Genomic DNA, 288,358 nt, shown 5'->3' with positions numbered 1-288,358 from the left:
TACAGATCTGAAATACAGTATGGCCAGATGACTAAACCCTAAACTACTTCTTCCACCACCAGTCTTCCATTGACTCTCAGTATATTATCCGACTCATACAGCTCTGCATGTGCATATATAGCAATCGTAAACTTTACAGGCTAATCATATTAGCAAAATTCGCCTGCAGCACTTGTCTCCTCCCTCTCATTCCCTTCGCTGCTGTTTACCATAAAAAAAAAACAGCGACCCTGCTAAGACTTATCCATGATACAATTATGTCACAGCACAGGGAAAATTAGACATACTGTAGCTTGTATTGGTAGCAGTGGCAAAAAAAGGAAAATCATAGTGGAACTTCTGGCACTATTGTGATATCATTACCAGTGAGATCATGCCAGGAGATACCAATTTGCTATTTTGCATAAGATATTGCACCTCTCAAGGCAGGTTCTCCACACTCTCTACAGAGAGTGTACTCTAGGAAGTACTAGTAATGGGAGTGAATAAGTCTCTTAAACTAAGACAGTCAGGTCATGTAAAGAGGATGTTTAAGCTCTTCTGTCTTCTGTTCTGGAGCATCTTATCTTGTGTTGTGCCATTGCTCGGGCATTGACAACTGAATGTTCCCAATTTAGGATGTGTCCCTACACAGACACTATCCAAACAATATTTCTGCCACCAAACTGAGTAGAAACACAGCCCTTGAAAACAGAAATGGTAGCACCAGTTGTAAAGGTACTCTTAATGTCGGCTCTGCCAGAAACGATTTGCGCATTGAATTTTGCGCGCCGGAAGAAGACAAAAGAAGAGGCCATTGCTGAAGAAGATGGAGGCAGCACTGGAGAGAGTTCTCTCGCAGCATTGGGGATGCCGCCAGTGCTGTTTGAGCGCTGAGGACCGCCCCCAGTGCTGCGAGAGAACTCATTTGCATACCGACAAAATTTGCATACCGTTTGCAAGCGAACGGCGGCGCGGAGAAGACATCGAAAAGTAGGAGAAGAATAGCCTTTCTTAAGGCTATTCCGACGTGTTAGTAAGAAAAAAATGAGTTTGAATTGCAGGAGGTATAATAGACTAGCAACATCAAAGAGTTGATATTTATGAAGGATACAAGTATTTATTACAATAGACATTTCAGGACAGTTGACAGCCTCCTCCACATATAACAGTTCTGAAATGGACCATACAGTATAAATAATATGCTCAATGGACTTCCAGGTGTAGCTTAGCATAATACAGCTTGGCTCACCTGCAAATAAAAATATTTCTATCAAAATCTTTAAGTTTCTAAAATGACCACTCAGAACACTATTAAATAAGTCTGATGGAACATTTCCAGAGTTTACACTTTCTGGTAAATTCTAGAATAAAACCTGCTAATTATACTGTACATAGGGGATGGTCTCATCTTTGACGGCTATTGAACTAATTCCATTGACTATGCCAAGAAGTCAGGAGAGCTAATTACTATGGATATAGTCGTAAATTCTTTCATTGGATCTCAGAGCAAGATTACAATATGGCAATTACTATATCTAATCCTGTGGTTGTATAAGCAACATAAGGGATACAGTCATAGTTAGAGAAACGAATGGATGAGGGAACAAGGAGATTTGGATTTACGTTAGAGAGCAATTATTTAACTGCAAGACTTGATAAGACGCCTTAGGATTAGGGTTGAGCCGATCTTGAAATTTAAGGATAATTTTCGATCATTTTCCATTCGAATCCGATCCCAATCCTAATTCCGACCCCAATGCAAATCAATGGGATTTTTTTTAATAATCGAAGATCGGATTTTAAAAACGATCCTATTCACTACACAGCATGGAATCCAAAAATTGTTTCAATTTTTGGACTCCATGCTGTGAAGTGATTAAAAAAAAATCCCCCGACTACTTAGCCCCCCCCTGGTGTCCGCTTACCTGCACAGATCTGCTGCCGCTGCTCTCGATACGGTCCTCTCTCATTGACATGCCTTAAGAGCGCCTTGCGTGCCCCACCTCCCAGGCTAGTGTTAGAGATGATGAGAGTAGGCGGGGCTTGTTGTGGCTTAGGAGAGTGTGGGTGGGGAGACTTGAATGCATCACTCATGTCTGCCCTCCCAGTACCCGCCCACACTCTCCTAAGCCACAAGCCCTGCCTTCTTCCAGCATCTCTAACACTAGTCTAGGGAAGCGGGGGCACGCAGGGTGCTCTGAAGGCATGTCAATGAGAGAGAAGAGGAGCGAGAAGAACGGGGAGCAGCAGCGGCAGCACTTCTGTGCAGGTAAGTTGAGAGAAGTTCGCGAGTAGATAGATACTATCTACTCTGCTGTTTCCTCCCTGCTGTGCCATATACTGGACTCTGCTACATCTCAGATGTAGCAGAGCTGAGTATATGGTAAAACAGGGACGAAGCAGAAGAGTGGCAGGCTGCGGTAAATTCATAGGAATGAATGGATGCATGCCAGCCACTTCCATTCATTCCTATGGGTGTATGCTATTCGAAACGGGAGTTTCGAATAGTACTCGCTCATCTGATACTATAGCTTTTCCCACAATGATTGGCCAGTAGAAATAACCTCCGACCTCGATCCTGCTGGAAAAGATCGGGATTGGAATTCCGATCGCATTTTATTGAGTCAATGTCAAGAGTGGCTGGAAAAGGAATGTGATATATAAAGGATGTTCTTACTATTCTCCCTTCTGTTAAATCCATTCCTGTCTGTGGCTCAAAAAAAAAAAAAAAAAACACACACAGCAAAACTGCAATAAAAAAGCAGCATTTCCGAAGCATGAGGCCTTAGCCAATAGTCTATAAAGTGATGGTAGTCTCAGATTTGAAGCTGTAGTAGATGGTGAGATATGAAGTCTGAAAGTCGGAAGATCAAAACATTGTTATCCTTTTGCTTGTCAGCGTAAGTCCCACATCTGGGATTACCTAGAACCAAGTGGGACATCGTACTTCACATAACTACACCCCCTTTTTAGGTTAAGTTTTTGGATTTGCAGGAAATTTTTGCTACTCAAGTAGAATGGGTGATATGTTATTAGTGAGAAGGTCAATGTAATGGTACAGGCAGGTGACAGGAGCGGACTGAGTGACAAGAGCAGTGCTACCAGGGCTGAAGGCCTACACCCAGTGCACCAACTACCGTATGCTTTTTATCACTATAACACTTTGATATAGTGGTGACAGTTGAATATGCTTGGTGGAGGTCATAGATTCTATTTATATAATGCATATAGGTAGGAGGTTGGAGGTAAAGTCTACTCTCACCTGTTGACTTTATGGAAATGAATGTACAGCTGTGTGGGAAACTTGAATGATAATATTATTTTTCATGTGGGCCTCAGTCCTCATAAACATGATTCCCTATCGTCATACCAGCAGCACAAAGTGGGGTATTTCTGGACAGGCGGAATTTTTAATTCCTTTTATTCCCTTTTATTCCCCTTTTTTCCTTAGGGGCCTGCTGACCTGCTTGGTGGCTTAGCTCCGCCACTTTGGGTTCGTGTCAGCCGTGCTCTCCAGGTGAGCGTTTTCCCCGCCCCTTCCGGCCACGCCGTCTTGGCTCCAGTCGGCTTCTGGAGGCAGGTGCACTCCAATGAGCGCTTAGCCCCATCCCTCAGGCAGCGCCATCTTGGATAGCCGGCCTGTATTCTCTCTAGGTGTCTTAGGGGCGGGTGCGCCTTAGTGTGCGCTTGGCCCCGCCCCTCCAGCCGCACCATCTTGGGGATGGCTGGCCGGCATTCTTTCTGGGTGAGTCCTAGGGGTGGGTCCGCTTTGGCTTAGCCCTGCCCCTCCGGCCGCGCCATCTTATTGGTGGCCGGCCGATATCCCTAGTGGGATTCCGAGGCTCCACCCCTTCTGGGCGGGATCGCCCTGCCGGCAATGCCTAGCTCCACACTGCCAGAACTTCGGGCTGCTCTCCTGTGGGGGGAGGAAGTTTAGGGGCACGCATGTCTGGTGAGTACGTTTCTTTATGTTTTTTTCCCCACTATAGGCCCTTGGTGGCCATCTCTGCTCTGCGGCCACCTAGGGTGGCAGGTATGGTGCTCCTTTTCTTAAAAGGTTGTCTTTATCTGCGGCAGCTGGGGCCCCACTACCGGGCCTTTTTAAAAGGGGCAGAGGCTGATCACTCTTGGCTTAACCCCTTAAGGACTAGGCCATTTTTTGGTTTTGCATTTTCGTTTTTCCCTCCTCACATTTCAAGAGCCATAACTTTTTCATTTTTCAGTTCACAGAGTCACATGATGGCTTATTGTTTGCAGGACAAATTGTACTTTGCAATGGCACCATTCAATAAGCTGTGCAATGTACTGGGAAGCGGGAAAAATTCAGAATGAGGTGCAATTGGAGAAAAAATGCATTTGCGCCATTTTCTTATGGGTTTAATTTTTACAGCATTCACTGTTTGGTACAAATGACATGTTACCTGTGTTCTACGTGTCAGTACGAACGCGGTGATACCAAATTTATATAATATTTGAAATGTTTTGATACTTTTAAAAAAATGATAAACTTTGCAAAATAGAAAAAAAAATTTGTGTCATCATGTTCTAAAACCTGTAACTTTTTCATATTTCCATGTATGGAGCTGGTTGTGGTGTCTTTTTATGTGGGACAAGATGACGTTTCTATTGATACCATTTGGGGAAAGATCTGATGGTTTGATCACTTTTTATTCAATTTTTTATAGGAGGCAAAGTGTTGAAAAAAACGCTATTTGGCTATTTTTATTTTTTTTGCCGCTACGTTGTTCGCAGTACGGGATAAATGTTTTAATATTCTAATAGTTCGGGCATTTTGGAGCGCGTGGATACCTAATATGTTTATGTTTAATGTTCTTTAATTACTTTTATAGCTGATCTAGGGAAAGGGGGGTGATTTGAACTTTTATATTTTTTTAATATTTCCAATACTTTTAAAAACTTTTTTTTTTCTTGTTATACATTTATGATCAGACCCCTTAGGTACCTTGAAACCTAGGGGGTCTGATCGCTCATACTATTCACTGCAATACTACAGTATTGCAGTGAATAGGAAAATCACAGCACTTCTATTAGACGATGCCTCTGGCATCGTCTAATAGATCTCGTGCAGAGACAAGCCTGGAAGCCTTCAATAGGCTTCCGGCTGTCATAGCAACCGATCACCGCCCTCATGTGACGTTCAGGAGGGCGGCGATCGGCGAAACATGGCGGCGCCCGTGCCGTACTGTTACGTCATGGGTCGCTAAGGGGTTAATAGTTTCTGGTGAGGTTCCTAGTGTTTTCTCTAGGTGTGTTTTCCTGTTACCACAGCTATTGCCTTGTTATCAAGCCAAAAGCTTATCCAGTGTTGTCAGAAGTCTGCTGCTCGATTCTTCCGTAAGTAGGTCTTGCAGTTTGTTTGTTTGTTCCTGTGGTCTAGACCTAAGGTCTTATTTATCCATAGAGTCGAGTGCACTAGCGACTTCATAATGTGGTCTACTACCCTTCTTCCGGATGACCACAGAGGACGGAAATCGTCTTCCAAGAGGAGACATCTATCGTGCGCAGATTGCGACATACTTCTTCCTGATGGTAAGATGTGTATTCATACTTCTGCAGTTTTCAGGTGTTGGTGAGAAACAGGGAAACTGTGTTTTCTTTATGTTTCAGACTACCAGTGGTCCTGCTGCCGCGGTTGCAGAGGTCCTCCCCCCGAGGAAGTGTCCTCCCAAGATGTTATGCTCTGGGTGAAGGACTTTGTGGTGAGTTCGCCTGAGGATTTTTTTTTTGTACCTCGAAAAAATAAATAAATAGGAAAGTCGGATAATAGTATTCTCCCTCTTTTCTAGGAGGATTCCCTAAAGGACTTTAAAGAGTCCTTCTCCCAGGCCTCTAAGAGACATCATTCAGAGAGGCGCTCTTTATCTCTGCCATCACTTGAGCGTCTGCAGATGGAGGATTTACCTGTCTCCTTGGATGAAGAGGACTCTAATTAAAGCAGACCTTTGTTCCCCGTGGACAAAATGGGACATCTGCTGAAGTCCATCCGGTCTCAATGGTAATCCGACTCAAAGCCAAAGTGGAAAAATTCTGTTCGCTGTATCAGGAGGACAATCCCTTGGCAGTGGATGCCCTGTCCATCCCTTGGAGGTTCAGGCTGGTTTACATATTCCTTCCAATTCCCATCATACCCAGGGTATTGATGAAGATAAGACAGGACCAAGTCCAGGCGATTGCCATAATGCCATTCTGGCCGAAGAGGACTTGGTTTGCCCAACTCATACAGATGAGTCGCGGCGACTACTGGAGGCTTCCCCCTCTCCCAGACCTGGTCACTCAAGGAGGTCTGAGATGCCAGGATCTGGTGAGATTCAACCTGACAGCCTGGAGGTCCCTATTTCTAGATAGCGGACTGTCAGAGGCCGTTCTGAACACTCTTGCCTGTGCCAGGGCAGAGTCCACAAACAAGAATTACCAAAGGATCTGAACGATCTTCAGAGCTTGGTGTAATGGACGGGATGTCTCTCTTTCCAACCTTCCGGTCGAAGTCATCTTGGAGTTTTTGCAGAACGGCCTAGACAAAGGGCTATCTCCTTCCACCCTGAAGGTACATGTGGCCGCTTTGTCCGCCTATCAGAGGAGGCGTCTATCTCAACACCCTTTGGTATCTGCATTCCTAAAGGGAGACATGAGAATCAAACCCTAGGTGTCAGCCCCTGTTCAACAGTGGGACCTCAGCCCCTGTTCAACAGTGGGACCTCAGAACTGTCCTTTCAGCCCTTTGCGACTCGCCATTTGAGCCGCTAAGGGAAGTTGATTTAAAATTCCTGGCCTATAAAACAGCCTACCTATTGGCAATTACCTCGGCCAAGCGAGTTGGTGAACTCCTGGCCCTGTCATCAGAGGAGCCTTACACCTCTTTTTTTGAGGACAGGGTCCAATTGCAGTTCTTACCAGAATTTCGACCCAAGGAGCCTTCTGTCTCAAACTTAAACCAACTAATTTCATTGCCGGTCTTTTTTCCGGCCCCCTCCTCTCCTGAGAAGGAGAGGCTCCATACTTTGGATGTGGTCCGTTGCCTGCGGATCTATTTGGAATGAACAGAGTCATTTAGAAGGTCAGAGAACCTTCTGGTGAACCTCACTGGGAGGTTCAAAGGTCTTAAAGCCTCTAAACCCTCTATCTCCTGGTGGGTAAGGGAGGCCATTAAAATGTTTTTTTCTTCTCAAGACCTTCCTTCTCCAGCAGGCCTTAGGGCACACTCCACAAGGACAGTCTCGACATCATGGGCAGTGCCCTTGGAACATCTGTCCGGCGACCTCCTGGTCCTCCCATTCCACGTTTGTGAAGCACTACAGACTTAGCTCACGTGCTTCGGACACTAATGCCTTCAGGCAGTCGGTCTTGGGCTCTGTAAGTCGAGGAAACCCTCCCTAAGGGGATTACTTGACATCTCCCCACTTTGTGCTGCTGGTATGACGATAGGGAATCGTTGATTATGTAAATAATTGGTTTTCCCTTAGTCATAACAGCAGCACAAGGCTTCCCTCCCTATTATTGTTGGTATTGTTATTGTACTTTTGTATTAACACACAGGGGAGGAGGTCTCTTGCCCTCTTATGGGGCCTATTCAAGCATTGTATAATTAATTGCTAATTAAAAATTCCGCCTGTCCTACCAGCTCACAGGGGCAGAAATACCCCACTTTGTGCTGCTGTTATGACTAAGGGAAAACAGATTCTCTACGTAATCAACGATGTTTGTCCGGTGGACCATATGGTTCCATTCTAATATATCTGTTGTGAATACATCTGCTTCAGTGTTGCACCTGCTCCCAGTGTGACCCCTGTGGCTTTTCCCAAAAATCCTGCACTCCCGCCAGCAAATCAAGAATGACATTGATCAGCTGATCTCATTTTAACTAACTGCAATGACTTTATATCCCTTCATACTGACTCGTATAATGAAATACAATTTTCTGGCTTGCATCAATCCATCCCCTTTCTTGCATGGAGCCACATGCACAATCTGCTCCTGTTATTTGTATGCACACATAATTGTCGATCGTCTCTTCTCTAAATCTTAGCCGAGACATAATTGTTTACTAAAACTTTCGGAGCTAATAGATGGATGCATCCTCACTCCTTCTGTTGGCAATGTGATCAGTTGGCAATCCCATTCCTTTGGCTTCCCTAGTAATGAGTTTTATGGATGGCACAGCTCTTGTTTAGTAATTAGGTGCCAGGCAACATACTTTAATAAGACAACATGGTTTACAAAAAATAAAAAGGCACCGTTCCGTCTCAATCTGTTTAGACATGGCAAAGCCCCACACTATTGCTGTTGTTTTACGGTGCAAATAATCATAATGGTTTCTCGGATCGCACCATCATTTGCAGAATTGTAGGCAGTTGGGACTATAAAAGAAACCCTCTTCCCTTATATTCTTTCATGTGGAAGCGACACTTCACATAACACAACAGTATCATTACATTAATTAGTTCTAGTGCTAACTGCGTCAGGAAACAAACTATTGTTGTGAAGAAGGCTTCCTATCACATCATAATTAATATTAAAATTGCCTCGTAATAGGCACCGAGTGGAGAGCTGAAACTGTTCACGTGCGTTCCGGCTCCCTTTAGACAACATTTTTTTGGGTAGCAAGAGAAATCCCCTTATCATACGCTCCGCATACCGTATTGTAGGAATATTACTACTTTCATAATTTGCATTTCTATAAAAGGACTCAGCACTTATAAGCCACATGTGGATTTTATGGGTAATATTTGATGCCGTCTCTTAGCAACTAATTACAGTTTGCAGGGTAAAACAAAGAAAATTCAGTTTGACTATTTCGACATCCCTTAAGTATAAATTCACTTAATTTTTTTTCTCTTCTGCATATAATACTTGCCCAAAGCATTGGTTTCCGTTCTCTGTCTACACCTAGCAGGAATAGACTAACAATGTAGAAGAAAAGTTTAAAGATGCATAATTTTACAATATTTAGGTATGGTTATAAATAATGAATCCCACTGCAAGTTTAATTCTACTAATATCAAATCTGAGACTACAAAATTCAATGGAGGTTAGCATAATTTGGAATACATTTTGGAGATCATATCCATAGTATATAATGTCATTTTTGACATTTTGGTGGTGAATATTTTTGGAAAATTTCTTCTCAAATAAAACATATATTAGAACCGGAGCTCCACTTTTCATCCCAGTTCTCCACTGTGTACATGCGTAATTCAGCTTGGTCAAGTAAGTGTATGTGTTCTTAATATTGGGCAGAAGTAAGAGGCTGCTGGACACCGTTGGCAATGACTCATCTCCCTAATGAACAAAACAATTGGGAATGTTGAAATCCAGATACACATTCCTTCCTTCAATACAAATAACAGAAGATAAAGAGTCAAAATGTTTTTATACCACAGGATGCTTCTGTCAATGTCTGAGTATATGTCCACCATCTCTGATATGAATACAACCCTATTGTTGCCACCAGTGTATTTTGACCACACTCGGGAAAAAAAACAGAATTGTCTATTCCCTCAATGACGTAGACCCTTCACTCCAACTTTAACAGCATTGAATTCACCTGTAACTTCACACCTTCAGTAAGTTATCACTAGGATTGAGCGATCGGAATCAGAAAAGATCGGATTCCGATCGGTGATCGAGTAAATTTCACGATCGTGATCGGAATTCCGACCCAATCTTTTCCAGTGGGATCGAGATCGGAGGTTATCTCAAGATCGGCTCAACCCTAAAAGTGACTTTTCCCATAGAGAACCATTGACTAGGGTTGAGGATCGGGATCGGAAAAGATCGGATTCCGATCGGCGATCAAGCAAATTTCACGATCGAGATCGGGATCGAGACCGGCTGGAAAATGATCGGAAATTGGATTTTAAAATTGATCTTGAAATCTCAAGATCAGCTATACCCTAGTTATCACCTCTAATTGGCACATGGTTTCTTAAAGAACAGGTTTTATTATACTTACAAACTGACAGGAGTTGGATAAAGTAAATAGGACACACCTATTTGTCTATAATCAAGTGAACTCTTCCTGACTTACCTTCCATCACCGGTAACACCCCAATTTTTTTCCACATGACTTATATCACTAAGGGTTATTACTTGTGCTCTTCTAAAAAAAAAAAAAAAAAAAAAATGTTTATTAGAGATGAGCGAACAGTTAAATGTTCGAAGTTCGATTCGAGTAGCCGCTCAATACTCGATTGAACATCGAACCCCATTATAGTCTATGGGGAATAAATACTCGTGTAGGGGGAAACCACTATTCGACTCAGGAGGGTCACCAAGTCCACTATGACACCCCAAGAAATGATGCCAAAACCCTGGAATGCAACTGGGACAGCAGGGGAAGCATGTCTTGGGGCATCTAACATGCCCAAGTCACTGTATTACATCGGGATACCTGTCAGCTTGCGATATGCGGGAGCTGACTTTTTCCCATAGGAATGCATTGACCAGCGTTGATTGTCCAAATGCCATACAGAGTATAGCATTTGGCCAATCAACGCTGGTACTTCCAGAATGGAGACTGCTGTGGACCGATCTTAGACTCCACCTCCTCCAGCAGAACCAGCGTTGATTGGCCGAATGCTGTACTCTGTATGGCATTCGGCCAATCAACGCTGGTCAATTCATTCATGTGCAGAGATGTAGCAGTGCTGGCCATGCGCTCAGCTCGGCTTCACCGGAGATGCAGCCAAGCTGAGCGCACAGCCAGCACTGCTACACCGAAGATGTGAACCCTGCTGCACACTCAGCTCTGCTGCAACAGAGATGTAGCAGAGCTGAGTGCGCTGAACTCTGCTGCACACTCAGCTGCATCAGAGATGCACTAAACCCTGCTGCACACTCAGCTCTGCTGCATCAGAGATGTAGCAGGTCTGCGTGTATGCTGAATCCTGCTTCACACTCACCATGCTGCATCTCAGCAGAGCTAAGTGTGCAGCAGGGTTCAGCGCAGTATTTGTGCTGGCTGTCTGTTTCATCTCCAGTGTAGCAGTACTGAGCGCATGGCCAGAACTGCTACATCTCGGCATAGGAATACATTGACCAGTGTTGATTGGCTGAATGCCATAGAGTACAGAATTTGGCCAATTAACGCTGGTTCTGCCGGAGGAGGCGGAGTCTAAGATCGGTCCACAGCAGTCTCCATTCTGGTCCGATCTTAGACTCCACCTCCTCACAGACGAGCCTCTGGCAGAACCAGCGTTGATTGGCCGAATGCTGTACTCTGTATGGCATTTGGACAATCAACGCTGACAGGGATCCCGACCAGATAAGGCTCCAAAAAGCTGGGTGAGTGACATTCCCACCTAAATAAAAGTAATCCCTAGCTAACCCTGCCTGTACATCTGTCCCTGTCTCACAATCACATAGTTCACAGTCTCATATGAACCGGATATTAAATGCACTGTTCGTATAAATTGGAGGTCATCTGATTTAGCCAGCCAATTACTTTTTCCGATTTTTTTTTTATACCTCTGTTGTTGTGGTTCCTGTTCCACCTCCCCTGCACAGTTATTGGTGCAAAAAAAGCACCAGGGAAGGTGGGAGGAGAATCTAATTTTTAGTGAGTTTGCCACCTGGTGTTCCACTCGAATCGAACATCTCAAACAGTCTGATATCCGATTGAACATGTACTCGATCGAACGCTGTTCGCTCATCTCTAATGTTTATTTGTTTTAGGCATGATATGTTAGACCTGATAGTGTTCCAAAGGAGATAGTTGATGCACACCTGGTGAAGACATCTGTGGCCCGATTTGCATATGTGATGGGTGTGTCCAGAGACAGCTTTAGTCTAAAATCAAAGTTTGACTTTGGTTTGGCCATTGCAGAATTGTACTGGATATCATCTTTGTGCAGTGCATGCCTGTTGGTTTTAACAGATATTGGTGTCCTTAACATTGCAGTAATTCCAGGGACTGTTTTTGAGTATTTACCTGTCCCTGGTGTCAAATGTTTCCATAGCTGCTTCTTTCTGCAGATGACTTTTCCAGTCTTTGCATACTGACATGTCATCATGGAACTAGCAGACCTTCAGCACACCTATTAACTTGGCAACTTGGATCCTTAACAGAAGTGAATGAGCATTCAGTTCTCTATGGAACTTGGTCAGGTCTAAAATATATCATGTCCATAAAAGAAATAAACAGATTTTTACAAAAGGACAGCTGATAAAGCTTATCAATAGCAATATAAACTCCCATTCCTCAAAAAATAAAAAATAGCTCTATTTATTATTTACTCCCTTTTGGTCCTCAGTTATGTCACATGACCAGCAGTAAGAGTCTCCAACTAACACAATTTATCAAATTCCTTATTGGTGATTTGCAACTTTCTAACAACTAAAATAGTTGCAAGTGGAATTTTTCCACCATCTTCATCACTTTTTTGAAAGTATGTAAGACTGGGGATAAGGTCAACACCCTCATCATATTCTTTATCATTTACTCCACAAAAGTGTCATAAATAATGGTAGAATCTACAATCTAGATCTTGGTATGTTCCTAGGAACAATGGTGCCAGCGGAAGTGTCTAATTCATGATGATGTATAGTGATCTCATGATGCTAGTGCGGGAAACATCAAGAACAGCATAAAATATGTTGGTTTTGATAAATTCCCCAGGTGTCTAATGTGTGCACAGGAAGTCAGTTTCTCTGTGAGCCTCAATTTGAATAGTAATGAATGGGGAAACTGACTACCTGACCAAGTATAATTTGGTCACATGCCACTTCTGGAGGGAGTTGATAACTCACAAACTCACTCAACTCACCTTTAGGCTTTACTCACATGTCTGCATATCATGTACGTGTGGGGTCTGTATTTTTCACACCAAATATTCATTGCCAATACAACTCACTTTGGGCTCAGCAGAAAATCCACTCAAATATGCATGCATCTCTCCAATAATCAAATGCAGACACACTTCATAAAGGAAATGGGTTTATAGAGCAAGCACAAAATACCATTCAAATTAACAATTTAATACCCAAGGGGTTCAGTGCTATATACGTATATAAAACAAGATGAAAAACAATCAAAACAGTTGTAAAAAAAAAAAAAAAAGAGCAGAAAAACTTTGTGAATTAGTGTCCTTCTGATTCTATGAAGCTTAAAAGAATGGAGATGGCCAGTACCCAGCTTTTCTGGCTCCAACATTATGACAAAGTTTCCAAGGTGTTTACAGTCTTTTGGGATGCAAAGCTCCAGGCTTTTGCTTAGCCATGCCTCTTGCCAGGGTACCCCCTTCCCCTTTCCACAGCTTGCAAAGTTGAGAAATGACTGGTTTCATCATAGCCTTGGAAACATCCTACCTTACCGATGGCTGAGGTCGCTGTCCGGTTACAACTTCCCCTATCTTATGCCTGACTACCCAACAACTTGTTTAGCAAATAAAGCCTGACATCTGCATTTAATCCATTTTTCATGTCCCCAGATATATACAAAATATAGAAAATGAAACAAAGAAAAAGTTAATGTGCGTTTCACACACGTGACAAGAAGATCGACCACAGACAGCACAGCATCCGCAAATGAGCAGTATGGGGTGCTGTCCGTGAATAGCACAGACCTTACATGTCCATAGGTCATAAGATTATCTTCCCTACAATTTACATCATGTACCTTTCTAACAGGGCAGAGAATATCATTTTTTGTGGGAATACTACCTTAATCCAACCCTGCCCACCCCTCTCTAATCTTCTTTATCATTCTGACATCCACATATTGTATGACTGCAGTACAGAGACGGGAAGAATCTTCTCTCGATGATGGAAATGTAAGGAATGTGTTAATGCACGCTGTTGCTTATTTGGTGTGTTGTGATAGTACTAAATGTCGCAACTTTGTCAGTCAGCGAGTCTACAAAGAGTCGCACATACGTAAGTATGGACATGTCTGCGTGCCTTCGGCTATCAAGTCAAGGCGAATCAGTTTGCATTTTGTTTTACATAGTACTATTATACATTTCCTTTAATCTCTCCTTTGTGATTTTCCTCTACCGCTCCATGCCTGACACAATGGAAAGAGGCACGGCTTATTTTATTTATGGGTTTTGTTAGGCAGTCATCTAGCAAACCGTCTGACACTGATTCTTTTTGAAGTTAATTGATTTATTTATGTAAAACATTTCCAACGAGGTTTTTATCTGAGTTCTGCAGCAATACAACCACTTCTAAATTGCATTTATAAAATGACAATTTCACAAAGCAATTATGAAAAGTTCAGCCTTTTGTTTTGCATGTCTTGATGAGAAGTCGCATCTAATGAAGCATTTCCAATTCACATTTTCTATTGCTAACATCACAGCGTACAGTTAATAAATTGAAAGGTATATATTTAAGCGCTTAACACTGAGATCCCAAATGGCTGCAGAAAGTTGGTCTGCTAGAGATGATGGCAAATTCACCAGAACAGTTGTAAAACTCGGAAACTGGAAGGCACAAAGAGATTATGGTTTTTCTAAGAAGCTGGAACGTAAGCAAGTAGTATTCGATCGAATACCTTGCAGGCATAGGAATGCATGTAATCGGCCGAACACCAAGGGGTTAAACGCTTCGAATATTAAATGCGTTTAACCCCTTGGTGTTCGGCCGATTACACGCATTCCTATGCTGGCAAGGTATTCGATCAAATACTACTTGCTCAACACTAGTAGATTAGCCTGTTCTAAACTGCCCAAAAACTTTATACATCTGGACGGTTCACTCCTAAGGCCTGGTTCACACCTACGCTCGGTATTCCATTTGGGGAGTCCGCTTGGGGAATCCCCGAACAGAATACTGAACACGTTAAGAAGTGGTGAGCAATGAAAGCACATGGACTCCATAGACTATAATAGGTTCTGTGTGTTTTCCACACGGTATCTACACGAATCATGAAGAGATGAAAGTAGTTCTTGAAGTACTTTTCTCTCTGCATGACTCGTGCGGACACTGTGCAGAAAACACACTGATCCCATTATAGTCTGTGGGGTCCGTGTGCTTTCATTGCTCACCGCTTTGGGGGGGAGGGGTGTCCCCAAGCAGACTCCCCAAACTGAATACCGAATGCAGATGTGAACCAGGCCTAACTCTACAAACATGTACCTGTATATCCTTACGGACATAGGCAGCTGGGCAAAATCAAGCAGCACTGCAGAGCCAAGGAGATTGTTAGAGCTTGTTGGTTGGTCCTTTCAGAGACAAGGCAAGTAAAACCCACCTGACACCTTTAGACTAAGGTCTCCTGTTGCAGAAAAGCTGCTTTTGTTTTTGCAGATTTTGCTGCAATTTTTGAGCCAAAGCCAAGAGTGGCTGCAATAGGAATGGGAAATATATAGGAAGCTCTTAGGGCCCCTTCAGACGGAGGATATGCTGTCTGATTTTGAACGTGTAGACGTTCCGAATCAGCAGCGTTTAATGCAGGTCCCATTGCTTTCTATGGGAGTCAGCATACGCGCGCTCCCCATAGAAATGAATGGGAAAAAGCAGCCCATTCATTTCTATGGGGAGCGCACGTATGCCGGCTCCCATAGAAAGCAATGGGACCTGCTTTAAACGCTGCTGATTCGGAACGTTTACACGTTCAAAATCAGACAGCATATCCTCCGTCTGAAGGGGTCCTTATACTACTCCCTTATATTCAGTGCAATTATAGAAAATGCACATTCTGTAATAGGGCCTCTACCTACCTTGTGCCATTTAGACTAATGGTATATTTTATGCGGCAGAAGGACCTTTTGGGCATGCCCTCAAAGTCCAGGACCTGATAGCAATGACTATCACTGCACCCCCTCTAGCTACACCGCTGTCATTTAGGTTAACGTTAACATCATTGCTAATTGTGTTTGTTCCAAGATTACCTTCCTGTTTTCCATCTGATCTGCTGTGGATAAGAATAGTTCTGGTAAAGAAAGCCCGTCAAGTTCATCTTCGCTATTTCTTTTGCTTATTACATTTTTGTCCAGGACAGATTCTTATCCACTGTAAGCAAACAATTAAAGTTACTATTGACTGACAGCAAACAGAGGACTTGAAAACCTTTAAGGATAGCTCTACAATGCGCCAATACTACTGAACCAATGAGGCCAAATGCAAGCATAAAAAGAACCTCTGCACTGTCAAAATTAAAAGGGTTTTCTAAACTCCGTCTCCAAAAAAAAAAATTCATAGGAAAAGGAAAGGGGTAACAGAAAAAAAGAATTAATTGATACTCACCTTGGTTCTCTGCATCAGACTTCAGTTCCAGAGCTTCAGCAATGACGTCAATGGATCCCATCTCATTCAGTGGACTATTCCAATACACCAATGCTGCAATGGTATTGGTGCTACTGATGGTAATCTGGCTGAGTGCCTCATTAAGGCTAAGGCCCCACATTGCGGAAATGCCGGAAAAAGAAAAAAAAAAAAACGCAGCGTAAAAAAACCTCAGAGAAAATGCTGCGCTTTCTGTTGCAGAAAAAAACACGCATGTACATGCGTTTTTCATCGCGTTTTTCAGTTTTGTGCTGCAGAAATTCATTTGAGTTTTCTGTTGAGTTTTTCATTGCGTTTTTGCTCGAGTTTATCATGTGCAATAAAGGTAATTGAAAGGCTATATTGAAAATCCTAAGGAATTATGTTCCTCTGCTATGTAGGCCGAGGCCCCAGGGGATGGAAATGCCACGATCTGGCCACGGCAGAAACGCCGCCGGAAAAATCACGGCGTTTTACAGTACTTGCAAAATGGATGGGATTCATGCGAATCCCATGCTCACTTTGCAGAAAAAATCGTAGCACGGACACGCTGCAATTTCCAAAACTGTCGTGGTTTTGAAAATCGCAACATGTCAATTATATCAACGGAAACGCAGGCGGGTTTCCCATAGATATAATTGTAACAGAAAGTCCGTGGAGGAAAACTCAGTGAACTTTCTGTTCAAAGCACTGCGGGAAGAACCGCAATGCGTTCACGCCACGGTGGTTCCCGCTGTGCTTTAGCGCAGCAGTTCTGGCCCATGGGGCCTTAGCCTCAACGAAGCAAAACAGTGAGTTTTTGTCTGTGGATTTTGTTGCTTTTCCTCAGCGTTTCTGCAAAGTTTCCACAACACATTTATCATGCTGCGTTATTGATATGGTTTTCACACTCTCCATAGAAATCTATGGAGGGAAAAACTCAGCGTTTCCGCAACTATAATTGACATGCTGGGTTTTTGAAAAACGCGAATGTTTTTGAAAAACGCAGCTTTTCGGCAGTCTTTTTTTTCTGCAGTGTGGGGCTAGGATTAGACAAAATTGCATTCACTATGCTGGTACTATAAACCGCAGCGTTTTTTTCCGCTGCGTTTCCACAATGCCCAAAAACGCTGTGTGTCCTCCCAGTGGGGCCTTAGCCTAAAGTATCTAAACAAGTGAACCATAACATATCCCACTGCTCTGATTCCCATGATGCTCAGGTCTCCACTTCAGTCCACTTCCTTCTTGGAGATAGATAATTGATAGATAATCCTTTAATAGTCCCACCATGGGGAAATTCAGTGTGTTACAAAATATAAAAGGTAAAGAAGATAGTAGGACGGATGTCACAACTTCAGGATCTTTCAGTTCTCTGTATAGAGTGATCTCTGCTTAGCCTGTTGTTGGTTGTACAGCCTAACCGCTGTGGGGAGGAAAGACTTCTGATAGCGCTCCTTCTCACACTTAGGGTGAAACAGTCGGTCACTGACAATACTGCCCAGTATTATCATGGTCTACAATAGGAAGGGGAAATATATAGGAAGCTCAGATGCTTGCCAAGTCAGTCACTGGCCATAAGCAATTGACTGGCTGATCCTGCATCTCCAAGCATTCCTGAGTGTGCCAGGCATCACGAAGTATAGAGCACCAATAACACCAAGGAAGTATGGGAACAGGAGAGAAGAGTTATGTCAGGGCTCCCATGTTTAGATGTTTCAAGGATAAAATCCCTTTAGGAATATTTGTCTTTAATTTGAGTACTCTTACCACTTTTACTTAGTTACTTCTTATATCTATTTCTGGGAAAGCTGGGTGATGATTGCTCTGCAATGGCTACCACACTACTTTCTTGGAATCCTGAATGACAGCAATACATCTTCCAAATCTGTAGTTCGGTAGTTTAAGAGAGATAGCTGACAGGTCCATATTGACTATAACACAGCTTTTCCAAAAGCCGATAAAACTAAGGGTTAGTTCACATCTGAGTTCAGTAGTCCGTTCGGGGAGGGGGGTGGGTCCCCCATGCGGACTCCCCCAAATGGATTACTGACGCTGATGTGAACGAGGCCTAAGAGACAGCGGAATAGAATTTTACTAACTTGACTGTAGAGGACGTCTCAAGGATTTATATTTTCTGGGGATTTGTTTTATGTGAGCCTGGAATACTCTTTAATAGTAGCATAAATGATTGCTCTCGCAGTGCGCTGCAACGTAATAATCCACAGTGTACACCTGTCATGTTGCCGTTACAATCATGTTCCATAACAATTATATAGCTAAGTGCTCTCTGTAGATTTTCTCCCCTTAACAAACAAAATGCTCAGTACTATAAAATGTAATAGATTTCTAAAGATGCTTTGGAACAAATAGGCAAAATTGCCAACGGCATCTCCAGATACACTTTCTGTGGGACATAACAATGGATTTTAATTCTGTTACCAGTGTTCTTAGGAAATCATCAATAATTCCTCGAGCACAAGCAATGTAAACATATAGCAGGACAATATCACGTACTGCCTGTTATATCCACGGAATGTTGTAACCAGCCCACTTATCACCACAAGGAGTGGGGTGACTAGACCTGGACTACCGGAGAACATGTCCTTGGTCTTTTGTCCAATGTCCCAGACAACAGTGCACGCAGCATTCATCTGTATCCATGTTCTGATGATGTTCTGAATTGTATTGTCCTGGTAAAAGTGATTTGGATTACTTCTGCTGATGCACAGGTGAAGGGTGAAGACTAAGGGTAAGGTCACACAGATGAATTTGGATGGAGCTGAAAAAATTAGCATCCTTCTCGGTGCAGCTTTAACCATAAAGCAAACAGTGTATCCACATCAGGCCCTATGGTAGTGGGGGCCCTCTCTGCCATTTTGGATTGACCTAGACAGTCTCACGTTTGGATGCTGTCCCGCCAATCTGGGCAGCAGACAGTGATTTTAACTGTATCTGCTACATTAGGATGCAGATAATGTTGAACACCATGCTCCACCATTCGGGTTTCAGCTGATTACATTACAGCCAGAGCCTGCCTAAAGCTCCCTAGAAACGGGTTAGATGAGTAAAACTTGGGGGGGGGGGGGTTGCATATAATCTATATCTATGCTCACTGAAGGGGCAGGAGGGCATTCAATTATGGGGGGGGGGGCACTTAGGAAACCACTAAATTATTAAAATGGACCCCCTTCTTCCCAATCCCTTTGTGGATTTGGCAGCTGTTTCAGCCACAGAACCTGCGGCATGGGACACTCTGATGGTTAGTCCCAGGGCTTTCTGCCAGCTTCAGCTTTCCCCTGCACAGTCTGCCTCATATTCTTTTTCACTTTCCACCATGTACACACCATTTGGTAGATTTTAACTCACTGTCAGTTGCACCAAAAAGTCTGGGGAAAATGGCAAAGCAACAATTATGCAAATTTTTTTTAACAAATATTTTCACTGACCAAAAATACCCAATATGGCTTCTAAAGCAAACTAAAGAGTGCCATGGGTTTGTTGCATTTGCAAATCTAATCTGTATGATCCGCTTTAGGCTATGAATGAGGCCACGCAGGGCAGGACTGATGCCGCCCCAAAGTAGGTGAAAACTGCAGTAGCATTTGGATGCAATATTGCAACGAATTGTTCAATGGCCACACGAGTTTTCCATGAACATCTGTTCTGTTAAACAACTGTTTCACCTAAAATCCATATGGCCATATGCTACATGCTGCACATTTTTGCCATTTTCCAGCATGTTTTAAAATCATGTGCCCATGTAACAAACAATTTATAAACCACAGCAATGGCAATACCTATATAGCCTTACCCTACTGCGAATACCTATATTATGTGGTATGACAATGTAACAGGCCAAGTGCTGGAGTCCAGATATATCAGCCCCAGGTTTCTGACATATGTGTGGTCCAGGGCAGATCTATAGTAGGCCTCAGACCTGGTGTAGATCCTTGGCTCATTACTGGGCCAGAAAAAGGCAGCAGCTCCTGCATTGCAGTGCAGTTCCATGAGGTGAATGGAAGTGTATGGTTTTGTCCTGTAACCCTGAGTCCGGTGAGACAAAACTGCGCTTGTTTTTTTTTTGTGGCTGGAAGTAAGCCACATGCATAGTTAGGTTATCAGTAGTTCTGTTTAGTTGGTTGCTTAGACGAGCAGGTTTTTTTACTTTGTTTTTGCCTGAAGTTATAAGCCTGTATTTTGTTTTGCTCATTTTGTGCCTGAAGTCAAGGTTTATTTATTGTCCTGTTTTTTTCTAAATAAACCAGCTTGCTGCATATTCTCTTTAGTCACCATTAATATATTCAGCTACTGTTCTATGAGATATGTCATTACTATAGTTGTCACCTGTAATTCTGGATGGACATATCCCATTGACCATGACATTGGCACTGATGACATAGGCCTGCTTGACTTAACACTTACCCGCACCGGCTAGTGGCCCCTCAACCAACCTCCCAAGCACCACCCACCTTCCCCTGTAGTACCTAAAAGAAGACGGAAACAAAAGGTTGGATAAATTGGCCACAGCAGCCGTTTTATTAACAAACAGTACAAACACACCAGCTTCCACCCAACTCCAAAGACCCCCCATCCCTCGCACTGCTGTGACAACCCTAACTCACACAAAAATAAAGGGCGGGCTGGACAACTTCCTCCCTCTTCGCGGTGAATGACCGCGAGGGGGAGAATGCGCCTATATATACCCTCCCCCTCCTCTAGGAACTCCCGCGCTGCTGTGCCCCGGCCCTTCCCTGCCAACGAACCACAGCATCAGGCCCTGTCATGTCGGCCTCCCCTGATGCTGCGCACCCGAACGGCCTTCTCTGGACAGCTGACAATTTATTCTTACATTTCAGAAGAAATAAACTGAATTAACACGATGACGGTTTCTAAGAAATTATGCTCCAGATTTGTAATAGAGTATATAATCATTTACTAAAACAGACATGTCAGAAGAAACAGTATGTCCCCTTTAATACATGTATCAGATGTATTCTACTTGTCACCGTCACATACAATGTAATCAAAAAGAATATGTTGCAATCCTGAAATAAATGTGTTTTAGGCCTTCATGTGCCATAACATACCAGAGACACGACAGAAGTTGAGTTATTCTTGCACGTATGGAAAAGATGGACAGATGCACAAGAATGCACAGATGCCTGCGTACAGATAATAGAGTCACATATGGGATGTCTGCAGACAGATAGCACCACAGACACTAAAGCAAAGCAAACTCTCATTAAACCTTACAGGATTTCAACATGTTTGCACTTTGCACTGATATGTAAATTTGTTGGTTTTTTTTCATACAACTACAACTATCGGTGAAAATAATAGCCATGATGGAACAAGTGGTTGAATTGAGAACTCTCACTATAGAGTTATTTCTTTTTTTTTCTTTTTTTTTTTTCTTCTTTATTTATAAAACACAAGAATAAACAAAAGGGAAAACAATTTGGGGCAATGAACAGCAGCAAAACAAGGAAGGCCCACAAACAAAATAAGGGCCCAAAAGCTTAAAACAGAACGAGGAGCGCGGGGACAGGGCCTCTCCTCTAGCAATAATGTGAGAGAGGCACCGACACCGCCAAGGAGCGCTAAAGAGGTGGAGGAGGGGTAGGAAGAGGTAACAAGGAGGGATCGAAAGGGGAAAGCAGGAAAATAAGAGGAGGGAGAAGCGGGAAAGGGCAGAAGGAAAATGAAAGAGATGAAGAGGAGACGAAAGAGGGGGGAGGGGGGGTCTCCGGGACAAAGCTACCAAGTGGAACACAGACCTAACCCATGACATCTCTGTAAGACTGGGACCCCTGAAAAAGGATCCACGGGGTCCAAGCCTTCAAGAAAGCCTCGTGAGAGTCTCGTAGAGACGCCGTGAGGTCTTCCATAGATTGGATGTCCTCTATCTTACGAATCCAATGGCGAAGAGACGGGGGGTTGGGGGATTTCCACAACGCCGGGACACAGGGCCTGGCGGCATTGATCAGATGTCGGATTGCTGATTTACGGTAGGCTCGGCAGGGAATACTAGAAAGGTGGAGGAGGAAACAAGCCGGTGTATTAGAGAGGGCAGTTTGGAAGATCTGGGATATCAGGCGATGGACACCATCCCAGAAGTCCCTCAGGGCTGAGCAACCCCAAAAAACATGGAGGAGAGTCCCCTCCCCCAAACCACAGCGCCAGCAAAGCGGAGAGGCAGACGGGAAGAACTTGTGCAAGAGAGAAGGGACATGGTACCACCTGGTAAGGATCTTGTAACCCTCCTCTTGATACTTACAGGCCATAGAGCTCTTATGGGCAAGTTCCAAGATCCTTGAGCATTCCACGTCTGAAAATGAGAGACTATAGAGTTATTTCATCAATACAATGTATCTGGAGCTAAAAAGGTCAAAACTATGGAATATGAAGTAAAATAATTTCATGAATATACTATACAAAGAGAAGTATTGGGACAACTACACATTAAGCCTACTGCAGCTTTTACAGCATCTCATCTGGGTTGGACTGGGCCACAAGATCTTCTGGTTGACCCAGATTCTGACAAAAAAAAATGGGCCACAAAAAAAGCAGCAGATGGTAACACTATTTGAACTAGTTTATGGAGCCAATTACGTACCATGGGTTTATTACAAATGCCCTATTAGACCTTATAGGTATGCCAGTTGTGTAACAATGAAAAGATGCATCATGATCTTTATAGATGGAGGTTAGACCCAGAGATCATTTATTCTGGTGGGCCCAAGGAAATGCAGTCTGACACTGCATTTCATAGTCCATATGCATAAATATGGAGTTGATTCCTCTTTCCTAATAAAACAGCTTTTTAGAAGAATTTCTACATGATTTTGGAGTGTCTTTGTGGGAATTGTTGCCCATTTGTCCATTTTAGAGATCAGAAACTGATGTTGGAAGAGAGGGCCGGGCTCACAATCTATGTTCTAGTTCAATTCAAATGTGTTGGATGGGGTCAGGGTTCTGGAAAGTCCGCCAAGTTCTTCTAAACCAAGTTTACCTATTCTTGCCTTTGTGCACTGGGGCAGAGTCATGCTGGAACAAAACAGAAAGGGGCATTTCTCAAACTGTTCCCATAAAGTTGGAAGTATTCAATTGTTCAATATTTTTTTTTTTTTTTCTTATGGTAGAGTTGGAAGGGACCTCAAGGGCCATCGGGTCCAACCCCCTGCAAGTGCAGGTTTTCCTAAATCATCCCAGCTATATGTTTATCCAGATTCTGCTTGAAGATTTCCATTGATGGAGCGCCCACCACCTCCCGTGGCAGCCTATTCCACTCTCTCACTACCCTCACTGTCAGAAAGTTTTTCCTAAAGTCTAATCTGTATCTCTTTCCCTTTAGTTTCATCCCATTGCTTCTTGTACTTCCTTGTGCTAATGAGAATAGGGTAGATCCCTCTGCACTGTGACTACCTTTCAGATATTTGTAGACTGCTATTAAATCTCCCCTCAGCCTTCTCTTCTGCAAACTAAACAATCCCAGTTCTTTTAGCCGCTCCTCATAGGACATGGTTTGCAGACCTTCCACCATTTTGGTTGCTCTTCTCTGGACTTGCTCCAATATATCTATGTCTTTCTTGAATTGAGGCGCCCAGAACTGTACACAGTATTCCAGGTGTGGTCTGACCAGGGAAGAGTACAGCGGAATAATGACCTCTCTTGATCTAGATTCAATGCTTGTCTTAATACATCCCAGAATTTTATTAGCCTTTTTTGCAGCAGCACCGCACTGTTGGCTCATGTTGAATTTGTGATCTACTATTATGCCCAAGTCCTTTTCCCCTATGCTATCACTTAGTTCTATTCCTCCCATACTATATATGTTTTTTACATTTCTGTTACCCAGATGTAGAACTTTGCATTTGTCCCTGTTAAATACCATTTTGTTCGCCTCAGCCCATTGTTCCAGTGTGTCTAAGTCCTTTTGAATACACTCTCTCTCCTCTCTAGTGTTGGCTATTCCTCCTATCTTCGTATCATCTGCAAATTTTATGAGTTCCCCAATAATTCCATCGTCCAGATCATTTATAAAGATATTAAAAAGTACTGGGCCCAGAACAGAGCCCTGCGGCACCCCGCTTTTGACTTTCTTCCAGTTGGATGTGTAGCCATTTAGTATTACTCGTTGTGCCCGATCATTAAGCCAGTTGTGAATCCACCTAACTGATTTTTTGTCAAAGCCATACTTAATCATTTTTTCAATAAGAAGGTTATGTGATACTTTATCAAATGCCTTACTGAAGTCAAGATATACTATGTCCACGGCATTCCCTTGGTCCAACCATTCAGTGATTTTGTTGTAGAAGGAAATCAGGTTAGTCTGACAAGATTTATTGGTCCTAAAGCCGTGCTGGCTCTGGTTAATTAATGCCTTCCCATCCAAGTACCGAAGTAAATGTTCCTTGACAATTTGCTCAAAGATTTTTCCTGCTATCGAGGTCAGACTTACCGGCCTGTAATTTCCTGGATCGTCCCTTTTCCCCTTTTTGTAGATGGGGACAACATTTGCCCTTTTCCAATCTAAAGGGACCACTCCTGTTTCCCATGACTTACCGAAGATTATAGCAAGGGGTTCTGTTATTTCCTCTGCTATCTCTTTCAGGACTCTAGGGTGTAAATCATCTGGTCCTGGGGACTTGGTTTCCTGTAACTTGGCTAAGTGCTCTCTTACCAGACCTTCGCTTATATTCAGCTTGGAGTCCTCCTTCCCCTCATCTCCATCACCATTAATGTCGATATTTCCATTAGTTTCTTGGGAGAAGACGGATACAAAATATGAATTTAGTAGCTCCACCTGCTGTTCCACCATGTTAACTGTTTCTCCTTTGTCATTCTTCAGGACTCCAATGGTCTCCTTCACTTTTCTTTTGCTTTTAAAATATCCTCAAAATCCTTTTACCTTACTCTTTGCCTCTTTTGCAAGCTTCAATTCGTGTTCAGCCTTAGCTCCTTTGATGCTTGTCTTGCAGAGTCTGCAGACTGCTGTGTACTCTTCCTTAGGTATAGTTCCCATCTTCCACTTTTTGTATGTTTCCTTTTTCCTTTTTAGCAGGTTATGTAATTTTTTGGTCATCCATCCTGATATTTTTAGGTGCTTCCCATTTTTCTTCCTTCTAGGTATTGTTAGTTCCTGTGCTTTAATGATTTCCCTATGGAAGATTTCCCACCCTTCATGTGCATTTTTGTCTTGGCATGCTGAGGCATTAAGATTCCCCATCATACAGTGGCGGATCCAGGCTTTGCAGGGCCCTGGGCAATTGACTGTGGCGGGGCCCTACTTACAAAAACCCGACATGTAGGTTTTTTCTGTCCGCTTGAAAAGTTGGACATCTTTAGGACAGGCACGGAGTGTAAAACAATGCACCCGATGTCCATTTAAAGGGGTTCTATCAGCAAAATTATGCTACTAGAGCCCCACATATGTTGAATAGCCTTTAAAAAGGCTATTCAGGCACCGTAAATGTTATATTAACCCCCAATCCAGTTTTTAAATAAAAGCATAAAAACATATATGCAAATCTTACTGAACATGCACCGGGGGCGGTGATGCACGATGCCACGTCATCTTCGGACACGCCTGCCTCTTCTGTCTTCTTGCAGCAACGCCCTCTGGTCCTGTCTCTTCTGCCGGTTTCCTATTGGTCTTTTTCCGGCTTGATGTCTTCACATCTCGCGCCTGCGTAGTAGCGCTTCCCTCCGGATCGCTACTGCGCAGGCTCACTCGCCATTTTACTTAATGGCAGTTCGCAAGCGTGCAGTATGCTTGTGTGGTTCTACGGGGACTGTCAAGTGAGCCTGTGCAGTAGTGCTCCGGAGGGAAGCGTCACTACGCAGGCTTGGGATTTGAAGACAAGAAGACGGAAGAAGACACAGAACCAGAGGGCGTCACTACAAGAAGACAGAAGAGGCAGGCGTTGCCCGAAGATGACGTAGCATTGTGCATCCCCAGCCATGATGCACGTTCAGGTACGATTAGCATATATGTTTTAATGCTTTTATTTAAAAATGGACCCGGGGTTTAATATAACATTTACGGGGCCTTTTTAAAGGCTATTCAAGCATATGTGGGGCTCTATTAGCATGATTTTGCTGATAGAGCCCCTTTAAATGAATGCAGAATGTCACGGACACAGCTAGTGTCCGCTGCTAATGTCCGTGCAAGATTTTGAACGACATTAGCAGCGGACAGTGACGGTAGTGTGAACGCCCCCTAAGATACTCCATGTGCCTCAAATTAATAGCAATTAACCCTATCATGTCCTTCACATTAACCCCCTGTGTGCCTCACATAAGAGTTACTGATATGTGAGAGACATGGAGGTAATAATGAAGTATCTTCATGATTAGTACCCCCATATATCTCACACATCAGTAACCCTTATGGTGAAGTACACAGGGGGTTAATGTGAGGGACATGATGGGGTTAACTGCTATTAATATGAGGCACATGGAGTTACCAAAACTAAATGAATAACTCCAAATGCCTGACATTAATAGGCAGAGTAACCCCCCTCCCCCCTCTAGCCTGTACCTGGGTGTTCTGTCTTTGCTTTCACTTTGTTGAACTTCTCCCTCTCATTTGTAAGGTGCAGGACGGCAGGGATCTTCTGTAGAGCGATAAGCTCTGCCTCCTCGGCTCTCCTCACCCTCTCATTGGTTGACAGAGAGCAGCCAGAGAAGGGGGGTGAGGAGGGAGCGTCCTCTATCCATAGCTGCAGCTCCCTGCGCTGGCTGCTGTCTATCAGCCGATGCTGCAGGTACACAGTGTGCTTCCGACATATACTTCCAAATAGGGAAAGTATATGTGTGAAGCACACTGTGTGCAGGGAGCTGCAGCTACTGATAGAGGACCGACAGGGGGCCCCTGCAAGTGCTGGGGCCCTCGACAATTGCCCTACCGACCGACCCGAGTTTTGTTAGGTACGGGCCCTGCCGCGGGGCACCGCTGGGCGCGGGGCCCCGGGCGGTTGCCCGGCTCGCCCGGCCCTGAATCCGCCCCTGCCATCATATGAACTAAGGGGCCTAAGGCCAACCCTTGAAAAACAAACACATTATCTTAAAAAAGAGAGAGAGAGAGACACACACAACAACAATGTGCAAGAAATCTTTGAACACTTTAGGAGACCATAGGTCCCCCAGGAATCTTAGGTCCCGGGCAGCAACCCAAATTACCCGTATGATAATTTGCCATTGACAAGGGTAATTGTTGTGGTTTTGCAATAGCAAAGATAGGATGGATAGATAGATAGATAGATAGATAGATAGATAGATAGATAGATAGATGCAAAGAGGAGATATAGGTTTATTTGTTTTACATGTATATTAAATATTTGATATAAGGTCATTGAACTCTGATAATAAAATTTCCCCTATTACTCTAAAACATGCCCACCGCATATCCAATTATTCAGAGCTACATGAAAAGATAAAAGTAGACAGAACAGGAACTGATCATTTCTTATGGCGTGACTCAGTGGTGAAGCAGCACCGAAAATGTAATGCATTTCTTATGGCCGCAGACACAGAGGCATTCCTTTCTACAGACGACTGCTGTATGAGGACAAGGGATTAAAGGAATTTTAAGATGGTTCTCTAGCCATAGAGAGGTGATTCTTGAGGCATCTTGAGAGCAGAGCACTAGCATGGTCACTGTCATTTATTCTCAGGAGATTAAGCAATCTCACATATTCAGTTGCTTAGAGCTTATTCATGCAGCCAAGAGAGAAAATGCTGCTACCCTTACACAGCTACAGGGTACAAGAGAGGAGCAAAACTGCAAAATGGACAGGTACTAAGATTTCTATAATATTTCATTTTACAAATATATTTTATAACAATATCATTTTCTTACTATGTAGGTTTTATAACCATCTATGCAGATATTAGGCAGGTTTCATTTGACCAGAATATACCCATTTTATGGCCAATTAGCATGTCCTTTGGAGTTCAACTTCAAAATCTTAGATTTCCATAGACTTCTGTGGCTGTCTAAGCCTGGTTTTTGTAGAGCTGCTGAGCTCTAGGTGATGCAGGCAATACAGAGTCTAGGATGTGACCATCTGCCTCAGTTTCCGGACCAAAAAAAACCCCATGTGAACCCAGCCTTAATTGTTCAGACAGCTTAAGGCTAGGTTCACACCTGTGCCTGCTCTCTGCCTGGGGATTTCGTTCCATATTTAGCTTGGAAAATGTGGAGAGAAAAGTGCTGCAAGCTGCACAATTCTCTCCTGATTTTCACCCTTTTCATGTGGAAACCCGGCAGAAACCCAGCGGACCCCATTATAGTCTATTGGGTCCAAGGATTTCCGAAGATAACAGCTTTTTTAAGTGGATTAGTTTTCCGTTCAGGGGTCTCCAAGCAGACTCCCCCCCTAAATGGCAGCCCGAATGCAGGTGGAAACCTAGCATCAGATGTACAAGTAAAATGAGGTTATTGCCTTATAATTGTGGCAGATCTGACTCTGACTCTGCTGTAACTCATGAGCTCTGGTATTACCACTGTAATAGTTACAACGTAGGTGCCAGTTGCCATGGCGACCACCATTATAGCTACAGACCCGGCATCCGGACCCAGAATACATACACCAGGGCGGATGCTGAGCTCGCAGCATTGCCATGCTCCTGGCGTGTTCATTTCAAACTGCAGAAGTACTTATGGTACTTCTGCTAGCAGGCCTGGAATGCAGACACCGGCGTGGGCCTGAGGTTACGTGGCCATGTAATCCCTTGTGTGATAAAGCAGTGGGGGGGAGGGGGGCGCGGGGTCTGCGTTCCGGGCCTGCTAGCAGAAGTACCATAAGTACTTCTGCAGTTTGAAATGAACAGCATCGCGATGGTGGCGTGGCGATGCTGCGGGCCGGGCACCCACCCCGGTGTATGTATGCTGGGTCCGGATGCCGGGTCTGTAGCTATAATATTGCTGAATTACCGTAATGAGGCGAGTATAATCCGAGGTGGACTTTTTCAGCACAAAAACTATGCTGAAAAACTCGGCTTATACTCGAGTATATCTAGTAATCAAAAGTAATTGTGATACTACATAGTGTCCTGTTCACCAAGCTGGGGGGGGGGGGGGGGGCGGCTATTACTGTTTGATAAGGAATACAGGGAGAGAGAAGAAGAGACAGCAGGCAAAACTGCTCAAACAGGAGGATGGGAAAACCCATTTAAGTCTAGCCTTGTAATTATATATGATGGGGTTCTTTAGATTCCACAATGACCCCATTATACATGCATTGCTCACATGTTATTCACCCTTCCTGTGCCTGGAAGATGGAAGGAAGGTATGTACCTGGCAGTAACAGGTTAAGTTACCCTAAGAGGCATGGATCACACTCTCACAGCACTGTTCTATTAAATTCATGGTAAATCAGACAATATGAAGAAAAAAAATATCCTGCCTGTCAGCAAGGAATAAATTCTACTCTATATCCAGGGATTTTCTTAGCAAACACAGACTAGATATGTATTTCCAGAAGTCTTTATTAAATGGATTAAGGATTTGTGTATAATGACTTCAAAGCCTTCAATCTCCAGAATTATAAGGTATATCTTGTCTGACCTTGAAAGAAGCATTTTAAAGCTCTCTTGCTTTCTCCATTGCTAGCTTATTTGCTTTATGTAAATCAGCCTGGGTCAGAGGACTATTCTCCCAAAACCAAGGTTTAATCTCTATTAGTTTTTAATTTTATGTGTTTCAGGCTTGTCAGGCACTGTAACTGGAGAAGACAAACACAGACAATAGAGCTACACTGTGGACTAGTGCAAAAATTTGTGACTTTCTTAGGCCCAGTTCACATCTGCGCATGGGTTACCATTTGGGCAATTTGCTGGGGGAGAATGGAAACCTATTCCGTATAAAAAAAGTGATTACCTAAGGAAACCCGCGGATCCCATAGACTATAATGGGGTCCGTGTGATTTCCGCTCAGTTTCCGCACGAAAAATGTGGAGAGAAAAGTGTTGCTTGCAGGAATGGAATGGCCCGAACACAGATGTAAACCAATTTTCTAAAAAGTGAGTAGCTGTGCAGCTTGGCTAGGCGTGGGTGAGGCAATGGACACCAATGGAGTTTACACTAAGACTGCTAATGCTAAAGTTAAGGGTTTTTATTCATTAACATAAATATATTTATGGGGGGGGGGGGAAGGACCAACTGGTAAATTAGATTTTTCTCACTTTTACAACTGTTTGCTTATTTTAGGTTATTCTTATTTTGTCTCTTATTGTCTCTCTTTGTAAACACTAAACCTTTTTGTATTAACGTTTTACTTTAATATTAGTCTATATATGAACTATGTATCCATTGCCTTTTAAAGTGCGTTTGGCCCTCTGCCTGCTGGGGGCAGGTGTTTTGAGTAGCTGCTGCTCTGAAAATCAGTAGTGGTGGTAGCATGTATCTGTGGAATGTGCAATGTGTTTGGGGGTTATTTATGTTCAGTGAAGGGTGATGAGATTGAGAGAGTGGAGTAAATTAACCCTCTGGAGTCACACTCACATCACATACTAGGACAGTATGTACATGAGAAGGAATAACCAAAATCTGACTCACTTTGGCTTCCTTGGTGGTAGTACTGGTGGTGATACCTGCTACAAAACTTGACTATACACATTAGATAGCTGTTGGCCAAAAGGTGATTTGGACAACAGCTACTATATTTCTACTGAACCCCCATACAACAAGTATACTTGTGTTCTCCATAGGGACAGGAAAGAAAACTCTGATGGCAGCTTATCTTTTTTTAGAAGAAAAGCATTGGGCATGTTGAAAAACATCAGATGTTATGTAAGAGTCAGAAAGCCTCCATACACATAGGATGGTTGTTCAATCCTGCCAAGATAGTGTAATGTATATGGCTATCTCAACACCTTTGTACTAAAGTCTTATGAAACTATTACAACACACAGAGTAGAGGTAATGTCATTGATTTACTGCAACTCTATGGCATATGTCAGCTGTAGAGATGAGCGAGTACTGTTCGGGTCAGCCGATCCGAACAGCACGCTCGCATAGAAATGAATGGACGTAGCCGGCACACGGGGGGTTAAGCGGCCGGCCGCCGTCAAAGCGGAAGTACCAGATGCATCCATTCATTCCTATGGAGCGTGCTGTTCGGATCGGCTGATCCGAACAGTACTCGCTCATCTCTAGTCAGATGTATTCCAATGGTGGTCACTGTAAAAAAAAGAGTTCTTTGCATTCCAATGATCTCAAAAGAGAACCAAAGTCACTGGATTTTAAGAATACGAAGAAGTTCCAAATGACAATTCTCCATTACAAAAAACCCCAAGAAAATCACGAATCACAAAATGTCTAGACTGTATATTCATGTAATGTGTGCATATTCCTATACAAACAGAGCACAACAAATCTAGAAAAGCATCGTTGTAGAATCTGGAAATAATTATTTCCTCCTGATCTGAGACAGGCCTGGAAATGATAAAGTAAAACCAGTCAGTACAATTGTTCTTCTAGGTAATTGCAGTTTTCATGTTTTATTATACAGCTGAAACCAGAAAAGACAGTTGTTATACAGACTTTGATAATGCTCTATCTTCAAGTAGCTCATGCTAAAATATTACATTTTCTAAGGCTTTATTACCTGTATTTTATAAAGAATACATGGTTTTAACTAAATCTTTTAAAATATTTTATTACTAGGATTTTCTAAGTATATGCTGGCAGACTATTTCTAGATACAGATCCACATCATATAGATGTTTTAGCTTTTAAGTTCTTCATTCAGACAGCAATTTAGTGAGAAATGTTCTCGCCTCTTTCATTACCATAGAGATGTGTCCCTTCTAATGCTGATTTCCACCATCCTCTCTAACACAGTCAACATTCATTTAATAACATTTGAACATATAGCCTGATGCAAATATAGTCCTAAACAGGAATGTAATGACTATCGATGGGACCCAACTGCACCGTGATGATGTGCAGCAGTGAGCTCAGAACATAAGAAGTTTATAACTAATATGGTCTCCACTGCATTCCATCAAATGTTTCTAAACATACAGGAGTAATGCACACAGTGATGTCATAGTACAGGGGTCATGCCCACATTGATGTCTCAGTACAAGGATAATGCACACAGTGATGTCACAGTACAGAGGTTATGCACATAGTGATGTCACAGTACAGGGTTTATGCACATAGTGATGTCACAGTACAGAGGTTATGCACATAATGATGTCACAGTACAGAGGTTATGCACATAGTGATGTCACAGTTCAGGAATAATGCACATAGTGATGCACACAGTGATGTCACAGTACAGGGACAATGCACACAGTGATGTCACAATACAGGGGTCATACACATATTGATGTCACAGTACAGGGATAATGCACACAGAGATGTTACAGTACAAGGTAACATACACAATGGTGTCACTGCAGAGATAATACACAGGTATGTCACAGCATACACATTTTGGAGGCCCCACACCAAACAGGGCCGCTGTATTAAATATTCAGGCCCTATGCAGTGAAATGGCATTGGCTCCATAATCTTTGTCCCAGATCTCCTATATTCTACCTTGGAATCCAGATATATATTTTAGTGGCCATCTGAGAGAGGGTGTTGGGTAGTCAGGAAACAATCAGAATGCAGCATAGATATCATGTCATTTTCCATTCCATGCACAGCCTCTCTGGTAGAAATAGAAGAGGGAATAGTATATTAAATCAAGACTGTATGGAAATATGTAACATGGCAACTCTCTGCTTACTGTATGTGCACGAAATGACATTAGTGACGGAAAAGCTGACCAGAATGATAATGCTTTAAAGAAACACAAGACATAGAAGTATAATGTGATGCATCATTTTATAGGAATAACTCAGTATATGACTGGTTTCACACAAGCATACGGTATAACCAGCTAAGTTCTGCACCCCCATTATGACCAAGTGTCCCAGCCCAGTCATGACTCTCCTAACACAAAGTAACAGTATCATAAGGGAGCTATGATCACTTTAGTCCATGAGACTCACTTTATGGACAGATTTTTGTCTGTAATACATGTGCAATAATTCATCCATATTACCCTTGTGTGAATATAGCCTATCATTTTCTACTGGAGTGTTCCTTTAAAATTCATATTTGTTAAAAATAAAGATGATATAAATGAGCTGGCGAACATTGCAGATCCGGCAGAGATTATTTGTAGCATTTAGGGATATTACAGGTGTGACAGATAAGTGATGATAGATGATGAGATGTTTTGGTCTGCTGGGTTATGCCAACCCAACCAAGTCACGTCCTGTCTAGCTGTTAGCAAATGTTTCTAATAATTCTGTTGGAGTCTAGAACGGATGTTGCCTATAACAAGGCTAATGTCTGTGTACGGCACATCGTGTCCTCCTCATATATAGAATACAAGTCCTTCTATCTACAGGGTCGTCACATCATAAATATGTCATTTACTTGTCTTAATGACACATTGGCTTCCCACAATATATAACCCCTTTTTTTTCCACCCCATAGTATATGAAGCCACTTTTTATGGCACATCACAGTATATGACCCCTTTCTTATGGCTCCCACAGTGTATGATCCTCTTTTTGCTCCCCACACAGTATATGAACAATTTTGTATGGCTCCACACAGTATATGACAAATTTTTAATGGTCCCCACATAGTATACTTCTATCATACATAAATACTCCTATCACCATATATAGACTTTATACACAATGTGGTAGTGCCCGCTATATTTTTCTACTCTTGCACATGCTTCCCATACAGTATATGACCCCTTTTTTTTGGCCTCCACAAAGTATATGACCACCCTTTTTTACCTTCCCCATAGAGCATATGATCCCCCTTTTTAAAGCTCACACACAGAATATGAACCCCTATTTATAACACCCTACCCCCCCCACCCATTTTTGGCCCACTACCCTCACACAGAGGCCATGCTGTAACCAACAGTGAAGAATGGGGGAAAGGCTCTATGATGTTCAGCGTTGTGATGTAAGTGTAGTGAAGGGTGGCCCGAACAGGACTGTGAACAGGTTTTTAAAAATTATCGTCTACTACCTATTGCAATAACAGAAATTTATACACACATACAAACTAGGGCATTTTAAATGCTATGGGGAATTCTAAGTATATAAGAAAAACGTTGCCAAAGCAGAAACACCAAATGTATAAAAGATATGAAAAAGTTTTATTTCAAAATACATAAAAAACATATAATCACATGAAAAGAGTTAATTTAGAAAGGAAAAGAAAAAAAGGGGGGAGCCAATACTGCCAAATTATATGATACATGGAAGCAGGGGTGAACCTGCTCCTTTTGCCGCCTGAGGCGAAGTACAGAAAGCCTCCCCCCCCGCCAGGAGGGGGTGGAATGGGGGGGGGGCTGGCTTAGCGGAGGGGGCGTGGTGCCTCAAAGGGGGCGTGGCTTAGCGCCGTTCGTCGGCAGAGAGCAGGCCCGGAGACTGCCTGCGCTCTGCCTGAGCGTGAGGGGAGGCTGCTGGAGCAGCACTGCTCCAGTGGCCTCCTCAAACCACCGCTCCGTGCTAAGTCAGTCCAGGACAGCTTGTCCTGGACTGGCTTAGGTTAGCAAAAATGCCGCCCTCCCTGGGGCCCTGACATAGCGCCGCCTGAAGCGCTCGCTTCAGGTCGCCTCATGGGAGGTGCGGCACTGCATGGAAGGAAGTAATGTATAAAGGGGCCACAAACAATGTGCATCACATAAGGAAATGTGTCAGTATGAGTAGATGCAATATAAACACAGAGTAGTTGTATGAACAAGACCATATAGTCATATAATAGTAAAGGGTTAAAGTGAAAAACTGGGGGGTAAGATGAAGCTGTAATGGCGAAATGTGCATCAGGGCATGTTTGTTCATGGTAAGGAGATTTCTTTGATTCTCTTGGGCTTATCTTGTGCACTCCTCTTTCCTCATGTCTTTTAGTATAGTGATGCACCATTCAATGCATCATGTATATAAGAGATTCTACACTTTATTATCTACTGGATCAACAGCCAAGTTTAGTGATAGGTTTGGAATATAGAGTAATGGCGATCACTCTGACCATACTCACCATGTTGGGAGAAATCAGGATAAAGCACAAATTCGAAAACATACAGTTGGTGGAATAAGTTTTGAACATGTGCTATTAACATGAAATTCTCACCAGATGTCAGGAACAACTCATTCAATCCACTCAAAGCAATCAAACCATAGATGCCCATGAATTAAGTTGTGTGTAAAAATGAGAAATGACTGAGGGAAAAAGTATTGAAGTCGCTTACTGGTTCAGCTCATTGGGGCAAATCAAGGTAAGAATTGGCTGTAGAGTGCACTGCAAAACTGTGGTGAAAATCTAAAGGTCAGCTTCAATTTGTGCCACAGATAGGATTTTGTTACCTTTAAAGTCGATTACACATTATATGAAAATTGGCCAAACACAATGATATGGACCCGTAGCAGCCTTAGCGGTAGTTCCACCACTACTCTATATTATATTTATTATTATAATATAGGAGGCTTCCTGTGTGATATCACTAATTCTGGGGGACAGCTGTGGCTTGTGATTGGAATTCAGTGGTCATGTGGGGGATGCCAATGTTATGTTGCCAAGTTGAATCTTTTAAAGTTTGCGGAGAGAAATGGGCGATGTGCTTCAGATCCAAACATCCCAAATTGTTTGATTTTTAACTAAACTGAACAATTAGGGTTTTGTTTGAACCAATTTGGATAAACTAAAATATCCACCGCGACCTAGACATCTATCTATTATACACTGTCTACTGTGATGTACGGGGGATTCAGACGCTCTGGTTTCCTCTGCAAATCAGCCTTTATTGCAGCAGACAAGTTCAAATGTACAGGTAGTGCTGCTCAGCGGCTCAGCATATTAAAATAAACAAAAGAAAATAAAACCCTACGCCTCTCCAGCGGCTAACTACACAAGTCATTCCCTCACTAACCAGGGGGTCAGCCTACCACTGACTTCCCAATAAACAACGTTTTCCAGATCAACAAGAGGTGCACATACCCAGTTCTTTAGCAGTGTCCTCTTTGGCAGAGCTTTCTCACAGGCTGGTTGACTGTGCCAGTGTTTCAGTCTCTCTCCTTTCTCTCCCCCTAAACAGCACACCTGTGCCCTGTTGGTCTGTTTCCAAGCCTGGAGTGGATTGCCCTGCAGGACTGGCCCGAACCCATACTCCAGTCCGGGACCTAAAAGCTAAACGCCTGTGCATACTGAAACAGTCTTGGGGAAAAATAGCGGTTCTCCCACACTATACCTCTCTCCACTTCAGTCCAAGTATTTGGACACCCATGCAAATGCAAATGAAGATATCTGCGGTCGTGATGTACGTCACGTCTTTCACCGTTAAATATCGTGTAGGAAACAGCATAGTTGTCCGATTTCGAGAAAGGGGTAATTGTGGGGTACCACAGAAATGGTTGATCCTTAAGGGACATAGCAAGCAAACTGAATTACCCAAAATCGACAGTGGCCTATGTGATTACGAAGTGGAAGGTGAATAGTGATTGTCGGAATGTGCCCCGAGTCGGCAGACCCCCAAAACTGCAACCATCCAAAATTGGTGAAAGAACTTACCTGTCTTCTCCAAGCCGAATGGAATAAAATACCACTAGCCGTCATACAAGGACTTGAGGAAAGCATGCCGCGGAGGGTTAAGGCTGTATTTGCCGCTTGTGGAGGCTCTACCAAGTATTGTATATGATTAAATGTTGTTTTTCTATTCTACCACAGGTGTCCAAATACTTATTGGTAGACAGTATACTCTGGGGTCTGAAGAGACCCCGGAGTATATAAATTTCACTTATGGTTACAACTGAACCTGTTCGACCCAAAAACAAAACAGGAACCCAGGAATCCAAAACCAATCTTTGGAGGTTCGCCCACCATTAATGATCGCTGCCACTGCTGTTCTATCACGATCTTCTCTCACTGCAGGAGACAGCGAATATTTTTTTTCAAAAAGCCGCCCCCTGTATATTTTTAGATGCTGTGGTTCTGAGGCTGTGTTTGTGTATACAGTACCTGCATCTTTACTTACGTGTGTGTGTGTTTATTAGCAATGCAAACCAGATAGCTTTCTAGCATGTATGCTCACATTAACATCTCCAACTGTGCAGTAAAATGTTTCCTTTTGCATATAGAAATAATGCTAATGAGCCGAGATTAGTCTTTAGCTAATTGAAGCGATGACTAAATATGATAATCTGAAGAAGCCACCAATGATATACAGTAGTCGGCAGCATTTACCCTTCTGTGGATATAAGCAGAGATGCGTTTCATGAGCAGCCAGTGATGGGAATCGCCTTATTCCATATAGGATTCTAGAATTAGTGTTCCCTCTTATCATTACAGACTGGCTGATTATGCAGTTTCTACAAGTTTTCTTAAGAGAAACTCGAAACATGTGGCAGCTCTGAAAGTTATTGCATTTCATGTTTGTCAAGAATCTATTTATCTCTTCATATGAATGCGTCTTCTGTTAATTCCCCATAGGCTATAAGTCTCTGGAAAATCATGGACAATCTATGCCTTGCTCAACAGGGATCTCATTTTGGAGGTCAGGGGTCATATCTAAGTCTGGGGTGGGTGCACATATCCATCATCTCAGAGATATTATTATTATTAGCAAAAGTGTGCCATCAATGTGTATACTATTATATTCACTCGATATATTACTTAAAGGGGCTGTACCATATGAATTATTAATATTTACATATGAGAGAGGATGAATCACTGATCGATGGGGGTCTAACCACCAACAATACTGAGAGTGGGGGACGGGGTTATTGAGCATGTAGTAATGGATGCAAATGAAACCCATCCCCCTTCAGCCATTTCAAAGGGATTTCTGGAGATAGCCGGGTCGATATTCCCAGTGTTCTCACTAGAATGAATGTAATCTCTATTTTCTTTGGGAAATAGTAAAACACCCTCTTTCTCAGGATTCTCCAGCATCTCAATGGTCAGACCCCACAATCAGCAATTATAATCTATCCTATGTATAGAGGATAAATCTTTTTCATGACCTAACCCCTTTAACTCCTTCCCGCCTATGGCATTTTTCGATTTTCACTTTTCATTTTTGATTCCCCTCCCCCCCCACCCGCTTCCAAACCCCACAACTTTTTTATGTCTCCACTCTCAGAGCCATATGAGGTCTTAAAGAGGATCTTTCATAGGTTTGGGCACAGGCAGTTCTATATACTGCTGGAAAGCCGAAATTCAGCGTACTGTCGGCTTTCCCGATCTGTGCCCCAGGTGAAGAGCTATCAGTGCCGGTACAGTAGCTCTTTACAGTCAGAAGAGCGTTCCGGACAGTCTGTCAGGAACCTCCTTCTCCACAGCAGCACCAATAGCGCTGTACAGTGTGAGCGGGGAGGGACGCCTCCTCCCTCTGCTCACAGTGCTTGCCCATAGTATTATCAGAAGGGGAGGGGGCGTTCCTCTCCGCTCACACTGTACAGCGCGATAGGCACTGCTATGGAGAAGGACATTCCTGACTGACTGTCAGGAACGCCCTTCTGACTGTAAAGAGCTACAGTGTTGGCACCGATAGCTCTTTACCCGGGGCACAGATCGGGAATGCCGACAGTATGCTGAAAACTGTGCCCAAACCCATGAAAGGTCCTCTTTAATGTTTGCGGGACAAATTGTTCTTCATGATGCCACCATTATTTATTCTGTACAATGTACTGGGAAGCTGGAAAAAAAAAATTCTGAATGTGGTGGATTTGAAGAATAAGTGCATTTGGGTGATTTTCTTATAGGATTCGTTTTTACGGCGTTCACTGTGCAGCCAAAATGACATGTCACCTGTATTCTAGGTTTCGGTACATTTTAACCCCTTAACAAAAATCCAAAACTATGCCAATTTATTTTTTTTTTCTAAAAGTCGCCATATTCTGACTCTCATGACTTTTTTATACTCCGTGTACAGGGATGCATATGGCGTCTTTTTTTGCGGGATTGGGTGTACTTTTTAGTTCTATCATTTTGGGGAATTGCGTTTGCTTTGATCACTTTTTTGTTCAAATTTTTATCAGAGGCAAATCAGTGAAAAAATCGGCGGTTTGGCACTTTTGACTTTTTCTCCTGCTACAGCGTTTAACGTATGGGAAAAATGTTTTTATAGATTTGTAGAGTGGGACACAGTAGAGTTTGTAGAGTTTTGGGACACAGGGATACCTAATGTGTATATATATAAAAATAAATAGGAGCTCACCATGGCTTGTGAAACCTGTTCTTCAGGGTGCACAACCAGCTTCCCGGACCAAGGAACAAACAATGCAGCAGCAAAAGGATAAAGATTGATCGGCATCACTCCGAGAACATATATAAAATATAACTTTTAATTCATGTTAGAAGTAAAATTTACAAAAACACAAAAAAGGAGTGAAAAAACAAAAGAAAACATCTTAAAAAATGCCAACGCGTTTCGGAACGCATGGTTCCTTAGTCATGACAGATACAACTGGTAACTGAAGGCTGGTTTATAAAGAAACCTAATGTACATATGTTGTTCATTTATCTAATGGTCCCTCTGGAAGTTTCCTTACTATGCTGAGTGTTAAATAAAGTTTATTGAAACAGTCGATATAAACAATAAAACATAAATATAAAAAAACACAAACCATTGCCAGTTCTTCCCTGTGTATATCTATCATGTAAATTGGCTTTATTTGTCAATATTAGATGGAACGGCAACTTCTTGATGTTCAAAAGCAATACATAATAGTTGGGATGGTAAGTATATGTTTTTTTCAAAGAAAGGCCACGTGACAAAAAAGTATCCAATTAGATTTCACTACTATCAGTGTTGTAAACAAAGCGCCGATGAATCAATGAATGGAAAACTAAATTGGCGCCAAGCAATATTTATCCAAGTCAAAAAGTCACGTGACCTCTTTGAACCAATCAAAATCTACTACAACCATTTTTTTTAGAATGAAACTTATTTACCAATAAAAAAAAAACACATCACGTGACCTTCAATGAACCAATGAAAGAAGTATATACGCTTACATTGTAATAAGAAGAAGATACGTGAAGGTTGATGGATATAAAAACCCGAAGTGCCGAGTTATAAGCTATACAAAACACAGGTAAGAAAGGCAAATGCTGTGAACATTTAAATAATGAATATAAACTACAAAAAATTAGTCATATCTATTTTCTTATATGAGCAGAGTATTCCGATTTTTCAAATGGAGACCACTAAAGTAACAATATATATATATATTCAAGGTCCCAAAATAGTGATTGCAACGATATAAAGCTGACAATAAATTCATCAATGAATTTAATAAATGTAAGATAAATCCGTCCTTACATTCATCCTCATAGGGGATCTGGAGTTAAACTTTAAAATCCAATACGCCTCTTTCATAAGAAGGTTTTTCCTCCAATCACCTCCACGTGTTTTTTTTTTTTACCATATCAATGCCGCAAAAAATCATGGTTTTTAAACTACCCCCATGGATCACTGAAAAATGCTTCGAGGCACCAGAACAATTCTCCAAAAGATGTTTTTCACTATCAGATACGTGTTCAGCTATACGGATTTTAATGGGCCTGATGGTACACCCTATATAATCTAAACGACAAGTGGTGCATTTAAATGCAGTATATCAAATGGTGTGTATTACAATTCATGTATGATTGCAAAGAAACCTCAGTATCAGAAGCATAGCTTGTAACTCTATCTGTTTTCCATACTTATGAACATACCGAACAACAATTTGCACCGTGTTTAAAAAATCCTTTGTAAGGATGGATTCAGGTTCGAAAAAACTAGGGGATAGTAAATTGTTGAGTGATTTACCTTTTTTTGCCACAAATTTAACCTGGAGGATAGGAAGATTTCCCTTGACAATATCCACAATTTTGTTGCATTGTAAATTAAAAGGAGTAGAAAATACCAAATTAGGATCTTCTCTGGTTGTATGAGAAGAGGTGTTTTCTAACAAACTCATGCGACTTTTCTTCTCAACTAAAGTTGTTGCTCTCTGTAATATCCAATCAGGACAGTCCTTAGCTTTCAATCTTCCTATCGTTTCATTAGCTATTTCTCTATAATCCTCAGTTTTTGTACAGGATCTTTTGGCTCTAATTAGCTCCCCAAGAGGTATAGCCTTCGCAGTATGGGGGGATGACAGCTGTTAGCTTTAAGGATGGTGTTTCCAGCTGACTTTTTTTTCTAAATAATTTAGTTGTAACTTTGCCCAAATTGAAATCCCCCAACAAGGTGATATCTAAAAAGTTAACTGAAACCGGGTCAACAGAATAAGTGAAACTTAAATTAAATTCATTGTTGTTTAAATAAAATAAAAAGTCTGGTATGAATGCTACATCTCCCAACCATACAATGAGTATGTCGTCAATGTAGCGCCCATACCAGAACAACTGAAATTGAAAAGGATTATTAACTGAAAAAATATAACGTTCCTCCCAAAACACCAAGTAGAGGCACGCCAGGGAGGGTGAGAATGGAGCACCCATGGGCACTCCACAAACCTGCAAATAAAATGAATTATCAAATACAAAAACATTGTGTTCCAATAAATATTTGGTTACTGACAAAATGTATTCGCATACCGTTCTTATAGTCCTCCCTATTTAACACCACTACCTTACCCCCTTTACCTGCTTTTTTAATGATAATTTCCTTAGATTATTTTCAGTTCTTTTAATGCCAAATGTTCCTTATATGTAAGATTATATTTCCTATTTTTAGATGTTTTAGATAGTTTTTCCAATTGTAATAACGCCTCCTCTACTCTATGTTGGAACAATGAAAAACTGTTCCCCCTAGAGCCAATGGGGTAGAAGGAAGGATTTGTACTGGTGAAATTGAATCTATATGCCTTTCTGGAATCATATTTTGTTGTTCTAAATCAAATAACACATTGGTGGCTATGTGTTCCTTGAATTTTAAATCAAGAGAGGAATATGTACAAGATTTACCACTTATTCTAGAGACAGGCTCAGCACAAGACAGAGATTCCTCTAAAGAATCACAAGCAAAAAATGTCTTTAACTGTGAATGTACGGATGAATTTATTTGTATCTAGTAAAGTTTGGGATAAATTGAACCGTGTACTTGGAACGAAATTCATGCCTTTTTCCAGTAATTATGTTTGAGCTTGCGTGAGGTTTATGAATGATAAATTCACCACGCTGGACTCAGAAGGTGATGATACTAATGTCTCTGTCGTGTCATATAACGTGGTTTCATAAATTCCTTTGGTTGCTTTTTCGGTGTCGCCTTCCGGCTCTTCTTCCCCATTTTTTGAGAGAAAAAACTTTCTTTTTTGTTGTTGAGATGTAACAGAATCCCTAGAGGTCTCAAAAAAATCTGATGAGGAATCAGACCTATTAGTTGAAAAAGAGGACTCCGTATCCTTTGATGAATTAAACGATACCTTTCTAGGCATTTTTCATTGTGCACCCTGTCCATATTGATTTTTTAAGATTAATTTAGGATATCGCGTGTATCACATTGAAAGCAATAGGGAAAAAACCCTTCCATTGATTTTAATGGGTAGCGCGTGTATGCCGGCACCATAGAAATCAATGGGATCTGTTTTTTATGCGCTCACAAGTTTTTCGTTCAGAATTAGTGGAGCGTAACTCCATGTGCAGGCTCTCTGAATCAGCAACAAGGGTTGTATAAATGCTATAAAAGACCAGTGTCAGTGTGCAAGAATTTCGGATGTGAGAGTCACATCACCTATTCTTCTCGGTAGATGTACATTACAAAAAAAATTGTCAACTTTCAGAAACTCATTTTAGTAATGTCACAGCAGGATATAAGAGGATTTACATCTATCAACTTGTAATATATAGATGCTTGCAGTCCATCAAAGTGAGTGACAATTTTTGCAGTGGCTTTCCGCACTAGGTAAAGGGGAGGGGGTCTTCAACAGTGCTTTAGTCGGCCATATCGGGAGTGTTGTCCCAAATGACAAGTGCAAACAATAATTCATACATAGTCTACATTGGTCATTGACTGACTGCTAATTGATAAAGTGTTTAACAACCCAATATGTCGCCACAATTCTGAGGAAGGGAACAGGATTCATAGACGTTACATCATTTTTTTTACAAACATCAGTTATATTAAGTGCAAATATTTTCTGAACGCCATGCTAGATACTCTCGTAAATATTCATCAGACCACATGCTGAGACGTCTCAAAGACGACCAGTTGGCATTTCTGCAAAGCATTTTCCATAAACTATGAGATGACAGATTGATGGTGGAGATGAAAAACACTGGAGAAATTAGTGGAGACGGGGTGACGGTTAGACCAGAAGTGCTCTAGAGTCAATGTGGGTAAAAGCAAAATCCAAAATATATTTATATTTCAAACAATGCACAATATGAACCTGATATACGCTATATTAAAGGTTTTATCCTTATGAGGTTTTCCTCAACCCCTACACATACCCCTAAACAACTGAGCTACGTCTTCACCAATATCCTATGTCCGATCATTCTTCTAAATCTCTCCTCAATAACTCGATTATTTCTTAGAAAACCAAAAGGAGAATGGGAGGTTCGGCAGAGACTTCCTCAGGACTTTACATTTTCCTAGACACTCCCTGTGCCCTCTTGAAAACAATGTCAGTGTTCACACTGAGCATGGCAGAGAATTTTTGGAAGTTCATGTAATACATGCTGCCAAGTGATTGTCAGACCAAGCAATGCTGGTGGTCAGTACTGGACATTTTACTAGAACGCTGGACTCTGGATGGCGACACATGCATGGTGCGAAGGGAAAGTGTGCATTATCCTTGTCTGAATGTGGGTTACAGCGGGATGTGGCCACTGCCAACAATCTTAGAATAATAGTAGGATAAAAGGTACTTATTTATTTTACAAATTTGCTAGTATTAATGGCAGATATTCTATATTCTGTAAGATAGGACCTGATTGTAAAGGTTTTATCATGCCATATATTGTATATCTTTAAGGTCAGACATCCATCTTCCCTGTGCATGTTGGTGTTTGCTTTGTCCAAATCTGTTCAGCCGTTCCAAAGATATAAGCCCTTTTAGTGTTGCTACAAATTAGGGTCTTCTAGCCAAAAGGGTGGTAACACAGCATTATATACGACACACGGACACCCTGCCCTTGAGAAACCATAGTGTTACCGCCCACTTGGCTAGTATACCCTAATTTACATCAAAACTGAAAGGGTATATACACAGTCCAGTCATATTAATGTGACCACCGCCTACTTTTGATGTCAATGTTAAATAACCAATTGCAGAAGGCACATGTCATCAGCCATCTGGGTGCACTCATCATTGTGGAAGGCACGATGGATCAACACAAGTATGCATCTGTCCTTGCGGACCATGTTCACCCCTACATGCGAATTGTTTTCTCCAGGATGATGGCATCCACCGGCAGGACAATGCGACGTGTCATAAAGCTCGCAGTGTATGTGCGTGGTTCAAGGAGCATCAGGATGAGTTTACCGTACTCCCTTGGCCTGCAAATTCCCCGGACTTGAACCCAATCGAGAATCTGTGGGACCACCTTGATCGAGTTGTTTGTGCCATGGATGCTCAACAGCGTAACCTACCGCAGCTGGCCACGGCACTGGAGTTGGCATGGCTCAGCATCCCAGTGACCATCATCACAACATCCCCTCTCTTCCTGCACGTTTCGCAGCGATCCGCTCTGTCAAAGGTGGTGATTCTGGATTTTTAGAGGTGGTCACATTAATGTGACTGGACTGTGTATCTTCCAAATGGCTGAACAGACTTAGATAAAGAAAACACCAAAATACATACCAATACTGCGATTCGCACTGTCTCTATACTGGTGATGTGTGGGGGTCCTTTTAAAAAGGAGTCAGCAGGTATACATTAACCCTTTAGTGACAGAAATTAATTATAAATATATGTATTTTTTTAAAAAAATTTGTATATACTGTACAGTATTTTTGTTGGACAAATTGTACGTCATAATGGCAGGATTTATTATTCTATACAATGTACTGAAAATCTTTAAAAAAATTATTCTGAATGAGGACATGGATATTAGGTATTGCAATTTTTTTTTTTTGTATCTTGTTTTTATAGTTCATTGTATGGTAAAAAAAAATGTCACATATACTAATATTATATACTGTTACCTATATCCTAAGGGTCAGTATCATTACTGAACTTACCAAATTTCTAGTTTTTTCAAAAAATGTTTTGATGCCTCTAAAAATGAAAACTTTGAAAAACAACCGAAAATTTCTTTGTATCTCCATATTGTCACTCCTGTGAAGGGTGATGTGTAAGGGGTAAATTTTGCGCGATGAAATAGTGATTCAGCTATATTATTTTTTTTTCCTTTACTTGTTCACCATTTGGTTAAATATATCTATATTTTAGTAGTATGGGAATTTTAGGATTGGGAATGTCTACAGTGTTTATTTTTATATGCAAACTAGGGGAAGGGGGGTGATTTAAGTTTTTTTAAAATATTTTTTAAGCTAAAGATATATATATTTTTTAAACTTTTTTAGCCCCTCTGGTGGTTTGAACCTGCTTGTACTATAGACTACTATTGCATTGTGGTCTATGGCAGAATCCTTATTTTAGAGGGGCTTTCCGGGCAAAAAAATGTATATATATTTTTTAAATGTCTGTTAGTGCTATTAATGGGTTGATAAATGCACCCATATACCTTTAGCCATGTTTTGAGTGATTTCTAGATGTCTCTGGCGCTCCTGGTATCTCATGCATTTGTTTACTTGCTTCTGCTTCCTGCTATGTAACTTCCTCACTAACCCCTCTCACCTTACTCCCCCCTCCTTCCTCCCATACAACCCCTCTCTGTCTCTCTAGCTATCCCGCCCTTTCCTACCTGCTCAGCCCAACCCATATTATATACTTACCCTCCACACTTCTTCCTGTACTAATTCTGTCTGTGCTCGCTCTTCTCCATCGCTGCTGTTTTCTGCAGCAGTGATCCACCTCTACTGCACATGTGTGGATGTGCAGTAGAGGTGAATTATCGGCAGCAGTGTGCACAGTGCTTGGAGAAGAGTGCGCATAGACAGAATTAGTACAGGAGGAGGTACTATCTCGCAGGAAGAACTGTGGAGGGTAAGTATAATGGGGTGGATGTAGGGAGTAGTCGTGACGATCGTTTTTCAGAAATGGGGAAATAGATCATCACCGGATAATCAGAAAATGACCCTGGGGCTGTCACATGACCGCCCCAGGGATATGAGTAACTGCATATTTTTGATTAATTATGTTATTTAGAAAGTAGGAGGGGAGGAGGGTGTTTAGATTAGTGTAGGGATCTGCAGTTATCCCGGACAAGCCACAGGTAGGCCTCAATGATTATATTGCTGTGGCAGGCATGCGGGCCTTTAAAAGTAATAGGAGTGCGGGAGCCATTCGGTTCATACAAGTGAAGCTAAATAGTTACATCTGACCACTGCCCCTAAAGGGTTAAATTCCTGCGCCAGATCTCTGATGTGTAAACAGAGCAACTATGGCGCCTACTCAGATGATTACGAAGTGGCTATTCACACGTCCACATTTCAGACCGTCCATTTCGATTGACCGTCTAAATATCCTTTTTTGTCCATTTTCACTGATCCATCAGTAGCCTCAAGTCCATGTGCGATGGTTCCCTGATGGATGTAAAACAGCTCTGAAAAACGGACTGTTTTGAACATCTTGCAATGTCCTTACAGACTTACATTAGTAAATATAATTTTTAAAATTTACCATCAACAATATTTTTTCTGTGGATTGAGATGTAATTTTTAATGACACCATTTAATTTTCCATATAATGTATTGGGAAACTATAAACAATTATGTTCCGCCATATCATGTTTGCGTGTAATACCTTCTGCCTTATTATGTTTGCGCCTACTTATCTGCCCCGGGGTCTGCTTTGCCGTATAGTGATCATAGTAATCCATCTGACTGTATGACCACGTGTCCTTGGAAAACATTCTGTAATGTTGTCAGCCATACTGATGTACTTATTTTAATAGGTTTGCCATGAGGACAAGAACAATATCAGCACAAGATTTTCTACTAAAAGATATGTTGTCCTTCAATTCACATTGAAATAAACAAAAATAAAATTGCATTATTTTGTAAAATGTCAATGTCAATCTTATTTGGCATTAATCTGCCTTTTTGTTTGTGCTATTCTGAACAGCAACATAAAAGCGGAAACAGAGGTTTTCAGGAGACGGATGGTGTGACAAGGACAGATCACCAAAGGCTGTTTCTGTACTAAAATAAAAAAAAAATAAAAAAACACCAAGGTTTTTTTTCTATTTTATTTGAGAAATGTTGCATTTGAAAACACAATATGACAGAAAGCACTTATATACAAACGCAGCTGGGTGATATTTTTGTATTTTTTTTTTAATCATTTTTTGGTATAATACAATTTTACCGTACATCCACCGTTTTTTTTTTTTCTGAAAAATATCATATTTTATTAGACAAAAAGAAAAGACTTCCCTAGACAAAAAATACAGCTAAGGCACAATTTGTTAGGCTAAAATAAAAACATTAGGGTAGTGCAAGTGTTAAAAATCACATTCTACTACGAGGAAATTTCCGACTTTTTGACATTTTTTTTTTAGACCGGTCAAATTAAGACATTTTTTTTTTTGTTTTGTTTTTTTTTTTCAATCCATAAAATACTCCTTTAAATAAATTAGCAAAATATCTACATCTTTCAGTGTGTGCCATTTATTTTCTCTTTTTTGACGACACTCATATTTACATTTTTATACCCAATAGAATTACAAAATTTGACTGTACAGTTTAATGCACAAGATGATTCGGAACAAAATGGTAACTCGCTGCCAGTCTAAGTGAGCAAAAAATTGTGGTCGAATACAACGTAAGAAAGATCCGGAAAATGAACACCCTTGTAAACCTTCACGTCTGTACGTTTCTGTAGTCAAGTATATTGAGATGGGACTCCATGATGGGAGCCCTTCTAAAAGATAACCCATGAATAGTAATTCACATATCTTAAAACATGAATTGGGCACATGTATGAATATAAGTGTATGAGGTGTGCAAACAGAGGCATAATTGTAGTATAAGGCCCTATGTTTGGAGTTTAGTTAGGTTTTCTTTCTTTTTTTTTAATATTTCCTTATCAGTATGTCTTTGGAGTATGGGAGGAAAGCCACGCAAACATGGAGAGAACATACAAACTCCTTGCAGATGTTGTCCTTGGCAGGATTCAAACCCAAGACTCCAGCGCTGCAAGGCTGTAGTGCTAACCACTGAGCCAGTGTGTTGCCCCCATTAGGTTTTCTGTTATGCTTTCAGAAATTTTGATACCAAAAATTACGTAGTCAGCAGCACTATTCTTCCTGCCAAAAATAACGGAACCCAAATGGACCCTATTAAAGTGAAATGGGTCTCATCACTGTCCATTTGGATCTGTTTAGAAATGGATCACTTATGGAGGTTACATGGTTTATGGCTCATTACAAACGAAATGTAGATGTTAGTGTGGATATAGAAGCTTAGTTAAGAAAAATCTTATTCGGGATACACAACACAAGATGGTGGACGTGACTGTTGCCGGGTTGTGGTGCCCTTAACTCTGACAGTACCAAGCCATCTATAAAGTGACAGTCTTGTTACTAGTTATACACCACATAACAGCCACATTTTCCCATTGGCAGTCCATACTTAGCAACTCGTATGTCTTAAATAAGTTATATTGGAAGCTAAAGCTTATAATTTACAACATTTTTACCCCATCCTCACCCCTCACATAAATGGTAAAAATGATTGCAAACTTAACAGTCTGCATTGTAACATGGAAGCATATAAAAATGGGGCACATTGATATTCATGTTTTTGAAATGCCATATTTAAGAAGGTGCACGTATTTCCCAGAGCATTTCAGAAAATAATAACCTTAGGCTACACGCACCTGACTGAGAACATGTACCCGAGCCATGGTGAAATGGTACAGACAGCACATAAATCACTTTATCTGATAAGCCTGGGCCACAACATGGACACTTATAGGACCTGTCCTGATTTGTGCCCTGGGCTTACTGCTGCATATATAGGCCCATGATAATACACGGGCATGTACATGGGGCCATAGAAATGAATGGGTCAGTGTGCTAGCTGTGAAAAACATGGCTTGCACACAGACAAAGCACATGGTCGTGTACAGAGAGCCTAAGAGTGATGTAATGACTGGGAATTTCAAACCCACGGTAACCAATCCAATGGACCACCATCATAGTTATACATGTCTACAGGTACTACCAGCCATTGAAGTCCACATATGTCACAATTCATTATATTAAGCAATGTTTTGTTTATTTAACAGTTATATTTAGACCAATATAATTTAGCGTTACTAGTTTGTTAAAGTCTAGAATTAGGAAAAGTGAGCCAAGTCAAATCACATGAAGGTTCGGACAACTTTAATACAATAGCAGAGCCAAAATGAAGTCTGCTTGGTTGTTTAACATTAACACAACTCTCCACTGACTTGTACAGTAAGTAGAAAAAGCTGAACGACTTAACTCACCCCAAAGTAGGTTGACCTTCAGAAATCGATATACAGCCCAAGCTTAGACGTCCTACACACCCAACACTATCCGGTATATAGTAATATGTCTGACCAATTCACTGCCAGAGCAAAGTTCACATCATCACAAACATTTGCTAGTGAGGCAGCTCAAGCTTCATGACATATGTAAGGAATAAGGAATTAAATCCCCATATGGTCAGGAATACAGGTCCTGATCCTTAAGATCTTAATAATTGAATCTAATTCTAGTTCCAAACCCCCCATTTCTTTAAAGTGTGGAATTTAGATTTTCCGCCTTGAATTATTTTTTGCATTTTAAATTCAATGTTGGTGTTTGGCACTGATATCATCTTCAGTTATGGTATATACAACTATCAAGCCAAAATGTACAAGGATTTGGTATTTAGCCAAATACTAAATGAAGGATTTAATAATTCAATGCCATATGAATGGCGGATTTCTTTAACTTGGAACTTAGAAGGCTGTAAAATTGAAGTACGTCTATTAACTATATATATAACTATGGGAGTTACAGACACAGCTGAGCAATTTTTCTTCTACATATTTTATATAAGAGAAAAAAAAACGCATTAATACAATAATAATTGTAAACTGTACATAAATCTTGTAAAGATCTTAAGATTTTCTTAACGATGCTAAAACCACAAATGTAAAGATATTTAGAATTATGTTTCAAAAATTAGAATGTTTTTAGGGGAAGTGATTGGATATAAAATGCAAATTTTGGAAATTTAAAGACATAACAAACCAGTAAGAATAGTATCTATAACCAATCCAACATAAGGCCACTCCTCCAAATACATAAGGCTTAAAGCGGTTTTCTGGCCCCAAATGGAGTTTTTGTATTGATGACGCATTCACAATATAATTCATCAATATGTACCGTATATACTCAAGTATAAGTTGAATTTTCAGCTCAGTTTTTGTGCTGAAAAAGCCCCCCTCGGCTTATACTCGGGTCGGCAAAAAAAAAAAAAAATTTAGGGGGGGGGGGGGGTGTCTATGACCAGCCACAATATCAATGTATAGAATCTCCCATAAAATAGTGCAAAAAAAAAAGAAGAAAGATTTGAAAAAAATGAAAGTTCTAAATCACTCCTTTCCCTAGAATACATACAAAAGTAGAAAATGACTGTGAAACACAAACACATTAGGTATCCCTGTGTCTGAAAGTGCCCGGTCTACTAAATATAGGGTATCTGCAGTGCTCCTGTTCCTTTGGGAAGGGGTTAATAGGAGCACTGCAGATACCCTATATTCAGCCAGACTGAATTCCAAGTGGGGGAAGAAAAAAACCCCAGTCCTCAATTTTCCAGTAGCTGCTGCATTTCCCCACCTCGGCTTATACTCGAGTCAATAAGTTTTCCCAGTTTTTTGTGGTAAAATTAGGGGCCTCGGCTTATATTCAGGTCGGCTTATACTCGAGTATATACGGTAATCTTTGGGTCCGACACCTGGATCCCACGCAGATGAGCTCTTTTGGCAGCCTCCAATAAACTTCAAGTAATAGAAGGAGAACTGTAGCCCCATTCACTGTGGATAGGTCATCAATATTAAAACTCCATTCGCGACACAAAAAAACCCTTTTATAGGCAACACAATCCCTATATGTGTCCTGTAATGTAGACGAACACTATGAGATCTCTATCACATACACTGAAGATTTTGAATGCCCAAAAAGGCTGACTCTGCCAACTGGCACTTTTTTGAAAAATGAAAGAATATAACAGATGCCAACTGACGGCAGATATTTATGGAAAAGTTGTTCCCATTGACCTCATGGACATGGAGCAGCAAGGTGCATGTGTGACTACTTCTCTATGTACACAGTGAGGATGATAGGGGTCCAGGACACTGGTTCTAGTGATTGGGGTAAGGGTACCAATGTTGGGGCCCTCACTGATGTGAAATTTTTCTCCTATCCTTTAGAACAATCCACTATGTAACTCACTATGGAAACAGTGTAGCTTGTTTGCATAACTCCTATTTACCTCTATAGAACAACAGCATAGAACAGCCGCATTTGGCTGTTTCCATAACTCATCAGCTGGCCAGAGACAAAGGTATTCTTATCTCAGCCAAAGGAGTACTCCTTTAAGAAGTATTTAGATCACTCCCAAGCCAAGAGCATAATAAATGCCCACAATTTCTGCCCCATGTAATTTTTATTTTTTAGTTTTTGATGTTTCTTCCACATCAATGTAGATGGGGCTGCTCTGATATTTCCTTGATGGAAGATAGTGGGGGAAAATTGGGACAACACATGCACATTAGGTATGACAAAGTTATATTGGTTTGCCAAATGTTTTTCCTCAATTGATTACACAAAGACCATGGAAAAAAAAATTGTAGCTTGTTCCATCTGATGCCATATTATGGGGGCATTGAAGCACTGATTCAGGGGGAGAATTCCGAGTCATATGGAGACCGTATACAGAGACATAAGGAGAGACTAAGATTCAATAATACGAATGGCAGACAGCACATTATTATGCACATATGGTACCATATGTGGTACAAGCACATATGGTAAGGTATCGGCTACTCCTATAACTGATCTTCTGATGTACAATACCATTCCCTAGACAATAACCCACTTGAAAATAAGAAGTAAAAAATATACTTTCAACAAAAAATTTGCACAGGATAAAACTATATTTCTTGTTGCAAATATATTTAATTTCGGGATAGTTTACAACCAGCACTATGAGCCCAGATGGACCATCCTAATACAACGAGCCCCCTACGAGTGGCCGAACAGTAGAATTATAACCACTGGACAATCAAGGTAAAAAAGAAACAGTAAATTTTACAACATAAGTAAAACCAATTGACAATGTTACAATATACAAATAGAGCACTGTGAACAGCGCCAGATAGATTCACTCTGTTATCAGAGAAGCCTGTACAGTTTCTTGCTGTTATACAGCAAGGTAACATTTAACTCTTCCAAGCTTTCCCAAAATGAAGGTGACAAAAACAAAGAGATGGTTTGCATAGTTTATACATTCAAATAACTGCTTTGTCCAGTTAGTTGTGAACACTGAGAGGTAGCTCTGGCAGTAGCACCCACTGGAGGAAAAGAATATAGCTTATACACTAGGCCGCAATCCAGTTCAGATCATGGCGGAAACAACACTATTACAACAGAATGACTAAACGGATATTTCTGCCTATTAATAATTCTGCACAAAAATGTTCATGTATCTTTCCATGTCTTTTGTAGCATTGAGAACTATAGAAAGTGATTTTATCAATTCTTAGGCCCCACTCAAGCTACAGAATTTGCTCCCCACATTTTGCTCCTATTGATACCGCTTCAGAGAGCAGAAGAGCTTTGACCTTGCATTTGACTTTGCTCGCTCATTAGCTTGATTGTTGCTAAATCAGTCACAAAATCCAAAGACAGATTGAGCAGGATGGGTTTTTTTTCAGCGTCTTCCAAAAAGAAGTGTCTGTTGCTTTCACCCTTTTGAAAACAATAGGAGTCGGAGTCGGGCCACAATTTGGAGCAGATTTTCAGGAGGAATCCACCTCAAAATGAGCTGCAAATTCCATTATTTGAACAGGTACTTAGGAAAAGAATGAGGTCAGCCAGACCTGGCACTCACATCGACACTGACTCCATAGTAGTTGCATCAAAATCATTTGATACTTTGGGTCTCTGAAGGCCCATGAGATAGTGGGAAAATGCAGGTAGATGATGATTGGTTTCTGGCCATATGTTAAATCAATTTATGGGAGTCCAGTGGGGTTAGACCTCCACCAGTCACATAATGATTGCCTATCCAAAGGACAAACATAAAATCCCTTCAAATTTAATACACAATATCTAATGAGTTTGAGTTAGTGTGAAAATGACTGCATAAGGCATGGATGTATTAGCCTAAGTACACAACTACAGGGAGACTCACAGATTTTTTTTGGGTTCACATAAAAAATATGTTACATTATCAGACCCCAGTTAAATTTTATTGATGACCCGACCTAAGGGTACACCATCAATAAGTGGACAACCCATTTAAAGGTATTTCTCATTACACAGTTTTATTGTTCACTGGCCATATACCATTATAATCTCATGAAGGGAGATGCAATAGATGAATTATCTGTTTATCCAACAATGGGGGTGCCGAAACACCCTAGTGAGAGGTTTACTCTGTGGCATGTTTCTAGGGCTTGAAGGTTAAGGACATATACAGTCCTATGAAAAAGTTTGGGCACCCCTATTAATCTTCATCATTTTTAGTTCTAAATATTTTGGTGTTTGCAACAGCCATTTCAGTTTGATATATCTAATAACTGATGGACACAGTAATATTTCAGGATTGAAATGAGGTTTATTGTACTAACAGAAAATGCGCAATATGCATTAAACCAAAATTTGACCGGTGCAAAAATATGGGCACCTCAACAGAAAAGTGACATTAATATTTAGTAAATCCTCCTTTTGCAAAGATAACAGCCTCTAGTCGCTTCCTGTAGCTTTTAATCAGTTCCTGGATCCTGGATGAAGGTATTTTGGACCATTTCTTTTGTACAAAACAATTCAAGTTCAGTTAAGTTTGATGGTCGCCGAACATGGACAGCCCGCTCTCAAATGATCTGAAAACAAAGATTGTTCAACATAGTTGTTCAGGGGAAGGATACAAAACGTTGTCTCAGAGATTTAACCTGTCAGTTTCCACTGTGAGGAACATAGTAAGGAAATGGAAGACCACAGGGACAGTTCTTGTTAAGCCCAGAAGTGGAAGGCCAAGAAAAATATCAGAAAGGCAGAGAAGAAGAATGGTGAGAACAGTCAAGGACAATCCACAGACCACCTCCAAAGAGCTGCAGCATCATCTTGCTGCAGATGGTGTCACTGTGCATCGGTCAACAATACAGCGCACTTTGCACAAGGAGAAGCTGTATGGGAGAGTGATGAGAAAGAAGCCGTTTCTGCACGTACGCCACAAATAGAGTTGCCTGAGGTATGAAAAAGCACATTTGGACAAGGCAGCTTCATTTTGGAAACAAAAATTGAGTTGTTTGGTTATAAAAAAAGGCGTTATGCATGGCGTCCAAAAAGAAACAGCATTCCAAGAAAAACACTTGCTACCCACTGTAAAATTTGGTGGAGGTTCCATCATGCTTTGGGGCTGTGTGGCCAATGCCGGCATCGGGAATCTTGTTAAAGTTGAGGGTCGCATGGATTCCACTCAGTATCAGCAGATTCTTGAGAATAATGTTCAAGAATCAGTGACGAAGTTGAAGTTACGCCAGGGATGGATATTTCAGCAAGACAATGATCCAAAACACCGCTCCAAATCCTCAGGCATTCATGCAGAGGAACAATTACAATGTTCTGGAATGGCCATCCCAGTCCCCAGACCTGAATATCATTGAACATCTGTGGGATGATTTGAAGCGGGCTGTCCATGCTCGGTGACCATCTAACTTAACTGAACTTGAATTGTTTGTCCAAAATACCTTTATCCAGGATCCAGGAACTGATTAAAAGCTACAGGAAGCGACTAGAGGCTGTTATCTTTGCAAAAGGAGGATCTACTAAATATTAATGTCACTTTTCTGTTGAGGTGCCCATACTTTTGCACCGGTCAAATTTTGGTTTAATGCATATTGCACATTTTCTGTTAGTACAATAAACCTCATTTCAGTCCTGAAATATTACTGTGTCCATCAGTTATTAGATATATCAAACTGAAATGGCTGCTGCAAAAGCAGCACTTACTAATTAGTCACTGACTAAAATATAAATAATAAATATCTAGAATACTTCATTTACCTACCTATACGTTACTATCTAGCCAGACGAGGCTGAACTATACGTTACAACCATCTGGTAAAAACATGGCGTCAGCACAGCTAACACCTAGAGAACTGCCCGGTCCATCTATAGGAGTCATATGATTGTGGCATATGGTACAAACCAGAAAGGTTATACCAGTATGATGGATACATTTTTATTACCTTGAAATCAGGAACTATCATATTTAAGAGGGAATTCAGTCTTTTTAGATGTAGCAGCAAAACAAAAAGAGTGACACATGAGAACAAGAGCGGTATGTCTAGAAGACACCCTCAATACCATAGTAAAGTGGGTATAATGTAAGTTCCAATTACAACTGGAAAGTCCATTCCCAGGCTTCAATTTTATATATTACTGTGATAAATGAAGAAATGATGGCTGCCAAAGAGCTCTCGGTACAATGTAGAACATGTTCTGGCAGTGAAGGGTCAAATGCGTAAGTGCTGGAAGATCGATCTTATCTGAGAAGCCTTCTCACCCAATCCATAGAGGTGGAGATGTCACATAAGGGAAAAGGAAGACTTAGCTCTCTTTGGTCCATATTAAAGAAATAAAATCTCGACAATGGAGTAACGAAAGGATTAACAATATGCATTCACCACAAGGGATCTTGCTCCCCCCACCATGCCCTATACCTTCAAAATTTCACGGGCAACCCACAAAATTATTCACAAGACTTTTACCTAATGGATTTAACCACTGAGAGGGTCAACTTAATGAAGATACCCAAACTGTATCATAACTGATCATATATTAATGTCAGTGAAACTTAAAGGACTACATGGTAGACTTCAGGATGACACTGACATGGTTGCCTGACAAAGTGACTCTTTCAGGCAGCTGGGGTTATTTTGCAGACAAATTCGCCATGTAATAAAGTAACACATCAGGCCATTTTGTTACCTCAACCATATAACATGAATTTTACCATATAGTCTAGCCTAAAGAAGCCTATTTTTTGTAGGTAAACCCAATACTGATTGAAATTAATCTTACTAATTATTACGATGCCCTGTGGATGTCTTGTGGATGTTGGAATCTTATAAATATTGGTCTAATACACAAAATGGCCACCTCGGTGAACATATATCCTACCACAAAGGTTGGTGTCAACAGAGGTCAGTATATGGGTGCTTATTCTCCACTACCTCAGAATCGAGCACCCCTTTATGTCTCTCCAAATAGAAGTAAATTGAGAGTCATGAGTTCATAAATGTGGCCCCTAGGTTGCACATGTCTACCCCTACATAACGGTGAGGGTTTCCTATGTTTAACACCAACATTGGATGTGATGAATGAAAAAAAAAAAACCTCATAGAGCAAGTAACAAATATGCAATGACATTGCCAAACAGTTAGGTTAGATCCAATTAACTGCAGATATCAGTATAGCTGGCACAGGATACAAATGTGCAAGGCATACTACTTAAAAATATCTCCATCCTATAACCCTTTGGCTGCCAGAGGTGTCTGCAATGCCATTTGGGACTTCTTTGGCAACACATGAGTCATTAAAAGGCCACCTTTTGCTATAATTTCTCACAATGTAATGAAAAAGCCATGTTTTTGACATTACATCTGACATATTCCTTTTTTTTTTAGAACACTGCTTATTAACACTGACAAACACAAAAATACATGAAGGTAGAAAAATAGAAGGTATTTGTGCAAAGGGAGATCGGGGCTTTTCATGACTCGATAATAAGGGAAATATTTGCGCATTTGAGCCCTTGATCAGCGTCTGTTGTTGGTGCTCTGCCAATTGTAGGGAAGTGCTATCAATGCCAGTCTGACCATAAAACCTACAATGGAGAGCAGGAAGGACTTCTCAACACCTGCTATGGATGACTCCTCGGAAAAGCAGAAACCCCTTTGAATTGCTAAAGAATCTGTTCTTTTTGTAAGACTGGTTAATTTCCCTTTTAAATCCCATGCCATTGGAGGGTGCGCCAGATGCTACCTCAAACGCCCATCATGTTTGATAAGTCCAAGTTCTGATTTAGGGTCAGGGCTAAGAGAACTCCAAGCTGTCTGAGAACACGACTGCATGACTGGACATGAGGAGGGTCCTGTTGTACAGATGTCTACTGCTGACCAAATGTTACTGGCCAAGCTGTCAACCCAAGTTTCCAGTTTGGACCCAACAAGTGCTGCGTTCTTCTTTGCTTGTTCCACTTGGTTTGAGTTAATCGGTATATTCAATACTGGATTTAAGCCTTGGAAACTCTGCTCCATGTATGCGTTTTTTGGAGGTCCTCCATGAAACTTAGCCACATCATCTAAAAGGAAGGAAAACATCTTGTTAGTTCTGAATCCTAATGGATGCAATCTTTCTTTTTGCAAATTTGTTTACTAATTGGAATGAATCCCAGTCCCGCCGCTTATCATGGTGAAATAACACTTCTCCCTGAATACAAATATTAGTATCCTACTTAAGTAAACCATATGCAGTATGTGATTCATGTTAAACGTTACATTAGAAGTATATATTGGTATATAGTAATGCCTTTGCTACAGAGCAGCGTGCATTTCTATTATACTCCTATATAATACCTGTCATCTTTATATTAAATTAATATTACTGAACTGACACACACTTTTCTGAGCAAGAAATGGGCTCAAAGTCTTAAAGGGTTAAGATAATAATATTAAAGACCTATCTGTAAGAAGTGGGGCTCACCTAAGCACTGTGGCCTGTTCAAACAGCTGATCAGGGGAATGCCAAGTCAGACTCCTACCAATCTGATGCCTAAGGGGGCATTCACACAGAGTAACGCGGCGCTGATTCTGACACTATAACTTGCGTAAGAATCAGCGCTGCAAAACAGAATCCCGTTGACTTCAATGGGTTCCGTTTAACGCGCGCGTGACACATTGAAATCAATGGGTTAATAAGAGAGATGAGCGAGTACTGTTCAGATCAGCCGATCTGAACAGCACGCTCAATAGAAATGAATGGATGCACCTGGTACTTCCGCTTTGACGGCGGCCGGCCGCTTAACCCCCCGCATGCCGGCTACATCCATTCATTTCTATGCAAGCGTGCTGTTTGGATCAGCTGATCCGAACAGTACTCGCTCATCTCTAGTTAAGAAGCTTCAATGTGTTACGGAACCCATGGAAGTCAATGGGATTCTGCTCTGCAGCGCTGATTCTTACGCGAGTTATCATGCCAGAATCAGCGCCATGTTACTCCGTGTGAATGCCCCCTTAGATAAAGGATCCCTTATTTTTCCCTTAGGGCACCCTCTGACATGTCCCTTATCAAGTGATAAAGCATTTTTGGTAGAAATACTTTATATAGCTATATATATTCATATTAACCATATATATTATGTGCTGTTTATTATCTAAGGAGCTAAACTTCTATGGCTCCATCTTAAAAATCAGAGAGAATCGTTGAAAATAAAAGAGAGCGAGCAGGTCAGACCATAAAAGTCCCTTACTGCTATTAGGTATACATTGGTTCCCAGCATGAAGGGCACATAGTTCAGCGGGATGACGCACGTGAATCGGCTTACACCGAATAGAAATGTAAAATAAAAGAACGGTTTTTTTTTGTCTGTATCACTGCTACCTGCTGTGAATGTCACAACATCGAGCACATTTCCTTCTACAACCCACCTCCTCCATGTAACGTGATGTCACTTATGCATATCGCCTTGTTTGTTAATAATATCTAAAAGCTTTGCGGGCCGGTGTTATATTTTTTTCCTTATTTTTGGAGTGACATTTGTATTAAGCATACTGTATAAATCATTGCCAGCCCCGACACTATAAAATGGTAGTGTGAGGTCTAACACAATAACTAGCCGGTAAGCACAACAACATATGCCGTGCATTTGATGTTAATAATTATGCTCTTCACAGCTTGAGTCCCATGTCAGGATGGAAGCCGCATGTATTTCATCTTGACTTCAATAAATGTGCCTTGCAGCGAGTGGGATGCATTTTTATTTCAGACTAAATGTTCTATAATTGATTTATAATGTTTAAGGCGACTTTGACCTTTTCAAAAATTCATGCTGTTTTTGAGTCAGAACGGTCTCGCTTCCAATAAACAGCTACGGCTGACGTCGGCCAATTTCGGCGTGGAACAGGCCCTCTATTCACATACAGAAGGGCCCTGCTGAAAAAGGGACCCACTGTCGAAATTCTACATGGCACATATGCGCGGCCATTCACATGTCTGTACAAACTTCTCCAGCAAGTGAAAACTGCTTTCTCACAAGGGCTCAGACTTTTACCTTCAATCTCCCATTCATACTTTTGGTCAACATTAAACTGACATTTTTGCGAGCTCTCCAAGACACATAAGCCAGAGAACAGAAAGCTCTTATTCAGTCCGCTAGATAGGAAATGTGTTCTTCTTCTTTAGATAGCAATGTACGTCCAAGAATTCTGTGCATCTGTCAAGTGGGCACTGCCACGCAGCGATCCAGTGACACCGCAGCTCGCTCTGCATAGGAGATACGCCTGATATTGGCAGTAATTAGGCAGTGTGGGAATAGAGACATACATTTACCAGACTGTTTGGCCAGTGAAAATGCTGCGTGCTGTATTCATGAAGGTGTACAAATCCAAACGGCACAATGTCCCAAGACACCGGCTTGACAAAGAACACATTGGTAATTAAATTTATGGATGTGTAAGATTTGCTTGCAGTTATGCTGTTTATGCAGTTCACAATGCAGCCGGGTAGTGCCAGGAATATATTCAGGAGCGCTATACTGGGTCTGAATAACACAATATAAGCAAAAAGTTCTGCAGTAGAAGCAAATCTTTCCTATATCCTTACGGTCTATTCACATAATGTATAAGAAAAACATAACAAGACATCTCGGGTAGGTAGACCATTGTCACAAATACTACACATGCATGGATACCGCTTAGCCAAAGGGGCTCTGATGTACATATATTGTGCAGTGCATATGACCAATGTGTGCATATTTTCCTATGGGTCTGACTAATGCCTAAACAGAATAACTTTGTAACCCGCACACTGGCACACTATGTGTTGGTACATCCTTATTTACACTGCATAGTAGACTCTGCTGCACTTTTCTATAAAGCCAGTCTGTGCGAAAAAAGCAAAAAACATTTGGTTATTTATGAGCAACCTGTGCAACTGAATGACATATAGTTGTAATAGAGGCATACGAGGGAGCTATACCTGTAAATCAGTAATGTTTTCTGACAAGGTGCTGTGTATATATGCACATAAGGGAGAACGCTCAGGTGAACGCTCTTCTGAATACACCAGACTCAGACTCACAAACTGTGTCCAGTGTATTCCTTCAAGTTTAACTTCCTTCTTTTTGCGCTACTCTGTCAGAGGGTCACTGCTGAACATTTTTTAATATACTTTATTAACCTATGTAACTTCCTTTTTATTCTAAAACAGCCTGTAACATTTTTCGTAGCACCCCTCTAAGTGAGCTGCTACTAGGGGAAAGTCTATACAGGAGATGGTCACTTCAAATGGCTGTGTGTCTGGTTTTATACCACCCAGTTCATGCTGCATAGAAATTCACATTCCCGACTGTGTTTTCTATCTCCAAATTCTCTTACAACTTAGATCATTGCTAATGGAAACTTTACAGCCTGTTTTTTTAATAAAAGGAAGCTAGATAGGTTAATAAAGTATATTACAAAAATGTAATATACACATACCTCCCAACCGTCCCGATTTCCGCGGGACATTCACGATTTCGGTGTCCTGTCCCGCGGTCCCGGTCGGTATGTCCCGATTTCAACGAAGATCTGTGTCCTCCGGACGCAGATCTGAGTTGAATACATACACGACTAAAGCAAGGAGCTGTCACAGCTCAGCTCCTTGCTTTGCCACGGCGCTCCGACTAGTGGCTGTGTAAGCACGATGTGATGTCATCACATCGCGCCTACAACTCTGTTAGTGACACTGCGGAGAGAGCGGCGAGGGAGCGTTGGAAGGTGAGTATACGTGTTTTTTTGTGTTAAACATTGAGGGGAACATAATGAAGGGGGCCCATGAAACTTGGGGCAGATGAAGGGGGGGGGGGGAATGGTATGAAACTGGAGGCAGAGATGGGGGGACATGAATCTGGGGACAGAGATGGGGTGACATGATTCTGGGGGCAGAGATGGGGGGACAATAGCAAAACAAAACAATTGAAATGAGAGATATAGTTTCAGTCTTCCCAGTAATAGCCATATGGCACTACATGTTATAGATTACATGGATGCATTAGGGATGAGGCCCCACACTGCGAAAAAGCAGCTTTTTTTGTTGCAGATTTTGCTGGGGTTTTTTGAGCCACAGCCAGGATTAGGATTGAGCAGTAGGTGGAAGTATAAGAACTTCTTATATATTTTAAATCCCTTTTGTAGCCATCATTGACCTTGACTCAGAAAAAACCCACAGCAAAATCTGCAACAAAAAAAGCTGCATTTCTGCAATATGGGGCCTCAGCCTAAAGGTAGTCAGGCAAATGTCTCCGAAACCAATAACAGTGACATATAGGGAAACATACCTATGTGGCCAAAAACTGATAAAATAATGCAGAGATAATCATCTTTTTATGCATACGCAAATCAGCCGGCCTAAGGGGTGGGGCCTAATTTTGGAGATTTTCAGACAACGGTGATGCAGTCCGATGCTGAAAATGCCATTCACAGATATAGAGGTGTCATTCAGCTAGAGAGCCAATGTGCGTGCCAAAATGTGTTACCAAGTAACTACTATGGGCACATTGACATTACTGAGCTTAAGGAGTGTAACGTGGTCCGTGTGTTGGCCGGTTTACAAAACATGGACCAAGTTTCACGCCATTGTGTGAATGCAACCTAAGGGTGCATTCACACTACGTGTACTGAAGCTTATTCTGAACGTAAAACACGTTCAGAATAAGCGGCTCATGCCGAGCCGTACACGCCGGCACTTCCCATTCACTTCAATGGGAGTGCTCGTGGTGAAAGAAGCAGGCCATTCATTTCTATGGGGAGCGCTCGTATCCCGGCTCCCATAGAAATGAATGGAGCTGCTTTATACGCCGCTTATTCTGAACGTGTTTTACGTTCAGAATAAGCTTCAGTATATGTAGTGTGAATGCACCCTAAGATTGCTCAAAGAATACTCTAATATTAAACAGAAAAACTAAGGTATTTTCTGACACTTGCCCTTTAAGTATATTGGCCACTTTGTTATTTTTACGTTAGGCGGTTTTATTATTTCTTTTAGTTTGCCGGATGGCATTTTCCATCTTTTAACAGCTAACATTTGGCTTGTAAATATTTTCTTCACTTCCTGTCTAGAAATACAATGTATACTGTATGTGTGAGTGCTATCAATGACAGTTTACCATTTCTATATGATAACATATGTGTCTTACATATGGTACATGCTATTTCAGTCTCGTTGCTATAGATCAGTACACACTGCCAAGAATTGTTAACTACTGTAACCACTTAAAATAGTTGTGGAAATGAATAACATAAGGAAACGTTTCCCTTGGAACAAAACCAAATTTGGTCTCTTTTTTTTTTTGCCTCCGGAAGAAAAATTTTATTTAATTAAAACTTATGGCTGACACAAAGAAGTTTACCGTGTTCCTGTTATACTTTACTTCTGTGGGGCATCTCACTGAGGTCAGGCGTTGGCCAGCTCACCCGGGGTGGGAATGACTCCCTATTTAAGGGCCCTTTCCTTAGTCTGGGAGCATTGGCCACAGAGGAGCGCAGTAGCGGAGCAGCCATATTGTTACAAGTAATAGCCATTACCTGATTATACCCCTGCTCAGAACTACATAGATGAAAACGTGAATGTGCTACGCTATTTGTTTCCAAGTTTTATTATGGGGTCACATAAGGCAAACACGCTGATGTATTTATAACGTGTAAATTCAGCACTATCTTTTCCTATGAATGCCACCCCCACCAAAATGGGAATAAATTGACCTTGAAAACCCATTGCACAGCTCAGTTTCGGGTTATCACTTTGATGGTGCAATACAACTGTGTGTACACCAATTGTGACCTCTATGCTGAGGTGAACAGTGAAAAGACCTCATGTATGGGTTGCTCAAGGATGGCGGGCCAGCACATATAACAGCTATGAAAGATACATGCGTCTCCCACGTCACAGATTGTGCACCTCTGATCTATATTAGAGGAGAATATAAAAAATGTCTGTAGTGCACGCATGGGGAAGATGGGAATATTAGCAATTTGTTTCCATTTATAAAGGGATCAACTGCAAAAGCAACATATTAGGAAATTGTCAATAATCTGCTCTAAAAATATTATCTGGCAAACATAACGAAATACATGCAAAAACATTTGCTGTGAAAAATATTTTTACAAAGCATTGTGGGGTAAGAAAAAAAAAACACATATAGAGTTTGTGTTAAAATAAGAAATGGTAAGAATTAGAGGAAAAAGCCTTTAAATCTATTGTTATTATAAGATATTTGCCAGCTGGTTCTCCTGCTAAGGAGGATTAGTATTGCATTAGCTCACAGCAGTCGCCCAAATATGCTCACAGTACACAAACAAGTCTGATGGAACATAAAAGGGCTCCCCGAAACATAAAATAAGGAAAGCGCCAAGCAGAGGTAATAGGACACCTGCATAAAAACTCCAGAAATTCCTATAAAAACAGAACAATTTGTGTTGATATAGACTGGCCATTAATATGTGGAACTCCAGGTGCATGATGGGAGTTGTAGTTTCACTATAACTAAAGTGCCATAGATTAGAAACTACCACCCTATAACAGTTCAGCTGTAGTCTAAATCCATGCCACATTCAACGATTCTTACACTTACCACTTTTAATGGGCTGCCGATTGGAAAAAGTAAGTGGACTTATCAGAAATCTAGTTTCGGCAACAGGAACCCAGTGATGAAGAACTCGAATGGTCCAAATGCCAGGTCTGAGCGGCAGGTTCAGAGGAGGCTTGTAATGAGTAAATTCTGCAGTGGATTCAATAAGAATATCGTATGTCGCAGCGATGACATTTACGGGGTCGATCCACACAACAGTAACCGTTATATTGGGCCCTTTTCCCCATTTCTGCATTGCAATTGGCTCATCCATAGGCCCCATAATGCCACCAAAATTCCGGAATATTCTTTCTTTTGCATCCCATTCGGTTCCCGCCTAAGAAAATTTGAAACACGTAATTAGTTTTATATACAAAAGACAAGTAATACAGTGAAATAAAAGTTATTATAAAAATATAGAAATGATTCACCATCTATACAAATTCAAATAAGGCTCACGTTAAGTCTGTACAGTGCCCTATACATGAGATAAGAAATTTCTTCCATCTGTTTGTTATTGATAAACATTATTTATACCAGAACATTGTTTTATATTTTCTTGTGGATTTCGCAGAATAAATCAGCGCAGTAGAAATCAGAGGTTTATTGTGTTAGGTCGCATTAGGGTGGATGGCGAGAAATGTGACCTGGCTGCTGGTTACTATTAAGTTATATACACAGGATTTAGAATCTAGGAATTTTTCATATAAAATGGATACTTGAATTTCAAAGAAAATGTTATGATACTAAACATATTCTCATAAAAATGATATATAGCTAGATTATACTCGGGTGGCCGTTGCTGTGTCTTTTTCGTCAAAATCAGACCAAACTGCGGAAGATATGGGGAAGCTGACAGTGGGTTAGGATTTATTGATAGGGTTGCAAATATACGGAAATTACAAAACAGCAGCAAAAGAAAATCCTGGCCTGTCTGGCACTTACTAAACATTAAACAAGGCAAACAACGTCCAGCAACCCTCTGCTCATACATGTCTCTCGCACAGTCTTTCAGAGAGAGAATGTCTTCTCTTAGCTTCTCTTAAATACCCGCCCTCTCTGAATTATCTAATTAATTAATTAGCACCCGAGGCCCTGTGTCTACTTCACATAGGAGAAATACACTCACCGGCCACTTTATTAGGTACACCATGCTAGTAACGGGTTGGACCCCCTTTTGCCTTCAGAACTGCCTCAATTCTTTGTGGCATAGATTCAACAAGGTGCTGGAAGCATTCCTCAGAGATTTTGGTCCATATTGACATGATGGCATCACACAGTTGCCGCAGATTTGTCGGCTGCACATCCATGATGCGAATCTCCCGTTCCACCACATCCCAAAGATGCTCTATTGGATTGAGATCTGGTGACTGTGGAGGCCATTGGAGTACAGTGAACTGATTGTCATGTTCAAGAAACCAGTCTGAGATGATTCCAGCTTTATGACACGGCGCATTATCCTGCTGAAAGTAGCCATCAGATGTTGGGCACATTGTGGTCATAAAGGGATGGACATGGTCAGCAACAATACTCAGGTAGGCTTTGGCGTTGCAACGATGCTCAATTGGTATCAAGGGGCCCAAAGAGTGCCAAGAAAATATTCCCCACACCATGACACCACCACCACCAGCCTGAACCGTTGATACAAGGCAGGATGGATCCATGCTTTCATGTTGTTGACGCCAAATTCTGACCCTACCATCCGAATGTCGCAGCAGAAATCGAGACTCATCAGACCAGGCAACGTTTTTCCAATCTTCAATTGTCCAATTTCGATGAGCTTGTGCAAATTGTAGCCTCAGTTTCCTGTTCTTAGCTGAAAGGAGTGGCACCCGGTGTGGTCTTCTGCTGCTGTAGCCCATCTGCCTCAAAGTTCGACGTACTGTGCGTTCAGAGATGCTCTTCTGGCTACCTTGGTTGTAACGGGTGGCTATTTGAGTCACTGTTGCCTTTCTATCAGCTCGAACCAGTCTGGCCATTCTCCTCTGACCTCTGGCATCAACAACGCATTTCCGCCCACAGAACTGCCGCTCACTGGATGTTTTTTCTTTTTCGGACCATTCTCTGTAAACCCTAGAGATGGTTGTGCGTGAAAATCCCAGTAGATCAGCAGTTTCTGAAATACTCAGACCAGCCCTTCTGGCACCAACAACCATGCCACGTTCAAAGGCACTCAAATCACCTTTCTTCCCCATACTGATGCTCGGTTTGAACTGCAGGAGATTGTCTTGACCATGTCTACATGCCTAAATGCACTGAGTTGCCGCCATGTGATTGGCTGATTACAAATTAAGTGTTAACGAGCAGTTGGACAGGTGTACCTAATAAAGTGGCCGGTGAGTGTATACCGCCCCTGCACAACCAATCCTTTACAAGTGTCACTTATATGGCGTTATATTTATATTATTCTCTACATAAACTCTTTAAAGGGAACCTATCCACACCTATGTGATACAAAACCATTTAAAGATCCTTTCCTGTTCTTTGCTTTGCTGTGCAGCCGGGGATAGGGTCAGCAGAGAACAGTAGTTTTACATAAAGTTCTATCATAGTTTCGGAGGCCTAGATAGACAAAGATAAGACTCTGTATGTCTATCCTGTCAGTAACTGATTTCTGGAGGAGAATGACTGTAATAATCTATGATATTTATCTCTCAACTTCATTTCTCTCGCATTCATTTCATCATACTGTGAGAAGGTGACAGGCAAAGTGCTGGTTCCCGCTATATCAGCCCCAGATTCCTGATTTATGTGTGGTCCAGGGCAGGTCTGGAATAGGTTTCAGCCCTAAGTGTGGGTCATAGGCTTCTTACTGGCCCATAAAAGGCTGCAGAGCCTGCACTGCAGGGCAGATCCTGGGAGGAGAGGAAGTGCTGGGTCTGTCCTGACACTGAGAACATTGTGATACAGCACAATGTTGTTTTGGTTGATTTGTGTGGCTGGCAGCAAGCCACACACACAGGTAGGGCTATTTCACATGGGCACGGATTATGGCGCTAAATCCACGTCATAATCCGACCCCTCACAATGGTGGTCTATGGAGACCATTAGCGTTCTTTTTTCCTATAGCGGCATGTTGCCGCTAGTGGAAAAAAGAAGTCAGTTGCTCTTTCTTCAAGTGGATTCCACGGCTGAAACAGCCGCAGCGTCCAACTCGCGGCAGCAGCCTCCGTATTAGGCCCATTCATTTCGGCCTAACCGCGACGGGATGCTGTGCACTGCAGCGGCTGCTGCGACGGAATATGCACAGGCAGATTTGCGTGTGAACTAACCCTTAGTATTTTCTGTTTAGTGGCGCTCAGATGAGCAGGATTTTGTTTGATGTTATTTTGCCAGAAGTTAAGGTAGTATTTTATTTTTCTCATTTTTTGTGCCTGATGTAAAGGTTTATTTATTTTGCTGTTTTTCTTAAATACACCAGTTTTGCTGTAAGATTTGTGTCCCTGTCTATGACTGGTTGGGTCCGCACCACTTTTTTCTACCGAGCTACCTTCCTCACAAGGCATAAAGTATTCATGTTCTACTGTACTGCCTATACAGACAAACGAGGAATATTCAGCCATCACCTCCTTTCCCACATTTGTATTTTTATTTTTCATGTTTTTACTTGATGATTTTTTTTTGGTCATTTTTAATACCAGTTTTGGTCAATTAAATTGATTCATTTGATGAATTACATACATATGATTATTAGTAGAGGTATTAAAGAGGAAGGGTGTGTCTCCAAAATGGCAGCCTTAGGGGAATGTTTAAAAAATTAAAATGTCAACTATTTCTGTGGCACTTATTCTTATTTTAGAATTAACTTTGGCTTACTTTATAGCTCAATGATACCTGTTCTCTTTATCACATGACCCCACAACTACTCTCTGGCCACGGCATCAACTGGTAACAACACCACAGCCAAAGATTAGGCAAAAAATGTTCAAAAAATAAAAAGTATCCTAACGCCGCTTCCTGACCCTCACTGTTTTATAATATTTTTCTATGAGGATTCCAGTTGATGTGAAAATAATTGACAAAAGCAAGGGACAAAAAATATCTTTACTTGTTTGTCCTTATTGATCATTGTCTATGGAATTCCCTAAGGAAATAACCACAGATAAATAATTTTATTACAAAGACTGGCAGCTAATTTGATACTGCAGGGCTGAAAACATGAGAATGGATGGAGAGATTTTAGAAAACAGTTGTGGTCCCTATGGAATAGTGTTGTGAGCGGAGTGTATATTGTAAGCTGTAACATGTCATTAGATGGAATAGTGTGATGAGATTTAACCTTGACTAGCATTGATTAAACAGTGACCTCCTAAGTATAGTCAATACAGGTCAGTGTGTAAAGTGTGATATATCAAATAGTGCATAATGCATAAATTAATTTAGCCCCATGATAGATGTGATGACATTGAGTACATTGCACTTGATAAAACAGATTCCTGAGCTAAGCTTGAAGAGACTAAATTGCCTAAAAGTTGGCTGTATACAATAATTTCAACATAGTAGTAGTGATGTGCTGAGCTTAAGAAAGGAAGATAAATACAATAAAAAGTGGAGAGGGGCTTGCTATGCTACTATGACTTTACGCATCACTAGTTTCTGAAAATTGGGCAATCTAAGACCAGATTCATGTGTACTCAAGTTGATGTGTATTAAAGGAGGTTTCCCGTTCTCAGGAATTCTATCTATACTGCTACTGCTTATGTAAATTGGAGTTTTCCTAAACACATTGCTTTAGCAATGCTGCTTTGTTTGCCTGTTATATTAGAGTATTCCTCCTACAATCAGTTCAGCTAATAGCAGTTTGCTGAAAGAGGCTCAGACAGTGTCCATGATCTCTCTATGTCAACACAAAGATAACCTTGAGTTTACTGCAAGACCATTTTCTCTTCTGCAGAATGTATGTTTGCTTTTCTCTCCAAGCCTGTGAAATGTAATATCGACTTATACTAGGTTCACACAAGCATTTGACTTTATGAAAAATGGAAAGCTAACCCGCTTAGAAAGCAGTTAAACCCGCAGACCCCATAGATTATAATGGGGTTCATTAGGTTTCTGCTCAGTTATCGCCTGAAAAATGCGGAGCATGCAGAGAAAAAGTTCCTGATTGCAGGACTTTTCTCTCCACATTTTTAAAGACGGGTTGGGAATGGAAACCCCAAATGTATATCAAGTGCTAGTGTGAACCCAAGCTTACTGTGTATATTGTTTGTTCTGCATTCATATTACACATCATAATAAATCATTTCTCATGGTAAAGGCAATGTCTATATCTAATGAGGTCTTTCATAGTGTCCTGTTTATCAAACAGTCAAAGCCCTGTGGAAGGATACAGAACAGCAAGCTAACTGCTGAGAGAGGGGGATGGAAAAACCGCTATAATTCCTCAAGAAGAAATTACGCTAGGTTCACACCTGCGTTCAGGTCTCCGTTCTGTGGTTTCCATCTTCTGCATGCCAGAAGACGGAAACCATAGACCGGGTCCGGCCATGAGCGGCGGTGAGGTTTTATGCTCTCCGCCGCAAAACCATTTTTTTTTAAAACCGGACACAGAGTACTGCATGTACTGCGACCGGACAGCTTTCAAACCCATTCAAATGAATGGGTGAGAAAGAGTACTGCAGGTTTCCGTCTCCTGCCTCTGTTTTGTGCAGGAAACGGAAACCTGCAGAACGGAGACCAGGCGCAGATGTGAACGAGCCCTTATCTGTGCTTCCAACTGACCAAGGCAAGATGGCATCAAATTCCTTAAGTAAGAATTACCAAATGACTATAGGAATTTGTACACATGACCTTCTTCCTCAAAAATCTGCTCCACAAATACTCCTAAGTTATCCATTAGAAAACCTCAAAATCATCTCCAAAAGCTGCTGTGTGAATGTACCCTAACAATGGAAATTCCTTGCTCACATCTGAACCCACAGGTGAGACAGACAAAAATCAGATTCATTGAGAAGATCCTTAGTCTCCCATGTATTGAGGAAGTAGAGGACATAAAGGTGGATGTGAAGTGCATACAGCTGAGGCTCAGGAATGAACAAGAGCCGTCATAGTCCATTGTAGTGCACACAATAATAGTATTCTCTGCTTTGGACAATTCCTACTTCTTAAAAAGGTCCTTTGATAATAGGCAGAGTACAAAGTGTCCCCTGCAATCCCTGGCATTTTTACTGTAGCACTGTCTATGTGTAATGCAGTACCAATCCTCCAAAACAAGAGACACTCAACTCTGTTCAACAAAGGACTCCATTGTGCTAAGTCCAAATTTCCTAATAGGGTACATAAAAGAATGGTTTTATAAAATGGACAAACTATTTAACAATTGTTTTTGTTCAGGAAAATCAGAAGAGAACATCCGAACTTTCAGGGGGTTTCTGAAAGGAGGGCTGTGGAGTTGGAGTCGTAGTAATGTAGTAAGAATCAGACCATTTTTAATGTAGAGTTGAAGTCAGAAAAATTTTCCAACTCCAGATTATTCATGCTGTATAATGAATTAGATGCATAGCTTCTTTCATTGGAATTCCATCAATAGCTTTTTTGGTAATTTAGAGGAATTTTACTGCATTTACCTCACCATAGCCGTCAGAAATTTATGAAAGAGTCAGGCTGTGGAAAACTAGAGACTTGATGGTCTGGCCAACTGACTACACCGCCCTTCCTGAAAGTGTTACAACCCAAAGTAAAACATGTTTACAGCAGGTCGGAAAACCCTGTAGAACTGCTGTATGTTGACTATCAATGGTCAATATAAAAGTCAATACTGATCTGGATTCCTTCAGGCTAGAATAACAACAAGCTTACACCCCAAATGACGACTTTAAACTGTAGCTCCATGAAGCCATCTTACATTACATGACCATCAGCCATCTGTATGACCAGTAAGAGTTCTGCTTTAACCTTTCTTGAACCATTTTATATTTGACAACAAGCCATTGATGCTATTGTTAAATGATAGAAATAAAAGAGAAAGCTTAGAAAAACACTAACATTACATTTCACAGCAACAACCCTAACATCACGGACAATACACTGAAATATCATTCTCAGAATTGTTCTCTTGTGTGTAGTCTATCACTCTATCCAGATGTTACTACATGTTATCCTGGCCTCTGATTCTACAGTGTTAAGTGTCCCCTCTCTTATTGCTCTGCTTGTGTAGCTTTATACTGATGAATCAGCTTTGATCGATAGAGATATATGTCTCTCCAAGACAAGAGACTGCTGTATATATATAGCTGTGTAAGAAGCTCATCGAATAACTCATGTACTACTAATACATTAAAATGCAATTGTGATTTGGTTTTGCTTCCCTAACTTGTAGCATCCAACTATTATTGCTGGGAAAAGCCAAGTCTGCACTAAAAATGTACCACAAAATGCTGGAATATATGGGAATTTGTACTGTCTGAACATTGGTCAAACTGACTAAGAACAGTTCATAGGTACTAAAGTTGACATGGATTAAAACCTATGGAGAAAATGACCTGCACCTCCAGCTGATCAAGATGATGTCAATTTCCCTGAGCCAGAACCAGCAGATGACTATGAGTATGTTCACACGATCTTCCACTACTAATCCTCAGACAACCACTTTGTGGTATAGAAATGTACAAAGCTGATGAAAGAATACTGTAGTGCCCACTACACAACCACTCCTCCAAGACCTGAGGATTACTGAGACCGGTGGCTCCAGCTTTAAGACCTCCATTAAGATATGTAAGTAGTTCAATCATTGTCTTGCCTTGGTCAGTATAGAAATATAAACTAACAAGCTTAAAGAGCGCTACCATTTTGACAGTATTCATGGTCTGTGCTCAGGTTAAGGCCATCAGTATGCAATCAGTTAGGGTCAGACTTTCATTGATCAGCACTTAGCTAGGCACTATGGCCTCTTCATTGTCTACAAGGCCTTCATCTACTTAGTAGATGTAGCGCAGGGTATTATAGCTTTGGCCTTTCTAAGCGATGTGGACCATACACTGCTGCAACTAAGTAGATGGCAAGCAAGTACATGGACCAATGTAAGAAAGGAAGAGGTTGCAGTTCTCTTTTTTTCTTCTTTATCAGTATGTCTTTGGCGTCTGAAGGAAACCCATGCAAACACGGGGAGAAGACACAAACTCCCTGCGGATGTTGCCCTTGGCACAATTTGATCCCAGGACTCCAGCGCTGCAAGGCTACAGTGCTAACCACTGAGCCACCATGCTGCCTGGTAGCACTTGCTCAAACATCCTGGCCCCTTCAAGCAATGGATCGGGGGGTAGGGGGGAGCAGGGAGTCCAACCACCAGGGTCTGATATCAGTGATACCACAACAACCAAAGATATGTGGCCATGAATAATTGAACAATGATAGGTAAAATACAAAATATTTATTTAGTCATATATCATAAAATGACAGCAGATGGTAAAGAACATGAACCGGACAACACAACACTAGAGAAATATACAAGGCAGGTGAGAGTATAGATAAATATCATACATAATATGTCATAGAATGTATAATTGCAGACACAATAGGCAAAACAGGTACACACATTCAAATCTTATGCACTTATGAAATCAACCAGTAAAACACTGGACAAATGGATGTAGATTAGAAAAATAGTAAATCGATATATAACTAATTCCAAAAACAACCACCTGGACATATAACTGGCTCCTTCAATAATATCACCACAACAAGTAGCAAAGACTAAATGATACCAAATGGTATCTAGGCCAAATAACACGGAGTAAATACATATACCCACTATATCTGTTTGAATAACATGCCCATAAGCCAAATTAAAGTGTATATGCCTAAGTCAAATAAAGAGCCAGTGTAAGAGCCATATATCCCCAAACATTAAAGGGTTAAGTACCTGTAGCCATATCTGCAACACTGCCACACCTGCCCTGAAAGAGATGCACCACAAATGCGGGTACCCGGAGGGTCGCCTCAACGCGTTTCGCCAGACGGCTTCCTCAGGAGGCTGATATCTGATATCAGTGATATCCATATAATTAAGGATAGGCCATCAATATTGTACAACTGCGATCACATGCATTAAAGTCATAGAGATCTCTTTCTTTAATATAATTAGGGCCCATGGACAAGAACATATAGATCCTATAGTGCTTCAACAGAATCCTATAGTTGCATACAATAGATACTACAGTCATTCTATGGGAGGATGAGAGGCACTATACAGCTTTACGTGAAACGTCTGCAGATCAGTAAAACACACCCATAGGACTCTGTGCACACACCATACTTTAATTCTTTGATAATGGACAATTCAAGAAACTTTTTTTAAAAAAAGTCAAACTGTTTCTAACTCCCCAGCAGAGAGACGCTTTGTAAAAAGGTAAAGTATCCTCAACAGTAAGAAAGAAATGAATGTAAAAAGTGGGAAAAATTACTGCGGTGATAACTTATCACTTCAGGGAATTAAAAAGTCAACTAGCAGACACTTTGATAAACAGCACTAACAAAGCATTCATCTCCTTAATGGAACATTAATGTCTGGGATTTGCCACACACACCAAAAGTCTGAGTTCTACATTGGTCTTTCTTAATTGCTCAATCACGATCGCCATTTGTTATGTTGGCCACATTGATAGAAAAAGAATGTGCCCAATTAATTTCCGGTTGGTACAGAATACTAAATACGTATATCATAGCACTGTACATCATCCGCCATTTGTTGGCTTAGTGCAGGGAAATAAGGTTTAACTAAAATATTCATCCTCAAGTTAATACTTTTAGAACACCCACCTGATACCATGCAGGAGACGTCCATTGTTTGGGTTAAACTAGTGCCATGTCCACTTTTTACTGTCTATCTTTTCAACACAGTCCCTCATGTGACCTGATCTGAGGAATGCATGTCATAGAAAACTATATACTTACAAATATATATATATATATGTTTTATCGATTTTTCTATAGCTTATTCTTCTTCCAGCGTTACAGAATATAGGTTTGAGAAAAGGCCAGCTTTTCCATTAAATGGAAACCCAGAATGACTCTATCACTGGAGACCAAGCAACGCTAACCATCCTTTTTAGCTAACGCTCACAACTTCCCAAGACCCAACCAAACATGAAAAGAATAAGGCCTGGTTCACATCTGCGTTTGCTATTCCTTCAAGCAGCACTTTTCTCTCTGCAGGATTCGTGTGGACCCCGCACAGAAAACACACGGACCCCATTACCTTCTATGGGGTCTGTGTGTTTCTTTGCTAACCACTTTTTAATTTGTTCGGTATTCTGTTCAGGGGTCCCCAAGCGGACTCCCGGAACAGAATACCGAACGCAGATGTGAACCAGGCCTAAGGAGGAGATGGACCACTATATTGTAGCCATCATTATTTGTAGGTAAATGTTAAAAGTTTATCTGCAAACTGGTTAGAAGGATAATGTAACAAGAACAGAGAAAGCAGCCCTTTACTTAGCTTGGGATCTTTACTATGTTGGAATTCCCATGCCACAATGTAATGTATGATAGACAATTGGAGTGGGTTGGGGTGCGGCCATCCATTACTGCATGACATATTAAGATGGCAACCACAGCAGAAAAGTTCTGCCATCTGGGTTGCTTTGTGACCTCTGTTTGTCCAAGCCCTCTGAACCAGGACTGTGGAGTCTAAATTAGAGTTGGAGTTAGGGATAGTTTTGAAAAAAAGTTACCGACTCCAATAATATTGTAAATTATTTTAAATTATATTATTCAATTATGGATATTGTGTAATGAATTCGATACATAGTTTGCTATATATTAAAATTCCATAGTAATGTCATCACTGGCTCTTTCCATCCATTAGAGGAGCCTTACTGTTCCTGTCTGACCATTTAGGAAGGAGTCGAAGCAGAAATCAGAGTCATACTGGGAAAAAAAAAAAGAAGAGTCGGTGCTTTGGCCTCCTGACTCCCCCGCCCTGCTCTGAACCTACTGGCACTTCCACAGGTCATAATGCATCTTACAACCTTGAAGACAGACTCGCAGACTGGTAGATACTGTGTTTCTATGTGTTTTTTTTTTTATATGTCTTGGCTATATGACAGTGTCACGCTGAAGTCTGAGATCTCACAGTAAAATATATTTCTTCTGTTTATCTTTGCTGTTAACTCACCTCAGAAAACTGCAGCCTTCCGAAATCACTAGTAGGATTGGCAATCTTAAAAACTTTCTTTGGCATTACCCAGGTCTCCAAAGTCTCAAGTTTACTGACTGCGAGATTAGTGGCATGATGTTTAATAAGGAAACCCTGGAAGCGGTCAGCGAGAAAATAAAGATGGACTGACACTGGATGGCCCATGGGATAGTACCTAAAAAGAGGAAAAACAGAATGAGAAAAAGAAAAGAAGGTTCAGTATCTGCTAGTAGCAGACATTAATCTTCCTTAAGATTGAACTGTAGTGTTACAGAATGTGTAGCCATATGGCCAAAATAATGTAATATTTCAGTTTAAGCCTTATTTACAGCATTTTACAATATTTTAAGAAAATTAGACCGTCTTGAATGCAAAAAAGCATTACTGTTTTACCTTGTAATCCAACAGTGATCATGGGTTTGACTAACTACTGACTAATACAATAGTCCCTCAAATTACAATTGACAAGGCCTTGTGTACATCCCAGATTGGGCAAAGGCTAGATTTTGTACCAACTGGTGTGGGTACCAATATACAATTTGTGCAACAAGCCATGGGGTTGGTTATGACACAGCATGGCCTAGTTAGTTTGGTGACCCTTGTGTCCTAGGTGATTGGTTGATGTGACTGGTCTCGAATCCATCAGTGCTCCTAAGTCATTTGTTAGGATGTATTAGTACGTTCATTTTTTACCTTCGCATTTTCTAGTGATATATTTCTGCCCATTAAATTTCTGCCTTCCATCTGCTTCATAAGGTGATTTGTGAAGCAGATTCTGAACAGATGTGTCGTATACTAACAGAGTAACTCAAAATAATGAGAAGAAACTAAAAATCTGCAGATATTGTACACTTCCAGCCTAACAAGCCCCCGTAAATATCTTTCATTAGTTCATAAAATAATGCTGCAAAGATACGGAACATCTGGACAGATTTTTTTATGTCTGCCATGTCTGAACAATGCAGAGCAGTCAGAATAAAAACAAGACTGACACTGATGGACTCCGCAAAGACGCTACAAACAAATCACCGCAGCCAATATAAGCAGGATCCCACCTACCACACAGAATACTAACGCGCCTTGTTTTTTATTAGCATGTGTGCGGTAAACATTTACTCTTGGAATATTGAAGCAAATTTCCGCCAGTAAAATAAATTACGGGAAAATCCCAACCGTTTCAGGACAGATTTTTATTCCCAGTCTGCCTCCTGCCACGCATAAGAATTCATGCCAGTAAAGTGACGCAGGGATCAATGGGGTGTTTGACTCCAGCGTGAATAGGAATTTGTTCAGGACAAGGATGTGGTATTGACGCCCGGTTCCCCTCTCTTTAGATATGCCGCCAGACAACAAAGTTGTTGATGTGCAATTGAAGGGTCTTAGAGAGGCTCGTAATTGCTACTATGGACAATAGTGTTAAAGTGGCTATATCTCGGCAGAATTGTTTATATTATTGAGCTGACCTTGGTGACTATGCGTGTAATCTGTTAGAGCGTTCCTTTTAGCATCCAACAAAAACAATAACTGTTCTGTTTATAGATTGTGTTATTCCAGTAATATACTAATGGATATCTGCCTTGTTTATTCAAGCTGAAGATTATCGCTCTACGGGCATTCTTCACCAATGACATCAGCTACGGAAATGATTCTGTAGCACCAATATTGATATACGCAGGCACTAGGTTTCTGAACCATCATACACTAATTTCAATTAAAGATTCTGCTGAACAAGGGGTTTCAGAGTTAGTTATATGAGTCTGGGTGAAGTCTGTCTGAAAAGCGTTGACAAGATTTGTAAGTTGCAAAATTAAGAATGAGAGTGACTTCACTTAAAGAGGACCTTTCATCAGATTAGGCACAGGCAGTTCTATATACTGCTGGAAAGGCGACAGTGTGCTGAATTCAGCACACTGTTGGCTTTCCCGATCTGTGCCCGGTGTAAAGCGCTATCGGTCCCAGTACCGTAGCGCTTTACAGTCAGAAGGGCGTTTCTGACACTTAGCCAGGGACGCCCTTCTTCACAGCAGCGCCTATCGCGCTGTACAGTGTGAGCGGGGAGGAACGCCCCCTCCCTCTGCTCACAGTGCTCGTCCATAGACCAGTATTATCAGGAGGGGAGGAGACGTTCCTCCCCACTCACACTGTACAGCGCGATAGGCGCTGCTGTGGAGATGGACGTCCCTGGCTAACTGTCAGAAACGCCCTTCTGACTGTAAAGCGCTACGGTACCGGGACCGAAAGCGCTTTATCCGGGGCACAGATCGGGAAAGCCGATGAAGCCGATGAATTCAGTGCACTGTCAACTTTCTAGCAGTATATAGAACTGCCTGTGCCCAAATCGGTGAAAGGTCCTCTTTAACCATTTACTGATCAGTTAAAGGGGTTGTCCAGGATTTAAACTAAAAACTCCTATTTTTAGGATATACTAGAGGCTCAACACCTTCAAATACGACATGCACCCTCTTGTGTTATATGCCCCGAGCATTTCGTGGTAACTGGTAGCTCTAGTTGTCATACTTGGCTCATCTCTAGTCTGCTCTTTAATCTCTATTCAATGTGGTCCTCTTTTACAGAGTTTGGGAGAATGAGCTGGGTCACTGTTTCTCCATCCAGGAGAGCGGTAGGTCCACATAAGTTGTCTATCTCCTGCCTAATTCAGAAAACTAATTATAAGCTCTTCTTACCATGGTACAGAACTTCCCACCAGCTTAATAAGCAAATTCCGGAGAATCCCTTCACTGCAGAATGGCATTATTTCAAAAAATTGGTAAGTGGCCCACAAAAACCTATCAACACTTCAAGGCTGGATTTAGATATATCAGTACTATATGGGAATTTATTAAACCTGTGGATGGACATAATTGATAAGATGTTTTTATACTTTGAGCACCAATCCAGTTTCCATAGTCACTTAAAAAAATTGCATTCACAATGTTTTTGCCCAGTCTGGTGTCACAGTTGATGCCCTGGAGTCCAGAACATCTCTCATAAAAAAGCGCCCATTCAGTTCCTAATTCCCATAGGCATGTATTCGGTGCCTTTTTTAACTCAACCTCTGACCTCTGAAACAGACATAATGTCTTTGTGAGATGACCCCTGCAGTGCTTAAAAAAAAAAAAAAAAAAAAAAAAAAAAAAAAAGGAAAATTTTCTTTTTGGGGAACCAAATGCAAACAAATCCATTTTCCTGACCTCTCGTGTCCTATATGTCAAAAAACCAGTAAGATAGTATGAACAACAGTGCTTACCATGCAAAAAAATCTCTAAAAAATATAGACTTAAAAAAAAAAAGAATATATGCCCTTGAGTTTGCCTTTTTTTGTCAGGTTAAAGCTGTGATATGTTGCAAAAACAAACATATCCATCAATATCACAGTATAATAGGCAGTTTTTATTAAATTCAAGAGTCCGTAAAGGCTAGGTGACAACCAATTCATGAGCTGTATCAGGCTTTACCCACTATTACCTGACACGGATGTAAAAATATTAAAAAAATATCCGAACAGAATGCTTTTGAACTTGACAGAAAATCATAAGGTTTGGCTGGAAAAGCTTTAGCTTCTTGTAGTAGTTTCTTTTTTTTATCTATATGGTAAGAATATTTGCAAAAAAAGACAAAACATGAACATACCGGCAAGTGTTTTCTCCATCAGTGTGAAGAGATCCCTCAGCTCTTTTGAGGCCCATGCGGGAGAATGAATGGAACATGGTCAACATAACGTCATTAATACTGTGGATGCCGTCTGGTTCATCATACAAGTTCTCCCAGTATGATCTAAGTCCCGGTGTACCCGATGGGTAGTTGCCATACAGATAGTAGTCTAGCTGCCCGATTATTTCTTGGTTGACTGCAGCTTCAAATTTCCGAGCAAAAAAAGTTGGTCTTGCAGTTTGCTGTAATAAAACAAAACAGAGTATATGTACTGTATTTATCTGATGCCTTCCAAAATGTACTGTGGCATAGGTGATGATCACATCCATTAAATCTAGAGCCTGCTGACCTGGATATACATTGTAAGGAGGTAAAAGAAATGTACATGCAAAAAGTTCTAAAGGTTTGTCCAAAGTGTGACCTTTAATTCCCCTATTTTATTGCTTTGAAGAAATAAAATCCACCTATCCACTTCTTGCTGCCTCCAACTCAAAAACATCTACCGAATCCTTTCCTTCCTCACCCCTGAAACCACTAAGATGCTCGTCCAGGACCTCATAATCTCCCGCTTAGACTACTGCAACACCCTTCTCCATGGACTCCCAGCTAACACCCTCGCCCCCCTCCAGTCCACCTTAAACTGTGCTGTCCGTTTAATTCACCTCTTCCCCCGATCTTCATTGGCTGCTCCCCTCTGCCAGTCCCTCCATTGGCTATCCATAGTCCAGCGAATTGAATTCAAGCTACTAACGCTAACATACAAAGCCATCCACAACCTGTCCCCTCCATATATCTCTGACCTAATCCCCCGCTACCTGCCCATACGTAACCTCAGATCCTCCAATGACCTCCTACTCAGCTCTGCTCTCATCCGCTCCTCACACAACCGTCTCCAAGATTTCTCTCGTGCATCCTCCATACTCTGGAACTCCCTACCAAGACACATAAGACTGATCCCCACAATCACAGGCTTCAAGAAGGCCCTGAAGACTCACCTATTCAGGAAGGCCTACAACCTTCAATAACACTATCACCGCACTGCCATCTGTACTGTCTCCCCCCTCTCCTTCTGTCTCTATCCCCCTTCCCTCATAGATTGTAAGCCCTCGCGGGCAGGGCCCTCTACCCCACTGTGCCAGTTGGTCATTGCTAGCATTATATCTACCTGTATATTCTGTGTACCGTATGTAACCCCCAAATGTAAAGCACCATGGAATTAATGGTACTATATAAATAAACAATAATAATAATAATACTCTGCTATTACTAAAATATTCCAAAAGGTTTCCAATCTGTCTTAAAAATTGCAAAAGTATCACCCACAAAGCAACGTTTTGGATGTATTGTTCCTTACTCAGTACATTTTTGTGTCCAAAAATGACCATCTACATTGACAAATATACAGTATACATATGCACACAGTGTGACATTTAATCGACTTCCTTCCCCCGAGTACGTAGAGTCAAAGAAACAAGTCTCTGTGTACTTACTTAACATAATTACAAACAGTAATATCCAACTCATTTACCACATTTCCAAGAATATGTTGCTACAACGTAAGATGGTTTTTCTTCCCAAACACGCATTGATTATATTACTTGGAACTAATGTTTCCTGGCTGACTGGATTTTCTGAAAATTGCCATAATAGACACCAGTCATAAACAGACACACAAGACGCCATTGTTTACTAATGATTACAGATAAAAATTCAACGCATAGACCATTTATGGGCAAAAAAGACAATATTATATGTATGTTTTAAAACCACATAGACGCCTTCCTGACATCTATTTCAAAGACTTCCAATGAACCACTAGCATTCGGTCCGGTTGTCTGAAAGTGCGCTCTACAGTATAACCTTATCCTATGAAGTACGAGCATAGAATTATACAAAAATGGTAAGAAACTAATTAAAAATGTTACTTTTCCAATAACTAGGAAAACACAGTCATGCCCATTATACCTTGCCCTAAGTGTAAGAACCACAGTACTACAATTATCTATTTTATTTCTTAATTGGACAGTAAAGTAAAATTACCATAGCAAGTTGCGGGCAAAGGGGTAAAACGCGGAGCTCTGGCCCTATGTCAAACCCGTCATTAAATTAGCCATGTCTGTTCTTTATTGGGTCTCTTACAAGTGTACTACATATGAGTGATTTTCAGAATGACCCTTTCAAAAGACGGTTTATTGGACGTGCACTGAATGCACATCATCACTAAAACGTGAAATATCAAACAAATAAATACGGTATCACATTTGGGACATTTTTTGACTATAACCTCAAACTTAAAAGAATTTAGAGTAATCTGTCTTCACATATGGATTATAATCATACGCATGGATGTATGCATGTGCTGGGTCCGGGTAAAACGGCACAGACAGCACATGGATGATCTGTATGCCAACTGTGCCTCTATAGCCCCATTCACTTATTTCAGTAAGCACGGTATTGGATCTGTTCTGAGTTTTCCTCTAGGGTACATCCATGATACAAATGGGTCTGTGTCTATTCATACAATCGAGTATGTTGGCCGAATGGCACCCGAGATACCTGAATAAACAGAACATGTTCCACATTTTCATGGCTCCCACTCTTGGGACCACTTTCATAAACCCAATGCACCCATTGAAGTAAATGGGTCCATGAAAAAATGGGTGTCACACAGATGCTGCACTGCACTGAGTCTTGGTTTGGATCTATGAATGAGGCATGACAAAGCACACGTTCATGTTCATGGAACCTAAGAAGGGGGTTTCATAACTATAGCATTAGAACCCATTTTTTGGGCAGTTATAACAAATCTATGGCTCCAGCCTAATCTCACTCACTTTTCTTGGCAGGAGAAGAGAAAAGTCACAAGTGTTTAGCTCAAACATGATGTGCGCCAATATTTGCAACTTTTATATGTAAAAAGCTGGCATATAACAGGCAATGAATTCCCTCTATTGGGGCTTTGTGTAGGTTATTAATGGCAACCAAGTGACTGACACTCGCGACACACTTTAAGGTTTTGTTGATATGTTGTTGAAACCAATACCAGGAACTGAAAAAAGAGAAGTCCTGTCTAAACCTTTACATGGTTTGTTCTCAACATTCAATAACTGTATCGACAAAACCTGAATGTCCTTCCCCTTCCTTCCACAGCACCTGAGCAGTAATATAAACCTAATGGCTGCTGTATGGCTTGTGGCCACAGGTGCTCTTCTTCACATTAGTAATGCAAATTGCAGCTGGAAAGATGGCTTTTACTCCAATGGATATTAAATATAATGTTTTTTCCATACGGTATTGTGTTACATTTTACTGGACGCAGCATGTTCTTTTTAACACTAAAATCACATTTCCCATCCAAATGACTCTATGGGGCACAATAAACCAGACACTAAATGTATCACTCAATCACGGTCTTCTTAATGATATTGAACTACTATCTTTCATTTGTACTGACTCTGTGCAAAAATCAGTATGCATATTAAAAAGGTTTTACTGAAAAGGTATGTACACTAAGGCGACTATTTTATCCACCACCACATCTAAAATATATGAAAATCCCCTTTCATAATAGCTTTGCTAAGTAATTTTCCTATTATTTCTGTCCACATTATCTATACCAATCTACATATCTCCAGGAATACTGACTACAAACAAAACGAGTGAAGTCTGAACATGCAGCCATGGGTTAGATAGTCCACAGGCCCCCGGTCTTGACATGCAGATATGTCCTCTAGGCCTCTGTCTGGATAATATATCTATCTACACTCTTCTTTCTACAATATGGAATACATCGCTCCGATGCTATGCCACACAAAGGAATCCAGTAAGAAACACAAACCAAGTGGTTGGGAGCCTATAATCTGTCTATACAGTGGCATCCATTGGAGGAATGAAGATGTTGGCAAATCGTCTAATAATTCCAACCCAGTGTAAAGCTGAGGCCATAGATTGTGGAAAAGCTGTGTTGTTTGTTTCACATTTTGGGCCATTTTTTATACCAAAGCCGGGAGTGGATTTAGAAGAAGGGAAAAGTATAAGTGTTTCCTCTATATCTCTCATTCCTTTTGAAGTTAGTTTTGTCTCAAAAACACACAGCAATATCTACAACAAGAAAGCAGCTTGTCTTCAACGTGGGACTTCAGCCTTGCACTAACTTCACATGACAGTGAATAATGGCCGTGTGACATTCGTTGTAACAGACTGTAAAAATATAGGTTGTCCTCTTTTTGTGTGTTTTTACAAATCCTTCCATAGGTTACAGTTTATGGAGGGATCTGAGAAAATGGCCACCCCTTGGGTACAAGATTGCCCATCTTTTTGTACCTTGGTCATCTGAATGTAGCCTTACTCTACTCCCTCTGCCCCCTTCGTCTATTGGCCACAAACTGATGACTACAATTTCAGACTATTCGGGGTTTTTAATCAGTAACCATGGAGACACATGGGCCTGCTAAGGGCTGTCGCAACGTTCCTAAAAAAATGGCCGCTGAATTGCTCTCTTTCCATCCTCTAATTTTGTTATTCCTACTGCTATACTAACATCCTTGTTATACTTGTACATCCAAAACACCATGGAAAATATGTATTCACTTTCCTACAAACATGATGCTCTTTTATTATTAAAATCTCACTATGTAAAGGTGGATTTAGCCCCAACCACAGGGGCTTGGTATTATTACATTCAGTCACCAGCATTTCTTGAATATTTTACAGAATATCTGATGTAGAGAATATAACTCAATACTATATGACAACATTGATCTTGGAGCGGCAATAAGTCTAGACAGCAGCAGAAGATCATCCCACGGCTTGAAGTGAAAATCAAAACTGGCCTTCTTCTGACCTTTGGTCAACATCTTATCTGAAGGCGCCATTTTCCTATCCAAGAAATATCTCTAAATAACTAAGAATATTACATATGGAAAGAACAAGTTAAGGCAAAACATGAAGTCTGCCAGATGTAAAGGAGTATCCAAGGTCTGCCACCTAGTCATCAACAACTTCATACACCGGTTAATGTTATGACCCACTCCCTAAAGAGGAGGTCCCTGACCTCATGTACCTTGTGAGTCACAGTTATAACTGAGTGGTCGTCAGGAGTCATATTTAGATTATTAACATGGACTTTAAAGGGAGTCTGTCACCAGAATTCAGCAAATCACCAAAGCCCCTCAGATAGATAGGTTAGGGTCACCTGAATCAAATGGTGTTTTACCCCTGTGAACTGGTAGCTTCTTTGCTGAGAGATCACTGTTTTTGACAATATGCAAATGAGCTCTTTGGTGCATCCAGGGTAATATCCTTGCTGCAAAGAGCTGATTTGCATATTTACAAACACAGAGATATCTTGCCAATGGAGGTACAGATTGACAAGGGCAGTTGACTGCAACCTAGATGTGGGATTGGGCTGATATCCTGTGCTCTGATGATAGGCTCCCTTTAAATATGGTGAATCAGGAGAATATGTTCCTGTGCAGAATGTGCAGCGTTCAGTATACATATCGTACATTAGGACCTAAGTGTAAAATGTTCTGTACGACCTATAGCTTTTAATTATGTCTAGACAATGCCAAATACATCACAGAAGAAGGCATTGATTTCTACTAGGACTATTGGCTTTTCAGAGAAGTGGATATTGTTTGCAGCAATTACATGTCGGCCAAAACCGGCCTCTTTTCCCATGTGAGAAGATCAGTAAAGGAATACAGCTTACAGACAAAGCGTACCCAATTCCAGTGAAATGGTAACTAAATACTCTGATTACTCAGGACATTTCGCTAATAAAAGAGCAATAATAAAATAGCTTGTTTGGCGTCTTCAGCGAGATATCTTTTATTGGTCAGTTCATGTTAGCAACAGTCTGGCTGATGTCCATGAAAATCCTGTCTGCTACAGGAGCTAAGCTGTTGCTGCTTCTTCACGACCTTCGCAAGTGGATGCAGAACAAATCAAGGTCGTGGATGAGCTGATTCTACATTGATATATCTCAGCTGAAAGATAAATGCTGTAGACTAGACCTGTCCAACTCTTGCCTTTAGTTGTCAAAACATCCATTAAGTGCGAACATAAATTCATTCCCATACAAAGCTTGCTGAATGTAAATGATGTTTATTTGCATACATTTAATGCTCTTGCAGCATGCTGGGCACCTCTAACAAACAGACAAGGATTTTTAGAGGAAGCTCGGCAAGTCATTGCCATGAAAGTCTTTGACAATAATTTTTGTAAAGTGAATCAAAGCCTTAACAATGCACATACAGAGGATTTATAATCCAGGTATATATGAAGCCGTGAACGACACATTCATACTAGACTAGACTCTGTCTAGCCCATCTCCAGCTTCACAACCATAAAACATGCTTACCCAGAAGACCATGGCATGGGACATCAAGGTCTCCTTCTTCCAGGTATGCAGCGCTATGGGGTTGGTAAGTCAAACCTCTAACTCTGTTTTTCTACATAAGGAGGCGGTCCTATAAGTGACTGATAACCTCCCCCTATAACTGCAGAATTAGATAGCTGTCAATCACTGATAGCTCCGCCTCCTTGATTTCTTACTATAAAAAATAGGAGATTTCAATGGATAAATGACAGGTTATACTGAATCTTTTTCCACAAATGATATATCAATCTGCTCAGCTCCTCCTGCTCTATAACATGCTGCCTGCGGATTGTACTGCATTTTCCATATGACAGGTCCCCTTTAAGACCGACAATGAATTAAGAATAAACATTTTTACATACAATGTACATACATACATATATCCAAACCTGAAACAACAGGGAAATACAAATGTAACAGATATTATAAAAAAGAGACATACCTGAAAGCGGTGAAAGTCAGAGGGCTTGAAGTCATTTGGAGAGCAGCCACACCAGTCAACAATGTGTTTATATTGACATTTGCAGCCTAGTTTTCTATTCCAGTTAGTGATTCGCAAATTATTATCAACCATGGTGTCACAATAAGGGCTGTTCTCCAAAACAGTATGAAAGAAAGACTGAAATGAAAAAGGAAAAAAAATGTTTAAAGGTCGGCTAGTCAATAAGACTCAATCAAACACAAGAAATGAACTGGAAAACACCAAATACTCTGGATGAAAGGCCACCTAAGAAAACAGCAATGGAAATACTTTAAGCTTTAAAGGCATATTCTGCGGTAAAACTCAAAAAATGTGTTCTGATCAGAACAGTGGTATTCCTATGACCAACCCTCTACGCATCTAACCCATAGCCTCATATGGTGCTTCAATCTGGTGGTGCTAAAAGAAAGCCCCATAGGATTGAGTAATTGCCTACCCATTATACTCTGCCCTCCACACAATACAAATCATGGGGGCATCGACCCATGACAACTTTTATTAATGCATAGTCTGAATGCAGCTATTAAGATTTTTTTTCTTATAAGAGTGTATCTTCAGGACATCGTACTGTACACATGACCATATTAACTAAAAGTGTAACAAGGCACCCAGAGAGGTACATACTGTACACAGGACCATGTTATCTGAAGGTGTAACAGAGCACCCAGAGAGGTACATACTGTACACAGGACCATGTTATCTGAAGGTGTAACAGAGCACCCAGAGAGGTACATACTGTACACAGGACCATGTTATCTGAAGGTGTAACAAGGCACCCAGATAGGTGCATACTGTACACAGGACCATGTTATCTGAAGGTGTAACAAGGCACCCACAGAGGTACGTACTCTACACAGGACCATGTTATCTGAAGGTGTAACAGAGCAGCCGGAGAGGTACATACTGTACACAGGACCATGTTATCTGAAGGTGTAACAAGGCATCCACAGAGGTACATACTGTACACAGGACCATGTTATCTGAAGGTGCAACAGAGCACCCAGAGAGGTACATACTGTACACAGGACCATGTTATCTGAAGGTGTAACATGGCACCCAGAGAGGTACATACTGTACACAGGACCATGTTATCTGAAGGTGCAACAGAGCAGCCGGAGAGGTACATACTGTACACAGGACCATGTTATCTGAAGGTGCAACAAGGCACCCAGAGAGGTACATACTGTACATAGGACCATGTTATCTGAAGGTGTAACAAGGCACCCAGATAGGTACATACTGTACACAGGACCATGTTATGTGAAGGTGCAACAGAGCAGCCGGAGAGGTACATACTGTACACAGGACCATGTTATCTGAAGGTGTAACAGAGCACCCAGAGGTACATACTGTACACAGGAACATGTTAATTGAAGGTGTAACAGAGCACCCAGAGAGGTACATACTCTACACAGGACCATGTTATCTGAAGGTGCAACAAGGCACCCAGAGAGGTACATACTGTACACAGGACCATGTTATCTGAAGGTGTAACAGAGCACCCAGAGAGGTACATACTGTACATAGGACCATGTTATCTGAAGGTGTAACAAGGCACCCAGATAGGTACATACTGTACACAGGACCATGTTATGTGAAGGTGCAACAGAGCAGCCGGAGAGGTACATACTGTACACAGGACCATGTTATCTGAAGGTGTAACAGAGCACCCAGAGGTACATACTGTACACAGGAACATGTTAATTGAAGGTGTAACAGAGCACCCAGAGAGGTACATACTCTACACAGGACCATGTTATCTGAAGGTGCAACAAGGCACCCAGAGAGGTACATACTGTACACAGGACCATGTTATCTGAAGGTGTAACAGAGCACCCAGAGAGGTACATACTGTACACAGGACCATGTTATCTGAAGGTGTAACAGAGCACCCAGAGGTACATACTGTACACAGGAACATGTTAATTGAAGGTGTAACAGGCCACCAGAGAGGTACATACTGTACACAGGACCATGTCATCTGAAGGTGTAACAAGGCACCCAGAGAGGTACATACTGTACACAGGACCATGTTATCTGAAGGTGTAACAGAGCACCCAGAGAGGTACATACTGTACACAGGACCATGTTATCTGAAGGTGTAACAGAGCACCCAGAGAGGTACATACTGTACACAGGACCATGTTAATTGAAGGTGTAACAGGCCACCAGAGAGGTACATACTGTACACAGGGCCATGTTAACTATAGGTTCACAATGCAAGTGGTGTCAAATATGAGAAGAAACCAATACAAATTTGAAGTTACACTCTCCCCAATTTTTTTTTGTCTAAATGTAAAGGAAAACTTACTTCTTCTGAGGCTTTTGCACCTGACTTTGGATTTACTTTGCTGCTTTGTTTACATTGTTTTTTATGCACGTGGGCATGGTACAGATGACACATAGCGCAGAATTGTAGCCCCTACAATATCACCTTGCCCCCTTCTACACCAGGACAGCCTAGACTCTAGGCCCTAGAGCAAGTTCAGTCTCCACCTTCTCATTTGTAATCTCACGCTTGGTTTGTTGTTTGTCACTAGTGCAAAGAGGAGGAGCCCTGTACATGTTTACCACACCCACGAGGAAAGAGAATGGAGCTCCCCATGTAGCTAGGGACCTTTCATGTTTGTGAACAGGAGGAACCCAGTATATGTTTACACCACCCATGAAGAAAGAGAATGGAGATCGCCCAGTAGCTGGGGGTCTTTGATGTTTGTGAACAGGAGGAGCCCAGGATATGTTTACCCCACCCCTGAGGAAAGAGGATGGAGCTCCCCCTACAGATGTTTATGAAGAGGAGGCACCCAGTATGTTTACCCCACCCCCAAGGAAAGTTGATGGAACCTCCCCTACAGCTATGCCTTGGATTAAAAGCCTATCTGTAGAATGGAGCAAAAAAGAGAAAAGTGAATGTGATGCAACTAGGTGACACCTTTCATATTCTAACAAATGGGACAGTTATTTTTATCATGTTGTTATGGCAACACTGTATTTTTTGCACTATTTAGCATTCATTTTTAATTAAAAAGTAAATGTTATTTGCCTGTGCTATAAAAGCCCAACATTCAGGGCTTCATAGCTTTGTGGATTCCATTTCGTTTAATTCTTCACTATGTCACTTCAATAAAATCTGAGCTGAAAAAAAATGACCTGTTGCAGTATATAATTTATATTTGCAATGAAGCAGCTGCACAGAAGAGAAAGGAATCTAATCCGTATCCTGATGATTACTATAATTTGTATACTGTAGGTTCTATTAATGAAACTGGCTAGAAAACGAGAATATGCCTGGATAGTGCAAGAACACTTTGCCTTCTGCTGCCACTTTCTAATTACAAGGGCATCTACTCTATAAAAGAAACCCTGCGCTACCAACACATGGCTTTATTTATCTTCATACAGACAGGAAATCCACTAAGGCTGCTTATTATGTGCACACAATATCTGCTTCATATATTTACATGTTCATGGGCCGTGCGATGCCACCTTGAGCCAATGACACGTAAACTTGCCCTACAGGCTCAGAAGGGCAGACTTATTATGACTGATGTATAATATCCAAGTCTTAGTCAGCTGCTACACTGACGTGAGATGTGCCAAATTTATTAAATTCATAAAGTGGCATAGATTTTAGGTGTTACTTTTTTTGTATCAGCACTGCAATGGGGTCAAATATCTAAAAATAGGAGGCATCAATTAACCCACGAGTATATTTTGAGTTGTGGGAGGAAATCCAAGCAAACATGGGTAGAAAATACAAATTCCTTGCAAATATTGCCCTTGGTTGGAGTCAAGCTGAGGTCCCCTATCTCTAGTGACCCATTAGTGGTGGGCCCAGGACCTAAAGCAGTTAATGGTCTAGCAGCAGACACTTAAATTTGAAGGGTAGCATGGTTTATATCCTAGGGGGTTGGTGGATAATCATTTTTATTCTTATGGGCTTCAGTCCAACACTGCCCTCAATGCTACAAGGTAACAACTTTAACCTCCAAGCCATTATTTTTACAATTTTTAATTCATTCTTAGCAATTTTACTCTTAAACCCTGAGACACACACATACAGTCCTATGAAAAAGTTTGGGCACCCCTATTAATCTTAATCATTTTTAGTTCTAAATATTTTGGTGTTTATAACAGCCATTTCAGTTTGATATATCTAATAACTGATGGACACAGTAATATTTCAGGATTGAAATGAGGTTTATTGTACTAACAGAAAATGTGCAATATGCATTAAACCAAAATTTGACCGGTGCAAAAGTATGGGCACCTCAACAGAAAAGTGACATTAATATTTAGTAGATCCTCCTTTTGCAAAGATAACAGCCTCTAGTCGCTTCCTGTAGCTTTTAATCAGTTCCTGGATCCTGGATAAAGGTATTTACGACAAACAATTCAAGTTCAGTTAAGTTAGATGGTCGCCGAGCATGGACAGCCCGCTTCAAATCATCCCACAGATGTTCAATGATATTCAGGTCTGGGGACTGGGATGGCCATTCCAGAACATTGTAATTGTTCCTCTGCATGAATGCCTGAGGATTTGGAGCGGTGTTTTGGATCATTGTCTTGCTGAAATATCCATCCCCGGCGTAACTTCAACTTCGTCACTGATTCTTGAATATTATTCTCAAGAATCTGCTGATACTGAGTGGAATCCATGCGACCCTCAACTTTAACAAGATTCCCGATGCCGGCATTGGCCACACAGCCCCAAAGCATGATGGAACCTCCACCAAATTTTACAGTGGGTAGCAAGTGTTTTTCTTGGAATGCTGTTTCTTTTTGGACGCCATGCATAACGCCTTTTTTTATAACCAACAACTCAATTTTTGTTTCCAAAATGAAGCTGCCTTGTCCAAATGTGCTTTTTCATACCTCAGGCAACTCTATTTGTGGCGTACGTGCAGAAACGGCTTCTTTCTCATCACTCTCCCATACAGCTTCTATTTGTGCAAAGTGCGCTGTATAGTTGACCGATGCACAGTGACACCATCTGCAGCAAGATGATGCTGCAGCTCTTTGGAGGTGGTCTGTGGATTGTCCTTGACTGTTCTCACCATTCTTCTTCTCTGCCTTTCTGATATTTTTCTTGGCCTGCCACTTCTGGGCTTAACAAGAACTGTCCCTGTGGTCTTCCATTTCCTTACTATGTTCCTCACAGTGGAAACTGACAGGTTAAATCTCTGAGACAACTTTTTGTATCCTTCCCCTGAACAACTATGTTGAACAATCTTTGTTTTCAGATAATTTGAGAGTTGTTTTGAGTAGCCCATGATGCCACTCTTCAGAGGAGATTCAAATAGGAGATCAACTTGCAATTGGCCACCTTAAATACCTTTTCTTATGATTGGATACATCTGGCTATGAAGTTCAAAGCTCACTGAGGTTACAAAACCAATTTTGTGCTTCAGTAAGTCAGTAAAAAGTAGTTAGGGGAATTCAAATCAATAAAATGATAAGGGTGCCCATACTTTTGCACCGGTCAAATTTTGGTTTAATGCATATTGCACATTTTCTGTTAGTACAATAAACCTCATTTCAATCCTGAAATATTACTGTCTCCATCAGTTATTAGATATATCAAACTGAAATGGCTGTTGTAAACACCAAAATATTTAGAACAAAAAATGATTAAGATTAATAGGGGTGCCCAAACTTTTTCATAGGACTGTAGATCTTGGATTTATACATAATCTCCAAAATTTACAAACTCAACTATGGACAAATTATGGATATAAAGGCACTTATAATGACAGGGAATACAACTTCTGATCCATAAACTGTTTCCCAAATGAGTATGAGGAAAAAATACACAGCAGCCATAGGAAACTGCACCATCCAATGGCTACTATGATTGACTGTCCCAAACTTATTGTACTTGGTTATCTTTGTCAGTCCCACAGATTTTACATGGAGCAACATTCGAACCCTTTGTACAGTGGTTGTGTGATCAGACCTATGTCACCCATCCTGTGCACAAGTGATGAGGATTGCAGGAATACCCCTTTAATGACTTGTAAAGCATAGCAAGTTATCAATACAATGTTTTTCTTACATGTCCCAATTACTAGAAAAACTAAGACTTTTCGCTTGCTTATCAGTTTCTATAAAATGTAAAGTGGATGTAATGAATAGGGGCGAAAGAAAAGGTCTTCGGCATATTAAGGAAAGTCCAAAAAAAAGCCATCCTATTCTCAGCTCCTGATCCCATTTCTAAAGCCTCGGGCACCAATATCAGAGACACAGCACTGGCTTATTCTTTTTCATTAAACTGTGTGGAGGCTGAAAATCCTTTACATAAAAATAAGATTACTATGGATGTTATAGCCTCGATCCTAGAGGGTCAAACATAACATGAAATTGCTTCTTAAAGTGTTTCATACAGGCTACTTAAGAAGATAAAATGGTTTAACTTAATTGATGCTGAAGTGACTGTTCTTTATAATGTTGCTATGCTACAGACTGAATTGCTTTTTAAGACATTATGTTCCATCTACACTGTACAGGCTTTTAGGTCTTCTATGCTATTTACTTCCAATCTGTTCGGCTTCACATAAGTGGAGTGTGAGGTATTAATAGGGCTTTAAAGTTCCCAATACAACTATCATGTCCTAGTTTCACCCACTGTGAACCAGGATGACATTAAAAAGAGAAATCAATATAATTAAATGGAGACTTTTCCAACCCATAACCTCTCCAGACTTGAACAGACATAGAGCCAGGGACAACTTGAAGCCCATTCTCTCCTGCTGATCTAGCCCTTTGATGAGGCCCAACCTACCTAACCAGCCACCAGCTGAAGATAGAACTGACCAGATTAACCCCTGTGTTCTCTGCTGGACAATTCTGAAGACTGATAAATTGTGAAGGCAACTAAACTTCTCATTTACTTTTCTCATTCATTTCTAGGTTTATTGGTTTCTGGCAATTTTCACAACTATTTTTGATTTAGTTTTGGGGTCAAATCCAGGAAAGAATTCAAAATAAAGAAGAAACTTTAAACTTTCTCTTTAGTTTGGATTCACTCCTGCCTTCAGCTTATAAAACTGCCATGAAAACTGCATGAATGATGCTAGTCTGAATTAGCTTCTGTTATAATCATTAAATCAATAAATTGAAGTTTAGCCATAGTCTTCTTCTGCCATGTGGTTACAATTCTAAATTATATATATTTCTGGTTTCTGGGAAGCTTAAAAAGAGCCTGTCCCCAGAACCCAGTGTATCAATCCAGCCCCGCACAAACAGGTAGGCTGGGATCACCTGAATCAGTGGTTTCCCCTTGTGAATTTGCTGTCTTCATTGCTAAGATATCTTTTTTTTTTTTTTTAGTGCAAATAATCTCTTTGGCGCAATGAGGGTGTTGCCAGTACTCCAGTGAGGTAAGAAGCTATACCCTCATTGCTTCAAAGAGATCAATTCCATTTTCACAAAAATGACAATAAAGGTACCAATTCACAAGGTACTGACCATAACCTATGTAGCTGAATTGATATGTGGGGTTCTGGTGACAGATTTCCTATAAGAGATAACCAATAACAGCGCCATTACAGCTATAATTTATTCTACATGTATTTGTCAACGATGTTACCATTACTACTCCTACAGGGATATCCATAGTGCACCTGCAAGAATTGAAATCAGAATCTCCTGTCAGACATTGGACCTGTAGATAGATAGTGGTAAAGATATTTATATTCAGAGATCGCTCTACATGTCTTCTGACAGAGTAATAATACTTCCCTTATCATCTCTGTGAAGTATTTTTAGCTAAGTAGGAGTACAAAATTTGCAGCAATGCTAATAAATAAAACATATGTATACATCATGTTAATAAGATGCTATTTATGCAGGTAACCCACTACTATAACCGTCCTCCATGCATAAACAGATATTAATTTAGGAAATTATAAAAAAAGGTAACTCGGGCCTTTTACAGCTTTACCCATATAAGACAAAAATGTAAAAAAATATTTTCAGACATGACAATGAGTAACTGATACGTTTCTTATATTTTGCGGTCAGTACTATCATAGTGATACCAAATTTATATATATATATATATATATATATATATATATATATATATATATATATACATATATATATATATATATATATATATATATGTATATATAATTTTTTTAGCCTTTTTTCCCTATGAAATTTGAACTCACAATCCTTAGATACTAATGAACTGCAGTCTATGGTAAAATCCGAATGTTACCATATGCACACTTCAATAGTAATATTGCTATTTATATATAGGCCTTTAAGGCCTGGGAACCTTCAGAAGATCTCAGCTGCCATAAAAACTTAATGGCTACAGTAATCTCGCCACATGGGAGAAGTTCAGGACAACAACCTGAAAGCGGTCACATCTGACCATATCATCTCAGGGATTAAGTGCTGATGATAAGAGATGTCTCTGATTGTAGTCACTGCTGCTGGGTCTCTGCTGTGCAATAGAGCAGAAATCCTACAACTATGGGTGCCATGTTTAAGTAGTGTGCCAACATCCACTGTACATGTATGGCTGATGTCGTCAAGCGCAAGGAAAAGCCTCACATATATGAGGCTGTATGAATAATGTGCACTAATTTTTATATTCAATTTAATAACTTTGTTTTTCTGAAATATTTTTCGCTAAAGAACAACAATTGATGAGTAAACATCAGATTGGACATAAAAGATGGAGTGTAATTCTGCATAGGGAGAATATCAGGATCTATAAATAAGTAGCATGGCATTAACACTAGTGTACTCTTCCAAATAATCCCCCTGACATTGTTTAATACTACGTGACAACCCAGTGAATATGTGTTTTATGCTTGAATTGGCTGGTTAAAATGATAAAGGCATGCATTTTCACTCGAGCGCAGCAAAACTTCCCAATTATCCATTGCCCTGTGTCCTTTCATAATGATACAGAAATTCTCTGCAAGATAATGGACGAAAAGGTTATCGGATTTGAGAGGAAAAGGTGATTGCAACTGAAATGGAATTAAAATGGATTATTTAACATGTGTGCTGAATCCAACCAGTCAAATTATGACAACCCGCGGTCTGGGAGATGTGCAATGGCCTAGATTTAAAGGAGCTGGTGGTGTAAAAACATCTTCTACACATACCGAAAATATTCGCACCCTAAATGACTGATAATCCATCTGGAGTAGCTTTGTAGAACAGTTTACTGGGCTTTTATATGTTAGGTTTCTTTTACACAATAATTCATTTACGGGGAAAGCTTCCAGTGAATTTAGTAAACCTATGTCACCGCACAAAGGCACCCATTAAAAAAAAAAAAAAAAAAAAAAAACTTCTACCGCGCAATATCGAGTTTATTAATTGAGTGAAACTGCATGGAATAGGACTGTCTATTGAGCTATTCCAGGTAGTGATGCCCAGTGGATTCCACTTAAACAGAGGGTTTTTTTTAATAGCCTCTGTTGGATAAATGGGGGACTAGGGATCCATTTACTGTGGCACTAGCTTTCACAGGCACACAGTACACTGAAAGCAAAAATGGACTGTCAAAGAAGTCTTACATGTATGTTTACCCTTATCATAAGGCATCACATGAATGTGCTTGGTCTATGAGATATGGCCATATTTCCTCAACCAAACTCTTGGCTAGTCATCTAGGTGTCTCTGCTTCCTCTCAGATCTACTGTCCCATACTGAAATGATGTTTTCAGTACAGGAACAGTACAGTCACGGAGAAACAGGCACTCCAAGCATCAAAGATAGCTATGGTGTAGGGAGTCTGGGTCCTGGCTTGGGGTTCTGATATCCAGTCCATATCTCACAGATCAAAGCTTTCCATGTAAAGCTGGGCTTAGCCAATTGTCTAGGATGTATATGTACACAAAGGCATATGCACCATAGAGACAGTCCATCCTGCTATGGGGTCCTTGGAGAGAGGGGGCTGAATCCTGGGTATTTCAATAGTTGATGAATCTATGGAAGATACCTATCTCCAAAAGATCTGCACTGTCATCACATAAAGCCTAGCGAAAGCACTCAAAGATCGTAGAAAATAGTTTGAGAAAGAAACAAATGGCAGGGACCTCGATCCTGGTTAGTAAAACATATGGAACCCCTTCTTCTGTGTACTATGTAGATATATAACTATGATGAGGGGCAGGGGGATATCTACATCATAGATCATGCATGGAAGTTGCTTTCCTTAAAGCCAATGCAATAACTTGAATCCATAATGGGACTCTCACTTATGTACTATCCATAATACTGGTGTCTACTCATGTAGTAGAGAAGCCTTTGGGCCCCCTCAGACTCCAGGGCCCAGTAGCAATTGGTACCTCTGCACACCCTAGGGCTATACTACTGTTAGAAGTACTGCCAATCCTTCATTTCTCTGCCTTTAAAAGTAAGTAAGCTGAGACAGACTGGTTGCTAGGGATATTATACTTAACAACCCTATGTAAAAATCTGCAAATGTTAACATTGTATCCACCAGACAACCAGTTTGTCTCAATTACTGTACTCAACTTACTCAGATGGAAGAGACACTGTGCTCATAAAAGGGAAGACGAGCTTAAAGAACAATGCCAAGCCATGGCATTCATTGCCTCAGCTTGCTTTTATAATCAGATTTTTACATATACATTTAAAGAGGACCTGTCACCAGGTCTGAAAAGCCCAATGACATACAGTACATCATCTTCTGTCACCTGGTGTTTTGTTTATCCAGATCTGTTCAGCTATTCTAAAGATACAAGCCCTCTAAGTGGTGATGAAAATTAAAAACTGTGGTTTCTCTGGGGGCAGAGTCTCTGTGTGTTGTATGTCACATAGTATTACCATTCACTTGGTATTGTACCCTACTTTGCAGCAACACTATAAGGGCTTATAGCTATGGAATAACTGAACAGAAGCACCTATCACATGATACATGTTTCAAATGTGTTAACAGGTCCTATTTAACAAGAAATAAGTGAAGCCGCTACTTAACATCTAACTCAGTTGTAACTAAAGTAGTTGCTGTTATGCCCATAGGAAACAAAGATGAAAAACTGCTGAGTTTGTCCGGTGGTTCTCTTTATGCATTATATTCTATGTAGTATCTGCTTTGTACACTACAAAAAGCCAATGCATAGATTATAATAGACAAGGACATGCACATTACATCTATTATACCACAAGATATGGGCGCAATTAATAAACTTAATATCAGGCCGATGAAAGGCAAATTAGTTTATTGACATTTCTAAACTATTTAACAATTCTCCTAGCACAGAAATGTCTGGCTGATATATTCTCCTGAATATGGGTTAATGAAGACAAGTATACTATGTTCAGCGTTCAGAGGCTCCATATAGAAGTGCATTGAGATACATGTACAGAGACTTCTTTGACTAATCACTAGTCTCCATGGTTTCATATAACACTGACAAGGTATATATTTAACATACCTCAGCTGGAAGCAGCGTGTAGGAATAGAATCGCTTCATCTTTGTAACTAGATCATCGTTGGAAAAGGTCACATATTCCACAAATTTCCTATTTAGTAGAAACCAGTCTGAGCCACCATCGACGGTAATGCCTTCTGGGATCTTCCTATCCCCAAGGCGCCACATGTGGGTGTCACATTCAAGAAACAACCTGTCTAGTCCTTGCTTCCTAATAAATCTGAAAAGAGACAAAATAAAAATCTCAATTCTCAACATGACAGTAACGGAAGAAAAATTTTCAGACATAAATAAAAATCACTATATAATCATAAAACAATATGACCTTTATATACATTGCAGTTCATTATTATATTTTATTTTCTTAAAACCAGGAGAAGATATCTTCTAAGTAGAGTAGTAGTAGGAGTCTTTCCTTGACAAGTGTCTTTGGTTAAGTAAAACATGAAAGTATAAAGGAATCCTATAACCCTAAGTATACTCAACTGCCTCCACTGATAAATAATATACCCAATATACCTTGGTTATCTATGTCACTGTAGAATTGGAGAAAAACAACATTGAAGGGAGGGGTCTCAGAGGGAGGAGCAGTATTCCAGGGACCTGAAGACCCTCCCCCAGTGCACCAACCACTTCATTTGCATAAAATTTACATAAAAAGTTGTTTTTCTCCAAATCTACAAAAGTGACATATATAACAAAGGTATGTTGTTTATCACTGTATTGTGCTCAGTAATGTGGTGATGACAGCTGGCTAGGCTTGGGTGAGGTGGTAGACTCCCTTTAGGGCAACTGACAAGAGTATAAATTGATGACCCAGCTTTAAAATAGGTGATAAATATCCAATTGGTGAAGGGCCAATACCATCAGTAGGATTAGAGGAAAATACATTTTTATGCTCTTATCAGGTTATTGTCATGCTCCTCCATCTACTAAATTTACTATTACTCAACATGAACTGAAGGTCACGTGAATTATATTATACACATCTACAAAAATATATAGGGGAGGGGGACGGAATTATCAGGAACAAAGTGGGTACCACAGGCTCCACAGGATGCTGGAGCTAAATAGGAGCTTTCAATCACAGCTAAAGCACTTTACTCACATCAGGACATGTTAGTTCTTCTTTAAATATGTCCTTCCCAGTCCTGGGGCTGTTTCTGATAGAGGGACAGTTATGGAGCAGGTTCTCTCTACTTTTTATGTGCAGTGTATGGCAGCTTATCTTAGAACTGGAAACTAAAGATACGGGCTGCAAAAGGGGAAACTGCTAAAATTACAAGGCAATAGTACTAATCACTGAGTCGCCATAAATGTCCTATTTCTTCCAGATTTGCACAGTTGTGACCCATTACTATGCCAATAAGCAGCAAAATCTATTAGACAGAATGTGCTTGAACCCACACACTAGTGCAACATACATGAGCTATTATCTCTCCATCATACAGATGTGTTTTTCACAGTTCTACTTGCAAAGTACACCCATGATCTTGAGATTAAACCTTCTGATTAAATTACATGTAAAACTGCCTATTAAATTATAACATTACTGTAATCCTATCACAGCTCAATTTCAGTATAAATATTCCCTTTTAAGAAAAATGAACATATAAAAATCTTCTGCATTGACGGCTATTATCACAGAATACGCCGCAGATAAACAAAAAGTACCTAACATTGTTATTTAGAAATAAAGCAGCGTGTGAGTGACGGGTAAATAACACATCTACAGCGTAACCTTCCCATAATCGCTACTCGAGAATTGTCATTGGCATCCAAGCAAATACAATCCTAGTCTTAAATAGGAAGTCTCATAAGTCACAGTTCCCGGGGAGGAGAACTGGAGGTGCCGAGGCAGCTTTTAATGCCAGCATTAGAATCTCAGGCAATAATGGATAATTTTAGACTTGCTGCTTGGTAATTACAATTATAATAATATGTACTTATCTACGAGCGCTTGGAAAAGTGAAATTACTTATAATTTCTGTTTGCATTTGTCCCCTTTTTCTGGTAGAAATCCTGGCTTTGAATTTATTGTACATCACGGATAAGCTGATGAGCCAGCATACTGCGGAGCACCGGCCTGTGAAAGTGAGGTCGGCAATGTGAACACTTACAAATGGTGACTTGCCTCTTGTCAGTAAAATGTAAATGTTAATTGTCGGTTCACCTAAACAACTACTACTGTCATCTTCTGGTAATGATACATTTTTAATCAACATCAGAGGAAATTTACAAATTATAGTAAAGTCTAGATCTAGAAGGATGCAATAATAAAGACCAATCCAAGGAAAAACCTTCTATAGAAGTTACCAATGGACAAATAGATCCGCGCTTACCAGCTGTATTCTTGTTATATTCGTTTATTAATAGCCTTTCACACAACGCGTTTCGAAACCATACAAGTTTCTTCTTCAAGTGAACAAATCATGTTCATAATAAGAAAACGAGCTTCTGTTTAGAAATTTCTTTTAATTTTGTAAATATACTGTATATTTCCCATTAAAAAAAAACCTAGGTATAGGTTATATTCACAAAAACTGAAACTGTGTCTGTTATAATAACACAAAATGATAGCATAAGGCCTTATTTTCATGGAACATTTTTCAGTCGGTAGTGTCAAAATGGCTTCTTAAAGGTCTTGTCCAGGAAAGAAAAAAAAGGGAAAAAAAAGCAAAAAACCCCACCAAAAAAACATAATCACCTGTCCTCATGGAAGAATTTACATAATTGCTGAGGCCAATCAGTGATCTCAGGAAAGGAAGTGGAATGTTATGGTGACATATATGAGTGACACGGTCACTCACATATGTCCTGGGTGCTTTCCTTAGGCTGCTGATTTGCTTGGCAGTCACATGCAACAAGGACTCCAACATGGGGCTGGACAATAATTTTTTTTTAATTTTTAATTTTCTCCAGCCACTAGGAAAAAAAAAATGTTTTTCCTTCACAACCGCTTTCAGTTTTTGTTTACATGGACTTGAACAACAAATGACATACAGGTGGAAAGTCTAAGCAAGCAAACATCCCCACGGATGAAACACAGAATGTGTTTACACAGATGAAAAACAGATATGGATTTGTGAATTAGACCATACTGATATATTACATTATTATTGTACAATTATACAATATCCAATACAATTTATTCATTAAGAACTGTGGCGTGGTCATGGACAGCAGCAATTGATTCCCTATGATCATTGCTGATGTCTTTCCTCTTATGAATTATGTTAACACAAGCTAGTTTTCTTTTAAGTAAATCGTGACACAATGTAATTTTTCATGTGTTGTTGCTCATTTGATGGTATATTTTCTTAATTTTAAGACCTTCTAAGAACCATCTTTTAAATTATGTAAGGCATTTAGCATTTTTCACGTGTTGACAGGTCTTCATTTAAAAGACTATCTTTGCAGACCACCTTTTCTATGTGCAGAATCTTATGGGCCTTGCATTCTCTGTTGGGAATTCTGGAAACAATATGCAAATACATTTTCCTAATCTGCATATTCTTTGTCAGCCAAAAGCTAAAATGTACAAAAAGGATAAAAAATACATTAAATGACCCCTCCCTCAATAGGAGGCTTTACATTATATTCTATGGGGGATGGACTGCACAGCACAGAAAAAGCTTCCGTCTGCTGATCCTTGATATAAATCAGAGTTCGATGCTATTGTCTCACTGCTAATATGTTGCTAATGAGTTTCATGTGTGAATGCATGCTGACCTTACAGATTGCCCCTAATTTGTGATTTGTACACTGGGAGCAACATAGGATGGAGCATGGAAGGAGATGCAGGGGTGATAATTAATTGTAATGACAAGGATTGACATATATATCTCTCGGAGGATCACTTCTCAGCCCACATCAATAACCCACAATTGCATATTCTGCTGGCGTAGGCCATAGAATTGTTGTGTTTCTATGATGAAACTAAATGAGAGCACCAGCTCAAGCAGTTTTTTTTTTTTGGTTCTAAGGAATGAATATTTTTGCTTAAAAGTGGTCACACTTTAGTATGGTGGGCTGGAGTCATAAAATGGTTTTGTCTTTTGTTTTAGCAGACCGTGAATCAATCGCATGATTTGATAAGATGTCTAGATTTTTTAGAGACAAAATTACTAGCGATACAATAGGCAAGGTGAAGAAAGACTAGATATGAGGCATCTGCCTGTCCTCTGATCTCCTATATAACAACAGTAGCAGAGGGCGGCAAGGATCTAAATTATTTTCTAATAACCAGATATTTTTCTATTACATCTTTATACATAAAACCATAGAACCATAGAAATTAACATGACCATCATATCAATTAAGTTTTGCCATCTTGTATGTCTATAAGACTCTCTTGACTTAAGGAGTGACAATGTGGACCATAATAGAAGGAGGTCCACTCCAACATTGTCAAACACATTTTACTGTGCCTACTACAATCACAGAGCAGTAGCACTAAAGGACCTCCCCCTTCCAGTTTTCTGTGCTCCGTGGACCCTGACTCGTGTATAAGCCGAGGAGAGCTTTTTCAGCATGAAAAATGTGCTGAAAAAGTCAGCTTATACTCGAGTATATACGGTACTTGTCTTCTCCAAGTCGAATGGAATAAAATACCACTAGACGTCATACAAGGACTTGTGGAAAGCATGCCCTGGAGGGTTTAGGCTGTAATTGCCGCTTGTGCCGCTTGTACCACAGGAGTCCAAATACTTATTGGTAGACAGTGTATAAAACTGGGACAGTAGCTGGAAATTGTATAAAATTAAAAACTAAAAAGAAAACCATATCCCACTTCCATTTAAGTTCCCTTTTTTTTTTGGACTTTGCTGGAACGGAAATGATATAACCCTGTCTGTCATCACCTGACCACAGCAGCAAATCGTTTCACTGGTAACCTGTGTACAACACTGGCCTCAGTCACATTCCATCTGGGCTGCAGGACCCACAACCTGAAGCTTTTGGATAGAAACACATTTCTTTTTCTACACAAATTAGGAAATTCTAATTCATTCACCTGTTCACAATACAGATTTTTCTGCACTCATATTATGGACACAGCACCTGGATCCTCAGGTTACTAAGAGTAACATCTCGGTTTTCCCTTGTATGTGTTTCTACCGATTCTCTTCCTAAATCCTAGTTATCCTAAGTCATCTTCTTCTATGTCTTATTTTCACCTAGCAGGTTCCAGTAATAACAATATACCATTCTCCTGGACAAGGCCAGTGTTGTATGGGTTAATGGAGCAATAATTAATGTACAATGAGCTTGTGTCAGACTTAATGTCCCATTAACGCAGTCAGGACCATGGAAAGGAATGGGATATGCAGGGCCACTCGCTATGATGCTAATTGCTCTATACTGAATATTTGTCACCTCCATACTGTTATGTGTGAAATGTAACACTGCATTTTATGTGATGTGATGCCGACACCGCCGTGCTTGCCCCTCAGCTGTTATTAAAACATCTGGGGCCTCATAACAAACAGCCTCCGTGCTCTGCATATTACCGCTATGTAACAATAATGTCAATTTGCTGCACGACTGTACAAATGCATTAGATGCTTCTAGAAAGCAAAGAAAAGATGAAAAAAACCAAACAAACAATAGAATTGTCCTATCTACCACATGTAGCAATTCAGAAAGCTAGGCTTGTAAATAGAGGCGAGTAAATGCATTCATTTATCCCAATAACTCTGACTCACTTCATCATTGGGACACATCAAGCCTTATTTATCAAGATCGACTAGTGCAAAAGCTGGCCGTGTTGCACATGGCAACCAATCAGAGCTCAGTACTCATTTCCTAAGCTGCTCTAGAAGAAATGAAAGCTGTGTTGTGATTGGCTGCTATGGGCAACAGGACCACTTTCTGTTAGACACTTGTGATAAATGAGGCCCATTAGGGGAAATCAATTTAACCAGTTTGCGGTTGACTTTTGTCGAATCAAAGTGAAAAAGCAGAAAATTGATTTATTCATTGTATTTTATAGGTTGGCAAACTCTTCTAAAAGGGAATGTATCACTTCTATTTTTCTCTCACTAGTGAAATAAAATAATGAATTATATGACTTTTTTCTCATAGATTTTTATTCTTTAATTGTAGCTTTTCATGCTATTCTCTATACATGTTTATTGGGGCTGCCATCTTGCTTGAGCTGATGTTAACAACATTTAGAGAGATGCTTTACAGCAGCCACATGGAGCACAGGCACAATTAATCAAATAATAGTCGATCCAATCCATAAAACTTAACTTTTAATGTTTGAATCCAGGAACGATGTACAATTCAATTAAAAAAGTTCAATGGCCCATGATGGCGGAAAAAAGAAGCGTCTGGCTGACGCGTTTCGGTGCCATTATTTGATTCATTGGATCCTAACCTCAGGCCGAGAGGCTTCTTTCCTGGCATCTCCCATCTCAAACAAAGCAACCACACAGTGGACAATAATAACATTTGGGACACGTGAGTGAGCTGTTGCAATACATTATCTTGTGTTCATAGGCACAATTGCCTGGAGATGTTCACTGAAGTCTAAGGGAGAGTCTTCTAGAGAAACACTGAGGTCAGTGAATGGGAGTAGATAAACTGTGGCTACCACCTATTGCAGAGGTCCTCCATGACTGGGCCGCAGACCAGTACCGGGCTATGTATTACTTGGTACAGTCCCCGGTCATTGGGTACCTCTGACCTATTGTGAATGGTATCTAGATGTATCAAGATGATAACTGTTATTGCAACCCTGCCTGCAAGGATAATAAGGTGACTACTGGAAAGAAATCTTCTACAAAACAGAAGGTGTCACACTATTACTCGACTTACGCTAGGTTCACACCTGCGTTCACGGTCTCCGTTCTATGGTTTCCGTCTTCTGCATGCCAGGAGACGGAAACCATAGACGGGTCCGGCTGTGCGCGGCGGTGAGCGTTTTAGGCTCTCCGCCGCGAAACCGGATTTTTTTTATCCGGACACAGAGTACTGCATGTCCGACTCTGTGTCCGGATTATAAAACCCGGTTTCGCGGCGGAGAGCGCAAATGAATGGGTGAGAAAGTCTCCTGCAGGTTTCCGTCTCCTGCCTCTGTTTTAGGCAGGAAACGGAAACCTCAAGTACGGAGACCGGGCGCAGATGTGAACGAGCCCTTAAAGAGGTTTTCCACAAACATAATATCATTTAGATTTGAAGACAATTAAAAATTAAACATTTTTGAAAATATAAATTAGTACAATTTTTTGATGTGTGTTAGAGTCTTAGTCATGACATCTTTTGTCTTGATCAATTGCCAATGGATACAACCATGAATGCAGGAACTGTCTATGACCTGGGACTTGTTAGAAACCCAGCCATGATGTCCTTATTGTGGAAAGACATCATCACTGGGTTTCCGAGGAGAGAAAGTTGCTGTATTCATGGTTGTTTCCTTCAGCAACTGACCACAACAGACTGATAATACTAAGATGGTTACGGAAAATCTTAAAAACTCTCTTTTAAAACTTATCAATGTTTAAAAAATGTTTCACATTTAATTGTCTACAATTTTAAATATGGACATGTTCATGGGGACAACCTTTACAAAACTCCAGAATTGTGACATGGAAAATTAAAAAATAAAAAATTCTTAAGAAATGTTTAACCTTTAAAAGAACATTCCCTTTAAGTATTTACATTTGTAATAGTTCCTTATAATTGATAACCATTGTTTATCCTAAAATGTATTATTTTTTTAAACTTTTTAGCTACTTTCATTACTTATATGTATTTATTTTTTTTTTACACATTAACACTTTTGAGTTATTTCTGCTGGGTGTACCTGAAACGTGCTAAAATTATGTTATGTTTCCCAGGTTTCATAGCACACTTTGCACTGCATGTAGTACCGTCCTACACTGCCAGCATGCATTATAACTACAAAGCACAGTGGGAGCAGTACATGTTTGTTCCTTACTGTTAATCTAACTGCCCCCTGTACAGTAAGTCACTAATGATGTCCTGTATACTGGGGAGTGACTACAAGATCCTTGACCTTTTGATTCTACAAGTCAACCTTGGGTGCGAATCCTGTTACACAATTAAAGAACGCCGATTCACCATCTAACTCTTTCACTAATGTTAGTGAATCGGAGTCTCATTGTGACCCAGAAGGTGCTCAGACTTCTAGACACAGACTAAACGCTGCTCATTCTTTTTGTGATTAGTCGCGATTGCACAGCCCTCGGGGTCACAATGTAACTCCATTCACTAACATTAGTAAAGGAGTCATAGGACAACCCAGTGATCTTTGATCACTCTACAAGAGTCACAGCCATAGTTGCCATGTAGCACTAACTTAACCTACTAAAAACCTACTCTTTCTTAGAAGCTAGGATCACTGGAAAAATATCTTAGGTTGCCAAAATACATACGTATTATATATCAACCTCAAGGAATTGAATAATATAAGAAATTGCCAATATTTCAATAAATTCGCCCTAACGCTTAATATGATGCCTATACTATACACGAATAAATCTCCGCAAGGGCTTCCGTTCACTAATAGAAAGCAAAGATCTTGGAAAATGTTGAATGAATGAATCCCAAAGTATATGACAAGACGGCAGAACTTTCCATTGCCCAGGCATTGGTTAATGCCACATCCACAGGTGCCCGGCGTGCCCTTTAATAATTGTTAGACTGGCTGCCTCTTTACACACTGATACACATCATCTAGCGGGGAAGGAAATAGCACTAATTGGACTGCCTTGTAACTACAGATAATGCATTACATATTGTACACTCAGGAACCATTCCAGTCATAATTAAAGTTAATTACATATAATTTCATATTTACAATAAACGCAGGTGTTACATAAAAGGGAGAAGCTCTGCCATATAGCAGCCAAGGCTTTCTTCCTGTCCACTTCAATGTGCTACGTCCAAATATAGAACAGCAAGGTGTTTACTCAACATGGGACTAATCCAGGAAAGAGGAGACTACAAATGATTTCTAAATTGCCTGATGTTTACTGTGTAGTTCACCATACTCATGTGCCTGACAGATTGGGATGATCCTTCTGATATTACTCAATAGTGGTCATACCGGGTCTCTAGATTTGTTGGCTTGGCCACATGTAAGATATTACTTGGCAATGTTCCCTGTAAACTTTAGGTTCTAGAAATGATAGAGTTTTTGTATTACTTTTCATTGTGTGCCACAGCATGAAACGTATATTTGTTTGTCCAAGGCTGCATCCATGTTATCTTAACTCTTTGCTTTCCAGAATGCCCATCTTATAAGGAGCACTGTCTTATGATTCTGTATAATAGAACTGTAGGCACTCTGTGTACTGTGATATGATGCCACTATGGGACATAGTTTTCAAAATGGGACAGATTTACTATGGGAAAAAAAACTGGCTTACATGCCACATGTTAGATTTGTTATGTGTTTTAAATCCTTTTCAACATATCTATATCAGCATGCACCAGTTATTACACTGCATATGGCACTTTGATAAATTTACTGCATTGTCTGGTTACCTCTAGGTGTATGCTGAATTTATTTTAGATATTGCTGGTGACAATGACCATTGTAAGTGATACCATAGTTACCAAAAGTCCCAAATTAACAATATTTTCCAGAGTCTCAGTAATAATCCTAACAAAGATGGCTGGAAAAGGGGATGGGATTGCAGTGTTCTTGGGGCAGACATTGTGGTGGGGATTAAAGTAGTTTTCCAGACTGGATAGGTCACCAGTAACAAACCTGTGGGGTCTGACATTTGGCCCCTACATCAATCATCAAGCAGTTCCTATACTGGGGACAAAGCCAGAGGCAGAAACCCCTTTCAATTATATAGGAGGAATGGAAGAGTACTGCAGTTCTGCTCCCATCAGTTGTCGGATCCCTATCAATCTGACGATAGGTCATTAGTATCAAGAACAGACCCCATTTTGGAAATCCCCTTTAAATGCCCTGATTCTTACCAACTAGCCGTTACTACATCTACACCTGTACCACCTATAGGAGGTTCTAGTTTGAGTTCTGGCATGGGACCCCTTTACTTCTATGGGTATCCCTTCCAGTACACTTCACATAGACAATGGAGTCTATGAACACTAAGCCATGCATCTATACTGCCGCATGCTACTGCTATTACTTAGTTACACATTATAAAGATCATTAACATTTCAAGGCAATTCTGCTGCATAAACATAGAGGCCTTTATGGTAGAATCACAGAAACAAACGCTGTCATATTCTGCACGGTCAGTAGTGACCAGAAACACTATTACATGGTCAGCTCTGTCTGGATCTCTATTGAAGTCTTTGTTACCACCAGACTACTTTAACGCTGCTAATGAGATTTTCATCCTCATAAATTATATGCTTTACATCATTCCCCATGTAGTAATTGATTATGTAATGGTTACTACAGCTTCAGCATAGATCACAATTAAATGTGCCTTTGATATCTTGTGTCTTATTCACATTGCTAGTATATCTAAACTGCATGACTGCAGAACTAATATTCTTATCGTCACCTCGCATTGATTCTTTTAGACAATTGCTCCACCTTGGATCTATAGTTTTCATCAGTGTATAAGCAATTTCTTCTCCCACAATTCCCTGTGACCTTAGAATTAGCAGATTAGACAGACTGATATCTCTGATCGAGGAATTTATAAGTGTTATGTTTTTTTACTCCCCCGAAGATAGAAACACTATTTATATGGCAGCCTGTGGAATATGCAGCAATTTATCCAACTATAGGATACTGGAAATATAATAAGAAACCTGTAAGAATGGGAGAGCTCCTAATATATTCCTTCTAAACTGGTGAAAAGTGCAGTTCCAAATGGAACGTCAACCTCTTTAATAAAGGAGTTTTCTAGGATCTAGATATTTAAAGAGGCCATGTAGCTTGGACTATTGCCACTTCCTCTTCTTAAGCCAGTGACGTCATGTCAGTTGGTCACATGGCCAGTCTGCCATGAATGGGACTTAGCTGCTATACCAAGCACAGCCACTATGCAAGGTATATACAATGTAATACAAAGTATTTATGCTCCCTACACTTGGTGCATCACCTAACGGGCAATATATACTTCTTAATATCTAAGGATGGGTCCATACTACTCTTATTTAATGTCTGTTGCTATCATCTGTCACAGGATGAGAGTAATAGACATTAAACCAAAGATGCGGCTTGTATGCCCTTTATCCGATGTCCATCTGCATTCACTCCATGTATAAAACATGAGGGAAGCTTTCTTCTGTTACAAAAGTAAGCAAACATGATGGAAGAAAATGTCCCTCATGTGTTTATACATTATAGGTAATGGGAACGGGCACAGATAAAGGGGGCTGTTACTTTACTATTGTTAATGACCATTGCTGTCATCCTGACAGTAATAATGATAGTGTGAACATACTTTAATTGGTGGTACATTGTATATCTACAATCAGAGGCGTAACGATTGTGGTCGCAGGGAGTGCGACCATGACTGGCAAGGTACGGAACCCGCAGCCAGCTGGAGATGGCCAGAGCCCTGTACAAACTCAGACAACGGTTGGGGAAAGCTTGGTTCCCCGACTGCTATACATACTAGCCCAGGGGAGGTGACTTAAAATAATAAATAGTTATACTCACCTCTCCTGGGCTCAGCGTTCTCTCCGTCATCTTCTGTCTTGTGACTGAGGCCTGTGATCAGGTCCCAGTGGTCACATGGGCCTCAGCAGTGTACTGATATCAGTGCTATCATGGCTGTCTAAGGTCAGTGATTTCTGTAGGATGCCATGAACCCATGTGAAAGGTTCATTCCATTCTCCAGAGTGTTAAATAAGGTCATGCACTTGTATTCATAAATCCATCTGTTCTTCTTGGATTTAAAATTCCCTCTTAAAATCAAAATATTCTTATGTATAATGGATTAATAATATCAAAAGTACCATGGAATTCTGGAGGAGCACTGGCAAGAGATGGCTTTGTGAGGCTATTTCCAATGTATGAAAACTTCAATTACCCTGTTTTATGGATTTACTATGGTTATTCACAGGTTACAGAGCATGTTGTAAATGTATGATGTTTGTGAAAATCATGCCAAAAACTGTAATAAAACTGGAATGTGTGAATATCTACTGTAATATCTACTAGTTCTAAGGAGAGAGCTTCACTTTATTTCTTTATGTTGCTGACTGTAAGATATTTTTCTTTGGTGAATATTAACTACTTTATGTACTATAAAGAAAGAAGTAAATCTGGACTATTCCAGCAATCCATTTCATGCTGGATACAATGTGGAATTTACAATTTCTATGACCTGGAGCTACATGCCCTAACAGATTTGTGTATTCCTGGTAGTACAATTGCTGTATATGAAGCTATCTAATTTACTGTAGCTATCCAGCTGGGTTATATTGGTTGCATCTTGTTTTACAGTTTTTTTCTCATTAAAGCATACCCACATTGTAGGTAACTGGGGACCTGTAAGACATTGCAATGCTGGCAGTCATTATAATAAACATGGAAAGTAAAACTGTTTTATTTTTACCAAGGAGTCCACTCGGTTCTTAGCAACCGTATAAAAATTACACCTGCTATGAAAAATACCATACAGACGTGCTATAATTCTCTCCGTCTCAGGTACTATTACCATATACCTTCTAAATGCGGATGGCTAGAGGGATTTCATGAAGGGTTTTAATGACCTGAGAGACTAGAAGAGAACTGGAAAAAGATCTAGAACAAGTTGTCTACTACAGTTAACTCATGTATGCAATTTCTCCTAATGCATCCCATGTCTCCAAGAAATAACGTTGATCCTGCTGAGATGAAGGACCATTTTCACCTTTATGTTTTTTTACTTTTATCTGTTCACTCTAAAATATTTAGAGAGCTGCTCTTCAATGTCTCAACGTTCTTTTAAGAGAACAAGGTGGTTTCCAGCAACGTCTTATTTTTATGGTGAACTTAAAGTGTTCTTATGAGACTGAAGAAAAAGATCATCATTTTTTACAATAGTGATATTAAAGGGCAAAAAAAAGGCAAATAAAATGTAAGTCAGACAATACCTACAAAAGTTCTTATTCAATAGTTACATTTCTAAGTGACTTGTTAAAGAAGCCAGATTCAAGAAATAAAGAGAGCGCTATGATGTCATCAACCTTGTATCTATAAATGGCTGTATAGATGATGGTGACCACAAGAAAGAAAAGTGCAACATCTACGAAAGTGAGATAATAAAAACAGGACTGTGCAAAACAGGCAGATGTGGAAAAAATGCTGCAAAGTAAGGCCCAGTTCACATCAGTGTTCAGGTTTCCGTTCGGGGAGTCTTCTTGAGGACCCTCAACCGCAAAGGTGGTTACCTGGGAAAGCCGCAGGCCCCATACACTATAATGGGGTCTGTGTGGTTTTCACGAAACATGCAGAGAGAAAAGTCCTGTAAGCAGCACTTTTCTCTCCACATGTTTGGTGAGGAAACCGAGTGGAAACCACACATTATAGTCCCCATTACAGTCCCATTATAGTCTATGGGGTCCGCAGATTTTCTGAGTAACTGCTTTTTAATGCGTATAGGTTTCCATTCGGAGGGTTCCCAAGCGGACTCCCCTAATGGAAACCCGAACGCAGATGTGAACCGGGCTTAAGAAACAGAAGAGTTAATAGTTTATATTCATCATTTAACAAACTGCAAAGTGAATGAACACAAGAGAAATATAAATCCCATCAATATTTGGTATGATCACCATTTGCCTTTCATCACTTCTTCTAGGTACACTTGTAGCAAGTTTTTGAAGGAACTTGGCAAAGAGGTTGTTCCTGCCATCTTGGAGAATTAAGCACAGATCTTCTGTAGATGTAGGCTTTCTCCAATCCTTCTGTAAAATCATGTGATCCCATCAGACTGAATGATGTAGGGATCTGAGGGCGCCATATTATTCTAACTATCAGGACTCCTCCTCCAAAAGGCAGTCACACTATACAATGATGTTATTTAGATTTCTCTCGTTAATTTTTGTTAAAAATTTTACTTTTTGTTAATTAACAAAAAAAAACGTATTAACATTTGTATATTTGCAAGCATTCTTACTTTGTAGCATTTTTTTCACAGCTGCCTAAAACTTTTCCATAGTACTGTGTGTAAAGTGTCTCACTAATTAGTTCAATAAATGGCAATAAAACTTACACATATTCATGAATTTTCACAGCTTGACATTTCATTAGTTAGAACAGAAGTTTGTGCTCCAGAGCTGCTATTTATACCATAAGTTGCAACCATTGTAAGCAATTCACAGACTACTGAGAAGCGTTGTAGGTCACTTGGTTACTTTGCATAAAAGTATGCAAACTCCTACCAGATTATTTCCTCCCTACTCTATATCTATCAGTCTCGTGTATGTTACCTCGACAGTCTTCAGACAGTAAGATACCTGTGTCATCGGTGATACTCCAATTTTTAAAAGGGTTGTCCGAGAAACCACAGACTTTACTGGAAGTTCCAACACTGACCAAGAAAACAGGCCAAATCCAGGGACTGGCTACTTTCATTAACCCCATAGGTTTTGTATGGTGTAGTGTGCACAAGTAACCCCTGCTTCATTAAAGAGAGTCTGTCACCAGAACCCATCATATATACCCAGCATTGCAGATAGATAGGTTAGGGTCTCCTGAATCAAATGGTGTTTTCCTCTTGTGAATCAATGCCTCCATTGCTGTTTTTGTCAACATACAAATAAGATCTTTGGAACAATTATAGCATTGCCACTGCTCCAAAGAGCTAAGCAGCAATGTCCACATTGTTTCTAAGAAGAGTGGCAATTCTCAAGGGAATACAATGTTTGATTTAAGTGATATGGTAAGCAGAAAAAACTTGACACTCACCCTCTGCGTTAAAAGTCCAAACTTTATTGTAGATGTCCAAATAAAATTGTACACGGGAGGAGGCACGCTCAAATGAGAAAGAGCGACAACTGTTTTGTACTGTTCAAGCTTGATAAAGTGCCGAAAAGCACGAAACAGCTGTCGCTCTTTCTCATTTGAGCGTGCCTCCTCCCGTGTACAATTTTATTTGGACTTCTACAATAAAGTTTGGACTTTTAACGCAGAAGGTGAGTGCCAAGTTTTTTCTACTTACCATATCTTTGGACTTGTTTTCTTCTACTTAGAGCACCACCCTCATACAACGTTTTTTTCATCACCCCTGTCCAGGATACTGTTAGTTTGAGTTGTGCCACCTTGCTCCATATACACGATTTTGATTTAAGTGACCCTGCAACAGTATCATTTATAACAGGGCACACAGAACTCAGAACACAGAACACAGTCCCAGTGATCAGAAACTTATGGAAGAGCATAAGAGCTGGAAAACTGCAAGGAATTCTTACATGACATATGGTACTGCATACACTATATGAACAAGAGCCACCACCTACTTGTTGGGTAGGGTAGAGGTAGGGCAAAATATCTAAATAAGACATATTCGGCCCAGCTTTACTATTGTGACTAGATATATGACTAGACACCGGTGTAAGCATAGCACATCTTTGGTGCAATGTCGTACATCTTGGTGCATCTAATTTAGGCTAAAATTTTTCAGCTTCCTATACATGTAAGTGTGAATTCTCAGAAAAAGAGGGCATGGCTGAAATGAGCCACCATGTACTAAATATGCACCAAAATTGTGTCAATTTCTTACTAGATTTTGACTAAAGGAAAATGTTTGTTTTGGTACCGTGTTAGCCAGTGGTTATAAAATATAAAAAACAAAAAAAACTTTGCAAGTCTTCAGTAGGTGATACCTTTTTTAATGGCTAACTCATAATGATGACAGAATATGACGTTTCGAAGCTTTCCTCTGAGCTTCTTCTTCAGATATAACTAAAAAACACTTTCTAGAGGCTGCATATTTATGTACAACAGGACACATAGGGATAGGATTACAGGAGGGAAGGGGGGAAGAGGCTTATTACTATATACTTATAACAACAAACAATCAATTGCCAGATCCCCCAGTTCTTATCTTAATGGCTGTCTTAATGAGGTGTATAAAAAGACATAAACCCACGTGAGATGTTCATCCCATTGTCCAACGTCTGGAATAGGGTCATGGCCTTGTACTCATAAATCAGTCGCTGTTTCCTTGATTTAAAGTTCCCTTTTAAGATCAAGATTTTCATGTCATTGATGATGCTGTGGTGTTCCTGGCAAAAATGATTTGGCACGGGAAGATCAGTTCTCTGTTGTTTGATTGTATGGCGATGTGAATTAATTCTCATTCTGAGTTTCTGACCAGTCTCTCCAACATACAGATTTTCAGTGGAACATTTGGTGCAAATGATCAAATACACTACATTAGGTGTGTTACAGGTGAACGTACCTGGGATTTTATATTCCCTGTTAGAGTTTGGTATCTCTATCTTGTCAGTGGTCAGTATGTGGGGGCAGTCATCAAGATACAGGACAACAAAATTGAGACATTGCTGTATCGGAAACCAATTGACCACCCTACGTACCTAAGATGGGATAGTTTTCATCCTAAACACATAAAGAACTCCATTGTATACAGCCAGGCCATCAGATACCATCGCATATGTTCAAACCCTGCAGATAGGGACGAACACCTTGGGGGCCTCAAAAACACATTCTTGAGGCAGGGTTACCATCCAAGAACAGTTGATAACCAAATCACCAGAGCCACCAGGATACCAAGATCGGAGTTATTAAAATACAATACCAAACAGGAGAACACTCGGGTACCCCTGGTTGTCACATACAACCCCCACCTGGAGACGCTGAGAGGAATCACACGCAAATTACATCCACTACTGCAAAAAGACAACCGTCTAAAATCCATATTTTCTGACCCCCCTCTCCTATGCTACAGACAGCCACCAAACCTCAGGAATATGGTTGTCAGCAGCTCTCTGTCACCTCCAACTAACAAAGGAACATTCCCATGTGGACAGAAGAGGTGCAAAACCTGCCCCCACATACTGACCACTGACAAGATAGAGATACCAAACTCTAACAGGGAATATAAAATCCCAGGTACGTTCACCTGTAACACACCTAATGTGGTGTATTTGATCATTTGCACCAAATGTTCCACTGAAAATCTGTATGTTGGAGAGACTGGTCAGAAACTCAGAATGAGAATTAATTCACATCGCCATACAATCAAACAACAGAGAACTGATCTTCCCGTGCCAAATCATTTTTGCCAGGAACACCACAGCATCATCAATGACATGAAAATCTTGATCTTAAAAGGGAACTTTAAATCAAGGAAACAGCGACTGATTTATGAGTACAAGGCCATGACCCTATTCCAGACGTTGGACAATGGGATGAACATCTCACGTGGGTTTATGTCTTTTTATACACATCATTAAGACAGCCATTAAGATAAGAACTGGGGGATCTGGCAATTGATTGTTTGTTGTTATAAGTATATAGTAATAAGCCTCTTCCCCCCTTCCCTCCTGTAATCCTATCCCTATGTGTCCTGTTGTACATAAATATACAGCCTCTAGAAAGTGTTTTTTAGTTATATCTGAAGAAGAAGCTCAGAGGAAAGCTTCGAAACGTCATATTCTGTCATCATTATGAGTTAGCCATTAAAAAAGGTATCACCTACTGAAGACTTGCAAAGTTTTTTTTGTTTTTTATAGATTTTGACTAGACAGTAGAATACACCAGATTTATCATTCAGCATCAGTCACTGTGATAATTGTGACGTACTTTCAGACGGCCTAAGTTTATCTATTGAACTATCAGTAAATCTTGGTCCCTGTATCTTTGTATGAGTAATTCATGGCTGAAAATGGAGGTTTTGTAACCATGCACTAACAGAAACTATGTGCTCACAGTAGCAATGGCCATTAATTGAATAATAACCAGAAATCAATGTCAACCGGATTAACTGACATGATATTGTGCGCGTTGGTTATTTTGGTTCAGTTATTACAGTATTTGCAAAGTTCTATCTGCAGTTTTGTTCAGACTGAACACATCCAAACCAGAAATGATATTATTATACAGTGGGTTTCTTCAGAGCCCAGAGTATCATTAGGTCCAAGGAAGGTGAGTAAACATTACAATGTCACTCCAGCACGGGTCCCTATCCACTTCAGGCATCTACTGGCCTCCTGAATGACATCAGGACCTGCTGAAGTCTAATCACAGATGGAAGTGTAATGACATGGCATGACGTAACACTGTTAGTTATGTTTGATGTCCTGCCCTGGGTCTATGCTAATTCAACTTTGGGGTCTGGAAAGATTGATTTACAATTACCTTGCGTTGTCTCTTCCATGTGACTTCAAGAAGTTCATATCTCTGTACCTTGAGAGAAAGGCCACCAATTGGTCATTAGTCCTGCGGAAAAATAAAATATGAGACATATAAGCTACTTAGATCCCATGCTGGATGAACATACAAGGTTATAATAAACTCTAACTATACAGACAGACCACTAGTCTTTCAATGCAATGATGATTTATGGTATATATCAGTACCAATTAAGCCTCCATTACGAGCAGACTGAAACATTGTCCTTGAAGTGTGTCGTAACATCTAGAAGATCATAGGCGCTTGCTGTTATTTATATACAGACAATGGTGATGGTATTCATTAAACCTACATGACTCTAGGACAGGATGTAGGAATGTCTTTTATAAAGCAGAAAACCTGCTGGAGCTCAGATGGTGGCATACGGTGAAAAGTTCACAGACTAATGAGATATTTATGAAACACATAGATTCAGACCATGTATAAGGCTAAAGCCATAATGAAGCATATTCTATAGGAGACATGCAGCAGTCTATAGTTAATAATTAGGAAACTGGGAACAGCTCATCGACAATTCATTCAACTTTTAAAGGGATCCATGACCCATATCTCTTAGCCAGGGTTGATAGCAGCTACTAAGAGTGTATCTTGATCAGGAGGACCCACTTCGTTCACAGAGTACATGGCCAGCTTATCTCTCTATATTATAAAAATGAATTCCTGTCTGTCTATCTGTCTGTTTGTTCTCTATGCGCAACCAAATGACTGGACCGATCTTCACCAAATTTGACACACAGATACTTCAGGTGTCCAGGAAGGTTTAAGATGAGGCCCCAACTCATTCGGATGTACCGTTCCTGAGATACAGCTTTCCCAAAACCCTGACCCCCATTAACCAATACAAACCTGAAAGTCTTTCACTCATATTCCAACTGCCATAAACACGATCACTCCACATGCACAATCCAACACTGATATCTAAACTAAGATACACGCATCAGAGGATTAGATACACAGGTCAGCACCCAGTATCACACGCCAGAGGATTAGATATTGATGACCTACACTTAGGAGACAACATCAACAATTTTAGCCGGGAACACCTCTCAAACAAAAAGAAACCATTAAACTGGACAAGCTATTTAACCTACATTAGGTGGGATATCTGCCATAGGAACAGAAAGAGGGAATAGACGCTACAGATTGATCTGTTAAATAATAAATACCAACTGAGCATTTCAGATCCCATTGACTATAATGCAGGAATTTTTGTTCTGGGGTTTTCAATGGAATCTGAGCCAGATGTAAACCAGGCCTACTCTTTTGTTACAGTTGTCATTAAAATGAAATGTGAATAGGAAATCATAAATTCTTATTAATTTGCACTGCTTATCTGGTCACGTTTGCAAACCTCCCGAAAAGCTGTCAAAGATAACCATTGACTGTTCTTAGCCAAATCAGAGACCAGGTCTTAGAAGAGGAATAGTAGGCAGAGTTTATTCATCTCCTCTATTTAGTCTTCCCCTTGCAGCAGCACACATGAGAATATCCTGTTCTCTTTAAGACACAGCAAATTCCCGAGCTGCACAAATAAACAAGTAACTAAACAAATGATATATTAACTATTAACGTAGAAGGGGGATGCTGAGCTGTACCCCCACCACAATGCGGAAATTGATGATTTCAGACCAGTGAGGCCCACTTTACTTGCTTACTCAAGTGAACATAAATGCCTTCCAGGGTTAGACTTTGCGCTTCCATTTGGCAGCTATAGGGAAGGGAAAAAAAACCCTTCCCTGTATAGAAGGCTGCATAGATTTCCACATTTTCCACTTGGCTAATTCCCTATCTTAGAGAGATGAATGGACATTTAGAGGATTTACTTAGAAATCTTTCCACATGAAATAGTTTCAATAGCAAACTTCTCATTGTACGTTCCAAGGCATGCAAGGATGCAATTTAACTAGCTGAAAATTTGGGAATGACTCAGAAAGCGTTTCCTTGATTTGCTCTTCTAGATGTGCAAACTGGAAATAACAAAAGTTTCTATGCAGGAAATTATTTTAAAGGGAAATGCCAAAGTTAGAAACAGACAGAGAACAATGTGTATTGTCTGGTTACAGTGTAGGAAGGTATTGGACATTTACATAAACCTATTTAAAGTGAACAGCAAGGCAATATTACAGCAGTATTCAAATCTCAGGCATTTATAGCATATCCACAGGATATACCATGCATGACTGATAACAAACAGTAGAATGGGAAACACTCAACAAGTCTATAGATGTGTACTATCAGGGGGGGCGGGGGGTCCTCACCACCCTGGGACGAAGCCGAGCTGTATGGCCGGTCTCCAGTAATATCAGAAACAGAAACGATATCTATGGAACGAGGGCACGTACCTGCAAAACTAACTGCGCAAGTGCATTGTCAACTTTGTAGAAAAATATAACATGCCACATCTTAAAGGATGATACAGATCCCCTTTAAAACTCTACAAGCTGAATATTTTTTATACTCTATTAAAATTATTATATTATAATCTATAACTGTCCCTATTCCATACATAATTTTTGTATGTTAATCCCCTCAGTAGTTTTTGAATGATCCTGCTTTTATTCATATGCTAATTAGCCTCCAGAGTGCATCTGGAAGTCTCAGTCAGCACTGTCTGCTGTGTGTGTGTGACAGCAGAGAAGGCTGCTGCTGCTGATAACTCATCTTCCTGCTCTCTCTCACACACACACACACACACACACACACAGCAGACAGTGCTCGCTGAGACTTCCGGGTGCATGCTGGAGGCTGATTGGCATATGAATAAAAGTGGGCTCATTCAAAAATGACCGAGGCGATTAACATACAAAAGGTATGTGTGGAATAGCTTTTCTAAAGGATATCCAAGAATTTGCTTAGTTAAAATGTGTTTTCCCAATGATAGAGCCCCTTTAATACACATGTGATCTTAGAGCAAGGAAAATAGGGGCATATATGCCATCAGACAATTTAAAGGAATAGCCATGTTCACTGTACGGAAGTGACTGACGCATTTTATAGGCTATAAAACAGTAAACAATACATTAACTTAAATGCATTCAGTAGAAAAGCCACGTTGAGACCAATCCCCAAGACTTGAATGCTTAATCTAATTAGAGATATTGGTTTAACAAATCTTACAGATTAGAAAAAAATCTCATTATTGTCTGGAGTTGTATGTTCATTTATGTAGAACACTTTATACTGATATCCCTTGAAATCCCAAAATGCCTTAAGCCAATGATGAAAAAAGGAAAACCACACAAAATGCCAGACCAATATGTATTAATAAGCCCCAGGACAGTCGCAAGAAGGACAAACACTCATTATAAGTTCCCGCTTTCTAATTTGCTGAATCTTCACATCTTGCTTCATTTATTCCTTAGACTAAACATCAACCCACTTCATTGCTCTTTAATTTGCTTACAAACTGCTTGTCCATGTTACCGAGCAAGTCCAGGCATAGTGAATAATTCCATAATATATGATTCTGCATTCTCATTTTTAATAAGTCCTAAAATACTGAGACATGAGGAGATAGATCGTTAAGCAGGTAGATAGATACCAGACAAGATATATACATATTTGATATTTTGAAGTTATACTGAACAGGACAGATCATTTTCCTATTGATGAGTACCCTATACTGGTGCGGAGAGATTGTTAGACTCCATGCTTTGTAGTGATTACAAAAAATCCTCTGACTACTTAGTCCCCCCTGGTGTCCACTTACCTGCACAGATCGCTGGTCCAGTCCCCTGTTCTCGCTCCTCTTCTCGCCTCGCTGCATCACTCACGTCTCCCCTCCCAGTACCCACCCACACTCTCCTAAGCCACAAGCCCAGCCTTCTTCCTAGGTCTGTAACACTAACCTGGGAGGCAGGGGGGGCGAGAACAGAGGGGACCGGACCAGCGATCTGTGCAGGTAAGTGTTAGTTACTAGAGATGTTAGCTAGTCTCCCATTAGAATGAATAGATGCAGCTGGCACGCAGGGGGTTAAGCGGCCGGACCGCGGCACAGGCTGTGTGCCGGCTGCATCCATTCATTCCTATGGGACCTACCTAACATTGTTAGCTTTTCCCACAATGCTTGTCCAGTAGCAAAGCATTGTGGGAAATAACCTCCGACCTCCATCCCGCGTAAAAAGATCAGGAGTGTACCACTCGAGGAGAAAAACACTAGAAACTAGAAATAACACCATTATAGGGTTAACCCAGCAAACATGACCATACACATATTTATAGAAAATGCCTGCCCATCATTTGAAATCAGTTTTTGTAACCTTCATTCGCTATCAGTGCCGAGCACCTCCATCAGCAGCTTTCTCAAGAAACAGTGACACAGATAAATGCCAAGGTTTGCTTTGTGAGATAAAAAATACACTACACCGGAGTCATTGGTGTCAGCAAGTTCAGTTCATCATACCAAAAACTATTTTGCAGAATAGTCTATTCTACTGAATGTACAGAGAACCGAAAAAATGAAAAACAGGTGAGGAACCTCAATCTTATCCCACTGACTCACCAGCACGTCAAGACTTTTGTAAATGTGCTGTCATCTGCTTTTATATTGAAAGATGTTTTACAAAAATGTTCCAAGTAAACAAATAAGCCAGGCCATTTACTGACTGTTAAAGGGCATGTCCAATTTGGATAACCCCATTGCAAATTGAAGAAGCTGAGGCTGGTGGGCCATTAGGGCTATTTACTTAAGAAGTCAATTAACCTACAGTATTATTGTGGTTTGGAATGTGTGAGGAAAGCGAAGAACTTTGAGAAAACCCACCCAAGCACGAGAAGATGCAGATCTACCCCTGATAGGATTGAAACCTGGGGATCCATTATTACAATGCTAGTTAATGAACTCTCATGCTGCTAATGGATACTGTAATGTACCAGTATATGTAGGTGACATTATTGTGCTCTAGTATGTACTCCTAAGCCTTCTGGATGTCTTTGTCTAGGCCTTGATCTACACAAAAAGGAGAAGTATAGTTGGCCAAACATACTAGGTGTTTAATGAGCTGACCATCTAAAGTGTATGTCTCCTGACTCTCTCCCAATGATAGTGGACATATGAAGGAAAGGGGTAATCCATTTTGGATTTGAACAAGCTAGGCCATTTTGTTCTTGAGGCCTGGAACTGCTCTCAGTGTTGTCTGGCAGTGGCTTTCTCACTTACTAAGAAAACAGCCAAGCCAAATATTATTATGAATGGGGGGAATCACGAAAAAAGCGGTTATCTTGTCCGGCTGACAACTATCACATGTGTATGCTTAGGCTACGTTTTCCAGCAACAAACTGAGCCGAGTAAAACTGCCTATATTGTCACCTTGAAGTAGTTGTCCGCTTCCAAAAATCTCTTTTTGTTAAAAAAAAAAAAATTGTCTTCCAAATGTATGGTATGCTATTGTTGTAACACTAGCTATGCTATAATATGTAAGACAACCAGGCAAGTGTTCAAATATCCTGCAATGCCTCCGCAGGCAAAGTGAAGTATTACATGTTTCTTATTAAATGAACTTGTTACTTTGTGTGTGATATCTGGACATGCAGTGTCCTCCAGAGTGAGACTTGTTCATCATAGCCCTCCCTTATAGCTAATAGAAGGGGGATCTGAAGAGGGGACCCACCCCTCTTTAAAAATCAGAACTTCTCTATTAAAAATGGGATTCCTAAACCAAACATCACGACCTTCATATTTGCTCTGCCGCGGCCTCTTATACTAAGAAGCAGTTTTTTTTTTTTTTATAAACACGCCTATTTAATATTCACTACATGCTATGACTTAAATGGACCATCAAGCAGGTAGCTGTCATGCAGAAACCTAATTTTTCCTTTACCATGTCACCTAATTATAAAAGATGTGCAGCCCGTTGCCATGACAGTTCATGAGCGTGTAAATGCAATGCATTAAAGTCAGGAGATGTCGCTCTACAGCATTTGCTGTATGATAAGCAATTAATATAAATTACAATGCTAAGATAACTCCTAAATTCAATTATTCCAGTTATATCAAACAGGTTATCGTATATCAAAGGATGAGACGATAAGCCCTTTTATGTACGCTTTCACACAGCTTATCTGAAGATTAGCATGCCATTGGAGGGCCGCATTAAGTATGAAAGGGTTTCAAAAACCCAAAGATCCGGAACATTGTCTACAACATTTTAACCCATTAAAGTAAAAATACTTTACATTGACAGGATCTCCATGTATCAGGTATAGTGCCTCATACAGTAATGTACAAAAGTTTTAGCCAGGTGTGGAAAAAATGCTTTAAATAATAGAAGCGCTTACACAAGAAAACACAGGTGAAGTTCTTTTCACAGTCACTATTATATCTCATGTCGTATTTTTACAGAAAAAATGCGACATAGTTCCATTATTGTCAATGTCCAAGGAAATGTTCATGATAGCAAAAGTCGCCATTGGAACAGTTCTCTAACGTTTAAACATTTGATGGACAGAATAGTCAGTCTATAGGGGGCCACACGGTGGCTTAGTGGTTAGCACTGCAGCCTTGCAGCGCTGGGGTCCTGGTGTTCAAGTCCCGCGAAGGGCAAAAAACCATCTGCGAGTTTGTATGTTCTCCCTGTGCTTGCATGGATTTCCATCCCATATTCCAAAAAGACATACTGATAGGGAAAAATGTACATTGTGAGCTCTATGTGGGCTAGTCAGTCTATTGTTACATTACATTCCTTTTACTTATTAAAATCAGATAGTGAATAGTATTTTTTTTTTCTTTTTTATTCTGTTTTAGGGGCAGCTATCTTACCTGAGCTTCTACTCTGCTTTGTTAACAGCATTTAGAGCTATAGTTCACAACATAGTCATGGCCATAGGCAGAAAAAGTCTGACATTGACTTAATGAGATTTCTAGGCATGGGAGGGGAGCAGATAAGCTGTGACATCATCTATTGTCAATAGTCATTGCAATGATGCATCACTGTGGGCATTATCTGTCCAGGATTTATCTTCTATTGTAATCCTGTCTTCTTATCTGTGATGTAAATGAGACGACTGCTGCAAAGAAAACCCCGAATTGCCAATATACTATTAGGCTTAGTGGATACAGTGAAAATTGCAGAATATAATAGATTTAAAAAAATAAATAAATAGATTAGGGCATGAAAGTTTAAAAGAAAAAAAAATTCTTAAAAACATGTTTAACATAAAAAAGGTAATCGGTGGCAGATTCCATTATAGGATGTAGATAAAAATGAGGGAGAGGTAGTTCTTGAAACTTTGTTTTTCCCTATTAACATACAGAAAAGCAAAAGATCCTATAAGTTGAGAGCCAATTAGCACCGATCAGGAAAAATAGTGCCGACAGTAAATTTCTTAAGGTAAGTTTACACTGGGTTTTTTGGATCAGAACTTGAGGCGGAGAACGTCTCAGGTTCCGATCCAAAAACCGGGTAGCCACGACTGAAAGCCGATGCACCGGCATCCAGCCGCGCACTCTGCTCCGGATTAGGTCCAATGAATGGGCCTAATCCGGAGGAGGGAGTTTCTCCAGGCCGAATCGCGAGGCGACTCGGCCTGAAGAATGAGCATGTTGCTTCTTTTTTTCCGGGAGCCGGAACAAACAGCTCCCGGAAAAAAGACCTTAGCGGCTCCCATTGATTTCAATGGGAGCCGTCTTTTTGGTCAGGGTTTTGAGGCAGATATCGTCTCAAAACCCTGACCAAAGAACTCCGTGTGAACCTACCCTCACAGACACCATGCACACAACCAAAATCCATCCCCAACAGAAATCAATCAGACCAGATTGTACCATAAAATGTTCAATTTCATACAAAAACATCTAAGGGCCCCTTCACACGGAGGATACGCTGGCTGATTCGAAATGTGTGAACGTTCCGAATCAGCGGCATTTAAAACAGATCCCATTGCTTTCTATGGGAGCATACATGCACTCCCCATAGAAATGAATGGAAAAAAGCAGCCCATTCATTTCTATGGGGAGCGCACATATGCCGGCTCCCATAGAAAGCAATGGGATCTGTTTTAAACGCAGCTGATTCGGAACGTTTACACATTTAGAATCAGCCAGCGTATCCTCCGTGTGAAGGGGCCCTTAGATGGCTTTAAAACATTCCTAAGGGAAGCTATAAAGTAAGTTTGGTTATACCACATGATAGCGAACACAATAAAAAAAAAATAGCATCTTAGAATCTTTAATACGTACCTTGTTAACTAAATAAATGGAATATTATTGCTTGGTTTTCGTTTTTATTTTGTGGAACATTTTTATTTCTATACTGTAAAATGTAAATCATGTGGTGTTTAGCTGATCCCAGCGCTGATTGTAGGAATTATATCTTCATGTGCCCCCAGAGTCAACACGCCTTCTCCGCAGACAGCGCGTTTAGTTGGTTAATGGGCTTTTTTCGTTATCAGTTTCTAAAAGGGGGTGGAAAAATCACCTCCTTAATTAGAGGGTTCTTTGTATCCCTTTAAATAGGAAAAGGAATAGCTATAAAACAATAATTTTTGCTGGGGCGTGTTTTGCTTTTATAATTTTATTATACTTTTTTGCATAGTTTTGATAGCATTTTACATATACAGTGGGGCAAAAAAGTATTTAGTCAGTCACCAATAGTGCAAGTTCCACCACTTAAAAAGATGAGAGGCGTCTGTAATTTACATCATAGGTAGACCTCAACTATGAGAGACAAAATGAGAAAACAAATCCAGAAAATCACATTGTCTGATTTTGTAAGAATTTATTTGCAAATTATGGTGGAAAATAAGTATTTGGTCAGTAACAAAATTTCATCTCAATACTTTGTTATATATCCTTTGTTGGCAATGACAGAGGTCAAACGTTTTCTGTAAGTCTTCACAAGGTTGTCACACACTGTTGTTGGTATGTTGGCCCATTCCTCCATGCAGATCTCCTCTAGAGCAGTGATGTTTTGGGGGTGTCGCTTGGCAACACGGACTTTCAACTCCCTCCAAAGGTTTTCTATAGGGTTGAGATCTGGAGACTGGCTAGACTACTCCAGGACCTTGAAATGCTTCTTTCAAAGCCACTCCTTCGTTGCCCTGGCGGTGTGCTTTGGATCATTGTCATGTTGAAAGACCCAGCCACGTTTCATCTTCAATGCCCTTGCTGATGGAAGGAGGTTTGCACTCAAAATCTCAAGATACATTGCCCCATTCATTCTTTCATGTACCCGGATCAGTCGTCCTGGCCCCTTTGCAGAGAAACAGCCCCAAAGCATGATGTTTTCACCCCCATGCTTTACAGTAGGTATGCTGTTTGATGGATGCAACTCAGTATTCTTTTTCCTCCAAACACGTAAAGTGGTGTTTCTACCAAACAGTTCCAGTTTGGTTTCATCAGACCATAGGACATTCTCCCAATACTCTTCTGGATCATCCAAATGCTCTCTAGCAAACTTCAGGCGGGCCCGGACATGTACTGGCTTAAGCAGTGAGACACGTCTGGCACTGCAGGATCTGAGTCCCTGGCGGCGTAGTGTGTTACTGATGGTAGGCTTTGTTAGATTGGTCCCAGCTCTCTGCAGTTCATTCACTAGGTCCCCCCGCGTTGTTCTGGGATTTTTGCTCACCGTTCTTGTGATCATTTTGACCCCACGGGGTGAGATTTTGCGTGGAGCCCCAGAGCGAGGGAGATTATCAGTGGTCTTGTATGTCTTCCATTTTCTAATTATTGCTCCCACAGTTGATTTCTTCAATCCAAGCTGGTTGCCTATTGCAGATTCAGTCTTCCCAGCCTGGTGCAGGGCTACAATTTTGTTTCTGGTGTCCTTTGACAGCTCTTTGGTCTTCACCATAGTGGAGTTTGGAGTCTGACTGTTTGAGGGTGTGCACAGGTGTCTTTTTATAGTGATAACAAGTTTAAACAGGTGCCATTACTACAGGTAATGAGTGGAGGAAAGAGGAGACTCTTAAAGAAGAAGTTACAGGTCTGTGAGAGCCAGAAATCTTGATTACTTGTAGGTGACCAAATAATTATTTTCCACCATAATTTGCAAATAAATTCTTACAAAATCAGACAATGTGATTTTCTGGATTTGTTTTCTCATTTTGTCTCTCATAGTTAAGGTCTACCTATGATGTAAATTACAGACGCCTCTCATCTTTTTAAGTGGTGGAATTTGCACTATTGGTGACTGACTAAATACTTTTTTGCCCCACTGTATCAACACTTTTTTTATCTTGTGTGTTTGCCAAGTGGCCTACCTAAAGGAAAACATAAAATAAAACATCGAGATTTCCTTTTCTTATTCTTACTTCACAAAATATCAGTGAGAGGGTTACAATTTCTGTCTAGCACTATGTTCTGACCTATATATCTCAGCTGCTTTTTTTTCCTCACACCATTTTACAAGCAGATCATAATAAATTTTGTAAAGTGACAGCTCTTACTGCTGCGGCTGTCTATGGTCAGGTTCCAAGTCAAAGGGTTTCCAGGAGTTTCTAAAATTGCTCTAAAAAGTTGTTTTTGTCTTATAATACTAATTTGCTTTTTGTGTTATTTTTTTCAGGTCCCGCTACACCTTGTTTTTCCAGTTCTGGTTTCCTCCTTCTCGTTTCATCCCTAGTGCCTTCTTGCACTAATACTGACTTAGCATGTGCAGTGTTGTATGTAGCGTGGCACATGTGTTGTATGATGCAGGAGCTTTGGGAGATAGCCCTGCCATATGTGGTATGTATTGGGGCAGCGCCACAACAATGAGAAGGCCATGAGGTACATATGTACTGTATATAATGTAAGAAAAAGCAGTGCTTATAGGATCACTTGATCCACTGAGGGATCACAAAGGCTGAATTGAAAATGGATATTAGCTTAAAAGACTCTAAATTACAGTAAAAGGAAATTGTCAAAAAGATCCAAAAAGTTTTGGTATAACCCTTTAATGTCAGGGTATTTGGAAACCTGGCTGAGAATCACTACTAACAAAAAAGATTATGTATGATCTTTTACTAAAAAAACTCAAATGTGCCCTATGGAAGCAGCATATTATGTATACAATATGGAACTAGTACTGTTTTCCCCCTACCTTGGGGCATTGCTACACAGATTACTTTTCTACTCAGTTTTTCACCACACTGTACTTAAAGGGGTATTCCCAACTCGCCTGCTCAGCAACTTGTAGGCTGTATGCTCTGTTCACTTCCTGGTTTTCTCGGTAAATTGGTGGGCGGGGTTTCACTTCTTGTCTCCTGGACAAAGCCAGCTCTGCTATCTCTCTTCATAGCAGTACATGTTTGCAGTAGTAATGAGGGATGGTTGTAAATAAATTAGCACAGTATGACTGGAAGATGCACAATATGAAGCTGATGTAGCAGAGTTGGATTTGATAGGTGATGAGAATCCCAAACTTACATGCTACAGAACCAAGAGTTAGTTTGCAATCTCCGTTTTAGGTCTGTTTTTACATACAGAGGTAACGGCTCCCTGTCTCAGCCCTTATCAGCAAAATTCAATTAGACGACCTGATAAGTGGAAGAACAGGAGATAACAGCTCAGAAATACAAGCACGGAGCACTCAGCTCCCCCTCCCTCCTGAGAGCAGGGAGCTATGTCACTTGTCCTGGGTGTAGAGATAAGATCATCCCTAGGTCAGTGGTTATGGAGACACAGTGTAAACAATGAAGTAAATAATCTCAGATAGTGGCCAAACAAAACAGTTTTGCTGAAGCAATGTATTTAGGAAAAGTCTCAAATCCACATAAGCTAGCAGTATAGATAGGATCCTTGAGATGGGACAACCCCTTTAACAAGGTTCCAAAAAAACATTAATAATTACACATTTCCAATTAAAAAAAAATACAAATCTACATGTGATAAATGGTTGTCACCTAAAAATAAAAACAAATGGATTCTAGACAACATGAGTTTAAACACAATGTGGGGAATTTCTTAAGACTGGCACTTCATCTGCCGTCTTAATCAGTTCCCGGTTGGCACAAGATAGGTCTGAATTATTAAGAGGCTCCAGCCTCTTAATTATTAAGGTGTACTTCCGTGAACCTGAATTGAAATCTACACCAGGGAGTGCCATAGCTGTCAATTAAAACTCATGTCAGTTTTCTGGCGTGAGATAATTTGCTTGCTTGGGGTGTCCCTGTCATGGCACGGCTTGGTTCCCCCCCCTCCGCTCACTTTCGAAAAAAGTGATGAGCAGGGCATAAAAAAAAAAGAAAGTCTATGCCAGAAATCTGGAGTACAAGGAAGAGTAAATTCCCCCCACTGTTGCTAGAAATGCATACTTTCAAGTTATGTTATACTGACTGAGCTGGATATATATAACAGATTTCCAATACATCCAGTAAAGAGTCTTACCACTTACGTGGAATCTGAGTTGTCCGCTTCCATGTAAAAATAAACTGACTGCTAGTTGGTGCTAGGTGTCAGGCGCCCCCCAATCTCATACTGATCACCTATCCTATGGCCTTCAGTATATGAAGTCTTGGACTATCCCTCCAAGGTTCTTTTAAATGGGTGATTTCTGCCCATGCTAATGCCAAATGATGATGTAGGAGGTTGTTGAATCAAATCCACTGTGCCGACCAATTTTATGCCCGTATAGATAATGCTGAGTGTCTACATGTTTGCCTGGGGCATGTTTACATGGGACAATGGCCAACAGCTCATATGGTATACCAGTCAAGAAAACCAATGTCAAAGGAAACTATTTTCAAATGAAGAAATTTTGTTAACTTATCCTATTCGATTCAGATGAAACCAACATAAAAAGTCTCCCTTAGATGAGCGTGGCAAAATGTATCCATAGGTATCCATGTATCCATATATCGTAGACCATACAAGTCTCCCATATACACTTACATGACTTGCATGTGTTCTCAAAGGAAAACAGGGAATAAACTGCAGCAGACTCCTCAGATGATTCTACTTTCCCCTGACATGAGAGGAGGATGTTACGGTGACCCTTATAAATACAATGGGCATCTTAGGAGAAAAACATCTTTACTTGACCCCTGGATCAAATGATCTGTGTTATTGTTGTCCAATCAATATGAATAATTGTCTTTACGATTTCCAATCCGCTGCATAACTTATAGTTGAAGGAAATATCACTATTATACCAGCAATTTTCAAGTTCGATACCAGCAATGTTAAGATTTGACATGTTTGTGTACTAAGTGCTTTGTTGAAAGCAATAGATCCCCTTGGCAACCAACCCATATACTGTAATTTACAGACACTTTTATTCTTCTAAAGTCTTCAATACATTTAATAAACCTGCATGGAATATAATGTTCCAAATTCACTAATATATTACATTTTAGAGTTTGCAGAGTTACTTTATTATGTATTATAGATGTACTGAAACAATGAAATGGTTGCAAAACATAACCCGACCTTCAAAGACAATCTGTCACTTCTCGTGATGTGTCTATATTAGAAAACACTTGCACAGAATTCTCCATCAAATAAGATTTCTGGGGTATCTCTTCTTATAACTCTACATTAAATGGTTCCTTTTTCATTCTTACGCTGGGTTCACACTAGCGCCCGGACTCAGTTCTGAGCTTTCCGTCAGACCAGGTCTGGCTGTGAGCGGCGGTGAGCGTTTTTAAACCGGACACAGAGTACTGCATGTCCGACTCTGTGTCCGGTTTTAAAAAAACGGTTTTGCGGCGGAGAGCATAAAACGCTCACCAGCGCTCATGGCCGGACACCTTTCAAACCCATCCAAATGAATGTGTTTGAAAGAGTCCTGCAGCTTTCTGTCTCCTGCCTTAAAGGGGTATTCCAGGCTTAATAATTGACTTTAGGATAGGTCAATAACTGAAGATCAGTCACCAGTCATTCATTATATAGCAGCTGTTAGTATGGCAGCTCTGCTATTTGCTGATCTTTTTAAAGAGGACTTTCATCAGATTGGGCACAGGCAGTTCTATATACTGCTGGAAAGCTGACAGTGCGCTGAATTCAGCGCACTGTCGGCTTTCCTGATCTGTGCCCCGGGTAAAGCGCTATCGGTCCCGGTACCGTAGAACTTTATAGTCAAAAGGACGTTTCTGACAGTTTGCCAGGGATGCCCTTCTGCCCAGCAGCGCCTATCGCGCAGTACTGTGGAGCGGGGAGGAACTCCCCCTCCCATAACAGACATGTCTGGGAGCGGACAGATCCTCTTCAAAGGGGTTGTCCCATGAAGAATATTCTTGAGCCTACAATTATACGTATATTTGGTATATGTGTTTATTAAAAGTACTGCCCCTGATATTTCAGGAATACTCTCAGAATAGTACCCATTGCTGTTTCTATTAACAGCCTTTCTGTCTCCATACCGAGGTGGACACACATGCTTCTCTGATCTCCAAAGTATGAAGAGGGATCCCTGGTTTGGCGAGCCGGATGCTTCTGAAGTTACATTGTTTTCTATGGTAACATGAAGCCTGTTGCAGATATACACTCACCGGCCACTTTATTAGGTACACCTGTCCAACTGCTCGTTAACACTTAATTTCTAATCAGCCAATCACATGGCGGCAACTCAGTGCATTTAGGCATGTAGACATGGTCAAGACAATCTCCTGCAGTTCAAACCGAGCATCAGTATGGGGAAGAAAGGTGATTTGAGTGCCTTTGAACGTGGCATGGTTGTTGGTGCCAGAAGGGCTGGTCTGAGTATTTCAGAAACTGCTGATCTACTGGGATTTTCACGCACAACCATCTCTAGGGTTTACAGAGAATGGTCCGAAAAAGAAAAAACATCCAGTGAGCGGCAGTTCTGTGGGCGGAAATGCGTTGTTGATGCCAGAGGTCAGAGGAGAATGGCCAGACTGGTTCGAGCTGATAGAAAGGCAACAGTGACTCAAATAGCCACCCGTTACAACCAAGGTAGCCAGAAGAGCATCTCTGAACGCACAGTACGTCGAAAATTGAGGCAGATGGGCTACAGCAGCAGAAGACCACACCGGGTGCCACTCCTTTCAGCTAAGAACAGGAAACTGAGGCTACAATTTGCACAAGCTCATCGAAATTGGACAATTGAAGATTGGAAAAATGTTGCCTGGTCTGATGAGTCTCGATTTCTGCTGCGACATTCGGATGGTAGGGTCAGAATTTGGCATCAACAACATGAAAGCATGGATCCATCCTGCCTTGTATCAACGGTTCAGGCTGGTGGTGGTGGTGTCATGGTGTGGGGAATATTTTCTTGGCACTCTTTGGGCCCCTTGGTACCAATTGAGCATCGTTACAACGCCAAAGCCTACCTGAGTATTGTTGCTGACCATGTCCATCCCTTTATGACCACAATGTACCCAACATCTGATGGCTACTTTCAGCAGGATAATGCGCCATGTCATAAAGCTGGAATCATCTCAGACTGGTTTCTTGAACATGACAATCAGTTCACTGTACTCCAATGGCCTCCACAGTCACCAGATCTCAATCCAATAGAGCATCTTTGGGATGTGGTGGAACGGGAGATTCGCATCATGGATGTGCAGCCGACAAATCTGCGGCAACTGTGTGATGCCATCATGTCAATATGGACCAAAATCTCTGAGGAATGCTTCCAGCACCTTGTTGAATCTATGCCACGAAGAATTGAGGCAGTTCTGAAGGCAAAAGGGGGTCCAACCCGTTACTAGCATGGTGTACCTAATAAAGTGGCCGGTGAGTGTATAATCTATGATAATTGAACATACTTGTATCTTTTCATAAAAGCTACCATAGGTCTACTGTAGAGCTGACTATAGATATAAGAAAAATGTCAAATATACAGTTTTTACCCGACTGTAGCCATTACATATCAAGGCAAACAACTGACAAAAGTCAATCTATTGATTTTCTGACCTGTGCTGATGCAATACCATTGGTCACAAGTAGAGTCAAACAACTAAACCCCAGAAGCCATTCTATTCATAGAAAGAAAAGTAGAGGAGCTGGGCAATGGAGAAATCTCAGAAATGCTCCAGAATAGCAAGATAGAAATATTTACAGATGTTTTAGTAAAAGGGACACGGTCTCTTTAAATCTAATGTCTATGGCCATCTTAGAGAGGCTGTCAATTATTAGAAAAGTATAGCGATTTTCTTTTATAAACATTGACACCCCTATTTACACTGATATTGTATCTCAGTTCCATAATCTTAAAAAAAAAAGTCTTGAGAAAATGACCTACTATGTTGTTCTGGTGATGTGTATTTTAATCTTCGATGTTTATATTAATAAAAACAAATCCTAAAATCCCACAGAATTCACTCTGGTCACTAAGCCTAAGTATAGCTTGAAAAATCCTAATCTGTAGGAGTTTTCTTTGCAGTAGTCATTGCATTATTAGCACAAGCATGATTACAGTGGGTGAGAAGGGGTACCTTGTCTTCTTAAAATTGTGAGTGTTATATACCGCTACAAAACTGACAGTATGCTGAATGCCCCATTACTATTATTGTCAGAGGGCTCAGCCCCGCAGCTCAGCAAATGCCCCTTTAGTATCATTGTCAGAGGGCCCAGCCCCACGGCTAAGTGGAATGCCCCATTAGTATCATTGTCAGAGGGCCCAGCCCCACGGCTAAGTGGAATGCCCCTTTAGTATCATTGTCAGAGGGCCCAGACCCATGGCTAAGTGGAATGCCCCTTTAGTATCATTGTCAGAGGGCCCAGACCCATGGCTAAGTGGAATGCCCCATTAGTATCATTGTCAGAGGGCCCAGCCCCATAGCTAAGTGGAATGCCCCATTAGTATCATTGTCAGAGGGCCCAGCCCCATAGCTAAGTGGAATGCCCCATTAGTACGACGGCTCCGCGACATCGCTGGGTGGTAAGAAACAACCTCTAGTAATACGCTTCTCTAGTCTTGATGCTGAACTATGAAGCTGGCCTAGAAATGGGACAGATAACTATGCAACCAAGGCAGAAATCGTCAAAGCTTTGCAGCCGTATATAACATTAACGTTCTTAGAGATGAAAGGTCCTCTTTAAGTAAACTGCCCTTGCCGGCCACCTTTGCCAATATGGAGAGTCTTACATGTTCTGCTCAGAATTACTGCTGAGAGCATAGAAAATAGAAAACTGTTCCTTTAGTGCTACCTTTTTAAGGCAGCTTCCTATAGATCAAACCCTGGCTTTCAAGAAGCCTAGTCACATGAACTGGGATTAAAGTCAAACCAGTATCCTGCTTCACACTGCTGAGTGAGAACAGCCGTGAAACATCTGGATGGATTTCTCTTTTTTTTTTTATGATGTTGATATTCTGGTTTGTCTTCAATCCCATCATGTCACCAGAGTTCTTGAAAGTCAGGCACGGATCCCTTCCAAAAGGCATTACTACACTGACAGGTATCATCTATATATAGATTACATAGTGACTACCATTCATAATAGGGGATGGACGCAGCTGATATACTGCCCTTCACTGCATACTAACCTCCGCAGAGGTCACATAACAAGTGTAGAAAACTCTCAGAGAGATGTCAATGAACATCTCTACACTATTGTGTCTATGGTCCATGTGGCTGCTGTACAACACAATAGAAGCTCAGCAAAGTGGCTGCTCCGTAAGTATGTACAGAAAATATCTAAAATCACAAAGTAAAATGAGATTACAAATAGTATAATGGTGCACTATCTGGTTTAAATAAAAAGTATTAAAGTTTAATTAAAAATTTTTATATATATATATATATATATATATATATATATATATATATATATACACACGCACACAACCCTGGATGGATGTGGTGCTGTCTATGAAACAGACCAGCCATAACAACCTACTTAACAAGCCTGAATTGGTCATTCCTATGCAAAGAGCTGGGGAGCCCTCTTCTATGAATGAGATGACTGATGTGCTGGAGATATACTGGAACTGAAAATCCCTAACACAATTCCAAACAGTAGAAACACAAATCCACAGTTATGTTCTACGGTATAAAAATAGTTGTTGACCTACTTTCAATTGTTGATGTGCTCCATTTCAGGCAGCGGATCCAACGCGAGGAGTGAGGTATCACTAGACAATGGATTTGTTCTTCCATGTAAATCTACCTTTTGCTACCCGTTCGTTTTCATGTTTCATTAATTAGCAACAGACGTTAACATGTGAAGGGAATTACTTACAGATCAGAACCGAGCGGAAATCATCTCATGTAGAACATCTGGGAGAGATTATATGTGTATTCGCTCAGACAGGCCAAGTGTATGTCAATGCAGTGCTAGTCGCCAGCGTATACAGCAGAGTTGGATTATCAGCAGTTTTTGTGACACCGACCTTCTGTAGCTGCTGGGCGGTCCGGGTGCTTAAATAGTCTGTCTGTACACTCACTTAGAAGGGTTTTTACTTTTAATGTTTTCTGCATTTTCTGTTACAGGAAGACCCAACCTGGGAAGTCAGAGTTGGGACTTATTTTGAGTGGTGTCATAAAAAACTTACTGACTACTGTGACTCCAGACTTTAACACAAAATTATTAATTATTTTAATCATATTCTAATAATATTACATAATAATTATATGCAGAGCATGTTACATGTTTACTATCATGAAGTAGAGGATCTTTACAGCTTCTGACTGATCAAGACTGTCCATCATTTATGGCATTTATTTAGATTAGTCAGAGTCGGACAAGGAGTTGGGCTGTGGAAAAATATAGGAGGTGGATTTTGGAGAGGAATTTGAGGTCGTCTTCCAACTGAAAAACTTCTTCAAAAACCAACCCACCAGCAACAGAAAGATGCAGCTTTCCACCATGGGGTTGCACACAGGATTAGCTTCACGTAAGATTGACACCTTGTTTCATGGTTTCCCCGATTGATTCAGCTGCAGAAACAAGACAAGATCAAGCAGGATGTTTTTTTTCTTTCTTTTTAAGTAGATCCTAGCCATTACTTGGAGAGGATTTTGAGGCACTATAAATTCCTCTTCACTACCATGAAAGTGATTCTGAAGAGATCACTGCTGATCATGGAAAATCGACAAAGCCACATCATGAGCGGACATACCCTAAGGCTAAGACTCCTCGTAGTGAAACGTAGCAAAAATATGCTGCAGAAAAAACCAAAGCGGAAGCGTATCGTGTTTTTTTTTTTTTTTTTTTATTGCCCCTAACATACGTATATGGAAAATGCAGCTTTTCTGCCGCAGATTTTTTCTGCAATGTGTTGGTGGGATTAGCCAGAATCCAATTCAGTTTGCAAATACTGTAAAAGCATTTCCTCAGCGGAAAAAAAACAGAGTTTTTGCAATGCAGGGCTTTAGCCTAAAGTTGTTAACCTGGAAGAATTTACCATTGATGACCTATTTTTCCGTTTTCCATGCTTGTCAAGCTTGTGCATAATTCTCATGCCTGTGAGAATTAGTGCAAATGACTGTGTGTTTTGGTCCATGTGCTATCCCTTGTTTAAATGGATGCATGCTTATTATGGCTCTATACACATGACCGTGATGTTCATGGATCCATGTGTTGGCTGTGTAGCTAGGCTGGAAAAACTCAGAACATGTCCTATTGCTGCCTGTTTCCCTTCTGATCTCAATCACTGTACTGCATGGGTCTGAGGAAATAAAGGACATTGGGATCCATGTGCTATCTGTTGTGTTTTTTTTCTCCAAGGGCCAGGACAGGCGCACTGTTAGTGGAGATTTATCATGCCTTGTACACCAGCTTTCTGGCGTAGAAGGCATTTATATGTCACTAATTATTGTAACAATTGTGTTTTTGCACAAAAATTTGCAACTTTTTCATTTTTTGTACTGCCCTCACCAGTTTTGTTAAGGGTCATGGACTGGGTGAGGTCACTGGTCATGTCCCATTTATGATCATTACTATTTATATGTCAGTGCAGGTACTTGTCTGGGTATTTATGAGCAGGTATGCATCTTGCTGTAAATGAGGGGCATCTTCTGCCACTGCAAGTGATATAGAGACTGGTGTTGAAAATACCAGTCTTCATAAATCTGCCCCAGTTGTGTACATTTAACCTCCTATGTGGCTAAACAATATACCCACCCACATGATTGAACAATATAGCCACTGACATGCATCCAAGCAGCTACTATAGGAATGCAAACTTCTTTTTATAAGGGTAAAAATGTTCAGAGTAAAATGTTATATATTGGCAATGATGCTTTAATGTATGTGCTATATATAGATCATAATGCGTATATGTCTGACAAAATACATAGTTCTTCTAAGTATAGCTTTATGCCCTTATGATGTCACTGGGATAGAAGAGGCGGTCTACTGGGACAGCTTTGAGTATCTGAAGTGCTCTAGGCAATACCTTAAGACAGTTTCTACAGTGAAGAGTGTCAAGCTGTGTCACAGCTTTCTATACAGTTCACATATTAGCTAAAAGCACAGATTGCTCAGTACACAACGTTATCTTCACCGCCTGTGGTGTAAGCTTTAGTCACAGAAACACATGCCCTAAGCACGGTATATCCAACATGGTGGAAAATATCAAACTAGTTTACTTCAGTATCAATAAATTGCACAAAATTTACGTTAGGCGGTCTGCTCAAAGGCTTGAAGAGTCAATTGTTTCCAAAGTGTTTGTGGCGTAATGCCTCCTGCCATGCATGTATTCAGCCAATGAATTCCTCTGAAGGCGACTTTTCATGCTAGCTTTTATATATTCAGTCCAATTCAGTCAACTCCTGTATAGCATCTTGGCATGGGTTAACACACTATGATATGACATGCTCTCGTATTAATTCAGACCACAAGTAATAGTCATGGAGGTACGTAAAAGACTGATCTACAAATGGAATAATTCTGACATGCCAGAAATGTATTATTCTCAAGGCATTATATGATCTCCATGTATAAAGGTCATTGGGCTGCGTAGTGTTTAATTCCTAGGTCCATGACTGTAGAAATGTAAGGACCCTTTAAAAAATGATGGAAGACACTTTATAGAGTAGGTGGTCCCACTTTTTATTCAAGGCTAATTTACGATTGGTTCTTGATGGAAAGAGGGTTGGTTGGTTGGTCACCCAAGAAATTATCTGGCATTTTTTGGGGGGTCAGAGCAGTTCTGGGGTTGGTTCAGTCATCCAAATGCCAAATCCCTTTTTTTTTGTTATAGTAGTGGTATGGGATCAGCCATTGGTCAGCTAGTTCCTGTGAGGTCTTCTAACAGTACTGGGGTTGTCTAAACTAAACAGTTCTTTTAAAGGTGGACGCCATTGCGTTGTAAATATACAATTAGGGAGCCATTCAGTCTACTTAAAGGGACACTAAACCAAGAAATGAGTGATAAATGCAAAGAAGAAATATTGTTTCCACTGCTGTCCAGTCTGAAGCATTTTCTCCATGTTCCGGGTGCAGACAGTCTTGTAGAAATCCTGCCAAGAACATAGGAATACCTTTCTAACCAGTTCTATCTTTGGATGGAGGACTGGGGCAGGGCTGCAGGGCAGGGCTTAACCTTTCTGCAAACAGTGCACAGCAAGGAGGCTCCTATTCCAGACAGTTGTCTTACTGTCAGACACAGGACAGTGGAGAGGAGAGGGAGGTGGAACCTGGATAATCTTCTGTGATATCCTATGAGAGAGTTCTTAATATATTTTTCAAAGTGTGCACAGTAACTGCACAAATTTCACTTTAGACTCATATACCGTAGGTTTTCTTAGGTTTGAAAAAAAAAAAACTAAACAAAACCCAGCAGCATGTATTATAAATAAAAAGAAATAATAGTCAATTTTCCAATCCTCCAGTGCTGCACCTTCTTCTTCTAGATCTCCGGCTGGAATGTGACTGCTTCAGCCAATGAGTGCCATCAGAGATCACATGCTGCACTCCCTTCTCTGTGTGACAATGACAGTACTATGGTGTATGACTATGGAGTCCACAGATTTGCAAGTGCTGACCGCTTCCAAAAAAGACGGCTGAGAGTTTCTGAGCTGGATCAGCAAAGGATTGGAGACACAAGTATTATTTTTCAATCCTTTAAAATAACTTTTTAATGGTTGTTGACAAATGTCTTTACTTTAAAGCAGCACTCAAGCTTTTATTTAAGCTATGCAAGCTACTCATGGAAGTAGAGTCAAACTCTGTTGTTGCTGATGTTGTCACCCATGTCCAGTACCTGTACCCATGTCTATTTTCTGTTTTTGCAAAACTTTGCAGAGGACAATGCCCCAATAGGTCCTGAAAGCTGTAACAACTGCTGGTGATAAAACACCAGGGAAAGTAATAAAGGCATGGTAAAATGACTGTGACAGAAGAGGGGCTCTAGGGAGCAGATTATGGGAAATTCAGAGCAGGCATCCGCGTAAAAGAGCGGTATCAGAATAACTGGGGGGAAGTTCTCAGGCAGCAGAAAAAGACTTCCTGTTTGCACACCAATCCATGCTAGAAAAAGGGGGTCACACTGTGATCATGTGACTTATTGAAGAAGGTACAAGCAGGATTGGTTAAGACATTATGAGGAGACAACTATGACTATTGAGGGCATGGTTTTTCAGACAATATAATGAGTATAAAAATCAACAGCTTCCCTTTAAGAAGCATCTGCTACTGATTAACATTACTCAGACTTGGGTTGGGTCATAAAAACATGGTTCTTGTGGTCTAAGCTTTCCCTGCAACTTAAAATTATCTTTCTGCTCTTACTAAAAGATTAAAATAATTACAAACTTAAAATTAAGTAAGTAAAACTGCAATTTAAAGTAAGTCATTTAAGTACTGGAAAATGGTATAAACCCCCATTCCCGACCACTAATCCACTCCAGCATATAGGGTCTGACAGAGGAGAAGCTCATTGATTTATGATTAGTGAATTGTTGGTCAGGGTTGTCACTTCCTCTACATCAAGGGGAACATCATTCTCATGGCATTTTCCCATAGGAACATTTAAAGGGGTTTACCTTACTTAAATACAAAACCTAGGAATAAATGGTAAAAGTAAACAAAAAATATCTTAGTGTCAATCTGCAAGATTTTGGGAGGGATCACACCCCAAACAGTCCAGTGGAAATCCTGCAGAGGACACAGAGGTTAGGAGCAGGGTTTATTAAAAGGGACAGGCAGAGCACAGCAGGAAGGCTCCTGCTGCAGCCAGTTATCTTACAGTCATACAGGAGAGTGAGGGAACATTGCTGATCTCTTGGTACACATAGAAGATTTCTATATGTAGTTCTCTGCTTTATTTGTAATATGAGACAAATAGGATCAAAGAAAAGGAAGAGACTTTGCAATTTCTGTGGTCATTTAATAAAACGTCATATACTTTCTTCCATATACTGTATACTTTGTGTTTGGTTTCCTTAACTTTCTCAATGGCTCTGCTTACATTCAGTGGGCGGGGTCTGAAAACTGTACAGATCTAATATTTCCCACAGTTAAAGGTTTACTGGAGCTTATCCATTCTGGACCACTGTGAGATAAGTATGTAAACTGCACAACTCTCTCGTGTTCTAAGAGTATGTTCACAAACAACTGACATGCTGCTTTCTTTTTTTCACTTTTTTTTCTCATTAATATCAATGGAACATGTAATAGTAGTTTTCTGCCAGTCCCAGGACCTATCCACAAGATAAGCCGTCCGATCGGTCAGGGTCCCACGCTGGTACTCCATTCTGATCAGATGTTCCAGCTAACGGAAGTCATATACAAGGTATACAGACAGATGCAGCTCCACCATGACATTATATACAGCTCTTAGATCCGTAATGGAGTTCTGCAGCTCTGCTCCCATTCATGGGAATAACAGCAGAGCTGCATCTGGCTGGTGACCTTGTATATGGCCTTTGGTAGCTGAAACAGCTGATCAGTGCAGGGTTTGGGTGTTGGCCCCTCACCGTTCTGATACTGATGATCCATGCTGTGAATAGGTTATTAGTATCCATTTTCACTGGGTCTCAGACAAGATTCCTTTACCTTTCATTTCTCTACAGAAAAACTCTACTCTTGCTTAAACAAACCCTGATCGTTTGCTACAAATATCAGTGTTACTAAATGAAGAATTCTGAGGTACGATTTGTTAGTTCACAGAGGATTGCCAATACTCCATACAAAATGTCATTTTGTGATGACATGCAAGCTAGATGTAAGAGTTCCTATACACAAAAAAGTAGGCGACCTGCTGAAAGGCGGCAAATCTATAAGTAAATATCCGACTCTTTACCAAGCTCCAAGGTCTGTTTAAAGGGTCGAACTTCGACGTATAGAATTATTTCCTTCCACCAGGTGGTGATACAGACATAGCTTCCTTCCTAATAGATAGAGCTAGCTTACAGACATACACTGTGTGGCCTATAAGACCTGTAATGCCTATATGGTTCTTTCCCTATAGAGAAACGGTTCCCTTCAGATATAACATAACATAATATGCTGGATTATCTCAGCAGAGAAATATGTAATGTAATATGATGTATTACAGGTCAAGTATAATCACCAAAAGTATTTTATGCTCAAAAACATATTTTATTTTATTCTTGTATTGTGCTTTTTGTTTCTCACACTCTGCCTAAAGCTAAACAGATGTAAAAACAACACACCAACCACAATTCTTCCTCCGCTGTCCACATTTTTTGCCTTTCCTGTATAGACATCCCCATTTAGAAACCAGGTGACTTTTTGTACAGCTATTGTGGTTGAGAAAATGACAAACAAAGAAGTGAACAGCTAGTCGCACGCTGCCAATGTGTCAACACCCTGGATAACCAAAGTCATTGCTCAATGTAAGATGGGGCTGGTTTGATTCTTTTTAATGCTTGTGTCCTCATCTGAATGATTTATGGAGTATACACAGGATAAATGTCTGATATGCGCAGATTTCACCTCTGACCCCTGTCTGCCAATAACAAGCAGCTGCTCATTGCACTGGCTTGAATGTAGACAATGCTGTCCATATGCTTGGCTCTCCACATTAATCTCTGGTTGTTGGGAGCAATATACAGACCAAGATTTGGCTCTTTTTGTACCTCTTATACCTCATTGGAGACCTGAGAGACCTGCACTGAAGCTGGCACAAGACAGGGGCCAAGGGATTAATGTACTCCAGGTAGGTGGTGTCTATTGGTGGGTCTCTTGTCTAAAAGGCATTTATGATCAGGGCTTTGGGAGCCATAGTTGGAGTCAGTATTTACTTTCATAGGAAATACAATCAGTAACTTTTTACGTGAACTAGAGTTGCTCACTGACTGACTGACTGACCATGGCTGTCAGCCATTTATGAAGAAGTCAGAGTTGGAGCAGAGATGTGGAAAAAAAATAGAGTAGTTGGCGTTTGGAGTTTGTCCTATTGACTCCACAACCATGTTTATAATACAAGACTTTGGATATTTCTTCCTAAAGACTATATTAGCATATAAATATCTTTTTTTGCTGCTACTATTAAGCAAACAGACCTTCTGTTCTGGAGGTATAGCCAATGCCAGAAATACTTGTGTGCCTCCAATATGGCAACCACATAGCCAATGCACCAGGAGTTTTGCTATTGTTGTATGTACTTGAATTACTGCATTGTGAAGACACATGAGATCATATGCGAAGAGCATACAAGGGAGTTTATCACTAGGAAACTTTATACCAAGCCATCCACAGGGCATTGTAGAGGACATTATGCTGAGCGCTATCATACCCTTAGACAGTACAGCAGTAGTACCATTTCATTGAAAAAAAAAACCCAGTATTGATAAATATGCAAATGAGGGTCAAGTGCAAACCTGAATACATCCTGGAAGGTTCTGGCACGCTTCCACTTGAGTCTGATCTGCATATTTCTAAAAAGGCTTTTCAAGGAAATGGTGAATCTATTGGACTATCTCAGGTATAATGGGGCTCAGTACATTGTCCCCTACAATGCACCGTGGCTGGTGTGATATTGAGAGTTCTGGTGGAAGACTACCATTAAAATCTAGCAAAAAGGAAGACTGTACCTGACTGGATAATCAGCAGCACTTAGATTGATGAAAAAGTCCCAAGACCAGTCGGACATCTCCAAGAGATCCCTCATACTTTGGAGGTATGTGGATAACAGACTCGCCCCTCCCCATATGGTTGCCATTCTCCAAGGTGTGACCCGGACATTGGGGTACTGGCTGGCAAACTGGATCACTTGTCTGTGTAGATAATTCGATCTCTGTATAAAAAGAAAAGGAGAAAATAGGTTTTGTTCCACAGCCAGTACTATATATAAAGATATCCAACACAAAGTACATGGTACAAAAACGGGGAAGCGGACTCAAGTCCTATACTGACACTCCCCAACATGATATTGGCTCCATATAGTATATATAAAGATAGGCACCTGAAGATAAAGGATGAGATATTAATGTAAGCTTAAAGGGGTGATCCAATAATATGCAGAATTCTTTGACAACTAAATTCTCCCATTCATTAAATTCACACAGTGCAAGCTAAAGCAAAACATCAGCTTTCCAATGAGAGGCAGACAATAATGGTGAAAAGAAGCGTCCTGCTCCAATTCTGGACAGATTCCACCAGAACCACTTGCTGAAGTGAATGGGAAATCTTTTTCATGGTGGCGCTGTGTCCTCACTGTAGCTTAAGGCATGTTGAGGAGAAACAAAGGAGAGTCAGTATTGCGTCATTCTCCATTATATTCTATGGGGAGTTAGAGGACCAGCTGTACTGAGAGCTACATAAGTAAGATGATAAAGAATGGGTGGACACAACTCCGGAGATTGATTTTCCCTTAGGACAGTTTCCATGTTAACATTATGTATGTGTTTATAGCCAGCACTTTTAACAAATACTCATTAGGAAACTGATTCGGCTTGTGATGAGTGACAAAGACAAGCTTTAGATTCTTACCTTGTCACAATGGATATAGTAGTAATGGTCCTTGTGATAAATTGCCTTGAACATCCGCTGGAGTTGTCGAGAGGCTCTTCCGTGAACAACCAAGACAAAGGCTATCCTCACTGGATTGGCAGCCATATACTCCATTGAGTCCTCGTCCCACTGGACGTTGTTGTTGGCCTTCCCTGAGTGACAGAAACAAAGACAAACATGAAGTCCCTGCAAATTCCATCCACACCTTGCAGAAAAATACACGAAGCAGACGCACTACGATTTCCAAAACTGTCACAGTTTTGAAAATCGGTGTATGCCAATTATATCTATGGAAATGCCGGCGGTTTCCCTATGGATATAATGACTGATAAATAATGACTGATTTCCTTTAAGAAACGCTCCAGCCAATATTGAAGTATCCTACTTATGCCAATGCTTTATCACGGAGTGCTAGCTCATGGATTCAATGGTTCACTGACAGTAAAGTTCCCCTTTAAAGAAATCACAACGTATTCTTACACATTGGATAAAGTTGAGTTACTACTGAATTAAGCAGCACCTGGTATAACCGGTGACAGTGACACTTTCATACATAAGTTATTGGTATCTTTCACATCTCCAAATGTAAAACACCTGCAAGTCACAGAATAGCTCAGCTTTTCTTACAATCAGAATAACCGTGTTATTCTTTACAGCTTTAATATGTATGCCTGAGAAGATGTGATGGAAAATGGAAATGACAGGCCCCCATCATTTCTATCATTCTCATTGTCCTTGATTAAAATGTTCGGCGCCGGTGGTGGCAATGAGGATCTTCTACGATGAGATGGTAAATTATGGGAACACTTGCAATGCATCTGTAAATACTAAACACGAATATCATGAAGCGATAATTTTCCTAAGATTGACACAAAGCGATGAAACTGAACTGTGGGAGGCGCATGAGCTCAATCACAAAACCAAAAGGGTAGAGTATCGATAGGACGAGTCCCCAGAAGGTGAACACACAATGAATCACTGGGTGTTGAGCTGCAGCCGGAGCCTTGGAGGGATAGATATTGATTATTCCTTTCACTCTCCTGTCTCTAGAAGCCTAAAGCTTGGTGTATGTTTAACCTCATCACCATCACTCAGTGGAAGCGAAGACGATACAGGCCAAGTTCTTAAAAAGCCATGCTTGATAGGAGCTGATGTGTATATATAGTATTGGGTAAGGCGTGGAAAAATGCTGCAATGTAAGAATGCTTTTAGAAATAGAAGAATTAGTAATAGTTTATTTCTGTCAATTAACAGAATGAAGTGAATGAAGAAAAGAGAAATCTAAATCCGGTCAATATTTGGTGTGACCGCCCTTTGCGTTCCACTAGAATATAGTTAAACTTGCGGACAGTTTTTGAAGGAACTCAGCAGGGAGGTTTTTACAAACATCTTGGAAATCTCTTCATGTTATCCCAGACAGACGGAAGGATGTTGAGATCGGGGCTATATCTGTGAGAGCCATATCATCACTTTCAGGACTCGTCACACCACATATTGATGGGATTGAGATTTCTCTTCTGTTTGTTCCCTTAATTTGGTTAATTAACAAAAAAAAACCTATTAACACTTCTAGTTCTGAAAGCATTCTTATACTGCAGATTTTTTTTTCGACAACTCTCTAAAATTTTTCCACATCACTGTATATTGCATACAAGAACTGGATAATACAGAAATTACTAATAAAAGGGTTATTTGTATCTCAAACATTATGGCATACTCATAGAATACTCCTTACGTGGTTTATAAATTCTGGCCCCTATCCATCTAGAAAAAAGGGCACCCGACACCTTATCCAACTTATTGCACTGACTTGCGGCCACCTCCTTATTTACAGTGACCACAGGACGGGTGTTGTTGGACCTCACCTCAGTTCTCGAGACAGGTACAAGTACCGGAAGATATCGGTGGAATGGCACAACACATTGTTCTAAGATGATAGAAGGGGTGGTAACAACTTTTAAAGTTATTGCTTATTAATAGTGTAGGAGATAAGTTTATGTTCAGTAGCGATCCGATAGCTGACTGCTAGGACTCTCCATGATCTCAAGAATGGGAGTCTGGTTCCTCTTTGTCTTGATGAAGAAGCAATCCAAACATGTCCCCTGCAGCTCCCTACATTCTCTATGGGAGTGCCAGCCCCTATTCATAACCAACCCCTATGACCATGAAGTTGAAGTTTTGAAGGGGATAACTTCAGGAGCGGTGACAGGTCCTCATTAATATTTATGGTAATATAATGATAATTCTAAAGGTATCAGATATTCCAAAGGGTTCACCATCTTTTATCCTATCTATACCTCATGTCTCCAATATCACAATCATCCAAAATGTTATCTTTAGGGTCAGTTCACACGTGAAAACCGCCTAGCTTATTTGTGCGAGGTAAAAAACCTCGGGGAGTTTTTTTGACGCTGTTTATTGCATTCCACGCGGTTTTTGACGAGGTTTTTGACGCGGTTTTCGCTAGCGGTTTTCGCTAGTTTTTTTTTTTCCTATATGTGCTATAGAAACTGCAGGCGAAAACCGCGCGGTTTTTTGCAAAAAACCGCGCTGTTTTGTGTGCAAAAAACCGCGCGTTTTTTTACCGCGCGGTTTTCGCCTCCCATTCACTTCTATGCAATTCTTCAGGCGTTTTCCGCCTGAAGAAAGGTCATGTCGCTTCTTCAGGCGGAAAACGCTAGGAGGAAAAAAAAAGCTAGTGGTCTACATAGACCACCATGTTAAAGGAGAGGTTTTTGAAGCGAATTCCGCTGTCAAAAACCTCCCCTTTGCCCACGTGTGAACTAGCCCTTAGTGCATTGATGGGTTTCATGTCCTGTGGTCTGGGGTCCCATCTCTTTCTATATATCAAGCTAGACTTGCTGGAGGACATGTCATTCACATGGACTCTCCATGCTACCGGTTCTGTTTATGGTCCTCCTGACCTTTCTGCATCACTTGCTTAGTATTGATATTGTGAAAGATAATTTGCACTGTGTCACATCCCAGAGTGTCACCTCCTTGTGTGAGCAAGACACTTATCAACAGCAAAGAAGACAGTCTTCTGCAATGCAGTTACTTTGTGAAATGGAGGACTGAATCGTAATGTCTTCATCAGGGAAATAAATGAGATTGTGTGGTTACTGGGTCCGAGATCCTGCCATGTGCGATTTACAGCGAGACCTGGACTGTCAACACTACAAAGTGTTAGTGCAATAAATACAGCGTGAGATTTTTAATGAATAGAATAGAAATGACTTAATATTTAAAGAGGTTTCACAGGATTCAATGAAAATAGCACCACTTATATCGACAAGGACAGTCTGGTTTTGTACCTCAAGCCCATTCAATTAATATTAATCTCCTTTATAATGGAATCAGGTGGGCGGTGGGATAATAACAAGTTCTTGGACCCCAACGCAAAATTCTATACTGTAATGTATTATTTATAGTATTGGTCTCCTATATCGGGAATAGAAAGCTTATAGGCCCCCCATCAGGCTTATGGGCCTGAATGCTATCGCACCCATTTGCACTCCTCATGTTACCCCCCCCCCCCATCCCCCCCCCCCCCCCCCCATATTAAGCCTTGACAGTCCGGGATCATGAAAGTGGAAGCCACACTTATAGTGCATCTGTTCATTCGCGATTATAGTGGGTATCTATGAGATCCATATTTCTTATTAGGACATTTTAAGGCACCAATCGCGTCAGTCTCTGCCTCCAATAGGGGCTTACATTCTAATTTCCCTATCTGGATCAATTTAATAGAAAACCATTGAAACTTTCAGTATATTTTTGAAATGTGGGAAAAAACTGCAGTCCCCACAAAAACAAAGGGAAGCATGCAAACAACCTGCAGATATTGGTCTGGGTCAGACTTAAAGGGGTATTCCCACGTCGCATACTCACCAGTCTTCACTGCTGTAAAATCTTATTTCTTCCTGGTTTCTTGCATCATTTGGTGGGTGGGGTTTCACATGCAACCTGCCGTTTAGCTCCGCCCCCAAATTCACGTGTAGCTCTGCCCACCCATATTGGACTATGAAGTACAGGCAGCAGCAACTCCATTCTGTGTTACATACAGAGACTGCCTGTCTCTGCCATAATGAACACAGCTGAATTAGCTAGCCTGATAACTGGGAGAACAGAAGAAATGAAAGCAGCTGCTCTCCTCTATCTGCTAACAGGAAGCTAGGTCAGATGGTATAGACACAGGAATAGCTAGATACACAGGCTTGCTCCCGTGCACTTAGCCCCTCCTTCCTCCCCCCTGAGAGCAGGCAGATACATCACTTGACTTATGACCAGATAAGTCAAGGGATGTGTAAAAAAAAAATGAATAAAGTAAGATAGTGGACAAACAAAGCAGTTTTGCTGAAGCAGTGTATTTAGGAAAAGTCTTACATCCACATTAACAAGCAATATAGATAGGATCCTTGTGATGGGACAACCCCTTTAAGCCCATGACCCCAGCACTGCAATACAACAGTGCCAACCACGGATAAATTGATAAATGATAAGGGGCAACAAGGTGGCTCAGTGGTTAGCACTGCAGCCTTGTAGCGCTGGAGTCCTGGGTTTCAATCCTACCAGGAACAACATCTGCAAGGAGTTTTTATGTTCTCCCAGTGGATTTCCTCCCATACATACTGATAGGGGGAAAATGTACATTGTGAGCCCTATATGGGGCTCACTATCTACATTAAAAAAAAATAGATATATGATAAATCAGGCATGCCAAACACATATTGGTCTCTTTTAAAGACTAGTGTACAGAACACCAGTCTTAATAATCCTACCCTCAGATGTTATGCAGTGTATTGGTAGTCACCAGAGGAGTAACTGGGTTGGTTGCTAGGCAATATCTTTGAATACAGAAGGAACAGCACCAGGCTGCAGATGATGATATGCTACATATAAAGTCACCCATTCATGCTAATAGTATTCATAATGATGACGCTTCTATTCTTATACAGTATAATTGTAATACTGCATAGACTTTCCACTGCATACTGAAGTCATCTGCAGTAAAATTATACAGCAGCTCCTCAATGACTTTAGTTTTATGTCAATGTGTGGATATAAGAGCACCATGCGGGATAATGGGATGGACATCTCAGGTATTACTTTAAGCGTACTGCTCTTTCGACCACTTTTTACTGACCTTTATCTGTGAAATAATGGTACTATTCCGTTATCGGGCCAGCAGCAGCGCATTTCAGCACCAGCTTTCGGGACAGCAGTTCAGTTCAGCAGCGGGAATTACAATGACATCCGAGGACTGCTGGCCCGATGCTTGTGCCCAGTAGCCAGTACATCAATGACCCCCCCTCCATCTCCTCCTCCTTCCAGTGCTGCCCCCCAGCTCTCCTTACATCTACCCCGTACCCTCTCCCCGCCACATGACTAAGCCGATGCTGGCCCGATGATAGAGGCCGTGCTTGTGTGTAGTAGGCAGTACATCGATCGATGCCCTCATCCTCCTCTTCCTTCCAGTGCTGCCCCCCAGCTCTTCTTACATCTGCCCCGTACCCTCTCCCTGTAATAGGCCTCACCGTAAATCTTGAGCAATGAATGCTACTAGATAGCCGCCGGACGCTGCAGAAAGTTTGTCCCTCCGGCTCGCTGTAGCTCACCGTTCCTATAGTCGGCGTGTTTCTTGTCAGGGCCTGGATTGAGCCCCGGTGTCTTTCCTTTCGGTCTCGGTACTAGCGCTGAGGTGAGGCCTAGTCGTGTGGCGGGGAGAGGGTACGGGGAAGATGTAAGGAGAGCTGGGGGGCAGCACTGGCAGGAGGAGAAGGATGGGGGAGGGGGGTCATCGATGTACTGGTTACTGGGCACAAGCATCGGGCCAGCAGTCCTCGGATGTCATTGTAATTCCCGCTGCTGAACTGCTGTCCCGAAAGCTGCTGCTGAACTGCGCTGCTGCTGGCCCGATAACGGAATAGTACCGAAATAATTTCAAGACAGCATCCAAGTTTCCAAATGACCTGCTGCTGAACTGAAGGAATATAGCTGAAGTACAGCACGTATTACTCAGTTGGGTGACTACACTGCATGATGAAGGAAACTTTGCCAGACTGTACTATATTGATGCGGTATGTACTGATGGACAACCTGCCAGTCAGAAAGAACATGGGGCGTACACATGATATGTGAATCCATCTAAAACGGATCCCACTGCTTCAACAAACAGAAGGATTTAGAAAATTAACCCATTTTCCACCAGTCCATGTTTCTTAAGGTGGTTCTAAGATAATACAGTTATTTAAGGTGGACTGGTCATCTACGACAAGTGTCAGAATTTTGTAGGGTTCTCTATTACCACTGTTCTCTCCAAAATATTTCATTCTTTGTGGGTTTCAGTATAGGAGGAGTTAGAAGTCATGTATCTTAGGAATTTTGGGAAAACGTGCTACTTAGTTTTCCTACTTGAAAAGAAGGAAAACTGTGCCTTTAGCCTCACCTATTAGAAGGTATCTCCCTGTAGTGAAGCACTGATTTATAGTTGATATTATACCTTCCAATAGGTGGCGCTAGAGGCTCAGTTTTGCAAAACTAATTTAACTTATTGGGGTAATTTATTAAAAGGAGTCTGCCACCAGAACGCAGCATATCAACCCTCTCCCAATGCTAGATAAGTTAGGATCTCTTGAATCAAAAGGTGAAGAAAACCTCTTGTGAATCTGTGCTCTGTTTCGGAGCGATCACTGTTTTTGTTTATATGCAATTGAGCTCCTTGGGAGAAATAACCACATTCCCACTTTACTCTTTGGAGCAACAGCAATGCCCTCACTGCTTCAAAGATGATACCGCATATTGATAAAAACAACAATATCTCGGCCATGAAGGCAATAATTTACAACGGCAAAACACTATTTGAATCAAGTGACCCTAACCTAGCTATCTCTGGGGCTTGGCTGGTATGCTAGGTCCTAGTGACAGACTCCCTCTAAGACTGGTGTTTAGTATGCCAGTCTTAATCCATTCCCCCGTTGGCATTTATTGCATCAAAATTATTAAGAGGCTCCAGTCTCATAATAATTCTGGCTCACCTTGAGAGGTCCTGTAAGTCAGAAATGAATTTTATACCAGTCAAGGACTGACATAGATTTTTGGTTAAGGATTAAGCAAATAAGGCCTCATTGGTGAAGAAGAGGAATGAGCTCTAGCACCACCTTTTGGAAGGCAGTTCCCTATGGATTAATGTATGGTTTTCAAAACAAACCTAACAGCATAATCTGGAAATAACAGATGAATGGGTCTTAAGGCAATTACACAGTTCCTATAGGAGATTTCACTGCCGAGGAAACCAGAGCTGTGGAGTCCAGTTGGCCAAACCACCGACTCTGACTCTTAGATTTTCCCACAGCCCACTCTCGCTCCTGCTCCTTCCTAAATGACGGACAGCCATGGTCAGTCAGAAGCAGTAAAGATCCTCTAATTCATTACAAAGTTAGTGACTGGATTGTGGCCAGGTCTGTTATTCCCTGCCTCTGGAAGTCTACATTCCCCCTTACTTTAGTAGACTGGTTACAGGGGATTCTGCACATTCGCCAGATGGAAGACCCCCCCCCCCCCCCCCAGGAGCCGCTTTCTGGCTCCTGTAGTGTCTCAGCACACTCAGATCTCTCTTCCTAGCTCTATCTCTGTACCTTTCACATTGGACTGTATTATTCATATGCCATGGTATATATCGTCCTGCTGCATCAGGATCCTTTCCCCCATCCTTCACCCACTGTTCCCAGTTGCTGTTAATTTGACTGCCCCCCCCTTTTTTTTTTGCTGTTTATATTCTTGTATTTTGGCTATTGTTTTTGGAAAATTCGTAATAAAACTTGAAGATGTAAAAACCCCCATTAATGACTGAATTCCTATGAAAGTAAATATGCAACAAACTATCTAATTAATAACACAGTATTGCTAATTGTATAACGTGATGAAAAATAACAAATTCGTTTATTTTGAAGTTGGGGTCACTAACTTTTTCCAACTCTACCCAAAGTTGGCTCTGTCTCTGATTCCACAGACCTGGAGGAAACCAAAGCCTCCATTACTGTCCAACATCAGCTCTACTGAAATCTTGTGTATGAGCCATGTGATCACTAGACTGGACATACACATACAACCTGTATCTTTAGTGCAGAAGAGATTGACATCAGACATTGATGGAAACAGCACAATAAAGGTGTAAGCATGGGACTGGGTTTATGGAGAATAGCCTGAGCACTTGCCCTACTTGGGATCACCCACTGAAAATTTAGAAGTTCATCAGCATAGTGGATTAAAGTTTGTTTTCTCCGTAAATATACCTTACTGGAAATGCGTTTCAAAAAACTACCTGACACCATTATTACACTAGTTTAATGGTGAGAAAGGCAATGGCAGAATCCCTCAGAGATCTAACAATACTGTATCTACTGAGCTTAGTGAAGACAACATGGCATGTACACACCTAATGTATTCATCAACATGTCAGATCTGAGTCAAGTTGGTTTTGACTTTCTGAAGCAGATCTGTGATCAATGTCAGCAATTTGTAAAGATTAATGTGATGGGAGCAATTTGTAAAGACTTGTATGAAGATTACAATTGTTGGTATCCAATATAAATCCAATGTGAGGATCAACAAAGGTAACCTTATTGATCTGAAGATACCGCTATGAAGTAAAGAGTAGGATACGTTCAAAACAATTACAGAAGAATTTCATGGGAGGAATAAGAAAAAGCTTTATTGAGCAGATCAGCAATCACATGGTGAATCCTCGCAGAGTGCTTCTCAAGTGCTCACGTCTTACCGATGCTCAAGCTTCCGAGCGCCATTAGATAATAATTTTATTCTCCTTTAATGATACAGTGAAACCTCTTTGAGATGATCACCAAAAATCACACTGAAAGGTGGTCTTCTAGAGGGGAGGGGATCCCAAAGAAGATGGCCAGTATGCATACTATATGGCAAATCTGAAAATCTGACATAGGAAATCTGATCAGGATAAGAAAGTGGTCTGCTTAAAGGGGTAAGCTTTAAGAGAGCTAATAGACCCTTCCTTTCCTAGTTGATGTACCAGTCCGCTGTTACCTCTTCTATAAGCTACACCACACATTTGCCTGCTCTCAAATTCTTCTGGAATAAAGCAGTAATATTTGCATCAAAAAATTCCATGTTCATTCTTTACCCTAACAGATGCTACCAGAACCCAGTTTATCAATCCAGTCCCACAGACAGGTAGGATCGCTGCCTCCATTGCTTACATATTGCTATTTTTGTTAATATACAAACAGGCTCTTTGGAGCAATGAGGGTGTTGTTATTGCTCCAAAGAGGTAAGAGGCAACACCCTCATTGCTCCAATAGCTAGTTTACATATTAACAGAAGGGTAAAGTGATTTGGCACATGATCCTAACCTATCCATCTGTCTTGATAAACTGGATTCTGCCGACAGGCCGCCTTTAAGTCACGTGTAGAAACCATATATATAGCTGCACCAATGCTTAGCTGTGCAAACTTGGTCTTGGCTAGGCAAAAAAACTATGATTTTCTTATCTTATAAAACTCCTTTAAAAATAATATTTTGTGTATTATTACATTATATAACATGCAGGTACATGTTGGGTTTTAAGCTCTACTTTTCCTTCTGGTTATATAATATGGTTGTTGAGAGTTGATGACAAGATAACTAGGTTACATATGTCACATCTTGAAACACAAGGCACATTCAGCTTTTGCTTTAACAAGAAGTGTGAAGAATATCTCAAGCATGCTTATTCTTAATTATGTCAAACACTACCGCAAAACAAAAGCTGTAAAACAAAAAAATTCTGACAGTATCATGTCTGACTAGTCTCTGAATGACAATGTTAACTTTGTGCAATAAGACATAGGTAAATACATGCTAGAGTTAAAACCAACAATGAATTACAGGTGGCCCCACGTAATTGCCAGACTGAACGTGTTCCTCGGGGAATACTATACTATTACCCATTGTAAGAGAACAAGAACAGTGTAGTATAATAAGTATTGGTTGTTTTTTTTTCAATAGACGGGAATCTAAAAAGATATTGCTTGCTCCTAAAATAAAGAATTTTTTATTCCACCCTCACCACATTCAGAAACGTGAATAAGGGTGCGCAGGAGGCAGGGCCATCGGCCGTATCAGATAAATCATCATTTACACCAGTAGTCAATGCTTGAAATCTACATCAGCTATGAACTAGTGTACATGTCGGTGCAGGCGCATCGTGTCTGGCAGAGGCGGCGTAGGCACATCCTCCACCAGCGTTGAAACCACTGGACTTGTGTTATCAGTGCTTGGGTTTCAAAGGATCTCATTTTCTCATCATTGATTTCAATAGATGTCCTCTAAGGCATTGGCAGCCATAACTATCACATTAGCGCCCAGTGATAATCTGGCCCCAGCAGCACCGGAAATCTGAAATTGGATTGCCCAAACTACATTAAAAAAAGCAAAAAAGTAAAAACAAAAAACAAACACAGTACAAAAGAAAACAATCATGAAGTTTGGACTTAATATAGATATAGTTAATATAGACTTAAAGGGAATGTGTAGCCAGAAAATTAATTATAGTTTAAATCACATTTTTACGTTAAACATATTTTTAAAGAATTTTTGGTAATGTTAATTTTTTTTCCATGTTATTATCTATGTTAAAAAAAAAATATCTTAAAAGTCTTGTCCTTGCAATTCAATCTTTTGCTACTAAGCATAAAATAGCCTGTCATTTCTGTTTACTGGAGATGGACCATGGGCAATAGACACAATGGTCTGGAGTAGACCTTATTGACTTCTAGACATGCTCTGTGAGCTGTGCAAAGTTCATTGTGCAGAGACAGGAGTAAATAAACTGTAAAATCACCTATTGGCGGATTCCCTGTCTTATCATATACATGATAGTTGTCATTATCAGTGAGCTGATAAGTGAGGTGCTGCTTTAAAGAATTTTACTACATAAGAGAACCCTCTGAATATTATTTGGCTTAGTGGCTAGAGTCAAAACTGCAGAATTTCTTAGGATTTTTTTTTTGTAAATATAGATAACAATTTTTTTTTTTAAATCACCAAAATATCTTTAAAAATGAGTAATAATAACATAAAACTTGATAAAAATAGGTAATTTTCCGGAGACACATTGCTTTTAAATTGTTGCCATAAATGTTATAGCAAATATAACTAATAAAGAAATGACAAGTAATGAATATTAATAAATGAATGTATACACAATAATATAAAATGTACATGCATGTAAACTGTAATCCAAAATTTGACAGTCTTAGTGCTGTAACCACGTGAACTGCTCTTCCTCTCTCTATCACAGCAGGAAGTGACAGCATGGTCCTAAGCTCTAATCAGATCACAAAATACAGTTGCCTAGAACCAAATGCTACGTACATCCCATAAATACCTGTGTTGTGTTTTTACCAATAAGTGAGAAAAGAGCATATTAAAAGCACCATTGGATCAGGAACTATTCGGTGTGTTTTAATGCACCCAACAGTCTATATCGACTCTAATATCTGTAAAGAGGGTTGTCTGGTAATAGATCATTTAGAGAATCCACAAAGCCCTTTTAGCCCATCACCTTCTTGTGTAAGAAACAGAAAAAGGTCTTCTCAGACAGAGGCAAGACTTTAAGCAAATATCAGCTAGTTGTTAAATTCCATGTTAAAATAACAATGTGTATAAATCTAGACATGCTAGAATAATCTGAAAGCAAGATGACTAGTTTTCAGTGGAGAAGAGTGTATCAATAGGATAATGGAGCACTTGTATAAATGACAGTGTTTAAAGGGATCGCTTTAACCCCACTGTGTAAAATTACCCTGAGATGTAAGGAGACATGGATTCATTTGTCATCTATAGGGTAAATGTTTTGTCTTACATTCTGCTAGTGTAGGCCAATACCTGATGTCTGCTACTTGAGTTTTTCTACCTACATTAAACATTTTACAATATTATTTGCTTAATTCACCCAAAATAACTCTCCTCCTTAAAATGAATCCCTCTGCTCAGTGTTTAAGGCTAGGGCTACTTCTTTAATTTTCTCGGCCAAAATTGATGAGTCTGACCTATATGACCTAAGGATGGGTCATCAATATCAGAATGGTGAGGGTCCAACATCCATCATCCCCATTGATTAGTGACTGATACACAGAGAATGGGACAGGAAGCAGATAGCGCTATTCTCTGTGTAGAGGCTGAAATGAGTCACTGCTGTTTAGCTCTCATTGAATTGACTCAACTGATTTGCAATACGCTCATCTGGCCACTAGACAGACACCAGTGCTGTCTGCTTCCTGCTACATTCTCTGTGTGTCAGCTGGTGAGAATAGTTGATTCATGAAGATGTCTATAATCAGACCCCACCAATCTGATCTTTAGGATAGGTCATCAATAGTTTTAGCCTGGAAAACCCCTTTAATTTGACATGGTCAAGGACTAGTCTAAAATTACTGGAGAGAGAAATTGCATAAGAGGCTGCTAGTTGTTCAGGTTGCAGGTTAGGCTTTGGCATCCATTGGTTGTCCTAGTACCAGGATTGCTAAACCTTCCCTGTAGTTTCCTTAACCTTCAGGTGGGAGCAGAGCCAATATGCTTCATATGTGGACCTATTACCTGGTTGACTAACAAAATTTTTACATCTGAATAAGGGGACATGCCTAGTCTTCAATAAAACATTTTCCATACTTCTCTCTCTTTCCTCCATTTCAACTGGAAATGTATGAAAAAATTAACAGCTGGGTGTTCCCAGTTAGTGGTGTCTCCCTATATAGTCTGACACTGTCCAACCAGTGCTTATAGTAAGACTCTGTATGGACTCTGCAGACAACTGTCAATTTCTATGTGTCCCTGGAAGAATTACGATTCAATGTAAAGAAAAAATACTTTAACAGTGGAAAACATTTTGACATTCCATGAAGCTAGCTAATGCAATAATAAGTGATAAACAACCATCTGAAAAACGCAACAAGAAATACCCACATGCAACAACTCTACCGACTATCACAATGTTAACGTTCCGTCCGCCCAACATTACAGACATTTCAGTTTCAAGGTAAAAGTAAAGTTCTAACAGAAGAAAATCTATTCCAGGGCAATTGTGTCAAATATTTCCCTTCATTATCACTTCCTGATCTACACAGTGCTGTAAAGTTGTTGAGTGCGCCATATTAAGAACCACATTTAGCAAAACGTTTCTCTTTATTTAGCAGCAGATTAATGGCAGGAAACACTGATCTGCATTTGCCTAATACATCGACTTGCAAATGTTTTGCTTGGTGGAAATGAAAACAATGAGTTGGCAAGGATAATATGTGAACATCTAAAATAAAAGAGGAGCGTTATACATGTCAGGGCGCTTACATTATGTAAGAGCATGGGATTTATAGTTGTGTCCTTCCCTACCTATCTTCTTGGCTGGACATATCCAAATATATATGTGTCACAAGTTACACCATAACAAAAGGAAAATGACACCGAGCGATACTATAGTGTAGATCCATTGGGAAATGACAGTGAACAAATGAAGAATTGTAAATATGACCAGTAGGCCTCTCCCCTTTGGTTGTTGTGAATGGGGTCACAACAACAACAAAATTGTATGTGGGTCGAGCAAAGGCAAGAGTGGCATCGGTAATCACAGATACCACTGGTGAACCAGGCAATCACAGATTAAAGGAAAGCCACAGAGGCTCAAAAGGGAGAACCATGGTCACTGGTCCAGAACCAAAGAATCAACCGAGGATATTCGCTTGGACTTGTCCAAGTGAATATCTTGGTTGATTCTTTGGTTCCGGACCAATGAGCGTGGTTCTCCCTTTTGAGCCTCTGTGGCTCTCCTTTGATCTACAAGTTACGCCACAGGAAACATTTCTAACACAATCTGTTAATAAGGTAACAAACAGAAATGCTAACTATTTTATTTGTGTCTACGGTTGTCACAATGTGATGGGATAAGTGTGAATTGTATTCTTTGTTAGCATGTTGTGATACTGAGCTGGTCTGTTTAATGAGACATTGCTTTAGTTAACCAAACTGGAGATCAGTTAAGTGTGGACACGGCTCTTCACGGGTTCATGTGGAATTTCTCTAGAGCAATGATCTCCGACCTGTTACTCTCCAGCTTTTGTGAAACTAAAACTGTAAAACTACTGTGACCTGGCAGAGAAAGTAAACAATGTCTAGAGAAATCTAAACTTTCATGTACCTGGGATAAAGCTTCAGTTTGATGCCATAGCCATGAAAATCTATATTCTCGGCACTACAAACTGGAAAACCCGTAAAGCATAAGCCCTGGGGTGACCCTGTCTAGCTATGCCCTATTGTCCAACTATAGTAAGGGCCAGTTATCACCTGTGCTAGTCGGAAGGGAGGAGGCATGTTAGAAGAGGAGGGGGTGATGTTCTATGCCACTCCGAAGTATCTCCCGCTACGCAAGTGCACAAACCTCGTCTGGATCAGGGAATTCTAAGTAAGGTAGAAGAAGCTGTCAGAGAGAGGATCTGTTGACCAGTAATACAGTTGCAGAACTTGGTACTAACCCCTAGGTCATAAGTTAACCTAGTCAGAGGGGCGCAACTGCCTGTATGAAATTTTTTTTTTGTACTTTAGAGCAAATGAGACTTAAATGGGTTTACAGGATTTGTTTTTTATGGCCTATCCTTAGGATAGGCTAGCCTACCCCTGCAGAAATCAGCTGTACTATACATAACACAGGGTAGGAAGCAGATAGCTCCAGTCCCTTTATAGTGGCCGGTCATTGATACAGCAGCGCATCTCTCATTGACTCCAAACCATTAAAAAAAATCCTTGACAACCCCTTTAAAGGACCCATGTGAAAAGTAAAATATGACAGCTATAAGTGCTAAAGTTGACTTTTATCATTACCTTACATTTCGGGCCCATGGATTTATTTACCCTGTAGGTACTGCTATATGCTTACTTTAGGGCCAATGGTATAAAATAGTACAGTTTTACAGGTAATTCTGTGTGCTAGACACAATGGTATGGGCAGTTAGGTGCCTATATTAATATAGTGCGGAAACTATTAATAATAGAAGAAGAGCTGATAGGTCCTCTTTAAAATATTATAACCACTCTACTATTAATGGTCCCAGAAGCTAATATCCATAGCTATTCTTTAAAGTACAATATAAGATATTATGTCTGAATCCTCCAGCCCCAAAGCCACGTCTGCAGAGTACTGTGAATTAGGTAATAGATTATAGACACTGAGAAATTCTTGGAAATTGCTTAATATCTGAAAAACTGCAAGAGCCATTCCGATCTCCATCCAGGAATGTGATGTCTGTAAAATAAATGATTTTCTAAAGTACAGATATTACAGACACCTAAATCTCTTGGTGGAAAGTTTCCTTTCCAAAAGAAAGACGGATAAAGCTATACCTGATATTAAGTATGTACTGGAAAGATGGTGGGGGAGGGCTACAGATGGCTTGCACAGTAAGATCACATGCCGCTCTTCTGTAATAAGTTATCTGATTATAAGAAACCAAGTAAAAGTCTCCCTCTGCAGGGTCACCGTTATTTATGAATCCAGATTATTCCTCTTAGAAGATAAAACAGATGTGTTCTTGTATTATTAACAATGACCTTCATGCGTCGGCTCCGGCGTTTTGGAAGAACAGAGAACTAAGATTTTACATTTTCACGATTTCTGGTTAGAGATTTTTTGACAGCTATGTAGGAGAGATGACGGAGATAACACACTGCACGAGTCGTGATATAGTATTTTTGGCAGCAAAGAAGACTATTGATCATTCGTCCTGAACTGCCCTTGATGTTTACTTTGAGGGGATCCTTTAATTAAAAATTGAAATGAAAAAAATCTGATGAAAAATCTGATAACTTTTCAGAGTCTATAATGATACACTGTAAAATGTTCCTGTTACAATATGGTTTTTACATTGTACCGGTTTGTGGCTTATCACCATGGCATAGTTTTTAATGAGAAGAGGGTCACCATGACACGATTATCAGTAGGCCATGGCACACAAACTTGTAGTAATATAACTACATTCAGTACAGGAAGAATTTAGCGATTCGTACCACATTAAAGGCAGTCTATCAGGTCCAAAATGTGGACCTGTCAAACAGGAGTTCCCGCTGATCTCTTAAAGGGATTCTATCATTGGAAAACTCATTTTTAACTAAGCATATATTTGCATAGCTTTTCGAAAGGCTATTCTACACATACCTTTTATTTGTAAATCCTCCCAGCCGTTTTTTTTTAATTAGCCTGCTTTTATTGATATGCTAATTAACCAGCAAGGAGCACCGGACGTTCAGTGAGCACTGTCTGCTATGTGTACACAAGGGGGGAGGTGAGAGCAGGGAGGCTGAGTCATCATCATCAGCAGCCGCCTCCCCCTGTGTACACACAGCAGACAGTGCTCACTTCTAGTGCTCGTTGCTGGCTAATCAGCATATCAATAAACGTGGGCTAATTCAAAAACGGCTGGAAGGATTTACAAACAGACCCGATCTAACTTGATCCCCGCTTTTTCTCAAAAGTGCCAAGCATGTCAGAAAATGGAGAAAGTGATTCATTTTTGGCGCATTTTTTTAAAGCAAAATTGGGCATGCCTATTTTATTAATCCCACCCCCCATGTTCTTGTGAAAGTTCTAGAGGACTGATGCCATCTGTGCTATAGACAGGTGGATACACCACCATATACAAGGACACACATTAAAGGGGTATTCCCATAACTCTTGTTCTGCAGCCTGAAGGCTCTGTGCTCTCTTCACTTCCTGGATTTCTCGGCACATTGGTGGGCAGGGTTTCACCTGCTCTGCTATCTGCTATGCATTACCACAGTATGAAGCTGAAGTGGAAACAGAAGTAGCAGAGCTGGATTCAGCTTATATTACATACAGAGGTAAGGGGAGGTAAGGGACTCCTTATCTCAGCCCTTATCAGCCAAATTCAATTAAAGCGACTGATAAATGGAAAAGCTGAAGATAGACATCACAGTAATCCCGGAGCTCTCACCTCCCCCCTCCCCTATCTGAGGAGCTCCTGTTGCTTGTCAGCCCCTCGCTCCCCTCCTGAGAGCAGGCAGCTACTCACTTGGGAAATGAGCAGATAAGCCCAGAGGCCATAGAAACACAATGTCAACAATGAAGTGAATAAATTAAGATAGCGGCCAAACAAAGCAGTTTTGATAAAACAATGTGTTTAGGAAAAGTCTTAAAGCCACATAAAATAGCAGTATAGATAGGATGCTTTTCATGGGACAACCCCTTTAAGGCAAAGCTCATTTGATAAGCCGAATCACTACCAAATACACACTGATACTAAGTTCTAGAATGAAAAAAAGAAATACAGCAACCTAGCAACATCCATTGCACTCCATGACCTCTGATAACTGAGCTTTCTATGGACCACGATTGTATTTACTCTTTGGGTTATGGAAGGTTTGATGTAAGATTCATCTCCCCTTCTACAGTGTAGTGAGAACCTCACAAAACAGCTTTCCATTTTATTGTGTCATTAGCATGAAGAGGATGCCAATCTGCTCAATCATCTCAATAAAGCAGATCAAGAGGTATTGACCTTGTAATAAAGAGCACTTCATGAATGCTAGCAATGGCACTCTTTGCCAGTTTTTGATATGAATGGAAAAATATTGATTTCTACATTTACTCTTAGATGTGTTAGACGTATAAGAGCATAACATTCACGGTACTTTGCCTAAACAGGAAAGAGCCCCAGTATATTCATGAGTACAGACCCTGACACATTAACTAGGTTGCTTCTACAGATTTGCACTTTTAAGAAAACTTTAACCCTTTAAACACCTAGGCTTATGACAGTGACAAGGAGACATCCTCTACATCTACATAAGATAATATTTCACCAGATGGGGATTCTTTCCTGTAAGAGCTTCGAGGTTATGGAACTTACTGCCACAGAATCTAGTGATGGTGAATTCATTGTACAAGTTCAAAAACGGCTTGGATGATTTTCTTGAATGCAGAAATATTACAGGTTATTTTTTTTAGATTTTGGTAAAGAGAAGCTGATTCAGGGTTTTATACTGATTGTTGGTTTTGGAAAGACTTTTTTTTTCCCTGACAAGGGTAACTGGCATCGGCCTCATGTTTGTTTTTTTTTTTACTTATTTTTGCCTTCCTCTGGATCAACACTGTAGGGTTATAGGTTGCACTTGATGGCCCTGTGGCTTCATCCAATCTCATCTACTACTATATTTAACATAAAACTATGTTTAACTTGGACATTATACTAATGAACATGAAAAGGTCTCACCCAGCAGTACAATAGCCAGGTCTTAGAGCTTAAGAACAACCACTACCTCTGCCTATTTTGCCTATTTGGACCACTTCAATGGCCTAGTCACTTTGGTATATCATACATGCTTTTGCTATTAGACACTACCAGCTTATACTTTCAAGAGCTGTCAGCCAAACTAATATTTGCCTCCCAATTTCAATCCACATGGCATGCTTGGCTAGGAGTTCTAAACGAGGAGAGGAGAGTAAGTTACTCCTAGATATGTTCTTCCATCATTATCTGTAGGAGTAGAGATGGAACATCCCAATACACATCCAGTCATTACCGGGTTCCACTGGACTCAGCATTACTATAATGTATATGGATATCTCCTGGTGTCATCTTGTTCAGTGTCATATTGTTAATGAGGTTGAAAATAGATGAAGGGATCTATCGAGTTCAACCAATAACCCTATATTGTTGATCCAGGGGAAGGCAAGAACACCTATGATGTGGATGCTAATAACATATTAGTGGAAAAATTCAATCCTGACTCTACTTTCGTAGGATAATATTTGCTTATAGGATATTAAAAGAGCTTTGGAAAAGCTGATGGATACTGAAAGAGAGACCCTATAATTGTCATACATTGGGCATTACCTATGATCACTTCTACTAACATGTGGCTCTGACCACAGTTTTCATTAGAGTACAGCTCCATTTGTGGCAGTGTTGGCTAACATTTTTCAGGCTTTTTGTGGTTGTCTTCAGAATTTTTTGTGGACTATTGCCTAGCAGTTCATTCTGTGCATACAAGTAGAGAAGTAACTGGGACTTTTCTTGCCATGGTGTACCCAGATTGGAAATATAGCAAATATATAAGACTATCAGAAAGCATCACAAACTGCAGAAGAGCTTCCTGGAACTATATTGTACTAGCAGTAATAATATATAGGATTCACAGCAGCTTTTTACTGTATATCTAGTGGATAAGATCACACATAAAGCTGTGCATAAGTATACTTGACCAGACTTGACCATTCCACCATTCTTTGTGAATACAAGCAATAACATCAATATTTGTTGTGATCACCCTTTGCTTTCCATCAATTCTTCTAGGTACACTTGTAGACAGTTTTTGAAGGAATTCAGAAAGGAGTTTGTTCCTGCCATCTTGGATGTAAATTTGCTCCAATCCTTCTTCATGTAATCTCAGACAGACTGGATGGTGTTAATATCAGGGCTCTCATGACTTCCAGGACTCCTCCTCCAAAGGGCGCTCACACCAAATACAAATGTGGTTTAGAGTTCACGTTTGCTCGTTCATTTTATTTTGTTAATCGACAAAAATAAACTCATCTGCCTACAACTTTTGCACAGTACTGCATGTAAGCCCTGCCCAAGACTCAAGAAGGCTATAGAAAAGACTTGTATGACTCCTCTCGCCTTATAGTTTAACGGAGATATATAACCCAGTCACGTAACTACCGGGGTAGCAGGGGCAGCGGCTACCACAGGGCCCGGGACATTATGGGCCTGGCGACAGCCACTACCCCTGCGGTCTTTTTCTTTTCTTAATAGGCCATTACTGGCTTGAGTTACTGCAGCCAATAACGGGCCCTATTTACTTACCGATCCTGGCAGTGGCCGGGATCGGTAAGTGACGCCACGGGCCCCATAAACATCATTATTATACTCGGGGATCTTTTCAGACCCCCGAGTATAATGATTGGAGGCCCAGGAGAGGTAAATGAACATAAAAAAAACGTGTTACTTACCTCTCCACGCTCCGGGCAGGTTCAGGCATACTTCTGGATGCTCCCTGATGTCACATAACCCAGACGTAGGTCCCGGTCATGTGACGTCCCGGACGTCATTGAAGAAGGCCGACACCACCGAGGACTGCAGCGGAGCCAGAGATAGGTAAGTGACATGGTTTTTTTATGTTTGTATCCCCTCTCGGTCTCCGCTTATTATACTCTGGGGTCTGAAAAGACCCCAGAGTATAATAATTGTTCATGGGTGTTCACAGTGGGTTATAATACTGTGTGCAGAGGCCACTATGGGTTATGACATGGTGTTCAGGGGCCACTATGGGGCATAATACTGTGTGCAAGGGTCACTATGGGTTATAAAACGGTGTGCAGGGGCCACTATGGGGCATAATAGTGTGTACAGAGGCCATTAAAGGGAATAATAGAGAGCACAGGAATGTGTGTGGGAGGGTCGGTCGGGGTCTTCGGCAGGCATCAGTCGGGGGGGTCATGTCAAAAGTTCGCCACGGGGCCCCGCCGTTCCTAGTTACGCCACCAGTTATATTCTAAACCATTGACTGGCACTTTGTTAGTCCATTTTGTCGGGATCTTATAGTTGTAATAAATGTAACAGGTGACAGGTTCCCTTTAAGTACAGAGACGCGAGCATAGCCTCTTGATCTCAAATCTAACTTACTTTCCAGTGCCAACAGATCAAAGTTTCCTAGCTCATCTCTATACATCTTTATGAATATTAAACTATAGCGCAGTCTCTGAATCTAACACAAGATGAGCAAAAAGCGCTTAATTTGGATTCAGCCGATAACCATAAATACGGTGTGATACATTCCACATTACTCTGTGCATCTGCAATGTAATTAAAGTGTAAGCACAATGCAGTGACTGTATCTCTTATGAAGTGTACTCATGAAAATTCAGAGTGGGGGCGGGGGGGCTACTTCTTCATACACGCCGCGAATGGTTTATTTGGACAGAGTTTTTCGCACTGAGGAATAGATTTCATATATCCTGCTCTGTAACCCTTAAAAGTGTCAAATCTAAAAATTCATTTCTTGCTCTTTTCATTTTTAGCACTTGATCCTAACCTCCGAGAAGGATATTACTTTCTTAAAATTATTCACCCTTCAAAATAAGGCTCTACACTATAAATCTATCCTTAATGGCTCCATGACAAATAACTATCTAGTCTACAATACTTTGACTTTTCCCCTGGAAAACTCCTCTAGGTTCCTGCTGGAACTCGCTCACCGTGCGTGGGGGTAATTACTTTAGGTCCTGGATGCTATTAATTCTGAGCCGTTTCTTCCCCTGGATGTTGCTCATTGATAACTATCCAATTATGGTTATTTTGCAATTAGTGTATTCACAGTAAATTTACTGCAGCGGGAAGAGCCCACGGTGCAGCCAATTACTGTGTTGTTGGTCCTGCTCAGACATTTACTCCGCAATGCTTGGGTTTTATGGCTTTCTGGTATTTTACAGCAGATCTATTGTGTTGACCGATATAATGAAGGTCTGTAGATGAACCTGCAAAGAGGTTGTGATTGACATGTATTAAAATGACTATGCAAAACAGACTCTGAGAGATCTACTGAGATGTAAAGATGAGATTTACTGCAAAGGCAAAATGACTTAGATGAGGCACAGCTTACGTACTCAAACCCCCTGGTACTTCATCAGATTGGTCAAGTATCGAAATCCATGCAATTCAATCGTCATGTGGGTGAACAAGGACAATACAGTCTATTAGGATTAACAGAAAACTGCCCTTAGTGGTAGAGCCCTATAAGTAGAGTCTTTAATCCAATTGGTTGGACATGGCACATTCAAGTGCCCGGCGACCATGTGCCAGGGTGGGCAACAGTGCACCCCCAGAAATGCATCTTCCAGCTTTGCTGGGTGTAATCTGACTGTATACAGGCTGATAGGGTTCCAAAGGGGTTCTAGATACAATACCCCAGACGATGTCATTCATTTTCGGGTGTCATATTACAGAAAAGTACAAAGCTGTAGCTTATGACAACCCATTTTGAAGGTGACCTCGGAACCAAATACATTCTTGTACAAATCTCTACTTGGCCACAAAGCTTATATGGGGGTAAATTTGAATGATAGTTTTTGTTAGAGGTGCCAAGTGAGATGAATTAGTAGAAAAGGATATTATGACATGTTTTATCACGTGTGTGTATGTGAAGCTCTTCTCGTTCATTCTAGACAAAACAGTTCCAGTAAGCAGTTGCCAGGAATCTGGGAAAAAAATCAGTAGATTCAGTTGTTCCACTGCTTCAAGTGTCCTGAGACGTAGATGGAAAACTTTGGCAAAAATGTCAGCTCTATAAGCAATATAATGTACAAATTTTACATTGCGGTGACAGATGATTTCTACAGGTAAACTACAAACATTTATTACTGCAAAGCCCAATGGGACATATCATCAGATACTTTTGAGCATGGGGACTGATCTGCTAGCTTTATGTTATAGATCAAGATGATGTGGTGGGATAAATACATTTCTGGGTTAGTAGTTCAGTGTGTGATCCTAATGCTATTTGTGTATGCACACAGAGAAGACTAAATCATTGCTTGACCCCACCCACTGGACTCCTAAACCATTTATTATTGGGTAATGTGCTAAGAGTCCTGCAGTCATCTTATATATCTGGAAGATGCACAGCGGACTTTCACATCTTGACTTGCTCCATATTTCAGCTAATGTTTAAAGTACAACTCTGGCTTGTTAGAAAGGCACATGATGTAAATTGTAGTAACCTTGTTAATGATGGATGTAAGTGTGAGCTATCCACTCTTTTCTGGGCCATAGCTCTGTCATGTGACCAGTAATGAGACTCTTGCACTGATTCCGCTTCTCATATGTGGACAGGAAGTCTCTTTCTCCATTCATTCCTATGGCAGCCTCCATGTGAGTGTCATAATAATGAATGTAGAAACTGCCCAGTCTAGTCTAATATCAGGAGACAATAGGTGGAGACAAAATAAAATCCTAATTAGCATATCAGACATCAAAACTATTGATTGCTCAAGAATGATGGGGACTAGAAAAAAAAGTCCAATGTTAGAATGCAACAGGGCTCTCACAGATTCCATGCTTGATGCAGTTGCAGAATCTGTGGCGTGAAGTTCAGGCTGATAAACCCTATTGTGCCTGTGGCTAATAAGTGAACAAAGTGGCATCAATAAGTCCAACTCGGAATCCACATAGCCGGATTTGGAGAGAAATCTGAAGAAAAACGACCTCAAATTCCTCTACAAATTTCGCCATCCTCGTTCTGTACCCCTGCAAGCTTCTAGTAAAGCATGTCAAGAAGCTGACCCACACTTTAAGGCTGAAATCACACATGCAGTTTTTAGCATATGCAGACTTAACAGCCCACCATGGGGGACAGCTGAATATTTATCCCCTTTACCAAGGCAGTGAAGTCATTTACATAACAAAGTTTCCATTAGCAAATCCTTCACATCACGCCCTTTCATACTGTTCAGCTCCAATGAATTCTGCTACCATTTTCTTAAAACATTACTTTGAGATACTGTTAGCAAGACAGTAGACAGACTGGGTGGGAAGGGGCCCCCCTTCTGCCCCCTCCTCCTAATTGCTCAATAGCCTCGCCCATTAGAATACTGTCTGATGCGATTCTGGAGCCAAACACAGCTAACTCTCTAGAATTTTGGATGGTCGCAGAATTTTTTTCTTGCTCGGTCTCCTCGCTTTGTGATAGTCCGTTCTTTCTCGGAAACATTAGGACCCTGAAATATTTGTACTATCAGATGTCAGAATAAAGGAATGCTACTTGCTGGCAATATGTAGAAGGTCTCTTAACATGAAATAATACATGGAAGGCTGTAGAATGTAATTCCTGTCGATAGCAGCAGATGTGATTGCCTCACCAGGAATTTATGACAAGTCAACTCGGAGGAATTGTTTATTTTGATTGATGCTCACATTTAGCTGCTACGTAGCTTTCAAGTACTGTGTATCTGCGGCTCCTTGCAGGAGAATTACACAGAGGATGACATCTCTATGGAAGTCAGAGCTCGATGAAACCGTACAAACACATAATGAATGAATCTGTTAACCCAATGCATAAATATTTAAAGTTCAGGCTTCGGCAGCAAACAGACAGCAAATCTTTTTCTCCACCAGGACGTGTAAGACTGTATATGACTCGGCATGCTAAACACCTTGATAATGTCTCCTATACTTCAATTGCCAGTCACCAGCGGGAATTAGTGCAGACGTCGGCAGAAATCATTTCATAGTATTATTTATATTGGAAGGATATTTGGAGCGGTGAATAAATCATAACAAGGCTTCCTAAGAAGACTCTATATAGGAAGAAGATGGCACAAAATAATGGCTTCACTTATTTTTAGAAAAATGTTACCTGGGGGAAGGGGGCACTAGAGCAACCCGGCCTTATCTTGAAATTCCAGATTGCTGCAGTTCACTGTTCTTTGGAATCAATAATCCATTTTTTCCTTAGACAATGTCAAGATTTAAGGTGTACCTGTCATTCCTGGCGACTTCTCAAAAATCAGCCATTTTGTGTGTGTACATGATGGATAACACTATATATCACTATTATACTACTTTTATCTGGAATTCATCATTAGGGTCGGTTCACATTAGCGTATATATGGAGACCCCGCGGACGAAATACAATCACAATTGCAAGCGCTGTGCTGTCAAAGTGCACAGACCCCATAGACTATAATAGGGTCTATGTGCTTGCAGCGCACAGCCCGCACAAATCATTATAGTCTATGGGGTCCGTGCGATTTGACAGCACAGCGCTTGCAATTGTGATTGTATTTCGTACGGGGGGTCTCCATGCGGACTTTAACTGGACGGAATACATACGCTAATGTGAACCAGGGGTAACTTTATCATTGGGAAGTGCCAGATCTAATTGTTAAACAATCTGCTATGGCATCTCCTGCAAAAAGTGCAGACAGAGAAGAGAATATGCTGCTACCATAACCATATGTCTCACACACATGTAGCAGAAGCATGGAGGACATTACACAGCAGTACTGATACAGCATTACGGAGCAGTGTTGCCTTTAATCCACAATGAGAAAGTTAAAATTTACTTACTGCTTTGGGCCATATACACTGTATAGAGCTTCCAATAGTCAGAACAGCTGGTCAGGCCAAGGCCCTAGTGTTAGCCCCAAGACCAGATATTGATTACCTATACTGTGGCTAGCTCAGCTCTTTGTATCCTTTCCCCGCTGATTCTGACACATTTGGAATTTTATCTCTAACACTCACCTTTCCTGAAAAATCTGTACTTTTGGTGACTGATATGCTAATTATGCTCTCTAATATCAAGTGGGTAGTCTTGGGCCAAAAGAGGGGTGTGATTCTGAGCTCTGACACTGTCTCCCAGAATCATGCCCCTCTGTCTGTTCCTGCATGAGACTACCCACATGACCATAGAAGTCTAATTAAAATATTGGGCACCAAAACTAACACTCAGGATCAGTGGGGTCCAGAGAAAGAAGCCATCTGCACTGGAAACAATGGAGCAGTGCCTGCTAAAGTGCAAATACAAAGAACTGGAGTTAGTGGAAGTGGTAAAATATTCTCTTTAAGAATCTGGGCATTGTAGTTGGCACTGTTGTCCTGGGTTTGACTTTGACCATGGGCAAGAACTACCTGGACTTTGCATGCTCTCCACATGTTTGTAGGTGTTTTCACAAAAAACTACTGACTAATTTAGACTGTGAATCCCAATAGGCACAGGAACCAATGATTATCTCTGTACAGTTCTGTGATATATCTATCTTCTAGAAGTTTCATGACCCTTTGATTTTGATGGTGGGTTTCTATTACCTTTAACATTGAAGTGCTCTAAAATCTTAGAAATATAAATGGTCTAAGTGAGCGTCCTGAATCTTCACAAATGTAGGACAGCAGGTAACAAAACCATGAAAATAATTTAAGCTAGAAAAAAATAGTAAAACTAAGTATTACAGATCTGCTACACTCCAGAATGGCTCCATGCATCTAGGACAGTTCATCCCCTGATACATGAGAAAACCTAATATATGTTAAAAAGTATTAATATTCCCCCCTCCTCCTTTTATTCTAACCTCACTTAGAATTAACAATATGCAAATCATCATCAGAATTAACAGCTGAGCATCCACCATGGGGGATAGCTGAATATTTACTCCGCTTACCAGCGCTGTTTAGTCATTTACATAACAAAGTTTACATTTATCTCATTAGAAAATCTTATACTTACATACTTTTCAGCTCGAATGACTTCTACAACCCTTCTAATAAAATATGGCTTTGAGATATTATTACTAAACTCTTATATCACAATTCCCTAATATATCAAGAGACATCCAGCACTTTGCTTTTACTACTTCTGCCCCCCATCCCTCTCAATAGCCTCGTTTCTTTCCCTCCCCGATGACACTCTGACTCTTGGACAGGTGACCTTCTTGACTCTACTCAACAGGCCTATGGCCCAAGTAGAGGGGAGTTGGTGAGGATAGTAAGAGCCAGAACGGCTGCAGTGGAGAAGAGTAGTGAGAATCCCACCCTCCCCAGCTGCCCTCCACACAGTTAACGTTGGGGCTCTGGAGGACCAGGGTTTATTAATAATAAAGCATAGGCAGTGCAGAGAATACACGGGTAAGATATATTACTCCTTTCAAAAACCATTCAATCTCGCCCACAAAAACAATATATTTATGTCAAATTGTTTTTTACGTACTTCAGTGAGTGTCCTTAAATGGGCAACTGACTATCCCATCTACCAAACACCAAATTATTCCTGGAATCGGATGTCAGAAATGATATACATATAATATACCAACACCAACAAAACAAAGCTAAAGATATAGGACGGTAAAATGTGGTTTGCAAAATGACATGTTTCTATAGACCACACTTCCCAACACTGATACTCATGGCAACAGAGGAAGCCCCCTGCTACTTGCTACTTAACCTAAAGTGATCGCATGCAACAGGGTTACTTCATCTGGGATTCAGATATTCAGCGTGTATCGTTTGGCCAGATATTATAAGGTTATGTGTGTAGTGTATGTATTATTTTATATTTTTATGTAGATTGTGAGCCCCATATAGGTGTATGTTTTTGAAGTATGGGAGGAAATCCATGCAAACACAAGGAGAACATACAAACTCCTTGCAGATGTTTTGTCTTTGGCCAGATTTGAACCCAGAACTTCAGCGCTAACCACTGAGCCACCATGTTGTCCTGTATTATTATATATTTCTGTCTTATTGATTGTATTCTAAAAATATTGCTTCCAAATGCTCTTACACAATTTTAACCAGATCTTCTACGACCACTCAGTTATGGTCATAACTGCAGACTGCGGCAAAAATACAAATTAAACAAGGTCAGTTTGTAATGTGGAAATTCCCAAAAATGTAACTTGGACCACATGGGTTATTTCAATTAATTGGATTACCTCTTTAAAAGCTAGTTCACACGGAGTAAAATGCTGAGGATTTTGATGCGGAATCCGTGTCAAAATCCTGTTCAGAAAACCGCCTCCCACTGAAATCAATGGGAGCTTAAAGGGTTTTTTGGCCTCCATATATTTTTTTATACATGACTCACAGGATGGAGCTGGAAACAACCTTGCTCCGATTCAAGTAATAGTCACAGATCTGTAGTGCCCTGGCACCACCACTATACAGTGGGTGGAGCTGCAGCTCAGATTATTTGAATAATATGGTAATCATGGCTGTCAAAGGTGTCCATTATTCCCCTATCCTTCAAGGTGTTAAGTGATGATTAGTAAATGACTTAAGCTCTTCTCATAAACACAATGGAGACTAACTCTGTACAATGAAATCAGAATGTTTGTAAGTGATTTACCTGGCGAAGCAAGTTAGTGGATTTGATGAGCTTGTGTATGAGGATGATCTGCTGTCAATCCTGGTGACTCACAACTAGTACAGAGTCACCAGGGAACAGACTACGTCTGCTCTGTGCGGCGGAGACACCGCTTTTCTGACCTATGGAGATTTCTCAGGGGGAAATCAATGTCTCTATTCTTCTAAAACAATGATGATATTATTTTATTTAAGAACGTCTCTCTCGAGATAGGTTAATCATAAAGAAACCAGCAGAATTGCAGGTCAAGCTCCACACAATGCTCCTTTTTTTACCTGACAAAATTGGAATGCAACTTTAATACTCTAAATAATGTTTCTCATATGCAAATTATCTTTTATTTTCAGCAACAAGACCCGGTGACATTCACAGCACAAACGTAAAATAATTGGGCAAAAATAATTATCTTTCAAAGAGATAATTAAAATCTTTGGTTCTGTCCTTATAGCCTGGCCATATTTAATAATTTGAAGTCCAAAACACTAATTCACTCCATCGGCATTTCTCACATTGATTATTGTAATATTATTTTCATCCATTAACAGAAACGGATTATCTTCAATTCCTCCTAAGTGAAGAAACTTTCAATCTACCATGCCTGTAAACACCTTGGCTCTATGTCAGGCAAGGTGTTTGACTCATCTCTGCGCATGTAAACATGGTTACCTTAGGAAACTCACACTCCCCATAGACTATAATGGGGTCTGTGTGGTTTCCACACCAAAAATGCGGAGAGAAAAGTGCTGCTTGCAGCGCTTTTCTCTCCGCATTTTTCCATGCGGAAAGGCGAACAGAATTCCTGAACCCAGATGTGAACCAAGCCTCAGAATCTAGATATCGTGTTAGGTTTCTTATAATCACACTACAAAGTAATCTGTATACAGATGGAGCAGCAATTACACAAATGTGTGTACTGAGCTAACAATAGTTCATCTTACACTTACACAAATTGTGCAATACAGTGGCTATTTACTTTGAATGGTCAGCAGCTGCATTGTGCAAAGGGTGTTGTGTGGACATTGTGAAACAAATGTTTGATAACCTGACGAGTGTTTGTCTGGCGACTGCTAAGCCGTTTTTTCTAATAAAACAAAAGCTTAATAGGCAAAGCCTTGGGTATTAGTGGCCCATACTCTTACAAATGAATAAATAAAAAAAGAACAAAAACACAGCCATTTTGTGACTAAGGATATATCTAGCCCTACTTTACCTTTAAAGGTAAATTCTGACTCCATATACACATCAAATAAGCTCAGTTGAGCACGCATGTGTTGTAACTAGGGAAAGTAAGTCACTGATGGCCAACGCATTTGGGGGCTTATTTCTCCTGAACCAAAGGATTGGTTATCTTGAAATCTGTCTTTCAGGTGGCATCTGCCGGTGTAGAGTATTTGGCCACCATTCATCTAATACGTATGGGAACCTTTACGTCTTACATGTCATGGCTTACATTGAAGAGAAACACCCCTTACTCTATAGGCGCTACACTTCATTTGCTTAAGAAATCTAGTATATGAACAAAACCAAGTTACCTTCCAAAGGACAAAGTCTGGTCACCTTCTCCGGCATCAGTTTCCCTTGTTTATGTTGACAATAGACCTCGGCAATTTCTTGGCGACACTGTTTGGACTTGGCCCGAGATAGCGCAGATATTGCCTCCTTGCCAGTGATGTCACATTTGGGGGGTAGCTCATACTTTATTTCAGGGGATCCGTTTCCAGTCTTCTTGGTATGGTGTAACTTGGTGCTTTTATATCCATCCTTTAAACTGTTAGAAGTGAGGTTCTTGGAAGGGACACCTACATAATGTAAGACTTCGTTTGAATTTTTCTCTAGTAGTGAATTTTCTTTCATTTTTTCCTCAAGGGCTAACTTTCTTTTCAAATGCTCCTTCTGCCTGCTTAGAGGCTTCTTCCCCAGCTCCGTCTGGTGCTTATGCCTTTGAGTCCTTGGAGCAAAGTTACTGTTATCAATATTTTCAAAGTCTTTTGGAACTGAATTCTCATTATTGCTGTCTGTCCGCATTTTCTCTTTCGGGCGATGGGAAAAATATCCATCCTACAGAGAGAGGAATTTTGAGGTTTAGTAAACGTATGCTTAAGAAACGAAGAGCAATCTTGCACAAATATTTCCCCATCCTTTTCAGATTACATTAGACTGTTGCCATACGGTTGAACGAGTTCCTGTACCAAACAGGACCAAATATTTTCATTGCTTCAATATGTCTACAGCAGTGGTCCTTAACCTTGTACCGAACCCACCAGTTTCATATGCACATTCACCGAACCCTTCTTTAGTGATAAATCAAATATGATTTTTTTCCAAATTCAAGACATAGGTATATATTTTTTTACTGGTACATAAAATGAAACGTGCATAGGGCCTAGGGTTGGTTCGAACCTGGTTAAGAACCACTGGTCTACAGTATCCTACCACTTATGCCTATAGGTCATATGCAGACTTATTCGTTTACATGGTTAAAGACTACAAACAAACCCTGTGTTGTCTGATACTAAAATCTTATGTTACTCTCTTCCATCTTCACTCTGTTCTTTCTAACTCACAAAAAAAAAAAAACTGTCAGATGTAAGATTGTAGCACAAGACTGCAGTGGCAAAACAGCCTGACAGTATAAACCTCATACAAAGAAAACAAGGACCAATAATGGGACCGACAACGACGCACAAGAGAAAGGGGAAGGGGAGGAGGGTGAAAAAGGGATGAAGTGAACACATATGATAGACCATGTAGTGTACAGCAGGTGTCCCAGAGTGACCAGATTACATCAAATGCTTTGACCGTGTGGTTGAGAGTTGCAGTCAAGAGGATACGGACATCCTCCATGTGGGCGACTAGCTCAGACCCCATGGGAGGGAGTACCTCCTTCCAATGTAGGGCAACAAGGATCTTTGCCGCAGTACACAGGAAGAGGAATAGCTTAGATGTCTTTTTGCCTAAGTGTCTGAGAGGCAAATTGAGTAGAGGGTCTAACGGAACTCCCTGCACAAAGAGGGCATCACTAAGGAGTTTAATTTCTATCCAAAAAGGGCGGAGGATGGAGCAGTCCCAGAATATATGATACACAGTGCCCAACGAGGTCTGGCAGCACCAACACGAGGAGCGGATACTGGGGTTAAGGCTGTGGAGCAAGCCCTACTGTATATTTTCAATGTAATCTCTAGTTAATGGGAACAATTCTATTAATGGCATATGATACAGACCGATCTGACACAGTATGGTGGTTTCTAACAAACTAAACTACAGTCATTTTAAAATAAATTCAATAAATTAGATGTGATGTAATGTTATCAATTACAATAGCTATTGTCACTATTTCCCACTGAGACCCTGGATGAGATCCTATAATATCAGTTCGGTCATATTGTGGTCACATTATAGATGTAATAGATCCTTAGACTAAGCCTAGCGGTGGTTCTCCAAAATATTATAAATGCAAATGTTGTTAGAAAATTAATTATTTGAATTGCATATAGAATTCTGTAATTTCTAGAATAAAATAAAAAATATTCTCATAAGACGCCCGTTGCCAGATCCATGAATATAATTAGTGTCGGTCCAGATTTAACTTGTTTATAACAAAACTTTCAAAGTGTTGCTTAGAGCTATCCGAAATAAAAGTGAATTATTTAGAAGTCGAGTGAGAAAAACACCTATATTTATTACGTAATCCCAACCAGAAATGACTATCGCTGCAAAACTTTTAATTACCTTCAGAATTAAAGAAAGAATGAGATTCTGCTGTTAGTAAAACCATTTTGTTTTTCAGGTTTTTTTTAATGTTTTGTTTTTGTGTTTTAGCAGAATTAATCTTAGTAATTATTTTCTATCTACAGACTTGCAGTGAAAGCCTTTTGTAGCACAGAGGTTAAAAGAAATTTTGCGACAATAATCATTCTTCGGTTCTGCTCTAAAAATGGAACAGTTCTTAAAATAATATGCTTTTTCTGAGAAAACAAATCTCTAGTTTGGTAACCATATTCTGTCCTCAAACAATGCAATTGCTCATTATATACAAATGTTCCAATATAACATTGAGAAAATGACAGAGACTGAGCAATTTTTGGTTTTCTGGGACTTTAGAGAGAGTATGTCACCAGAACCCAGCATATCAACCTGGTCCAACAGATAGATAACTTAGAGTCACCTGAGGCCACTAGTTGCTAAGATATTGCTTTTTTTTGTCAATATGTAAATGAGCTCTTTGGAGAACTGAGGGTGTTGCCATTGCTCCAAAGATATAAGCATCATTGACCTTGTGGCTCGACCAAGAGTTCACTTGCACATTGACAAAAACAATGATATCTTGTGGGTCCAATTAGACCATCTTTGCAGGAAGTCTTAGCGCATAACGTCTTAGATAAACTGTGCTCCCTATGGCTAGACTTAAAACCTATGATAAAATTGTTAAAATTACAGGAGTTATCAACCTTGCACAATGAGGGTCCTCATAAGCAGATCACAAAATAACTCCCTACTGGGTCCCTGGCTATCAGTTGTAAGGTAACTTGGCACTTAGGCCTGGTTCACCTCTGTGTTCGGTATTCCGTTTGGGGAGTCCGCTTGGGGATCCCCCGAATGGAATACCGAACACATTGACAAGCGGTGGCCTTATGAAAGAACACAGACCCCGCATACTATAATGGGGTCTGTGTGTTTTTCACACGGAACATGCAGAGAGAAAAGTACTACATGAACTACTTTCTTCTCCGCATGACTCTAGTCTATGGGGTCCATGTGCTCTTTGCTCATTGCTTGTCAATGAATTCGGTATTTTGTTCGGGGGGGTCCCAAAGTGGTCTCCCCGAACAGAATACCGAACACAGATGTAAACCAGGCCTAAGTGAAATATCCCTGTAGCGACACTAAATAAGCAGTGTCTACTCAATTGAATAGACATTTTGTAATGCGGAAGCAGACAGGTCCTCCACAACAAGGTCTACTCTTTACAGATGCTCTGCTCTCTGGCCGAGATAAATTGCCTGAATTCCTTAAAAGTGTATATTAAACAGGGTTTTGCTAAACTGGGCAATATCTTTAAAGGGGTATTCCCATGTCCCTTGCTCACCAGTCTTCGCTGCTGCAAAGACTTCTTTCTTCCTGGTTTTCGACGTCAATTTGTGGGCGGGGTTTCATATGCAAAGCCATACTGTCCGACTACCTCCAGTTTAGCTCCGACGCCAAATTAGCGTGTAGCTCCGCTCACCACATAGCGTGATCCTATGGGACTACTGAAGGGCCTGTGATGTCATCAAAGGTCCTATAACACTTGGATTTAGCTTGTTCTATATAGAGTCGGTTAAATCCTAGTGGGCTAAGGGACCAGGTCCTTCTGCCCACTAGTTTTTAGCCTGCTCTATATAAGAAAGCTGAATCCTAGTGAGCAGAGGGACCAGGTCCTTTAGCCCACTAGGATTTAGACTGTTTTATATAAGAAAGCAGCACTAATTTCCCCCCTCCTTTATCTGAGAGCAGGAAGCTAGGTCACAGGACACAGGAACAGCTACAGACACAGGCTCGCTCCCGTGCACTTAGCCCCTCCTCCCTTACCCCTGAGAGCAGGCAGCTATGTCACGACATTTGAGCAGGTAATCCCAATGGGCTATAGAAACGCAGTGTCAACAATGAAGTGAATAAATTAAGATAGTGGACTAACAAAGCAGTTTTGCTGAAGCAGTGTATTTTGGAAAATTCTTAAATCTACATTAACCAGCAGTATAGATAGGATCCTTGTTATGGGACAACCCCTTTAAATCTGACTGTGGCCAAATGGGAAACTTTAGGTACTTATTGGCAAATGTTTTGACAACATTGATACATTTTGGCAACCATGGGAAAAAACTAAATTGTATTTGTCTCATTCGTCGAACCAGGATTACTTAGCCACCTTACGTTACGTCTATAATCTTATAAAGGACTAGCATAACCTACCAAAACATAATGATAACATACTAAAAGCTTCAAAGAATCTTTGTATACAATACAAGAAAACCTTCCTAAGATTGCAAGCCACAACAGCAATAAAAAAGGTCTTCTTGAAGTATGGTCCTTTCAGAAACCATTGTGCACAGTATACAGCAGAGGTCAGGGGTCCTTTTTTGTATGTAGTACCAATTTAACAGAAAAAAAAACCTCATTCTGCTGTGCAATAATTGTCAGGATGTCAACCCCAACATGAAAGTCATGTAACACTAACCACAACGGCAGCCATAGTTAGTCAATTAAATTTACAATTCAGTGTGGTCCTTATCTCTGATAAAAGATGATCCTTTTTTGGTGGATGCGACTTTCTGCTGAGCAGTAGTCTGTAGTGAGCCCGCTCTGTGGGGGGTTCAGAGGATGCCTCTCACACAGCCCAGTCTTTTTATTGATTAATTCCAAACACATCTTTCCAGTCTTGTGTGGCATTCATATTATACTTTGCACAGCCAGTTGCCTGTTCCCCGACTAGGCTACCCTATGGCCCAGATGCTAGTACGTCATGTCTCATGCTACCCTCCCCCACTGAATCTTCCCATTCAATTGAGAGAGCAACCTTGCCATGTGTTAAGACAGCAAAGCGAGAGCAAGGTACCAGGCAGATAAGCCTGGGGTGCCGACCCCTGGTATACAGTATTGTGCAACTGAAGTCTGTTAGAAATCTGGTTTAGATAAAGGGATGTTCTTCTGAAAAAAGAAGTGGTCTGTAGATGGGCTTCAATGTCATTATTACCTAAAAGAGTAAAAGATCTTTAAAAGCTTTCAAGTTGTCAAAGTAGAATGGAATAAGGTTAATGTCTTTATAAAGGCGCACTGCAAATGAGGAGCACATGTTATTGAGAAAGAGCAAAGAAGCTGAAGGCCATAACTCAAGAAGATGGTCTCCCACAGGCAGGAACGATGATCCCACTGCATGCCATACAGTACTTTATTCATCTGCTTGTGCCTTTTGTCTTCAATATTGTGTTTCAGATGGGTATTCATCTGCTTGTGCCTTTTGTCTTCAATATTGTCTTTCAGATGGGCTTTAATTCAATTTTGCTAAGGGAAGTTTTCTCAAAGTGACATTTATCATCTAATTATAGAATGGGTTAGAAATGTCTGACCACTGCGGTCCCACTGATAACTAGAACAACGTGTATGGGCACCTTATAAAGGACCTATCACCTGGTTTGGGACCACTAACATGCTAGAATGTTGTAATGCAGCTAGGGTTAGGGGGTCTAACTTCTTTAAATAAGTCGCTCACCATTAGAGGACCTGGTGCAGGTTTATCAGTGCATGCACATAGCACCCAGCCCAGCAGAGGTCAGTACACCAAGGTCAGACATACAGGACTTTGTAAACGGTTTCACAGCAGAGGGGCTGCCTATGGACACCGGCGGTTTGCTTTAAAAACTCATTGAAATAAATGACCGCTGGCAAGCCGTCTCCGAGCTGTTTTTCCTGGAATTTCAACGGAATCACGGTGGGCACAAGTGTGAACGTCCCCTTAAACATGTTTGAGACCCTAAACCCCAGCTGTATAAAGGCATGCTGGCGGCTTAGTGGTCCTACATCACCTAACAAAATTTTGAGCATGAAAATAGTAGACACTTTCAGAGATATTTAGGAACAACTACTGATAATTAGGAAAAGTGATTAATTTAGAAAGTAATTTATTTAAGCAAAAACAGAGCAGAATGAGGATGCCCTTTCATGTTCCAGATATATTGATGTCTTATCCTCACTACTTGACGGATCTTCACCCGATTAAATTGCATCTCCAACCACAGCTTAGACACGGTAAATGTCAACGACTGCATAATATATCAACTTGTAATTATCATACCTGCAGTTAGCATGGTGATTTTTCACTGCTGAATTCTACCTGGGATGTTTACTTCTACTTTTTATCCTTTTATATTTGGGTATTTATAGCTATTGACTTAGACTGAGCTCAGACATGCCTGCACTGATTGTTGTAATTGTTGTATTATCTCCTCCATCTTTTTACGCTCTTCGCAAGAAATTCTATAATGTCCTTGAACCCTAGTAAGCCGGTTTAACTGGATCAAAACCGGTTTACTGGCTGAAATATATTTGGGTCAAAGCTTGCTAACTTCCTCCTATAGCACTATCTGAGCGAAAGCAGATTGACTAGCTCATAAGGCACGATTAGGTCGAAAGTCATCATGTCTTGCCCAATGTACCAAACTTAAACCAATCTTAAGGTGTATTTCCCACATACGTCTGACATTTTGCAGTTTGCTACTGCGGAGAAAAATAATAACAAAAAATCTACTATTCCCTGTTGCTGCAGAAGTTTACATCTTGTCAAGCTATATTACTTTGCTGTTTCTAGAGACTGAGCACCAGCATATTGTTGACCTATGATATTGAATACAGTTGAACCTTTGGATTGTCCTGCAAAATACGCCAACCACAAAGATGATGCATGGGAGGAGAGGGAGACTACCTCTCTGCAGGTATGCTGCTGATGTTACATTGAATTTGGGGTCTGCATATACTGCTGTTGGTATGGTTCACACATGCAGCGCCGCACCTCCCATGAGGCTACCTGAAGCAACCGCTTCAAGCGGCGCCATGCCAGGGCCCCAGGGAGGGCGGCATTTTTGCTTACCTAAGCCAGTCCAGGACAAGCTGTCCTGGACTGGCTTAGCACCAAGCGGTGGATTGGGGAGACTGCTGGAGCAGCGCTGCTCCAGCGGCCTCTCCTCACGCTCAGGCAGAGAGCAGGTCCTCTCTCTGCCTGCGAACGCCGCTAAGCCCCAGTGCCGCACCTCACATGAGGCGACCTGAAGCGAGCGCTTCAGGAGGCGCTATGCCAGGGCCTCAGGGAGGGCAGCATTTTTGCTAATCTAAGCCAGTCCAGGACAAGCTGTCCTGGACTGGCTTAACACGGAGCGGTGGTTTGGGGAGGCCACTGGAGCAGCGCTGCTCCAGCAGCCTCCCTGCACGCTCAGGCAGAGCGCAGGCAGTCTCTGGGCCTGCTCTCTGCCGGCGAACGGCGCTAAGCCCCACCCCCTCCGCCAAGCCACGCCCCTCCGCTAAGCCACACCCCGCTCCGCCCCCTCAGAGGGGGGGGGGCTTTCTGCACTTCGTCTCGGGCGGCGAAAGGGGCAGGTTCACCCCTGCAAAGCCCCGCCCCTTCACTTCACCCCGCACACTCCACCACACCCCCTCAGCTCCGCCCCCTCCCCCGGGGGGGGGATGCGGCTCTCTGTCGTCCGCCTCGGGCAGCGGAAAGGGCAGGTTCACCCCTGCACACATGCCATATACTATTATATTGAAACAGTGATCTGAAAGAACTGGTTGCAAGTAGTTTGGTGCCATACCTGTACTCTGTTACTTAGTTACCACTGGTACTGATCCAAACTTTATAAGCACTAACCAATCCTAGAAACTAAGACTCTGTCCACACCTGCACTGTGATGATGAAGAAAAATGTTAGCAGTGCTGGCTCAGGCACCAATGCCACCCGACCGACCCCTCCGACTATAACAGAGTGTATCAGGTTCCTGTCAAAGTGTCCATCATTTTACCTGACAAAATAGCACTGCAAGCCGATGAAGCTTCCACTGCAGATACAAACACATCCTAAGCTATCGCCAACATAGCATTCTACATTCATCTGTCAATATATATAAGGAATAAATTTAAAGAGATGATAAAACATGACATTGCAGTGACTGAAAATAAAAAGTTCATGAAATGTTGTGTGCCTACACGCATGTATATGCAAGCAGATCTCCAAATGTTCATGCTCAACTTGTTTATCTGCCAAGAATGATTGAAAATCCATGAATTTCATGCAGACTTCACATTTCTATAAATTCTCCAAGCTGATATGCTCTTCCATTTTAATGAAATTCTTAAACTATATCGAAGGCACTCGACCCAACCGTCAGAAATAAATAGAGTCTGTGGTTCCTGCCTCAAAGGTAGGACATATGACAACCACTGTTGACCATATACTTTTAATACATGCAATCACTGCTCAGTCATGCAAGGTAATCTCTGTAAGTAGGCCTCGGTATGTCTTGTCACCGCAGCAACAGCTTTGGAAATCTTGGTATTAAAAAAAAAAGCAACAGACATCAAAAAATGACAGTTATCTATAAATATATTCTTCAGTAAGACGTGATCGGATAGCCAAAAAGTTGTCAACGTGGACTAGCATCAGACTGGGCCCATTAAAGAGATACCAACGATCAACTATTACAATAACAACCCTAGAGACAAGGTACTGACCCTAATCTCAGCTCAAAATGGGGTTGTCTTCTGCTGGAACTGTGAGGTCCATTCTTGTTTCAGACCCTGGATGTCTTCTTTTAACCATACTATGCAATAACCAGGGCTCTGGAACTGGTAGCTTAAACCACCGATTCTGGTTCCAAACCACTGACTCTGGGCCCATTAGAGTAAAGAGTTACCAACGATCAACTCTTACAATAAAACCCCTAGAGACAATGTACTGGCCCTAATGTCAGCTCAAAATGAGATTGTCTTCTGCTGGAACTATGAGGTCCATTCTTGTTTCAGATTCTGGACTTGATGGACATATGTTTTCTTTTAACCATACTATTCAATAACCAGGGCTCTGGAACTGGTAGCCCAAACCACCGATTCTGATTCCAAACCACTGACTCTTATTCCAAACCACTGACTTTGAGCCCATTAGAGTAAAGAGTTACCAACGATCAACTCTTACAATAAGTACCATAGAGACAAGGTACTGGCCCTAATGTCAGCTCATAATGGAGTTGTCTTCTGCTGGAACTCTGAGGTCCATTCTTGTTTCAGACTCTGGACTTGATGGATATATGTTTCCTTTTAACCATACTATGCAATAACCAGGGCTCTGGAACTGGTAGCCCAAACCACTGATTCTGATTCCAAACAACCGACTCTGACTCCAAACCACTGACTCTGGGCCCATTAGAGTAAAGAGTTACCAATAATCAACTCTTACAATAAAGACCCTAGAGACAAGGTACTGGCCCTAATGTCAGCTCAAAATGGGGTTGTCTACTTCTGGAACTCTGAGGTCCATTCTTGTTCCAGAATCTGGACTTGATGGACATATGTCTTATTTTAACCATACTATACAATAACCAGGGCTCTGGAACTGGCAGTCCAAACCACCGACTCTGATTCTTCCACAGCCCGACTCTGACTCTTTAATAAATGGCTGGCAATCAGTAAAAATCCTCTAATTCATTAAAAAATAGTGATGGGATTTCTATGGAAAAAAATATGCAACAAGCTATTAATCTAAATATATATATATATATATATATATATATATATATATATATATTATACATTTTTTTTTCAATAATTGTGTAATATAACTGAAAATAATCATTTTTTTTTAAAGTCAACTTTGACACCACCCAAAATTGGTCCCGACTCCGGCTCTACAACCCTAGTAATAACTGTTATTTATAATACAGTATAATCTTATAAGTAAATGCATTAATTTCCCCATGACCATAATACATCTCACCTCCCTGGAGTGGCACTGAAAAAGAAAAAAAGGAGCAGTAATTGAATTTGTTAATATTTCCACCCTTATACTATAGGTTTTTGTTTTCTAAGCCTCTTCCTTCTCCTAAGCCCTGGATTCGCAAGTAAAACATCCCTGCATGACAGTTATCATGCAGCTAAACTACAAATGACTGAAAAGAAGAGGCTGAAAAAAAAAAAAAATACATCAAGTGAATGGAGACTGACGTGAAAGCCAAAACATCGGCCAAATCACAATTGTTGCAGGATACCCTGAGATTTCTAAAAACAGGAAGAAGAGAAGGAATAAAACAACTATTGTTGTGCACAGAAGCTGAAAATTTTAGATAATCTGCTGTAAAACATTTCTATTCATGGGAACTAAACCCCCAAATGCGTGGTATTCCCAATTGACAGACGTGTATGACATATACACAGTATATGGTACTATCATCTATTTGGAGAATGAGGTCCTTCCGCTAACCCCTGTTCTACAAGCATGACCACCTCTACGCTGACTCCTTTTATATCTGGCCACTGGGGATTCTGCTTCCTTTCAGATGATAGTCCTATTAATTCCATATTTATGGCACATCTGCAAACATTTCTGAAGGCGCCCATACCCATTGGCGATTTCTGCAGTAATGGGTAAGTGGATGTCCCTTCTTCTGAGGATGTTAGATGAAAGAAGACTCAATCTTTGTCCTAGAAACAGCGCCACACCTGTCCATGGCTGGTGTCTGATACTACAGCTTGGCGTCATTAACAAGTGATGTGAAAGTTGCATGTAATGGCGATGACAACGGAAATCAGATATTTATAAGGCATGTGCTGTGAATTTGTGGAGTCTAACAAGACTGCAGCTGCTTTTGGATAGCTCTGTGTATAGTAGAAGTCAATGCGTAACTTGGTTAAGGAGTGAGTAAATAGGATAATTGGCCAATTTGGCCAGTACAGTGGCTGCCAAATTAGATAACAACCAGCCACTTAGCAAATTAGGCTGAATGATTGCATCACGTCCCACTGCGGCTCCATAAATGCCAATGATCTGATTAATTACACCTCTTCAGCCCTCGCCCCCTGCAAACTGGGGACATTGTAAATGAGCGGAAAAGGAAGGCTACACAGAGAAAGTTGGCCATACAGCAATGCTGAAGGGGTTCTCCTGAAATACATAGCTGAACTGTAATATTATCTCTGTTACAGTTCAAGCCCCAAGTGGTGGTGTAAGGAATCATGGCGGTTGGGAGAGGTCCATCTGTACACAATATATTCATGAATTCTTCTAGAGGTATTTATAGAACCGAGGAAGAGATGTAAGACAATTCCCACTTGTCACCTACATGAGCATTATGGCTACACCTTTTGGGTATGTTCATATGCAGGATTTAAGATATATTGCTCCATCTCTATTTATGTTCTCCTGGAAACTACCTTGAAGACTACCAAGAATCTCTATCAATTGTCCCATTAACACTTATCCCTTATCCACGGGATAGGGGATAATTGTCACATTGCAGGGTGTACAATTGCAGGGTCGCCCAAGGCTTTGGAGAATGAGAGACTGAAAGTTCCCATGCATCCTCACTGTGACTAAAGCGCCAGTGTGCTCGCATGATCTGGCACTTCATTCACTTCTATAGGGCTGCCAGTGACTGCGGCCTAGGCAGTGAATGGACCGTCAGTCAAACAAGCGCACTGGCACTTCATTCACAAGGAGGTTTTATTCACAAGGAAGCTTTAGGGGACTTTAAATTCCCCATTTTTCTGAGAGGTGGGGGGCACAATGACATTTAGCCCAATGACATAACCCCTTTAAGATCCCCATACACATGAGACCAAAGTCAGCCAAATCCGCAAATTTCTGCAATGCCGGCCAACTGTTCTATGTGTATGACAGCTCCTTGATTCTTCCCCAACAGATATAAGGGAAATGGATTGAGCAAGTTGAATTCAACACTTGATCCTTTATTTCCTACAAAATATAAGCTGCTGCAAAGCTGCCTGGCATAATCTTATTCAATCCTCTCAAGAGTCCATCTGTATGGGAGTAAGACATCGTCTTACTTACTCAATCATCTCAAGAGTCCATGTGTATGGGAGTAACTGATATACCAATAGCTACTGATGGTGTATGTGTACCTTTAGAATATACACTCAATGTTGACAATGGAGGTCTGACTATGATGACGCCTACCAATCAGCAGACCCAAGGAGCCCGGCCCCTTCATTCTGCAGGTTGGTGGGGGCCAGAGGAATTAAAATGGCACCAATCCTGCTTTGAAACCCCTTTAGTGGAGAAGCAAGTACGTAAAGTTGTGCTCCATTAATATTTATTGCCTCAATATCTAGAAAAAGTATATGACATAGCTTAGGATGTCTGCTAACCACATGTACAGCCCCATTACATAAAATACATGTGTCTGGCCTTGAGGTATCTGGCAGTAGTAGGTGGATTATAAAGACATTACATTCTACAATGAATGTGTGGTTTAGCCTGACAGATAACACATCTACAGAAGTAAAAATTAAGTATTAGTATAACTGATTAATATGCCGCAAGACCCTCCGAGAACAAATAGCGTTGGCAGGTCTGGACACGAAAAGCGCCAAAGGGAGCAGATGGTGAGAATACAGCAGATGTTAATGACATTTGCTTTTTCCATATGCTGCATTGTTCAATAGTAATAAATAAGTTCTACTTTCATGTATTATCAACGTTCAATATTTTACTTAAGAATAAAGGGAAATAAAAGCAAATGAATTGCCATTTTATGTTTTTTTTCTCTGCACAATTAAAGTCGTTAAGAAGACATTTACAGAGAGAAAAAAATCAAGTGATAGTACAGGACATCATGACTATTATCAGCGGCTTCTATAGTACAGACCACCCTACAGAAAACCCACGTATGGCCATCACTTCCAGTAAAAGCCAAGAGCATTGCCTGTGCCGAGACTTGTAGTTGAACCTTTTAGGAGTGGGTATTCCATCAAAGGTAAATGGGTTTTGACTGTGTGCGAGAAGAGAACAAACTTAGCAATCTGAAGTATATCCCTGCATATTACTCCTGTCTTTACTTCTTATCTAAGTGTTTCTGTACAGCACTTCATACTCAAGCAGTGTCAATTTACAATGAAGATTATGGAGAGGGGAGTAATGAGGAGAGGAAAAAGAGAATGAAATGAGGCCACCTACAGTCATTTCTGTTATTAGAGGCTGGACAGCAATTCCTCATAACACAGAACTGTCTCTATAATGCAGATGTCTCAACTTTGAGAAGCTGTCATATTCTTCTGCCCTCTCCATAGACTTACATGTACAGATTTCATATACAGTAGAAAAAGCCAAGCAAGGAAAGAACCAGGACATTTTCTATACATAACAAAGTTATACCTACACTATGGATTGATGAAAAACATATAAGTTTAGTTATGCTTTAGGCCTACATGCAAAGACGCATTTCTATGTAATCTTCTTATACATATACAGTACTATAAGCAGACATTTCTGGATTCATCATGTACTCAGCAGTGGGAGATTGATTGTTCTGTTGTTGGTAGGGGACCCACAGAGATTGGGGCCAAGCTACAACGGGGTGCTAGAGTCATATCTCTTCATGGTGTCTTAACAAGGGCCCTTTGGTTTTTCTGACATGTCTGTTTTCTAGAACTCTGTATTGTGCTGTTATTCTGTCTGGAAATGTAAGAATAAATACCACTCTCCTTGTATGACAAAATGATTTACTATAATAGCCATGTCAGGAGAGTTGTTGGGTTCCCTTTAATCTCTGCTTGACCTTCTCTCTCATGCTCTCATGTTCGCAGATAAGGGATAAGGGGATAGGAACCAGCCTAAGGTTATCCATACACATAATATACCTGTCGTCCCCCCCATACCCTTATGTACCTGCCTAGGCCATGTGTGTATGTGTACTCCATGGGGTCAGATGAGTCATCTGCTATCAGATGACTCTGGTTCTGTGATAAAAAGGATTGGAGATGTTGAAGTCCAACTCTTCAAAGCCTTCCCAAGAAGCCAGGAAGAATTGCTGAAATTGGTAGGTAAGTCACTATACATCTAACGTGTTTGGGCAGCCTAATAGTTAAAGGGGATAGTTAAATCCCCCTTCTCTACTAGAAGAAAAATAATAATAGGGGAAAATAAAGGCCTGAACCTATGAAAGGAATGTCAATGCATGTAACACAAAAGTAAATAATGCAACAGTATTTTGTGTAATATATTATACCCCTGGCCCCTATATAAATGCCAAGTATCTGCATATTGCAACAAGTGCACTAGAACAGTCTTTAGTTTTAGAATGGCCAGAAAAATATAGAATAGGAAATATTGTAATTTTGCCCCATTTGGGTGGATCAATACATAGTGATCTAGCTGGCTACATTGAATGGTATGATGGTGAGTACCGGTAGGTACCGTAGGTGGTTTTCATTATTTGTGTCCATTAGATATTCTCATATTGGACAAATCTTTAACAATAAATACCAGGCGCCTGAGCAACATACATAAAAGATTTCGAAGGCCACAATTTGGTGTAAATCTGTCAAAAACCCTAAGATATCACTAGCAAATATCCTTTTGTTTGTTATGCAGGTATCATACGTTCATTCATCAACTTGTCAAAAACCCATTGAGGCTTTTTAATAAGCAAATGTTTAGCATTTTCCCCTCCAGGCATGCTTATAATGGAATTCCTAAAACGGCTTTATGTACTTTTTTTTTCCCTTTTTTATTCAGGATTGCTGAAATTCCACTATTTATTGGAAAATACAAGCTTAGGAACAAAGGTTACCTTTAGTTTACAGCCCAAAAATCAATATATATGAGGATATTTACCAGGTACTCAATTGTAAGGTCTCTTATTGGTTTCAAAGAGGACATGTCACCTACCTACTATGGAAGAAGGCAATACTAAGAAGCAATGCTGTGGACAGATGGGTCATAAAAAGAAGCAAAACAGCAATAAAAATCTGGCTTGGAGTTTTCGGTGATATCATCTCTCTAAAGACTAGACCAGTTGACAAGATTAACACCTCTGGACTATGTGGCCTTTACAGGCTGATTTGAGAATATAATTCATTAGATTTATGTGGTTTAATGTGGGCTTCTTACATATAATAAAAGACATGCTATAAAAGACAAATAGCATCATGAATGGCTTAGAAATAAGCAATTTTTGAATGAAACTGAAAAAACATAATAAGGCAGGATGGAGGACTTTTTCTCTGCTGCTTTCAGTTTCAAATTGATGGCGCCCGACAGACAACCGACAGACTCATTGTAGTCAATGGGGTCAGTTGGACTCCGTTGTTTGGGTCCCATGAAAGATGGAGATCCAGCGCTAGTGTGAACATAACATAAGGGAAGGCATAGAACTGTGTCATTCTCTCCATTATTCAGTTCCATTACAAGAAACTAAGAATGGAAAGAATGGAAAAAGACGATCTAAGGATGGACACCAATGCAATCCAACAGATCCCAATGTTTATAATGGAGTCCGCTGGGTATATGAAATGGTACTTGTCCCTGCACTTTATTGTTCACATTTTAGGTAGCGTCTACAACGCAAATGTGAATGTACTCAATAAAACAAAGCTTTACATTAAAACAATCACAGATTAGATTACAGCTACCATCATACAGAAGAAAGAAAAACAACTCCCAGAAAATTCTTCTGAACTCTGATAGGACAATCTTTCTATTATTGACCCATTTCAAACAGATACACTTTATATACATACTACACTTATACAGATAGTACAATTACACCAATACTACACTTATACAGATAGTACACTTACACCAATACTACACGTATACAGATAGTACACTTACACCAATACTACACTTATACAGATAGTACACTTACACCAATACTACACGTATACAGATAGTACACTTACACCAATACTACACTTACACCAATACTACACTTACACCAATACCACACTTATATACAGTCCTATGAAAAAGTTTGGGCACCCCTATTAATCTTAATCATTTTTAGTTCTAAATATTTTGGTGTTTGCAACAGCCATTTCAGTTTGATATATCTAATAACTGATGGACACAGTAATATTTCAGGATTGAAATTAGGTTTATTGTACTAACAGAAAATGTGGAATATGCATTAAACCAAAATTTGACCGGTGCAAAAGTATGGGCACCTCAACAGAAAAGTGACATTAATATTTAGTAGATCCTCCTTTTGCAAAGATAACAGCCTCTAGTCGCTTCCTGTAGCTTTTAATCAGTTCCTGGATCCTGGATAAAGGTATTTTGGACAAACAATTCAAGTTCAGTTAAGTTAGATGGTTGCCGAGCATGGACAGCCCGCTTCAAATCATCCCACAGATGTTCAATGATATTCAGGTCTGGGGACTGGGATGGCCATTCCAGAACATTGTAATTGTTCCTCTGCATGAATGCCTGAGGATTTGGAGCAGTGTTTTGGATCATTGTCTTGCTGAAATATCCATCCCCGGCTTAACTTCAACTTCGTCACTGATTCTTGAACATTATTCTCAAGAATCTGCTGATACTGAGTGGAATCCATGCGACCCTCAACTTTAACAAGATTCCCGGTGCCGGCATTGGCCACACAGCCCCAAAGCATGATGGAACCTCCACCAAATTTTACAGTGGGTAGCAAGTGTTTTTCTTGGAATGCTGTTTCTTTTTGGACGCCATGCATAACGCCTTTTTTTATAACCAAACAACTCAATCTTTGTTTCCAAAATGAAGTTGGCTTCTCCAAATGTGCTTTTGCATACCTCAGGCAACTCTATTTGTGGCGAACGTGCAGAAACGGCTTCTTTCTCATCACTCTCCCATACAGCTTCTATTTGTGCAAAGTGCGCTGTATAGTTGACCGATGCACAGTGACACCATCTGCAGCAAGATGATGCTGCAGCTCTTTGGAGGTGGTCTGTGGATTGTCCTTGACTGTTCTCACCATTCTTCTTCTCTGCCTTTCTGATATTTTTCTTGGCCTGCCACTTCTGGGCTTAACAAGAACTGTCCCTGTGGTCTTCCATTTCCTTACTATGTTCCTCACAGTGGAAACTGACAGGTTAAATCTCTGAGACAACGTTTTGTATCCTTCCCCTGAACAACTATGTTGAACAATCTTTGTTTTCAGATCATTTGAGAGCGGGCTGTCCATGTTCGGCGACCATCAAACTTAACTGAACTTGAATTGTTTTGTAGAAAGAAATGGTCCAAAATACCTTCATCCAGGATCCAGGAACTGATTAAAAGCTACAGGAAGCGACTAGAGGCTGTTATCTTTGCAAAAGGAGGATGTACTAAATATTAATGTCACTTTTCTGTTGAGGTGCCCATATTTTTGCACCGGTCAAATTTTGGTTTAATGCATATTGCGCATTTTCTGTTAGTACAATAAACCTCATTTCAATCCTGAAATATTACTGAGTCCATCAGTTATTAGATATATCAAACTGAAATGGCTGTTGCAAACACCAAAATATTTAGAACTAAAAATGATTAAGATTAATAGGGGTGCCCAAACTTTTTCATAGGACTGTAGATAGTACAATTACACCAATACTACACTTATACAGATTGTACAATTACACCAATACTACACTTACACCAATACTACACTTATACAGATACTACACTTATACAGATAGTACACTTACACCAATACTACACTTATACAGATAGTACACTTACACCAATATTACACTTATACAGATAGTACACTTACACCAATATTACACTTATACAGATACTACACTTACACCAATACTATACTTATACAGATATTACACTTACACCAACACCACACTTATACAGATAGTACAATTACACCAATACTACACTTACACCAATACCACACTTATACAGATAGTACAATTACACCAATACTACACTTATACAGATAGTACAATTACACCAATACTACACTTACACCAATAGTACAATTACACCAATACTACAAGTATACAGATACTACACTTACACCAATACCACACTTATACAGATAGTACAATTACACCAATACTACACTTATAGAGATATTACACTTACACCAATACTACACTTATACAGATAGTACAATTACACCAATACTACAAGTATACAGATAGTACACTTACACCAATACTACACTTATATAGATAGTACTATTACACCAATACTACACTTACAGCAATAGTACAATTACACCAATACTACAAGTATACAGATAGTACACTTACACCAATACCACACTTATTCCAATACTACACTTATACAGGGAGATCAAGACAACTGGTTGCTGAATTTAAGGAATGATTTAGCGAAAACAGCTAAAAGGGATGACTAAGATAAAAAATGTTGACATTTCAATTTAACAGGAACAGATTTTTGTTCACAGACAGACACTTTAAGGCACTTGCAAACACTCATCGCTTAGCTTCAAAAACTGTATTGATCTGTGCATATGTTGTATCTGAGCACATCTGCTATTACAGAGAGCGTCATAGATTCTGTATGTGTCTTTAATGTGTTCTGCAATGTAGGTAAAACCATTCAAAGTGATTACAAAGTGCTCATCACATGACAAGATCCCAAATATAGGTTGAGATTCATCAGTAAACATCCAAAATGTCAAGACATAGTGATAGTGGGGCAGATTTAAGAAGAATGGTGTTATTAACACCAGTCTTCACAGCCCGTGAGCAGGCAGAGGGTGCGCCTTATATGTAACGAGGCACATGTGTCATAAATGAGGTGTACCCTCTGCCAGGCCGGGTGCCTAGAGGGAAATGTATGCCAACTCATAGCTGGGAAACATTTCCCAGGTCATTTATGCCAGATTTCTGCCGTAAATGAAAATAAATGAGGCACGGTTGACTGTCCCAACCCCTGCATGCCCCCATTTTGGGAAAGTGGCAAGGGCGGTCCAGAAATCTGTGCAAAACATTGCAATTTTCTACGACAAGGCCGTTGATTTTTAAAAATTGTTTCTAGGGCTTTATTATAATGTCCCCTAAAATGACTGGTTTGCGATCGAGTTTCCCAGTGACAGACACCTTTAAGGGGCGACATTTCTAATGGGTACTCCAGAGATGAGGGTGTTGAACTTAGATATATAAAGGACATGGACTAGCGCTGACCTTGTACATGAACGTGTGAAGAAGAACGGTGTTGAATCATATGCAAAAATAGAAGAATTTTCCAGTTTTCCTCCAGCGTCTCCTCCAGGCTACTACTTTCTCAGTTATCCTCATTTCATATGCAGCTCTGATTTTTTTTCCTAATAGGTAGTGAAGTTAACTATTTAAGCTTCCTCTGGGGTAGCCTTTCAGCTTTTAATGTTCTGCTGACCTGTGACAGCAAGAAGGTACGGCCCACTGAAGTGACACGCAAACACCGCACATAAGAATTAATCTTAGAAGCTGTACTAGAAAGCACAGGGGCCAGAAAAGCAAACAGCTGCGTACTTTGTTCATTGTGAGAAAAAGACTGCTGCCGCTGGTTAGATCTGAAAGCACAACTCCACTTTGACATATTCTACAACACGCTGGGATACAACAGTCTGCCGCAAAAGCTTTATGCTAGAATACAAATTGGAACATTTATCAGTACTGCACAGATACTCATCCACCTATACTTGTTAAAGCAGCCAGAACTCTCAAGGGTTGTAAAATCAATACTGGATATATGCAATTATAATGCCGGGCCATCCTTTGAAAACAGGCAGATAGAGAAAAATAAACACATAGACCGCTCAAAGCAAAAGCAAAGGAATGGCAAAAAGCATCGAAATCACAAGGCGAACAAACAAAAAACAAAAACTGAACAACATCACAATGAAAGTCAATGGAGTTTTACAAAACCCAAAGCACAGACAGCAGACAAAAAACAAAACAAAACTGTATTTTTAACCCCTTAAGGACATGACCTACATCGGCCTTCAGGATGCAGCAATTTCTTCGAGAGCCATAATATTTATTAACTTTCCTGTTAATATAGTTGTATAAACACGTGAGTTTTTTGGACCGGAATTTGAAGTGGAGGCCACCTCAGACTCCGGTCCAAAAAACGGCTAGCCGTGACTGGATGTCAATGCAGTGCATCGGCATAGAGTCATGGCATTCCACTCCGTATTAGGCCCAAATGAATGGGCCTAGTCCGGAGGGTGGTGTCGCGAGGCGGACGCCGCGGTTGAATCAGCTGCGGAATCTGCCTGAAGAAAGGCATGTCGATTCTTTTTTCTCCGAGTGGGAACAAATCGCTTGCGGAAAAAGGAAATGACCAGCTCCCATTGATTTCAATGGGAGGCGGTTTTTTGAGCCGGATTCTGACACGGATTTCGTGTCAAAATTCGGCCCAAATAACATGGCTAGTTCACACTCGCTTCTTTTTTCCGTGAGTGGAACAAACCACTTGCGGAAAAAGGAAATGACCAGCTCCCAATGATTGAAAAATATATATTTCTTTAGGGAGGAGGAAATGAAAAGAAACATCAATTTGCATATATATGTTTTAACTTTAGGGTATAAATGATGCAATAACTAACAAATTTTTTTACACATTTTTATGTTTTTCACACTTTTTTTTTTTGTTATTTTGTTTTTGCATTGCCTTATTCTGAGAGCCATAAAGCTGTGTGAGGCTTTGTGATTCAAACTCACTAATTAAGGCCTGGTTCACATCTGCGTTCGTTACTCTGTTCGGGGAGTCCGCATGGGGGCCCCCTCAAACGGAATACTGAACACGCTGACAAGCGGTGAGCAATGTAAGCACATGGACCACATAGACTATAATGGGGTCCGTGTGTTTTGCATGCGGTATCCGCACGCATCATGTGGAGAGGAAAGTAGTTCATGAAATACTTTCCTTTCCGCATGACTCATGCAGAGACAGCGCAGAAAGCACACAAACCCCATTATAGTCTATGGGGTCAATGTGCTTTCAGCGCTCACCGCTTGTCAATGCGTTTGGTAGTCCATTCGGAGGGATCCCCATGCAGACTCCCCGGACAGAATACCAAACGCAGATGTGAACGAGGCCTTAGTGTTAGTATCCTTATGGATGCAGCTACGCCCACTCAGTCAATTACCTTTTTTTTTCTGTTCTATATAATTTATTTACATAATAAGACATTATAAATGGGTGTATAAAGATGTTTAAAAAAATAAAATAAATACATTTTAAGCATTGTTTTTAAACCTTTACTTACTTTTGCTTATCCCACTAAGGGACTTATATCAGCCTGATCACTATTTTATACATCCATTTATTCATACATGTGTACATGTTATAGTCTACGGCAGACCCGTAACTGTCCACTATGAATATAAAGCAGCTTTGAGATGAATGTCATGGGCATTTTGCATAGAGAAGCCTCATTACTCGATAGCACATTAGCCAGTAGAGGGCATACTTCCTATGCAACTGTCAAGGCAGCTCATGACAATACGACATGGAAAACCGGATAAGATTTTCACTTTAAGTAAATATTGCCCCTAACATCCAAAAGTATATGTTTTATCATATACTTCTATTTACTTACTATCAGATCATTTGAGAAATACTATAATATAGTACAGTACTATAATCTCCTGAACTAGCAAAACTGTACTTCAAGCGTCTTAAGAAAATTGCCTTTAATTATTTCCAGATTATCCTAACATTTCCCAGCAGTGATGGGTTTTAATTACGGATCAGATTAATATGAACCCCCCCATTAATGAACGGATCCCATTTTCTCATCAACCGGAGGACTCCGTCTACACGTACGGCATAATCATGTCATCACAAATCCATGGGATCCCCATCACTAATGTGTGGGCAGTCCAAACTTCATTTACTCCTGCGGATATTGCGCTGGGACCAGTCAGTCATTATTCTTCTCTGTCTGTTATACAGAAAAGTCACACTTCATTAAAAGGTAAATGAAATAAATGCAGCAACGGAGCAGCTGAAGTGAGTCTGTCCTGCGTCTGGCTGGCCACTATGCCATTGATACAATTATGAATTTTAATTGAATTATATAATTATTATAATTATCTTTAATGGTATAATATAATCATCGGCGCAGTGAGAATTAATCACGTTTCTTCATTCATAAGGGGTCAGAGGGATGAGTTTCTTTTTTTTTTCTAAAACTATCTGGAAATATTATAAATATAGGAAATTTATCAAGCAAAATGCACCAAATCTGGGGTAATTTGCACCAAAAAAGATACTGTGTGCCACATTTATTGAGTTAGACACTGTGCGCCAAATGATGAGTATTTACGTGAAATCTGCATGGAAAATCTGCACCAACTGGAGTGGATCATGGTGAAGATTCTGGGGCAATAGGGGTCCAAGGCCCTAATAAACATACAAAAAGATACCAATGTTATATGTGGCATATCAGTGTTGGGTGGGAATCTGTTATGATTTTCTATAGAGGCGGGGGGGGGGGGGGGTTCAAGAAGTTCAGAAATTGTTCAACTGGTAAAGCCATATTGATAATGATGTTGTGTCTATTAGTCCTTATTTGTCTAGCTATAGCAGCAGCAGATATGGTATAGTGGATAGGATTCTGATGTCAGCAATGAAACGGTAACTTGGAGAATGACATGCTTATCACGATATTCTTAATTCTTGCTGCATACACATGCAGGAGGCTGTTAAAATGGAATGTTATAGATAGGACATTAGTGTCTTAATAAATCTTAAGAGAAACAGGAGATGGATGATAAGTGCTAGATCACTGCCAACAAAATGTCAGCTGTTCCGAAAGTAACTTAACAGACTTGTAATTTAGTCTTACACTCTAACAAGCAATATAAAAGCTATTTCATACGTGTAAACATGCACTACTCACTAGGTATGTATGCAGATTAAATTCTACTTGAAGGGAACCTGTAACATTGAAAATGCAGTCCAATCTGAAGGCAGCATGTTATAGAGCAGGATGAGCTGAGAAGATTGATATATAGTTACATGGGTAAAGACTCAGCAGAATTTGTTATTTATTTATTCAAACCTCTGCCCGATTTAGGCCTAGGACTGAAGTGGGTGGTCCTAATCACTGTGTATACTGAGATTGCTGCCAATCAGTGAGGAGGACCGCCCACTGGACTCAAAGCACAGAGTGAGCAGATAAATGGAGAAATGAGAAGTTATACTGGAACTTCTCTAACAAAACTATATATCAATCTGCTCAGCTCCTTTTGCTCTATAACATGCTGCCTGCACATTGTACAGCAATTTTAACATGATAGTTTCCCTTTAACTGGGAAGTGTAGAAGACACTACATAGCTGTGGGCTTAGATCTGCCACAATAAAAGAAAATTCATTTTTTTCATATTTTTCCATATTTCTAATGGACCATCTATTCTACCACTGGATAAATATGCTTTACAGCACAGTCATGGCTATAGGTATTAGCCTGGAATTGACTTTGAGATCTATGAGAGATTTTTCTATACATGCCTTGTGCAGGAAGGGGCGGAGTAGATAAGATGCAACATCTTGTATTGTCAATAGTCAGACACAAAGATGTGGTGTTATCTATGGGGGTATTATCTTTCATTATAATCCTGTCTGTCTTGCCTGTGATGTAAATGAGGTGACTGCTACAAAGAAAAGCCTACAGAACAAGTGTCAGTCTATTATTAACAGATACAGTAGTTTTTTTAAAAAAATTAAATAGCAACATGGAGAATGTAAAAAAAAAATGTAAAAAAAAAATATTTATCATAAAAACTTGGTTTAAAAAATAAGCCATTTTTTGGAGACCTGTACCCTTTAAGCTTTGTTTTTTACATATAAATCTATAATACTAACATATCTAACCTCAGAGAAATATAATGATGCACAAGCAACAAGGAGTTAAACACTATCCAGCTCTGCTACACCTGTAACGGTAAATCTTTCGGCAATCTAACAAGTCATTGGAGAATCTGTACTCGGCAGTAATGGATTGTTAAAAATCATTCTGCTTGTTCATGCTGCCAGCACTGCAGCCGCCATGGAGGACGGCAGAAAGCAAGTCAGACAAAACAGGCCTGTGACACAGCACAGGGAAGCTTTCAGCACCAGCTCTGTGGTTAGCAGCGGGATGAATCCCTGACTGTGATTCACAGGAAACGCAAATGTTCAGCTTCACAAAAATCTCCTGCAACTCCAAACACCCCGGACAAGCCTGATATTGTTCAATACAAGTGAAAAAAGTGTTTAGCAAATTTCAACGTGTCAGTGGAGTGAATGCGGTGGCCGACTCTCCTGGTGAATGATGAATGAACCCAAACTATTCCAGTTTACTTTGCCCTGAGCTATTCCTTTCATTGAGCTCCGGGAAGGATACAATGCACAGGACTGTAGGACTGGAGGCGTCTATGATGTTGGATGCAAAACCACTAACCAGACTTACTTAATGTAAAACGCGCACATTAACCTCATAGCGGCCACAGAGAATCCGTCTTGAGAACTGTGCGAAGCTTGAAGACAGACGTAGCCATATAACCTCAACTAGTTTACGTATCCTATAGCCATGGAAGATATATATATATATATATATATATATATATATATATATATATATATATTTGCTTCAGAGACATCAATACTATATTATTGGCTTTAGCAAGCGTCTTGCGACTTGTGTTTTTATCATTTGAGATCCAGTTTGTGCTTTTTAGCAATGTCAGTTTTAAAGAGAGTCTGTCACCAGAACCCAGCCCGCAGATAGATAAGTTAGGGTCACCTGAATCAAACAGCGCCTGCCCCTTCTGAATCAGTATTACTATACAATACATGGACCCATCTACTTCAGGTTCTTTACTATGAGCATACAGCATACAAAGAACACTTTATCTAACTCCTTACGTGACTCATAAAAGTTGGGACAGTACTAGGGCTGGGCAATGTGTCACAAAATAACCAAAACCCAGCTCAATTGACGGGATAAAGCATATATCACACCAATGATATGCTATCCAATCAGGATTGCTAATAAGTGAATTAAAAAATTAAATGAAGTGAACTAAAAATCAGGGTTTTTTTTTCTTCCCAGGATAAATAGTGGGCGTGGCATGTGAAAAGGGGAGTGTTCTAAAATAATCCTTTATTAATCATAATCAAGGTAAAATGTCTAATGTAGGCGGGGTAATCAGGACTGTCACTGTCAATCACTATGTGTGGGCGGGGTAATCAGGACTGTCACTGTCAATCACTATGTGTGGGCGGGGTAATCAGGACTCTCGCTGTCAATCATTATATGTGGGCGGGGTAATCAGGACTCTCGCTGTCAATCACTATGTGTAGGTGGGGTAATCAGGACTCTCACTGTCAATCACTATGTGTGGGCGGGGTAATCAGGACTCTCACTGTCAATCACTATGTGTAGGTGGGGTAATCAGGACTCTCACTGTCAATCACTATGTGTGGGCGGGGTAATCAGGACTCTCACTGTCAATCACTATGTGTGGGTGGGGTAATCAGGACTCTCACTGTCAATCACTATGTGTGGGCGGGGTAATCAGGACTCTCACTGTCCATCACTATGTGTGGGCGGGGTAATCAGGACTCTCACTGTCAATCACTATGTGTGGGCGGGGTAATCAGGACTCTCACTGTCAATCACTATGTGTGGGTGGGGTAATCAGGACTCTCACTGTCAATCACTATGTGTAGGTGGGGTAATCAGGGATCTCACTGTCAATCACTATGTGTGGGCGGGGGTAATCAGGACTCTCACTGTCAATCACTATGTGTGGGCGGGGTAATCAGGACTCTCACTGTCCATCACTATGTGTGGGTGGGGTAATCAGGACTCTCACTGTCAATCATTATATGTGGGCAGGGTAATTAGGACTCTCACTGTCAATCACTATGTTTGGGTGGGTTAATCAGGACTCTCACTGTGAATCACTATGTGTGGGTGGGTTAATCAGGACTGTCACTGTCAATCACTATGTATGGGCGGGGTAATCAGGACTGTCACTGTCAATCACTATATGTGGGCGGGGTAATCAGGACTGTCACTGTCAATCACTATGTGTGGGTGGGGTAATCAGGACTCTCACTGTCAATCACTATGTGTGGGTGAGGTAATCAGGACTCTCTCTATCTCTCCTAAGGCTCCTGTCAGGACTTACAATTTTTTTCACCCCGAAATGCTGCTCCAAATCATAAAAACTTAGATATAACAGTGCTCAACTTCTCTCGTTACTCCATACTGCTCTCAGTTATGACAGCATGTAATAGGTTCATTTTACAAAGATATTGAGAAACCCTAAATGAGAAAAGCAGGACTTAGCCGTACATCTTCCTACCAGGCACAAAATGTAGTTATACTATACATGCTGAGCATTCAAATGACAGGCTGACCATGTAATACATAGCTAAGACAGGCCTGCCTGAGCGTATATCCTGAAAAAGCATATAAAGAAGGATTGTCATGGTGAGAAATCTATTTAAGACTGTTCTATAATCCCGCAGGTTATTGATAGACTGAAGATAAAATAATTGCTACATTTGCGGTTGTCTATCTATTGAGAGGCTCCATAGGTATTGTCTTAGTTATTTGCTAGAGACGACAGCACTCCTTTTCTTTGCACTAGTCTGAAAGTGAGGACACATAACCTACTTCCAACAAGCTACAATGTGCACGCTGGATGTGCTAAATAGTCTGATCGCCTCCAATAAAAACAACATTCAAATCGCATTATGGAAGGGAATGCCAGCAGTTTTTGAGTCAGTTTATGAATGTTGGGCCATATGACATAAGTAGGTCACACAATGTAATTCCTGACTCTTCACTGGATTGCTGGAAAACAAACATAGCTACATTTAATAGATTTAAGCTTTATCTGCTGTAAATAAACCTTACAACATTCACTGCTATTCAGGGCTTCTCAATACCCAGCATAACAAGTATATGATAACATTGCCTTAGGCTCTACTCACTATCTGTGTTGGAGGCTCCATCAAAAATACTACAAAAATAGTACAAAAAATGATAGGCCCCATGACGGAAACCCGACAGATCTCATTACATTCAATGATATCCATTGGGAGGTGACATGTGATGGCTATGTGCATGGCTTGAATTACGTTTTCTAATCCTATGAAAAACAGAATGTTCATTGCAAATATGAAGCATGCCTTATCAAAGTAAGAAGCTAAACCAACAGTCATTGAGCCCCATCCAAAAGCATTACGCTTCCTTCCTATTGCCTGGACCTATTGCCATATACAAGTACATTTTCCAATTCTTAGCTTATAGAAGGTGACAGCTCCCATAGCGTACCTGGTGTGATAACTGAATGTGGCAGAGACCCTGAAAGTAACAGTTCCAAGGTAGGTCCTAGAAAAGGCCTTTACCGCTGTATATTGAACATCCTTAGTATCTAACACGATGCGTAATTTAGGCTACATGAGAGACCAATGACGATATTGTGAGTTTTTGTGTCTAATGTTAAGTCCTAGCGATGCAATATACATGCATATAAATGGTATATAGAGAGATTTCTTGTCTTCAATACACAAGAAAACATCATAAATTTCTCTCTGTATTTACCAGAATATATCCCTCAGAGACGACTTCCAGTCAAAGCACATCACTGACCTCAACATCCTGACATGGGCTTAAATTATATTTCTTCCATTGTAAACAGCATTGCGCTCAGAGCCAAATATATCTCCCGTCCTTTCAATTATGGGCAACTGTATTTAGAAAACATATCAGAAAACAGGGGTTTAGTCTTACCAGCAGATGCCCGGCATCTCCTATTAGTGATCGATAGAAGCCAAGATCTCTGGCATTTATTTGCTAACAGAACCGATCCTGTTACAGCAACTGTACTTAAAAGTAACAGAAGACGGGAGTCAGGAATGTCTGCGACTACACGTTATATCAATTCTGGCCCAGTCATATCCCACTCTATGAATGGGAATAGAAAGGTAAAAAGTCATATCTATCTAATAAGGCTGAATGACAACCATTGGAGCTGGTATTACATGACACATACCAGCTTTTTCGGGCTCCTGAACAGCACATCTGTCTAGTGTTCCCTATTCCTGTATTGTAGGACAATACTGCCATAGCTCTGGTTGTCACTAAGGAGCTCTAGCTGGTGAATGGAGTTTTAGGATAGGTTCGCATGGAGGAATATAAAGAGGAACAGTTATCTGGAAACGCGCCGCGTGGTCACACACTACTAGATTAGCCCCATTGTAAGAACCTCAGGTTTGTAATCCTCAGCTTCGGGTTAGTGCTATGACTTTCCAAAAGCCTATTTTTGAAGAAGATTTTGGGGTTATGTTTCTCCATGTGAACATAACCTCCCAGACTATGGTCTTCATCTTTTTGACTTGAAGCTTGTCAGCTACTCCGACATATCTGTTTTAATAAAAATAGCCGTCACATTGTATAAGTCCTCCTTGAAGTGGCTCTAGAGGGTCTATGTTGAATGTTACATACGTTTGAGATTAACTCACAATTTGGGCCTTGGTTACTGACATACTATAACCAGTATTATATCTTTCACATACTAATGTCTATAGGACATTAGTCAACGTATTGAGATTCCCCGACATCAGAGCGAGTGTCTGACCCAAAACACACAGCCCCTGAGATTTCAGTGCATACTAAATTATTAGTATAGTGTATTTCACACAGGACACAGAAACCATTTATTAATAGTAAATGAAAAGACATTGCCTTGTGTTCTGGCTCAAGTAGAGCGATGACAATTAGGCGTTGGATGACTGCACCCCCCACCACTCTACCCCCACCCCTTTCTTCATGACACCGTTACAGGAGAACGCCTTCCAGAACTCGCTGAGATTAACTCATAGAGATGTGTTACATCATTTACTTGCTTAAGAGATTCAAAGCCTTTTACTCTGAAGGACTCTTGAAATCTGCTCTATATTAAGCAATGAGACGCAGAATTCTCTCTGCTCATAATATTTTCAGCTTGAGCAGTTCTCTGCTGCACGTTACATTTCACCAGTATTACAATATCACTTTTAAAGGGGTTCTCCGGGAATATATAAATAGCACGTACACAGCTAAGAATGAGACAAGATCTAACACAATACATCATGGAATTAAGAAATTGGTCTTTGGGATTGTGGCAGAATGTATATTCACTCATCCATGTATAGGAGATACGTCCATAGGAATCCATATATGTATCCAGTCCGTATCCAGACATTTTTAAAAGTGCTTTGACCATTACAATTTTTGTATAAATCAAAGGAAAACTTAATACCCTGTAGATGACATCTGTATAATATGCATATTAAAGGGATATATCCACCTTGGACATCTATTTGGAATCCACAACTTATTTCATAAATGTCTTATATAAGAATGGAGGACTGTGTAAGGGTGAAGAAATCAGGACTCTCTCAGTAAGAATCTTACTGCCTCTCCTTGGAATCCAGTCGGGATTTACTGCTTTTTACTCAGAACTCCTGCTCTAAACCTATATATATTGTAGGAAAGTATACAGTAAGGTGGTGGACGGAGTGTATATCTCACCTGGTTTCCTCAGCCAGGCGAGATAAAGGAAAGCCAGAGCAATAATGCTCTAGCAGAACATAGTTTGCTAGAGCTCTTGTTCCATATTATGGGCTGGCTTTTCTGGACTGGAGGGCAGGTTGGTAGTGGTAGCCTTCCAGTCCACACCCTTACTCCACCACGGGGTTTTGCCCTGACTCTGGGGCATTCACAGGCGAGGCTTCCTTAGGGCTATTTACTGGGGAAGGAAGCTGAGTTGAGGGGGTCTGATACACACATGGAGTGCGTGAGGAAAAACTCCTTGGACAAACGGGTACAGTGTGGACGTTGACCTGCTAATGTGGTGACTCAACCTGCTCTAGATCAAAGAGGTAACCTATTGTATAGGTAGAGCCGACAAGGCTTAGGTTTTGTTGTTTTGTTACTTTGTCGGCACAGTGTTTTATGCCAAAATACCAAATAAAAACCCTCTGGACTTGTTTATCCTACTACCTGTCTGTATGTTGTCACTGCCGTTCCCAACCGTATGAGCTGAACCCCGTACAATATATATATATACAGAGCTCAGCTTCTCTTCCTCTCTTCACTTCCTATTAAGTGCTGCTCTTAGTTACAGCAGTATGTAATAGGTTTACTGTATTCAGAAACCCTAGATGATAAATAATGGCCTCACCCCCTCTCCCCGAGTCACACAATGTAGTTATACTATACATGCCGACATGAATACATGACTGACACAGGTAACCGGCCATCAGAATGTATACATATGACATCTGCTTGACTCTAAGAAACATTTTGTGGCCTAAGCATCAGACTCCAAGACAGCGCTTATCTACTTATTGTAGCGAATATTTTCAAAAACAAGTCACATGAGGAATGGACTTAGTAGGTTCTAAGTAATTAGATCACAGATGAACATTCTTGAAAGGAACATAGAAACATGTGAAAATGTCAGTAATAAAGTAGAAGCTTATAAGACACAATACAATATATTAGCCTTTGATGGTTAGTAAAGACTATAATGATTATTTGCTTTATCATACATCCTCGTAAGGGTTAAGATTTAAAAGAGGCATGTGAGAAATTTTCATACTACAATCCAAGTACCTATGTGATGTCTCCCAGAAAAGTACGCAAAGGGGGAAATGGCTGCTGCATCCAGGCAGAGGAATACAGAAGTGGCTCCATCCATTGGCTTCTAGGGGGGTTCTCTAAACAGCTGTCCCCCACATAGTCCTCTGTTACCCACATATGTGAGTTCCAGAGGTGGGACCTGCATCTACAGTATCTTCTGGATATGCCTTAAAAGGATTTTCCAGGCAAAAAAAAACACAAAATGCTGATAGCAGGGAATGGAGGAGCCAGGGCCCATCACTGGGATGACAAAGCAAACCAGAGGTGCGTACACCCTTCCCTGACAACAATGATTTTTTTTATCTTTTGCTCGGCAAACCCTTTGTCGAATCTATACATTTAATCAGATATCCATAAATGTGTTTTACAGTGTGAATGCCTAAAAAGGTATAGGACCTCTAGAGATCAGCTATAATCTGTAGGGAGAACCAGCGGAAAGTTTTTTATTTCCCTGCAGCGCCCTGACAGGGGAAATTAAGTATTACATAATTCCCAGTAAAATTAATAGTCTGCCCATGTAAAGCACGAACGTGCCGGGTCCACCAGAGGGAGACGCTCTTTGTCGCCTCTCTCTGCTCTGGTTATTAGATGAGGGACCTGAGCTGGGAACTATTCATTCAGAAATACCTTCTGGGTATTGGAAGTGAATTTCCTAAACCAGACAACAGTGTATGGAGAGTATACAGCTTTAAAACAAGTATATTTAGCATGATAACCATATATAATGACTATGTGCATACTGTTGTCCCATGAAATGCTGGAGTGTTTTTTTTTCTAACCGCTCCAGGTATATCACTGCATTATTCTTCCTGCTCCACAGGACTGCCCTGTAAGAGTGTAATGTACGCAGCCCTTACAATGGCAGACCTTTCCGTTGTTCTGTATTTAATGCTGCTGCTAATCATGCAGATTAGTGTGAAACAATTACAATAGCTAATTAAAGGACCGCGCATATTTTTGGCACCCTCTCAGTCTGAGCTCTTGGGAATTTTTAACTCAAAGCTGAAAAAGATTACCAGGGAAGGAATCAGCGACTCCGGCTTCCCTGTACTCCCTGTACTAGCCGAGGAATCCAGATAATTAAATAGCATATAATGTATAACGATAACGGGGATCTGCTACTATAACAGAAACAGTATTCTTACTAATAATACACATAGATGGAACATACAGATGCAAAAACCCAGATTATAAAATAGCAGCCATATTTACTGGTTACAATTAAAGTTTGTCTGGAGAGTTTAATGTAACTTACTTCCTAAACGGATATATTAAACCTGGACCTAGGGGTCCAAGGCTGGTACCGAACCCAAGTCACAGGATCAAAACCAGCACTTTTCCACTCTGCCTCCTCATTTCTGTTTTGTAAAGTCAGCCTCCATTATACAGGTATACCTGTGAAAATAGGAGAGAAGGTGGAGCAAACTGGGTGCCAATCACGTGACCTGGGGTCAGAACCAGCCCAGAACCCCAAGGTGCAGGTTGAATAAATCCCCAAAGGAAGTAAATAAAATTAAATTCCCAAGACAATTCCTTTAAAGATGGCCACAAATTAGAATAATGTCGGCAAAATGTCATCATTTTATATATCTTGATCTTGTGCACAATCTCGTTTTTTTTTTTTTTTTTTTTTTTTTGGGGGGGGGGGTTGTGAAAGGAATGTAAAAAAATTAAGTCATGACAAGGCAATGTACTGTATAGCATACAGAACTATCTGAGTTACCTGCATGTTGTCAAATGTTGGTCAACAAGAAAGGTGGCATTCATGTGTCAGCGAATAGTGGTCAGAGGTAGATTACATTAAATATTAAATGCATTCAATTCTCTTCTCAGTATTTTAGCAGTCTGCTTGGAGTCTCTTCTTCTCACTTCCTGTATTTCTCTCCCCCCTCCTTCCTCTTGCTAAATGGGCTTGAGAAGGATCACAATACTTATGCAGACCAGATAATATGCAGATGCTTGTGCAGAATGAACTCAGTGATATCTATGTGTTTACATAGGGAGATAACAGACTCAGCATTATCAACTAAACTGAAATTAGCTGAACTGATTGTTCTGCCAGCAGAGCAGTAAGTGACGTCACTTGTGCTATAGGTCCGTGGTTATAGCAACGCTGTGTAAACAATGGAAGGAATAAGTTCACACAGCAGGAGAACAAAGCAGAATTTCTAAAGCAATTTATTTAGGTAAAGTCTTCAATATACATGACCACCCAGTATAGATAGGATGCTTCAGATGGGTCAATCCCTTTAATGTCAAATTTGAAATAACTTTATTAATAAAAGCCAAATGTTATAATGAAAAAGAAACAGTAAAGCTCCTATAATTCACAAAAAAATCTAGTGGCTGACAGTTCCTATGACAGTAAATAATTAACAAACTAAACATCTAATTAATTATACAATACAGATAATTGTATGGTGGAATTAAAAATAATGAATCCATTTATGTTGAAGCCGGAGTCAGAGCCGGTAACTTTTTTCTGGCTCCACCAATAGCTGTCCCGATTCTGACTCCTGGCGCTAATGTATTTTTAGTTTTATGATGTCTGGTAGCCTACAATATGTAGTTGGAAACTAAATGTTTACCTTCTCTAATTCATGTTACTGTTTCCTACAATCACTGACCCTATTCACACAGAGATTACCCCCTGCACCCTATAGCACTAATTAGTTACTGGATTTACAGCAGATGTCATAATAAATACCAGCATACTACTATCCTACCAGCCACACAACTGTAATAAAACACTCGTTAAAGCATATTAGTGAACTGGTAATTGCTACATCAAAATGTTTAGATTACAGGAACTTCTACAAGCTCCGTCACCTCCTGGCTCTGTTTACACTGGAAGATAATAAAGGAAGCTTAGCTTGCTTGGTCTCCATTGCAGGGTCAGCAGGGAGATTTCTGTTACAGCAAGCTGCCTTTAGGGCAGATACAAAACGGTCCCTTATCTTTTTAAAAATGTATTGGTCAAAAGACAGAAACACAGGGGGGAGAAGAAAAACAAAAGCATTGAGGGGTTCCAGAGAAACATATAGATTGTTTTTTGTTTTTATCTTCATACTCTGCGGTTAGTTGTTAGTTATACAACAGAAACAAAGATGAAAGGGACGACATCATAGCACATTTTGCTATAGTTTTTTTTTTTTTTTTTCAAGTCTAGGGTCCTTTTAGACTACAAGGGAGATGGAAGGAGATTGTGATGTACTTGTTCTACAACAACAAGGAGCAACTCAAAAATAATTAAAATAAAAATCTAAAAAAAACGCTAAGATCTTGACCGCCTCCACCTCCTCCTTGCTTCATTTCAAAGCTGTTCTCTGCAACCTATTATCATCAATTATTTCTCATTTCCAAACTATATTTATCACGCAGCTTACACTGTGCAATCTGTAATTATTCACACTTGCATATTCCTTAAGGAGAAAAGAGTTCATAAGATTTAGTGTATGTTTCAGACACTGATCGGAGCTCGACCTTTACTGCCAGTCTATACCCAAACTATTTTTACTTTGTATCAGCAATTCTCAACAGGGGTGCCCTGGAAACCCATGAGGGGGGCCACAACACTCTAGATGGGAAGGTGACCGCATGGTTTCATGCAACATTATCGGTGTCCTTAGGGTGTTTTTTGTCTTTTTGGGAAATTTTTGTTCCAGGAGTGCCCTGAGTCTGAAAACATTGGAAAGCAAAGGTTTACATGATAGCGAAAATGTAAAAAAAAAATTTAAGGGGATTGTTCGTTCTGGAAATTCTCTTTTTATTATTATTAGAGATGAGCGAACACTATACGAAACAGCCGTTTCAAATAGGACGCTCCCATAGAAATGAATGGAAGCGGCCGGCTATGTCCATTCGAAACGACTGTGTTGAATAGTGTTCGCTTATCTCTAATTATTATTTTATTATTTTTATGTAGATTGTGAGCTACATATAGGGATCACAATGTACCGTATTTTTCGGACTATAAGACGCACTTTTTTCCCCCCAAATTTCGGAGGAAAATGAGGATGCGTCTTATAGTCTGAATGTGGGTTTGCAGCATGGCCGCGCTACTGCCACCGCTGGTTTTCTTCAGCGGCAGTAGCGCGGCAATCCGCAGGCCCTGGCAGCTAAGACAGTCCCCGGCATCTGCTGTAATAGACCGGCGGATGCCGGGGAGTGTCTTAGCTGCCGGGGCCTGCAGATTGCCGCGCTACTGCCACCGCTGGTTTTCTTCAGCGGCAGGAGTGTGACAATACTGCAGGCCCCGGCAGCTAAGACACTCCCCGGCATCCGCCGGTCTATTACAGCAGATGCCGGGGACTGTCTTAGCTGCCGGGGCCTGCGGATTGCCGCGCTACAGCCGCTGAAGAAAACCAGCGGTGGCAGTAGCACGGCCATGCTGCAAACCCACTCCTCCACCGCAGGTCCCGACAGTTAGTTAGCCCCCCCCCGGCCTCATCCCTTTAGTGATGCAGGCCGGCTCCTGCACGGCGAGGCCGCAGGAGCCGGCCTGTTCCGATGACAGCCGGGAGCCTAATGAAGGCTCCCAGGCCTGTCATAGATATATATTACTATCGCGGCTGGTCTATGACCCTCCGCGATAGTAATGTATAGAATCTCCCATAGACGGCAATACACTTGTATTGCCGTCTATGGGACTTGCAATCAAATGATTGCAGGTTCAAGCCCCCTAGGCGGGGGATATTAAAATAGTAAAAAAAAAAAAAAAAAAAAAAAAAACACTTAAAAAAAATATAATAAAAAATAAAATAAATAAAAGTTCACCTCCTTTCCCTAGAATACATATAAAAGTATAACATTACTGTGAAACATATACATTAGGTATCCCTGTGTCTGAAAATGCCCGGTCTACACCTGGCCCCACAAAAAAAACGCCCTATACATCCCCGTACAGCTGCAGGGTCACCTGTCAATGTGGTCTTGCAGCTGTTCCAAAACTACAACTCCCATATATTAAATATTTTACCATTTTTTGCCTGAAAATTTTTTTTCCCTATTTTTCTCCTCTAAAACCTGGGTGCGTCTTATAGTCCGAAAAATATGGTACTTTTTTTTTTCCCTATCAGTATGTCTTTGTAGAATGGGAGGAAATCCACGCAAACATGGGGAGAACAAACTAACTCCTTGCAGATATTGTTCCTGGCGGGATTCGAACCCAGGACTCCAGCACTGCAAGGCTGCAGTGCTAACCACTGAGCCACTGTGTTGCCTCTATTATTTTTTTTTTTTTAAGTTCCCCAACAATGAACAATGCCCCATTGTTGAGACCAACAGCTATCAGCTATAATGTATGTAAAAACCCAGCAGCAAGTGTTCCCTTATACTGCAGTGCCTCTACAGGAGAAATAAAGTATTACATGATGTCCTTTGAATTTAATGTGACATTGGATTTAAAAATGCCAGATGGCTTTTCTCTCATTCAGCTACCAGAACAGTGTAACAGTAGCAAACACCCCATCCCCCACTGTGTGTGCATGTGCATGGATGGTTTAGAGGAATAACTGTTGGTGGAATTAACTATTAAACCTACAAGTTTAATTTTACTTTTCAAATATTTGAGTCCTAGACTAGTAGCTATAGTTATTTGTATTGAACATCAAGAGTAGGAGAAGAAGCTAGCTACTTCCCACTTCATTCATACAGTATCACTATCATTTCTTGCTTCTCAACTTCTTATAAAAACAACTGTAATGTTACAGTGAAAGGTCTAAACTAAGCTAAGGTTTACACCATGGGAGATAGAAAGAATATATAGACTGGGTGACAAAAATAACCTAGTATGAACTAATATAGCCAACTAAATGTCAGCTGCAGATAGCTACTTCTTGCCCTAGAAATATCAGGAGTAAAGACTGAGCACATAAAACATGGTAAATACTATACATAAGCATTAAGGAATACAGTCAAGTTTTCCTTTCTGGACAGAGCTACTCCATAATTAAATAGTCAAAAGTGGACTTTTCCTTTAAATTAAAAGAACTTCAACTTCTAAAACAGGTTTGTCATTTCCATACATTACCATAAAGTGAAACCCAAACTGTTACAGACAGCAGACGGCTACAAAGGCCAAGACTCAATTAGAATGATTAACAATGTCAGGAGTTGCCTTACAGTCGTCAGGCTGCCAGAAACACTACATTCAAGGGATGAGCAATACAGGTATTTGTGATGTGACCTCAGATGGCTGCTGTCCAAGAGGCTGCAAGCTGATGTCTAAAATATCACTGCAACTTTTTATAGCTTTTATAGCTAAAACAGTCTATATAGTCACTGCATCAAGCAACATTTATGCTAGCTGCAAACACACACTAGATTGAGAACCGCAATAACCATTGTTATAAGATTTCTGGTATAAAGAAAGAGAGAGAGAGCGAGAGAGAGAGAGAGAGAGAGAGAGAGAGAGAAGGAAAGAAGGAAAGAAAGAAAGAGAGAGAGAGAGAGAGAGAAGGAAAGAAGGAAAGAAAGAAAGAAAGAAAGAAAGAGAGAGAGAGAGAGAGAGAGAGAAAAAGAAAGAAAGAAAGAAAGAAAGAAAGAAAGAAAGAAAGAAAGAAAGAAAGAAAGAAAGAAAGAAAGAAAGAAAGAAAGAAAGAAAGAAAGAAAGAAAGAAAGAAAGAGAATGAATTCAGGGGATCTGGTTTGGGGACTGCTACCTTACATAAATTGGTGGGATATGATGTTTTTATGTGTTGAACAGCAAAAAGGGCTGATATGAAGTTATTTCCTATTCACCGAATGTGGCGTGGGTTCTCCCATCCTGATGAAGCGCCAGGCTGAGCGTGCACACTGCAGCTCCATTCATACTCTATCTGCATTGTACTTGTTTTTAGGATCAGAGGGGGTTAGATGTTCACCATAAGTATGGATTCTGTAATCCCAGATGACAACCTGTTATCACTAGGGGACGATGCGTCTAGCATACACTTGTATGGTGAAGTGTCCCTACATAGACCAACGCTGTCCAGTCAATGCTGATATATTTACACCAGACTTTTTAAACCCCGGTTGCAACAATAAGTAAAAGCAAAATAATTGAATAAATGAGAGCAAAAACGGTGTGGAGGTTATGTTACATGAACACTAAAATAATTTTCAGCACAAGCACATGAGGCAGCTCTCCTCCGGCAATGGGCATATGAATACACCAGTCTTCATAAATATCACCAGGTATGTGAAAGCAAATTCTGTTGACAAGGAAAATGGTAACACCTAGTAGTCAATGTACTGAGAATTTCGGAAGACCCACCCAAGAAAAGTTGTTATTACAAAGGATATACAAGTATTTATTAAACTAGATCTGTTACGAGAGGAGCTCTAAGAATGAAGAAGACTATAATGTATGTTATATACTACTGGATTACACTACAACCAGCTGATAAAATCTCCAGTATAAACAGGACAGCAGTAAATATAGGGCCTTGTGGTTATTGTGGCACATCACACCAGAAACACAAAACACTACAGACCTGCCACTGCACTTATCATCCGGCTCAATAAAAATCAACTATAATTACAGTTAATTATATTGATCGGAAGCTGACAGTGAAGCTTGGATTTCTAACAAACATTGTCTGTGGTTTGGAATAATGAAACCATTTCCCATAATTGTAGTAAGAATAACACACAACTACCAAATTTACTGTATTCTGACCATACGCCTGCTGGAAGAGTGGGAGAATCCATCCGGTGTCTGGCCTTCTAAGTATATACATCTCAGGATCTGTATTTTTATACCAAGACTGGCTCTAGACGTCTAGGGATGACATTTTAGTAGTCCTAAATGTATTACTGTACTATGAACTGATAGCTTGCCATAAGACTCGTGCATGCGACATTTGTTTAATCCCAAGGATAAACCATCAATTAAGATATATAATATGAGAAAAGCTCATTAAGTTATACATTTTTATTAAACAAATGGCATGTTAGTAGTCATAGACAATACATGGACCAGTACACTGCTTACTCCACTCTATGAGAAAAGCTAAGAGTCTATTAAAAATTAGTTTTACCGATTGGTCGGTACCCAAACGCCCACTAATAGGTGCTCTTTACAGGTTTGACAATGCGATCTGGAGCTGTCACCCTGAGCATTTTGGTGTTTCGTTTATCCAAATCTGTTCAGACATTCCATCAATATAAACCCTTTAATTCTGGGTGCAAATTGGGATATACAAGCCATGTGGGCGGTAACGCTGCTTAACAAACAGCACGGAGACCCCGCCCCCAGTGTTACCACCCACTTGGCTAGTATACCCTAATGTGCCTCAGTAGTAAAGAGCTTTTTTTGGAATGGCAAAATGGATTTGGATATATATAACACCAAAATAGGGTGTTAGCGCCTATTGGATGATGTGTCATTGGGCTATTCAGACCTGAAGATTTATCTTCTTTAATATAATATGCCAGGGTGAAGCAGCAGCAAACAATCTATATATGACAATTTTGGGCGTCCTGAGATTGTTCTCCATGAGCTTTACAATGGTTATGCTTGCAATTTCCTTATTGCAACCCCAATGCAACCCCATAGTGAACAATTTCTGTACCATTTGTAGATGCGTAACCAGGCTAGGGATGTCCATTCACATGGCGGGACACTGTCAGAAGGTTTCACTGCCTGCACCAACTTCATCTCTTTGTATCCTTTAGTAGATGATCCTGAATTGAATCCAGTTCAGTGGTAATTTTCTCTCCAGCTCCGCCAATCATGAGCAATTATTACTGTTAATGTCATCACCTAATATGCTAATTAGTCTCTCTATTGTCAGGTGGGTGTTCCTGAGTGGGAGAATACAGCTTGGGACTGCCCACCTGACTATAGAGTGGGCACAGTGATATGGTGCTAAAATGAACAGCAATGCTCAGGAATGGTGGGGGGCTAGAGAAAAAATTCCAACTGTGCCAGAGTCAGTGGAGATGCACTGATCAAAGGAAAGAGTGGAGTTGGTTGAGGTAATGAAAGGACTTCTTAAAAGCATTAGTTTGGCCTACAGTCCCCTACTTAACATTTGTATCATCTCTTTGGGGAGGGGGTCAGAATTCTCTTTTCATATACAAATCCCTAAATTCCTGCACTTGCTACACACACAGAATCAGTAGTGGTAAGGGGCCCATAGACTCCTCAGTCTACCCGTGAATAACCATGGTTCTCAGTTATAAATTATGATTGGACATCTGCATTAAATGAATCCAGTCCTGTATCTCGCTTTCCTACACAACCGCTGTTATCTTTTATACCGTCCTGCAATGGTGTAGAAACTCCCAGAGCAGACAGCTTTCCAGATGTTCAGCGCGACATGTGTAGTCCAGACCATTAGCTCAGCCACTAGTAGCTCTCTGGCTTCTCTCCGTAGGATCGTACAGCCCTTTGCTGCTGTGCAGAACGTCTTCTGGCCTCGCTCCAGACAGATTCACTCAATATGACTCAGAAGGCGCTGCACTGAAATGTATCAGTTTTACAAGTAATAAACCTCACACAAAACACTGATATAGTAGGCACCGTCTGGCTTGGAGATTGTTGCTAGAAGCTGACAGACATGGCGTTCTGGGAGTAATAGTTCCACAGCTGCTGGAAATCCACACAGATTGTCTATTTATGTCCTGACCATTGACGTCAATGAAATCGAAAGGGGTGATGTGAGAAATTAAAGTAGGTAAACTAAAATAAGCTCCTACCGCAATGACAAGACTACTCACAGCTCACAGATTTTTATTCTTTGATGCCTAAGATCAAGCTAAAAAAGTGCAGAAGGATGTGGTGTGACGAAAAACTGTCTCTTAAAGAAGAAGCCCCCGCGTGCACCTTCCCTAACCAAATAACCCTGCAGGTACTTCATAGCGTCCCATCTTCCTCACATTTTCCACCTTGGCTGCCACACTAGTAGGAGGTATAGGTCTCTCCGACTAGTCTATTTTCCAAAGCCTGACTCCTGACAACCTTAGTCAGACAATAGCATTAAAGTCAGTGACGGTATTCTTCCGAAAGTAAATGTATAACAAACAAGACATCTAATTCATTATACAATATCAACAGTTGTGTGATATAATAAAAAATAATGAAGTAACTGGGTTCGACGTCAGACTCCACCCAAAACTGGCCTGACTCCACCGTTCTGCTTTAAACTACAGTATCATCCCAACCATGGTGACCATTTACAGTTATTAGTGTGATTCCAATGTTACCATTGTATAATGCCCAAATTGTTGCAGGGTACCAGTGGAATTTGTCATTTGCAGCCCCCTTATGTAAGGAGTCAATAGCCCGATGTCTCATCTTATCATGTATGCCGTTTCCACAGAATCAATTTGGAAACAATCAATACAGCTGCCAGACTGGAAAACACAAATCTCAGAACAAGTGACTTTCTATAACTCTGTACCGTTGACCTCTAGAACTCCTCTATCACCACTTATTGAAAGGACAATGGCTGCTGCTGGAAAAATATCATCAAAGACATGTCTGAAAAGCACTAGCAAGATAAATAAAGAACACAAAGTATCATGAACCAGAAGACAAACTATCCAAGACTGCAGAAAATAGCAGATGATTTACGGTAATATCAAGAGTTCAAACCAAAATGGTCACCGTGATCTTAAATTTCCAAAAATTCTTGGCTTCAAGATTTCATTGAAGTGCTTTCATTTTTAATGAAAATGTCAATGAACTCCTTTTAAAAAAAAAAATCTAAACGTGGCTGAGGTCATCGCCTACGTAGTGTTGGTGAAAATAATGGTCCAATCCTAGAAGAATGAATGATGCTTCTCCTCAAGATGTACAATGCAGTGCCCAAATACATTAAAAGGGTTGTCTAGTTATTTTCTATTGATGACCTATTTTCAGGATAGGTCATCAATAAAAGATCAGTGATGGTCTCACACCGTGGACCTCCACTAATAAACTATATGAAGAGCCTGCCATGTTCATAGGAACATAAGGTGCCCACATAACCTATGCCTGTTGCTTAATACACTGCCTGATCAATAAACAAGGCAATGCAGCTGGGGCTGGTGTGGTATTTTGGGTTCTAGGACCAACAGGGCTTTCCATTCAGTAATGACAACTGATTTATCCTGTGCTATTATAGGAGGGCATGCAGGACACCCTTCACGTATGCAGGACACCCTTCACGTATGCAGGATACCCTTCACATATGCAGGACACCCTTCACGCATGCAGGACACCCTTCACGTATGCAGGACACCCTTCACGTATGCAGGACACCCTTCACGTATGCAGGACACCCTTCACGTATGCAGGACACCCTTCACGTATGCAGGACACCCTTCACGTATGCAGGACACCCTTCACGTATGCAGGACACCCTTCAGGACAAGTCCATTATGAACTTTACTTATTAACAAGCCATTTGGAAGACTTGCAAGAGTTCAGCCAGCCGTTGAAATGCTAATATTAGAGACAACCAACTGCTCAGCGGCAACTATGGGATGGTTAAAATCCAATATGTTAAGCCTTGTTTTCCCCCCCAACAGCAGACATTGTAGGATAGTCGGGCCACCTAAATACACTTTAGATTGTCATCAGATCCTGTGGACATCTAATGTTGGAAGCCATTATCCAATCCTAAATACTGCAGTTCACAATACTTAGAACTGGAGATCATATATACTGTACCACTGGATACTTTACAGTGTGTAATTCAACCTGAGCCTGATAATATTTTATAAATAATACATCGGCAGCATATGGCGTTCATAGATCTGCCTTGTTTGATTTAATGCAACAGAACTAGCGGAATTATGAGCTTGTCTTTTAGTTTGGAAGTACGCTTCATCTCTCTGCTGGAAAATCTGTGTAAGCGCTCATACAGAATTATCAGTGGCTACTTTCTTGTCTGGAACTTCATATGAATCAATGTCTTATAGGACTGTTAAAGCTAAATGAAAACCAATCAATATTTTGCAATTTTCAGTACATACTTCTAAGTTTGTGTTTTCCAGAATCCCTGCTTGTTCAGTGTCTGCACCATCCTAGCCAAAATGATTTTCGTTCTGGGAAGTCTTTATACCAGGACAATACAGTACAGTAACACTTCCCGACTGTACAGTGAGTTGCATTATGGGAGCCAACCAAAGCTGGTAATGTGTTCAGAAGCAATCTGTACAATTCTGTTTCAGCTATGAGTTTTAGCATATGCTAGGACCAATGCAAAATAAATAATGCAAAAAATACACTAAGGAAGGTATACAAGTATACTGATGTATCCTATTGATTTCATATTACCTTCTTACTCTTATACAGAAGCATCAGTCTACACTGTGGCTATATATCTTCTTGTGCGTGTAGCGTCCCTGCCTGAAAACCTTACCACAATAAGAAATCATAGCTGGGTTTCTGACCAGTACCAGAGCATAGAAAGTTCTTGCGTTCATGGTCAGATCCATTGGCAATCGAATGTGGTGTATGTCAAGTAAAATTATACACTGCAATAATTGGGGACATAGACATAATACATCCACAAAGTCTTCAATATTGATGTGGCATATACTACAACATCCATACAACCATCTATGTAGATATGTATATGTCTAGATGTCGCCACAGCAGCTGCAGCTACCGTTATTGGGGCATCAATAGACTCCAGATTATATATAACGTATTGTGAATTGTCAGAAAAGTATATAAAATCCATTTGTGCTCGGTCTTTTATATTAACTTCTTAGATGAAAATCAATAAAAAATAAGTAAAAAGTAAAAGGAGATGAGAGCGCGACACCCGGGGTATAGGGTGACACAAGCTTTTACACTATTTAATTAATCATTGCGGGAAGACGTGAAAAGAGAGCGCCAGGATAATACCAATTACTGAAGAACCCTTCAGAGAAGCAGGATCAGTTTCCTTTGTCTTTAACCTCATTGTGGGGAGAAGGAAGGTATTGTAATTCGACTGAGAGCCACTTGGATCACTTTCACCTGTTAAGGAGCATTCAAGCAAAGACTCTGTATAGGATTCACAGCTGGAAACTTGTATTCGGGAAGTCATGTCATTTCATCTATAGTAGGCTTGTTTACCCCCTGCATTTTCTTTGTAAATTACTTGGCGCAGTTGAGTTAAGTGCACGATTTAAAGGGAATATGTCACCAGATAACCAGACGGGCCCCTTAAATGACATTAGATATAATAAACCATTCTGTCTCATCACTTACATCCCCTTCAAAATGGAAGTCAGGCTTTTGACAAGGAGAGCAGTAGTTTCAGATGGTACCCATTTATGATATCCCGGGTCCACAACAGCATGATACACTTCTTGTTCTTTGTGGCCGATAAAGGACGTTCTGTTTGGTGGGTTTCACTCTTTGCTGTCTGTGTCTGTGGGCAGCATGTCTTACATGTAATGCCAGTGATCTTGAGAGGGATCTTACCTCTCTCCACCAGCCAGTTAACTGTTTCAAGAACAGAGTGGCTAGTGAACCCTAATGTTAATGCTATTTAAAGGGTCTGTTCTCTCCCAGCATCTTGAAAGGCTGATGAGGGAACTCAGTACAGAGTGTACCATTCGACATATGCCCCTTGTTATATAAGGAATAAAATACCTAATGTCCTGCAATGTGTTCAACATAGTTCTGCCAATATCCCCCCTCTGCTTGTGTTACCTGACTCCGCCTATCCTGACCTCTGCCTAATTACTATATTGACACAGTGCTGCCTGTCCTGAGCCCAGTCTGGATTGCTGTTATGCACAAACTCGGCCTGTCTTGACCTTAGCTTGTTCCCTGACCACATCCTTGCCTGTTCCGTAGATGCTAATGGGGCAGTGAAAGGAAACTACTCCAAGAGAGGTAGTGACTCGGTCATTAAAGGTTTAGCACTTAGACAATGCCTTAGGAGTAGCCCCATGTCAAATCTTTTCAATGGCACAGTGGGTCCATACCTGCTGCATTTCTATGGAGCAGCTGTGCAGATTGATAAATAGCTTTGGGGGAAAAGATTCAGTAGAACTTGTTATTGATTCATGTATATGTGTTGCTCATTCTGGGGCGTAGGAGTCCAGTGGGTGGTCCTAATTTGGTCCTCTATTTAGAAGTCCAGTAGGTAGTCCTACTCAGTAATTGATAGCTATCTCGATAGCATTGAGCCTATACATCTAGCTGTCAATTACAGGTTGGAACCGCAGAGACATAACAGAGATTTAACAGAAGGTTTCCTACAAAATTCTATCAATCTGTTCAACTCCTGAGGTCCAGGTCCGGAACTGTACCCAGTGCTCGGATCCCATCAGTCGGAGCTTCAATGTAGCAGGGTCCATATCACAGCACCAAAGCAAACAAATGGCGTAATCTAAACTATCCTAAAGTTAACAATGTGTAATATGACCCACCCCATCTTTTCGGAGGAGTCATGACATCAAATCCAAGACCTATAATAAAGTTAGTGCAGATGAGATGAAGATTATAGCAAATGGAATAAAAAGTAATCTATTTTCCTAAAGAAGTTAACTGCACACTCTTGCCCAAGCAATACCACACACATATAATACCAGATAAAAGATGAAACAGACCATAAATGAAAAAACTGCTTTGAAGGCAGCCGCCAGCTCCTCTAAACCAAGGTTTGATGAGTCACAATTACATCATATCTTTACAGGCCGATTTACACAAGTCATAAATCTAGCAGTAATGGCTCACAATGACACTCTCTTCTAGGGGTTATAGAATTATTCCACTTTGCCGTAAAGGTCAGAGATTTCACTTAAATAGCATAATGCTGTATATAAATGGATAATGATGTCATAAATAGCTATCAAGCATGAGACGTAATCTGTTCAGGAGCCTGGGGGGAGAGGGGGATCCATATGAATCCATAATCACAAAGAACATGAGGAATCTGATATTAAGGAGGACGCAATTTTATTCTAAAATTAAGAAAGCCGTTACAGTACAGGAAAACCTTACCCATAGATATATGGGGGACAGCCCCTATCTATATGACCTAGAGGGGGATTTGGAGATGATAGTGGATGGTATAAAGATGGTGTCTCGTAGGAGCCTGTACTTATTCACCTGCGGCAGTATCTGGTGTTCCTAGCCACTTCGCACCCTCCTGCCGTGCTGAAGCGTAACATATATTTGCCCCTTTCCACCCTCTGAGCAGCGAGCACTAAACCCCACTGATCCCTGCCAATGCTAATGTGCCGGAGTATAATAAGGATCCATTTTTGGGTATCCTAGGACTGAGCAATGATAATCAGGATCCTCTAAGGTGTTTGTTAGTGAGTGCGCTGCTACCAACTTGACTTGTGTATTTTACTTGATATACTTGTCTACTACCTGCACTGAAATCTAACTGACTCTCCTTTTTTGACCGTACAACCTCGTCTCAACCTCTGCACTGCCTGACCACAAATTTTGTCTACTGCCGGAGTGCACTGTTCTGGTGTCTTCTGCCGATCTGCATACCAGTCGTTGTTAGAAGAGACTACTCCTGGATTAAAAGCTTTGGGAATTCCCTGTGAGAAAGTCCATACCTCCTTGCAGGGGTCCAAGGTTTACAAAAAATCCCAATCCTTAGATTGTGTTTCCTTGTTTAGTCCTATGCCCAATCCATGAGTGTCCTAGAGGGTCCACATTAGCTCCTGTTGACCATTGTTTCATGATGAATTATACAGATACACCATTTAGCATTAGACACTATAGCATTTATCAGACTGGGTTGATGTTCTGGGATCTGGGACTCCCTTTAGGTTACATCATTGGATGATGTCATTAACCATATCTTGTGACATCACCTACCCCACAATGAGACTGCTGCATAAAGAGGGTATGAGCAACCCTCATCCAAACAAAAAGTTAAGCGTAACCACTACCACATGAATGTTACACAAAAAAGAACATATACAAATGAGAAAAACATACTAAAAGCCACATAAATCTCAACCATAAATGAGGAGTCCATATATAGACCACCGTGGTGAATGAGCTCACTGCTCGGGGGATTGAATTATGACTTAGACTACATTAGGAAATTGGAGTACGCCTTGTCCTGAGTTATGACAGCTGTATGTTAGTGCTCCCAGGGTACTCCTTTAACACAAAGCAATCTTTACATATTCATATCTGATGTATTAAAGACAATATGCCTTCATGCCGGGTGACAAATCTAATTTATGTCATTTGTCCTCCATGAAGAGGTTATGGGGGAGACCTTAATGACCGACAATATATAAACAGCTTAGGGCCTGCCTTTTACTACTCCACTTTTCCTATTGGTACTTATGGCACATGTCCTTAGGGGTGAGCTAGAGGAACGTCACATAAGTCAGCAGTCAGGATGTGTTAATGTGAAGCTGGCCCCTGTCACTACTGCAGAGCTCATCACACTGACATGAGGCATGTCCGGCTCTTCACATTGCTTCCTTCAGCGGCCTGTGCTGCAGCTGGATGTACACATGGAATATGCTATCTGCATATGGTTCTGAGGGAAATAGGCAATCACATTCTGACACTATATATCTTCTATACTGGGGGGGGGGGGTGTTATGCATCAGGCCAGTTTACAGCTTCGCCTGCTTCCAATCATATGGGTCTGTCCTTAATAAACTCAGGGACATTTCTTTTTTTTCCGATCCAAGGGCTATCATCTGCTTCTAATCTACACTTACAAGGGAAAGGAATACAATAAAATAAAAGTACACTGTGAAAATATGCAATGAAATACAGCAGCCAAGAGAACTGAAGGGAAGCATCTGCGGCTATGTGCATGAACAGCACATACACTTAGGATCGATCATATACAGTCCTATGAAAAAGTTTGGGCACCCCTATTAATCTTAATCATTATTAGTTCTAAATATTTTGGTATTTGCAACAGCCATTTCAGTTTAATATATCTAATAACTGATGGACACAGTAATATTTCAGGATTGAAATGAGGTTTATTGTACTAACAGAAAATGTGCAATATGCATTAAACCAAAATTTGACCGGTGCAAAAGTATGGGCACCTCAACAGAAAAGTGACATTAATATTTAGTAGATCCTCCTTTTGCAAAGATAACAGCCTCTAGTCGCTTCCTGTAGCTTTTAATCAGTTCCTGGATCCTGGATAAAGGTATTTTGGACAAACAATTCAAGTTCAGTTAAGTTAGATGGTCGCCGAGCATGGACAGCCCGCTTCAAATCATCCCACAGAGGTTCAATGATATTCAGGTCTGGGGACTGGGATGGCCATTCCAGGACATTGTAATTGTTCCTCTGCATGAATGCAGAGTCGATTTGGAGCAGTGTTTTGGATCATTGTCTTGCTGAAATATCCATCCCCGGCGTAACTTCAACTTCGTCACTGATTCTTGAACATTATTCTCAAAAATCTGCTGATACTGAGTGGAATCCATGCGACCCTCAACTTTAACAAGATTCCTGGGGCCGACATTGGCCACACAGCACCAAAGCATGATGGAACCTCCACCAAATTATACAGTGGGTAGCAAGTGTTTTTCTTGGAATGCTGTTTTTTTGGACGCCATACATAACGCCTTTTTGTATGACCAAACAACTCAATCTTTGTTTCATCAGTCCACAGGACCTTCTTCCAAAATGAAGCTGGCTTGTCCAAATGTGCTTTTGCATACCTCAGGCGCCTCTGTTTGTGGCGTGCTTGCAGAAACGGCTTCTTACTCATCACTCTGCCATACAGCTTTTCCTTGTGCAAAGTGCGCTGTATTGTTGACCGATGCATAGTTACACCATCTGCAGCAAAATGATGCTACAGCTCTTTGGAAGTGTCTGTGGATTGTCCTTGACTGTTCTCACCATTCTTCATGCCTTTCTGATATTTTTCTTGGCCTGCCACTTCTGGGCTTAACAAGAACTGTCCCTGTGGTCTTCCATTTCCTTACTATGTTCCTCACAGTGGAAACTGACAGGTTAAATCTCTGAGACAACTTTTTGTATCCTTCCCCTGAACAACTATGTTAAACAATCTTTGTTTTCAGATCACTTGAGAGCGGGCTGTCCATGCTCGGCGACCATCAAACCTAACTGAACTTGAATTGTTTTGTAAAGAGGAATGGTCCAAAATACCTTCATCCAGGATCCAGGAACTGATTAAAAGCTACAGGAAGCGACTAGAGGCTGTTATCTTTGCAAAAGGAGGATCTACTAAATATTAATGTCACTTTTCTGTTGAGGTGCCCATACTTTTGCACCGCTCAAATTTTGGTTTAATGCATATTGCACATTTTCTGTTAGTACAATAAACCTCATTTCAGTCCTGAAATATTACTGTGTCCATCAGTTATTAGATATATCAAACTGAAATGGCTGTTGCAAACACCAAAATATTTAGAACTAAAAATGATTAAGATTAATAGGGGTGCCCAAACTTTTTCATAGGACTGTATTTGCTAGATTTCGTGGTCTGAACCAGATTATGTGATCAGGGACTGGGGGAAACTCTGGGGACCTAGAATGGGCTACATGGTCGTCTCTACACATAGCCTACTGTTAGGACACATTGAATTAGGATATAATAATGCATTAGCATACAGAAGTACTGTAAGATAATACATTATATTTACAGGATAAAGATCTGAAATTGTAATTGCTGAATGTAATTAAAATATAATTAAAAAAAAATGTAAAAAAAATAACAATAAAATGCAAATACTTAGCCTTAGATAAATTTTCTTAAACATACAAAGCACCTATCTCCGGTATAAAACAAGGCCTCACACAGCAATGTCAAATTTATTAAATGTACAGTAGCTAAAGCGAAGGGGTAAAAAAAGCGAGAAGACTTTAGTGTGCTGTGTACTTTCATCTGGCACAATAATAAACTACATTATGGAAACCTGATGACCCCATTATAGTAAGTGGGGTCCATCTGGTGTCTGTTACATGGCTTGTTTTACAATTTATGACAATTTTTTTTCTATACAATTTTGACTATACAACAGAAGTTTTTGACGGCAACTGAAATTACACTCTGTAGGGAAGTTCACGGTCACTGGTTTGTAGTGTTACAGAATCCAGGCTATTCAGCTGGCCAATATACCGTACTTAGGACTGGGCTGCACTTTTCAGTAACCTACAGAGATAAAAGTATGGCTCTTTAATTGGAATCCTAGTTAAAATCCCCATAACTATACATTGAGAGATTTAATGACTTCCAATGCGTAAAGCCATTCCTCGGGGAAATGACCCAGAACTAGAACGAAGTGGCCTCCCCCGCTCTCTTTAAAAAGTACACCTTATAATGCCCACTTTAAATTCAGAAGACGTTTGGCATCTAAAAGCAATCTCAGAAGAAGACGAACCTGAAATATAGGGAATTGTCTAGAGGGCTCCTTACAAGGTTAAGCTGGTTTTGTAGTACCTGTAGCCACCACATAATTGTGTTTCCTAACAAGAGTGACCAAGTGGGGTTATAAAATAAATTTTGGACTAAATTATCCTGTACAGCCGTTTGTGACCAGTTTTACCTCCCCTTATCATGAAAGAGACAGCTATTAAGTATTAGGATCCACTAAACAAATCCATATATCTCAGTGAAATACGTCAGGTGGTTGAGTATGACAGTGGGTAGGATTGGGTTAATTATAATCAAATCTGAATATTCAGATTTGAGTTCAGTTAAACATTCTAAAATCCTACTGAGACTCCCTACAACCTTCACTGGTATGGCCAGAGTTTATTACATGGGCCGTCCATTTAAAGAGAATGCTCCAGCTCTCCAGATGTGAGTCGCAGTCGTCTGGGGAAAGCTAGAGGAGTTGCAGTTGGTGATTTGCCTTACCAACTCCACAGCCCTGTTGATGGTCTATCCTTGGGATAGGCCATCAATATTAGTTGTGTAGGGGCCCAGCTGTTGTGACAGTATGACTCCCAGTACTGTTTATATGCCAGGAGTTGCTTTTCTCCATTGCTGTTTGGTGTGCAGCGGCTTTAGGTACTGCAGTGTCTCTTCGAACTCTATGGGACAGCACTGTAATACCTAAACCGATTGCTATGCATAAGGTGAGTAAGCGGCATGGCTCCCAGATGTAAATTTTACCGTGAGCCTAGAACAGCTGCTCTGTGGTGGTGCCGGCTGCGGTGGATCCCCCTCAATCTAATATTGACGGCTTATTATAAGGATATCTTTATTCAATATTCCAAAAGTAGAAACCCCTTTTATCAATTTATTCAGAAATGTAGTTATATATTTGGTAAAACTTAGTAATTTAGTTTAGTAATGCGAAATCTAGTTGAGTCTTCTATAGGGAAATCAACGCTTTGTCACAACTCTGTGCTCAGACAACTAGAGGGAGGACACCGGCACCCCCACAATCTCATCCATATGGTGTACTAGAACATATGAAGATGAGTGATCTGAAGCTCTTAACAATTCGAAGCCAAGTACCCCTACTCAAACAAGGCTATGATCATACACGATTCTATCTTTTGCAGACGATGAGTTGACGGAGTACCCCTAGAGACATCGAATGTTCTGGAATACAAATGTCACAAGCTGTGAACTTAACATATTTAAGTAAAAAGACAAAGTGAAATAACTTCTTTAATACTCAACCATATTGATGGTACTGGGAACACCCCTCCTGAAAGTACTATATGTAGCGCTATACTGTGAAGGGGCGTTCCTTACTGCCCGGCGATGCGGCTTTGCAGTGAGGAATACCCCCGAGTACTAGTCTATGGGCAAGGACTGTCAGGAGGTGTAGGGCGTTCTTCACCACTCAGCGTCATCGCTGAGCGGTAACGAGCGCCCCCTCACTGAATAGAACTACACTTAGTATTGTCAGGAGGGGCATTCCCAGTTAGACTATCAGGATCGCCCTTCTGGCAGAGAAGAGCTATCAGTAACCGCACCGACAGCTCTTCCACAAGGGCACATAACGGGAAAGCCGACAGGGCGCTGAATATGAAAGGTCCTCTTTAATGTGGAACACAAGTATTTACTAAAACAGAAACGTCAGGAGAAACGACAGATCCTTTTTACGCAGGTCTACCAAACAGCACCTCATATCTCAGCTACCTGAACTTACATATAACACAAGAGGACTTGAGATACTGTAGGGAAAGGGAAAGTGTCACCAGAACCTGACACTTTATTTATAACCAATATATTATGTTAAACTTATTTTACGAATTTTATTCACATTTTTCATAATCTATATTTTAAAAATCCCGCAATTTTGACTCTGGCCACTATGTCTGATAATAGAATGACAACTGCCAATTCTGTAGGGATTTTATTTGCAGCAGTTACATCATTTACATCACAGAAAAGTCAGACACAATTACAATAGCTCTAGATAACAACACATACCCATCACTGCACCCACTACTGACAATAGATGATGTCGCATCTTATCTACCCCCCTCCTTGCAGAGAATTTCTAGAAAACTCTAAGAAATACCTATGCAATAAGGCATATCTCTAAATGCTGTTAATAAAACAGAGGAGAAGCTCAGGCGCGATGTCAGCCACTATAACCATGTACAGAAAATAGAAGAACAAACTCTGCAATTAGAAAATAAAAACAGATTAGAGAAAAGTGATGTTTTAATATTTAGTCTTAATGAATAAAACAATAACCAGTAACAAACCTGCACTTTACGATATTTGCGAAGAACGCCCCTTTTATCTATATTGAGGGTGTATAAAGTTACACAACCCCTTTAATACATTTGCTAACAGATCCTGATGATCTCCTACTATTCCTGGTTCTTTCGTGTATAGACTCATGCGCCCAACGTTCCCTCATACGCCATCATCCTATTGTTATTCATCCATTAACACTTATTAATCTAAAAAGGGATTTTCTATTTTCTTGCTGCTTTTCGTACATACCGTACATGTCTATTTATTCATGTTCTCCTTTAACATTACTCACACCATAAGCATCTTTGTTAAACGTATTATTCCAGGAAGGGTCAATAATACATTTACCAGACACAGTTACAGAAGGGACCCCCTGAAACACATTTCTTACTGGGCTAATAAAAGTTTGACGTTTTCTGGGGCCCCTAACTTGGAGGTGACATAAGGCAAAACAACAAAAGCCGCTCTGTCTAACCTGAAATTACCAGGGGTCCCTCTCCTCCTCTCAGAAAACATTTCACTGACACATGATAAATTCCAACAAGTGTCCCTTGCAGTAAAATGACATAATAACCATCTACATCTGTTTCACTTCTACTCCACTCACCCACCCAATGACCTACAGAATCTTACCGTAACCACTCTTCTCAACTTTCTTAAAAAAATTTCCAGGTTCTTTCCTATAGCCCGAGAATACATTACATTCAAGATATACAAGTAAACTTTATTTATATATACATATATATATATATATATATATATATATATATATATATATATATACAGTCCTATGAAAAAGTTTGGGCACCCCTATTAATCTTAATCATTTTTAGTTCTAAATATTTTGGTGTTTGCAGCAGCCATTTCTGTTTGATATATCTAATAACTGATGGACACAGTAATATTTCAGGATTGAAATGAGGTTTATTGTACTAACAGAAAATGTGCAATATGCATTAAACCAAAATTTGACCGGTGCAAAAGTATGGGCACCTCAACAGAAACGTGACATTAATATTTAGTAGATCCTCCTTTTGCAAAGATAACAGCCTCTAGTCGCTTCCTGTAGCTTTTAATCAGTTCCTGGATCCTGGATAAAGGTATTTTGGACAAACAATTCAAGTTCAGTTAAGTTAGATGGTCGCCGAGCATGGACAGCCCGCTTCAAATCATCCCACAGATGTTCAATGATATTCAGGTCTGGGGACTGGGATGGCCATTCCAGAACATTGTAATTGTTCCTCTGTATGAATGCCTGAGTTGATTTGGAGCAGTGTTTTGGATCATTGTCTTGCTGAAATATCCATCCCCGGCGTAACTTCAACTTCGTCACTGATTCTTGAACATTATTCTCAAGAATCTGCTGATACTGAGTGGAATCCATGCGACCCTCAACTTTAACAAGATTTCCGGTGCCGGCTTTGGCCACACAGCCCCAAAGCATGATGGAACCTCCACCAAATTTTACAGTGGGTAGCAAGTGTTTTTCTTGGAATGCTGTTTCTTTTTGGACGCCATGCATAACGCCTTTTTTTATAACCAAACAACTCAATCTTTGTTTCCAAAATGAAGTTGGCTTCTCCAAATGTGCTTTTGCATACCTCAGGCAACTCTATTTGTGGCGTACATGCAGAAACGGCTTCTTTCTCATCACTCTCCCATACAGCTTCTCCTTGTGCAAAGTGCGCTGTATAGTTGACCGATGCACAGTGACACCATCTGCAGCAAGATGATGCTGCAGCTCTTTGGAGGTGGTCTGTGGATTGTCCTTGACTGTTCTCACCATTCTTCTTCTCTGCCTTTCTGATATTTTTCTTGGCCTGCCACTTCTGGGCTTAACAAGAACTGTCCCTGTGGTCTTCCATTTCCTTACTATGTTCCTCACAGTGGAAACTGACAGGTTAAATCTCTGAGACAACGTTTTGTATCCTTCCCCTGAACAACTATGTTGAACAATCTTTGTTTTCAGATCATTTGAGAGCGGGCTGTCCATGTTCGGCGACCATCTAACTTAACTGAACTTGAATTGTTTTGTAGAAAGAAATGGTCCAAAATACCTTTATCCAGGATCCAGGAACTGATTAAAAGCTACAGGAAGCAACTAGAGGCTGTTATCTTTGCAAAAGGAGGATGTACTAAATATTAATGTCACTTTTCTGTTGAGGTGCCCATATTTTTGCACCGGTCAAATTTTGGTTTAATGCATATTGCGCATTTTCTGTTAGTACAATAAACCTCATTTCAATCCTGAAATATTACTGTGTCCATCAGTTATTAGATATATCAAACTGAAATGGCTGTTGCAAACACCAAAATATTTAGAACTAAAAATGATTAAGATTAATAGGGGTGCCCAAACTTTTTCATAGGACTGTATATATATATATATATATATATATATATATATATATATATATATATATGTATACACACACACACACACACACAAACACACACACACACACAAATGTATTAGAACACCCCTTTAAGCAAATACAAAGTATAACATCATGAAAAAGGTGCCCAACTGTAATTTCTTATGGGGGTAATAATGTATAAGATGACATAATAACACTACATACAACTCATTATATAAGGAATTGGGCAATGATTGCGGACCACATGGTAAAAAGATGAGTTTTTCTGAATTTTTTTCTATGAACTGCAGGCGCTTGATAGCTGAAAGTCATCTACAGATATTTCGGAGTCTGCATTTCTAAACTATCACTTCATTAAAATGCGCATTCAGCTTTTCGTCAAATAACTGTGAAGAAAATAGGTTGAGTTCCGAACGTTTCCTAGAAAAGTGGAGCAGACATTAGCGAATGAAGACACGGCACCTTGCAAGCAGCCCACTCTCTATTCCTACAAGAAGTGCCAGGGCAGCACTTTTAAATAGCTCTTAAGAGGAGATTATTCCACTTTCTCCAAGTACTTTATATATTTACAGTAAATGTTTTATGAATTAAATGTTTTTTTTGTGAAATATCTTCAAGTATGTGCACTTAATAGTGGCGAATACTAACAGAGATGTGAAAGATTCGGTCGGGGCGGACTGCCTGCTGCTCATCTACGAAGTTAGGGTGCATTCACACTGAGTAAACGCTAGCTTATTTTGTAGAGTAAAATTACACTTGTAAATTTTGCTATCCCATTGACTTCAATGACATTTTACAGGCGTATTTTTACAGGCGTATTTTTTACAGGCGTATTTTTTACAGGCGTATTTTTACACTTGTAAAAAAAATATCATTGAAGTCAATGGGATAGCAAAATTTACAAGTGTAATTTTACTCTACAAAATAAGCTAGCGTTTACTCAGTGTGAATGCATCCTTACATTAATTTCCTCGACTCCTTTTTAGGCTTTTAGAGCATTTTTTTGTCATTATTTCTATGATCTCTTAAAAAGAGAAGTATACTAACTCTCCTGCAAGTCTGGTCTTCTGTCTACAGGCTCCCAGTTGTTTTGGCCAGGTAACCACTGCAGCCATCACAGATCACAGCGATGGCCTCTTCACAAACAGCATATCGCAGCAGTCTGGTACTGCTTGTGAAGAGGTCACTGCTGAGGCCTGCAGCCATCATAGACCACAGCAATGACTTTTTTTTTTGTAGATTGTGAGCCCCACATAGGGCCCACAATGTACTTTTTTTTTTTTTCCTATCAGTATGTCTTTTTGGAATATGGGATGGAAATCCATGCAAACACGGGGAGAACTTACAAGCTCCTTGCAGTTGTTTTTTTGCCCTTGGCAGGATTTGATCACCAGGACTCCAGCGCTGCAAGACTGCAGTGCTAACCACTGAGCCACTGTGTAGCCGCTGCATGTCACACTACTCTTGTACTGGTTGTGAAGAGGTCACCGCTGAGGCCTGAAGCCATCACAGTCCACAGCAATGGCCTCTTCACAAACAGCATATCATAGCAGTCTGGTACTGCTTATGAAGAGGTCACCGCTGAGGCCTGCAGCCATCATAGACCACAGCAATGACCTTTTTTTTTTTTTTTTTTTTGTAGATTGTGAGCCCCACATAGGGCTCACAATGTACTTTTTTTTTTCCTATCAGTATGTCTGCATCATAGACCACAGCAATGACCTCTTCACAAACAGCATGTCACACTAGTCTTGTACTGGTTGTGAAGAGGTCACCGCTGAGGCCTGCAGCCATCACAGACCACAGCAATGACCTCTTCACAAATGGCATGTTGCACCAGTCTTGTACTGCTTGTGAAGAGTTCACCGCTGATCCTACAGCCATCACCTAGCACAAATAAGATGTCGCTGTATGTGGACCTGTAAACGGAAGACCAGATCTATCGAGTACAGTGTAGAGTCGAGTAATTTTTTTTTTTGTTCATGGCCTCTTCAGCAGAACACATAAACATAAAAAAAATTGTCAGACAACCCTTTTTAAGACCATCACACAATGCGCCAACCTTAATAAATCAGCACCACAGTATCATAATCTCACTTCCACGCCACATCCAAGAAAACAGGGTGACTCATCCTCAATTTGAATGGGAGGAACTACCATATTTTCTTCAATTACAATATAGGATATATAGCAGAGGTCACCAACCTTAACTACCTTAAGTAGCCCATATATGTAAGAGCAACGTAGGACAAGACCAGCTGACTATCCTACATGGGGATTGTGCCAGCTATCTCCTGACAGCTGATCTTGGGGGGTGGACAAAGGATCGGACATGCACAAATTCACCATCACAGCTAATCCCCCTCCAGCGCCATTATTTTTGGATATCTGATAAACCATATAAATCGGTTCTGTTTTAGGACGGCTTAGTCATGGTGTACAACTTTATTTAGAAACCAGAACTTCCATCTGGTGAAGACAGAAGTTCACAAAACTCCACCTATCCTCAATAAATCTCCATGAGGACTTGCTTCCCTTTCTAATAATACCATCCAGTAACCTCACTAAAGAGCTATGCCTTTTATTAGACTCACAAAGTCACTCCGAGCTCTTTTACAGCAACATTAGAGAGAGATGACTGTGACTTATATTTTACATTTTAACTTTATGCATCACTTATTAGGAGGGGATTGATGTACGGCGGGGGGAGACAGATAAATCGTACTGAGTTTTATTTGCTATTACAGAAAAGTACACAGTGCTGCTCCGCTTTTACAGGTATACCAATATTCCATTACTGTATGCTTTTAGCTGCAAAGTAAATTTTGAAGTTTCCTCTTAAAGTGACACTGCCACCCATATATAATATTGAACGCTTCATAAAGCAATACAATAGGATAACTTTCTGCTTCCATTCAGAATAATGATGGTTATTATTATACTGTTGGCAGGGAAAGATACATCAAACATTATTCCAGAATGTTCCTTGGATTGGAGACATGTGCAAATGTAAGTTAATAAAGCTTGTATTTTAGTTCTGAAAATTGTACAAGTGGTTCCCTCTTGTGTTCCCAGTAAAACAAACAGAAACATAGGCACGCCCTTGTGAAAATCGTACAAAATATATGGAACCTAAATCCTGGGAAGGTCTCATCTGAATTAGGTAAGCGAAGAGCATGCAATACAATCACCGTCCAAGATTGGGTCCACAGGGGATATTAAAGGTCCTGGGGTTGCTGATATACCTATGGGAACATGACTATATTCCACTGATAAAATACACTAACGCTACCACCATTTTGTCCCTATTTGTAGTGGGGGGGTTTGTGTTTTGTGCTACCAGGGGATTCTGCTGTCTGCTGTCTCAACAAATGTGAGTTACTAGTGTCTCACGTGAAGGGCATAGATATGTTGGTCTGTCCTATTAACTATAAATTACGCCAGAAAACTGGTGTCAGTGATACCAGAAATCTATTCCAGTCCCTGCGCACCTACATGTGCACTAAATGTTAAGAGGCTGGGTCTTCTTATTCATTCCGACATGCCTTACACCTATAGGCGAATGAATTAAAGCTGTTGTAAGAATTCCCATTCTGGCCACCCCTCAATAAAAGTCCAGACCGATTCTAAAAACAATTCTGAGAATGATCTACCACTTTCACGGATCTACCATTTCAGTGTTTGATGTTATCCTCCAGAATGACAACCTTCAAAGAACAACAAGACATTCAGGAGCGACCTAGAAAATCACCTTGTGCAAGAAATTAGCAAAAAGATGCTGCATTGAGATCTGCGGATCAACAAAGTAATGGTAAAATTGACAGTGGTATCAACAGGGGAAACAATTTGGCATAGAAAGAGTACTCATGGAGGGAACTACACAAACTATTCAGTGATTTGGGTTGTAAACTAATGGTGTGCAATGAATAAAGTCATAAAGCACCCGAGATTTATAAAACTGGTCTCCTGGTTATGAAAACATAGTAAATGTACAGCCTGCACAAAAAGGCAAAAATATTGTAAGCAATATGTAGAAAATCTCTGATTCCACTGCATTCCCCGAGGAGGAGAGTTCACAAAAGTGCTGACAATCAATTCATGTAAAATCAACTTCAGCTGCTAATAAAGGTAAATGTTTTCTTGTCTTTCTGCCAAAAATGAATAAAAGACTAATCAGATAATCAATAGGAACATATCTAATGTGGCAGTAGCTGTCATGTCTACATAATATGGCAATTTATTATATGCAAGTATAGCAGTAACGGACCGAGCGGCCAAGCGCCATGGAAGGCAAAAATAGAAGGAAAGCGGGAAGAAAAGTAAGTGTAGTCGTCTGCATTACCTCAACATGAGGAACCCATTGTTATCAATTACAGCTTAAAAGGGTTGTCCAGAAATTGTAACATCACTTACATACGTCACCGGACCCTCTCCAGAGACTGCTGAGGCCACTGACTGGTCACAGCGATCACATGGGGCAAAGGACTTTCTGGGACTGCAGCATGAAGCTCGACCAAATGGACTGTGGTGGTGGACAATGGAGTCCCGGGGACAGGTCGATGTGGTTTTATTTTTATGTTACATCTGCCCCTCTGTCGTTTGCCCGGTTCCTGGACTACCCCTAGAATTTTTCTCTCTACTTCATACCACTGGCTATATTTTCGTGTCTTCACCCACTTTTGTTGTCCCACTTTCTGATCCAACACATCCCGTTATGCTAAGTCTCCATAGTTTCATTCAGACCAAACATATCAGAACTGAAACTGCAATTACAATATTCTGGATCTCTTCAGACCCCGGTGTATAGTTAGCGGAGGCTCAGGGGAGATGATCAAACATAACAAACAGGTTACTCACCTCTCTTGGGCTCCAACATGACTCCCTCTTTACTTCCAGTCTTCTGATGGACGTCAGAGACCACTGAAGCCTGTGATCTAAATAATCCTTCATTAATCGTCATTCAGGTAAAATGTTCAATTAATTGCAACTATGGTCATAATTGTCCAACCCCAGAACTATATTACGGTAATTTAGTGTTTGTAACCACATTCATGCAGGAGGATGACTTTTTTGAGAAGTCTGAGGCTAAGGCTAAGCGGACTGAGCAGAGGGGATAAATATAAGAGCTTCATTTAGCTTTCCCATTCTTTTTGGAGCCACTTCTCCATTTTGCTCAAAAAAACACAGCAAATTCTGAAAAAAAGCAGCTTTTCCACAAAATGGGGCCTCAGACTTAAATAGATTTTCTAAACTTAACAGTTAATGATCTATTCTTATGATAAGCCATCAAATGAAGATTGGCAAGGGTCAGATGGATCCGATTCCAAACCTATGTCTGTCAGCTATTTGAAGAATCTTCAGCTCTAAAGTGACCTCTGGACTATTCACTATTCTTCACTATTCACTAAGAACATCTCTGTACGTTGTATAGTGGCTGTGCTTGGTATTGCAGCTCAGCCCATTCATTTGAATGGGACTGAGATGTACACAGGTCATGTGACAGATGAATGCCTGTAAAGCAAAAGTGGAACACAGCTGATCAACCCTGTCCCATATGTCAAATGTCTATATATCCTACAAACTTCTATATACATCCAATATTATCACCACAGATTTAGCTGCCATAATACATTAGTTTCACCAAAAACACCTTGTAAGAGTATTGTCAAAAACATTTCATAAAGCTTATGCCAATGACATGAAAAAGTCACGTAGAACACATGAAAAAGATGTCAAGATAACGCTGTGATCCAGACTATGATGACAACACCACATGAAGGTGTTGTCAATAACACATGAAAAACTTGCCAAAAAACATGAAGAGATTGTCAAGACATTTGTAGGTTTGTCAAGACCACATGAAGATATTGCCAAGAACACATGAAGGTTTTGTCAAGAAAGTCATATGAAGGTGTTGTCAAGACCACATGAACAATTTGAAGTTGTTATCAAGAATACATGATGAAGTTACTAAGAGCACAAAGAATAAATTTGTCAAGGTATACACCTATAGACGACTATATGTATGCATTGTGAAGATCACAAGAAAGTGTTGTCAAGACCTACCCCGACCTCCATTCATTAACAAACGTTAGACATACCAGAGTTTATATCTTCTCCTCTAGCCTATAGGACCAAGTTATGGGCAGTGGCAGTAGTAGACGACATGCATTAGATTTTGGTATACTCTCTATGTATTTCTGAATATTCTGCAGTCAGAGGGATGTGATGTTCTACAGCTATACGTATGCCTTTCATGGGGTAATGGTTTAAGTGACCAGGTACTGTCAATTAACGCATATTCTATTTTCATTAATCAGCAGTCTGGAAAATGTTCATTAAATTGCCTATACATAGCCGCCACTTACGAGAAGTTAATTAACTCATTACATAGCCTTCCAACTGCAATTAGAAAAGACAATACTTCATTGAGTTACTGATCCCTCGAATATAGCAATTTAATTGCCATTTGCTGGGGCACCGAATCCCCACTATGACCTGAAGTATGGATACTGTTCATGGTAGCGCTGACAGACGTCATAATCATCCTCCATAAGTATAGCAGCTGCGGAAATACTACAGAGATTTCTAAAATACACGTAGCCTCGTCTCTTCTCATCCGCCGGCTTTTAATTATAAATATTTCAGCAGGTTGGATTCTGAGTCAAAGTTAATTCATACGATGAACTCCAGATTACCTGCAAGGAAAATGACAGCTCCTCAGACGGTCTGAACAGTGGATGCCAAAACACCGGCTAGGAGCTTTAGTTGTGACAAGGACAAATATTGCTTATGTCTACAAAGGCAAAAATGTTTTACAATATTAAGAACTGGAACGGCAATGGGGGGTAACTACATATTACATACATGGACCTGGGCCATGACGTTTCATCATAAAGTAATTTAAGACACAACTGTGGCATCTATTTCACAAAGAATATAATAATACTATGCCAAGTTAAGCAAGTTATCCAGCCAGATTCATGAGATATGAGATGTGGCATCTTATGCCACTTTACAACACCCAGTTCAAGGCCAATTCATCCTTCCTCTTAAAGAACCCTGTAATCTAACACTCAAAGTTATGGCCAATTTTGGGTGGAGTTGAAAAAAGTTATTGGCTTCTGCAATACCAAGAAGAATCCCAACAATATGTACAGTACTGTACTTGGTATTTTAGGAAAACTTTGAACCCTGTGGCCTCTTTAACCAGCTGATCGAGTTGGTACCGGGTGTCAGTCCCCCAACAATCACCTTCTGATGTCCTATCCTAAGGACAAGTCTTCAATAAATAAGTCCCCAAAAATTCCTTTAAATGGACCTGAATTCTACCTGTAGGCCCTTTACCTACCTTAGGGCCTGTGAGGAGGGAGCTCCAATTTCCTATGACAACAAGACTTCTCTCTACGGTTATAGAACGTCCTCAGAGATAGAAAGGAAGTGTCGCCCATGGTACATTAGCGTTTGGGGAGGGGGGGAACATTTACTCACAGGACAAAGGAGAATATGCTAGAATTTAAAGTATTTGATATCTCTGTGGATTTGTACTCTGGAACAGAAATAGACAGAAATCCGTGCCATTTCCCACCTTGGTCATCTCAAATCACCTTCTAAGTAAATTTAGATATACAGTGTCTAAAAACATCGCAAAGAGAAAATAATTTAAAATTAAATGAAGAAACAGCCCCCCTTTTACTTGTTGTGAAGCCCTCTAACAATAGTATACTCAAACAAAAACAGGAAAATGATTTTTTATGAATATATATATATATATATATATATATATATATATATATATATATATATATAATAATTCCTATTTTAATAATATTCTTGACCCTCATTGAGTAAGGAGCAAGGTTCTTCCGAAGATTATTTTTACCCTCTATTGTAACCTAAAGATAACACTTGTTTGGAGTGAAAACACTGCTGGTAAGAAGGAAGTTCCAGCTTGATCACCACATGACATGGTAGCTTCTGAGCTCAGATATAAGAGCTGTATTTCCTGGAAAAGGACAGGATCTTTGATCCCTTACAATTTCCTTGGTCCTTCTGTGAATCCTTTTCGGAATATACAACATAGAAGGATAGCCAGGATACAGGAATCTTGTGAAAGCCAACCGATTCCTAAAATTGTGAGTACTAGGATCAGGTTATAGGGGTTTTGTCCTTTTATTTCGACTTCCTTAACATAGGTCATTGATTTGGATAGGCAAGAATATAACACCTGGCACCTTTACTGATCAGCTAACTGTAGGGCCCACAAACGCTGCAGCCTCTTCTTAGTGTCTGATGTCACCTCTGTCCGTCATCTGATTCTGTAGAGTCCCAGTATACCCCTTTTGGTTAACAGGTAATGGATTTGACAATGGTGACAATGACGGCGGCTGAATCCCTGAAGCCCTGAATCTGAATCCCACAGCCAAAATCCAAGACTAGCACTCTGCCATGGATGTGCAGTGATTATTGGTGCATCTACAGAAGGAAGAAGAAAAATTTAATGGGACTAATCTGAAGATAAGTAAGAAGAATAAACATGGCCATTATTCTTCGAGATAATTTTTTCGTCAGTACACAATTTTTTTTCTACTACATGTAATTGGAGTATAATGTGAAATGTTAAACAATTCAATGTAGATTTTAGAATAGTCTAGACACCAAATCCTCATAACTTATAAACACTACATTATAAGGCTTGGCTGAAAAACGTTCACATTTAGATCGCTGGTGCAACAGAGGAGAATATGAATTTTCCTGAAGAGGGAGAAATTCCAATAATAGTTTCAATGGGAATTTATAGTCTCTAAATATTTGTATAAAACTTGAGTTCCAGTGATTTGCCCGATCCAGGACAGCCCGAAACACAATCCTAAATTTTATGGTTCAGAAATACTGGTAAATACAGGTTATTTCTTCAGTCTTGCTTGTACGCTACATGTACACATAGAGGCGGATGGCTGATTATAACGTGGGCAGCACAGGAGGTGATCGGCTTCTACCTGGAAACCATCAATAAACAGGCGAGCTGCTGGGAAGGGATTTGATAATGGCTTTTTTATTGTAATTATGGGTTATGTGAATAGCCAGGACAGCTCAGCTCAGTAACAGATGAATATTTAATGTTCAGCAACACATGAACAAGCAGAGTCTGGTTAATCTATAAATAACAGCACTAGGTAGTCGTGTGTTATTGGGGTTTTCCTCACCTTTTATATTGATGGCCTCCTTAGTGTAGGTAAATAATATTAGAGCTTTGGGATCCATCGTCCATTTCCCCCACCGGTTAGCTGATTGAAGGGGCTTCAACATTTATCAGGCACAGCACCATTCCTTTTGAAGTGGCTGTGTCTGGTACTGCATCCGAATTCCATTCCAAATCATATGTTGGGCCTTTTAAAAATTTCCTGCAGTCCTTTAAAGGGGTTTTCCTCTTCTCAGATCAGTGACCTTATGGCCATGCTGCAGCTTAGTTCCAAACAAATGAATGGAGATGAGCTGCAATACCAAGCACAGCCACTATATAATACCACAGCACTCAATATCATAGTTATGGACAATTCCTTTAAGTTAGCTGATTGGGGGGCTGCCAGGATTTACACCCCTTGCTGATTTAATACTAATGGCCTATTATAAGGGTAGGCAATGAAAGTCAAGACAAAATATTAGGTTTGGCCCATGCATACCAAACCGGCAATGGATAGAGTCCTTATCTTCACCAACCTTATCTCCACTATATACACATTAGACGATCAATCTTGTCCAAATTGGCAGTTCTGCCCAATACACATCTAATAAGCAAGACGCTTTACGGTAGTTTTAGGTAAGCACAAATTCAGAAAATGGTGCCAATCTATTGGATATAAGAGGAAACTTTCTTCAAATCATTCCTTTATATAGACTGGCATAATATATACCAGTCTTCATAAATGTGGGTCAATCTGCTTCATTGACATTGGCATTCCTTTAGGCACTGGTAAAGATAAAAGATCATAATGCCACTGACTCAGACTAGTAGTAATTGCTCCTGAAATCTCCCATCACTATGAAATATGTATCCTAATGGCAACTAATGGTATGGATCTGAAGATCAAGAGCAATGTACATCTCTATTACAACTTTTCTGATTATATCATTTCTAATTTTGCAATCGCTCTCATATTGCTCTGTGTATTAATATACGGGCGAAAATGCCAAAAGGAAATTGATTTCTGAAACTAATGTGCAACTCCTTCCAAATTTACTTTACTTTGCAAGGGCATTGACAATGAGAGATGGAAAACTATTACATATTATATATAGATTGTGCAGCTTCAGCCACGCTATTTATATAGAAAAAGTATGCAATGTCTGCTAAATGCTTAAAGGGAGTGTGTCACCAGAACCCGACATATCAACCCAGCCACAAAGGTAGATAGGTTATGGTCACCTGAATCAAACAGTGTTTTCCCCTTTTGTATTGGTGTCTCTGTTGCTGAGATATCACAGTTTTTGTCACTATCCAACTGACCTTTTTGGAGCAACAAGTGTGTTGCCATTGCTCCAAAGAGGTGAGCGGCAATGCCCTTGTTGCTTCAAAGAGCTCATCTGCATATTGACAAATATGGTGATATCTTAACAATGGAGGCACAAGGGAAAACACCATTTAGGTGATCTAGCCTATCTATCTGTGGGGCTGGGTTGATATGTTGGGTTCTGGCCACAGGGGGCTTTCTGGATACTACAAGTTATCCCTTGTCTGGTGGAGGTCTGACCACAGGGACCCACATTGAAGTGTGTAGTCACCCGATTCAATTCTATGAGATACCAGAGATAGTCAAGGGTTGTATTCTGTTTCTCTTCTTCAGTCACATTGACCTGAATGGTGCAGATGCGACTTACCACTCTATCCATTCGAAGCACATAGAAGCCCTTTCTCGTGATTGTAGGGGACAAGTGGTCAGACTAGAAAACTGATGTTATATGCGACCCCTGACAATAAGAAGGAATTGTACATTCCCTTTATTGTTCCCTAGCACAGCGCCATCACAGCACAGCACATTCTATTGAATGGAACTGAGGTACAGAGCGTGAAATACATGACACAGATACTACCAAGAGTACAGAACTGTGCCAGGTGATATAACACTCGTTCAGACAATGGGGATAGTCAATCTCCCCATGATTTGATATAACATGCTTTTTCCAGGATAGGTCCTCAGTTCCAATAGTCGCGTAATCCTTTTGACATAAGAAGTACTTGCCAATATACAAACAATCCCGATTCTTGTATATAATGAACAGCGGGTATAACACTAGTTCCTATTCTGTCAGAGCGAGGGCAATGTACGGTCTTGGACCATTGCTCATTCTCCAGCTAATTTATATGAACATCGGAGGAGCTGGCTGCAGCGGGTTTTGCAAGCTCTGCTGTTTCTGAAAGACAATCACATTTGCTTTTAAGAGATGTGCCAAACACTTCGATGCATTTTTTATATAGTTCGAGCGTCTTGGACATTATTAGACTTTAAAACCTGAATATTCGTTGACTGCATTTCCACAAGATGGCTCTGCAATTGGAAATGTTCATAAGGTCAGACAGCAGAAGGCAAGCGATCACCAGCTGTCTCTTCTCTGTACGATATCCAATGTTCTGGATATGAGCTTGTTCATGGACTTGGGATACGTATGTACATAGAAACTATATATACTGTATGAAGTTGTAAATGCAGCAGTTGCTCCTACTAGAATTAAAGAGAACCTTTGACCACCTCAACCAACTCCATGTCTTTGTATCCTTCAATACATCCTGCTGACCTGATACTGGTGCAGTTTTTCTCATTCCTGACAGTATGGCTATGATGGACTACTGGTAATTCAAATATATATAGTTAAAAATTTTACAAATTTTTTACCATTTTCTCTAACCATCTTGGTGGTAGCCTGTCTTGATCAGTTGCCAATGAATAAGACCATGTATGTAGGAACTTACTATGGTCTGGCACCCGTCAGAAGTTCAACCATGACATTATTTGTTACACAAAAATACAACGTATGAGAAGACAACCTGCCCACAATAAGGAAATCATGGCTGGGTCAGGTATAAGAAAGTTCCCACATTGATGGTCGTATCCCTTGGCAAACGATCAAAACAAAAGACTGTCACAAATAAAATGGTTAAAGAAAATCTGTAAACACTAGAAAATTTTTGCAAAAATGTTAATTTTTTTGTCTATGAATTAAGTATTGGTTATCAAGGCTAATTTTCCCATATACATTTATAGTCTGAGAACCTAAAGTATGGAAGAAAAATCCATGAATACAATCTCACTACTGACAACTAATTCTGTCTCAGAAACGCATAGCAAGGACAGCGATTATACACCAGAATAATAGCATATAAATAATCTATTATGTATTCAGTGCATTGTGTGATTCAGGAGCACAGAGGGAAGCATTAAAGTTTTATTCCATAAGACAATTCCTGACACCTGAGGGGAACTTTTTGCATAGTGATCTTTTATTTACACGACAGCTGTGTATGTAGCTCTTTTGTCGGATAGACAAGGTATTTACATAATGTAATAATGTACAATGACTGTAAGGAATACCCAGTGATAAGAACAGGAGGAGCAGGACCGAGACCCTACAGACATTTCATCTATTGGAATAAAGTCATATTGTGTTGATGTCTTCTCTCTGCCGGGATGGGATGTGATAAGAACGCCATGGATTTCTTTATATAGTATTCTTAAACATCCCATTGAAGTGTTTTGTGTAATGTTACCGCCGTTCAATAGAAATACTGTATAACTATGTCAAAACAGGAAGTCTATCAATGGCAGGAAGTGAGTTGTAAGAAGCAGATAGTAAGATGTGTACCCATGCCGTCTGTGTCTTCTCCTAAACCATATTGCGAGTTAACCTCTTCATCACTGAGGGCCTTTGAAAACATTCTATTTAGCTTCAGCTAGCTTCCTTCTGAATATCTTACTATCTTAAGTCTGTGTATTACAATCTATCGTCTTCTACACGATTCTGCAAAAAGCTGAGCTCTGACTACCAGCCACACTTCATCATACTTATTTGCTGTCTCCACACAGCTTGCCCTATTACTTTGCATTCTTTCCCCCACACTGGCTGGGCGGACACAAAGTCCTGTATGTCTGACTTTGTGTCCGTGCTAAAAAAAAGCAGAGAGGTCGCATACGGACACCGGCGTTTTACTTTAAAAACCCATTCAAATGAAGGGGTTTTAAAACTGACCGCCGGCAACTGTCCCCTGTCCAGTTTCTCTGGGGATTAGGATAGAAACACAGCAGATGGACAGGGTCGGAAGTGTGAACGCCCCATAAATGGTTGAGAAGGATGTGGGGCAGAACAAGATGGGGTCAAAAGCATGTAATGATGTCATATGATGTCACATGATTCAATAGCAATCCATGAATGAATGTACGAACTACCAAAGACTCTCTGCCCGCATCCCAGACTTCATATCTGCAGACGAGAAGAGGAAACTCTACATCCTACTGGGAGAAGAGGCCACTTTGGAAATTGCTGCCCAATACGTGTCCAGCTGTCACCAAACAAGAGGAAGATGAGACTCCACGGACTGTTATACCCCAAACCACCCACCCCACCTCCCCATATAGCAGTCACCAACTAAGAGGAAGATGAGACTCCACGGACTGTTATACCCCAAACCACCCACCCCACCTCCCCATATAGCGGTCACCAACTAAGAGGAAGATGAGACTCCATGGACTGTTATACCCCAAACCACCCGCCCCACCCCACCTCCCCATATAGCGGTCACCAACTAAGAGGAAGATGAGACTCCACGGACTGTTATACCCCAAATCACACACCCCTACACCCCCATACAGCTGTCACCAACTAAGAGGAAGATGAAACTCCACGGACTGTTATATCCCAAATCAGCCACCCCCCCCATATTCTCCCCCTCGACTCCAACTCCCTCCCCTCCCCCACTTTACTAGCTTTGGCAATGCCAAATATCTATTCGGACGTGCCAATAAAGCTTGTTTGATTTGATTTGTATGATGATTTAGTTATATTAGTAACTTACTTACATATTTCCTGATACTTCTGAATTTTTTAGGTCCAGGGAAATAAAAATAGAGACACAGCATTCCCATAGAGTAATAAATTGCAAGGAAGTTGATAAGTGCCCAGCTCACTCCCTAGTCGGTGTGTACTAACTTTAAAGGGTTGTGCAAAAAAGCAGAATTGTGAAATGAAGCACTTAGAATGGTAGTCCAAGGCTGTGGCTGCTTGTTGGCCCCTTGACTGGAATGGCACTGCCAGCCAGGGATTATACAGGAAGGTATCCGGCTCTGGATATACTCCATCGAACCAAGACAAAATGCTGTACCAAATTCATCTGGCATGGCATTTTTTTTTTTTTTTGTATATCCATAACTGAATTCTTACCTCTGGTTTTGTACTGCCCTGGGGTTTACCCAGCTGAAATAGAGAGACGGCTGAGAACGGGTGACCATGATATCTAGGGGAATAGGGGGATTGGAGTACAGAGACAGATTAACAAACTTGATGTCAATCAGATTAGAATCTATGGACATCTATGGAGAGATCTGATCACAATGTAAAAATACATGAAGGGACAGTACAAAGACCTTTTTAATGATCGTTTTACTCCTAGGCCTGTGACAGTGACAAGGGACATCCTCTATGCCTACAGGAAAGAATATTTCACCAGATTCACAGATGAGGATTCTTTACTGTAAGAGCAGTGAGACTATGGAACTCACTGCCACACAACGTGGTTACAGTATATCCATTGTGCAAAAGGGACCTGGCCACCTCTCTTAAAAGGAAATAAATTACAGGTTATGGCCAATAGATTCTGTAGAAGACAAATTGATCCAGGGTTTTTGGGATTTGTAGTCAGGATTTTTTCCCCCTGGCATGGGGCAATTGGTTATAGGTTAGACTGGATGGACCTGTACCTTCTATCCACTTAACCTACTATGCAACTGAGGAGGCAAATTTTGTGTCCTGATAAATGGGTTGTCCAGGATCTGAAGGAATATAATCCTGATGACCTATCCACAGGATACCGGAGCCCCGTCCTTATCATCCTATAACTACAGCCCACTTGAATAGCACTTAGTATATGGCTTCTGGTGGGAGAAACAGATGATCAGGACGTGGTCCTGGTGTCAGCCCTGAACCATCCGATACTGATAACCTATCCTGTGCATATGAAATACCTCCAGATCCTGGACAATCACTTCAATGCTGTATATAGGAAGGAGTTAAACAGTTGTATATATTCACTAGATAAGGCATCCGACTCTTCCTGTAGCAATCACAATAATCTACATATTTTGAGATTACGGTGCTTGCACTTTTGAGCACAGGTTAATTTTATTTTCTTGGAAGCACTCAATGTACTGGTTGATGAAAACACGACACTAAAGTCTTGCTCTTCACATCTATTGAACTAATTATATGCAGTCTAGCAGCCAGCTAACATCTTCATGGATCACTGAAATACTGGAAGCATCAATTATGGAACTATTTGTTTTCCAACAGCATGGCGCCATGATTTCACCTTTTATTAGCTCTTTACCACCCCGATAACTGCTAAACCACTCAGCTTCTGAATTAAAGAGGGGCTGGGAGATAAAGCTTCAGGCCTTTAACATGGCTATGACAATACAACTGCTTAAAGGGAACCCGTCACATTGAAAATGCAGTCCAGCATGTTATAGAGCGAGGTGAGCCAAGCAGATTGATATATAGTTTTGTAGGAAAAGACAGTAATCTATTGACATAAACCTTTGATGTGTCTGGGCTCAGGAGTCCAGTGGGCGGTCTCCATCAGTTTGATTAGGACAACCCATTGGACTTCTATAGTCAGACAGAGCTGAGGTAGAGCAATATATTATGAGTCTTTCCTGCAAAATGAAATAGCAATCTGCTAAACTTCTCCTGCTCTATAATATGTCAACTGTGGAATGGACTGACAGGTTCCCTTTAAAATCCCTCTAAAAGATTTCAGTTTTTCCCAGATATACAGTACACCATTCTGGTATATTGGTTGTGTCTGGTAGTGCAGCTCAGCTCCATTTAATTGATAATTTCACAATCCTGTAGGTTACTATTAAAAGAAGTATATTACCAGAACCCACAATATCAACCCAGCCCCGCAGATAATAGGTTAGGGTCCTCTACATCAGACTCTGGATCACGATGGACCCCATTATAGTCAAAAGGGCCCGTCGGGTTTCCATATGTAACTCTGTTTGTTGTTATAGTCCTCTAGTAGACCAGAACAACGGACAGCTGATGCTAATGTGAATCTAGCATATAACATACAACTCAAGAGAGGTGACAGGTTCTCTTTAAGGCTCCCTACCATCTTGTAGACAGGATAAGTGAATGTCACTGTCCAGACCCATTCAGTCAGCCGATGTGGCGGCTTATAGCGCTGACATAAAATCACTGAGACATATATAATTAGTCAGCTGACAGCAGTTGTAGCCGCTTTTTTTGCCTCCTTCTAGTGTGAAATTATACAAGCAGTTAATTAGCGGGAATCAAAACAATTTATTTGGGCGATATCTTGCACACATTTTACGTACTTCTGAGAAGCCGAACAGAGAGCACATTTTACCTGACCCATAAAACCTGCCCTAGGAATCAAGAGGCGCTCAGCAGAACTGACAATACCTAGCCGCCAGCCAGAGATTTAGTTCACAGGCTCTTTCTAGTAGCCTTGGGCAAGGCAAAGACAAAGCCACTGGGGATATATTAGACACTCGCTAAAACTGGCTATATTGTTTCTAGCTGTCATGACCTGTCCTTAAACTCTTAATAATGTTACTTTTTTCCAAAAAAAGGTTTCCTGGCCATCTCTGCCATGCGGTGCCAGATGGTTCCTGTGACAAACCATGCTACTTGTCCTCTAGTAGGAGCCAATGCTAAATGTTATGGATCATCTCCCAGTATGACCATTGCTGTGCCCCATACTGGAGCTGAAGCCTTTGGTGGTCTCATGTTCACATCACATACATTTGATAGGGTGATCTGCTCCTTCTAACACCAGACAAGGGTCGGCTCCTTGTTATTTTTTGTAAACACTATATATGCTTTCTAGGATCCTGAAAATGCTCCTGTTTCCATCATAGAAAGTGATTTACAGCTTCCTCCCCTCTCTGATATTTATGTCTAAGGGTTTGCTAGATTTATATTAGTTATCTGATGATTTTTATTCAGTCTGTTTTTTTGCATATTTTTTGAGGACACATCTTGGAACCTCTTACTAGTTTTCCATAGAGTTATGGTCTCCGATTACAATGGTTTCAGCTTACAATGGCCCTACTGGAACTAATGAATATTGTAACTTACGGGTCAATGTACCATGCAAATGTATACAGTATGGGAGCTGCTGACACACAATGATCAGAGACTGCAAACTTCTGCTGGCCGTCCCTGAGGACCGGACATCTGTCAGACTCCAGTGTCAGTCAAGTGACCTAGCAGTTCACACAGCCCAGTTTTGGTGCAGTTTTTTGGAAAGGATCCAAAAACAAAGAAGTCTTCTGCTACAGTAAATCTGTAATGTGTAAACAAGGCCTGTCTTCTGAGCTCCCACCATGCACTGCTCTGTGGTATTCATCCGAAACTAAGCATTAGACATGAATGGAGAAGTAATTCACCAGCAGCACACAAGAGTAAAGCAATGCATTCACAATGTCACCTAACTTTTATTATATGTAGAATTGAACTATTGCAGAAACGTGGAGAGTTCCTTTAAATATTTACAGAATATTATTAATATCTGGAACTTGTGATATGTTACAAGACAGGCTGCGTCTTTAAGAATGTAACATTAGCTGTGATTTCTTACACAGGAAGGTTACTAGACTTACAAAACCACAAGAAGGTAAGAACCACAGTGTTGTCAGAGCCCCGGGGCATTTCCTCTTAACTTAAAATACAAGGTGCCTTGTACAAACTTACACTCTGTACACACCTACAAAAACACGCGGCTGATATAAAATGACATGCAAACCTACATGCAGACTCCATATCTGGGGATCTGTTCTAGTGTCCAGATTAGTCCATGTCAGCCAAATCAGAGACACCTCCAAAAAGAAGAGCGACCCATGTGTAGAGGTCTCGCTACTAGCCAGTATAACCTGTGAAAATATATATATATATATATATATATATATATATATATATATATATATATATGTATGTATATCTTACACTTACTTAGTCTCTCAGTGAGAACTGGCATCCCAACTAGTGTCTAAGTTTGGAGACTCCATTTAGAGACTCAATTGCAGTATGTGTTGAAAACCACCAGACGAAAAAATTCCTGCAAGTCCAAATTTTGTCCAGTGGTTTGCGATTAATAGAACGGCCACCAGACTGACCCCATTATAGTTAATATGGTCCATCAGGCTCCGTATGTGACCACTGTTGGACCAGAACAGTCCTTTTGGAGGCATTGCTGGTTTGGCTGCACCCTCTCCCCCATCATGAGCATCAGTTCCTGAGAAAGCTGGATGGCAACCAGTAGTCATCTGCATAGTTATGCTGTATAACTAGACAGATGTGTAGTTTATGAGCTTATGAGTGACAACCCTATACTGTATTCATTTTCATCCAGCTTTCCCAGAAACAGATATAATTAACAAAGATGGTATTAAATTGTTCAAATTCTTACACTTACAAATAATCAGCAATATGTGATATCCGATCAGTTTTGCCTGTAGTTGTTTTTGGCCCTTTAAGCTCCTTATATGTTCCGTGTATCTGGTAATTATATTAGTAATAGGTCATTTTTGTGAGCTGAGGTTTAATAGAATATATAATGTGTAAGCCATCTGGCAAAAATGAGTTAACACTTGGTCTGCTCCCCCATTCACAGCTTGTAAAAGGACTGTATTCACAGCAGTGACATAATAGAAGTTTTGGCACTGTAACTTTAAGTGTGTCATTTCCCTGATGATCAACATTGAAGGTTTTTCTTGGAAGCGGACCGTCCTTGTGAAGTTACACAGATGCTTACTCAGCCAAGTTGTGCATTTCAGATGAAGCCAGCCCAGTCACTGCCAACCAGAGCAAGCGACACCGCTATGGATACAGGGCTCAGATACTCGCTAGCATGAGCAACGTGTGAGTAGTGTAGGAGAGTGACCTAAAAGAAGAAGAGAACCTACCCTCTTGTGCAAAGTTTTTTAATGTTATTTGAAATCATTTTATCTGTTTCTAGGAAAGCTGGGTGAAAACTAATATAGTGATCATTACACCTAATAATAAGGGATGTCAAGTCATTCCACGATATTGATAGGTAAATGTGCATAGCCAGGCAGACATGTGATACAGGAATCACTACAATCTATCACAGTGGCACTGGTGGTACACTGAGCAGTCACCAATTTCAGGAGAGTGTGTGCCCAAAACACTAACCATCCACACTCGCCAATGGTCGCCAGGTGATGGTAATGGTGATGAAACAGAAGTATTGTTGCTCCATGGTGGTCACTATGTGTGCTGATACCTTAATCCCAACCCCCACCCCAATGATACGGACATGTGCATAATCTCAGTTTACATTCTGTCAAATAATCACTGACGCTCAGTCCACGACTCTGGTTTTACTCGTTTTATTTTGTTCTATTTTCTGCTGTCCCAGATAAAGCTGGCGCCAGTTTTACCTTGAAGATTTCCGCTTTGCTCAGCACATAGTACACTACATATTTAAAGCAATGACAAATTCTTATTAGACATCAGTGTACACTCTTTACAGGTCTACGAGGTTTTATAGACTCGGGCTAGACTGATCCAAAGGTGCAATCTGCAATACTTTCCACTTAACGGATAGGAGAAGCCCCAGGGCCCTTAATGTTATCTAGTACACAGCACAAAGCAAGAACATCTAACCTAGAGACATTAATAGAAAGGTAATACCGAGACCTAATGTCTCACATAGAACATTCGACCTAATGGGCCATGGAAGAACAAGCGTTTCCCCAACAATCTATATGAACGCCCATTAAATGTTCACTCTCTTCTAGGAAAAAATTCCATTGTTAGAAAGCATTATAGATCCAAAGGGATAGTGATCCAGCTTTCCCAGGCTACTGAGTGTTAAAAGGTTTTCTAGGATTAGCATATTGATGGTCTGTCTTTAGGATATCAGATCACCTGTTTGAAAAGGTCTGGCTCTTGTCCTGCAGCTCCCACATGACCTATGAACATGATGCAATGCAGACTGGAAAATCTGATCTATACATTTCACAGCCAAAACTCAATCTGGAGCCCCAGACTTTTTGATTATAGTCATCTATGATATTTTGATATATTCCTCACCACATCTCCACTATCTCATGTAGGACGTTAGATTTGTAGGGACGCAAGGACTATGGCAGAAAGAGTCTGGGTCTCTGGATTGAGTTCAGTCCAGGACATACAGTCATTGTTCACCTCAGTAAATTGACATACATAGTCATAGTGCCTGAACCCTCAACTTAGTCTTCATCAGGAAGGAGCTGCAGGACCTACTACTACCAAATAGTTGATAATGGAGGTGCTAAGAGATGGACCAAATCCCCTACCAATTTGATATTGATCTAGATCCAGATCCATGAAACGCCCTTTAAAGCTGCCTAGTTATGTAGCAACATGAAGCCAGATTAATGTATATTTAGGTACTTTCCATGGAAATCTACATGACAACCATTGAGGGTACAGTAATGGGTATTTGGCAATTAGTATGGCCTCCATTATAGATCAAGATTATATTCTCCCACTTTCTTTGTCCTGCATGTTATAATAATCTCCACCAATCAAATGTACATAGTTAGATAAAACTAAGTGGAGGTAGAATGGAGAGTGGGTGATAAAAATGGTAGAAGTCCTATGGGCCCTGATTATATCACAGAGCGGGGCCCAAATATTCCAAATGACAGCCAATGTCTTGGCATAAGGAGATATGGCTGTAGAACCTTCTTTATGAGCAACAATGGAAACTGTTCTGGCATATCTGGAAATGTCCTACTGGTCGTAGCTTGCTCTGGTAAAATCAGACGTTAGTTGGGGGGGGGGGCTAGAGGCAAGAGGTTTTCTGTGAAGTTAAAGCACTATAAAAGCTGTATAGGTTTTAGTGAAAAGGGCGCTATGCTTTTAACAAAATTCATCTATTCATGGTTTCCCCTCGAAATTATACAATAAAGTTGCTTTATAACGCGAATGCCCTATGATTATCTCATTTTCGGTGAGTCATCCAGTATTTTAATGCTGTTTCATAAACTTTCCGAAGTCAGATGGAACTTTATCTATGGCAGATCTTAATGCATTTTTAACTGCTGCTCCTCATCACTTCCTCCCATCTGCTGCAGCCCAGACCACAGCGTGTTGTAAGGTTAACTGACTTTCAGATGGTTCTTCTATAAGCTTGTACTTATATAGGACGACCTGAGTCGTCAAATGGTCACACGCCTCGTGATACTAACACCTTGCTGTTTTATGATTGCAAATAATCCCACAACGCTCACAACATTTACAGTCATTCTACATTTACATTCTCTCAGTATCACCAACAGCAACTCTGGGGATAATATCACTCCTTAAGGAGTGAGAACCTTCACAGGCATATGGAGACTTACAAAGCCATTTTCGCCCCACTGGGGGATTATGGGAAAAATAAGCAAATCTGTTTTCCAAGATGTAAATAGGAAAACAGTGCCTCTCACAATTTACCGGCATTTCTTAAATTGTAGGAATCAAAAGAATTATTCCATAGAAACCTGATATCTGCTCAGTCTGGGACTGATTGATCATGTCTGAGGTCTACAAGCACAGGGGTCTTGTTCTTAACCATATTGGCTAAAAAAAATGTAACTCAAACTTCCCAAATTTTACTCATGATTAGGATTTAGACAGGTGTTTTGGGACTAACAAACAGAGATCATGTAACGTGAGAAAACTACAGATTCGATTTTTGGAGTTAATTACATTTCACACTTCTGTCCCTTTTAAGAAACATGGCTACTCTTGTCCTATGACTGCATATGGTCTTGTACATAACCTAAATTTATTAGAAGTTATTCATTTATATACATAGTTTGCTACCTATTTACTTTCATTGATATTCAATCACTGGCTTTTTAATGAATTAGAGGATCTTTACTGCTTTTGACTGACCATGGTTTTCAGAGTCGGAGTTGGCCTGTTGTTCCGTTCTATGAAGGGCTCTCCAATGTTGACTCCTCTACAATTTAGGTTATTGGTCATAATGTGAAATGGATTCTCAGAAACATTAACTAAACATACACATTATTGTCAAGTGATAGTCGAGCGACAAGGAGACAATTTTTGGTACTGCTAAGTAATAGCCCCTCGCCTGAATGGACGTCCAAGTGTATATGACAGCCTCCTATACTCAAGACTTCTAGACACACAGTCTTATTATACTTCACAGCATCCCCTCCTATCCGAAACTTTATAGTATGCACGATATAGTAAAAAAGATAGAGGCCCAGGTACAGATCTGCTTTAACAACCAATTAACACATCATACTAATAAATCTCTATTATCCGAGAGGCTTTTCCACTCTGCTGTGCTTCATTCCGGTTGTAAATTCACATAAAAATCCTATTGGCCAGATTTTATGGCATGTTTTACAGATCTACTCAAAGAAAATATATGAAAATGTGCAGTCAATGAGTCTTCAGCACCGAAACTTCCAGCCTAAGAAAGAAACTGTAGCACCTCCTTGGAAAAAGTGATGGATTTATCGGATATTCCTGGATGCGTACAGATCCAGGCAGCTGCTGTACAACAATAAAATGCATCCACACCACACTAAATCCAAGTGCACTGACATATGTTGAACACCGCCATGAATGAACTGACAGCCGACATCCGTGAAGGCCTGTGCTGATTTAGAGGCAGGTAATGGGTTTATGAGAATTCTGCACTTGAGGTGTCCTGGCGGCATGTACAGCGATTTCTTGTTTAATCCAGACATGACTGCTAAGAAGTAAATGGGTAGAAATAGGCAATGTCTTCAAGGAGGGATTTACATAGCTTGGTATGGAAAAAAATTAATTGAATTTCATTTTATGTCCTCAGGCTTCCACCCATACATGAAAACCTAGGAAAACCAGCTCCATGTGCAATGAGGACCTGCAATGGCTATGCAGACTGCATTTAATTTGTTGGGACGTGATCCCCAAGACCCCTTCCAATACCCAAAATAAAGAGTAAAATACCCCTTCAGTGTTTACAAAGGCTAACCATTTGGTAATGCAGCTCAGTCCTTCATTCTGCTGATCCACATAGGTCCATAGGTATTACCCAACAAATTACCTAAGGCCAGCCATATACCTTAACTAGCCAACAGAGATTGCTAGTGAATTTCCCATACACATGCAAGCTTGGATCAGTTTGTTCTCAACGATAAGAAGTCAGACACATCCAATAGTGACTTATCTCACTTGAGAAGAATCAGTGGGGCGAGCTGAAATTCAGTATAGCCAATCTTTTTTTTCCCAGACATACAGTTCATATACACTAGATGACAGTCTAACGTTTATCACCACCTTCAAGGGAATGCATCATAGTCAAATAATATATTTTAAAATCAAGGTTATGTTAAATATATTTTGAAGATTGTTTGGTGAGTTGTAGCTATATTTTTAAAACATCCTAAAAATCCTCCAGTTCTAACTTTGGCCACTAAGCCAAATAATATGCTGAGACTTCCTTTTTTCTGTAGAAGATTTCTTTGCAGCAGCTCACTTATTAGCTGCAAAGAAAGCAACTATCATGTATATGTATATAAGACACATAACCTACAACAGGTTATATACTCCCCTCTACACGATGACCCTTGCACAGGTCACAGAGCATACCTAGAAAACTCTCTCAAAGAAATCAACAGGTCTGCTTGAGACCACTGTGTCAATGGCCGCCTACAGCCCACACTTGTTATCTGCTGGCCATACTAAAGCACATGCTTTATGTTAAACAGAGCTGTATGTTGACAGGGCCATGTGCTCTTTACTCTGTTTCAGAGACTCCAACCAGGAATTAAGGGTTAAAGGTTCAGCCCCCACTAGCTGACTGGCTTAAGACATCCAGAATTTAGCTCAACACCATAATCCCATATCTAAATATCCCGACCAAGGCTGAATGGATTGTGGGCCTGCACCTGGTAACATATTCCATGTCCCCGGCCCCCTCTCCTTCTACAAGAGGTCTTGAGAAAAGATTCCTGGAGAATCCCAGTAACTTGTGGTGTCACAATTAATTTAATATACATTACTGTTGGGTTTTCCTGTACTGTAAGAGGATCAGTCAGTGTTTTTAAAGGCGTAGTATAAAGAGGATTGTTTCTGTAAGCTTTTTATACATTATCTAACCGTACAGCATCTAATTCGCCATTTCTTTTCAAGCAAGCTTGGTTATCTCCGCTTCAATCCAAGCACTCCAGGCTGTGTTTAATCCCATCCTTCTGCAGCCGTATGATGTGAGAACCTATACTGTCTCAGCCGCCTCTCCATGTCGCGCAGGCTGATTGATGCCATGCTAAGCTGTTTCCTGACCCTGATCTAGCTTTGTATTAGACAGTCACTGCTATAAGTCACGAGCAGTAGCGATGGATCTGGCTTCTCGTCCAACAAAAGCTGCTAGTTGGTCTTGTTCATAGCCCATTAAGATGCTTTTTTTTTCTGAGTGGAGGCCATGTGGACAGAATACTAATAGGATCTGAAACACAAGAAAGGTGACTGCATTCTGTCATTCCACTTAATAGCGCAGAACCGCAACAATTCACTTCTGACAATGTTGTTCTGGGCGCTGCGAATGAGTCAATATTTGTTATTGTTCTTTCAGAAGAGGATGGGGGGAAGCCATGACACTCACACAAAGCACCTCCAAATTCTTCCCTCGTATGCTGTGACACTGTCGATACAAATGCAAAACACAAGAAGGTTCCACTTGCCGTGATCAGACAATGGGCGATTCAGGCTGGAAACATATATAGTGTATCTGGATTGTCGCTCACAATCCATGAGGATGGTTATAGCTTTACATCTGCTTCTATGATTTATATCGCAACTATCTATCTATCTATCTATCTATCTATCTATCTATCTATCTATCTATCTATCTATCTATGCTTCTATCTATCTATCTATCTATCTATCTAATCTATCATCTATCTATCTAATCTATCTGTCTGCCTTTATATCTATCTTAGAGTTACCATCTCATAAACCATCTTTCACCTACTAGGACAAATGGACATCAAAGAGGTGAGGTCTTTTGCTTTGCCCTTTCCCTAGTGGTGAAAGACTCTACAAGTAGATGTTCACAATCTAGATGGCATGGAACAACTGTTGACCTCCCCGTGGTTAAATTCTGTACATGGACGCCAATAGATTTTCTGAACCAGGGCTGTGGAGACGGTCCGCTGACTTTGACTCTGACTCTATTTTTCCACAACCCAACTCCAACTCTGACTGTCTGGTCAGGCAGAAGCAGTGTAGATTCTATAATTCATGGAAAAAGTCAGTGATTGCATTCCTATGAAAGCAAATATGTAACAAACTATACATCTAATTAATTATACAATATTAATGATTACATTAATAGCAATTAATAGTAATACTTTTATTTTGAAGCCAGAGGCAGAGTTGGCAACTTTTTCCAACTTCAACTCCACTCAGAGCTGGTCCAACTCTAAAGCCCTGACCAGAACATTGGGTGTTTTATAATTTAAGGATCGGCTTAATGTCACCAGAGGTATCGCGTCTGCTGGCATATCTATTTTAGTAGATACCTGTATAAAATACCAATTCTGGAGCATCTTTCTTTTATAATTCCTCCTAAAATTTTAGGAATAAATTTACAACTGGGAAATACCATTTCCCTTGTCTATACACAGTCTGATTCAGCTGACCCTAAACAATATATCTGTGGGGTTGGTTGGATATGCTGGGTTCTGGTGACAGACTCCCTTTAAAGGGACAATTCATTTAAGTTTACACAATTGCTTTATGTAAATACCCCTTTTAAATGGTACACTAATAAAATTTCATTCTGTCCACATTGGCTAAGATAGAAGTACTCACATATATATATACAATTACAGACATACCTTGGGCTCAGTTATTTTAATGGTATCTATGTATTCCCTGTGCTTATTTCATATTTAGGTCAGATCAGATCTAAATTTATTCTTGATAAAATATATAACAGTAAAAATCCACTAATGTCTGGTAAGGTTAAGATTCTGAAATTAGAACGAATACGAGAACAATTCCCAGTTTCTTGGGACAACCTCACACAATAATAGTTGTTTATATCAATCATAAAATTTTGGAGGTTTATGTTCCATCTTAGAAAATTAAGGGCAGGGGCGCAGGTCCCCAACATCACAACTTAGCACAACTTCAAATTATACCATGGGCTGGGCCCCATAACAGCCACAGGGCCTGCCTTTATGGCGTGTACATGTATAGTTCTTAGTTAAACACCTCACATCACGGCTGGTGACACAAAATTATTGTTGCGTTAACTAGTTACTATGTATAATAAGTAGTCTACAAAGTCACAGGGAACAGAAGCAGAACGCTGATGATTTTACTCAGATATGGCCAAAGACAGAATGTAATATGTAAATGAAAAGAAGCCACTGACTGGTAGAATGGCATCTCCGCTTCACTGGCTTGTGAAATGGGAGAAGACAGCGCATTGAAAGGCTGCGTCAGGTAAATGAAAATTGTACACAAATGTCACAGTGCATACATCAAGCCTATCAGTAATAGTACAAGAAATGTATCCCTCGCAGGGTCTACACTGCCAGCGTCACCAATAAATATTCTCCCCTGCCCGCTTCTAGTGCATGAGCGGCCCTCCTTCCTTGTGTGTTTCAGCACACAAAATTTTACAAGGGTATCAAGCGGCTGCCATGATGGCTTCAACATGGTGATGAACAGAACAAGATGCAGATCAGGTTACAAGTAAAGTGAATGGTAAAAAATAATTTTATAAAACCCAATGCACAGAACCTAAGTTTAGCTTGTTTTTAGGAGTCTGAAATGATTGCAACGTAACCCTTGCTAAACCTCATGGTTTCAGTGAAATGCGTGAAAACTGAAATTTACTAGGACTGCTTCATTAGGACTTTTCTATATTGATGTGATTCAGGGTTAATCCAGAAGGATGTGCAGAGTATAGGTCCTCAGACTCTAGGCTGTTTCCTACCATTTCCCCCATCCTACTGGACTTAGATGGGTAGCCTCATTGAACATGGAGTCTATAGGAGAAGCAACTCTCATCCCATTTTTATGAGATGTCCTATTACCAAAATCAAAGAAGATATTACCCTTTCTTAACTTCCAAGATAAAACACTGCTGGCTTCTACAAAGCATTCCCATCCTGCAACCCAAATATGAAGCCTGCAGACAAGTTTTTAACTCCATCCTAAAGAGCTTAACTTTAATATAAGCCTTCGGGTGCACGACAGATATAAATGTGAAAAATTCTAAACAGTCCGACCCAATAAATAAATGCCATAAAAAGCGTAGAAGCAATTTACTTCCCAAAGCCCTGCAAAATGATTGCAACATTTCTTATAATTGAAGATTTTCTCAAGATGTCACTGTTGAGCACGGCTGATGCCTTTTGGCAGCTCAGGGCCACTTGTGGATACTTTATGCCTTAAAATAATTTACTGGCAACAAACAGTAGTTATTTATCTTCCCCGATACCGTGGCGTTTAATTATCAGCGTATCAACACCTGAAGGAAAGGATAGAATGGGAGGATAGAAGAAGTACATTGTCATCACTTCAAATATCCCAATTTACAGTAATAGTAATAAGATCACTGAACACAATATCTCATTCACATCTCTATTTGGAGATTCTGGAAACATTGCTATGAGTCGATACATGCCAGATGATCAAATATTCTGAATTACAGAACCCCAGAAAGTATATTAAAAAAACTCATTTGGAAAGTGGAGAATCTTTAAGGAGAAACCCAGAATGTACGTTATGTAAAACTACAACGGTTTCTAAGAAGAATTTCCCAATTGGTTATCTCTAGTCAGTTAGTTAGCGGTCTTAGGAAATATCACATTATACTGCAGGTCTATCACAAAAACATGCAAGAAATTGTAGTCATTATCTATAAAAGTACTGTATCTCAAGTCAATGAACTGAAATTGCACTTGATCACGACTCCACCCTTAGTCTAGGTTCACACTTGTGCCGGGCTCTCCTGAATGATGCCCCATTTGCCCCAAGATGCCCAAGAATTGCCATGTCATAAGAAATGCAAGTTTTTGCTAAACAGACAGGAGAGATAACAGGTCAAAAAAGTCATGGCTGTCAGGCTGGGCAGTCTATCTGAGGCTAATGGGAAAGAGGCTTGCCAATATCCAACAATTCTAAGTTTAAAGATTGGCGTGTACGCAACCCATGCCAATTCTTGCTCTCCGACCACCTAGTACTGTTGATTGGTTGAAAAGCTATGTCCAGCCCCAAAATTTGTGACTTGCTATTTGACTTGATGCTCCAAAGGTCTACCATTTTATGGCCTATAATACAGACTACAGAAGTTCATGAGTGATGCTAGACCTGATCAATAGGTCCATGCATGTGTGCAGCTGAATGGTGCCATGATATTATCAAACATAATACATCTGTAAAGATTTTTTTCCCGAGCTGCTTTTCCCATTAATGTTATTGTAGAAACATCAGCAGGTCCCTTTTATTGGTCTTCATTTTCCCCGGGAGGAAACATACGGTACGTATCACTTAATGAGATTTCCAATATCTGTTTATGCTTGTTCTTAGTGTCTGCTCCTTACTATGGTGCCTACTGCACACTATCTGAATTAGAGGCATTTTTCTTCATTATGAGGCACGCGTTTCCCCAGAGATACCACAAGTGGCACAACAAATTCATTCAGAATAAGAGGCGCCACTTTTATGACTGTAACAACAGGAAGATAAATATCATGATGTATTATATCAGCACTATAAGATAACTTAAAGGTGAACTCCATACTTTGACAGAAGCTCCGAATCTAGGGATGCTACTCTATAGTAACCATTCACCCCAACAGCATATATAATGTAAATCTCTGTACATTACAGCAGAGTATGTTGGTGCTATATATGCTCAGTCTTTTTTAGTTATATTGGTATTTAGGGTGATAACTCATATGGTCACTAATACAGATGTTGCCCCCCAGATTTCCTATTTGTCATAGGAGAACAGCCATGGACTGTAATGTAAAAAACATGATGTACGTTTTCTTCCATCATGTTTGTTTACTTTTGTTCCGAAAGCTACCATTATTATTATTAGGGGCTCTGTCTCCATTTAACTTTTAGTGTTCATTGCTCTCATCCTATGAAGGATATGAGCAATGAACATTAAGGCCAGAGCCACACATGGTGTAAATTCCACGTCATAAAAAAAAAAAATGCGGTGTTTTACAATTTAGAAGTCTTCTCTGCGCCACCGTTGCGTACGTATCCCAGTTTTCATCGGTATGCAAATGAGTTTTCTCGCAGCACAGGGGGCAGTCCCCAGCTCTCAAACAGCACTGAGGGCGTCACCAATGCTTCAAAAAAACGCTCCAGGGACGGCCTCTTCTTCTTCTGAAATGTCCTCTCCGCGATGTGTTCTTCGGATGGCTTCTTCTGGTGTTAAATGGCACGCATGCGCAGTCGACTCTGCCATCGTAGTGTGTAAGCGGCCACAAGAAAATGGCCACAGGCATTTGCAGTCGGCTCTGCCCGATGGCAGAGCCGACTGCGCATGCGTGCCATTTAAAGCCAGAAGAAGCCATATGAAAAATATGTCGCAGAGAGGGCGTTCCAGAGGAAGAAGAGGCCGTCGCTGGAAAACCGGGATATCTATGGAACGGTAGTGCGGAGAAAACTTCTAAAGGTAGGAGAAGAATAGCCTTTCTTAAGGCTATTCCTATGTTAGGGAGAAAAAATTCAGTTTTAATGATTGAATCCATTTAAACAGCGCTGCTGCAACATGCGCCAACGGTTCTATAAACCCTGCGGACACATCACCAATGTAAGTACTTAACTCTGCTCATGTCGGCATGGAGTCCGCTTGGGGACCCACAAACGGAATACCGAACGCATTAAAAAGTAGTGAGCAATGAAAGCACACCGACCCCATAGACTATAATGGGGTGTGTTTTCTGCATGGTGTCAGCATGAATCATGCGGAGAGAAAAGTACTTTAAGAACTACTGTCCTCTCCGCATGATTTGTACAGACACCATGCGGAAAACACATGGATCCCATTATAGTCTATAGGATCCGTGTGCTTTCACTGCTCACCACTTTTATATGCGTTCAGTATTCCGTTCAGGGTGTCCCCAAGTTGACTCCCTGAACGGAATACCGAATGCAGATGTGAACCAGGCCTTATGGTTATGCAAACATATGGTTGTGCTATACTACTTGCCCAGTCATGTTTTTATTTTACATTTTTCCATATTATGCTCGGTATAATTGTCACCCTAGTTGTCTATCATACAATCCCATCCAATAGCCCGAATCGTAATTTTAATTTTAATCCTAATTCCAATTCTGATTTTAATTGAAACAGCAGCGCTCTAAGAATTTCTCAGTTTTTCCTTTCCATTTCCCTATCGCACTACCACTTACATTGTAGGGTAGTCTGTGGGTAAGAGCTGCAGCCGGCCTATCCTGTAAGTCCTGTTCTGTGACATACGGCCACCAGGAAGCTTTTTTTGTGAGTATCTTGGATAAGGTGAAATATTTCTAGAGCGATCACTTCCTGCAGCCTCTTCATGTCAGTTCTTGGATTTTACTTCATACAAAGAAAAAATAGAATTTCAATCACAAGCTGCAAACCAGCAAAAGGAGGAACAAAGTGCAATTCTGCTTTCCTGTCTATCAGTACTTAAAAGGGAATTTACGCCATAAACTGGTGACTCGCATAGAAAATTCTACTTATTACATAAAATGACTCATAGTTACTGCGGCAGCCGGTTATATAGACCAACCAGGGAGAAAGCTCAGTTAGATAGTTACTGACCCTCCCTCCACAGTCTTCTAAATGGATAGACGTTCACTAAAACGTTCTCCCCCTCTGCCCTACACTGTTTTACCACCATCTTTTCCACCATCTAGAGTAACGAATCCTATCTCTATGTGTATTGTTCAATTCAGAAATGGATTCTGACTTGTTGCTATAGATAAATCGTCCACTTTAGGCTCAGGCCCCACATAGCGGAACGCAGCCAAATCGCACTGCAGGAACAAAAGCTGTGGCAACGCATTGCCACGTTTTTCTCCATCTATGCCATGTGGAGCCCCGGCCATCTATTGTTTTTGACCTGAAACAAGCTAAAAGTAAAATAACGTTATGGACGACGTACAAGGTTTTCTCAGTCTTCGTATACTATAATTATTGACTTGATTTCACCCAGCCGCCTGTCTGGACATGAAAACATGATCAGTTCCCAAATTTACACTCTCAATATGTGTTGCCAAGAATAGACGCAGAGACTAGTTATAGCAGAAAAATATCACAACGCTGCGCCCAGACCACAGGAACTACAGAGGCGAGAACACATTCAGCCATGCTATGATCTTCTCAGAGAGAGGTGATTAAAAGCTCAGACCATCTGTACATGATACACAGGCACGAAGAACCAGCGAGAGCCATTATACCGATACAGAAGGGGTTGGCGGGTGACACAATGTGTGCTATAAGTAATGATATATAATGGAATAGTGTACCCATACTGACAAAATAATTATCATTAAGTAATGTGTAATAGCCGAAGAAGAGGAGACCCCCAAAACCCCCGCTCTACACACTGCCATTGTGACCAAGAGCTGGTCATTGTATGCAGAAATTGTAAGGTAGTGATATGACTATTTCTTCATAGTTACATTGTTATCTATTAAGCATTGGTGAGGAAGGATATCATACACAATCAAACTGAAAACGACTGTGCAACCAGAAAACCCCAAATCTAGCAACTGTTATATATATTACTGATATTACTGATAATCTGTTTCCTGTTTTCATTTAGTTTTCAGCTGAGTTTTATTTTTTGCAGTATAACCATCTAGAAACCATCAACAAGCTGGTCATCGGCTGCTGGCAGGGGTTATCTGTGGAAAAAATCTGTAAGCTGGTCCTCCAGAGCCGTGCTTAATACCTCTGCGGAGTGCTGCTGGGACATCCATGAGGCTGACACTCTGACCATTTTGAGAGCGGAGTCGGTGATGTCACATAGAGCTGGATCGGCAGTGGACAGAGTAATAAAGCTGTATTACTTTCTGCATAACCCCTTCAGGCTAAGGCAACACATAGTGAGCAGCATCTAAAGAGCATATCTGCCTCGGTATTTTCTGCAGCGCTTTTCACAACATACTCGCAGAGTTTTCCTCTGCAGACTTTCTGTCTCTATTATACCTATACAGAAGACGCCAATGTTTCTGCAGGTATAACTGACATGCGATTATACACAAACGCAGCATTTACTCTGCAGATTTTTTTTCTACAATGTGTGGATGATATAAACCAGAATCCCATCCACTTTAGGGTGTGCTCACTTGGAGGAACTTGCTGCAGATTCAGAGCAGATTTCACCCGGAATCTGCCTCCCATTATTTTCAATGGGAGGCAGAGATCGCAGCAGGACGTGGAAAAAAAAAGCGTCCTGCTCGATCTTGCTGCAGGTTCTGTGGCTGATTCAGCTGCAGGGTCCATGGCTTGAGACTCCCTCCTATTAGGCCCATTCATCCGAGCCTAATCAGGAGCAGGATGCCGCGATAGAATGCTGATGCAATGCTTCGCCATCCTATTACGGCTCCACCGCGGTGAAAATGCCGGCAGCGGAAAATGAAGGGAATTCCTCTTTATTTTCCGTCATGTGAACACACCCTTACAGGTACTGTAAAACGCACCATTTACGCAACGTGGTGTCCGACTTTAAATGGGTTTTCTAGGAACTGAAATTGTAACAGATGGCAAGATGTAAAAGAGCTGAATGGCTGGGGTACACCTATCCCTTCCCCCTATGATCAGTCCTGGGACCAACAATCTGGTATGGTCTCATACAAACCAGGAATTACATACATAAATTACAAGCGTCTCCCCCACACACCGCCCTGTCTGACACATGAGTGTGGGCCATACGTGCCTGCTGTTTATTAGTCAGCATATATATATCAGAATGATTCTCTCTCAGTAACAGGCGGATTCTCAGCCAAGTATGCGCATCCCTCTAACACAAAGACCTGCACCAGACTTGTGCTTATTCCCACTTAACTATACAGATGAAGGAGAATAGGTCTCGAGGACAAGCCAAGAGGCTACGGGAGATAAGTGGGGTCACTGATGAAGGTGTCGAGCATATCCTTAAAAAGCATATCCACCACATAAGAAAGATATCAAGTCTGTGTAGGCAAATCCTAAAACAGCATTAGTAAGTAGTTTAACTAATCCCAAGCAGACATGAAAGACCAGTTATCCCTGTTTTCCGGCAGCACACGTTCCAAATATAGAACATCAAACAGACAGTATCCATAAGAACGTATGTGTCTGATGAATGCTAATTATACAATTGCTCTGACACTTCAAAAAGAGGCCAATTGTCGTATCAGCGAAGGATATCTCCATCCTCCCTCCAACGCCTGTACAATGAATATTCCCTCTGGGTTTTTCTGCCACTAGAGCACTCAGCTAAATGGAGAAAAAAATAAAAAAAAATATGATAACTGTAGCAATTTACTAAATTGAAACAGGTTTGCAGGGGTGTTGTGTGCCGCCACGCTCTGCTCTCATCTATTCACATGCATATGCTCCAATACAGGGACACAGGTCTCCTCCAGCTGCTGTGTGCTCTCTGCAGCATAAATATGAGCAGGAGATTTGGGGAGCAATTCCCAAAGGAGCATCAAGTTCACTGTTAGTATTAGGAAAATCCATGGGAAGGCTACAGGTGGTAGACCATAAGATGTCAGTCTACCCGTGTGACTTGTTTCTGAAATGTTGGAGGTCATGGTCTTATTCACTGAGCTACAACTCAGGCGTTCACTGTAGTCCTATGGAACTCAGAAGAAAAAGCCATGGCAAACTCACATGCCACTGGCAGCAAAAATCCAGTAGGTTTGGATATTTGGCAATAGTTATTTCAGGGCTTTGTTATATTCTGTGCTATAACACAACCACACTGAGTAACATTAGATACAACGCTGCAATCATGCTGCGCAATAAAAGTCACTGTGTAGCCCTAGTCTATATTGGGGAATTGTTACTTAAGGAAGGCCTGTCGGTATTCCTGACATGCCTGGATAACTCTGCATTCTGTTGTTCCTCTGTTATTCCTCCTAGAAATGTATGAATAAATTGACAATTTGGGGTTACCATTCCTCTTGTAACTCAGATTGTCACTATCAGAACAATATAGGAATATGCTGGACACAATCCAACTAGTGACATCTAGGTGTCAACTGTTCATACAATTCCAAGAAGACTTATAGAGGAATGGCACAATGCAGAATTGTAAGAAATGATTATCCAGAATTGTTACTTAATGAAGAAATACAATTACATACTAAAACCAGCACATCAGGAGAGCTGCCAAGTCCTTTTTAAGCAATTCCCTCGTACGTTGTCATGGGTTCCCCAAACACGAATGTACTCTTTATTATGGAAATGATTTCGTTTCCCGCAGACTTTCTACTTTCTTCCTATTTTTACATACTAGGTGTTCAGCAACGACCAGGAAGTGAAAAGAAGAAGAAAGAAGACAGATATAGTGTCAGGTCGACACACAGACCTAGCAGAGTGGAGTTTGCACAACCGCAATGTCTTGTGCCAATCGAATGTGTATTCTGTGGTTTTACATCAGACTTCATATAAATAATAATTTATACTGTACATTATAATTAACATAAAGCAGAATTTTGCTGCAGTATTTCTTCTAAAAGCTGGGAACGGCTTTTTTATGCGGATTAGATTTACATTCAGGGGGGTCCCCAAGAGGACTCCCCGAACGAAAATCCATGCGCAGATGTGAATCGGGCTTGACTCTCACCACTAGAATTTAAAAATTCCTATCGGTGAGAAAAAAATGACAGAAAACCTCAAGAAATTGCCTGTTATTGTCTACGGTACTGAAACCAACAATGAGCCGACCATAAAGTGCTGCATATTTCTTATTTAGTGCAGCGAGAACCTCAAGGAAATGTGGAATATGCACAAAAAAACCAACAGGAAAATATTCTTTTAGCAACAAGTGACGTCACTGAATACAAAGCAGCCTGGTATTTGGGGAAAGGGCAGTCAGATATGTATGAAATCTGAATGGAGCATCCAAGCATTACATGACTCGAGCCCAGGGGCTGATATTCGATGTGGATTAGACATTTTAAGCAGTAAGTAATTGTTTTGCATTTCAATTAGCGACTGCCTGCAGCAGGAACTCGCATCCCGCTCCCAAATAGTAAACATTTCTGCAATTATCTTCCGATTTCTTAATTTGTAAAACAGGCATTTTTAGTACTGCTCACATGGAAACAAACAGAATCAGAATGGATGGAGGATTCTCTGTGGGAGCCGTTCCTCTGCTTATCCTCACCCAAATGTGTTTGGCCTGTATCCGTAGGTTTTCTCTCTTAATGAGGCTGGGGTCCATTTTTGTATGAGACAAACTCCGTAGTATAAGGGTAAGTTCACAAGGGTTTTTTTTTTAGGCAGATACAGCCTCAAAATCCTGACCAAAAAGACAACTCCCATTGAAATCAACAAACCGGCTCCTGGAAAAAGAAGCAAGATGCTCATTCTTCAGGCCGATTCGCCTCGCGATTTGGCCTGAAGACACTCCCTCCTCCCGATTATAGGCCCATTCATTGGGCCTAATCCGGAGCGGAGTGCACGACTGGATAGCGATGCAGTGCACCGGCATTCAGTCGTGGCTAACTGTTTTTTTGTCCGGAACCTGAGGCCGCTTCAGGTTCCGGACCAAAAAAACCCGTTTGAACTTACCCTAATAGCGTAGGTTCGCTATTATCCCATTTAAAGGGGTTGTCCAGGAAGGTTTATGTTAAGCTCAGTTCATATCTGCGTTCAGGGATTCCATTCCCCTTTCTTGCAAGCAGCACTTTTCTCTCCACATTTTTTGCGCGGAACTCGAGTGGAAACCACATGGACCCTATTACATTCTATTGGGTCCGCGGCTTTACTAAGGTAACCGCTTTTTTATGCGGATTAGGTTTACGTAGAGGGAGTCCCCAAGCAAACTCCCCAAACGTAAATCCGAACGGAGATGTGAAGCTAACCTCATTCATAAGTGCCAGGATCTGGGGGTTCCGGGCTGGTTCCGACCACAGGCCACATAATCAGAACCAGAACCTGGCCTAACAGGTCACTCAACTTCCTCGCTCTTCTGCATTTTTCCCAGGTAAGTTACCTGTACTATGGGGGCTGGCTTTACTATAGTTGCCATAACACAGTAATAAGTCAGTACACATAATAGATCAATATAACAGTGGCTCTTCAACCAGTCATACACATTATTTTAATATTGGCTGAACCCGGCAATATCGGTAGGACTGGCCGATCATCTTATGTGAATGGCAATGTTCTTAATATTCCCTCCAAGCCAAGTATGCATGTGTATTCAAAAAAAAAATTCACGATTCCAGCGTCTCCAGATTTTCTATAAAAATTAACTTTTATTCGTCCATTTAAAAAAGCTTCATAGCATATCGTGGGTTGCAAATATACACGTACAGAATGCTTTTGCTACGCGTTTCGGAACACTAGCCTGGTTCCTTCATCATGGCATGCCATGATGAAGGAACCAGGCTAGTGTTCCGAAACGCGTAGCAAAAGCATTCTGTACGTGTATATTTGCAACCCACGATATGCTATGAAGCTTTTTTAAATGGACGAATAAAAGTTAATTTTTATAGAAAATCTGGAGACGCTGGAATCGTGAATTTTTTTTTTTGTTTACTCAAGAATTGGTGGAATCGAGTCCGTCCACATCCGAGCAGCCCAGGAGTAGGATTCGTATAACAAGGGGTGAGCTGGACTTTGTTTGTTTATAATATGCATGTGTATTGTCGGATCAGAAGGAATAGCTGTCAGGTAAGCAAGCATTCTGATGACAGCTATCTAAAGTCTATGGTCAGATTAACAGTACCTCTGATATATTACTGTCATATAAATGATCACAGATCATGTAAACCCACCACTCACACATACGGCGGCATTCACAGGACTTGCGTTTTTATCTTATATTTAGCCTCATTCAATTGGAAATGCCTTTTGTTCATAAGAAGAAGCAGTAGAAGAAATAATTCCCAGTATAAATTAAACAAATGGCAGGTAATGAGGGTATTTTACACTGTAAACGCTGCCATCTGCAATATTTCATGACAAGTAAATGGGATTTGTATATGCCTTTTCTGGAACAGCTGGCTCTCAGGCTGAAACAAGCAAATGAATAGGTATTCATCTCAAAAACAGAACATCTGCAATAAGCTCTCACAGAAAATACAAAGCAAATTGTCCACGCCATAATGCTCTCAATTAATTAGGATCCGTTTTGAGAAAGACTGGTCCCTGTTGAAATAAGCGCAACCTGACTTGTTACTGTGCCGATATGTGACGGGGTTACTTATACAGCTTAGGATGAGAGAGCAAGATGCCATTACTATTCTGGAGTGGCATGTATAGATATGCATACAGGTCTTTATTATGGAACAATAGTAAGGAGGCCATTTTGTGGGCCAAGCATTCCTTTACTGGAGTCCCCCTATAGTAACCAGTGCCAATCACACACGATTAAACATCCCAAACAAAAAACTCCCCACTGTGCTGCAGCCTCCCCCCCCCATATATCCTCCCACATCTTGGTCTACCACTCTGACTGTGCCCTTCCGTTTTGACAAAAATCTAAGACAAAGCTCCTCCATAATCCAAACATCACAAACCCGTATTCAAGACTTTTCTTGGGCTGCACCAGTTTTCTAGAATGCTCTATTTTCTATTAATCCTTTTTTTAACAACCCCTAACCTAATCCATTATTCTTTAGAAACTGATGTCTTCTTTTAAAGGGATTCTATCATTCAAATCACATTTCTTCTCGATCACATGTAGGAATAGACTTAAGAAAGGCTATTACTCTCCTACCTTTATTTAGATGTCTTCTCCGTGCCGCCATTTGGTAGAAATCCCGATTTTCGTCTGTATGCAAATGAGTTCTCTCACAGCACTGGGGGTGGTCCTCAGCGCTCAAAAAGCATTGGGGGCTTCACCAATGCTGCGAGAGAACTCTCCAGCACCGCCTCCATCTTATTCAGGAACGGCCTCTCTGCGCGTCTTCTTCCGGAGCTGGGTTCAAACTTCTGCGCATGCACAGTCAGCTCTGTCAACGGGCTTGGGGCAGAGCCAACTGCTCATGCCCACAGGCCACAAGAAAATGGCCGCTTACACACCTTACTGTGTAAGCCGCCATTTTTCTTGTGGCCGCGGACATGCACAGTCTGCTCTGCCTGAGGCTTAGAGGATTAAAACCCACGATGTTAGAAGACACAGGGAGAGGGCGTTCCAGAAGAAGATAGAGTCGTCGCCAAAGATTTCTTTCACAGCATTGGGGATGCCCCCAGTACTGTTCAAGTGCTAGGGCCCGCACCCAGTGCTGTGAAAGAAATTTGCACTCATTTGCATACAGACAAAAACCGGGATTTCTACTGAAGACATCTAAAGGTAGGAGGAGAATAGCTTTTCTTAAGGCTATTCCTATGTGTGATTAAAAAAAAAGTGATTTTAATGATAGAATCCCTTTAACAGTAGCCATTCTTAAACCCTAATATACTTCATACTTGTTCATACACAGATGCTGGCTGGTGAATGGCTCATGCAGGATAGACCACCTTGCAATGGACTCTACAAAAGTCAATAAGGTGAGTCAAGATTTGCCAGTCTCACGGCGAGATGGTCATGGTTATCCATTGAGATAGTCTGAACAAAGGCCTAAATTTTTGATCTCATGCATCCACAAAAGAAAAAAAAATTGCAAAAAATAACCAGGAAGAGTAACGCTGAAGTGATTATGTCCTTATTATGACTTCCTCAGCAATCTATATACATAGTAAACATTTTTTGCATGTCAGCAGTCTTTGGCAGAAAACATTAGAAATTTAGCTAATTTACACAAAATAAATAAGAAAGAAAGCAAAAAAGTTATTTCATCCCGACTTGTAGAATAAAGCAATGAAGATTTCTGGTGCAGTGTAAAGTCGCACTTAGCATTTTGGAGCATACATTAATTATCGGTTGCTGAAAAGACAATTTGGAAATTGCTTGGGTAGTGAGAGTTATTGAAGTCTTGCTTCTCCAATTCCATAATTGCAAAATACGCTTAAAAAAGGAAACCAATATTTTCCTTTCGTTCGTAAAGATCTAGTATTTGACAAATGCGATCCCGGAGACGTTTCGTTAATACAAAACCAATTAGTGACTCCTAATTAGAACGAGCATCGAAAATATCTGGCTGCTGCAATCCATGTTTTCATAAGCACTAAGAAGACAGAAGTAGTTTGCATAAAAACCTTATTTAATACCACCAGGCAAGAGTTACATCTCAATGAGCAGACATATTAACAAATGCGTTGGCATTTGTGCAATGACTTTTAACGGCGGATGCTAAAAACCCTATGGTACTTCATGACATATGACATTAATAAGAAGCTGTCTTCCCCGTCCCCATATATTTCCCATGCAGACGGCAACAGATGGGGTCTCTCTCTATATGCTATAGATAGGTGTGCGTCTTCACATTAGCATTCACATCTCACTTTTGCATTCACCTCATTGACTCCCACCCCGAGGCTGCATAAGACAATGCATTCAAACAAGATGGTGCAAAATGGCTGTCAAACCGATTATCCAAAGCGCTCATTTCACACCTTCTTTTCTATTTTTCCAACATGTGAGAAAGTGTTCCATTAATGCTTATTTTAACATGAATTCACTAGTAAATTGTCTTTTTTTTCTTACAGATAGAAATCCAAACCAAGAACAGTGTTGATGAATAAATAAAAATGTCATTTCAAATTGTTAAAAATGACAACTTTTATTTTAAAATCTGTCAATTCTGGAGAATCTTTTCTTAGAGCCCTGCGTTGCGAAGTCCCTCTGTTGCTCCCCCTAGAAATGTTGTATTTGACGACTGCATTAACTTTAAAGTGTGAGAAAGACGTGTCCCTTTATATTATGAAATTGGTCATCAGTGAGTAAGTAGGATCAAATCCTAAGGGTAAGTTCAGACGCGTTTTTTTGGTCAGGATTTTGAGGCTGTATCCACCTCACAATCCTGACCAAAAAGACGGCTCCTATTGAAATCAATGGGAGCCGGTCAGTTCTTTTTGAGCGACATGCTCATTCTTCAGGTCGATTCACCTCACGATTCGGCCTGAAGACACTCTCTCCTCCCGACTAGGCCCGTTCATTGGGCCTAATCCAGAGCGGAGTGTACGACTGGATGCCAGTGTACAACTGGATGCCGTTTTTTGGTCCGGAACCTAAGGCGGCCTTCGCCTCAGGTTCCAGACCAAAAACCCCGTGTGAACTTACCCACAAGGTTTATGGAAAACAGATCTGGGTTATTTAAAGGTAACCTTTCACCACCTCCACCAACTCCAACGTGTTCTTTAATAGGTTCTGTTCCACTGAATTTGGTGCAGTTGGGATTTTTTCTCCAGTTCTCACCACTCCTGAGCAATCACTTCTGATAGTTTCAGTAGAATTATGCTCTCTATTGTCAAGTGGGTGGTCCTAGGCTGGAGCAGAAAGACAGGAACCGCCCCCCTGGCAGCAGAGAGCACAACTGTGTTAAAATTAACAGCAATGATTGCTCTAGAACAGCGGGGGCTAGAGGAAAAAATCCAATATGCTGGAATTAAAGGGACTCTAGCACCACCAAATTACTTGTATGCTGTTGTATGGGTGGTTACTAGTCTATTGATTGTACCTTTATTTTGCTTTAAATTGTAATCCTCCTGCCAAAAAGAATCAACTTTTACTCTGCCCCATCCCAGACGCACATGAATTAAAGGTTTATTATCTTGGCACCAAGAATATACTTTGTCACAAGCCGGGTAGGTTCACTATGACACTGACAGCCGCTACAACACCATGTAAGTGATTTAGAAGTGATTGTGTTGGTGGCACACTCCCTTTACACATTTCCAGGAGGAACAACTGAGAAACTGTGGAAGATGATTATTATGGGTAATACAAGTATTTACTATGAGAGACAGGTCAGGAAAGATGACTGGTTTTGTAAAGATGGGCAATACCATGCGGTCTATAGAATTATTGTGATAATGTGGATTATTTAACCATAGTCACTGATGGTACAATGGAAATATCCTTCACTGGAAATGATGGTCTAGTGTGTTATGGCAACTTACAGGTTAAAAAGCTTTTTACAGACAGTTTTTACAGTATGCCACTAACAAGCCTGGAAAGAACAATTGCCAAGTAAAGGTCAAGGTAGTCGTACAACTGTAGACAACATGAAAGCTATAAGTTGACACTAGGATCGGGAAGGGATATTTTTGGTAAATAAAAAAAAAGTGCAATCCATAATACACAATAAGGTGAATGACTTAACATTTTACAAAATATTTATTCAATAGGGGGCACTGTTTTCTACACATCTATAGCAGATTATCTCTGACTCTACCCTACGTCTACCCTTCCCCATAGATATAAATCTTACATATTTAGAAATGCTTTTTACTTTTTTTTCCTGCATAAACACTTTACAGAATGTAGGAGAATCGTACGGAGACAAGCGTGAAGATTTTCACACTTCTCATAACAGCCTGTAGACAAGCTCAAAATACCACCATAGTGTAAAGAATAATATACAGCAGTTATTTACACCCATGTTTCGCTATAACTCAGTATATGACATTAAGCAGAATCCTGAGCTGTTTGTATCCCAAGAATCTGGTCTATGTGCGCCACTTCCAAGGCTCTTCTTTAAGAATAGCAATAAACCTCAAGACATCCGCTGAAGGCTTTACAGAAATAAACTAAATGGTTAACCTAGTCCTTTGCATTCAACTAAAATTAACTTGGAAATCCAACACAAGGGATGGGTTTTAAAGACATAAGCTATGGGAACAGAACCTAATAGGAAACGTGTTGTATCTGCCTATACATTGTAACAAAAGCAGCTCTGTAAGCAGCATTGGGTCTTGACTGCTTTTGACTGTAAACTAGAATGTTACCCTTGACTGACAGTAAGCAAAGATCTCAAAAACGACAAATCATGGAGCGTCTTATTAAGTTGCAAAACTTTTTATTAATTGGTAGTTAAGGCTCTGTTCACATCTGCCTTATTTCCTTACTACTGCTCCATCATAGAACCACAACAATGTAAATAATGACAATTCTGAATCTATTAACACATGTAACAGAGACTAAATTGTACTTACATAAAGGGATTCTACCACTAAACCAAGATTTTTTTCTAATTACCTTGTCGGAATAGCCTTAATAAAGCCTATTCGCCTCTTACCTTTAGACGTGGATTCCGCGGTGCCGTTCCTTAGAAATACCATTTTTAACCGGTATGCAAATGAGTTCTCTGCAGCAATGAAGGCGGGCTCCAGCGCTCAAACGGCGATGGGGGCGACCCCACTTCTGCCCAAGAGCTCACTCCAGCAACGCCTCCTTCTTCAGGTGCAACCCCGCCTCTTCTGTTTTCCGCCTGCACAGTACGCTCCTGTATTGAACTACAAGAGCAAAAGCGGAATCCCAAAAATGGCCGCCGGCCGGCAGTCATTTTTGGAAGGCGGCTCTTGCAATTCAATACAGGAGCATATTGCGCAGGCGTCGGAAGTTGGACCGGCAGAAGAAGACAGAAGAGACGGGGTTGCAGCTGAAGATGGAGGCGACGCTGGAGTGAGCTCTCGGGCAGCAATGGGGACGCCCCCATCGCCGTTTGAGCACTGGTGCCCGCCCTCATTGCTGCGGAGAACTCATTTGCATACTGGTTAAAACCGGTATTTCTAAGAACAGTGCCACGGAGACCATGTCTAAAGGTAAGAGGCGAATAGCCTTTCTTAAGACTAGTCCGACGTGGTAATTAGAAAAAAATCTTGGTTTAGTGGTAGAATCCCTATAAGGAAACCTCTGCGAACGGTTTGTCTAAAGCGCTGCGGGAAGAACCGCGAAGCATTGCCGCCACATTTTTTCCTGCCATGTGGGCCCTAAGCCTAAAAGGGTTTTCCAGGCTGATTAGGATACGTCAGCTGTAGATCAGGGGGTTCAAAACCAGGAACTCCGCTAATAAGATGGCTGAAAGACAAGTGGTAGTCCATGCTATATAACGTCACGTTCATCGCTCACATGGTATGTTCGCAGCTCAGTCCCAGGTGAATCTCAGATGAATGGAGATGAGCTGCAATACCAAGCATAGCCATTATACAATGTATGGCGCTGTGCTTGATTTTCTGTGAAGAGTCTCCAGCAATCATCCAAACACTACAGTCTCTTCAAACAGCTAATCAGAGGGGGTCCTGGAAGTTGGACCCCCCTCGATCTTCAATTGATGACCTATTCTAATTGATATGCCTGGAAAACCCCTTTAAGCATAAGTAGTTCCACTCATATGGTAGTATTTGTACATGCTTCCCCCAAAATACAAGCACTGGATCACATGCAACTTTTGAATCCCAAATTGCTTTTATAAGTAGTTATGCTCCCCAAGTGGCCGGCACCAGCCCTTTTAGCCTAAATTTGCATATACCATGTCCGTTGGGCAGTGCTGTTGGCAGATAAGCTATTGCATATACGTGCTATAATTCATTGTCCCTTGGAATGGATCATGACAGCCTGAATTCGGTGCTTTCCTATCGTTCCGCTGCATACATTCCATTTGTGTTTTGTCGGAATATACAATCGCTGTCTTCTACAATCACAACAAACACTTGATTATTCTTCACTAATTGCCGGGAATCGTCACATCTGATATTGAAATAATACAACTGTTAAACAGATTCATTCTTAAGAGAGCAAGAAAAACGTCAGACAGCCCATAATAAATGAAGGCGAGCGCAACCCTATTAGCAGATATTTAGAAGTAACTAGGTGCCTGTCGCTTAAAGGGAACCCGTCACATGTACAGCAGCAGGTCAGAGTAGGAGGAGCAGACTGGTATGCAAATTTGGGTGAAAAATTTAATTTCATTGATGCTCATTTCAGTGGGCGGTCCTACTCAGTGACTCACAGACCTCCCTGTAGAATCATGTAGGACCGCCCACTGGACTCCTAAGCCTATAATGAGAAAAGGTGAAATGAATGAATTACTAATACTGAATCTGTTCTCCCCAATACAGATGTAGAAGTTCAGGTTAACTCTGCTACAATTGCTTAAACTGATCAATAAGATCAGCTCATATCGCCTTTAACAACCTGATCAGATCCTCATATCGCCCACAGCAACCTAATCAGATTCTCATACCTCCCATAGCAATCTAATCAGATTCCTGCCCTGATTTTCATATGGGGCTCTGAAAACAGACATAAAATCTAACTAGATGCTATCAGCAACTTCTCCACTTTTCCAGTGAACCAGTTTTGATAAATCCCACATAATAAAGTTGTAGTTATCCTTTCAAAGGGATACATGGAAGGTGCCAAATACTGAAACACAGGAGCCGTGTTCTTAGGATGACTCTATGCGTGAATCATGGCAGGAATGAATAGTAGATGCCTTGTCTGACTGGGAGAAACTCATGGAAACTTACAGTATATGGAATTTATAAGGCTCCATTCACACTTCTGTTTAAATAATGTATGATATTTAAATGGTAGTGTTGGCTTCAAGGGATTTTCCAGGCTTTAGAAAATTGCAAGTAAGCTGGATATGAGTATCAAATATACGCCCTGTTAATATCCTCTGACTATTATGTGCTCCCCCCCACCAGTCTTTATTTCCATGGGTGAAGCAATTTGGTCCCAGCACGTGACCATGGCAGCCCCTCACTGACCACCTGACAATGAATGGTTACCCTGATGTACATGAAGCAGCCTAGTAAACCAAGGCCAGCAAGGACCACCGAGAGTAAGTGGATCATTCTAAGCTATTTTATGCCATTTCTAATGCCTAGAATGTCTATTACACTGATAATACTGCAAAACAGGATCTGACACTGACTGGACACTTACAGACTGTGTAGGTGCACTCCGCATTGACAAGGGGAATGGTAACACCCAGGTGTCAATTTATTCCTATATTTCCAGGATGTATAACAGAGGTACCGAACAATACAAAGTTCTAAGAAATTATGTTCCAGATCTATTATTTAATGGGGATTATAAGTATAAGTAAATTATAGATTATAAGTAAAATTAAAACTGCCAGGCAAAAACGGCGGACTTGTAAAAATTCTTTGTATGTCGATTTTGTGATGCAAACTGCGTCCGAGTTTCCAAACAGAGTCTCCTATGCAGATGTGAATGTTGCCTGAGGCCCAATTCACATCTGCATTTGGGTTTCCATTTGGGGAGTCCACTTGGGAACCCCCCTGAATGGAAACCTATACGTATTAAAAACCGGTTAACTTCAGGAAACCCGCGGACTCCATAAACTATAATTTCCATTATAGTCTATGGGGTCCACGGGTTTCCCAGGTAGCCGCTTTTTAATGTGTATAGGTTTCTGTTTGGGGAGTCCCCAAGTGACTCCCCAAATGGAAACCTGAACATAGATGTAAATAGGGCCTGAGCTACACATTAGACAGAGGTCAGTCACCACAAACCTCCTGACAGCAGCTTACACCTCACAGAGACAGAGGAGCTGACATGTTGAAATCTAGCATGATCAATGCTTACACATGTTTGGCAGGTTCTGTCAATTCTAATCTTATGCATATGGCCGGATTTAGCAGCGGTCTTATTGACCGTGTGATATACACATAAAGAATTTAAGGCTTATTCCTTCTGTCTCTCCCCCCTCACCGCCTGTCTCTATCCCTGTTCCCTCATACATTGTAAGCCCTCATGGGCAGGGCCCTCTATCCCACTGTGCCAGCTAGTCATTGTTAGTATTACATCTGTTTATATATTTTGTACTGTATGTAACCCCCAAATGTAAAGCACCATGGAATTAATGGTGCTATATAAATAAACAACAATAAAATAGACTTTTTTGGCACCCCCTTTTTTTTGTAAGGGCAGATCCCACTGGTAGGACCCCTTTAATGACAAAGTAATACCAATGAATAACTATTATAACTTTCATTGATAATTATTCTAATTATTATTTTTACACTAAATATTTCTTAAAAACCTAAAATTCCAAATACATTTTATATTAGATAGATATGAGAGAGAGATATCCTTATAGATAGCTTGATAGATAGACTGATATGAGATAAAGAGAGAGATACTGTAGATAGATAGCTGATAGGTAAATAGACAGAAAATACTGTAGATACACCAGATAGATAGACAGATAGATGGGAACATAGGAGACAAAGAGGCATACTGTAGACAGATGACAGATGAATAGATAAGAAACAGGGATACAGGAAAGAAAGAAAGAAAGAAAGAAAGAAAGAAAGAAAGAAAGAAAGAAAGAAAGAAAGAAAGAAAGAAAGAAAGAAAGAAAGAAAGAAAGAAAGAGAAAGAATAGACAGATATATTACTTAGACAGATTGATAATTAGATAGATATATACACATATGAGATGATGAATGAATACCGTAGATAGATAGATAGATAGATAGATAGATAGATAGATAGATATGAGACAGATACTTCAGATGGATAAATCAGTTACATAGAGGGATAGATAGTGCAATAAATATGAGATAGGCAGAAAGATACTGCAGATCGATATGTTAGATAAGACAGATAGGGAGATAACGAAATATTAGATATATACATATGAGATAGATAAACAGATATGAGATGGTCGCATGGTTAGATAGACAGATATGAGATAGATAATTAGATATAAGATAGTCGGATGGATGGATGGATGGCTGGATGGATAGATAGATAGATAGATAGATAGATAGATAGATAGATAATTAGATATAAGATATTCGGATGGATAGATAGATATGAGATAGATAATCAGATATAAGATAGTCGGATGGAGATATAAGATAGATAAGATAGATAGATAATTAGATATAAGATAGTCGGATGGATGGATGGATGGATAGATAAGATATAGATAGATAGATAGATAGATAGATAGATAGATAGATAGATAGATAGATAAGACAGACAGACAGACAGATAGATAAGATAGATATAGATAGATAGATAGATAGATAGATAGATAGATAGAGATAGCTATAGATAGATAGATAAGATACGATAGATACAGATAGATAGGATAAGATAGATAGATAGATAGATAGATAGATAGATAGATAGATAGATAATTAGATATAAGATAGTCGGATGGATGGATGGATAGATAGATAGATAGATAAGATATAGGTAGATATATAGATAGATTGATAGATAAGACAGACAGACAGATAGATAGATAATAGATAGATAAGATAGATATAGATATATATATAGATATATAGCTATAGATAGATAAGATAGATAAAGATAGATGGATAGATATAGATAGATAAGATAAGATAAGATAAGATAGAGATAGATAGATATGATAAGATAGATAGATATAGCTAGATAGATGATAGATAGATAAGATAGATAGATAGATAGATAGATAGATAGATAGATAGATAGATAGATAGCCTAATATGTTTGAAAGGACTTATACTACAAAAAAGAAAATCAATAAATTGTGTCAACATTTTTCTATGTCTAAAAACTGAAAATTTTGAAAAAAAAATTGAGTTATTCAGAGACATTGAATAGTAGAGTCTGCAATGCTCAGCACACAACGAATCCCCATTATTGTAAGATGGAACATAAAGGCTCCACAAACAGTTGTTAGACCGAGAAATCAGGGTCCCGGCTACCAGTTTCAGTAGTAATATGGCAATCTTAAATCCTCTCAAAGGAAACAGAATAACTGTAATACAAATCCACTCACAAGACAACATCTGTCAGATGCTATTGGAAAATTGCACTCTTAGAAAAGTGCCCAGTGGTTAATGGTATAGACGGCAGCGGCTACAGACACACTCTACTGTTTTGATGGTTGAAATGTTTTTTTGGCTACTCAGAGTAGAGGAAGAAAACAATGGCGAGCAGGAGTTGTGCGGGCCGGCAGATAGCTGATGATGTCTGATACAGATACACCGCTATCACACTGGGATTCTGCTAAGTAGAATCTGTTTTGTCCTTAGAGATGTGGCACATGCTGTAACACTGACTGGCTATGGGAGGTGTCACTGGGTGGCATATACATTACATAATATATCACTATGACAATACAATGTATCACATGGAACTGTTCCGTTCACTTTTTTCATGGACAGACATCAAACTGCAACTTACTAGTTGTTGCAAATCTACAACTCCATTGGCTGTCAGGGCATGCTGGGAACTGTAGTTTCATAGTAGTTTCAGAGCGACAGGAGGCAGACCATTGATTGTTTGATTATATGGGACAAGGGGGCACTTCATGGGCATTAAAATATTACTAGTACAAGTCCCTATATTGCTCTTTTAGGGCAAGAATACCACAGCCTGCACCATTAACACTTAAAAGGTCAAACAGGTTTGCCAGAATTAGTATTTGTTCAATAACGGATTTGTCACAGCTGTGCTATAAAACCAGTGTGAACACAGCCTTAAAAATTATTCTTAGCCAGTCCATAGTAAGATTACACTCACACCTATAGGCGGTACACTGCAGGGTAAAAAAAAAAAAAAAAAAAAAAAAAAAAGAACAGCAAAATTTCGAGCCTTGTTTTAGCAAACTGTTGTGGTTTTGTGATGCTGCTTATGGCTGGGTGGCTTATACCGGTAAAACACATAAGGGCACATTCATCAAGGCCAGCGTTTTATACTGCCCCTTATATGTTCTCTCCAAAGCAAAGGCTTCCTAATAATTGTGATGCATAGTGTGATCTATGCGCCACCAACTGAAATCTATTCCAGGTCTGAAGGCTACTATGATCTATGCCAGGCTTCGGGCGTTAGTAATCCTAAATATGACAAACAGTTAGGGCACCATCCCTCCCTGGCAGATCCTGCCCAGTTTCCACAGATGCCATGCCTAGTAGCTCAGAAAGTGGCGTAAAAGATGGCTAAAATGGCAGTTTTTGGTACAAGTATAACCTTGTTACACACATTGCTCACTTAAAGGGGACAGGCCATGAAAAATATTTATAAGTAATAAATGATAAATTGCTGATCACTGGGGGTCTATCTGCTCAGATCCCCACCAATCCTGAGAATGAGGGGGTGTATTACCCCTACTGTGAAGCCATCTGACCCTGTTGTGGATGCCCACACACCTCCATGCCCATTCTCTCATGGGAGTATCAGAGATAGCCGAGTGCTGTACTTCGGGGCCCCCATTGAAGTAAATGGGATTGGAAGTGCTTCAGTATCCACCAAGGGGTCAGCAGCCTTCACAGCAGCGGCATTCACTATAGGGGTAATGCACCCCATTCTCAGTATCAGTGGTCAGCCCCCGACCAATAAGCAAGTCAACCTCTACCTGATGGACAGAGGATGCCTATTTTTCGTGGCATAACCCCTTTAATGAATATGCCATATTGTTTTAATGTTTCACGTGTACAAGCCACATATCTGAAAACTGCACCACTAACTCACCGCACTACATGCCCTTGTAAATATAACCTTATAGCTGTTCATCGCTGTGCAAGTTTGCCATTACAGTATTGGTCACTCAGCTTTCCTAGACTCCTGAATGACATATCTTATAAGTTATACCAGCTGCATTATTTACAGCATTACAGGCAGGCTTGTCTATGAAAAGATTGGGAAATCTGGGTGTCAATTTAGCTCTCCCAATTATGTGGCAGCCATACTGGTTGTCACCCATCTTTCCCCAGAATGGATAACCAGTTCTTTTTTGTATTTTAGAGGGGCGCTCCTGCTATTGTCCTCAGAATATCCCAAATTTCACAATTTAAAACAGATGACAATTATAAAAGTGAAGAAACTGTACATAATATAAAGTGCTCTCAATATTTCCGTCTCCAGTCTCCACCAATGTATTGTGTCATTGTTATTAAAATCTGCATTCAATTTCTGCTCCTTCTAACAAGCCACAAGATGTTTCTCAAGTGCCCAAGTGGGGGTTTGGGTAACAGATTAGAGGCAAGGATCGGTGCTCTTAATCCCCTCCTCAGGAGTGACATTAACCTCATAGTCCCTGCTGTCACCAGTATCACCTACTATAGGTAGAAACTGCTAAGGTATGATGGGCGTTATAGTCAGCCAACAGCGTCAACACTCCCATATCCCAAAATAGATCGAAGTCTGATTTACTAGGACTAATCTCCCAAGCTCAGGTATTAGAGATGAATTTTTCATTCACTTCTATGGAACTATATCATATAATGTATGAGGTTTACCTACAGCTCTATGGAAAAAATAAAAGTAACTTAAAAGGACATGTCATTTGTGCATCACTTGACAAACTCAGCTCTGCTACATCACGTACGGCCACAAGTCAACAGGTACAAGCCTCCTCCTACATAAACTGTCAAGGACACCAAAGACTGGTAGGAAGGGGCTCGCTGTGAGAGGCAGGATAGGAGATGGGGTCTCAACACCAAATACAATAATAAAAGACGTGTAATATAAAATATATAATACACAGACTATAAAGAATACAATATATAAAATATATCCCTCGAAGCCTATATGTTATATATGACTTTGATAACATGATGATTTGATAGCACATTTCCAATAAGCTATATTACATAACGTAGGAACCCCGCTCTGTCCTATGTTCTATAGGGTGGAACAACCCCCTTTCTCCGTCACCGCTGGTATCTCACAGAGATGTAAAAATGGCTGAGGAAGCCCCCACTGCTGCATCTCAATCTGTGTCATTCTGTCACTTTCTCATGCTAGAACAAGCAAACATCTGAGCAGCACATCACACAAGGAAGTCGCACTCCGACGCCGACATTTCCAGCACAACACATCACACAAATGCTACAACAGAGGCCACACATGAGGATTGCATGAAGTGCCCACCGTCTGCACACAGCCGCTATGGCAGGGGCCAGGCATCCCTTCATAATAGACTATTTAAAGTCAGTCAAGTGGCAGTGATGCCAGCTTTGCCTGTTGTGCCATTCAACACGCCGCCCATAGACGTTGCAATCTCGAATTATTCAACATTGAACCAAGTTTCCACGAAATTCAAGTCAATATGTTAGTGAATTCTCATAAGTGGCTCACCGGGCATTGCGTATCTCTATCATTTCGAGGATTTGGTGTCTTAAGACATAAGGATGACTCGCTTATGGTCAGCTATAAGAAGACAACCCAGAATTCTTCTCCATGCACGTAAGGAGACGGTCATGAGTGCCAACATGTCATGTACCAGTATGACCATCGAAATTCCATACTGGACGCCATTCATATATTTGCACTCTATGATGCCGATTTAGGAACTGCTATAAGACCCAATATGCAAAAAGGTTTCTGTTTATCTACATCCTAAATTTTTGCTCCAGCTCCACCATTTTGTTACCAAACAACCAACACATTTTTATCACCGCCATGGCATTTGCCACCTAAAATCTGCAGCAGGTATGGCTGGTGTAAGCGCACATACCCCTACACCAAAGACAAAGCACTCTGAAAAGTTTCCAGTCACTTGGGTATCCATTCAGACTGAGCAGCTAGGCAGCATGCACCATGCAGGTGGCACCAGAGAGGACCACTGCCTATCTATCACCTGGTGCCAGTGGTGACTAGTGCCCAGTGTAACCCTATGAGCCCTGCATTCCTCTGCACCTACCAGAGCTTGGTTGTGCAGTGCTCCTGCCGCTCCTCTGCGGCGCTGCTGCTGCTGCTGCTGCTCAGGTCCGAGCCGGGGCTCATCTCTGTGGCTGCCGCTGTCCCTCTTCTCCCGGCTGCTGCTGCTGCCTCCTCCTCCTCCTCCTCCTCCTCGCTGATCGTCTCCTGAATCCAGGCTGCTGAAATTCCACACGATGAGAGTCTGGATGAGCAGGACGGTGAGAGCCGCTGCAATAGCCGAGCGGGAACGCCTGGCCAGCCTGCGAGGGCATGATGCCACCGCCACCACCATCTTCACTCACTAGCAGAGCCCAGCAGCTGATCCTCACACAGCAAGGAGGGAGACGTCACCACAAATAGGAGGGAGCTGCAATGCAATGTGGCAGGCGGAGGCTGAGACCCCTCCTCTGTCAGGAGAGCTGGGGGATGTACACAGGGGCTTCTCAGCACCAAAAAATCACACACCCCCACAGGCTGGCTGCTGTGTGTGCTGGGGATGAGGAGACACCATACCTGGATGCTCAGGGCGGGAAACATACTGCATGTATACACCCAGTGATAAATGTATACATACAGCTTCATACGTGATCTATAGAGTATGCAGTGTATCAATATATATATATATATATATATATATATATATATATATATATATATTCCATTTAAGTAGTCCATATAAATATATATATATATACTGCATATACACATCTCCATGCATGATCCATACTATATGCAGTGTATCAATATATGTATATGCTCCACAATATATGCTCCATATAAGTAGTCCATATATACATAGATGCATCTTTATACATGCTCCATAGAATATGCAGTGCATCAATATACACACTTACATATACATGTATATATTTATATATGCACCATATAAGTGGTCCATATACAGTATATACATCTTTATACATGATCCATATAAGTAATCCATAGATAGATACATATTTATACATGGTCCAGAGAATATTCAGTATATAAAATATTTATATGTACATATTTACATTAAAGCATAGCCATATTATATACGTACATGAAACATTAAAACACATCTAAATATATAATCTAAATATAGATAGATAAATATGTACATATAAATATGTGCTTTTCTAAACAAATAAATATTTGCATTACATACAATCCTATAACATGAGGGTACAGATAGGATACTGAAGAGGAACCAGTGATGTATATACAAGCTATAGTATAGTATGTTATTGTGTAGTTATAGCTCAGGCTGATTTAATATTGCCCATATAGCACTGACATATCCCACAATGCTATACAAAGCACAAACTTTCCACATTTTACGGGCCATGCACACTAGGGACAGTTTCAGAGGAAGCAGTAACTGAGAAGTGAAATCTATGGATGATATACACAACAAATATTAGGAAAAAAGACCTGCTCTGTCCAGGTGCCATGCTTAGTGTGATCTAACCCCAGGACTCCAATGATGGAACAGTATTAAGCACTAAATCTAGAGAAACCCATTTTAAAAAGACCTGCACCCTAAAATAAAAGCAAATTCCTAGCATAGATTAAAGGGGTGTTTCCAGCTGAGCAAGTTAGGGTCTACCCATAACATTGGAGGAGTGGTCAGACGGCACACACATCTCTCCCTTAATTTTACTGGGAGTCATGGCTATCTCTAGTAAAGATGAGCGAACAGTGAAATATTCGAGATTCGTTTTGAGTAGAGCCTCAATATTCGACTACTCGTTCAAATATCGAATCTGTTTCAGGGGAAACCACTATTCGACTAAAGGAGAGTTACCAAGTCCACGAATAGCAGGAGGAGAGTGTTTAGGAGGAGCGAAGTGCAGTTAAAGCGCACGGACTCCATTATAGTCTATGGGGACCGTGCGCTTTAACTGCACAGCGCTTGCCGTTGCGGTGATAAAAAGTAAGCTCCCTCGTAACCACAAGCTGCCAGCTCTCCTGACTAGCAAGGATGAGCCTGCGGCAAATCAACGCTGGTTCTGCAGCAGACTCGTCTTTGCTAGTCAGGAGAGCTGGCAGCTTGCTGTTATGAGGGAGCTGACTCTCTTTCTCATAGGAATGAATTGACCAGCGTTGATTGGCCAGTGTACAGCATTCGGCCAATCAACGCTGGTCCTGCCGGAGGCTTGTCTGTGAGGAGGCGGAGTCTAAAATCGGACCACAATGGAGACTGCTGTGGTCCGGTCTTAGACTTCGCCTCCTCACAGACGAGCCTCTGGCAGAACCAGCGTTGATTGGCCGAATGCTGTACACTGGCCAATCAGCGCAGGTCTATTCATTCCTATGAGAAAAAGTCAGCTCCCTCGTAACAGCAAGCTGCCAGCTCTCCTGACTAGTAAGGACGAGCCTGCTGCAGAACCAGCGTTGATTTGCTGAATGCTATACACTGTATAGCATTTGTGCAATCAACGCTGGCTCTGAATCGAATATTTACTGCAAATAGCTAGTAGTATTCGATCGAGTACAAATATTTTGAATACCGTAGTATTCGATTGAATACCTACTCGATCGAATACTACTCGCTCATCTCTAATCTCTAGCGCTCTCATTGAAAAGAATGGAGTGGTGCATGAGCTACGCAATCGTCCCTCCAATCTGAATGGGGGACAAAACACTCTTGTTGTCCTGACCAGTGGGGGACAAAGCAGTCAGACCCCCACCAATCTGCAACTTATCCTATACCCTATGGATAGGGGCAAATTTGCTTAGTTGGTAATACCCCTTTAAATGTAGTAGTCCACTTCTGTCAAGTTCTTATACATTCAAAGGCACTGTTCATACTAACAATATGGCTTCTGTTTAACTTAGAATGTGGTTTTGTTGGAGTTCTCATTCTGATGGCAAGAATAGTTCTGCATGCTGTGCTATACTTGTTGTCAAAAGCACCAGAAACGACAAAACCTGCAGCGGAATGCCATAGTACATGTGCAAATGGGGCCTAAGAATTCCCTCTCGAGGGGGTGACAACCAATATGACCACTAGTATAGCTGTGACATGGGTTATCCCCAATTGTTTAATGGTGTGTCTGGTTATAAAGAGATAGAATAGGATAGTATTTGTGCATACATAAGGGAAGACTTATTATTATTTATTGATGCATATACTTTATTTATTTGCTTCCATCAGCTTCTGTAGCACTTTACATAGCACAATATTCGGTTAACATATTGCAGTTATTACAATGTGGTAGAGATGAAGCTGAGGACATTTCTGGAGACTAGGAAAGTAATGTGCCTACATACTATGCCATCCTACATACTGCCATCCTGCTTGCCCAAAATTGATCTATCTGTATAGAATATTATACAAGAGGTAAGAACAGGAAAGCGATTTATTCGATCATGTTTGATATAATTTATATGCTATGAAATATGTTTATGCCTAAGTTCAGCTGGTGTTTTTTACACAAAAAGGTTTTTGTTGGTGACCCTCGGTGCAGATCCATTAAAAATCACCAGATAAAAAAGTGTTACAACATTTTTGTCCAGTATTTTAATTTTAAAAAATGACATTATAGTGATATTATTATAGTGAGTGGGTCCCCTGGGTTCTGCTCATGCCTCTCATACAATGAATTGGTTTTTGTTCTTCTTTCCACTCTTCTGGTCCTCTTATAGACCAGCAGAATGGAGAGCAATATTCAGATGTGAATGTAGCATTAAATATATCCCCTCACCATATCTACAGGCTGGGATTGCCTGGAAACAAAAGGTATACAAATACTAATATGTGAAGAAATCATCGATGCCCAGTAACAATGGAAACTGTTTGTTACTGGAAGTTCACCTTCAGTTCTACTTTTCAATTTTAAGAAATTACATAAAAAGAAAGGCTGTCATAAAACTTGACAGGACATTACAGCCTCGCTTTTCTGCACATTACTAGTATACAGTCTGCCATAAAGACATCTGTATTCCATGGACGGCTCTAAAAGAATAGCTGTAGGAAATGGTAAAGAGAATGATTTCGATAATAAGTAACTTAAAGGGTATTTCACATAATAGATATTCATGGCATATATACAGGATAATATGTCAATGTTCAATAAGTGGGGCTTCCACGTCTGGGGCTCCTACCTGTTCTTTATGTGACTCACATGTGTACAATAGTCAGCTCTCCATTCACTCTCTGCCTGGCTATATAGACCTCAGCTGCCAAAATGGGGAACATAAGGCCTCCATGCCACATTTATGGCATATGCTGTCCAATAGAGAAAACCGTTTTAGGCTAAGGCCCTGCATAGTGAAATGCAACAAAAACAAAAAGCAGAAAAAAAGTGACGGAAACACATTGCACTTTTCCAGAGTAATTTTCATTACACTTTTGCAGGGTCTACCTATATGGTCTTTCTTCCCCTATTATATCTATACAGAAAATGCCAATGGTTCTGCAGGTATAATTGACATCGTAGGATTAAAAAAAAAATATCTATGTGTGTGTGTGTGTGTGTGTGTATAAAAATTGTTTAATATTACATGTTAAATGTTCCATTGTCTCTGTCTCCACACCCCTTAAATCAACCAGTTCACTAAGGGCTAGTTCACACGGGCATAGAGGGGGCGGATTATGGCACGTAATCCGCCCCCTCACAAAGGTGGTCTATGTAGACCGCCAGGCTACTTTTTCCGTGAGCGGCAGAAACCTCTGGAGTCGGCCCATTCATTTGAGCCTACTTGAGAGGGGGAAGCCACGACTGTCGGAAACCGCGACAGTTGTGGCAGGCAGGTTTTGACCCGCGTCACTCTCGGTGCCAAAATCCACCTTTACGTTCCACGTGTGAGCTAACCCTAAACCTTCCATATCAGTGGACCCTGCTTCTACAAATGAGTAGGTAAGCCCTCCAGCCTTGGCAGGAAAATCAGAAGTCCTAGTAAAGCTAACCAGAACTGCAAAGGCTTGGTGCCATGTCCACAAATCCATAACCACACTGTAATATTCACTTGGATCTCATTTGATGTCACTAGGGTGAAGGATTTCAGTTTTAGGGTGACAGCTGGATACACAATAACATTTGTAATATGCTCTGCACACCCACACACTGAAAGATCAACTTGGAGATAGTAGCGGAGCAGGGAAGTTAATGGGTGCCCACTAGGCCCTATTTCATAGGGCACTATTTAAGGACAGGGCCCTGTGGGGTGTAAACACCGTGGCAAAAACCACAGCTTTTTATAGTCCCTGTTTTCTAGCAAATCCCATCCACACATTGCGGAAAATACACAAAGCAGACATGTTGCGATTTCCAACACCGACGCAGTTTTATAAATCGCAGTATGTCAATTATACTAATGGAAGCACTGGCTGTTTCCCTATAGGTATAATGTAAGCAGAAAGCACTGTGGGAAAACCAGTGATGTGTTGCCGATGCAGTTTTTCCAGCAACATTTGTCTGTGACCCGCTACGTGAGGCCTTAGCCTAAAAGGGGTTTCCAGGATTATAATATCAATTCCAGCTACAAAGTACCATCTGCTTACACACTTTGATATTTGGATCACACCTGGAGTGTTTAGGGTGGAGTATGCCAGCTATAAGGTGCCATCTATAAGGTGCCATCTCCTTATACGTTAACCTGGATCAGGCCTAGAAGTTCTAGCGTAGAAAATACCATGTTACAAGGTGCCATCAGCAGTCATAACTGAGACTACACATATACAAATATATTTCTAGAATAAAAGGAATAAAACGGGTGCAGTATGGCCTGTTTTACCTGACTTCATATTGTGTAAATTGCCCGAGGGCGAGTAATGTCAGCGTACCTACCTATGAAGCTTCTAGCATCACTGTAGATACATTCTCCTGTACGATTCGTAGCTGGAATGTAATGGTCCTTTCCATTTTATTGCATTTGACACTTGTGTTGTAGAATGGATTTTTCCAACGTGCCATCATCAATTTTATTTTAGCGAAAGGTGAAAAGACCATATTCCTCAAACCTGTCTGGCTCTGACTGCTGCCTCTATACAAGCCAGGGAAATGCTCACAGTGCAAACTGTGAATTATTAAAACTGCTGCTAAAAAGTTTAGCAGGAATTTAATCCACACCCGCCTATACCCCCCTAATTGAATCCATTTAAGAAATACTTGTCAGTAGAGAACAACATGTGCCATGTGCAATTTATTACGGTGTAAACTGTCTACAGTGAAGTGATATTGTACTCTCATATCGTTCCTGCCTGTACCCAGAATGGTGGTGAGGATAATGGGCCCCTGGGCAAAGCCTAATACCCCTGATCCATTACCCTTAGTGGGCACTATAGCATTGTGGTTAGTGCCCAGAATAAAACTTTAGAAACATTTCATCTACACGGACTTAAAACGCCAGGATCTCTCAGGTAGGAGCGGGACGGGTACTGTAGAATACCATAAGACTGGCTACAGGCCACCACCCAGCTGATCAATAAAATCTGTACCATATGTTCTTCTGAAGATTAGATGTTGTAACAATCATAATGGGCACAACCAAATAGGCCCAACTGGTTTTAGCTGCCACAAGAACAGGTCGGCTCCTGAGACCTTGCCTTGACTCTGACCATGGGCATTAGCTCTGGTGTCTCCGCTGTACGTTACAGTGGAGACCCGGTTGCTATGGCGACCACTCTGCAGCAGAGTGGCCGCCATTATCCTTACAGACTTGGCATCTGCTGTAATAGAAGGGAGGGTTTTAGCAGCTGGGTCAAGTGCCAGAGCCTGCACCATAGCCACACTCCTGCCGCTGCAGGAAACTAGCAGCTGCAGGAGCATGGTGATGCCGCAATTCTGCTCCTTCGCCCCCTCTTATAAGTCCACATTCAGACTATAAGATGCACCCCCATTTTCCTCCGTCTTATACAGAAAAATACAGTAAATCTATGGAGAGGGGAGAGGAGTGAGCATGAAGTTCATAGGATAAAAGAACGAAAGACAGGCTTAAGCTAGGTTCACACTAGCTTCAGTACGAGACTCCATCCCCCATTCTGCTTAAAATAGTAGTAGAGAAAAGTCCTGCAAGGAGGAATTTTCTCTTCGCTTTTTCGGTGGAAATCCTACAGAACCCATTATAGGCTGTGGGGTCTGCAGGTTTCTGTGTGTATCCATATTTTAAGCAGAGAGGGTTTTCGTTTTTTGGGTCTCCAATCAGATCCGAAGGATGGAAACCCTAAAGCATTGTCAACCTAGTGTTCTAGTGTCCTAGTAGTCTGATGTTGAAGAAAAATAAAAATATTCCATTACAATCAAAGCACTTTACTCACATACGTACAAGTCAGTACTTCTCTGTATATGTCCTGCGTGATCCTGGAGTTATAGACAGTTATAGGGAAGGCTACAAGAAAGTGCAAACTTAGACAGGCAGTCTGAAAATACACCGGATTTATCACAGTGGCTGATGCTGGATGACAATCCTGGCTTATCTTTTAGAATTGTACGATACAATTATGACACATTTTTGGTGCACTGTAGTTCATTTATGCCATGTAACTTTACTTCATTCACATGTCAAAAATTCCTAAAATCTTAGCCTAAACTAGTTGCGCTGACATTCATCGGAGATGCGCCACTTTACACAAGGTAAGGCAGAGAAGAATGAAAACTACAGCTAGCATCTGAATAGGGAAAAAGTACTAAATAATGCAAAATATGAGTCAATTAATGACCAGAAATAGGACTTCTCATGTACACACATATGGCAGCGTATCCTGAAAAGTCAGTTGAAACTACAGGTATGCTTTAAGTGCTAAACAAAGGTGCTCCGAAGGTAATACATTTGGAGCACTATTTGACAAGAGGCTTTTGATGTGAAATACACATATAAACTCACTGTATATGTAACACACACTTATCTGTCTCCAGTTGTTAAAACAAATGAATTTCTAACCAGGAATTCCAGACTTCAGACTTTTCCTCTAGGTATATGGCGTGTATGATAAATGAATAAACAAACAGGAAGATGCAGCAGCACCCGGCGGGTGCCAAGATGTATGCAAACACTGAATATGTGAATAATATTAGTTTGTATTACTGTCATATTTACCATACTATAAAAGTGAGAGCACTATTGTGTGACCCTCCTGCTACGACAAGACAAGCTCATTCCCTAAACTAACATCACACCTGCGCTACAGGAAACTGACCCTTCCTTTGTGCCTAAGCCTGACAATGGGCAAGTACAGAGCAAATAGAGTCCAGTTTTCTGTCTATGTGACTGTGAATTTCCTCCCCAAATGTCACTCTTCTGGAGGGGCAACCCCTGCTTTAGACCCAACGCTCACTGTGTCTCATTGCTGCTTAAATATCACTCTTTTTGATATTGGAGATAGATAGACATTGATAAACTTAAAGGAACTTCCCATATACCTATTTAAGTTTGTAGACAATTCAGGCCTGGTTCACATCTGTGTTTGGTATTCCGTTCGGGGAGTCCGAGTCACTTACTGTGTATGCAGCCATTTTTCTTGTGGCCATGGGCATGCGCAGTCGGCTCTACCCGAGGCCTAGAAGTTTGACCGCTCACACCGGCAAAAGACAAGTGAAGAGCCTGTTCCTGAAGAAGATGGAGGTGGCGCTGGAGAGTTCTCTTGCAGCATTAGGGACGCCAGTGCTTTTTGTGCGCTGGGGCCCGCCCCCAGTGCTGCGAGAGAACTCATTTGCCTACTGACGAAAAATGGGATTTATACCGAACGGAGAAGACATCTAAAGCTAGGAGAAGAATAGACTTTCTTAAGGCTATTCCTACATGTCAGCAAGAAAAAATTCGATTTTAATGGTAGAATCCCTTTAAAACTCTGCAAAAAATGTTATTACTTATATTTGTTACAATGTTCAAATTTTAATTGTCTACGAATATAAATCTGACATAACTGTAGTGTAAATGATCCCAAAAACTTTTGTCACCTGCAGCCTGGCATAGATTTCAGGCAACACCCTTCGCCCTCACAGGAGACCAATGCCAGTCTTCAATAGTCTACCCCATACAAATCAATGTCCTTGTGTTGTTGTATATTAATCGCTGTACACAAATACCGCAGATTTGTTTTGCAATGTGTGGATGGGATTATTCAGAATCCCTTCCACTTCGCGGGTACTGTAACAAGCAGTGTTTTCGCAACGCGGGGCCCCGTCTAAAACTCTGCAGAATATGATGGTGTTATATAAGTAAACAAAATAAATAGATATTGCAGAAACAGATACTACAATTGAGAGATACTTCCGTTTTGTTTGTTTTTTTGGCTTGATAAAGGGTCAAGTATTTTAAGCTGAAACGTTTCATTTTTGTATGAGCAATAGGTATGAGATAGATGATAGATAGATAGACAGACAGACAGACTGTCAGAGCAATACAATAGATAGATAGATAGATAGATAGATAGATAGATAGATAGATAGATAGGAGATTTATACATAGATATGTGATAGATATATAGATAGTTATGACATGACGTATATAATGGGATATTCATATATTTATACGGTAGTCTGTATTTTCTTTCGGATAACCTGCTTTTTGCTGAGGATGCTCCGGTTCTGCACACCTATATGCTGTCTGTACGCTGCAGTAGATAGGCCTGATTTCTTCCTGTAATCAGCATTCCTGCATTGGTAATTACATGGCAGAGAATCAAGTTTGCTTATTACTCATTTCTCATGGCTGGAATAACATTTCCACACAAGAACAGCTCTGTTCACAGACAGAAGAGGTGTTCATGTGCTCAGGAGCCTGATATTCACTGAGAACAGAGAAGTTACATTACAGCGCCACCTACTGAGAGAATCTGTACAAT

General features: G+C 40.6%; 1 protein-coding gene across 1 annotated transcript; it reads right to left on the bottom strand.

Annotated features, from left to right (window-relative positions):
- Window positions 1-57,212: 57,212 nt before the first annotated feature.
- Window positions 57,213-278,914, bottom strand: XYLT1 (xylosyltransferase 1). Its single transcript, XM_075285507.1, has 11 exons — window positions 278,591-278,914; window positions 172,026-172,551; window positions 142,539-142,711; window positions 141,641-141,843; window positions 115,763-115,843; window positions 97,489-97,705; window positions 86,018-86,194; window positions 79,173-79,435; window positions 75,522-75,717; window positions 64,412-64,745; window positions 57,213-57,886 (listed from the first exon to the last, which is right to left on the bottom strand). Exons 1-11 carry the CDS (start codon window positions 278,879-278,881, stop codon window positions 57,564-57,566), a joined length of 2,784 nt encoding a protein of 927 aa, XP_075141608.1. The 5' UTR covers window positions 278,882-278,914; the 3' UTR covers window positions 57,213-57,563.
- Between the last annotated feature and the right edge of the window lie 9,444 nt (window positions 278,915-288,358).

The sequence above is a fragment of the Leptodactylus fuscus genome, chromosome 8 (genome assembly GCF_031893055.1).
Source record: "Leptodactylus fuscus isolate aLepFus1 chromosome 8, aLepFus1.hap2, whole genome shotgun sequence".
NCBI lineage: Eukaryota > Metazoa > Chordata > Amphibia > Anura > Leptodactylidae > Leptodactylus > Leptodactylus fuscus.
This window is presented reverse-complemented; position numbering and strand designations above follow the sequence as displayed.

What these genes read in the sequence shown, in the direction of transcription:
- XYLT1 (XM_075285507.1), bottom strand. Translation starts at nt 278,881, where the DNA reads ATGGTGGTGGCGGTGGCATCATGCCCTCGCAGGCTGGCCAGGCGTTCC. An exon ending in CAGACTTTGTCCTTTGGAAG is followed by an intron (nt 142,712 to 172,025) that starts GTAACTTGGTTT and finishes TCTGTCACTCAG; the next exon opens with GGAAGGCCAACAACAACGTC. An exon ending in GATGGAGAAAACACTTGCCG is followed by an intron (nt 75,718 to 79,172) that starts GTATGTTCATGT and finishes TCCTCTTTTTAG; the next exon opens with GTACTATCCCATGGGCCATC.